General features: G+C 44.0%; 2 protein-coding genes and 1 non-coding gene across 6 annotated transcripts; all 3 read left to right on the top strand.

Moving 5' to 3' along the window:
* The first annotated feature begins 16,318 nt into the window (after positions 1-16,318).
* On the top strand, positions 16,319-16,422 carry LOC142198763 (U6 spliceosomal RNA). The gene has a single exon (XR_012715405.1). It is a non-coding gene; the product is annotated as a U6 spliceosomal RNA (small nuclear RNA).
* Positions 16,423-59,339: 42,917 nt separating this feature from the next.
* On the top strand, positions 59,340-233,365 carry FAM110C (family with sequence similarity 110 member C). Its single transcript, XM_075269083.1, has 2 exons — positions 59,340-60,852; positions 233,351-233,365. The coding sequence occupies exon 1, from the start codon at positions 59,399-59,401 to the stop codon at positions 60,335-60,337; it is 939 nt and encodes a 312-aa protein (XP_075125184.1). The 5' UTR covers positions 59,340-59,398; the 3' UTR covers positions 60,338-60,852; positions 233,351-233,365.
* Positions 171,959-188,154, top strand: FBXO25 (F-box protein 25). 4 transcript variants are annotated; one of them, XM_075269081.1, is made up of 11 exons: positions 171,959-172,034; positions 175,787-175,918; positions 176,514-176,614; positions 178,295-178,344; positions 179,784-179,876; positions 180,098-180,191; positions 182,778-182,962; positions 183,060-183,242; positions 184,096-184,239; positions 185,510-185,536; positions 186,743-188,154. In XM_075269081.1, exons 2-11 carry the CDS (start codon positions 175,794-175,796, stop codon positions 186,830-186,832), a joined length of 1,092 nt encoding a protein of 363 aa, XP_075125182.1. In that variant the 5' UTR covers positions 171,959-172,034; positions 175,787-175,793; the 3' UTR covers positions 186,833-188,154. The 4 variants fall into 4 exon arrangements, with proteins under 4 accessions (XP_075125182.1, XP_075125179.1, XP_075125181.1 ...); XM_075269078.1 differs by having other exon boundaries at positions 171,967-172,034; positions 175,769-175,918; positions 186,743-188,153; XM_075269080.1 differs by having other exon boundaries at positions 171,969-172,034; positions 175,784-175,918; positions 186,743-188,153.
* Positions 233,366-288,358: the final 54,993 nt, after the last annotated feature.

The raw sequence follows: 288,358 nt of genomic DNA, 5'->3' as shown, positions 1-288,358 counted from the left end.
CTGTATTGTGACATCACTGTGTATATTATTTCTGTATTGTGACATCACTGTGTATATTATTTCTGTACTGTGACATCACTGTGTGTATTATCCCTGTACAGTGACATCACTGTGTGTATTATCCCTGTACTGTGACATCACTGTGTGTATTATCCTGTACTGTGACATCACTGTGTGCATTATCCCTGTACTGTGACATCACTGTGTGCATTATCCCTGTACTGTGACATCACTGTGTGTATTATCCCTGTACTGTGACATCACTGTGTGTATTATCCCTGTACTGTGACATCACTGTGTGTATTATCCTGTACTGTGACATCACTGTGTGTATTATCCCTGTACTGTGACATCACTGTGTGTATTATCCCTGTACTGTGACATCACTGTGTGTATTATCCCTGTACTGTGACATCACTGTGTGTTATCCCTGTACTGTGACATCACTGTGTGTATTATCCTGTACTGTGACATCATTGTGTGTATTATCCCTGTACTGTGACATCACTGTGTGTATTATCCCTGTACAGTGACATCACTGTGTGTATTATCCCTGTACTGTGACATCACTGTGTGTATTATCCCTGTACTGTGACATCATTGTGTGTATTATCCCTGTACTGTGACATCACTGTGTGTATTATCCCTGTACAGTGACATCACTGTGTGTATTATCCCTGTACAGTCACATCACTGTGTGTATTATCTCTGTACTGTGACATCACTGTGTATATTGTTTCTGTATTGTGACATCACTGTGTATATTATTTCTGTATTGTGACATCACTGTGTATATTATTTCTGTACTGTGACATCACTGTGTGTATTATCTCTGTACTGTGACATCACTGTGTATATTATCCCTGTACTGTGACATCACTGTGTATATTATCCCTGTATTGTGACATCACTGTGTGTATTATCCTGTACTGTGACATCACTGTGTGTATTATCTCTGTACTGTGACAACAGTGTATTATCTCTGTACTGTGACATCACTGTGTATATTATCCCTGTACTGTGACATCACTGTGTATATTATCCCTGTATTGTGACATCACTGTGTGTATTATCCTGTACTGTGACATCACTGTGTGTATTATCTCTGTACTGTGACATCACTGTGTACATTATCCCTGTACTGTGACATCACTGTGTGTATTATCCCTGTACTGTGACATCACTGTGTGCATTATCTCTGTACTGTGACATCACTGTGTGTATTATCCTGTACTGTGACATCACTGTGTGTATTATCCCTGTACAGTGACATCACTGTGTGTATTATCCCTGTACAGTGACATCACTGTGTGTATTATCCCTGTACTGTGACATCACTGTGTGTATTATCCTGTACTGTGACATCACTGTGTGTATTATCCCTGTACTGTGACATCACTGTGTGTATTATCCCTGTACTGTGACATCACTGTGTGTATTATCCCTGTACTGTGACATCACTGTGTGTATTATCCCTGTACTGTGACATCACTGTGTGTATTATCCCTGTACTGTGACATCACTGTGTGTTATCCCTGTACTGTGACATCACTGTGTGTATTATCCTGTACTGTGACATAATTGTGTGTATTATCCCTGTACTGTGACATCACTGTGTGTATTATCCCTGTACTGTGACATCACTGTGTGTATTATCCTGTACTGTGACATCACTGTGTGTATTATCCCTGTACAGTGACATCACTGTGTGTATTATCCCTGTACTGTGACATCACTGTGTGTATTATCCCTGTACTGTGACATCACTGTGTGTATTATCCCTGTACTGTGACATCACTGTGTGTATTATCCCTGTACAGTCACATCACTGTGTGTATTATCTCTGTACTGTGACATCACTGTGTGTATTATCCCTGTACTGTGACATCACTGTGTGTATTATCCCTGTACTGTGACATCACTGTGTGTATTATACTGTACTGTGACATCACTGTGTGCATTATTTCTATACTGGAAATCACTGTGTACATTATCCCTGTACTGTGACATCACTGTGTGTATTATCCCTGTACTGTGACATCACTGTATGTATTATCCCTGCACTGTGACATCACTGTGTGTATTATCCTGTACTGTGACATCACTGTGTGTATTATCCCTGTACAGTGACATCACTGTGTGTATTATCCCTGTACAGTGACATCACTGTGTGTATTATCCCTGTACTGTGACATCACTGTGTATATTGTTTCTGTATTGTGACATCACTGTGTATATTATTTCTGTATTGTGACATCACTGTGTATATTATTTCTGTACTGTGACATCACTGTGTGTATTATCTCTGTACTGTGACATCACTGTGTATATTATCCCTGTACTGTGACATCACTGTGTATATTATCCCTGTATTGTGACATCACTGTGTGTATTATCCTGTACTGTGACATCACTGTGTGTATTATCTCTGTACTGTGACATCACTGTGTGTATTATCCCTGTACTGTGACATCACTGTGTGTATTATCCCTGTACTGTGACATCACTGTGTGTATTATCCCTGTACTGTGACATCACTGTGTGTATTATCCCTGTACAGTCACATCACTGTGTGTATTATCTCTGTACTGTGACATCACTGTGTATATTGTTTCTGTATTGTGACATCACTGTGTATATTATTTCTGTATTGTGACATCACTGTGTATATTATTTCTGTACTGTGACATCACTGTGTGTATTATCTCTGTACTGTGACATCACTGTGTATATTATCCCTGTACTGTGACATCACTGTGTATATTATCCCTGTATTGTGACATCACTGTGTGTATTATCCTGTACTGTGACATCACTGTGTGTATTATCTCTGTACTGTGACATCACTGTGTGTATTATCCCTGTACTGTGACATCACTGTGTGTATTATCCCTGTACTGTGACATCACTGTGTGCATTATCTCTGTACTGTGACATCACTGTGTGTATTATCCTGTACTGTGACATCACTGTGTGTATTATCCCTATACAGTGACATCACTGTGTGTATTATCCCTGTACAGTGACATCACTGTGTGTATTATCCCTGTACTGTGACATCACTGTGTGTATTATCCTGTACTGTGACATCACTGTGTGTATTATCCCTGTACTGTGACATCACTGTGTGTATTATCCCTGTACTGTGACATCACTGTGTGTATTATCCCTGTACTGTGACATCACTGTGTGTATTATCCCTGTACTGTGACATCACTGTGTGTATTATCCCTGTACTGTGACATCACTGTGTGTTATCCCTGTACTGTGACATCACTGTGTGTATTATCCTGTACTGTGACATCACTGTGTGTATTATCCCTGTACTGTGACATCACTGTGTATATTATCCCTGTACTGTGACATCACTGTGTGTATTATCCCTGTACTGTGACATCACTGTGTATATTATCCCTGTACTGCGACATCACTGTGTATATTATCCCTGTACTGTGACATCACTGTGTATATTATCCCTGTATTGTGACATCACTGTGTGTATTATCCTGTACTGTGACATCACTGTGTGTATTATCTCTGTACTGTGACATCACTGTGTGTATTATCCCTGTACTGTGACATCACTGTGTGTATTATCCCTGTACTGTGACATCACTGTGTGTATTATCCCTGTACTGTGACATCACTGTGTGTATTATCCCTGTACTGTGACATCACTGTGTGTATTATCCCTGTACAGTGACATCACTGTGTGTATTATCCCTGTACTGTGACATCACTGTGTGTATTATCCTGTACTGTGACATCACTGTGTGTATTATCCCTGTACTGTGACATCACTGTGTGCATTATCCCTGTACTGTGACATCACTGTGTGTATTATCCCTGTACTGTGACATCACTGTGTGTATTATCCCTGTACTGTGACATCACTGTGTGTATTATCCTGTACTGTGACATCACTGTGTGTATTATCCCTGTACTGTGACATCACTGTGTGTATTATCCCTGTACTGTGACATCACTGTGTGTATTATCCCTGTACTGTGACATCACTGTGTGTTATCCCTGTACTGTGACATCACTGTGTGTATTATCCTGTACTGTGACATCATTGTGTGTATTATCCCTGTACTGTGACATCACTGTGTGTATTATCCCTGTACAGTGACATCACTGTGTGTATTATCCCTGTACTGTGACATCACTGTGTGTATTATCCCTGTACTGTGACATCACTGTGTGCATTATCCCTGTACTGTGACATTATTGTGTGTATTATCCCTGTACTGTGACATCACTGTGTGTATTATCCCTGTACAGTGACATCACTGTGTGTATTATCCCTGTACTGTGACATCACTGTATGTATTATCCCTGTACTGTGACATCACTGTGTGCATTATCCCTGTACTGTGACATCATTGTGTGTATTATCCCTGTACTGTGACATCACTGTGTGTATTATCCCTGTACAGTGACATCACTGTGTGTATTATCCCTGTACAGTCACATCACTGTGTGTATTATCTCTGTACTGTGACATCACTGTGTGTATTATCCCTGTACTGTGACATCACTGTGTGTATTATCCGTGTACTGTGACATCACTGTGTGCATTATCTCTGTACTGTGACATCACTGTGTGTATTATCCTGTACTGTGACATCATTGTGTGTATTATCCCTGTACTGTGACATCACTGTGTGTATTATCCCTGTACTGTGACATCACTGTGTGTTATCCCTGTACTGTGACATCACTGTGTGTAATATCCTGTACTGTGACATCATTGTGTGTATTATCCCTGTACTGTGACATCACTGTGTGTATTATCCCTGTACTGTGACATCACTGTGTGTATTATCCTGTACTGCGACATCACTGTGTATATTATCCCTGTACAGTGACATCACTGTGTGTATTATCCCTGTACTGTGACATCACTGTGTGTATTATCCCTGTACTGTGACATCACTTTGTGTATTATCCCTGTACTGTGACATCACTGTGTGTATTATCCCTGTACAGTCACATCACTGTGTGTATTATCTCTGTACTGTGACATCACTGTGTGTATTATCCCTGTACTGTGACATCACTGTGTGTATTATCCCTGTACTGTGACATCACTGTGTGTATTATACTGTACTGTGACATCACTGTGTGCATTATTTCTATACTGGAAATCACTGTGTACATTATCCCTGTACTGTGACATCACTGTGTGTATTATCCCTGTACTGTGACATCACTGTATGTATTATCCCTGCACTGTGACATCACTGTGTGTATTATCCTGTACTGTGACATCACTGTGTGTATTATCCCTGTACAGTGACATCACTGTGTGTATTATCCCTGTACAGTGACATCACTGTGTGTATTATCCCTGTACTGTGACATCACTGTGTATATTGTTTCTGTATTGTGACATCACTGTGTATATTATTTCTGTATTGTGACATCACTGTGTATATTATTTCTGTACTGTGACATCACTGTGTGTATTATCCCTGTACTGTGACATCACTGTGTGTATTATCCCTGTACTGTGACATCACTGTGTGTATTATCCCTGTACAGTGACATCACTGTGTGTATTATCCCTGTACTGTGACATCACTGTGTGTATTATCCCTGTACTGTGACATCACTGTGTGTATTATCCCTGTACTGTGACATCACTGTGTGTTATCCCTGTACTGTGACATCACTGTGTGTATTATCCCTGTACTGTGACATCACTGTGTGTTATCCCTGTACTGTGACATCACTGTGTGTATTATCCTGTACTGTGACATCACTGTGTGTATTATCCCTGTACAGTCACATCACTGTGTGTATTATCTCTGTACTGTGACATCACTGTGTGTATTATCCCTGTACTGTGACATCACTGTGTGTATTATCCCTGCACTGTGACATCACTGTGTGCATTATCTCTGTACTGTGACATCACTGTGTGTATTATCCTGTACTGTGACATCACTGTGTGTATTATCCCTGTACAGTGACATCACTGTGTGTATTATCCCTGTACAGTGACATCACTGTGTGTATTATCCCTGTACTGTGACATCACTGTGTGTATTATCCTGTACTGTGACATCACTGTGTGTATTATCCCTGTACTGTGACATCACTGTGTGTATTATCCCTGTACTGTGACATCACTGTGTGTATTATCCCTGTACTGTGACATCACTGTGTGTATTATCCCTGTACTGTGACATCACTGTGTGTTATCCCTGTACTGTGACATAATTGTGTGTATTATCCCTGTACTGTGACATCACTGTGTGTATTATCCCTGTACTGTGACATCACTGTGTGTATTATCCTGTACTGTGACATCACTATGTGTATTATCCCTGTACAGTGACATCACTGTGTGTATTATCCCTGTACTGTGACATCACTGTGTGTATTATCCCTGTACTGTGACATCACTGTGTGTATTATCCCTGTACTGTGACATCACTGTGTGTATTATCCCTGTACAGTCACATCACTGTGTGTATTATCTCTGTACTGTGACATCACTGTGTGTATTATCCCTGTACTGTGACATCACTGTGTGTATTATCCCTGTACTGTGACATCACTGTGTGTATTATACTGTACTGTGACATCACTGTGTGCAGTATTTCTATACTGGAAATCACTGTGTACATTATCCCTGTACTGTGACATCACTGTGTGTATTATCCCTGTACTGTGACATCACTGTATGTATTATCCCTGCACTGTGACATCACTGTGTGTATTATCCTGTACTGTGACATCACTGTGTGTATTATCCCTGTACAGTGACATCACTGTGTGTATTATCCCTGTACTGTGACATCACTGTGTATATTGTTTCTGTATTGTGACATCACTGTGTATATTATTTCTGTATTGTGACATCACTGTGTATATTATTTCTGTACTGTGACATCACTGTGTGTATTATCCCTGTACAGTGACATCACTGTGTGTATTATCCCTGTACTGTGACATCACTGTGTGTATTATCCTGTACTGTGACATCACTGTGTGCATTATCCCTGTACTGTGACATCACTGTGTGCATTATCCCTGTACTGTGACATCACTGTGTGTATTATCCCTGTACTGTGACATCACTGTGTGTATTATCCCTGTACTGTGACATCACTGTGTGTATTATCCTGTACTGTGACATCACTGTGTGTATTATCCCTGTACTGTGACATCACTGTGTGTATTATCCCTGTACTGTGACATCACTGTGTGTATTATCCCTGTACTGTGACATCACTGTGTGTTATCCCTGTACTGTGACATCACTGTGTGTATTATCCTGTACTGTGACATCATTGTGTGTATTATCCCTGTACTGTGACATCACTGTGTGTATTATCCCTGTACAGTGACATCACTGTGTGTATTATCCCTGTACTGTGACATCACTGTGTGTATTATCCCTGTACTGTGACATCATTGTGTGTATTATCCCTGTACTGTGACATCACTGTGTGTATTATCCCTGTACAGTGACATCACTGTGTGTATTATCCCTGTACAGTCACATCACTGTGTGTATTATCTCTGTACTGTGACATCACTGTGTATATTGTTTCTGTATTGTGACATCACTGTGTATATTATTTCTGTATTGTGACATCACTGTGTATATTATTTCTGTACTGTGACATCACTGTGTGTATTATCTCTGTACTGTGACATCACTGTGTATATTATCCCTGTACTGTGACATCACTGTGTATATTATCCCTGTATTGTGACATCACTGTGTGTATTATCCTGTACTGTGACATCACTGTGTGTATTATCTCTGTACTGTGACAACAGTGTATTATCTCTGTACTGTGACATCACTGTGTATATTATCCCTGTACTGTGACATCACTGTGTATATTATCCCTGTATTGTGACATCACTGTGTGTATTATCCTGTACTGTGACATCACTGTGTGTATTATCTCTGTACTGTGACATCACTGTGTACATTATCCCTGTACTGTGACATCACTGTGTGTATTATCCCTGTACTGTGACATCACTGTGTGCATTATCTCTGTACTGTGACATCACTGTGTGTATTATCCTGTACTGTGACATCACTGTGTGTATTATCCCTGTACAGTGACATCACTGTGTGTATTATCCCTGTACAGTGACATCACTGTGTGTATTATCCCTGTACTGTGACATCACTGTGTGTATTATCCTGTACTGTGACATCACTGTGTGTATTATCCCTGTACTGTGACATCACTGTGTGTATTATCCCTGTACTGTGACATCACTGTGTGTATTATCCCTGTACTGTGACATCACTGTGTGTATTATCCCTGTACTGTGACATCACTGTGTGTATTATCCCTGTACTGTGACATCACTGTGTGTTATCCCTGTACTGTGACATCACTGTGTGTATTATCCTGTACTGTGACATAATTGTGTGTATTATCCCTGTACTGTGACATCACTGTGTGTATTATCCCTGTACTGTGACATCACTGTGTGTATTATCCTGTACTGTGACATCACTGTGTGTATTATCCCTGTACAGTGACATCACTGTGTGTATTATCCCTGTACTGTGACATCACTGTGTGTATTATCCCTGTACTGTGACATCACTGTGTGTATTATCCCTGTACTGTGACATCACTGTGTGTATTATCCCTGTACAGTCACATCACTGTGTGTATTATCTCTGTACTGTGACATCACTGTGTGTATTATCCCTGTACTGTGACATCACTGTGTGTATTATCCCTGTACTGTGACATCACTGTGTGTATTATACTGTACTGTGACATCACTGTGAGCATTATTTCTATACTGGAAATCACTGTGTACATTATCCCTGTACTGTGACATCACTGTGTGTATTATCCCTGTACTGTGACATCACTGTATGTATTATCCCTGCACTGTGACATCACTGTGTGTATTATCCTGTACTGTGACATCACTGTGTGTATTATCCCTGTACAGTGACATCACTGTGTGTATTATCCCTGTACAGTGACATCACTGTGTGTATTATCCCTGTACTGTGACATCACTGTGTATATTGTTTCTGTATTGTGACATCACTGTGTATATTATTTCTGTATTGTGACATCACTGTGTATATTATTTCTGTACTGTGACATCACTGTGTGTATTATCTCTGTACTGTGACATCACTGTGTATATTATCCCTGTACTGTGACATCACTGTGTATATTATCCCTGTATTGTGACATCACTGTGTGTATTATCCTGTACTGTGACATCACTGTGTGTATTATCTCTGTACTGTGACATCACTGTGTGTATTATCCCTGTACTGTGACATCACTGTGTGTATTATCCCTGTACTGTGACATCACTGTGTGTATTATCCCTGTACTGTGACATCACTGTGTGTATTATCCCTGTACAGTCACATCACTGTGTGTATTATCTCTGTACTGTGACATCACTGTGTATATTGTTTCTGTATTGTGACATCACTGTGTATATTATTTCTGTATTGTGACATCACTGTGTATATTATTTCTGTACTGTGACATCACTGTGTGTATTATCTCTGTACTGTGACATCACTGTGTATATTATCCCTGTACTGTGACATCACTGTGTATATTATCCCTGTATTGTGACATCACTGTGTGTATTATCCTGTACTGTGACATCACTGTGTGTATTATCTCTGTACTGTGACATCACTGTGTGTATTATCCCTGTACTGTGACATCACTGTGTGTATTATCCCTGTACTGTGACATCACTGTGTGCATTATCTCTGTACTGTGACATCACTGTGTGTATTATCCTGTACTGTGACATCACTGTGTGTATTATCCCTATACAGTGACATCACTGTGTGTATTATCCCTGTACAGTGACATCACTGTGTGTATTATCCCTGTACTGTGACATCACTGTGTGTATTATCCTGTACTGTGACATCACTGTGTGTATTATCCCTGTACTGTGACATCACTGTGTGTATTATCCCTGTACTGTGACATCACTGTGTGTATTATCCCTGTACTGTGACATCACTGTGTGTATTATCCCTGTACTGTGACATCACTGTGTGTATTATCCCTGTACTGTGACATCACTGTGTGTTATCCCTGTACTGTGACATCACTGTGTGTATTATCCTGTACTGTGACATAATTGTGTGTATTATCCCTGTACTGTGACATCACTGTGTGTATTATCCCTGTACTGTGACATCACTGTGTGTATTATCCTGTACTGTGACATAACTGTGTGTATTATCCCTGTACAGTGACATCACTGTGTGTATTATCCCTGTACTGTGACATCACTGTGTGTATTATCCCTGTACTGTGACATCACTGTGTGTATTATCCCTGTACTGTGACATCACTGTGTGTATTATCCCTGTACAGTCACATCACTGTGTGTATTATCTCTGTACTGTGACATCACTGTGTGTATTATCCTGTACTGTGACATCACTGTGTGTATTATCCCTGTACAGTGACATCACTATGTGTATTATCCCTGTACTGTGACATCACTGTGTGTATTATCCCTGTACTGTGACATCACTGTGTGTATTATACTGTACTGTGACATCACTGTGTGCATTATTTCTATTCTGGAAATCACTGTGTACATTATCCCTGTACTGTGACATCACTGTGTGTATTATCTCTGTACTGTGACATCACTGTGTGTATTATCCCTGTACTGTGACATCACTGTGTGTATTATCCCTGTACTGTGACATCACTGTGTGCATTATCCCTGTACTGTGACATCACTGTGTGTATTATCCCTTTACTGTGACATCACTGTGTGTATTATCCCTGTACTGTGACATCACTGTGTGTATTATCCCTGTACTGTGACATCACTGTGTGCATTATCCCTGTACTGTGACATCACTGTGTGCATTATCCCTGTACTGTGACATCACTGTGTGTATTATCCCTGTACTGTGACATCACTATGTGTATTATCCCTGTACTGTGACATCACTGTGTGTATTATCTCTGTACTGTGACATCACTGTGTGTATTATCCCTGTACTGTGACATCACTGTGTGTATTATCCCTGTACTGTGACATCACTGTGTGTATTATCTCTGTACTGTGACATCACTGTGTGTATTATCCCTGTACTGTGACATCACTGTGTGTATTATCCCTGTACTGTGACATCACTGTGTGTATTATCCCTGTACTGTGACATCACTGTGTGTATTATCCCTGTACTGTGACATCACTGTGTGTATTATCCCTGTACTGTGACATCACTGTGTGCATTATCCCTGTACTGTGACATCACTGTGTGTATTATCCCTGTACTGTGACATCACTGTGTGTATTATCCCTGTACTGTGACATCACTGTGTGTATTATCCCTGTACTGTGACATCACTGTGTGTATTATCCCTGTACTGTGACATCACTGTGTATATTATCCCTGTACTGTGACATCACTGTGTGTATTATCCCTGTACTGTGACATCACTGTGTGTATTATCTCTGTACTGTGACATCACTGTGTGTATTATCCCTGTACTGTGACATCACTGTGTGTATTATCTCTGTACTGTGACATCACTGTGTGTATTATCCCTGTACTGTGACATCACTGTGTATATTATCCCTGTACTGTGACATCACTGTGTGTATTATCTCTGTACTGTGACATCACTGTGTGTATTATCCCTGTACTGTGACATCACTGTGTATATTATCCCTGTACTGTGACATCACTGTGTGTATTATCCCTGTACTGTGACATCACTGTGTGCATAATTTCTGTTCTGGACATCATTGTCTGCATTATCCCTGTACTGTGACATCCCTGTACACATAATGGTTGGGGATCGCAATTTCTTACCAGGGCCAAAAGTTCCAAGCGTACCTATCATTTTAACATACCACTGACATGTCATGGAAAGTCAAGAATTGTGATTGATGTAGGTGCAGATGAGATCCCCAGACCCTCAATGATTGATAGAACAAGAGGGTTATGTAGAGTTTAAGCAAGAGCTTGGGGGCCACAAATCAAAATTGCTAACAAGTCCTTATCATATGCCATTTATAGTAGTCATGTCCACCAATGGAGCCTCACTCCAGAGCTTATCTGTATGATAAAATGGCTGCCAATTACTGCCGCTATTAGTGAGGCTAATTAGCTTTATGGGTCAGACTTGCACCTCTCACCTTTTTGCATGTTCTTCGTGGGAATCTAACTACACCCTTGTTAACCTTCATTATAAAGGAGCTGATCACTCACAAGTTATACATTACAAGAACGAGCCTCTTTGTAAACTCTGTAAAGTCTATTATCAGAGCAATCTTACAGGAGAGGAAAGTGTCGGAGCGTGCGGTACGTGGTACTTACATGGGTTAATGGGTCCAGCCAGGATTACAGATCTGCTCTCACGTTGACTGTGCAAATTAGAGACTGCTCAAATGCACCGACATCAAACGGGCGAGGGGCTACGTACAGATGTCACTGTGGGAAAATGGGAGAATTCTTCAAGAGTTTTTTAAAGAAAAATATCTTAGCCACAAAAATGAGAAAATTACTTTACGTATACACTTTATGGCTTCATATTTGTAGGTGCACTTGCTCGTCTGCCATAAAGAAGTATGGGGGAAGTACTTATTTCCCCCAAATGGTATTTCTATTGTTCTCCCTTATTGTTTATTTCTGTTCCCATTGTGCGCCCCCACCTTTTACTCCAGTATGTCTTTTCCTTGCCAGTCACCTGCCTTGCCCAAATTTTTCTGATATCTGGCAGGCCACTGCACTTCCAGACCCTGCCATAGAGTGTTGTAAGGCTGAAGCCACATAGGATGGATATCATTCTCATATGAAAATTCAGAATCCCCTGAAAGCTGTTGCCGTAAGGAATGCCTGAAATCAGGTAGTTTTGCTTTGGTACAATGCAGGAATTGCTGTAGCACTCGTGGCATGCGAGATTTGACCTGCTGCAGGTTTCCTGGCTGCCAGCTAGCAGGGGAAGAAGCGCAGGATTGGGGCAAGGCCATGCGGGACTCAACACTGATGGTATGCTGCACTGTGGCATTGCTGCTTAGGAAGGGACCAATATAGACTTATTAAGTGCAACGAACTGTATATGTCAACATTTGGCTTCAGCCATACAAAGGTATGACATACACATTACATGTTTCTGCAATGCCCCTGGGATCAGGAAATGTTGCAGTCAGGAACAGATCCAAGATGGTCACGATGGTGCTAAATCCTCTTGCAGGCCTGGAGGCAGCACAGTGATCAGGGGGTCATACTAAAGTAATGGTGCATGGTTCTACGATATTCCCTACTACTTGTCTCCCATGTGATAGCATTTCCAGGTGCCCTTGGCTTTGGGTGTAAATGTTTCTGGATTTAGGAGAAATTGTTTAGCTGACAACTAAGTCTCTACTTAAAAATTGGGGAAAATTCATCATTCAGCTTTCTGGAGTAGAGGAATGATATTGGGAAATAGTTTACGCCAAGCGTGCCTCTCAAGCCCTGAATCTGTGGCCATCGGGGCAGTTTCCTGGCATAATTTAGAATGGTTTCCACCTGGCATAGAATTCCATTCTGGTGCCAGGACCTCCGCCTTTTTGTAAATTTCTCGGTCCCTGCGCCGCTCTGCAGATTTTTTTTCTGATACATGTGGAAAGGGTTTTAAAAATTCGCCATTCCATTATGCTGAGAATTGTTGTGGATTTCAGAATTTTCCTTGCAATGTGTAAATTCACCCTAAACATTCTCCCCCCCTTGCTCTTTGTTTAGCCGGAGTCTAAATACAGTATGTTCAGGCCATTACTCAGCAGCGGATGTCATACACAGCGGAGATGGATTACTTTGCGCCTATGCATGTCATCCAGCAATTTCAGAATAAAAAATAAGTACGGACATTCATTTATTATTTTTATGAAGTACAGCATGACCTATACGTTATAGTGGGGGATTTGTGTGAGCATAGCCAAGCAATAATAATATGTATTTGTCCCGCTAATCCTCCAGCCAAGGTGCGCTGGTTTATCCCAGCCTGTAGTCTGATGTAGTCTGGTGCAGATAAAATGTTAACATGTCGGCTGTCAGAATTATTGATAAAGGGGTATTCTGGGATTTCTATCCTTAGAATAGGCCATCAATATTAGATCAGGGTGATCCAACATCCAGCACCCCCACCCATCATCTGACTGAAGGGGTGCGTCCTCTTCTTTGTGACTGGCATTATGTCCGTCAGTCATGTGAATGAGACTGAGCCTCTATACCATTGTTACTGGTGTGCAGTGAAGGGGCACACAAGACTCACCCTTCTGTCAGCTGGTTACTAGATATTCGCTCTCATCAATTTGATATCAATGATCTTTTCTATAAGATAAGCCAATAATTTAAACATCCCAGAATACTTCTTTGATCCAATGCAAATTTAGAAATGAAGGGGTTGTTTCCTTTCGACTCCCCATGTCCATGTCCCTTATTAGTGTATATTGATGTTGTAGAGGATGCTCTGTGAACAAAAGTGGAGGTCTTCTATGTAGGCATCGTCACCTATTATTACATTTCCCTTATAACATCCTTTGGTTATCTTTTGTGTGAGACAACCTCTTTAAGCTCTACTTACTGTAGGGAGGAAAATCCCTTTAAGTAACATTACATACTCTCCTCCACCTTGCCCTGGGCAGATTTATGACAACATGTTCCTTCATACTTCACTTTCTATGGTGCCCTTAACTACCCATTGAATACAATAAGTCATATACAGATTTTGAAGAATTTGCATTGACAGCAGGAACACTTTAGGGCCATGATGGCAAACCTATGGTATGGGTGCCAGAGGTGACACTCGGAGCCCTCTCTTTGGGCACCCATCCGTGGAACACAATATACTGTGTGGGGGCCACCGTGGAGCAGATTGTACTGTTTGGGGACTACTGTACAGAAGATTATACTGTGTGGGGACCACTGTGGAGCAGATTGTACTGTGTGGGGGTCATTGTGAAGCAGACTGAACTGCGTGGGGGTCACTATGAAGCAGATTGGACTGTGTGAGGGTCACAGTGGAGCAGAAAGCTCTATAAAGCCCTATTCGTATGACCATATTTTGCAGGTCTGTAATTGTGTGCAATTTTGGATCTGCAGATTGTTAAGGTTAAATTGCCGTGTTGGCACTTTGTGATAAATTAGTGGGTTTTGGGTTGAAGTTTGGGCACTCGGTCTCTAAAAGGTTCGCCATCACTGCTTTAGGGGCTCCAACATGTGTTAAGTCACAAGTTGATTGTGATGATTGGGCTCATGGGCCCCAATGCAAAATCTGTACATGGGCCCCTACATACCTCTTGACATTTAAAATTTTATATAGCTTAGGGACCTTCAGGGTCCCCACAGGGTCCAGGGCCAAGTAATGCACCTCCTATTTCTACACCTTTGCTTAGAGGAAATCTGTTGCCTTGAGAGTGCAGTCCAATGAAGTATGTTATATTGACGGAGGAGCTGAGAAAGGTGATATAATATTGTCTTGTTAAACTATTTATCAATGTGTAATATTCTGGAAGAGCAGACAAGATGTTCAATGTCACAGTTGCTTTCTGGGATGATGTGGACTAGCCATATGGATTTGGCATATGGACTCATGATCTACATGATAGACCTGTAAAAGTTACACAATAACGGGTCCAAATATAACTGTGGTACAGACTACAATAAAACACAAAAGAGCACTGCGCAACACCTAGCGCATTATCACTTGGTAAAGGAGAATTTCTTATTAACAAGTGTATGTAGAAAAAATCACCTTGACCTGCTGTGATATAGTCACAGCCTCAAAGTGTCAATAACCTTATGTACACTTGATAAAGGGACCAGGGGGTCCCGGAACGCCTCATGTGTGAAGGATACCTGAATGTGAATTTAAATAAAGGCCATTTTTCAAGATATTGGAGGGTAAGCGCGGATCTATTACTTTCACTTTTTTTCACTTTTCACTTCTGTACTCTTATACTGGTTGTAGAGTTTTTTGAAGTTGGTCCTGCTCTTTTGACCTGTATAAGTTGTGTCACGTTAATATAGCTCGCCGTTGCCTAACTCAGATTAGTCAAGCAAGCGTGGGGTTAAACTATAGGACACATCAAACATCTCCCATTCTACAAAATTCAATGTTCTTCCCCCAGACCAGCAAAGGATACACAAACTATACACTTTGTACCGATGTTACACAGCATATCTGGAAAATAGTTGTAATTGAACCCAACACTGACTTAACACCATTTATATAGCATCAATATATTCTGCAGCACGTCACAAACCTTTGTCAATCACTGTCCTATATAGGGCTCACAATCTATATTCCCTGTGCTCGCTTCGACAGCATATATACTAAAAATTTTAATGATACAGAAAAGATTAGCATGGTCCCTGCACAAGGATGACACTCACATTCATGAAATTTTTTTTTTCCTGTGAAGTGTTTAATAAAATTGGCAAAGATTTTTTTTAAAAAAATCTACATTCCCTATGAGTATGTATTTGGAGTACAGGACGGGAGGATACCAGAGTGGAGGCCCATAGGAGATGCGGAAACAAAACAAACATTATACTCACTATCCCTCTCCTGCGCTCCCTCATGGCACCCAGCACTCCTTCAGGATCCTCTGCCGACCTCTATCTGTATTTATACTGTATTTAGTTCAATGCATTACAGTGTACTATTTCAGTACAAGGAAGCAGAACACAGCCCATCTAGAAATAGTATATGTGGGCAATGAACCTCCAGCAACTCCATATTTACCTGCATTTTTCATCTAAGATAGTCGGATAAGTGTTTCAAAAGTTCTGTGATCTCATCGGATGGTCTTAGGAGGAAAGTCTTATTTCTGTCACACAGTTACATTCCTGCATTACAGTAAACTGAAAGCCACTGGAGCCATTAACATTTCTTAAGATAATAAAGATCTTATCACTGTGCTATAGGCGGCATCACAAAAACAACCTGGAAATATGAGGAAAGAATTGCCGCTATGTGCAGAACAGTGATATACATCTATTTCAGGGCTCAGATAGAGAACACATGAAATACTGAATATCAGTGATGCAAGGTTCACACCTGCATTGGGGTTTCTGTTTGTGGGGTCCGCTTGGGGACCCCCATGAACGGAAACCTAATCCGCTTAAAAAAAGCAGTTACCCCCAGAAACCCATTGGATACTAAAGTATTAAGTTTAAGTATCCAGAAAGCTTTATTGACATGAGTGCTATATCAGCCTACTGACAAGGGCGACAACATTTTTGCTTTACCCCCCTCTGTTACTATAAGTGACACCACTGTTTGCAAAATGCTGTGTCAAAGGACTATTTGACTACTGCCAAGTTCTACAACAAAACTGTAAATCTAAATCACCATTCCTGCGCCTATGTGACTGTTTACACTCGGCCTTCACCTCTCGTAACAATCGCTTACAGGTAATAAGTCATCAGTGTCAGTTATATATGGGATAGAATGGGGTAAGTACATTCCCCCTACGCCAAACAGCAGCACAAGATGGGGTATTCCTGCCCCTGTGTGCTGTTAGGACAGGTGGAACTTTTAATTAGCTAACAGTTTTTCCCCCTATAAGAGGCCAGAGCGACCTCCTCCCCCCTGTGTTTTTTTCTGTCCTGTGCGACTGGACAGGTGGAGGAGGCTGTGGCCTCCTCTATGGTTTAGAATAAGGTGTCTTAGATCCTTTCTTCTCTTTCCCTTCTTCCTGAGTGAAAGATCTAGGTTTATACTGCAGTCTTTTGTTTTACCTGCCTTGTGCAGGTTACTGACTTTTTCAGCTGCAGTTCATTTACTGCCTGCAGTAAGGTAAGCCGTGTCCTCTTTCAGCTTTCCCTCTGTGTTCACTGCAGAGACTAAAAGCACTAATTTCTATTTGCTATGGGCACTCTGTCAACTTCACAATATCGAAGTCGATTCACCGCCATTATGGTAAGATCCAACCAAATTTTTGTATTTCTTGCGGTTTTTCAATGTGCATTTAATTCCTAAGCGGGGACTATATGCTGTGAACCTAAAAGAAGGGTTCATATACCTATGTACTGTCGTTACTTATTAGGTGCATATTTGCTTATTGCTCACATGATGGTGGATGCTCTAAGGCAATTTGTTGTAAGGTTATGCATGTCTGCACTGCTGTCAGTACGGGGTCCTCCAGCTAGGAGCCCTTCATTTATTGTTGTCATCTCCTGGGTGAAGGAGTACATGCAGATTTCTGGTAAGGTTCCCTCTCCCAGTTTTCATAAGAGGTCTTACTTAGAAATAGAAGCCCTAGTGGCTCAAGCTGTAGGGTTACAGACTTGTATGCCTGAATCCACAGTATCCTGGGTTCAATCCCAGTTGCACTTTGCATTCGTGATATAAAAAAAAAAAAAAAAAAAAAAAAAGTTAATAAGGTACTTGTGGTTCTCATGGTCCATTCACATGGAGAAAGTCTCTAAACTTCATGCTGGACTCTGTCTGCTTGAAAATCTCCCTCCTCTAGGTGGGAAAAGATCATATCAGCAGTGCATTATTTATAGGTAATACAGCGGGTTTCCATCCTAACTGCCAAAGGTTACTGGATCTTATGTCAGGGTCTGCAGTTGCAGTCCCTTGGGCCATATAGCGCATGCGGCCTGCAGAAGGTAAGTCTGAGGCCTGGAATCACAACCCGTGGGGCCTGGAGGGGCTTCATTTTAAGGGCTGGATGTCCATGTCCAGATAGTCTGGACCCTGTTGACCACAGAGACAGCCCTCTCCGGTAGAGAGCGCATCTACAGGAGATTCCCATACGGGCAATGAGGAATTGGATGGAGGAGGCTGTGTCATCCAGCTGACAAAAAACTCAGCAGTCTGGGTCAAGCCAATTTAGTTATTCCTCAAAATTTGTCTTTCATCCAGGTGGGGTTCCATCTTAAGGACGGGATGTCCATGGTCCAGCTAGCGCTGGACCCTGTTGACTATAAACGCCTCTCTCTCACTAGTGGGACGAATCTAGAGAAAAGTTCCATAGGAATAAAGTGGAATTGGATGAAGAGTTCATGGTCCAATTTATCTGGACCCTGTTGACCACTGATGCATCCCTCTCTGGTGGAGAGTGTCCATGGTCCAGCCAAGGCCGGACCCTGTTGACTACCTATGTCTCCCTCTCTGGTGGAGAGCACATCCAGATAAGCGTTCCATAGGAGGAACATGAAATTGAATGTAGAGTCCACGGTCCAATTTATCTGGACCCTGTTGACCACTGATGCATCCCTCTCTGGTGGAGAGTGTCCACGATCCAGCTAAGGCCGGAACCTGTTGACTACCTATGCCTCCCTCTCTGGTGGAGAGCACATCTAGAGAAGCATTCCATAGGAGGAACATGAAATTAAATGTAGAGTCCATGGTCCAGTTTACCTGGACCCTGTTGACCACTGAGGCATCCCTCTCTGGTGGAGAGTGGCCATGGTCCAGCTAAGGCCGGAACCTGTTGACTACCTATGCCTCCCTCTCTGGTGGAGAGCACATCTAGAGAAGCATTCCATAGGAGGAACATGAAATTGAATGTAGAGTCCACGGTCCAATTTATCTGGACCCTGTTGACCACTGATGCATCCCTCTCTGGTGGAGATTGTCCACGGTCCAGCTAAGGCCGGACCCTGTTGACTACCTATGTCTCCCTCTCTGGTGGAGAGCACATCTAGAGAAGCATTCCATAGGAGGAACATGAAATTAAATGTAGAGTCCATGGTCCAGTTTACCTGGACCCTGTTGACCACTGAGGCATCCCTCTCTGGTGGAGAGTGGCCATGGTCCAGCTAAGGCCGGAACCTGTTGACTACCTATGCCTCCCTCTCTGGTGGAGAGCACATCTAGAGAAGCATTCCATAGGAGGAACATGAAATTGAATGTAGAGTCCACGGTCCAATTTATCTGGACCCTGTTGACCACTGATGCATCCCTCTCTGGTGGATATTGACCACGGTCCAGCTAAGGCCGGACCCTGTTGACTACCTATGTCTCCCTCTCTGGTGGAGAGCACATCTAGAGAAGCATTCCATAGGAGGAACATGAAATTAAATGTAGAGTCCATGGTCCAGTTTACCTGGACCCTGTTGACCACTGAGGCATCCCTCTCTGGTGGAGAGTGGCCATGGTCCAGCTAACGCCAGACCCTGTTGACTACCTATGCCTCCCTCTCTGAGGAGAGCACATCTAGATCGGCTGGGTAGGCTATTTGGTCTCATCATATGTCCGCCTGATCATGGCTTATCCAAGATCCATCGGTCCTTCAACTTGTTCAAGCCAGACAAATACGTAAGGACCCTCCCTCTTCAGGGCATCAAGCAACTTTATCTAGACAGCTCTCCCATTTGGCAAATCCTTGGCCCCCCACACCTTCACAAAGGTAGTGGCCCCGGTCGTAGCCGCCCTGCGCCTCCAAGGGATCTTATTGTCCCATAACTAGACGAATGGCTCCTAAAAGCCCGGTCAAAGGAGGTGCTTGCTACACAGTTGGAATCCACTGTGGCTTTCCTAAATGAGCTGGGCTGGCTAATAAACTGGCAGAAGTCGGTAGTGGTTCCATCTACTCCGATTCAATTTCTGGGGTTTATCTTTAATTCTCTCAGCATGATGATCTCCCTGCCTCCTCCTTGGAAGGAGAAGATTGGTCAAGCGGCTCATCACCTATCCACAACCCGGAAGGTTACTATCAGGACCGCCATGAAGGTCCTAGGTCTCATGTCCGCAGCCATCAAGGCAGTTCTGTGGGCCCTATGGCACATGCGCCCCTTACAGTGCGAGATCCTGAGAGTCGGGAACCACAGTCCTTCGGGGCTACAGAGGCCTATCCAGTTATCCATCAGAACCCATCGATCACTGGCTTGGTGGTCCCAGCTCAGAGATGGGAAATCCACGGTCCAGACATCCTGGACCCTGTTGACCACAGATGCCTCCCTCACAAGATGGGGAGTGCTTCTGGGGGAGACCCCGGTACGTGGGACCTGGAACCAGCTTAGAGAAGGCTCATTTGTCCAACTGGCAAGAGCTCACTGCGGTGCACCGTGTGCTTCTAATGTTTGCACCCCACCTGCAAAGGAAAGCTGTGAGAGTGAGAACAGACAACTTAACAGCAGTCCGATATATCAGCAAACAAGGAGGGAACCAGATCCCCCTCGCTTCTGCAGGTGACAAATCTAATATTCTCCTGGTGGAGAGGAATCTTTCACAACTATCAGCGGTTCATATTCGAGGTGGGCTGAACATCCTTGCGGATGAGCTAAGCAGAGGCCTGGTGACGACAGGCGAATGGTCCCTAAAATCCGGACATCTTTCATCATCTCACTGAGATGTGGGGTCTCCCCGAGGTGGACCTGATGGCCACCCAGTACAACGCCAAAGTGACGAGGTTTTGCTCCCTCTACCGGGAAGACAATCCTTTGGCGGTAGATGCCCTGTCAATACCTTGGAGGTTCAAACTGGCATACGTTTTTCCTCCTATTCTGATGATTCCGAAGGTATTGGCGAAACTCAGGCAGGACCAGACTTCGGCAATAGTGATCATGCCGTTCTGGCCAAAAAAGGGCATGGGTTACCCACCTCATCCTAATGAGTCAAGGGACCTACTGGAGGCTTCCACAAGTCCAAAACCTGGTAATTCTGAACTGACAGCTCTGCCAGGACCTGGACAGGTTCAACCTCATGGCCTGGAGGTTGACCGCATCGTATACGGAGATAGACGATTATCCCAGGCCGTTCTAAGAACGTTGGCCCATTCAAGAGCGGATTCAACTAACAGGAGTTACCAAAGGATCTCGGATAGGCAGCTTAACAACTCTGCTATCGAATCGGTCTTGGAGTTCCTACAGAGTGACCTGGATAAGGGGCTAACTCCAGCTACCCTGAAGGTTCATGTTTTAGCACTTTCCGCTCTTCTAGGGACCTGGTTATAACAAGATCCTCTATTAAAGTAATTCCTTAAAGGGGCCTCTAGGCTCCGCCCTCAGATGCAGCCCCCTGTCCCGCAATGGGACTTGGCTGCGGTTCTTCAGGGGCTTTGTTCTCCCCCCTTTGAACTCTTAATAGAAGTGGACTGGAGATATCTCGCCTACAAGGTAACCTTCTTGTTGGCAATTACCTCTGCCAAAAGGGTTGGAGAATTACAAGCTTTGGCTGCCTCGGAGCCATTCATTACCTTTTTCCCTGATAGGGTTCAACTTGGGTTCATCCAGGGATTTTGTCCTAGGGTTGCATATATCTGCGCATATATTTGGATTGTACAGCTTCCTTTCGAAGAACCTGCTCATCAATACCTACGGCCATAAAAAAGGTGTTAAAGCCTCTAAAGCCACCCTGTCAAGATGGATCAGGGAGGCCATCCCTTGCTCTCTTCGCGCTCAAGACCTACCAGTACCGGAATTGGACCAACTTCCCGGTCAGAGAGACGCTCGCTCTCCTTAGAGCAGATATGTTTTGCTGCTTCCTGGAGGTTTCATCTGATGTTCGCCAGACACTGCAGATTGGACTGGCGCAGCTCAGAGGCCACAGCCTTCGGACATTCTGTCTTGGTATCTGCTTGCCAAGATCTCCCACCCTAGTTGGGATTTTACTTGCTAGATCCCCATCTTGTGCTGCTGTTTGGCGTAGGGGGAATGGAAGATTATGAAGATAATCTGTTTTCCCTTAGCCCAAACAGCAGCACAGGGCTCCCTCCCATTGTTTATGGTAATGTTTGTATTGTTATATTGCCTTTTATACTTTTTGACTAACACAGGGGGGAGGAGGTCGCTCTGGCCTCTTATAGGGGGAAAAACTGTTAGCTAATTAAAAGTTCCACCTGTCCTAACAGCACACGGGGCAGGAATACCCCATCTTGTGCTGCTGTTTGGGCTAAGGGAAAACAGATTATCTTCATAATCTTCCATTTTCCCACAGAGATACGTAGATTATATATAGCTCATAAGTGTATTCTATGTAAATCTAATTTCAATTTCCTTCATGGCTTCTCAGTTATCTCGGAAATGGCATCATTTAAACATTTATGCGCCAATCCTCCGCTCCGAGGTTCTTCGATATGTCCTTGAGATTCCATTTCTTAATACAGAGGGAACATTCCTATATTTCATTCTGCTAGAAAACTATGTAGATGCCAAGAGATTATCTTATAGGTAGTCACTGGGAAGGTAAAGTCAACAGATTCACTTTTATAAAAACTACTTCTTCCACCTTGAGAAATTTCTAATGTGTTGAAAGCTAAGCCAACCTTTATATATGTATATTATGTGGCAGGGGTAACCTTGAGGGGTATGCGGGTGGTAAGATGTGCAGACACCAGTGGCGTAACTAGGAATGGCGGGGCCCCGAGGCGAACTTTTGACATGCCCCCCCCCCCCCCCCTGACCAACGCCGAAGACCTCGACCGACCCCCTCTTCCTGCGCGCTCTATTATGCCCCATAGTGGCCCCTTCACACAGTATTATACCCCATAGTGGCCCCTGCACACAGTATTATCGCCCATAGTGGCCCCTACACACAGTATTATCCCCCATAGTGGCCCCTTCACACAGTTTTATACTCCATAGTGGACCCTGCACACAGTATTATCCCCCATAGTGGCCCCTACACACAGTATTATCCCCCCTAGTGGCCCCTACACACAGTATTATCCCCCCTAGTGGCCCCTGCACACAGTATTATACTCCATAGTGGACCCTGCACACAGTATTATCCCCCATAGTGGACCCTGCACACAGTATTATCCCCCATAGTGGTCCCTGCACACAGTATTCTCCCCTATAGTGGTCCCTGCACACAGTATTATACTCCATAGTGGACCCTGCACACAGTATTATCCCCCATAGTGGACCCTGCACACAGTATTATCCCCCATAGTGGACCCTGCACACAGTATTATCCCCCATAGTGGACCCTGCACACAGTATTATCCCCCATAGTGGCCCCTGCACACAGTATTATCCCCCATAGTGGCCCCTGCACACAGTATTATCCCCCATAGTGGCCCCTGCACACAGTATTATCCCCCATAGTGGCCCCTGCACACAGTATTATCCCCCATAGTGGCCCCTGCACACAGTATTATCCCCCATAGTGGCTCCTGCACACAGTATTATGTCCCACTGTGGACATCCATAAACAATTATTATACTCTTTTCAGACCCCCGAGTAAATCGGAGACCCAGGAGGAGAAAAACATAAAAAACCCTCTGTTACTCACCTATCTCCTGGTTCCTACGCTGTTGGCCTCTGAAGTAGTCCATCTTCAATGACGTCAGACATCACATGACCCGGGACGCAGGCCGGGGTCATGAGACGTCAGACGACTAGGCAGAAGTCTGCACGGATCGTGGAGAGGTAAGTAACAGTATTTTTTATGTTTCTTACCTCCCCTTTTTCAGAGAATCCACACCCCAAAAATTTAGCCCATCCTAGCTGCACCATGTTTAAGCCAGTGTCTAGTTCTAACCACAATGGGCCTTTGTCCTCCTGTAAAAGTGTAAGTGACCACCATATGAAGAGGTCACTGAAAGTCCAGTACAGTGCTCCCCTATGCTTCATAAAGGGCTCAAGTGCAATACCAGGCACAGACCATGAGCAAGAGTGGCAGTGCTTTGATTTAAAAAAAAAAGAATAATTCTAATGTTTTATTAAAACTTTTTTCTAATCTGTTTCAATTTTCCAATTGTAGTCGAATTCCATGACGCATTCCACCTTCTTCACAGAGCTCTCTCTCACCTGGAGAAACCCGGGAACACTGTGAGAATAATGTTCTTTGACTTCTCCAGTGCTTTCAACACCATTCAGCCAGGGCTACTGAGGGAGAAGCTGAACCTTGGTGGAGTGGACCATCACCTGTCCAACTGGATACTAGACTATCTCACAAACTGCCCTCAGTATGTGAGAGCCCGGGACTGTGTGTCTGACACTGTGATCTGTAGTACGGGGCACCACAAGGTACAGTTCTTGCCCCATTTCTCTTCACACTGTACACTGCTGACTTTAGGCACAACTCATCCAGCTGTTACTTACAGAAGTACTCCGATGACTCTGCTATAGTAGGCCTTATCACTGATGGTGACGATAGGGAATACAGAGACTTAAACCGAGATTTTGTTGAATGGTGCCAGCAGAACCACCTCAGAATTAATGCTGGGAAGACCAAGGAGATGGTGGACTTTAGTAAATGGAGAAGTGCTCCGACCCCAGTGGAGATCCAAGGAACATGTATTGAGATAGTCAGGACCTATAAGTACCTGGGTGTGCTCCTCAATAATAAACTAGACTGGGCTGATCACCTGGAGGCGCTGCCCAGAAAGGGTCACAGCAGACTCTACCTGCTCAGGAGGCTGAGGGCCTTCGGAGTCCAGGGGACACTTCTTAGGGCCTTCTTCAACTCTGTGGTTGCTTCAGCCATCTTTTTCGGTGTAGCCTGCTGGGGGAGCAGTACAGTTAGGGCCAGAAATATTTGGACAGTGACACAATTTTCGCAAGTTGGGCTCTGCATGCCACCACATTGGTTTTGAAATGAAACCTCTACAACAGAATTCAAGTGCAGATTGTAATGTTTAATTTGAAGGGTTGAACAAAAATATCTGATAGAAAATGTAGGAATTGTACACATTTCTTTACAAACACTCCACATTTTAGGAGCTCAAAAGTAATTGGACAAATAAACATAACCCAAACAAAATATTTTTATTTTCAATATTTTGTTGCGAATCCTTTGGAGGCAATCACTGCCTTAAGTCTGGAACCCATGGACATCACCAAACGCTGGGTTTCCTCCTTCTTAATGCTTTGCCAGGCCTTTACAGCCGCAGCCTTCAGGTCTTGCTTGTTTGTGGGTCTTTCCGCCTTAAGTCTGGATTTGAGCAAGTGAAATGCATGCTCAATTGGGTTAAGATCTGGTGATTGACTTGGCCATTGCAGAATGTTCCACTTTTTTGCACTCATGAACTCCTGGGTAGCTTTGGCTGTATGCTTGGGGTCATTGTCCATCTGTACTATGAAGCGCCGTCCGATCAACTTGGCAGCATTTGGCTGAATCTGGGCTGAAAGTATATCCCGGTACACTTCAGAATTCATCCGGCTACTCTTGTCTGCTGTTATGTCATCAATAAACACAAGTGACCCAGTGCCATTGAAATCCATGCATGCCCATGCCATCACGTTGCCTCCACCATGTTTTACAGAGGATGTGGTGTGCCTTGGATCATGTGCCGTTCCCTTTCTTCTCCAAACTTCCCATCATTCTGGTACAGGTTGATCTTTGTCTCATCTGTCCATAGAATACTTTTCCAGAACTGAGCTGGCTTCTTGAGGTGTTTTTCAGCAAATGTAACTCTGGCCTGTCTATTTTTGGAATTGATGAATGGTTTGCATCTAGATGTGAACCCTTTGTATTTACTTTCATGGAGTCTTCTCTTTACTGTTGACTTAGAGACAGATACACCTACTTCACTGAGAGTGTTCTGGACTTCAGTTGATGTTGTGAACGGGTTCTTCTTGACCAAAGAAAGTATGCGGCGATCATCCACCACTGTTGTTATCCGTGGACGCCCAGGCCTTTTTGAGTTCCCAAGCTCACCAGTCAATTCCTTTTTTCTTAGAATGTACCCGACTGTTGATTTTGCTACTCCAAGCATGTCTGCTATCTCTCTGATGGATTTTTTCTTTTTTTTCAGCCTCAGGATGTTCTGCTTCACCTCAATTGAGAGTTCCTTTGACCGCATGTTGTCTGGTCACAGCAACAGCTTCCAAATGCAAAACCACACACTTGGAATCAACCCCAGACCTTTTAACTACTTCTTTGATTACAGGTTTACGAGGGAGATGCCTTCAGAGTTAATTGCAGCCCTTAGAGTCCATTGTCCAATTACTTTTGGTCCCTTGAAAAAGAGGAGGCTATGCATTACAGAGCTATGATTCCTAAACCCTTTTGGATGTGGAAACTCTCATATTGCAGCTGGGAGTGTGCACTTTCAGCCCATATTATATATATATATATAATTGTATTTCTGAACATGGTTTAGTAAACCGCTAAAATAACAAAACTTGTGTCACTGTCCAAATATTTCTGGCCCTAACTGTATATCAACCAGGGACAGAAATAGACTTGACAGGCTGTGGGACTATTAAAGGATTATCTTATCTTATCTTATTCATTGGGTTCAGATCTGTATATCTGTATTATCCTAATGGAATGGATCCAGTGGTCCATAGAGGTGAATGTATCACGGAATTCTCTCAGATGTCACTCCAAGTGTCATGCCACTGCATTCTGTTATAAACTCGGCCCCCAACTCAGATTCACACTCAATTATGTGCATGGGCCTTAACCCCTTTGGGATGACCACTCAAAATTACATTAAAAAGTTGTCTTCGAGAGGGGTGTTCTTCTCAAGGAAGGTGGCTAATATGCAAAACTGGAAATCCGTCACAGAAAATGTGGTGTGAGTAAGGGGTTGGTCTTCTCAAAGTGGTGGTCTTTGGGAGAGGTTTCACTGTGAGTACATTACTTGGACAATCCCATTCAGTTTGGACAATACCCTTACTGTATATTCCAGGTTCTCCAGAGAGTGATGCTCTTTATAGCCACTTTCTCTATACAATGGTGCATTGTATTTACTAACTTAAATGCCCTACTAGCATATTGAAAACTTCCTAAACCACATGACCCCTTTATGGAACCACTACAGCCCTGAATAGAACTATGTCAATGATCAGCGGGATTCAGTATGACAATAAACATCTATTGATCCTCCAGGTCATACAGGGACAATTGATCACATTCTTTCATTATTATATTCTGTTGCTGTTTTTACGTTTTCTGTATATAGCGCCACTTATAGACACAATGGGTCCCAGTGCGGCCATCATGGTGTATACAGAACGAGTCAAGCAGCATGTGGGTATTTTTATCTGCATTGTGGGCATCCAGAATACACAGTTTATCCATTGATCACGTCCCTAATGTATCTTTGTAATATTAACCTTCTTTTATTAACTGGAGAGGAGAAGAAACATTTTCCACTTGGAAGGTTGCAAATCTTCTGTACCTCACACATCTACAAGTTACCATGGGCACTCACAAATTTATTCTTATTATACATTCAGTGAGGGTTTGGCATCATTTGCCAATGTAGCACTTCCCTGGATATATTGCAAGTAAATCCAAACTAAGGCCAAAACGTAGAAGACAATCTTGTAATGAGAAGTTGCAATTTTTTGGTGCCAGTGATCTGAATTTTGCATCAATATTCTATAATAAACCAAAGCATATAAACCTACGGCCAAGATGTAACGCACCGATAGTACAGTAGGATATTCAGTTTAGTCGCTGACTAACAATAGCTAGCTATAAGATCTCATAAAAGGAAATAGAAAATCTGAGCTGTATTAACAGACCCTTACCTTGCCCAAACAGGGAAGTGGAGGCAGCCATGTATGAATCTGAAGGCTGTTGCAGTGTTTACATGCAATAGCAATCTATTCAGTGAACTAGTGCATCCTACCAAAATACTCCTTGAGGCTAAGGCCCCACATTACAGAAACGCAGCTTTTTTTGTTGCAGATGTTGCTGCCTTTTTTGAAACCAAAGTCACACATGGTTACAAAAGGAATGGGGAATATATAGGAAGTTCTTATACTTCTACCTTCTGCTCAATCCACTCCTGGCTTTGGCTCAAAAAAACGCAACAAAATCTGCAACAAAAAAAATCTGTGTTTCTGCAATGTGGGGCCTTAGCCTAAGACCAGGGCCCCGTGTGGTGTAACAGTCCCTACAAAGTGGATGATATTCTACTGAATCCCATCCACACATTGCAGAAATACAGTGCTATGAAAAAGTTTGGGCACCCCTATTAATCTTAATCATTTTTAGTTCTAAATATTTTGGTGTTTGCAGCAGCCATTTCAGTTTGATATATCTAATAACTGATGGACACAGTAATATTTCAGGATTGAAATGAGGTTTATTGTACTAACAGAAAATGCGCAATATGCATTAAACCAAAATTTGACCGGTGCAAAAGTATGGGCACCTCAACAGAAAAGTGACATTAATATTTAGTAGATCCTCCTTTTGCAAAGATAACAGCCTCTAGTCGCTTCCTGTAGCTTTTAATCAGTTCCTGGATCCTGGATGAAGGTATTTTGGACCATTTCTTTCTACAAAACAATTCAAGTTCAGGTAAGTTTGATGGTCGCCGAACATGGACAGCCCGCTCTCAAATGATCTGAAAACAAAGATTGTTCAACATAGTTGTTCAGGGGAAGGATACAAAAAGTTGTCTCAGAGATTTAACCTGTCAGTTTCCACTGTGAGGAACATAGTAAGGAAATGGTAGACCACAGGGACAGTTCTTGTTAAGCCCAGAAGTGGCAGGCCAAGAAAAATATCAGAAAGGCAGAGAAGAAGAATGGTGAGAACAGTCAAGGACAATCCACAGACCACCTCCAAAGAGCTGCAGCATCATCTTGCTGCAGATGGTGTCACTGTGCATCGGTAACAATACAGCGCACTTTGCACAAGGAGAAGCTGTCAGGGAGAGTGATGAGAAAGAAGCCGTTTCTGCACGTACGCCACAAATAGAGTTGCCTGAGGTATGCAAAAGCACATTTGGAGAAGCCAACTTCATTTTGGAAACAAAGATTGAGTTGTTTGGTTGTAAAAAAAGGCGTTATGCATGGCGTCCAAAAAGAAACAGCATTCCAAGAAAAACACTTGCTACCCACTGTAAAATTTGGTGGAGGTTCCATCATGCTTTGGGGCTGTGTGGCCAATGCCGGCACCGGGAATCTTGTTAAAGTTGAGAGTCGCATGGATTCCACTCAGTATCAGCAGATTCTTGAGAATAATGTTCAAGAATCAGTGACGAAGTTGAAGTTACTCCGGGGATGGATATTTCAGCAAGACAATGATCCAAAACACCGCTCCAAATCCTCAGGCATTCATGCAGAGGAACAAGTACAATGTTCTGGAATGGCCATCCCAGTCCCCAGACCTGAATATCATTGAACATCTGTGGGATGATTGGAAGCGGGCTGTCCATGCTCGGCGACCATCTAACTTAACTGAACTTGAATTGTTTGTCCAAAATACCTTTATCCAGGATCCAGGAACTGATTAAAAGCTACAGGAAGCGACTAGAGGCTGTTATCTTTGCAAAAGGAGGATCTACTAAATATTAATGTCACTTTTCTGTTGAGGTGCCCATACTTTTGCACCGGTCAAATTTTGGTTTAATGCATATTGCGCATTTTCTGTTAGTACAATAAACCTCATTTCAATCCTGAAATATTACTGTGTCCATCAGTTATTAGATATATCAAACTGAAATGGCTGCTGCAAACACCAAAATATTTAGAACTAAAAATGATTAAGATTAATAGGGGTGCCCAAACTTTTTCATAGGACTGTATATGCATAGCGGAAATGCAGCAATTTCCAAAATCGTTGTGCCTTCGGAAATCACAGCTTGTCAATTATACTTAGGGAAACGCCGGCGGTTTCCCTATAGGTATAACTGAAGCAGAAAGTCCACAGAGGAAACCTGTGTGGACTTTCTGTGAAAAGCGTTTCTACAGCGGTTTTTCCTGCTGCGTTTTATCTCTATGTGAGCCCTTAGCCTATATATCTGTGTGTGTTTGCTTGTTGCCTATTATTTTTGCCTATAAATCTGGCCTTGGTGCTCACTTGGGCTAGTAGTCTTCCAAGTGGCATAACTAGGAAAGATAGGGCCCCATGGCAAGCTTTTGGCTGGGGTTACCCAAACTATAGTCCCCTTTACTGACCCCCACATGGTATATTGCCCCTAAATTGGTCCCATACTATATATTGCCTCCTTACAGTATAATGACTCTGTTACAGGCCCCCATACAGTAAATGTCCCTGTTACAGACTCTCATAAAGTATGTGCCCCTATTACAAGACATCATACAGTAAAGACCTTAATAGAGTAAGGGCCCCCATTACAGGCCTCCATACATTAAGGGCCCATCGTACAGGTCCCCATACAGTAAGTACCTTCACTATAGACCCATATACAGTATAGTACCCCTCTATCTATACAGGCCCCCACAGACGTTATAGCAGTCACTAGTTACGCCCCTAACTTTTCCCAACAAGCTTCCTTTGCAGGTGCAGATCATGTGTATATATATAATATATTCTCTATTATGTGTAATGGACTCTGACAATGACTGGATGGATGTCGGGTGTCAGGTATCTTTGTGATATTCAGGCCTCCTGCTAGTTGCCAGACGGACGTGGACTGTAATGATAGAGCTGTTTTGCAGTAAGGACATCACACGCACATTTCCATACACTTGGGTAGTTCCTTGGAAGAGATCACACAGTACAAAGATGAAAGGGCACCAGCTCCTTCTGGCAGGATCGCTTCTTTCCCACGACCACCGTATGTCGAGTATATTAGTGAACCAGAAGGTGCAGGCAGGGAAGTCACGTTACCTGTTTAGCCTGTGGACAACATCCATACATTGTACATGCTTCCACATGTGAGACAAGTCCGCAGCCTCGGGGAACTTATGTTCATATTAGGCAAAACACATTTTTGTTATAAGCCAGGTAAAGCCCCTCTATAATATAGATCAAAGGGCAGAAATAGTTTACAGCAAAAAATGTCATTCACAATAACTGAGAAATATTTAGCAAATTTCTCAAATCGTGTTAACCCTTACTGTAATATATATATATATATATATATATATATATATATATATATATATATATATTGTGTATATATATATATATATATATATGAAATGAATACACTTTCTTCTTACGTGCTGTTGCTCTAAAACATGGGTCATGAATAACAGATTCCGGGTGACTTCCCTCTTATTTCCACTCCATTTCTTACGACACCCAATTACTGAGCATGTATGTAGGGGGGCCAAAGGAATGGCTTTAGGCTGGCAGCTCTCCATGGACGGCTTACATGTTGACAGTCTATCCTTAGGCTAAGTTCACATCTGCAGAAATCGGTGGAGAGCAAAGTCCTGCATATAGTCTATGGGGTCTAGCAGTTCCCATGGTATGTTCACATGGTGGAATTTGTACAAGCTGAAAAATTCAGGAAATTGAATTTGAAATTTTTCTGCTTGATCATATTTTGCTCCGGAATCTGCCATGAAATTTGCAAATTTTCTGCCTCTCATTCACTTCAATGGTAATGATCAGGTGTAATCTGCCTGAAGATCAAGCAGGATGGGTTTTTTTCCCCCACTAGTATTGTAAAGTATATTCAGCAAACAAAATCATTATACTAGCATATGGGATCACAGAAGTGAAGATGGCGACAGGCAAGTAATGTGGTCGTCTTGTAAGGAATGCCCTGCCATTAGATAATAATGTGCCGCCCCCATGAAGGGGTCTATGAGGAGGACAATATTGGAGGTCTGTAGCTGTAAACATGGTCAATTATAGGATCTTATAGGAATTTCATGATGTGGAAAGACAAATCATGGAAATGAAACCTATGGTATAGGTGACAATAGCTCCATGGTGATGGCGATAGTCATAGACAACATCACTGTTTCTCAGGGTGTGTTCACATTTGCATCATATAATCCATTCTTCTAGTCCTGTGACAAATTAAACAACAAAAGTGGCCTGTCTAATGGTGGACACCAATGGATCCTGAGGGGCCCCATTGACTATAATGGGGTCTGTAAGGTTTGCATGACTTTTTTTTATCAACAATTTCAGATGAACTCAGCATTGGGTGGTCTCTCAACACAGATATGGTGGAAGCTTCTAGCATTATCTTCCCATCCATGAGATCTATTAGGTGCTGGTAATATCCATCATATGGTAGAACCAATACTTCATTGTGACTTGTGTTAGAAATACCACAGACCCATCCTAATGATCTGAATGTCTCCATGAGAAGTTTTCTAGAGCCAGAAGTAAAATTACAAAGGTTCTCCAAGTCTTCATGTTGATGGCCTATCCTTAGGGTATATCAATAGTATCAGATGGATGAGCGTCCGACACCCTGCACCTTCACTGATCAGCTGTTTTCAGGGAAGTGTGAAGAGCCAGAAGCAGATGGCTCTATACACTGTGTAGTTCTTGTACTGCACTATTGCAGCTTATGACCTATCCTGATGACCTATCCTAAGGATGGACCATCAATACTGAGTCTTAGAGAATCCCTTTAAAGACATTAGCCTGAAGTATACAGACCAAGCATGTGACCGGGGCTGTGGAGTCAGAGTTGAGGTCAACTCCAGCTTTGGCCTCAAAATAAAATGAAATATTTTTAATTATATGACACAATTATTTATAATTAATTATTTACTTTCATAGGAATTCAATCACTGCAGTTGGAGTTTGTGCTTTGGCCTACTGACTCCTGAGTCCTGCTTGTGGCGGCAAAGTAGTCATGTATTTGCTATATGTCTTACAAATCGGGTGTCCCTTCTGGATTATGACTGTCTGAGTTCCATTGTCTGCAATATTTTGTGCCTGTTGCAATCCTCCAGTTTAGGTTTTCTTTGCAAGGACTTCTCACATACTATACTCACACCTAGGAGTATTACCTACCTAACACACATCCATGTCATACACAAACTGTGTAGCAAAATCTGCAATAAAAAATGCAGCTTTTCTTTAATATGCGTCCCTAGCCCTAATCACACAAAGCTCCCAATCAGTTCTCAATAAAAAAAAATTTCCTCTCTTCTTCCATTAGGTAAACCTTCCTCATCATCGTGCTGACACTTACCGCAGCAGCTTTGACTGTATAACAATATCTGTGTGGGTGAAGACTGATCAGCTCCAACCTCTTCTTGCGGATAATTGCCGGGTTATTTTGTGTAATTACACAAGGAGATGCATTTGTAGTTTTAAGGCCTCTTCTGTAGTAAAGATTTATGTTTCCTTCTCAGCTTTCTTGTGAAGAACAAGGCAAGTTAATTGCAAGACGGTTTATAGACGTCCCCATTGTGAAGGCTGCATTATTTTGTCATACCAAGCTGTCATCTGGAGAGATAAACTCGTGAATATGCTGAAATTGCAGTAGGCGAGAGCAATCCTTGAAGAGCGTGTCCACCTAAAAATCAAGAAATTCCCAGGAAATTCCTGGGCTCTCGTCTTCTATTAAGTTATTCAACATTCTTCTCCACCAAAGGGCCCAAGATGGTGGAGATAAGAAAAATGGAGGGAATGAGAAACCCTTTTATATCCTTTTATATGGTCTTTGATTGTGTTTATGGCCAAACATTGTATAACGCTGTTATTAGTTTATGTATAGATGTTATTTGGTCACTGTACCTTGGTATTATGTAATAATGTGGTGCTATGTGGTAATACAGTGGAGGTCACCAACAAAAGCTATGGCACAGCCAACATCAAGCACAAGACATTGATATCGCATAAATATTAGATGCATCATTTTTTACATATTTACTTTCATAGGAATTCAGTCACTAGTTTTTGTAATGAATTTGAGGAGGTTTACGGCTTCTGACTGACCATGCTTGTGTCGGGGTCAGAGCAGGAGTTAGTATGTGGAGAAATGGAGGAGTTGGAGTCAGCAGTTAGGCCTAACAACTTCAATGCCCTGCTTAAAGGGATTCTATCATTAAAATGCATTTTTTTTGACTAACACGTAGGAATAGCCTTAAGAAAGGCTATTCTTCTCCTACCTTTAGATGTCTTCTCTTCGTATGCCTAGAAGTTTGAAGCCAGCGCCGGAAGAAGATGCAGGAAGAGGCCGTCCCAGGCGAAGATAGAGGCGTCGCTGGAGATTTCTCTCGCAGCACTGTATGCACTCATTTGCATACAGAAGAAAACTGGGATTTCTACTGAACGGTGGCGCGGAGAAGACATCTAAAGCTAGAATAGCCTTTCTTAATGCTATTCCTACATGTTAGTGAGAAAATTGCATTTTAATGATAGAATCCCTTTAAACAAAGGGCACAAAAACTTTGCAGATCAGAAGACACAGTCTAGGGGATAGAGATCCTGCTTCTGTATAACACATATTTGTCACCACTTTGTCATTGACAGATGGCAAGAAAATAGCCCTGAGGCCAAGGGCCCCATGTGGAGTAAACGATGCAGCAAAAAGATGCGTCTCTTTACAGTCCCTGCAAATTGGATGGAATTCTAGCAAATCCCATCCACACATTGCAGGAAAATACACGCAGCAGAAATGCTGCAATTTCCAAAAATGGCGTTGTGTTTTTGGAAATCGCAGTATGTCAATTATACCAATGGAAACGTTGGCGTTTTCCATATATGAAGAATTGAAGCCGAAAGTCTACAAAGGAAAACTCTGTGGACTTTCTGTGAAATTGCTGCAGGAGAAAATGTGATGTGTTTCTACCATTGTTTTTCCAGCAGTCCTTTTTCGTTGCGGCCCAAGGAAATACACCTAAACGCAGCAGCCCCACAATATCTGGGTCCTTTCCACTCCTTGCACAATCCCTATTGACCTTCACTGTAAGTGTATGCAGTGACCCAGAGCGGCCACTGATAGTGAGTTAGGGCCCTTGTGCGCCTGTGGCCAGTAACTTACTCCTGGGCACTGCTCCCCAGCACCTCTGTGGCACCCCTGTCAGTATTTAGGCAGATGTATCTCTCTTTTATATAGGTTCTGATGTACTTTGCATTATAAATGTATTGTTATGTATCGTCACTTTAAAGGGGTTGTCCCGTCACAAGGATCCTATCTATAATGCTTGTAAATGTGAATGTAAGACTTTTCCTAAATACAATGCTTCAGCAAAAATGCTTTGTTTGGCCACTATCTCACTTTATTCATTTTTTTGTGGCCACAGCCCTGACCTAGCTGCTCCTGAGTCAAGTGATGTGTCTGCTGCTCTCAGGGGGAAGGGAGGAGGGGCTAAGTACACGGGAGTGAGCCTGGAGGGAGGTGGGGGTAGTTTACCCCTTGGGGGACAGGTGAAGCCAGCAACATCTCTATGCTTCTGCCCTGCATGAAGCCAGCAGCGGCAGAAGCGATGCTGCTATTCCGGGGCGGAGGAGCGGAATAACAGCATCACTTCTGCCGCTGCTGTCTTCATGCAGGGCAGAAGCATAGCGATGTTGCTGGCTTCACCTGTGCCAGCATCTAACTCCCCGGCATCCGCTGTAATAGGCGGATGCTGGGGACTGTTAGACGCCGGCACAGGCACATTGCTATGCTTCTGCCCTGCATGAAGACAGCAGCGGCAGAAGCGATGCTGTTCCGCTCCGGGGTCACATATGCAAAGCCAAGCGGCGAGATGCCGCCGGCCCTCCGTGCGCGCTCATACACCAGTCTAGCCTTCACAATGCGAATAGAGATCCGGCACCCTGTCGGGTCTGTATTCGCATTGTGAAGGGTAGACTGGTGTATGAGCGCGCACGCAGGGCCGGCAGCATCTCGCCGCTTGGCTTTGCATATGTGACCCCGCCCACCAATGACGAGACAAAGCCGGAAGACAGAAGATTTTAGAGGAACGAAGACGGGTAAGTATGCGACGTGGGACAACCCCTTTAAGTCTCCTGTGTCTGCTAAACATGTGAGTTGTGAGCACCAATCCCTATCCAGTCCTCTCCCTGGGAGGAGCTTCCTTCCTCTCAGGTCCTCAGTCTAGACCTAGAGTCTAGGGAAGGCAGACACACCTGCCACCAGCTCTTAGCTCCTGTGTAGGCCTCAAGCCTGAGGTCTATGCACACTTGTTTTCTCTGAAGTTGCAGTGAGACTGCAGGTCTCAGCCGAGACCCCTGACAAGCTGAAATCCGGGTCTGGAAGATATAGCCCGCCAGTACAGCTGGGCTGAAGTGCCTGCACCCCTGAAATCAACTCCTGCACCTTCTACCTCTCCGGACAGAGCCCCGCGAGCTGCGGAAACTCTGCAAGGTCTCCTACCTCCCTAAAGTATTGTGCATACTGTTTGCCAGGAGGGGCAACTACTTCAAGGACCCTCCTGCCTTGCTAGTGGCCTTTCATCGGTCCCCGAGCCACTGCACCCCGACATCACCAAACGTGAGTCTTTATCCGTAATGAGCCAAGTTACGAAGCCGCAGTTATCGTTGTCTCCCACAAGGGCTGGCCTGTCCTATCATCTACCCTCCTACTGTATTTGAACACCTTCACATTGCTAATAGCAACCGTCCTCCCAACTGCTGCTAAGGGACATAAGGATTGGTGATTGGTGCCTCACTTAACTCCTCAGTGCCTGTACTGGACTTTGTCACATTGCACTGTGAACCTGCTGCTGCAAAGCACTGTAAGGGTGCATTCACACTGCATGCCGGCTCCCATAGAAATGAATGGGAAGTGTCCGGCAGCCCTGCTGTAACGCCGGCGTGTACGGCTCTGATACACGCTGGCGTTCCGTAGTGTGAATGCACCCTAAGACTGTCGGTTTCTTCAGTAAAGTTAACCTGTTCACCTTAACCCTGTGTGGTCGACTGTTATCCTGCACATCGCACCTGGGTGAATGGAAGAGTGGAAAGGGTTGTGGATAATCAGGGATACACCGGGACACCACTCTGCCCAGACGTGACAACACTACATTGCCCATTGCCCCTGGTTACCACATGTACGTATATTATGCACTAATACATCAGTGTGAACAGTGTAGTAAAATCCACTGTGATTTTATGGTGCGATATAATAAAACACAGAGAGCCAAGCGCTACGAGTCCTTTCTGCTGGCACTATTGTATAATGGATGATGGCACAGGTTATTTATGCACATACCAGGTAGACTAATATTACCTTGGATTCCATCTCATTATTTCCTGGCTTCCTCTCTTATCTGCTCAGTACTAAGATGAAGTATAATGTCGAAAATATCAATTACACCAGAAATATGTGATTGCGGAACAAAGAGCCATTGTCAGTAAATGGAATGCAATAGAGTTTATTAGGTCTGATGTAAGAAGCCGGACACGTCAAGTCAAGCATCCTAGTAAGAATATACGTCTGTGAGCACAGCAGAACAAGTGACATTTGCTGTAAGACGCCACAAGATGAAGCATTAATGGCCAATAGAATCTGCAAAGGTCGCACATAAATGGGCACGACCGGCTGCAGCGGGCCGGCCGCCTGCTGCTTATAGCTCTAATGGCTTTTGTATTCTCCACATTCACTGACCCATTAAGTGTTTTTAGGTTCTCAAAAGTGTGTCTGACAAGTTCTCTGAGAACAGGATGCAAGGAGATATACAGAAGAGAAGACACTGGTTTACTCTATGTCATCTCCTCCATACCCTAAAGCCCTTTTCCTTCCCCTCTATGGACAGATAGCAATGAACCGGCAAGAATATAATTCTGTCATCAATCAGTACTCAGAGCTAAAGAAAGATGAAGAACTATTGTAGCGCTTCACTATTCACAAAGCTAAACCACTTCAATAATGCTGACGGGGCAAATATTTGTTATATCGGAAATAGGTAAAAAGTCTGACCTCTGGGGATTTGTATTATACTGAGGACTAATGGTGCAGGTGCACACTGAACGTTTGTCTAGCAGCCTGGAAAGGGTTAATTCCTTGCTTAGAGTGCCCATGTAAAGTGAACATTCATGTGTTGTATTGTATGGTCATGTCACAGGTCCTTGCCCGGGCAATGTTCTAGTGTTCTAGAGCTGTATTGTGCACCAACTCCTTTGGGGCAGAATGAAGATGGACCTATGAGTTTCACCGCAAGAGAAATGTTTTTGCTGTACCCCCATGGTGAGGCCCATTGACATGCATTGGCCAGGTTACCCAAGGCAGGAATGGCTCCGTATTTAATAGCATGGGGACAGAATGTGCGGTATGATATGCACACCTCGGAAAATTTAGCCTTACTCACTTCCATTGTGACTTTGCCCTTTCCCATCCATTTCTCTTTGTGCCTCTACCCAGTATAACTCCCTTACAGACACCCTAACATGATATGACCCCCCATTATGTTTCTCCAGTTGTCCTCACATTATAATGTCCCCTCAAATTGCCCCACAACATAATGTCCCCCTCCAATTGCTCCCACAGTATAAAGTCCTTCTCCTGGTCCACACACAGTTTAATGTCCACCTCCAGCTACCCCCACAGTATAATGCCTCCATCCAGCTACTCCCACAGTTTACTATGACCCTTCAGCTGCCCCTGTCCACATTCAGCTGCCTACAGTTTCCCCCACAATATTATGTCCTTCTCCTGGTACCACCTCCATCTTTCCCCTGCTGTTCTGTCTAAAGCCTCTGCTCCTGGAGTCTTCAGGGAGCTGCAACTGTGATATGAGTGACGCCATCACATCATGCCTACTACTCCTAGAGAAGAGACAGGGGCAAAATGGTAAAGCAGAGAACAGACGAATCCCTGCTTCACCATTGTGTTAAACTCATCTTTGTCCTCTGGACATATTTCCCATGGACCAGGACAGTGGGACAGAGCCAGGAATCAGGGACTATCCCACTGAATCCAGGATGGTTCAGCAAACCCCTCTTTTGACAGTACACAGCACTTTTGCTACTATATGGTGCCTTCATGATCGTATTCTCTAAATAAGGCTCTATGCACAAAATAGTATGCATGTATGGGTCCATGAGAAAACATTACAGACAGCACTAGACTCCTGGGACTGAATCTGGACTCCAATGCAATATTCCTGGGCCTCAACTGCAATATTTTTAACCTTAGCTATTTATAATATTGGTTTCTTTTTTATGTGATTGAAGGGTCTTTGGGCTCCTTTTAGGGAGCAAGGTCCAAGTGCAGTTGCCAGCTCTTCATCGCCGATAAGATAATCCTTTAAGGCCGGGGCTACACGAGATAGAAACGCTGCGATTTGGCTGTGGCGGAAACACCGTGGGAAAAATCACAGCGTTTTACAGTACTTGCAAAGTGGATGGGATTCATGCGAATCCCATGCCCACTTTGCGGAAAAAATCACAGCGCGGACATGCTGCGATTTCCAAAACTGTTGCAGTTTTGAAAATCGCAGCATGTCAATTATATCTACGGAAACGCCGGCAACAGGAAAACTCTGTGAACTTTCTGTTCAAAGCGCTGCAGGAAGAACCGCAATGCGTTCACGCCATGGTTGTTCCTGCAGCGCTTTAGCGCGGCGGTTCCAGCCCGTGGGGCCTTAACCTAATAGTCCCACCATGGGGGGACAGCAGCAAGGATAATACAGTAATATATTACAAGAAAAAATGTTAATTCCTCATGGTTTTTGCAACTCACAGGATGTCAGTTATACCTACGGAAATGCTGAATGTTTCCATATAGGTATAATGGAAGCAGAAGATCTGCAGAGGAAAACCTTGCAGACTTTCTGTGAAAAGAGCTGCGGGAAAAACCGTAATGAGTTTCCGCCGCGGTTTTTCTCGCAGTGCTTTTTGGCTGCAGCTTGCTACGTGGGGCCTTAGCCTAAAGGTGTGTTTATATAGTCAGTAACAAACACATTATAAGTTAGAACGTCCTGACATTGGGTCGGCCAGGTAAGAAATAAAGCACCTGAAAAGCAGTTTGTTAAAGCTTTCTTTAGAAAGTCGATGGCCTGTCAGTACATAATGACTTTGCTCGGTTGCAGGAATGTCACTTGCACAGACCTTGCCGTCCGAACGCCATTGTTCTTGTGCCCTCATAAAAAAATATTTAGCAAACAGATTAGGCGGCTCCTTAGTGACGACAATCCAGCTCCTGAGCAGTACAGGCATGTCAGAGGGCAGGGGAACCCGCATGTTATTTCTGTGGAAGAAGTCATGTGCAGTCATTAATATTACAGCTGCAATTTCCAGGGAAAGTTTCTAATCCAGACGGCCTACCTAGGATTAGGATTGTGGGCGATGCTGGGAGCTTTTGTTACTGGTTTCACTTGTATTTGTACAATGTCTTTATACACCCAGGTAATGGATCATCATTCAATTAGAATTTCTTTAGAAATTCTGCAGCAATTTATGAATTCCTCCAAGTGACATTGGAGATGTCAGCAATTCATAGAGCAGCATTGTGGCACCACAAGTCTCAGCCGTGACAGTGGCCACTGTCATCCGTGGAGAAGCACTGACAATAATCTCATAAATGTTCTACAAAATTCAGTTTTAGGCTGAGGCCACACATTGCAGAAAAGCTTATTCGTGCAGATTTTGCTGCATTTTTTGAGCCAAAGACAAGAGTGGATTTAATAGAAGGGAAAGGTAAGGGAAAATAACTTTCTTCATATGGTATTTGCCATTCCATTTGAAGCCTCTCTTGGAAAAAAAAAAAAATAAATAATTAATGCTAAGTCCCCACGCAGCAAATCGCACCCAAAAAAACAATGTGGAAAAGATTACGGCCAAAATTAATTGCGTTTTTTCCTCGCAGAGCTTTTCTCAGAAAGTCCATAGAGGTTTCATCTGCGGACTTTCTGCCCCATGGAAATGAAACCAGAATTTCGGCAGGTATAAATGACATGCCGCGACTTTAGAAAAGAGCAAGTGTTTTTTAAATGGCAGCTTTTCTTCTGCAGAATTTTTTTCTGCAATGTGTGGATGGGACTAACCAGAATCTCATTCCCTTTGCAGTTAATGTAAAACGCTGTATTTTTGCAACATGGGGCCCCGGATGTAGGTTGAGGCCCCACTGTGGAAACGCAGCTTTTTTATTGCAGATTTTGCTACATTTTTTTGAGGCAAAGCCAAGAGCAGCTAAAAAAGGAATTGGAAATATACAGGAAGTTCTTATACTTCTACCTGCTGCTCAGTCCACTCCAGTCTGCAACTAAAAATGATGCTTTTCCACAACATTGGGCCTTAGCCTCAGGGTTGGTTCATATCTGCATTGGTATTCCGTCCAGGGGAGTCCACATGGGGACCCCCCGAATGGAATACCAAATGCAATTGCAAGTGCTGTGCAGTAAAAGCACACGAATCCCCATAGACTATAATGGGGTCAGTGTGCTTGCCGCCAGATCTTCGGACAGGAAAGTACTTCACAATCTACTTTCCTGTCCACATGATTCTTGCGGAGATCTCGCGGCAAACTCACGGACCCCATTATAGTCTAAGGGGATCCGTGTGCTTTTACTGCACACCGTTTTGCAAATGCGTTTGGTATTCGTGTCCGTGCACTAAAGTGATATAAACACAAACAGGTGATTCCTAGAGCTGAAATGCAGGGAGGGAAGATAACACCGCCCTACAGCCCATAATCACTTTCCCAAACTCCAAATGAAGTCAATGGTTAAACAATAGTCTAAGATACTATAGAAAAGGAATTGTATAATGTCAGGATTAAATCAGCCATCACTTGATTAATAAATGGCAATAAGGATAAAGGGTGAAGACTGATGGAATGAATAGACTGGGCAATCTAGCCTGACACAGCAGGACTCTTAACCAATCCATAATGGTAACTCCTCTTACATATACATACAAAGGAGGTAAAGCAGCATACCCTAAAATAATCTAGCCAAAACTATTAGAACTCCTAAGCCATATAAGCTCATCAGAAGGACCTAAGTGGATAGTAAACCAAAGAAAGAAAAACTGCAGTGAAAACCGCAATTCCCATGGCCTGGAATTGTAAATTGAAAAGTACCCTGGCCATGGTACGGAGTAGAAAGCCTAGGCTAAATCTAAAAAACAAGATACAACCGGGGCACGGCAAAGTCCAGGTTCGATTTCCTCCTAAAATGATGTTTTCAGGTTCTAGCTGGAGGTGCAAATGATATGTCCTATGTAAGGAAACGGAGGGTATTACATAAAAGGCTTCTCTGCAGGATATCACACTACAAGGTACCTCTGGGAAATGCTGATAAACTGGCTTGCTCAATGTCACCAGTGGTTTGCATAAGGATTTCCATTCCTTTTCCTTCTCTTTAGTGGTATTGCAGGTAATCTCTGCTTCTCCTAAATCTCTCTTTTAAGTGAGGAAGTGGGAAAAAAGGTTTGTTTTATCTTCTTACCGATAACTATGTTTGCTTTACCTTATGACACCAATAACCTCTATGTCAGATAATGTTTTCCATGATAAAGGTAAAGGCGGCCATTGACATCTGAAGTAGGTGGATTGTTGAACAGTCACTGAATGAAGGATTGTCTAGGGAATGATTGTTAAATTGAGCCAGTAATACACAAATTACTCCATATTGGCCATTACAGTCATTCAGACTGGCCATATATGTTCAATAACACTGGGCACTGGCAAAACTATAGGGATTGCAGACAACTGTGACAAGGCCCAGAAACCAAGAAGGCCTCATCACATTTCTTTGATCTATTTTCTCATTTCCTTTGATGGTCTGTGCATTGCAAATTTATTACCCCTGAACTCTGGTGCCCCAGACATAGAAGATTTATGATGCACAGCTTTCACTGTCAGGCCTCATATATACGACCACGTGTACAGGCCTAGCAGGGTCAGCACTTGAATGTCACTGTGATGACATCTGAGTGTGATCTGAGTCCCTTACGTTCCTCATTGATTTCATTGTGTTGTGATGTCACAGACAGAACAAGATAGGACCTGCTCTAAAATTATTAGATCGGAATGGAGCATCGGAACGCCCCTCGGCCTGCAGAAAGGAGAACAATTAACCCTTTAATGGCAAAAATAGCAGTTGTGCAGCCGGGGTGAATCTGTGGCACACAAAGGGCACAATTACTGTATGGGGCACTTAGAATAGATAGGAATAATGGGAAGCCTGTGTGTACAGCCACGTGAACAAGTCTTCATGATCGCCTTGGCCCAGATTTAGAAGGTAGAGGAAATGTAAATGCTACTAGAATATATGGATGGGACGCAAGTGAAAAGTTGCGCATGGGGGGGGTCCAAGCTGGCCTTTTATACAAAGGCCCATGAACCTTTAGCTATGCCCCTGTCACTGGGTAAAGGATGAATGAACATTTGTTTGAAGAAGGACCATTCGTAGACTAGCTACTATTAGTCTAAAATTTTAAACACGGTTTTCTGGGACCTTTATAATTTTTTTTTAACAAACTTATGATCTGTATTATTAATATAATTCAGCCAGTTTTCTTTTGCTTATAGCTGCCTCTGAATAATCCCATGTTATGGGATAATCCCAGTTCAATGTACATATGGCGACCCCCTTTTACAATCCAATATTCCTTTGCTGACTACTTACCCAGCTCCATTGGCTACGGTATGGTTAGACCACCCAACATGATGACCAAAGTGGGTAAGAAAACAGAACAAACATCTTTATCTCCCCCGACACTGGATATGCATCTAATGTTTATAGCCATCAGACCAAGAAGGGCTGTCCAAAATAAAAGCCCCCAGTAAGAAAGTGGTTTTACCCTGTAGTTATTGTGATCTGATGATAAAGACTGCAGAAATCCTTTCTTACAGATGGTTTTCATGATTTCCAGTGTTGCTAAGTAACATAACACAGGTATATAATAAGCCATCTTTGTCACATAGTTAGTTCATTGACGGTATTTAGTAAGTGATATTAGAAGGATGTTATCTGTATTGTACATGTTGAGCATTGTGCTTTCTTCTATGAGCTGACAATGCTGAGAATATACCGTATTTTAATGGAGGAATTGCATAAACTGCAGCTGTCACTGTGACTAGTGGAGTCAAGTCATAGTTTCAGACGCTCGTGTTCGCTGCATCAAATAAAAACTATATGTTAGCCATTTCCTGGACAAATAATGAACAAGGATCTGGACTCCAAGCATCATAGTTATCTGTGTTTCTCCGAGTCCTGCCTCCCCTCGGGACTACTGTCCTCTACTGAAAACATGATGCTTGGTGTTTGGTCCAAGAAATGCATCAGTATCCCTGCTCTATGCTGAGGAGGTCCAAAAGACCGAAACAGCGCTGTCCATAGCTGGGAATCTGTTCCTTTTGGAATAGATATACTAATTTGACAATTAAATCCGTATCATGTTAGTAGGCTTATTAACTGAGTCATGCATGATGTTAAGGGGGCTGCCCTCTAGAGGGCGGCATACAGAGGCACTGTTCTCCTAATTACAACCTGGAGAATAGATTGCACAGGCAGATATTGGTCAGGTGGCTCCAGCAAACATTAGATGCTTGGCCAAACCTGTTGAAGTTGGCAGGTTTGGGCTAATGTATCTAATGTATATGGGTTGCTTTAGGTATCAGATCTGTAGGATAAACTCTTGTTTGGCTGATAGCTATCTCTCCTAATTCCCAATATATTTACATATTTGACTCTGTGTGTGGAGATGGGAAAATGCTGCTGCCAGACATCTTGTGACGGCTTACCTTCTCTGTGAACAAAAGGATCAGGTATGTCGAAATCCAACAGACCAATCCTTACCTTCCCTGACAACTGTCATCACGAGAGAGTCACAAGGTCTTTGTACACACTGCATGGTCAGTTGGTGCTGCTAAAATTGGCAAGTATGGTTAACGCTCATCTATTGTGTATGGCTTAAAGAGGACCTTTCACCACCTCCAACGCTTCAAGTTCTTAACATCTGTTAATAGGCAACGCTCCACTGATTCTAGCACGGTTGGTATTTTCTCTCTATCCCTCAACATTCCTGAGCAACAAGCGAAGTTAGTTTTGGTGCCTGATGTGCTATTTATGCTCTGTAATGTCAGAGAGGCGGTGTCAGGCAGGGGGTGTGATCCAGAGCTCCAATCAGAGACAGCCACTGTCAGATTAACACCCCTTGTCTGCTCCTGCCTGACACCGCCCGTCTGACAGTACAGAGCCTAAATAACATATCAGGCACCAAAACTAACAGCATTGACTGCTCAGGTACGGTGGATTCAGAACCTATTAAACAATGTAAAGAAATAGACTACTGCTACCATTGCATTACAGAGTACATAGGCAACATACCTTTGTAATATATGTAACTTTTGTAGATATTTTGTATCAACATACAAATGAGACATTTGGTGCCCTAAGTAGCAAGCCTTTAGCTTCAGCAGTGCCTTGGGAGCTGAAGGCATTCCCTAAGTGCAGGTCTTATCCTCATGCAGTGCTCATAATCTGTCTCTCCTGTCTTTTGGTGATGGGAATGCAAAAATGAGCATAGGGGTAAAGTACCTATATATACCGTATTTCAGGATATTTGGAACCAAATTTTGGTTTAATTTTGTGCTCTAACATCACAACCTTTAATAAATGTTACAAGTGATAGATGATATTGTTTGGGCAAAATCTAATAAAATAATAACAGTCAATCACTGGCGGAGATTGTAGTGGTTCCTGTGCCCTGACTAAGAGGGCCGCATAGTCAATCACAGTGGCACATAAGAGTACCGCTCTATATTATCTTAAGGGGTAACATGACAGATTTTGCATTAGGTCCCAAGAACCTGTGATGAATCCAAGTTTTACATTTTCCGGAGATGGTTAAAACTTCCTGCCTTGTAGTCTAAATTTCTGATGCTATGCCATGCTTAGGACAGGCATGATGCCAGGTCATCAAAGCTTCCGAGCTATTGTTATAGGTGTTATAAAGAGTGTAAATGAATACCTCACTACACCTTTTGAAGTATAGCACTAGCAAGAAAATGCAGGCTTTCTATATAATTGTAGACTTTTGTGTTTTATACCTTTTCATGACTTATTATTCCCGAACTTCAACCTCTTCTTACCCAGATGGCCTCAATTAGAGAGTGGGAGACATTATGTCTCACAAACTTTTCTGTTTGTTTTAGGCCAGTGGTTCTTAACCAGGGTTCGATCGAACCCTAGGTCCTTGGCATGGTTCATTTTGTGTACCAGTAAAAAAAACATATACCTATGTCTTGAATTTGGAAAAAAAATGATATTTGATTTATCACTAAAGAAGGGTTCGGTGAATGTGCATATGATACTGGTGGGTTCGGTACCACAAACAAGGTTAAGAACCACTGTTTTCGGCACTTTTTTCTATACTGTCAGACTCTCATCTGATAGAACAAGTCTCCATATAACATTGGAAGCTTGCAGTGGTGCAGTAGGGGGCTCCTGCACCTCCATAGCAGACCTATTATGGCTCCATTTGGGAAAATCAAGTTTAGGGAACATTTTAGCTTTGTTTGCAAAATATTAAGTATTGGATTTCTGGTTTCCTGCATTTTAATGAACAAGAATGAACACCTACTGATTTCCAAGGAGTAATACATTATCAACTATATTTCTGCTTGTTCCCAGAAAAGATGTAGAACGTGTCCATGCAGATCACTGGATCTACAGAGAAGTCAGATAGTGATTGATGATGCAGGAAATGATACGTCATGTTATGTTATATAACATGTTATCTTGGGTGGAATATTACTATCTATAATTTCATTGAATTATTCTCTATATAAGCAGTATAACAGGTCCCACAAATGTTTCATGAGTGTATACTAGAATATTTAGCTAGAACATGTAAAAACTCTTCTGAATTAATAGAGAGGGGTTGTCCTCTGTTCAAGACCCTCATCCATTAGCACAAAGAGTCTCTGGGGGTTCTGACATGTCCATAAATCATGGACATGTCTTCCAAAAGGTGGTGCAAGCGCGTTCCTTTTTCCCCCAAAGAGGACTTTATCACTATCCCTTGGTCAGCTATGGGAAGCATATTTTATTCCCAAAACGTGTAAGCTTTTGTTCCTTGTTTTTATCATGACTGGATTCCATGTAAATATCATTTTTTAACCTCGCTTTGGTTTAAAAGTTATATTTTAAACAGCACGCTGGAGTGAACATCTTTCCGGGTACAGAGTGAAGAGTACTCTGGTAGACTTGTCCTGTCCATTATACAAACAATCCATAGACTTGAATGGCTATTGTGTAATTCTTAATTTATCCTGTGGAGGCAGCGTTACTTCCATGTTTCCCCTGGGAGTGCAGAACAGGGGGACATTTTGTCAAGTGCTTATTGTAAAGGGAGCTTTAAAAAAAAAAAAAAGAGATTGTCCAAACCGTACAACCCATTTAAAAAAAAAAACACTTAGAAGACTTCTCATGAATACTGACATTTTTTAGTTTTCTTTGCCGATGCTTCAGTGACTCACTGTTAACATGCCCAGGGCATAATACAATATAACGTACAATTAATACTGCTCAACCCCTCTATTAGTCATTCACCGGGAACAAGGAAATGTGGATATGACATAAGGAAGATTCATTGCCAAACCCTAAATTAAGTAAAATGATATAAATCTGAAAACCATAATAATAGTAATATTAAATAATAAAATAAAGATCTATAAAAAATTAATTAAATCTAAAAAAAATGTAAGATTTACAAGCATTAAAACTATACAGGAAAATATGATAAAACACCACTACATGTAGGAACTCTATATAGAGTAACGTGTCCTCAGGACACCTACATATGGTGAATCAGCTAATATTGACTATTATGTCATAGATAGTAGAATAACATATAATTAGAAGCAATCTTGATGAATATAAAATATATGCCCAGAAGCTCTGGTGTTACACACGGTATAGAATACATATGGCACTGGCTGCTGCATTGAAGGCAGGGGTGTAGCTATAGGGGTTGCACTGGTAGCAGTTGCTGCTGGGCATCAAGAGGTTGGCAGAAGCGCCCATTACAGATTTGCATTGAGGCCCTGTAGCTTCCAGTTATGCCTATGACAGTCTATATTCTTTTTGGGGTGTGCTGAAAAGGATACGTGTACTATTTGGGGTTCAAATGACGTAGGGTGAGGGGTATCACATATATATGGATGTGGTATAAGAATAAAATTGTGTACAGCATGCACGGCACACCACATATTTTTGGCCTCTTTAGAATCTCCCTTATGACCCTTCTCAAAATTTCGTATGTAATAATGCTATTGATGCCAGCGGAGGATGAACCCTTCCATTACCAACTTCAAGGACCAAGGAGGGACTGGGGGGCACATTCTAAAACCATGATTTGGGCACCACGAGAGTTTGTCTTACCCCTGGCTAAGGTATGGGGTCTGTCATGATTCTCTGTGACAGACCCCATACCTAGAGCCCACATGGCCCTGAGTAATTGAGCTTTATTTATGTTCTCCCATAGGAACCCTTTAAAGTCATATTCCCACATTTACCTGTCAGTGTCTATTATATGTATATTACGTCCAGACACGGTGGATAAACAGCCATCAAAGCCACGCTACGTGTTAATATGTTATTCCAAATGATCCTTTTTCCATTTTGTCATCCCATTTATGATGGTGATTGACCTCGCTCAATGTGTATCTTCAAAGTGGCTGCAGCTGACGTAGAAAGGAAACATATGGTGCGTCTGTCCTATCCTCCTCTCCTGTAGGCTTTCATCTTACATTTCAGCACCAGTTTATCTATGAAGGTTGTGGTGAGCTAATAGTGCGCAGAGAGTGCCAAGTGAAACTTTGTTATCCATCAACGCACATCCCAGGGGGAACACAGGCTGCTTTCTATAATCTGGTGAGCACATCGGAACAAAACAAGCTCAAAGTTTGAGGAAACGGTGCGAGATGTCCACATAATACCATGTATTCATACAAAACTATTATCAGACGGCTACAATAAAGCGCTTATGTCTACCGTAGGCCAGCCAATGGATTAGACCATTGAACGACTCACTTATCTAGAAGGATAGAAGTAACAAACCTTAGCTCAGAGGTTCTAAAGGACAACGGAATGGAAAGTTTGACTTAAAGAAACCTTGTGTAAGGAAAAATATCTTTGTACCATGTTAGCCAGTGGATATGAAATATAAATATATAGTTTATGCTTGACAAAGAGGCCTAAGCAGCCTCGAAAGCTTGCAATCTTTCATCATTTCAGTTAGCCATTCAAAAAGGTATCAACTACTGAACACTCTCAATTTTTTATACTTAAAGAAATCTGTACGAATTGTAGATTGTAATAGAATAGAATATCCATCTAATATAAAGGCTAGAAACAAACATGTAGTTTTTGAAAAAAAAACGCATCAAAAATTTCACCAAAATCCAATTTTTTTGCACAAGGGCTGTAATCACAAAAGTATACTGCCCCCTTAGGATGACTGCTAGTCAGCATGTGGTCAGTGGGGTCCATCAATTGCTAGGACCCTATGCAATTGCTTGGGTTGCTTTGAGGGTAAGGCTTTAGTTAACGGATGCAAAAACGGATGGTCATATGTTTACATAGATATCAATGTTAAAAAAAACAAACCAGTTTCTCTCCATTTTTTTTACACATACGTATTGTATACTATGTTTTTGTGTCCTTCAAAGAAAATGGACAGCAATTAGAGATGAGCGAGTACTATTAGAAACTCACATTTCGAATAGCACGCACCCATAGGAATGAATGGACGCAGCCAGCACGCAGGGGGTTAAGCAAAGTCGGCTGTTTCCATTCATTCCTATGAGTGCTTGCTATTCGAATAATACTCGCTCATCTCTAACAGCAATGGATATGTTTTTTTAACATTTCATTCATCCGTTTTTTGGCTTCCATTAAACAGATATAAAAAATGTGATCTAAATAAAGCCTAACACCATTCCTAGTGGAGATATCTATTGAGGCGTTATCTTCTATTGTAATACTGTCTGTGATGTAACTAAAGGGCCTGCAACCTAAGAAAACCCCTACAGATTCGGCAAATGTCAATCTACTAGATTTAGTTTTGGGGTTTTTTTAAATATAGAAAGTAATATGGAAAAGAAAAATAAATATTAAAAATTCTCTCAAAATTTTTAACAAAAAAAAATAGGTTTACAAGACGGGTCATTATATGGTGACACATTCCCTATCATGAAATTCCGAAAAATATGAAACGACAGAAAAAGATTTAAAATATACCGTATATAGGATGATAATGCCGCCACTTTTTTCTATTCATCATACTTCAGTTTTCTTCAGACTTGGATTCTTATATATAAGGTCACCATAAGATGAAGTTCAGGTTTATACCGCCTGGTGAGCTTCCTTGGTATTGTAGTGAGCACAATGTTGTATCAGTTGGAGAGCGACAACTAGAGGAAATTCAGAAGAGAACGCAGCAGGTATTTCCTATAAAATAGACATGGAGACAGCCAGCCAAGGAAATATATGATGTTTAGATATCCTGGAGGAGACATAAGACTTGAATTAGGTAATGCCAGACAGGACTTAGTGGGAAAGGTCAGTGGATGAGAGGACATTGTTTGACCATTGCACATGTGCTGCACACACTGCGGAAAGGTGAAACAAAGCAGACCATAGGTTAACGCTTTGCTTGACCCCTATAGTCATTTTATTCACGCCCAGATGCGTCTAGCCTTGGCTTGTAATGTCTAATGGGGCAGAAGTTAGGTCGCAACTTCTTGTTGCAAAAAGATCAAACCCTGCTCAATCCTTTCACGGTGGCAGCACCCTCAGGGTGACAATGTGACTCCATTCTCTACCACTGGTGATAGAGTCCCTGGGAAATCTTGGGTCGCATGATGGGAGTTGTGGCCAAAGTCGCCGTATATCCCTAGTCTAATACAGCACAAGCTGTGCATATACTGAACACGCTCGCAGGCTATAGGGATTCTATCAAGTTGTTTGGCACGACAAAACAGATAGCATGCTATTAAGCAGCTGGGGATTTCACATCCCAAACCTTTGTATTATATCTCCATAAGACTGCCAAAGACATACTGATTGGGACTGTAGATTGTGAGCCCTATATGGGACAGTGACTGTCAATGTCTGTAAAGCGCTGCAGAATATGATGGCGCTATGCAAGTAAGCATAATAATAATATTAATAATAATAAATAAGCTTGAATATCCCAGCGTATATTAAAAAGGAGCGACTCTAGCGCAGGTGCAGTGAAGTTGAGATCAGTACACTGCGCATACGCTCAAAGTACCGATGCACGGTTGCTTATTGGTATTCAATAAATACAATTCTGTGTGTAGCTGCTGTGGATTTCTCTTATTTACAGCCCCAAAAATGTTGAAAATATTTGTGACTGCAGCATAGTCAATGGTCTCACCCATGTCCCACACACTTTGAGAGTAGGGTGATGTGAGGTTGTTATAAGTATATTCTGTATGTTCTTTGCTACTTACGCATTTTGCTTTGTCGGTGGCGTTAGGCTAAGTTCACACGTGAATTACGTGTGGAATAATTTGGTCCGGAAAACCGCTTCCTAATTAGGAAGCGGTTTTTGGACCTCGAGTCGTTTTTTGGAGCGTTTTCTGGAGGGTTTTTTTCATAAATTCCCTGAAAGTGAATGGACCGTAAAAAAACGCGTTGCGTTTTTTGTTCGTGGTTTTTTGCAAAAGAACGCAACATGGTTTTCGCCTCCCATTCACTTCTATTGCCTTCCTGAGATGGAACCCGCCTCAAGAAAGGTTATGTCGCTTCTTTTTTCTGCTAGCGGCAACATGCCACTAGTGGAAAAAAGAACGCTAGCGGTCTCGATAGACCACCATTATGAGGGGTCGGATTATGCCATGGATTCCGCGCCATAATCCACCCCCTCTGTGCCGTGTGAACGGGCCCTTAAAGCATTTGTGACAATTTTTGTCACAAGGGCTGTTTAAAAAGTCACAAACCCGAAGTTTTTGACTGGCATAGTAAATCTATCTATAATGTTGCGTCACTCGGTTTCATTCATCAAGGTGCTCAGAAAAGGCCTCTCACCACCATAATCAATAGTAAAGAATTTCTGGCACTTATTAGTATTTACAAAAGAAACATGCTTTATTGCATCCACCATGGAGCGCACATGTCACTTATGGGGGCCGGCAGACTGATATCGGAAGTGAGGCCTAGAGCGTTTCCAGACGCTACTTGTGGCTTTCTCCACAACACCAATCCTTCTGGACCATCATAGCATTCATTCTCGCCCTATCTTCTCTTTCTTCCTGTCCTATATATGTATCCTTGGCGCTGGGTGCCCATGGGCCGGTGGTGACGTCACTTTCGATTGCGTTGCTTCTGGCCTGACAGTGCTTGGCACCAGTCCTCCCATTTAAATCCCCACTTACCTCCTCTCCTGTTACTTCTTCTTCCTGGACTTCCCATGTGACTTCCACCTTACCTGTTTCATTGCTATGCATACGGTAAGATTGTGTAGGATATTTCCTTTGACAGCCTCATTTGCATTTGTACTAGTAACGCTGGGTTCACACCAGCGTTTGGGTCTCCGTACTTAGGTTTCCAGCACTAATACTGTGCTAGCGGCCATTTTCTTGTGGCCTGTGGGCATGCGCAGTCTGCTCTGCCGAAGACCCGAGGCCTAGGAGTTACAAGCCACCACCGCTGATTTTGAAGCTAGCGGAAGAAGGAACCCATTGAAGTGAATGGGAGGCTTTTTTTCCACGTGGATTCTGACGTGGATTCAGCATCAAAATCAGCACTGAAAAACTCTGTGCGAATGGACCCTTAGACTCCCATTGTAATCAATGGAGGCTGGTTTCAGGCGGAATCTGCCTCAACTTCTGCTCCAAACTCATTCATGTGAACATACACATACGTATAGCACCCTTGTGTGTACTATTTTCTACCCTGAATGTAGAGAGTCTAGGGGTAAATACCTCCTTGTTAAGGCATGGCGACAATTTCTATATAAAATTGAAGGCAAGGAAGGAACGTTGGCCTAAGCCTATAGCACAAGTAGGCACGGTTTTCCATTCTTCACAGATCCGAGTCGGGGGGGGGGGGGGTAGCTAAATTGCTCATATAGAGAATAGAAGTGTTTCAGTGATATCAGCATACTATATAAAGCCATGGCTGGGTGTCTATAGTAATTTCTCAGATTCTTTTGCTTTCACAAACAATCTCCATTTTTAATGCCATCTCAGGTATTTTACTTTGACGTTTGTCTGCAAAGTTTCCTTTTTTCACAAAATTTTGTTGGCCGTTGCCACTTGTTAAAGCAAATTGTGGTTGACATATGTTGAATACAAAGGAAGAGGCGCAAGTCCACCCCATGTGTTTGCTGTTTGTATTACTAAAGGTCAGCGCTCCGTGTACAATTAAAGCTGACAGCAAATTGTGGCATTTGTTAATCCTGCTGATCCCCGTCCTAACACAGTGCATGGGAAAAAGAGCTCAGCAGCCATCAAACAGGCTTTCCCTAAGTCAGAATAAAGGAAACTATTTCACATTTGAACTCCTGGTTTCTATAGTAGGAATGTTTTAACCTGTATGTATACAAGATGTCTGCCCCGTAAATCAGGGACGTGCCAGGAAATATAAGTGCCTGTGTGTATACTCTTCTAGCAAGTTGGTTTGAATTCTGTTCCTTAAAGGGGTTATGGATTCTTATGTATAGGGAATAAGTGTCCGATCAATAGGGGTCCGATTGCTGGGTCACCCAGTGATCAGGAGGATGGGGGAACGAAAGTCTCTCTAAGGCCTCCTTGTGAATGGAACACCAGTGTATTTGAGTGACTGACAATCCATTGGTGAACGGGGCACCGGACAACCAAGTGCACTGTTGCGCGATTCACAAAGAAGCATTAGGGTAAGTTCACACAAGGTATTTTGGACTGGAACCTGAAGCGGAGGCCGCCTCAGGTTCCGATCCAAAATACGGGTAGCCACGACTGAATGCTGCTGCACTGCATCGGCATCCAGTCGCGCGCTCCAGAATAGGCCCACTGAATGGGCCTAGTCGGGAGTGTCTTCAGGCCGAATCACGAGGTCGCTTCTTTTTCCGGGAGCCAGAACAACCCGACTCCCGAAAAAAACACCTGACTGGTTCCCATTGATTTCAATGGGACCGTCTTTTTGGTCAGGATTTTAAAGCCTCATAATCCTGACCAATAAACACCGTGTGAAATTACCCTAAGGAGGATTTTCAGTTCTCGTGCTCCTGATTACTGGGGGACTGGACGATCGGGGTCCCTTGCAAACGGACACTTTTTACATAACAGGACAACCCCTTTAAGGGGCCTATACAAAGTCGGCCAAGCCTGGCATTCATAATAATTTTATATGTATGGGGTGTGAGGCAAAGCTCCCCAGATAATGTCGGGGAAAGAAGGATAAAGGAAGATAAACCACCACCAGAGGTGTCTGGCAGCAGATTAATCCCTCGTTTTCCTTTGTGAATACATGAATGCTCAACAGAACTAAGCATGCATGTCTATGGGAGGAATGCGGGATCACTAAGGCCTCATTCACATGAGAGTGAAGTCTGACTTTGGTTCTTTAAACTATCATCACAATGCCATTGTAAAACCAACTAATGTAAATGAGTGTATTCACATGCTCTATCTTTGTCCATTTTAATAGCCATGCCGACCCAATAGAAATCAATCCGTTTTGTAACAGATGTAAAATAGATTGCCATCTAAGTTACGTCTGTTAACCCCTTCCCGCCAACGGCATATTTGGCATGTAAGGGTAAGTTTACATGCCGGTCCAAAAGACGGGTAGCCGTGACTGAAAGCTGGTGCACTGTACTGGCATCCAGCCGCGCACTCGGCTCCGGATTAGGCCCAATGAATGGGCCTGGTCCGGAGGAGGGAGTGTCTTCATGCTGAATCACAAAGTGACTCGGCCTGAAGAATGAGCACCTCGCTTCTTTTTCCGGGAACCGGAACAAGCCGGCTCCCGGAAAAAAAACTCCTGAGTGGCTCCCATTGATTTCAATGGAGCCGGTTTTTTTGGTCAGGATTTTGAGGCGGATTCGGTCTCAAAATCCTAACCAAAAATCTCTGTGTGAGCTTACCTTAAAGGGGAAGGGGGGGGGTAGAGTGATCTAAAGTTTGATTGGTTCCCCCAAAAATTCTAAATTTGCCACCTCCATCAACCATCCCTAAACTGAGAGTGCTTTCTTATTTTTGGTAGGGTTTCATAAGTCACACACCATCTTAGGGCATCTTAAAGGATTTTCCAATCGGGTCCCAGTACCCACATCAGTCACAAGTTCACATCTGTGCCGCAGTCTCCATTGTTCGGGTTGACTATATATGGGGTCTGCCGGGTATCCGTCAGAAAGCGGCAGAGCAAAAAGTCTACCATGCAGGATTTTTACCTCCGCCATTTCTCAGTGCTTTACTCTACGGAGACTCTGGCATAGACATGAACAATTCAACAAGTATAGATGAAAAATTTTACCAACTTTTAGCGTTGGTCATGTCAACTGTTAATAGTATAACCCCCCAGATAGAGGTGACAATACAATCAAGACCATTTACACCATATTACACACATCCATGGTGGCTTTACACCTCAGTGAGACCCCGTCACACTTTACACGGGTAACCTGTCAAAAAGCACAGACGGCTACAATTAAAGCTGTAAAGTATGGCTTCAACTACAGCGAAATTTACATATCAAAGAAAGGCGGCTACCCCTACAGCAACCGCACCTTCCACATTTACTGAAGGACTGACAGCATTATAAATATAGCATGGCATCCACAGAGAAAGAAGTGGCTAGTAGAGATGAGCGAGTACTGTTCGGATCAGCCGATCTGAACAGCACGCTCGCATAGAAATGAATGGACGTAGCCGGCGCGCGGGGGGTTAAGCGGCTGGCCGACGTCAAAGCGGAAGTACCAGGTGCATCCATTCATTTCTATGGAGCGTGCTGTTCGGATCGGCTGATCCGAACAGTACTCGCTCATCTCTAGCAGCTAGCAAAGCTGGCAATGGACGGAAGGTCTCTCTGCAGCAGGGCAAGCAGTTATTCTATACACACATATGGGTCTTTTACAAATGCAAATGTAGCACCATGTGACAGTAGTAATGAGATCACTATGGACAATGTGTTTGGAAAGTCTTCAGATTCTTCCAGTTTTTTCACATCTCATGTTCCAGCCTTTGGCAAAGATTTTTTTTTAATCCAGGTTTGCACATCTGGATATGGGTTTTTTTTCTAGATGGGAACTGTCATTGAGGGAGATGTATTAATCCCTTTACACAAATTTTCTGGCATAGAAGAATTATGTTGTGGCACACATTTGGCGTTAGACGTTTCTTGTACCAAATGTGCGCCACAACCCCCATTCCACCCTGGAGCCTCTTCATAAATCACTTGTTCCCTGCACCAGACAGGCTGTTTATCAAGACTGGCATATGAAACGCCAGTCTTCCTAAAACTGCTCCATTGACTTGTTGGAAAATGAACCTTCTGTTAGTGGTGTAACTAGGAATGGCTGGGCCACAAGGCGAACGTTTAATATGATTCCCCCCCCACACACACACCAAGCATTCCTGCACACAGTATTATGCCCCATAGTGACCCCTGCACACAGTATTATGTTCCATAGTGACCCCTGCACACAGTATTATGTTCCATAGTGGCCCCTCCATACACTTTTATGCCCCATACTGGCCCCTGCACACAGTATTATGCCCCATAGTGACCCCTGCATACAGTATTATGTCCCATACTGGCCCCTGCACACAGTATTATCCCCCATAGTAACCCCTGCATACAGTATTATGCCCAATAGTGACCCCTGCACACAGTGTTATGTCCCATAGTGGCCCCTCCATACACTTTTATGCCCCATACTGGCCCCTGCACACAGTATTATCCCCCATAGTAACCCCTGCATACAGTATTATGCCCAATAGTGACCCCTGCACACAGTATTATGCCCCATAGTGACCCCTGCATACAGTATTATGCCCCATAGTGACCCCTGCATACAGTATTATGCCCAATAGTGACCCCTGCACACAGTATTATGCCCCATAGTGACCCCTGCATACAGTATTATGCCCAATAGTGACCCCTGCACACAGTATTATGCCCCATAGTGACCCCTGCATACAGTATTATGCCCAATAGTGACCCCTGCACACAGTATTATCCCCCATAGTAACCCCTGCATACAGTATTATGCCCAATAGTGACCCCTGCACACAGTATTATGTCCCATAGTGGCCCCTCCATACACTTTTATGCCCCATAGTGGCTGCTGCACACACTATTATACACCATAGTGACCCCCCACACTCACTATTATGCCCCATAGTGGCCCCTGCACACACTATTATGCCCCATAGTAACCCCTGCACACACTATTATGCCCCATAGTAACCCCTGCACACATTATTATGCCCCATAGTAACCCCTGTACACACTATTATGCCCCATAGTTGCCCCTGCACCCACCATTATGCCCCATAGTAACCCCTGCACACAGTGTTATGCCCCATAGTTGCCCCTGCACCCACCATTATGCCTCATAGTGGCCCCTGCGCAAAGTATTATGCCCCAATGTGGACCATCCATGAACAATTACATTCTGGGGTCTTTTCAGATGATTGGAGACCCAGAGGAGGATACAAACATAAAACACAATGTTATTTAACTCTCCCTGGCTTCGGCACACTCCCCTCTACAATCGGCCATCTTCAATGTTGGACCAGATATTACATGAGCCAGGCCTGAGTAGCGACGCATAAGGCCGCTGGCCTGGCCTGCGTGACATCACCAAACAGACCCACTGCCTTCAGCCAAGTCTGAGGTCCAGAGTACTCTGGATCTGGTTTTCATTAAGAATATCTTTGCTAAATTCAGCTTTCCCTCAAATCAGACATTTCTCCCTGTCACTGACATGAAAAAAAACTCCTAACAGAATGAAGATGCCACCACCATGTTTCACTGTAGGGGATGGTCTTGGTCGGGTCATGAGCAGTGCTTGGCTTCCTCCAGACATGATGCTTAGAATTGAGGCCAAAAGTTTAATTTAGTTTCATCAGACCACAGAATCTTCTTTCTCACCAAGAGTCCTTTAGGCCCTTTTTATCTTTTTGCAAATTCCAGAGGGGCTTTCATGTGTCTTTTCTTTTACTTAGGAGAGACATAAAGCCCAGATTGGTGGAGTGCTGCGGTGTAACCCATGGACTAATCTTTGGAGCACATGCTGCAATCTTTCAATGGATTTACTGCAGATTTTTACTCTATGCACTGCAGGAACTTGTAGCTTATTTTAAGGCATGATTTTCCTCAAGATCAGCTCCAAATCTCCCTGTGTGAACAAACTTTTAGGGCAGATTAACATTTGAAAGTCTTCTGCCTCAGATTCCTCAAAATTAGCTCCAAACATTTTCATGTGAACATGGCCATACCCACATGTGTCCTACAATGATCATTGGCAAGGTTCAGTCACCTGCTGCTACATGAGCATGCACCCTGAATGGTGGATTTTTTTTGTCCCTTTAAGGGTGGTCACCAGTCCTGACAGTTCCGTGCAGGAAGCTCAGTAAATAACAGGTGTGCCTGCCATGTAATAACACGGCCATGTTGCAGCGCCTCCCGCCGGCACTGGTGACCCCACACGGGGCTCTGCACACTCCTGACATCCTGGAAAGATAAAAACAAGTGGGCGGGGCCACACGGCAGCGCCGACTGCGGGGAGAAGTGTGCCGCCGCCGGACACGCCCCTCCAGCCAGGGCGGCCGCTGATTGGTGGAGCCGGGAGCGATAATCTGCCTGTTCCAGGGGAGTGCAGCAGATACCCAGCAGAGCTCGGAGCCGGCGTGTAGTGAGTGGCAGCCGCTGCAGTCATCTTACCTGTGCACGGGCACACAAGCAGCCGCAGGAGTCCGCCCTGAGAGCCTGGTGCTATGCCCACTGAAGTCATGAGCGCGGTGAGGATGCAGCCCGTGTCCCAGCTGCAGCACCACAGCCCGGTGCTGCCAATACGGCTGCTCACCCGGGGACCCGAGTACCTGCGGCGGCAGATAGAGACTGGCACCCCCGCCCGGAGCACCCTGAGCGCGGTGGAGCGGCTGGCAGCGGACAAGGCCAAGTACGTGAAGAGCCAGAAGATGGTGGGCGCAGGGGGCAGCTCGGCATCGGAGAGCAGCAGTGCCAGCAGCTCCAGGAGCAGCAGCAAGAGCCAGCAGGATGCAGATGGCACCCCGGGGAGCCTCCCAGACGCCCCTGTCAGGAGAGGCAGCAGCAAGAGGCTTTTAAGGCCGGACTCCCTGGTCATCTACCGGCAGAAGAACAGAGGAGAGGCCGCGGAGGAGGCCAGGACCGGGCTGGTCAGGAGGCTCTTCCTGGGCAGTGCGAAGGAGAAACCCATTGTCTCTATAGCGCCCTCTAGTGCCGAGAGCCGGAATGACAGGACCCCTATAAAGGAGAGGCCGGAGCCCCGCTCCAGGACCGGCCTGCACCGCTCCCAGTCCGACATCAGCTCCCGCTACTCCCGCTCCTTCTCTGACTTTGACACCTTCTTCAAGTACTGCGGCCTGGAGCCCGAGGTGGTGGAGGAGCTGGGCAAGGACAGGTTCACTGCGGCCCCTGAGGACACCCTGGACAATAGCGTGGGACACCGGCTCCGCAGTGCCAGTGTGGCCACCTCAGACAGTGGCTTCAGCCGGCGGAGCGGTGGGGAGGGCAGTAATGGGGGGCAGCAGGAGGATGAGCCCCTGAGTGGGCACCTCCCGGGCAGCAACAGCAACACATCTGTCATAGAGCGCAACGCCAGGATCATCAAGTGGCTGTACAGCTGCAAGAAGGCCAAGGAGACCCGGGGGGCATCCCCTGACTTACCCTGAGCCCCCAGGGCATGGACCATACATCAGTATTGGGCACTGAGAGGCACTGCAGCCTATGTGCCAAGGAATAGGGTGCTGGGGTACCAGTGATGGCACAGAGTAGCTGCTGGCCAGCGCCTGGCGTCACTTACCATGGCTGCACATCCAATTACACCCTGTTATGTGCTGGCCACCTGAACACTGGATTTCTACATTATGGGAAGGATTTGCTGCTGTGGCATTGTTGCCCGCGACCCACTTGTGTTGTATATGTATTATATGTGTGCACTGCTCTGGAGATGCCCCAGGTGCCATCGCTGGCATCTGGAAATGTCTGCTACATATTATCACATAGTCTTATCTCTCCTCCTCCAGTCGGATGTGACTACTGTTACAATCCATGTTGTTGCTTCACTGTTTATGTTATGTCACAGATGTAGCAGAGCTGAGATACAAGCTGATAGCAATGCAATGTACTGCCAGTCCTATGTAAGACCAGGTCTTATTTACTAAACAATCTCAGCTCTGCTACATGTGTTGTGAGGATGGTTTCCGATCTCAGTAGGCTTATATGTGTATGAGAAGATTTACAACCTGTCTCTAATACTAGAGATAATTGATATAATACACTGATATAATAGATCATCTCTTAAATAACAATGACCTAATATTGTGTTATCTGTGCTCCTCTTATACGCTCTGGGTAGACGTCACCATTGTATGAGCCGCTGTTCATGGTAGTCTGTATTCTGTGAATGGCTCCCAGACTACAGGATGTCCTGGGTGGATATGTATTATACTACAGGATTGTTATTTAAGAGGTTTTATTATACCCATCTTTTCCGGTATCACAGGCCTGTGTATTACATAGGATTATGTTACGTCGCTGATTCTGTGTTCCCCTTTATTTATTCTGTTGTTTTTGCTCGGTATAAACACGGACCAATATCCTTTACCAGACTCTGTTTCATTCCCTGGGTTATGATATAAAGCACTGCCATATTGTCCTGCCAGATATAGGACCATTCCTCTAATCCAGCATCTGATAGTACAGAACCGATCTGTAGACTGAGCTGGATTGACAGATTACACAGACTAGGATTAGGATTTTGTTACTTAGAACTTTTCTCCTCCTCAGTAGGTTTTGGGTCTTGCAGAAAAGCTGCTGTTTTGGGTGCAGATTTTGCTGAGCCAAAGCCAGGGGTGGATTTAGTAGAAGGAAGAAGTATAAGAGCTTCCGATGTATTTCCCATTCATTTTCAAGTCACTCCTGGCTTTCGCATTAAGCAACAAAAAAAACAGCTTTTCCACAATGTGTTAGACTGGTGTACTGGCATTTTTACAGTGAAAAAAATTCTATTAAAATCCCTGTGGCCAGATAATCCCTGGCTAGAATAAGAAATTCTAAACGACCTTACATACATTTAATTTTTTTTTTTTTTACATATATGTTTTTTTGCCTCATGCTTTTTTAGCCATTTTCCCATTCATTTCATTATAGGAAAAATACATGTGACTAAAAGCCACCATAAAAATGTAACATAACACGGGCATTTTTATGGTGAAAAAAACACCATAAAAATAGCCTGATAATGCAGAATATCTCCTGATCCGGCCCTCACTGTAGCAATGGAGTTTTGCTGTATATAGGATTGAGGGTTTTTTTTGTTTTGTTTTTATAATGGGTTAATGTGAAGTGGTCATACTGAGGGTTTTTTTTTTTTTTGCTGCATGAAATGTGAATAGTTCCTTACACTTCTCCAGTATTTTCCTGAATTGTGTGCCATGTTGTCTGGCAGGTGACATTACAGGCAGTGGCATGACTAAAGTCTTGTGGGCCCCGGTGCAACCTTAGTGTGGTTAGGGGAATCTGTGGTCTCCTTGTCTTTTGGGCCAGATGGACGTTGCAATCTCAACACTGATGCCAGTGCTTATGTGTCCCCTAAGGCTCCTGGGGCCTGGTGCAACTGCAACCCCTCAAGTTTCTAGGCAGGTTGGAAGATAAGACGTGTTCTGATTGGCCGCTGTGGTCGGCCATGCCAACTTTTTATCCATGTTGTTTTTTATATTTGTTTTTGCTCTCTGGATCTTGTTTGTAGGGGACAGAGCGGACAGGAGTGCACATGAGGGATTTAGTAACGTAACCATTTTTATAGTACGCCCCCTCTGACTCTTTTTGCATGGAATGTGTACTTGAGTTGACAGGTTGCCCGAGGCTCCACCATTTGGCTCCCAGGCGAGTGGGGGGTGCATGTGCTGAGTAACAGAAGTACTTACAACTCACGTCACCTGAATGGGCAGACATCAACCTGGGGATGTGTCTCACCTATCCAAGCAATTCTATAGTCTGTGGTACGAAGGATTAGTGCACACTTACTGGGTTTGGCACTTTTTCTACACAAATGTCGATAAAATGTGCCGTAGCTGCTTCTTGCAATAATTTTCTAAAAAAAAATTTGCAACCAGCTGCATTAAAATGATCCTGACAAATTTTACATCTTCCTTATCAAACATAAAATAAATAAGGGTTGTCCTGGATTATAAAGAAGGTTCTGCTTTTCTCTAAAAATAGCGCCACTCTTGTCCATGAGATGTGTTTGGTATTGCAGATCGGCCTTATTGACTCTAACCCTGTATACACAGGACAGGGAAAATTGTTTGGGTTTTTTTGTGACTGTGATATGTCCACATTAATCTTCCAGTTTGCAAATGGGGGCTATTCACATATCTGGAATTTTGATATTGTCAGATACTGTCAAAGTATAGGTCCTGTTCTATTTTTGTCTTGTTTTTACGGATCCCTCCATACACCCCTGAGATGTAACAAGTGGATCATTTGTCTGAATCCGGTGCGGAATTGGGGCAAGATTGAGCAGGAAGCTTCTTAATGAGAGGCAGAATCTAGGAGTAATCTGTTGGCTCATTTGGGAGAAGAATCCGCCCCCAAATCCATACGTGTGAACAATCTCTAATTGGGATGAGCTGCAATATCTGACACATTCCCTAGATAAGAATGGCCCTGTTTCTGCATAAAAGGAGATCCTGTTGGATAATCCCAAACAACCCCTTTAAGTTAGCACTGCATGGTAACTCTTTATGACCCCGCAGACCACAGTAAAATCAAAGAATAACCCCAAATGACCTCCGTGCTTCCCTATAGGAAACAAGGATGGAGATTGTCTGTGACCACCAGGCATTGCATGACACTGAGTATTCTGACCACCAAGTAGTTTGGCATAGGGCTGCATGAATGTGGAGTTGTACACGTCTGACCCCATGTGTTATCCATATGTGTGTCCATTTATACAGGTGACCGAGTGACCCTAGCATTGCTGGACGTGACCCCGCACAGGACAGCCTAGTCCAACTACAAACAATACATCGCTGTAGTGATCTGTGACAAACTGAGCTCTGCTACATATAATACATGCAACTGCCATATATGTCCCTAAGTAATTGGCTAATTGTCTTAAGAAGCCGGTACCATATTTACATGTCATGGACATTTCCAAACACAATTGGCCCCCATGGACCCTAATTGATCGCGTCTTAAATGCTAATGTAACCTACTCCCTGTGACCTGGGGCTACTGTCTCGGGTTCCCACTGCCCAAGGTGCTGTAAATTAGATTACAGATTGCTGAGACTTGTCTTAAGGAGGGAGTGATGTTCATACAGAGCTGGACAAGGCGCAGAACACTCTTTATTTAACCATTTATGACACTTCCCTATGTGGTTATTACTCCCTTATGGGGAGAACTATGCAGAAAATTGGGAGTTGTTTGCTTTGTGTACAGTGTCACAAGCATGGGCCTTGCTTTCTAAAGTAGTAGTCGCCACGGACTAATCGAATTGTAGTCAGGTGACGTATATGTTTGTGCTTTGTACCCGCCATTATGGGGTGTAGCTTCATTTATAACTGAGATCAATAGTCTGGAGCCATCTATACCTGTTCTTAAAGATTGCAAGGGCTGCACTAGTGTGTCCTTAGCATGGAGCACTGACCATACATGGTGCAATACTATCCAGATCTCCTAGAAACAGCGCCACTCTTGTTCACGTGTTGGGTCGGGCATTGCATTCCAGCGACATGGACTTAAATGCAGCATAAGATGCAGAACATCAACAAGAGGGGTGCTGTTTTGGGACGGGAACGTCGTCGTGTTTTATCTCATGCCTTACAGTAGGGTGTATTCAGATGTTGCAGTTAAAACCTCGAAGTGAATGGAATTTAGTTTAATCCCATGCAGGAGAAAAAATATGTGATGGAAAAGCTTGAAAAACACAGACTGTTAATGTTATCTGTTTTCTCCATAGACTCAGGTCTGGTTCACATCTGTATAAACCTATCCGTATAAAAAAGCGGTTACCTAAGGAAACCCGCGGACTCCATAGACTGTAATGGGGTCCGTGTGGTTTCCGCACGAAAAATGTGGAGAGAAAAGTGACACAGATAGGCGAACGGAATGGCCCAAACGTAGATGTGAACTGGGCCTTACATGGGTTGGGGGAGGCAAATATAAAAAACCCAGGCATTTCTGCTGCACTTTCCTATGTGTGGCCTTAGACTTAATTTGTCTTGGGTGTTTTTGCCACCTGTTTAGCAGCGTTTATGCTTTTTTTATGTAGTGTCAGAAGCCTAAATCTCTAAATGCTTTTTTTTAATGCCGCTTTAACTGCATTGTCTGAATACATCCTTCATAGAACATATGGGGTGACCCAGTGATTCTTCCAGTGCTCAACTCTTTGCATTATGTTTGCCTTCCCTTCCTCTAACACCTGGACACCCTGCTGTGACAATGGTGCCACTATCACAATGGGGGTCTATGGACAGAGAGATGTCTCGGATATCATTGCAGATGTTATTGCGCCATCTGTGTATGACCAGCTACTTCCCTATCATTCCCATACGCCCCGTCATGATAAATGTCTACCCTTATAAGATGCATGGCGCTTGGGTTGCGTTAACTAGCAAATAGAAGATTGCAGCATTCCAGATTACAGATCCCAATCGTATTTTTTTTTTTTTTAAAGGACAATTCATTAAAATTCTATATATCAATATAGATATATATATTCCAGAAGAACCTGTTAAACCTCATTGTATGGGCCAGAGGACTGTTAATTTTGTATATTTTAATAATCTTGTGCCTCGTGAAGCAGATGCTGAGATATGCACGATACGTAGAGCTGTCTGTTCTTTATATGCAAACACTGCTGTTGATATTCCTATTTCATGGCTCTTTTCATGGCTGATGTGACTTGTTCCATGCTACATTGTGTGATGCCTCGTACCTATGCTGCCAAACTTTGCAGTCTTCCAAACTGCAGACTTTCAGATGTAGCAGAGCTAAATTTGTCATGTCCCCTGCACTCCGTAACACATCATGTTATCATGAAGACGTGTGCCAAATGAGATCAGCTCAGCTCTGCTACACCTACACAGAACACGATCACTGGGCCATCCCTTCCCGCTTGCCTATATGTGAATAACTTGTACGTGTAACTAGTGACACTGGAAAGTGGAATTTAAGCTATGTATATAAATGTCAATTTCTGGAACGTTCCCTCGCTGCTTTGAGATAATCTTTACTCCAGGGCTGTTATATGTTAACTTGACATTATTGCGAGCAGTCTGAATTGACCAAAGTGACTCTGTGGCTTCAGTCGTGGACAATGCTGTAAAGTTCAATGTTCAGAGTTTTATTGTATACCATGCACAGAGGCCAAGGTACCTTTTTTTTGTATTTTTAAGAAAAGCTTTGTGCAATATGTTTGTTTTGTACAGTTTTATTTCGGTCCTGTAAATATGAGTGTATATACAGATTGCATTTCTATGTTATATCTTTGTGTGCAGATTGCTCAATGTCTATAAGATATATCTATAATAAATTGTTATAATGTTACAGTATTTATGGACTTTGGCTTTTTAAAGGCGTTCTATTTAAAAGTTATTCTAAGGGTGCATTCACACGGAGGAAATGGTGAGGAATTTGATGTGGGATTTCAGCGCTGAAAAAAAAAACCTACCATTGACTTCAGTGGGTTCCTTTTTCTTCTACCAGCACTGAAATTTCACACCAAATTCCTCACCATTTTCCTCCGTGTGAATGGACCCTTACGGTATATACCGTTAGAAAGCTTACCGTCAGCTTTTCTGGTTGCACCCTGGCGCCCATGATATCAGTGCCTTTAGTTTTGGCAACAAACACAACCAACAGCACCGGGATGCATACCAACAAAGCCGACGGTGCACTGAATTCAGCTTTTTAGCACTATACACTCACCGGCCACTTTATTAGGTACACCATGCTAGTAACGGGTTGGACCCCCTTTTGCCTTCAGAACTGCCTCAATTCTTCGTGGCATAGATTCAACAAGGTGCTGGAAGCATTCCTCAGAGATTTTGGTCCATATTGACATGATGGCATCACACAGTTGCCGCAGATTTGTCGGCTGCACATCCATGATGCGAATCTCCCGTTCCACCACATCCCAAAGATGCTCTATTGGATTGAGATCTGGTGACTGTGGAGGCCATTGGAGTACAGTGAACTCATTGTCATGTTCAAGAAACCAGTCTAAGATGATTCCAGCTTTATGACATGGCGCATTACCTGCTGAAAGTAGCCATCAGATGTTGGGTACATTGTGGTCATAAAGGGAGGGACATGGTCAGCAACAATACTCAGGTAGGCTTTGGCGTTGCAACGATGCTCAATTGGTACCAAGGGGCCCAAAGAGTGCAAAGAAAATATTCCCCACACCATGACACCACCACCACCAGCCTGAACCGTTGATACAAGGCAGGATGGATCCATGCTTTCATGTTGTTGGCGCCAAATTCTGACCCTACCATCCGAATGTCGCAGCAGAAATCGAGACTCATCAGACCAGGCAACGTTTTTCCAATCTTCAATTGTCCAATTTCGATGAGCTTGTGCAAATTGTAGCCTCAGTTTCCTGTTCTTAGCTGAAAGGAGTGGCACCCGGTGTGGTCTTCTGCTGCTGTAGCCCATCTGCCTCAAAGTTCGACGTACTGTGCGTTCAGAGATGCTCTTCTGGCTACCTTGGTTGTAACGGGTGGCTATTTGAGTCGCTGTTGCCTTTCTATCAGCTCGGACCAGTCTGGCCATTCTCCTCTGGCATCAACAACGCATTTCTCCCACAGAACTGCCGCTCACTGGATGTTTTTTCTTTTTCGGACCATTTTCTGTAAACCCTAGAGATGGTTGTGCGTGAAAATCCCAATAGATCAGCAGTTTCTGAAATACTCAGACCAGCCCTTCTGGCACCAACAACCATGCCACGTTCAAAGGCACTCAAATCACCTTTCTTCCCCATATTGATGCTCGGTTTGAACTGCAGGAGATTGTCTTGACCATGTCTACATGCCTAAATGCACTGAGTTGCCGCCATGTGATTGGCTGATTAGAAATTAAGTGTTAACGAGCAGTTGGACAGGTGTACCTAATAAAGTGGCCGGTGAGTGTATATCACCTCTCTAAGGCTGCTTTCACGCGGAGTAACAAGCCGCTCATTCTGACACGTAAACATGTGTCAGAGTGAGCGCTGTAAAACAGAATCCCATTGACTTCATTGGGTGCCGTCTTACGCGTGCTACACATTGAAATCAATGGGAGGCTTTTTAACCCATTGATTTCAATGTGTAGCGCGCTTAAGACTGCACTCATTGAAGTCAATGGGATTCTGTTTTACAGCGTAAACACGTGTCAGAATGAGCGGCGCGTTACTCCATGTGAAAGCAGCCTAATGGCAAGTTCATACAGAGTTTTTTGGTCCGGATTTTGAGGCCGTAATGGGAGCCGCTCAGGTGCTCATTCTTCAGGCTGAATCGCGAGGCGATTCATTGGGCCTAATCCGGAACAGAGTGTGCGGCTGGATGCTGGTGCAGTGCACTGGCTTTCAGTTGCAGCTATGCGGTTTTTGGATCGGAACCTGAAGCAGCTTCTGCCTCAGGTTTCGATCCAAAGAACTCTGTGTAAACTTACCCTAAGGGTCCACTCACACATGGAGGAAAATGTTGAGGAATTTGGTGTGGAATTGCAGCGCTGAAAGAAAAGCCTCCCATTGAGTTCAGAAAAAGGAACCCATTCAAGTCAATGGGAGGCTTTTTTTTTCAGCGCTGAAATTCCACACCAAATTCGTCACCATTTTCCTCTGTGTGAATGGACCCTAATACCTCCGATGTCAGAGCACACCTAAGGTCTTCTTTAATATTTGGCTAATATTACAAAGGGGTGTGACATTAATTTGTCCACCACATCTTCCCTATGTGAATATACCCTAATAATGGATCAGCTGCCATCTATCTCACTTGACCCCCATACACGTCCGATCGGCTAAGCTGAAAGTTAATGTACTTATGTCAGACTTATATGAAGGTAACCTGTCTCCCCAAGAACAAATCAAATTGCCCCCTTTTTAGCTTTCCCAATATATGTAATCAGAGTAGAGTCAATAGAGGCCTAGTACCACCAAAATCTTGGTCGACAGCGGCGTCCAGCTAATGTAAGCACTCATGACCACTGCCATTTTACTGTTCTATCAGAGCTGATAGTAATACAGTACTAATAGAAGTCTATGGAGCCCTACTGTACCTCTGTATGTATCTAGGAGAGAATAACTATGTAATACAGTGCGGTATACAGGGCTGTGGAGACATTAGGCCAAACCACTGACTGAAGGTCCTAATAGGCCAGGTGCTATTTCTGAACAAGTCCCCATTCTGCAGCAGTTGATGCAGTGGACATCGCTAAAAGAGTTGTTCCCCTGCCATATACCTTCATTGTCCACTGGCAGCAGAACCCTTGAATATACTTTGTGTTCCCCGCCAGCTGAGCCCTTATTAGACAGTTTGATGATTTCCTGACGTACTGAAATCCATTCATGGGGTGATTGTCGGCATTATTAGACAGGCCAATTGTTAGGAATGAACACTTGAACGAGTATTCATTCTCGACAATTTGCTATTAAATCAGCCGTTCTAGGAAGGCCTTGACTACTTCATAAATGGCTGACAGCCATGGTCAGACAGACGCAGTGAAAACTCCTTAATTCCCGAAGAAATCTAGTGATTGAATTCCTACGAAATTAAATATATAACAAGCCACATATCTAATAGTCATCCAACTCCGTGTGTCTGACTCCACAGCCCTGGCTATACAATGGGACAACATGGCTTACAGCTCTGTGGTATCTACACCATATACTGTCATAAGGCTCTGTGGATACGTCTCTACGGTGTGCATGAGGCTCAAAGCAAAAACCGGTTCACTCTTTTTCATTCCTTTCGTGTTTTAGCTAAACTTAGTCTTACAACGAAAACTTAATAAGTCTTATCCTGAGTAAAGTAATTAACAAAACCTAAAGGTGGCCATATATCAGAAATATGGCTGCACTTCCTCTTGTCCATTGAAAATGGCTGAAGCTGTACAAATTATATTTGTTTTACATCTGGACCAGATTTCTATCTGTTCCTATAATGGAATCCGCTAAACACATCTGTTAAATGACAGATCCCAAAGTAACCCCCATTGACTGTAATAGACAATCCCTTATGGTACCTGTCATTTTGTATGAAGAAAGATGGCTGCTAGGGTTGTAATATGAATGTGTCCCATAACAAAATGAGTGCGCCTCCTCTGACCTTGAGCCTTAGCCATCCAAATGATTCTTTCTTAAATCTGGTTTTCAGAATTAGAAGTCTGTATTGGAGGGAGATATAATTCTGTTCTCTTTCCTGGAGCCATCGCTATACAGTGTACGGGGCTGTTTCAAATAGCAAAGCCTGCACGTTCTCCCCGTCCACTGCTTTAGCTAGGGGCCAACACCCAGCAACCTGGTCATTGTCTGGGTGTTGGACCCTGACAGATCACAGACCCATGACCTATCCTGTGGATGGATCATCAGTATGAAAAATCAATTTTGAGTGTGAAACCCCCTTTTAGGCCAAGGCCCCATGTTGCCAAAAAGCAGCATTTTAGCCGTTGTGTAAACTCTGCTTAAATTACCTGCAAAGTGGATGAGATCCTGGCTAATGGCATCCACACATTGTAGAAATAATTCTGCAGCAGCAATGCTAAAGCACTCACGTTATTGTAAATCACAACATGTCAATTATACCTTCGGAAATGCTGGCGTTTTCTGTATAGTTATAATAAAGGCAGAGAGTCTGCAGCGGACCATAAGCTATACATTTTTGCATATAGCTGTTTTTGCTCCAAAACTTGCAACTTTTGTCATAAACTGTAGTTCGTATGAACAAATAGCAAAGACATTTTTCCTTTTTCGTACACCCTCTAAATAACCTCACTTGGCAAGATTTATGGGAGACGCACACCTCGTCTTATATCAGGCGTATAATAAATGTGGTGGGGACAGTGGCCCCTCCCTATAACTCCTTTTCAGGAGAGTGGGGGCACATGAAAGAAATACAAGTTATAACTTTTCCTTTAAAACCCAACTTGTGCAAACATTTGCAATTTTTTCATGCCTTGGTCACCACGAAACTGGCGTGCAAGGCATAATAATTCTAAGTGTAGAGGTAGCAACCAATACCGAGCCCTGGAGCCGCAGGGGACCCATAGGCCTCTCTACTGTACAACATAAGAAGACACCAGTATTATAGATAGCGCATGGTAAGGACCCATTACGTTTTTTGCATTGGGTCCCATTGGGACTTCAAGCCCCAACCACTATTAAAGCATATTCACACTCAGCATATTTGTATCCGAAATCTCAGCAACTGCATAAACTATAAATGTCTATAAATTGCTGGAAATATACTGACTTTTTTAAAGAAAGTTTTTTGGTTTCTTGGCATAAAACGTGCTTTGTAACAATTTGCTGTTAGTACATACAGGGTTCCCATTGTTTCTCTTGGCATTCTGTGCCCATATTGCTTCCCATTTGTGGCATTTTGGTCGTTAACACAAGACTGGGTGTCCTGTGTACATCAAAGTAAGCCGAGGAATTTACAGGGACAACTGAGATTTGGAGACACCGATGAGGTCTGGACATACTTACATTTGTTAGACACACATGTTCTTTTTTTCTCTTCTGGAACCCAAAGGTTTTATAAGGGTCAAATGTCATGATTGTGACAGATACATTACACTCTCCATAATGTTGGAAGGGATAGTAATAGTTCTTGAAGGAAATGTTACGTCCGTCAGCTGAAAGCCCTAGTCATGGGATCAATAAACGGAGCTGTCACATGACAATATACAACAATCACTATCACAACAATACTGCATGAGAAATGTTCCCGTTACTGCAGTACAGTTTTAGGATTCCATTCATTGTAGAAACTACAAAGTCTATAACAGATCCCCCACCTACCCTTCTATGGGCCCTTTATAACATAGGTATCTGTTGTGACTCAGGGGCCTTTGGACCCCATCAGGTCCTGGGTCATGGGGCGTCTGCTATATCGAGTTATTTGTAATATGGTGGCCTGTCAGGGTTCATGCTGCTTGTGGTTCGGCAACAGACAGATTCCTTTTAATATTTCCATTTTTTTTTACTGCTGTATAGAGCCAGACGTCAGTATGCCATTGGGATCAGCCTGTATAAATTGCACATCTTTATAAAAGTATGTGCCAAGGCTCAAGATCTGCAAATGGCAAGAGCCTGAAGCCATAGTCAACGAGCCAAGCCTTTACAAGGGACTCTCCCCCATGGCTCTGGGCCTGCCAAATAAGAACCATTAGATCATGCTAAGTCTTTGTCCTTGTTTTTTCTGTTACCCTCCTGATTTGTATTTGTACCATGTCTACCTATCTCTTGTCTGTTCTGACGCTGGCTTAGCTACTTTTATGACCGAAGTCTGTCCACTTTAACTTGTGCTGTGTCTAATTAGGATTCCTGCCTGCTACCTTAGTACAACGACATGTTGTCTGTAGCCCATCTATAGCCCATCTACATGCCAGCTAATACTAATGGCTATTGCCTTGCAAGAGTTAATGTTTTCATGTTTCCATGTTTCTATTTACGACCTCTTCTTTATGGAGTGAGAATTGTCTCACTAAGTCAGTGGCCTCCTGGCTCCCTTTTCCTATTGAACTTAGGAAGAATATGCAAATCTGTCTCCCATGATGTTAATATAGGGAGACAGTGCCTCAGTCATGCAGTCCACTAGGGGGTGCTCCCTTTAACATCATGCCTGACCTTCCCAGAGGCCTTTGCTGCAATGATGTGGGATTTTACCAAGTACAGTCTTTCAGCCAAGGACAGCTGTTTCGATCTGTTTAGATCTCTTCAGCCCGGCGCAGAGAAGACTAACTTGGCAGAAGTGAGAGGCTTCTAGACCAGGTTAAGGGAACATTGTCACTCCTTAGGGAGAGACCACCATATAGGTGTGTAGAGACTTATTAAGCCATTTGCACTCCACTGTGAGGAAGCATGGAAAGAATATGTAAATCTGTCTCCCATGATGTTAAAGGGGTTGTCCCATAACAAGGATCCTATCTATACTGCTAGTTTATGTGGATATAAGACTTTTCCTACATATATTGCTTTGTTTGGCCGCTATCTTAATTTATTTACTTCATTGTTGACACTGGCCCTTTGGGATTATCTGCTCATTTGTCAAGTGATGTAGCTGCCTGCTCTCAGGGGGGGAGGGAGGGGCTGACAAGCATATAGCTCCTCATATAGGGGAGGGGGAGGTGAGAGTTCCGGGATTACTGTGCTGTCTATCTTCAGCTTTTCCACTTATCAGCCGCTTTAATTGAATTTGGCTGATAAGGGCTGAGATAAGGAGTCCGTTACCTCTGTATGTAATGCAAGCACACTCAAAGCCAGCTCTGCTACATCAGTTTCCACATCAGTGTCATATTGTGGATCATAGCAGATAGCAGAGCAAGTGAAACCCCATCCACCAATGTGCGAGAAATCCAGGAAGTGAAGAGAGCACAGAGCCTTCAGGCTGCAAAACAAGAGTTATGGGAATATTCCTTTAATATAGGGAGACAGTGCCTCAGTCATGCAGCCCACTAGAGGGTGCTCCCTTTAACATCATGCCTGACCTTCCCAGAGGCCTTTGCTGCAATGATGTGGGATTTTACCAAGTCAGTCTCTCAGCTGAGGACAGCTGTTTCAATCTGTTTGGATCTCTTCAGCCCGGCGCAGAGAAGACCAACTTGGCATGCTGACTTGGTAAAATCCCACATCATTGCAGCAAAGGCCTCTGGGAAGGTCGGGCATGATGTTAAAGGGAGCGCCCCCTAGTGGGCTGCATGACTGATGCACTGTCTCCCTATATTAACATCATGGGAGACAGATTTGCATATTCTTCCCATGATCCCTCACAGTGGAGCGCAAATGGTTTAATAAGTCTCCACACACCTATATGGTGGTCTCTCCCTAAGGAGTGACAATATCCCCTTAACCTATTGAACTTAGTGATACTATGTCCCATGGGGATCAAGAGAGAGACCAAGAGATCCTTGTAGGACAGGAAAAATAAATAAATTAAAAAGTAAAAATAAAATTGTCAAAAAAAGTTAAGACACACCTTAAAATGTAAAAAAATGCACAATGTAAACAAAATAAAATACATAAACATCCCCCTGTGTGTATAAGTCTGCACTATCCAAATATACATTTCTTTCCCCTATGGTGAATACTGTAAATATATATATATATATATATATATATATATATATATATATATATAATATATATGGCAATGTGCAAAGTAATGTCTTTTGGTGACCTCAACTCCCCCAAGAATAGCTATAAAAAGTGGTCAAAAAGTCATATACAACAAATAAAAATGGTATCCATAAAACCTAGAACTTGCCCTACAAATAAAAAGCCCTGACATAACCCTGACAACTAAACAGTAAAATAGTTATAAGCATCAGAATACGGTGATCCCAGAAAATTGTTCTCAAAAAATGATGTTTTATAAAGTAAAAGCCGTAAAAAAATAATAAAATCTTATATAAATATGTTATCACTGTTATTATAATGTCCCGCCGGACAAAGCCGCCATGTCATTCTTAATACAGAGTGAATGTCATAAAAATAAAATGCAGATGGAGATAGAAAATATGAAAAAAAAAGTCACCTTGATATGCCATCACCTCAAGAAGTGACCCTACATCCACTGGTCACATGGCAATGCTACAGTTCAGTCCTAGGAAAATGAATGGGACTATCAAGGTCATGTGACCAATGGACGTGATGAGAAGAAGAAATAAGACATGTTTTCTAATCCTGCACAACCCCTTCAGGCTAAGGCTCCCCGGGGCGTAAATGCCGCGATTTGCAAGCAGTGGAAATGCCCCAGGAAAATCATGACGTTTTACAGTCATGGCAAAGTGGATGAGATTCTAGCGAATCCCATGCCCACTTTGTGGTAAAAACAAAGATGCAGACATGCCACGATTTCCAAAACCGGTGTGGTTTTGGAAACCACAGCATATCGATTATACCTATGGAAACGCTGGCAGTTTCCCCATACATATAATTGAAACAGAAAGTCCGTTGCCGTCGCGGTTTTTCCCCACAGCATTTTTTTTGCTGCGGGATGCCCTATGGGCAGGGTTGGACTGGCCCACCAGGGAACCGGTGATTCCCACGGTGGGCCCCAACCCCCGACTGTTAATTCCTCATTTAGCCATGGCAGATGCATTGGTCGGGGCCCGAACGGGATCCTGAGCAATGCATTTGCTTCAAACACAGGGGCCGGCAGAAAACGGAAACCTGGAGAACGGAGATTGGGCGCAGGTGTGAACCCGCCCTAAGTCACAGCAGGTAATGACTAGGCCCGTGTCCTGTTGGCCCTGTTACACAAGGAAGTTCCTGTCTGTCTTCACAAATAAAATACAGTGTCTGACCTATATTTCAGAAACTAGATCAGCCTTCAGCATTAACCCTTCTTAATTTTCCTTCTTTGCCATCTGTTCGTTTTCCAGGTGCGGAGACAATAAAAACATGGAGAATATATGTCGGAAGGATCTGTACAGACAACTCCTTGGTTGGTATGGTCTCCAAGTTAGGACAGGAAGATTAACTGGGGTCCAAGTTCACTAGAAAGCTAAGAGGATTCCTGCCTACATGACGACTAATAAGCTACTGTTACAGCGTGATACACAAGAAAAGTAGATATTTCCATGGAAATCTGACATCAGTAACTTGGCACAGAATCCATACAGACTATTGACTAGCAGTTTTCGCTATGTTTCATACTCACAGACGGATATACATATGGCGGGATATATTACCCAGCCAACGTTGAGCGTAGGATTGGTGCAATACTATGCTAGAAGAAGGAAAAGAAAAAATATATATCCTTGTACCGTGTTAGCCAGTGGATATGAAATGAAAGAAATTTTCTGAGAGAAGTCCTCAGTAGTTGATACCTTTTTTAATGGCTAACTCAAAAAGTTTTTTGATGACATATCGAGCTTTCGGGACTACTATAAAGGTCCCTTCATCAGGATGGTATAACACAATGTCTGAAGGTAGGCATATATATATACAGAGGAGTGGGGTGTTAGATGCAAAATAGATGGAAAACAGAACATAAACAGTTTTAAAAAAAAACACATATATATCAGTTCACAGGAAAGTTCTCTGGGTTTTATGGCCTTTTATAACCACTAGACACCACGTCACTGATCAAAGAAGCCATAAACCCAGAGAACTTTCCTGCGAACTGATATATATGTGTTTTTTTTTTAAACTGTTTATGTTCTGTTTTCCATCTATTTTGCATCTAACACTCCATTTCTCTGTATATATATGCCTACCTTCAGACATTGTGTTATACCATCCTGATGAAGGGACCTCTATAGTCCCGAAAGCTCGATATGTCATCAAAAAACTTTTTGAGTTAGCCATTAAAAAAGGTATCAACTACTGAGGACTTCTCTCAGAAAATTTCTTTCAGAAGAAGGAAAGGCATTAAGAAGTAACGTAGTGACTAGAGATGAGCGAACACTATTTGAAACAGCTGTTCCGAATAGCACGCTCCCATAGAAATGAATGGATGTAGCCGCCACGCAGGGGGTTAAGCGACCGGCCGCCGGCAAAGTCTGCGTGCCAGCCGCTTCCATTCATTTCTATGGGAGCGTGCTATTTGGAACGGCTGTTCCGAATAGTGTTCACTCATCTCTAGTAGTGACGCATGACCCGATATTAACTGTATATTGTCCACAATTGCAGATAGTAAACCGAGCCGTTGATTTCTATGGCCCCATACACACATCCATGGGATCAGTGTCTGGGCCATAGAAACAATCCACAAGATATGGAGCCGGACCTATTTCTGTCCGTATTTGCAGCACAGACTTGCCTATATAAGTGTATGGGTCTTATTGCAGTGACATACTGACGCAATGTTGGCACAATTTTTGGTTTTATTTTTAAGAACAGTAAAAACCCCTTCAGTTGTGTGAATGTAGCCACAGAATAGGTGATATATGTAAGGTCAGTAGAGGGTTCAGCCAGTGGTACCACCACTAAATGTCACCCTAGCAGCCCCATAGAAGTCAATGGAGTATATATCAGATAAGCGCCCATACTCTTCATTTGCATTGAGGAGAGGAGCGTTTAGTCTTCTATTCTGAGGATCGCTGTGGATCTCAAAGGTTGCCGCCCCCCCCCCCCCCCTCAGCGATATGACACCCCCATACTGTGTCTTTGTAATGTACACTTGATGGAATGGAAACTGCAAACATAAAATAGCTACCGCTCGCTGCCGGTCTTCAACTACCAGGCCAATGCAATGGAAGTCTCTCCCTTGTGTGCTTGAGGCATGGGACAATGCTATTAGGGATATTTCCAAAACCAAACCACACCATCCACTTTCCAGCCGGTGGGCTCTTCATGACTTCATGTTATCTGTTTCCCCTTAGTAGGTTTCCTCACTTGGGTGGGCACTTTGAGCATCTTGATACCCTGCCAAATGCAAAAGTGACATAGAATACTCATAGGGGCCAATTGTGAAAAACAGTATACTGCATGGTATGATGCCAGTATATACCACCACAGCAGAGACAAGGACATGCGTTTGGCCTCTGTCCTGTGAATAAAGCCCTATGGATACCTTTACTTTTTCCACATACACCAAAGGAAGGCTACAACCAAAAAGCTGTGTAGTAGCCGTACATATAATACTAAAAGCAGACAAGTCTATTATAACACATGACCTGATGTTATGGCCTTTACCCTGATACTGATAGCCAGGGATATGGTTTTGTAATGTTATGATATCCCTAATGCCACTCGAGCACTTGCCAAGGCATGTCATTGTGTGCCAGGATTACACCCCTGCAAACTAGATGTTGGGGAAAGGGTCGGAAAATGACTTGTGCAATTTCGCCACCTTGTCAGCATGAATCACGAAATGCTGTGTGAGGCTCCCGTGCACTAGTGCTGTGATTCACACCCGTGTACCTCACCATTCACAAAATATTCAGTGCCAGAAGCGGCTGACTCATGAAGGTGTGTGCACGGCTACGCTCAGATTGCAGCAATATCACCAGCCTTTCACAAGTATAGTAATCCTGTTATTTTTTGTGAATAATAAACCGCAGGAAGTGGGCACAGAGATCGGAAAATCCTGGAAGGATCAGGTTTTTACTGAACTATCATAGTGTGGGTGTTCAGTTCACACTGTGGATGACTATCACAATGGAGGAATACCTCTCATCCTTCCTGACATAGCCATTTTAATAAATTATTTTATTCCTCAAAATATCTCCAATTTGGCAGCATCTTTTCATAGAACACTTTATTGTGTTGTTCCTCTGCTATTTCTCCTGGTAATATGTCAAAAAATTAAAAACTGGATGTTATCATTCAATGTTGCCAATATGGTCTATCCAGAATGGAGTCTAAGACCCTATTCTATGTCCTACATTATTAGGCTAAGGCCCCACGTAGCAAGCCATAGCCAAAAAGCTCGGCCAAAAAGCATCACGTTTTTTTCTGCAGTGCTTTCCACGGAAAGTCCGCGCCATAGCTATAATTGACATGACAGTTTTTGAAATCACAGTCTGTCTACTGCGGATATTTTTCTGCAATGTGTGGATGGGATTAACCAGAATGCTAGCACTGTAAAATGTTACGGTTTTTGCCACTGTGTTTCCCCAATGTGGCCAAATCGCAGCGTTTGCGTTAAGTGTGGCCATAGTCTTAGGCATGTTGTAGCACTTTTACACCTCTTTTTTGCACGCATTTTTACTGTCATTGTATATGACCTATCCCTCTTAATAATTTTGATATATCTTGAGCCTCTTTGTGCGCCAGAATTGAAATCTGTATCAAACCCAACACTCCAGAATTCTGGTATGAAAATGGAGAAGTTTGCAAATAATTGCGCAAGAATTTTGTGACTTTGGCTAAGGCCCCATGTAGCAAGTCGCAGCCTATAAACAATGTGGTAAAGACTGCGGCGGAAATACATCACATTTTTTTCTGCAGCGTTTTTCACAGAAAGTCTGCAGTTTTCCTCTGCGGACTTTATGTCTTTATTATGCCACTATTTCCATAGGTATAACTGACGTGCTGCGGTTTTTGAGATTGCAGTATTTCTGCTGCAGATGTTTTTCTGAAATGTGTGAATTGGATTAGGCAGTATCCCATCCACTTTGCAGGTAATGTAAAACTCTCCATTTTCTGCCGCGGCTTTCTGCCATGCTCTAAAATCTGATTTTTCGTAACATGGGACCTTGTCCTTAGCCAACTCCCCACCCCCTCCATTCTGTAGCCTTTCCCAAGGGTTAGAATTTTCAGCCTCTAGCACTAAAGGAGAATGAAACATATAAATATATAGCAGGATCACAAATATGAGAACGTTCGTAGTCATTTTTGTCTGTTTTTTTGTCCCTTTAAATTTCCCCGAGCTTGTTTATTACAGGGTTGATATCGCACCCACTTCTCCTGTAGTCATAAACTTGTCTGCGGCTGTGTGTCATACCACACATAATGATTGGCCTTAAGAGGAAACAATGTTCTTTGTAACTGGATTATTGACCGCCATTACCTCCGTTTTTTGTTTTGGGAAGAGATGAACTTTTCTTGCCAAGTTCATCTATTGTGCAGTCAGCCACTATTATCCATTAACAATGCCAGTATCTGATTACACATAATTACATATAATTCTCTGCATATCTCAGCTTGACACACGGGCAGATTGTAGGTGGTCGGACTCAAGAGGCTTGTTACATAAATACACGCCTCAACATTGAAACTGCAACATTAAGACGGATAAGCTGTAAGGTTACGCAGATCGAGAAAGTAGAAGGAGTCACTAAGACCTGCAAAATATCACATTTTACAGCACCTAGCTCCAGTTTATGGCATGTGGGACGGACGTGAATGCCAGGGTGAGAGCAAAGATTTTTTAGCCACATGAAACCTAAAACACGGATCAGGTGTTGTGCAATCCCTTTTGTTCATTGACTGAGGGGGACAGAATCCATGAGCTGAGAGACCTTGGTTTATCACTCCGACACATGGCTACGTATCTAGGCCGGGATGTCAGCAATGTGGTTGGGAGAACAATGGCGGATGGGAATGACAGAAGAGGTGCAAGAGGTGCATGGAGACGGACCTCTTCACAAAGGATAGTCGGATTGAAAGAACGGCATGTAGTGACCACTCTGTACTGTAAGTGAATTTGGAGCTCACATCCCAAGCCTAGGCCAGCAAACAGTGTCAACACAACCCATAAGAAGGCATTTGCACAATATTGGGCAACAAACCAGACGTCCATCACCAGGTGTTTCGTTGACCTCACGCCGCAGCTCTTACAGACTATCATGATACACAGCAGGATGGCAATGGAGGCCTATTCTCTTCAGCAATGACTCTTGCTTTTTACACAGACCACGTGGACAACGCCATGTAGAGACCTTCACATATGAACATTACGCCGGGCCCACACCTTGGATTATGTATAATATATGGTAGCTGAACCCCTCTACTCTTCCGTTCAGGTACACTAACAGCTGAAGGTTACATTGATTTGGTCCTAGAATCAGTGGTGCGGCCATTTCTCAAAATTATCCAAGGAGCTGTTTTTCAACAGAGCAAAATCAGGCTGCAAGATACCTGAGCGACTGTGAAAATCCTGCATGGCCTAAATGCAAATTTGTTACCATGGCCTGCAGCATCTCTGGACTTATCTCCCATCGAGCACATCGGAGACGTCATTGCTTGGTAATTGCAAAGCGAGCTGCTGTTGGTGATTTCCACGTCCACGCTATTGTCATGTCTAGCAGTCTGGTTCTGTTACAGATATGGATGGCCTCATATCAGAAGCAATCACTATTTATAGGTAAAGTACTTGCACACTTAGCAGCTGCCTGTCAAGCCAATGTTTTCTTTCCTCCAGTCTCACGCCATGCTTATCAATAGTGATAATGTACATGAAGAGGTCTATAAGTAACACTTACCCAGCACTTAGCTAATGCAAACAAGTCTAGCTAAAAATACTCATATACTTACTGTATATAACATACGGTACTTACCATGGGTTTACTTCTTACCATTGTAAAAGATTGCCATGCACTAGTTATATGAGATTTTTCATAAACTGGTGACCTGCAGGGATCTCCTATAGGATTATTCCTTGTACTCCACAGACCGGTAGAACTATGAGCTATGAGCATGTAGACAATAGCTGTTATAGATGTATGATCACCATTAGCTGCCGGCCTGTAAATTTTTGCTATTCTGTGCTAAATAGTGACTTTCTGATACTGTGACCTTTCATGTTATATAAGGGCCAGGTATCAGATACTCACTATTCAGCAATTGATAATGAAAGCTACTAGCCATAGGCTACAATGCTCAGCCGCTACCCCGTGTGCCACAGAGCACGAGATATTAAAGGGGATTCCAAATAACAAAAAATTTAATAAAAGTCCTATTACTCATCTGATAAATCCCCTGCCATTCCAGCACCGCTGCTCTCTCCCTCTGCTTCAATGTCCCTGAATAACCAATAGGCCCAGTAATATGCAGTACACCACCATGTCCACTGATTGGCATCAGGGGTCATGGGGGTAATCAGATGCGTCATCTTTGTCGATGGCGCTTATTTTGGAGACTTTACAAAATGCCTAGTGAGGAGGGAAACGTATCACAGCAATAAATGTATACATGACATGTGTGGCAGAAATATGACTGGGGGCTCGTTCACATCTGCACCCGTACTCCGTTCTGCAGGTTTCCGTTTCCTGCACAAAACAGGGGCAGGAGACAGAAACCTGCCGGCATGTTTCAATCCCATTAATTTGAATGGGCTTGAAAAGTTTCCAGCCGTGAGCGCCGGTGAGCGTTTTATGCGCTCCGCAGCAAAACCGTTTTTTTTTTAAACCGGACACAGAGTCGGACATGCAGTACTCTGTGTCCGGTTTAAAAAAACTGGTTTCGCCGCGGAGAGCATAGAACGCTCACCGCCGCTCACGGCCGGACTTGGCATGACAGGTTTCAGTCTTTTGCATGTATTCTGGAACATTATGATTAGTAAGACTTCCCCATTATAGTATACAATATTGTGCAAAAGTAATAATGTACAGTATAACGGACAGCTGTCCATTGTCCGTTACCCATAGACCTTAATGTTAAAAAATAACGGATGATTTACGTCTGTCATAAAACCGTGATTGTAACATCTTTGCCTGTCCGGGCTTTGGCGTCATCATCCGGTCGCATGCTGTGGCGCAGGAGACGTGTTCGGCTGTGATTTCTTCTTTTGGGTTTGTTTTGCATTGTCTGAACACTGTCCTATTCCTTCACCTTGTTAATTGATTTCCCACCACACCCATCTCCTTCATCTTCATTTCTCACTGCTCCTCTATTAGTTAAACTTATTCTTGCTCTGTGATTGACAGCCTGCCTTCCTGTCAGGTCCAGGGCGGGTTCTTCCTCCCTATTTAGTCTTGGCTCACATTCACACTGGGGCTTGCTATTGCCTTGTGCGTACTTGCTTTTTCTCTCGCTGTTATTACTTATATTCTGATTCTTGACCTCTGGCTTTCCCTATTGACTATTCTTTTGGATTCCGATTTTGACACTTCATTGCTTGACTGTTACTGACCCCTGGCTAGTTGACCTCCCTTGTTATTATTGTCTTGTCTGCGTTTTGTGTGCCACGTATATAGGTAGGGATCGTCTCCAAGTTGTCGCCTATTACGTAGGATAGGGCCTGGCAAGAGGAAGGGACAGTGGGGGGCTTCAGCTTAGGGCTCACTGTCTCTTGTGCCCCCTTCTCCCCAGGGTTCATCTACACACTGGGTAACTGCTGTCTGAACTTCCCTAACAGTGATTTTGTTTGTCCATTAAAAAAACAGACACTAACAGACACCTGATAACATCCCATTGTAATCAATGGAATTTTTAACGAATTTGGAACGGTTCTGCTAGTATCCGTTGTTAAAACCTTGTAACGGACAATCGCAATGGACACTGCTGACGGTCACTAGTGGTAATGTGAACGACCCCTAACCGTGTTATAAGGGGCCAGGATATAGAACTAGAAAGGATCTAGAAAGCGCTGGCCAAGGATTGGCAAGGTGACCAATTTGTTAAAAATTTCAGAAGGTTGTACAAAATGAAATAAAATTCTGTACTTTAATAGCGCAGTGACTGAAACAGTAATAATAGTGCGTGTAGCCAGAAGCTGATGACAACTGCAGATTTGCAGGTAAAATAATACATGAACACATAGTGAAACACATACTGGTAGTTTTTGGCGCACATAATAGTTACTTATCAGATCACATCACAGAGATGAGCAGCTTTGTAAGCCCTTAGTGTGGTTAGTGGGTTATGAGAAGTCGGAGAGGATTGTTTTTGCCCGTCTTACCTGATGCTTTTGAAGCTTTTGCAGAAATGTCTGGAATCTGCCTGGAATATTTCCCCTTTGTACATTACGCACCTGACTGGGCACAAAAGGGATTTAGTGTGTTTGACTTTTCGGATGCCCCGTCACATGTTTTTCATCAGCCCATGCTAAAAGCAATATGAAAGGAACATTCCTCTAAGCACTAGTCTTACTGGCACAGGGTAGAAAAATGCAGGGATTTCTGGATAAACTACACAGTTTGGAAAATTATTAAAAAAGATCTGTTGTCCTGCGGGTAGCGCCGTTCATGTATTGATTCCACCACCATTGACCATACATATGTTAGTATAACAAGGGTTAAAGTGTAGGTGTAATAGATGGAGCAGAGAGGATATGACAGCACCTGCACATTCCTTCTCCCCGGGGTTACGTAATTCAGGATCATACATCATGGCAAGGTTAACAAAAGCGTTGGTGGGATCGAAGGGAGGGGGAGCTGGTTTCTTTAATATAATTACCTTGCAAGTATGCAGAAAATATAGATGTCATGTCAAACTGGTATAGAAGAGGGGCATGCTTGGCACATGGCACTGATTTACACCAAAAATGTGACGTGTTGATGCTCCTCTACTTTTTAAGTGGTCCGACCCCATAAGATTTATTATAACTTACATTGTCAATTATAGTTAAAAAGCTACGTCAGTCCGTGACTGTCATAGACTTTCATTCTGGTGCAAGGACCTCCACATAGGCACCAGAATTATTAAGATCCACGTTAATAATTCTGGAACATCTTATGCCAGTGCAGGAACGTATTATAGGATATATTAAGGCCAGTCCACAAAACATAGTATATAGTGAATATCCAGCTCACCCTTATATCCTCTTCACCAAATCAGGATAAACACGGGTAGACTTTAACCAGTTGAAGTAGTATACAGACGAAAGGAAGCATGGATCCAGCATCAGTCGAGTGGTGATAGATAAAATTTAAAGGGGCTCTATCAGCAAAATCATGCTGCTAGAGCCCCACATATGCATGAATAGCCTTTAAAAAGGCTATTCAGGCACCATAAATGTTATATTAAACTACCCCCCTGCTTTAAAATAAAACCCTAAAACAGAATGTGATAAACTTACCCATTGTGCATGGTGGGCGGGCATTCAGGGTGCGCCATCTTCTTCATCCACGCCTCCTCTTCCTCCGATGTCCTCGGGTCCCGTCCTCCTCCAGCGCTCGCGAACTGACATTGCTTAAAAAAAATGGCCTGGGCGCATGCGCAGTAGCCGTAGTAGAAGCAGCATGCTACTGCGCATGTGCCCAGGCCATTTTATTTATTTCTTTTATTCGATTCCCATAAAAGTAGTCATCACATCCATAAGGAATAAATCACAGATGTCGAGTGTAACATGGCTACGTGTTTCGGAGCTTTAACTTGGCTCTTTCCTTGAGGAAGGAGAACTATATAACATCTGTATTAGGGTCATTCCATTCACCTCTTCCTGCAAACAGTACTATACTCTACGCATTTTTTGTACGGAAACCACACAGGACCCCATCATAGTCCGCAGGTTTCCTAGCATAACTGCTTTTTTTATGCGAATTAGCTTTCCCCAAGCAGACCTCCTGAATGGAAACCTGAACGCAGATGTGAACCGGACCTGAGATCTGATATGACAAAGGTCTTGCTTAATCATTGGACATCCTTTGCGTTAGATGCAAGTGAATACTTGTGCACTAGTCTGATTTAAAGGCGTTGTCCAGGAATTAAAGGACACTCAGGGGTGGTCGGGATGTGTGTAAAACAAAATAAAGTCATACCTTGTACAGTACAGGTCACCTTTACCTCCCACACTGGGGCTCACTGGGCCACTGAGACCAACAAGTGACCTCAACAGTGACATATGTGAGTGACGTCATTACTGTGTCTCCAATGACCACTGAGGCCTGTGATTGGACTCAACAGTCATATAAGCCTCTCTGCTTTCAGCCCAGTGAGTGCCAACACAGGAAGGACAACAGAGCGCTAGGGATAGGTATGTCTCTTTTTATGTTTTACACCCACATCGGTCACCCTTACATTTCCTATTATTTCTGAACAATCCATTTAAGTTGGCCGTACACATTAGATGGCCTTCTGAACCCCCTGAATTCAGCTATACTAATATATACGTTGGCTTCTCCTGATAATGGTGGCAATAAGCAGGTCACAAAGCTCAATGACAGGCTGTGACCAATGTGACATGTGTAACTATGAAGTCATTGCCGTCTGTTATTGTGAGAAATGATGATTTGTGTGTTTTGGCCATAGTATTAGCTGAATCACTTTCTAGTCGGTGCGTCCCGTAATAGATGATGTAACCCTTATCTGCAGTACAGATGATATACATAATCTTGTTCCATGAGCAATCCTGTTTTCATCACTTGTCTGTTGATCAGACAGCTAATAATATCCTGTGTTTCTTCGTAGCAGTTTCCCTTCCAGGATTTTCCTACTCCATCCGCCTTTCCTTAGCCTTAAACATACTATTGTTGTCTTCCCAAAATGTAATACTACAAAGAATGGCCCTACGTGAGGCTTATGAGCTGTCTTCTAATAAGTCTTTACTGCAGAAATCCCAATTCGGCAGAAATCCATGTAGTCGTGACCTTACTAATAAAGATATATCCTAAAACCAGTTAATTAGGTCCAGAAAGAAGTGTCTTCTTTGGCCTGCCATAAAGCTGACCTTCCAGACGGTGCCCCGAGCTATAGTCGGAGACAGTGACGGTTGTATAGCCTGTGCTGGAAGTTTCTCTATGAATAGTTTCTTTCAGCTATTGTTTGTATTGGCATAATAATGGAAAATCTTCATATGACTGAAGTTATTTTAAGTATGTTTAGGTCTTAGAACTTCTGGTAAGTAGACAATCCTTTTATAGATGCTCCTACCTCTTCATTTACTCCATAAGTATCACAATAAGAAATATTGGTATCTCCTGTTTTCAACATTTTGTTGAGATTTTTATGTCATATCCTGAATGTTATGGGATTATTCCCAACTCAACTCATCAGTGGAGAGAAGATAAGTTGCATAATGTTGGTGGTCCCATTTCAGGAACTTCCATCAATCACAAGAAGTTTTGAATGGAGTGGTGGTTGGACTGCCATGTTCTTGCTTCATTCATTACAGTGCTCTGTGATCTCCTAAGGTCCAACCTAAATGAATGAGCAGGAACGCAGCTGTCCTCTATAGGTATGGTCCTAACCATACTTGTCAACTCTCTCACATCGCCTGGGAATTTGTCAGATCTCCCATCTGGCCAGAATGCTACCTGCACCCAGGAACAATGCCTGTGCTGGAGAGTCGTAACCAGTGTCGGCCTGAGGTTCCTTGGGTCCATTAGTTGAATTGTTTCTGGAGGCCTATTCTAGAAAATAGACCATGGTATCCTTCAAATTTGGTCTTCCACTGGACCATTATTGTGTTAGAGTCTGGGCACCCCGGAGGATCTTCTGGTACACTATTGAGTCAATGTGACACTCTTCTGCCTGCAGATACCCTGATTTCATTTACTGTGCTCCCTAACAGTGGAAGAGATGTCATAAATCCTGAGCCATATTGACTGGAGATCTGCTCTGTCCTGTAGATCTGACAATCCCGGGCTCTGTGTGGATTATGCAGGTTATATCTTCAACAGGAGCAGTAATTCAGCAGGAACAGAGTGACATTACACTGTGTGTGGGGGGCATTATACAGTGTGTGGGGTCACTACAGAGCATTAATCTGTGTGGTGGCCAAGATGGAGTGTTAAATTGAGTGGACGGGCCACTATACTGTGTGGGGAAGGTGCAACATAAGGGGTATTATAGTATGTGTGGGGTTTGACACTGAAGCGTTATACTGTATGTGGGCCACTAAAGGGACAGTATACTGTGTTTGTGTGTGGGGTAGGTCGGGTTAAGGGGCATTAAAATGTGTGAGGTCACTAAGGGCGCATTATACTTTAGTAGGGCCACTAAGTGGTCATTATACTTTAGGAGGGCCACTAAGTGGTCATTATACTTTAGGAGGGCCACTAAGTGGTAATTATACTTTAAGAGGGCCACTAAGTGGTCATTATACTTTAGGAGGGCCACTAAGTGGTCATTATACTTTAGGAGGGCCACTAAGGGGGCATTATACTTTAGCAAGGCCACTAAGTGGTCATTATACTTTAGGAGGGCCACTAAGGGGGCATTATACTTTAGGGGGGGGGGCACTAAGTGGTCATTATACTTTAGGAGGGCCACTAAGTGGTCATTATACTTTAGGAGGGCCACTAAGTGGTCATTATACTTTAGGAGGGCCACCAAGTGTTCATTATACTTTAGGAGGGCCACTAAGTGGTCATTATACTTTAGGAGGGCCACTAAGTGGTCATTATACTTTAGGAGGGCCACTAAGTGGTCATTATACTTTAGGAGGGCCACTAAGTGTTCATTATACTTTAGGAGGGCCACTAAGTGTTCATTATACTTTAGGAGGGCCACTAAGTGGTCATTATACTTTAGGAGGGCCACTAAGTGGTCATTATACTTTAGGAGGGCCACCAAGTGTTCATTATACTTTAGGAGGGCCACTAAGTGGTCATTATACTTTAGGAGGGCCACTAAGTGGTCATTATACTTTAGGAGGGCCACCAAGTGGTCATTATACTTTAGGAGGGCCACTAAGTGGTCATATACTTTGTGTTACGTGGGGTCTTACTGATGCGGGTGGTGACGGCGGGTTCTTTGTAAGGAGGTTATTTACAGAGCAGGGGTTTCCAAACATTTTTAATTATTAAAAATAATAAACCAGTATTTTTAGCTAATATTAATTCAGCATATCATTAATATTACATGGCACCAAACATCTGAAAAAGTTATTTCACCTAAGGGACAAATACATGTAGCTGTTTAGTATGTTTGTAGTGTTTGCCTTCTTCATCCTACATGAAATATGTATTTATCTGTTATATATCTCTTTGGCTGTATTCACACAGAGTAACGCCAGGCGTTTTTTGTGTGTTTTTTGCACATAGCGGCGCGTTAACGCCGGGCAACGCCACCGCAAAATAGCGCGGCGTTAACGCGGCGTACACGCGGCGTTAACGCGGCGCTACGCGGCGTTAACGCGGCGCTATGTGCAAAAAACACACAAAAAACGCCTGGCGTTACTCTGTGTGAATACAGCCTTTCATGTATTTATGTAACAGACAGGTGTCCGCCATATTTGTGTAGCTTATCTTCCATCAATTTCTCAGTTCCGCAGCTTAACAAATAATGACATCTTACGATGACAAGCAGCAGGGCTGCCTCTACCATTATATAAGCGCTATGCGTATTGCATCTGTCATAATATTAGCTCGAAGGGGAAATTGCGGTTAATTACCTGTTTAACATGGCTTCCCAGGTGCTTTCACCTGCAAAAGCTGGAGTCACACCTCTGAACCCCACAGGCATTGTACCCAGTGCCAACAATACACTACACTTACCGTGCCTGGTGACATACGATCCTTTCATTCTCTACCCACTCCCACAAAAATAATACAAACTTCACATGTGAAACAAGCCGCCGTTCCTGGCCCCCCGCGGACAGATTACTCAGTGTTTGCACAGCAGCAGTCACTTACAGCTACCAGGCCTGTGTTCCTGCAGGTTTGGTCTTTACCTGGAACGGTGCAGGTTATAGCTTGTACCCTACAGCTTGTTGGTTTGACACTTGAGCTGCACCCACCTTATCAGTCCTGTATTATTATATCATCTTATTTCATTACTTTATATCCCTTCACATGAAGAACAGGATGACCACTGGAGATTCGATGGATCCTATAAACAGAGACTTCACTTTTAGGGTCAACTTAGAAGGAATGGAACAATTTGTATATTTATTTACCAAAACCAGATAGTGAAATGTATCACTTTTTACTAATTGTTATTTTTATTGATTCAGATTTTTTATTCTATTTTCTGTACGTGATTACGGGGGCCGCCATCTTGTCTGAGTTTTTCCTCTGCTTCATTTAGCAGTATGCTTTACAGCCTATTTATTGCCATAGGCGGGGAAAGACAGGACATGACTTATTTAAAGAGGACCTTTCATCAGATCGGGCACAGGCAGTTCCATATACTGCTGGAAAGCTGACAGTGCGCTGAATTCAGCGCACTATCGGCTTTGCCGATCTGTGCCCCGGGTAAAGCGCTATTGGTCCCGGTACCGTAGCGCTTTACAGTCAGAAGGGCGTTTCTGACAGTCAGTCAGGAACGTCCTTCTGCACAGCAGCGCCTATACTGTGTGAGCGGGGAGGAACGTCCCCTCCCCTCCTGATAGTACTGGTCTATGGACGAGCACTGTGAGCAGAGGGAGGGGGCGTTCCTCCCCGCTCACACTGTACAGCGTGATAGGCGCTGCTGCGGAGAAGGACATACCTGACAGACTGTCAGAAACGCCTTTCTGATTGTAAAGCGCTACAGTACCGAGACCGATAGCGCTTTACCTGGTGCACAGATCGGGAAAGCCGATAGTACGCTGAATTCAGCGCACTGTCGGCTTCCCAGCAGTATATGGAACTGCCTGTGCCCAATCTGATCAAAGGTCCTCTTTAAGCCTATGAGAGAGTTTTCTAGACATGAGAGGGAGTAGATAGACAATCATCTATTGTCAGTAGTGGATGTTAGGATGAGCAAGTGGTGTTATCTATGGGAATGTTATCTTCTACTGGAATGCCATCTATGTGTACAGACATCCTGTACTTGTATAGAGGCAGGACTGCCATATAGTATGCGGCTTCTGGTGGCTGCATCATCTGATCGGTTTGTGATTTGGGTGTGGGACCCTGACCATTGACCAATCTGATACTGGTGACCTATTCTGTAAATAGGTGATCAGTATTGAAAATGTTCAAGTCCTATCACTAGGACTGATGCTTGGCCACATTAGTTTGACCCCGCTGACTAGACATCCTAGAAGCATGCCATGAATGTTTGAACTGAGACCATTCATAGGGAACATGTCTCCAAAAAATTGATCTATTTTTTTTTAAACCAAATTTTTATGTAAACATATTTTTGAATAATTTTTGGTAGAGGTGATTCAAATACTAGATTAGAATAACTCGCTCCATAGGAATGCATAGGAGTGGCTAGCGCCGACGGCCGGTGCTCAACCACTTGCGGTACGGCCACTCCCATGCATTCCTATGGGAGCGGAGGTATTGGAAACTATTCAAATCTAGTATTCGATTCATCTCTAATTTTTGGTAATTTAATTTTTAATTACCCATGTCAATATCTAAATATATATCTGTATTTCTCACTCTAACCACTAAGCATAATCACAGGCTGGCACTTGACAATTTTCAGTATCAAAGATGTTCCTATCCCAGACAACCCCTTTTAGGTTCCACTAAACTAAACAGGGTTCCATGTCATAGGCAGGCACCGCTGGCAGCTCTATATTATGGACCCCCATTGACATTAGGTTTTCTAACATGGTGCACAGAATTACTAGTATTTGTTGAAGTTGGTACATGCATTGTATACATTTTTCAGCCATGGCATGAGCCTTGTTGCATAAGCTGTTGCGTACATGTGGGAACAGTCAGTAATAAAATAACAAGTCTCTGTGTCGGAGTCAAGTATGACATATTCATCGGAGAAACACTAGATGAAGACAGATAAGGTGCCTTACAAGACCTGACTCGCCGCTGAGCCACATATTTCTCCTGTGTTTCTTTTAATATCATGTCATGTTTGTGATCACTCCTCCAGTTTTCTTTCACAATCTCCATGCTAATGTTATTGTTGCTTTATCATTTATAGGTCAAAAGGAAAAAAAATCAGAAATTAAAAATGGGAAAGTATTTGGAACCTTCCTCTTTTTACTAACAAATGGAACTCAAGTAGTGGATAATGATACGAACAGCATCTTGTACCTTCTTTTAGCACTTTGCCTGCAAAAAAAGAAAGATAAGATATAAGTGTTATTAACCCATAGAGGTCATTATTCTACTAATATTACAAGGTATATATTCTTCCTTTGTATCTGTGTGAGACATAGCTATATACTGTACAATAGAAGCCAAAGTCTGTCTTACATCTAACAACTGAATATAACTTTCCGTTACTCACTTATGTTTCTCTATCTGCTATTTTCCTAGACCTATGGATTACCAGATATGTAACTACAAGTCTCAGAATGCCCTGGCAGATGGGAATTGGAGTTGGAAAGTACTAGTTGTAGACCATTGTCGAATGGAGCTGGCATTGTCATAATAAGGCCCGGTTCACATCTGTGCCCGGTTTCTGTTTGGGGGTCTGCCTGGGGACTCCCTGAACGGAAACATAATCCGCATAAAAAAATGGTTACCTTAGGACACCGGCGGACCCCATAAACTATATGGGGTTCGTGTGGTTTTCGCTTGGTTTCCACACGAAAAATGCAGAGAGGAAAGCACTGCTTACAGGAATTTTCTCTCTGCATTTTTTATGCAGAGAGGGGGAACGGAATGGCCCAAACGCAGATGTGACCAGGCCTACTCATTTTAATCTCAAAATGTTGGAGTGATGGCATTTAAGTTCTCATGTCCACAGTTGTATTTTGTTTTGTTTTTTTAATGTAGATTGTGAGCCCCATATAGGAATCACAATGTACATTTTTTTCCTATCAGTATGTCTTTTTGTAGAATGGGAGGAGATTCATGCAAACACAGGGAGAACATACAAACTCCTTGCAGATGTTGTTCCTGGCAGGATTTGAACCCAGGACTCCAGCACGGCTGTAGTGCTAACCACTGAGCCACCATGTAGACCCTAACAGATGCATTTTGTATGGAGGAAGAATAGTGTTTCCATAAAGGGGTGTAACTGAAGCCTCATGGACCCTGGTGCAAAAGCTCAGCTTGGGCCCCCCTCCTCACAAATGTCAGCTGCATTTCATCCGTATATTTTAGAAACATTTATATTTCTCTTTCCTCTACCTGGGCCCAGGCCACCATGAAGACATCTGCCCAAACCACTATGAAGACTTCTGTGCATACAAGCTCCCCATTCCCTGTTGGCACCCTTCCACATAGTAATCATTCCCCCTTTTTTTGCACCCCCACAGAATACCTCCCTGACTATAATCTGCTGACCAACTAATATTTTTTGCATCAAATGATTACGTTTCTCCTTGCTTACAATGGAAGACTGTGTATCATAAAACTTCTCAATCCAGTGCATCAGAATAGGTGAAATAAGTTTACAAGACAGACAGCCATCAAAGGAAATCATAAAAAAGTTTACCCAGCCCTTGTGTGTTGAGGGTTACCTGTGGGCCCCCCTGGCTTAAGGACCAGTGACAACCTTGACCTATATAGTTATACCAGTGCTTGCATAGAGGTGCATTGGCCCTTGTTTGTACCTCCATATGACTCTCGTTTCCTGGGTAATCCAACGGGAAAAAATTGTGGCATATTCCAGTGGGCTTCACCTAGGAGAAGGCTGTATGACAAAAACCACGGGCCCTTACCTCAGTATCTGACTCTCCCTATATCACACTGGAAGTGGTGTGATGGTCATCCTTTTACCTGGCTGTCATATGGCGGATTTTTATTTGCGGAATAATACAGTAAAGGTTCTTCATGGTTGGGTCAAATCACTTAATATTGGACCCCAGAGAGCTGTAACCAGTCACTGGTCGCCATAGTGTTCCAGATATAGGAGATGTCGAGTTCACAGTCTCCTGGGGACCTGAGGGGCCTAAAGGTCTCTCTGCCAAATAAGAAGGTACCAATATTATAAATGGTAGGCAGGGACCCTGTATAAGAAGTTGTACTGGGGCGAATAAACCTCAAGTAATGTCTGTGATTCGAGACGTACTGATCAAATATTCCATGTAGTGATGAAGTTTACTTTACGCAGATGACGGCACATCTTCCAGGGATGACACAGACATGTTCCAGAGCACTAGGCATGGCAATGTCACTTATGTCCCTGTTTACCTAGTGATTCCTTTTCTCTTATTTGTTCTTTATTACATAAAGTGCCCAAATATGTTAGACCAATTTCTGCCTTTGCCTCTTGCCTGGCAACATGTACCGTACAGTCACATGAGGCCATCGAAGTACAGTGACACCTAAAATATAAGAGGGCAATACCGAGGATCATTTCTCATCCCAGTTTTTAGCAGATTCACAATGCAGTGACTCAGGATAGAGCTTACACCAAAATTGGCTTTATGCCTAATATTGACCTCATATATGTGCCCATGGGCAGGGTGTAGGCTGGGTTCACAGAAGGTGGCATCTGTGCTGCAGAGACCTATAAAAATGTGTTAACATAACAGGTATGCACTTCTCAGCAGTAGCTAAGGGGTTAAAGGGCATCTCTCACCAAAACCCAGCCTATTAACCCAGTCCTGCATATAGACAGGTTAGGGTTACCTGAACTCAACGGTGGTTTCTCCTTGTGCCTCCATTGCCAAGAGATTGCTGTTTTTGTCAATAAGCAAATGGGCTCTTCGGAGCAACTGGGGCATGGCCAGGTACTATGGTGCAATGGTGATGCCCTCGTTGTCCAAAAAGCGAATTTGCATAATGACAGAAACAGAAATATCTCTGCAATGTGGGCACTGATTTACAAGGGGAAGATGCTGTCTATCCACAGGGCTGGATTGATATACTGGGATCTGGTGATATTGATAAGATTGATATCCAGTTGGTGGGGAAGTGACCACAATGACCCTTGCCAGTCACTGGAACAAAATGGAAGACTACTGTATAATGATTTCCTTTTCCTACTGGGTGAGGAGCCAACACAAGACAGTTTACAACATCGCTGTCCTAGAAATGGGTGGTCATACTGGTTGGTTCCAAGAAGATCTTGATGACGCATTGTAAACCTTTGTCCTGAGATAACCCCTTTAATACATGTGCCATTGAATTCCTCATACATACATCCTATGTATATACCGCTGCCAAAAAATGACTGCAATGTACTATTCATTAAATCCAGCCTGGAGCAAAAGTCACAAATTACATTTACTGTATTTCTGCAGGCAGGATCTAAAAACCTTACCTGACCATTACTTTATTATTGTGTCAGGGAACAAGGCAGAGCATAGGTGAATTTATATGTCGTGTCTGACAACACGAAAATCTGAAATATTCTAAGATCAATTCATATAAGGGCAAAAACTAATGAGCAGAAAATAATGGACAAATAATATTGTCTACATATCATAGCAGCTTGTCATATAACTGCCGTGATATCCACTAAATGGCGAGTGATAGAGCGCACAGTGTGACCTTCACAGTCAACCTTCTGGCTAGAATGAAGTGCACACCACCTTTTAACCCCCCAAAAATTGAGGCAATGTTACTACTAACCTGATTGTATTAGTACATCCAATAGAAGACCTCATAAACAGATGTCAATCCACGTGACGGACCAGGTATAGCTTAGACCAGTGATGGCGAACCTTTTAGAGACCAAGTGCCCAAACTGCAAACCAAAACCCACTAAATTACCACAAAGTGCCAACACAGCAATTTAACCTTAAGAGTTTAACCTTAAGGGCCCCCACACAGTGCAATCTGCTCCACAGTGGCCCACACACAGTACAATTTGCTCCAAAGTGGTTCCCACACAGTATAAACTGCTCCACAGATGGGTACCCACAGAGAGGACTGAGTGCCACCTCTGGCACCCGTGCCATAGGTTCGCCATGATGGGCTTAGACCATACAGTTTAAGAGTTGTCATTGACTGTGAAGGTGAAACCAGACGTGCAACCATCCTACCACCACATCCTCGCAGTGATGGCTCAGCCATAAATCCATGTAATATGTGAAGCGTTTCCAGGAAATAAACGTAATATGGCTGTATGGACTGAAAGAGTCAATATAGCATATTTATTATTATTCTATGCCAGATTTTAGGCATAAAATTGTTGCAACTGGTGTTTTTGTGCTGCCAGCTCCACTTACCCAAACGGAGGTATGACAAGGGTATGCTAAGGGCAGTCTGCCCCATGGGATTGACTGTCATGTTATACCAGAAAACTGGTGTAAATGATGCCGGAAATATACACCAGCTCATTTCACTACAGGCACATACCCGGCAGAGGTTGCACCTTCTCATACATGTGACTTTACCCTCTGCAAGGAATATAAAGACTTAATAAATATCCCCCATAATATCTCAATGTAAGTATGAGATACTATCACTTTGTCTGGCATGCTTTATTCCATGATTTTAGACCGACATTGCACCGGAGCTTCCAATGCAGATGTGAATATAGCTGCGGTCGGTAATCCGTTCGGGGTATCTGCTTGGGGACCCCCCAGAACAGAATACCGAAAGCATTAAAAAGTGTTTAGCAGAGAAAGCACACGGACCCATAGACTATAATGGGGTCTGTGTGTTTTCCGCGCGGTGTCCACACGAACCATGCAGAGAGAAAAGTACTTCAAGCAGTGATTGGTGCGGACACTGCACAGAAAACACACAGACCCCATTATAACCTAAGAGGTCCATGTGGTTTCTTTGCTAACCATTTTTCAATTCATTCAGTATTACATTCGGGCGGTCCCTAAGTGGAATACCGAATGCAGATGTGAACCGAGCCATATTTTGTTGCTTTATTTTGGCACTCTGAGCCTTATCCCATCTGCCATTGGAAGGGGAGAGTTGAAAGGCCTCCATACACACTAGTTGGTCAGCACATCTAGCCAAAATAATCAATCCAATATGTATGGCCAGCCTAAAGAAGTAAAAGCAACCTTATTTGGTGACCAGGTGATTCCAAAAAAGGCCCCTTGGGATCTACTATGGCTGGCAGTGGTCACTACTTCCTCTAGTAGGGCAGAAGCCATGAGAAATGTGGAGAGCACAAATAGCTTTGGGATTTGGGTGCGGAGTCAAGTCTCTTTGAGGACTAAGAATAATCACAATGGAAATTATTTTTTTCCCTGAGTTCTCTCGGACCTGTTTACACGCCGCAGTTTTCATTACCCCTATGTTTAGTTCTGCGACGCCCTACGTTTCTCAGCCAGTAACGCTTCCTCCAGTCTTCTAACAATAAAACCTTACAATTCCACGTTGCTGTATTTCCAGTGGATACAATAAGAGCTTCCTGTAAAGCGAGTATTTACAGCGTGCAGACACAAGTATTACTCACTACACCAGACTTTACCAGAATTCGGGCATTAACCTTTAACCTGCCGCTCTAAAGTCTTGTCCGCTCAGTTGCTGAGAAATTAATTGTAATATCCTACAGTCAAAAGAGGTGTCGATAGGAAGCTTGTAAAAATAGAAGAGCCTCCCATCAAATTGCCTCGCTCAGAATTAACCCTTGCAGCTCTATATGTAAATTTTTTATGGGATCCCAGCAGAAGACAGAAGGAAATCCTGTAAAAAAAATCCCATCTTCCTTCTTCTTGCTGGGACTGGTTCCTGTTTTTGGCAAAAATCTTAATGATAATAAATGAAGGTGAGAATATACTTGAGTGAGACGGAGGTGTGGTGAACTGTCTCAGTAAGGTGCGGCGTTGCGATTTATGGTTATTCTATTGTAATTTCCAGCGTTCTGCTTAGATGACTCCTGATCATATTCCATTCCTTCATCCTACACTCGCCCGTAAGCAATATATTTAATGACACTGTGTGTATAAAAAAATGTAAGCAAACATGTACATAAAATCCAATTATATCTGTGTCTGGGAATTGATTCATTTTATTGGTGTTTCATAACCTTGACACGTAAAGCCCTTACTATACACAACATGCTGAGCCTACTTTTATATGTGTTGGAGTCTCCATCAGAAGTCCTGGACAAGAGTCCAATGTCTATGAAAAAATGAATGGATGCCCAGCAGATTCTATTATAGTCAATGGGGTCCACCAGGATCCTTTGTTGTCCATCATTCATTAATTTTTTGTAGAAATTTACAAAGTTGCACTATAATTTTCGATATTCAAGAAAACTAAACTTAACCCTCCAGTGACCTGATATCATTGCTGTTGAAGCTCCTAGGCCCCATGTAAACTATCCAATTGGGCCCCCACTTGGCCTGGCATCTTTTATGCTGTAGAAAAGTCTTTACAGTGTTGGCCAAAAGTATTGGCACCCCTGCAATTCTGTCAGATAATACTCGTGTTCTTCCAGAAAATGATTGCAAGCACAAACTCTTTGGTATTAATATCTTCATTTATTTTGCTTGCAATGAAAAAACACAAAAGAGAATGAAAAAAAAGTCAAATCATTGATCATTTTACACAAAACTCCAAAAATGGGCCGGACAAAAGTATTGGCGCCCTCAGCCTAATACTTGGTAGCACAACCTTTAGACAAAATAACCATGAACAACCGCTTCCGGTAACCATCAATGAGTTTCTTACAAGGCTCTGCTGGAATTTTAGACCATTCTTCTTTGGCAAACTGCTCCAGGTCCCTGAGATGTGAAGGAGGCCTTCTCCAAACTGCCATCAAGAGATCTCTCCACAGGTGTTCTATGGGATTCAGGGCTGGACTCATTGCTGGCCACTTTAGAAGTCTCCAGTGCTTTCTCTCAAACCATTTTCTAGTGCTTTTTGAAGTCTGTTTTGGGTCATTGTCCTGCTGGAAGACCCATGACCTCTGAGGGAGACCCAGCTTTCTCACACTGGGCCCTACATTATGCTGCAAAATTTGTTGGTAGTCTTCAGACTTCATAATGCCATACACACGGTCAAGCAGTCCAGTGCCAGAGGCAGCAAAGCAACCCCAAAACATCAGGGAACCTCCGCCATGTCTGACTGTAGGGACCGTGTTCTTTTCTTTGAAGGCCTCTTTTTTTTCCTGTAAACTCTATGTTGATGCCTTTTCCCATAAAGCTCTACTTTTGTCTCATTTGACCAGAGAACATTCTTCCAAAATGTTTTTGGCCTTCTCAGGTAAGTTTTGGCAAACTCCAGCCTGGCTTTTTTATGTCTCTGGGTAAGAAGTGAGGTCTTCCTGGGTCTCCTACCATACAGCCCCTTTTCATTCAGACGCCGATGGATAGTACGGGGTGACACTGTTGTACCCTCAGACTGCAGGGCAGCTTGAACTAGTTTGGATGTTAGTCGAGGTTCTTTATCCACCATCCGCACAATCTTGCATTGAAATCTCTCGTCAATTTTTCTTTTCCGTCCACATCTAGGGAGGTTAGCCACAGTGCCATGGGCTTTAATCTTCTTGATGACACTGCGCACGGTAGACACAGGAACATTCAGGTCTTTGGAGATGGACTTGTAGCCTTGAGATTGCTCATGCTTCCTCACAATTTTGCTTCTCAAATCCTCAGACAGTTCTTTGGTCTTCTTTCTTTTCTCCATATAAAATGTGGTACACACAAGGACACAGGACAGAGGTTGAGTCAACTTTAATCTATTTCAACTGGCTGCAAGTGTGATTTAGTTATTGCCACCACCTGTTAGGTGCCTCAGGTAAGTAACAGATGCTGTTAATTACACAAATTAGAGAAGCATCACATGATTTTTCAAACAGTGCCAATATTTTTGTCCACCCCCTTTTTTATGTTTGCTGTGGAATTATATCCAATTTGGCTTTTTGACAATTCTTTTTGTGGTTTTTCATTGAAGACAAATTAAATGAAGATAATAATACCAATGAATTTGTGCTTGCAATCATTTTCTGGAAGAAAATGAGTATTATCTGACAGAATTGCAGGGGTGCCAATACTTTTGGCCAACACTGTAGGTCCCCTGAGGCTTCTGGCCCTGATAGTAATTGCTGTCTTTGCGACCCTCCAAAGCCACACCCCTGCTGCAGATTGCCATGTTCTGTTCCATCATTCCCAATCGTTAAAGGGGTTAACAGATCAATATTGAGCAACCATTGTTATTTCTTGTATAATAAAAGCTTGTACAATTTTCTGCATCAATTCCTAACAGTTTTCTAAAAGTAGACCATGCTTATGTGATCTACAGTCCATGGTCATGTGATCTACAGTCTATGGTCATGTGATGAAAATACAGGTGCACAGCTCATTACCAGGCAGATGTCTGATTACTGTGCTGTGACTGTAACGCGTCGTGCACCTGTGTACAAGGACTGTATATCACATGACCATGGACTGTAGATCACATGACCAGGGACTGTATATCACATGACCATGGACTGTAGATCACATGACCAGGGACTGTATATCACATGACCAGGGACTGTATATCACATGACCATGGACTGATTTTCATCTACTGTCAGTAAGCAGAATGAAACAAGCAAAGATAAAAAAAAGATGAGGAATTGATACAAAAATATATTGGAAAATTGTAAAACTTTTTGTTATACAAACAATGCCATTGGTTGCTCAATATTGGTCTGAAAATGTGCAAACCCCTTTGAGGGGGTCATCACTCTACAATCGGAAGGTGGCAAAAAATAGAAATCCTCAACTCTAAGGCTAGATTTACAATTGCCTGAAGGTAATTCTCAAATAATGCTGCTAGGGAAAGGGAAGACAGAGCTAGTGATAACTTGAACTCGACCCACCCCGTGTCCCTACCTTCTGCACCTAATCCTAACGACAGAGACAACTGGACGACAAACCCTACTCTAGATAAGTGATATCACAGAACACAACAAGACAACACAACACAAAGGAGGAGTCAGCAAGCCAAGGGTCAAACCTGAGACAAAACAGTACAAAATCACAATCCAAAAGAGCAGTCAAAAAAGCAAAAAACAGAGGTCAGTGAATACAAGTGCAAGTGAAAACACTTAGCAAGGTCAGAGACACAATAGCCAATAACCATGTGTGGGCTGATGGCCAGTTAAGGAAATCTAGAACCCGCCCCAGGCTTGATTGGTAGATAAGCTGTCAATCACAAGCACAAAAAAGTTAACCCTAACAGTGCTAATACAGAATGACAAGAGTATGGGAGCAGGTGATCATGAGCGGACATGGCTCCTGCACTGTACTATGCGACCAGAGGACAACACAGGAGTTCAAATGGGTGAGGATGTAACATTAGGGACACACAGTGATAACATCAGGAAAATTATTTTGTATGTTCCTTTGAAAGTTGTGGAAGCAAAAAAAACCAAAACACTATAATTCAGGTGGATTTTGCTGTGGCTCACCTGTAGCCGAAGCACACAGAGCAACATGCAGCTTCAGGTCTGACTTTCAATGTTATTGTTGTATTTGACTGTATGTAGAGTTCAGCGTGGGATGAGAACTATTCCATTATCATACTGAGACCTGCCGATGCTGCAACATTCATGTCTCTGCACATATCCTAAAATCACTGTTCACTCACAACCAAAGTGCCTGACTGATGACAGAGATTACTAACATGACAAATTAGTTTCAGTCACAATGACAGAAATTGTCAACTAAGAACAGTCTCCGGGTCATTTACATGGTAATTATCCTGAGATGTGATTAATGATGTGAATGGTTTCCAGTACAACAGTCGGATCTACTGGTTAATTTCAGATCTCTGATGCTTGTAGTATGTGTGCCACCGTATCCATTTCCACCAAACCACGACCCACTTTTAAATCACACCCCTTCTTCTATTGAGAAGAAGAAAGTGTCCAAAGCATTCAATATATCTGCCGCAAGATAGGGACAGAATTCTGATGCATTTAGCTTAGTACATCTACCCCATTGTGTTATGACTGGTGCCGGGTCTAAAGGGGCACTGCATGATCTCTGGCTTGTACTGAAGGGCCGCTGCCAGCACTGGATTGGTGACAATATGGCTGCTCCTTTCAGGATATGCTGAGGCTAGCTGCACACTGGCCCTGGCCTGCCCTCTCTGAATTGCTGCCCAGACACGCTGCATCACCTGAAGTCGCCCACTGGCAATAGATGCCATTCTTTATTGAGGTAGATGTTGCAGAAACAGTGTATGGAACCCTTCAGTGAATATACAGCTAACAGTCTACAGACTAACATAACGCCTGGCTCCTCGGGAATGACTGATGACACAATGACCTTCACACATTTATTGGGACAGACCCAGGGGCGTAACTATCGTAGAGGCAGCGGCCCGGGCCATTAGGGGGCCCGGTGACAGCCGCTACCGCTGCGTTTTTTTTTGTTTTTTTTTAATAGGCCGTTACGGGCCCTATTTACTTGCCGATCCTGGCTGGGCCTGCTTCCCGGGTCATGTGACGTCCGACGTCATTAAAGAAGGACGAGAGCGGCGGCCGACAGCATACGAGCCGGGGAACAGGTAAGCAACTGGTTTTTTTAATGTTTTTATTCCCCCGGGTCTCTGATTATTATATTCTGGGGTCTGAAAAGACCCCAGAGTATAATAATTGTTTATGGGTGTCCACTATGGGGTATAATACTGTGTGTGCAGGGGACACTATGGGACATAATACTGTGTGCAGGGGCCACTATGGGGCATAATACTGTGTGTGCAGGGGACACTATGGGGGATAATACTGTGTGCAGGGGCCACTATGAGGCATAATACTGTGTGTGCAGGGGACACTATGGGACATAATACTGTGTGCAGGGGCCACTATGGGGGATAATACTGTGTGCAGGGGCCGCTATGGGACATAATACTGTGTGTGCAGGGGACACTATGGGGGATAATACTGTGTACAGGGGCCACTATGGGGGATAATACTGTGTGCAGGGGCCACTAATGGACATAATACTGTGTGCAGGGCTTACTAAGGGACATAATAGAGTGCGGAGGAGGGGGTCGGTCGAGGTCTTCGGTGTCGGTTGGGGGGGGCCCCATGTCAAAAGTTCGCCATGGGGCCCCACCATTCCTAGTTACGCCACTGGACAGACCCCATCATTCAATACAAACAGCTCACAATACATAATACCACAATACAATAAACCATCTTGTGCAGTACTCTACTCCGCACATAGCTCGGATAGACATGGAGGATTAGATATTGCAGCAGTTTTTCCTCTTCCTCCCTCTACACTGTCTTCTAGCTTCTGTTTTATACCAGACTGAGAAAGATATATAAAGAAAAATAGAGAACTGTAGATGGCACAGCTTATAATTCCAAATGGAATGTATAGTCAGGACAAACAATGAAGATCAGCTAAAGTCCTTGGAGTATAAAAGAGCCAAGGAAAACGATGGAGGTGCACAACTACCCGGAAAAAAGCTGAACAGGTGATAGAACAAAAAAGAGCAGTAATGGGTGGGCACTCACCAAACATTCTCCAAAGGACGACAGTCGTCTTCTCTTTTCTCTAAAACATATCCTTTATTAGGTGCATAAGTAAAAGAAATCCAAAGGGAGGGAGTGATAGCACAATTGGCAAAAAAGAGGCAACAGGTTGCCTCTTTTTTTGCCAATTGTGCTATCACTCCCTCCCTTTGGATTTCTTTTACTTATGCACCTAATAAAGGATATGTTTTAGAGAAAAGAGAAGACGACTGTCGTCCTTTGGAGAATGTTTGGTGAGTGCCCACCCATTACTGCTCTTTTTTGAGAAAGATATATATCTATAAGTCGATGGACCCCATAATAGTCAATGAGATTTACGTGGATCTGTTTGTGTTCACCATATGATAGATCCAGTGTCAGATTGAGGTTCCTTGAGCCCACTAGATTAGATGATTTTGGGTCCCACTGGCAAATGATCCCCAAAAAATAGACAACAATGACCTTCAAATTTGGGTGTCTTATGCTGGACCATTATGGTGTTAGAGCCTGAACCCTCTGGAAGATTCTTTGGTCCTCAATCCGACACTGGACAGATCAGTCCCAATGGGAATGTTACTGTTCTGTTCCTATAATGAAGCTGTAAATCGGAAGCTCTGACGGAGATGTGAACACAGCCACATTGTACTTTGGAGCCATTGGAGCTTTGATTACAAGAATATCCATAAAGGGCAGACTGTATGGCTGCTATGGAACCCATAAATAAAGGGGGACCAGACAAGATTGACAACATCCCTTGGTGGTGAGACTCTAAGCAGAGATCCTCTCTCCACTGACCCTATAAACAAGGGTACAGAGAATTAATACAAGGATCATAAAAAGGAGAGGAGCATGCATTCAAGCCTAACTACTGTCTAGTGGGGGTGCTACTTTAATATTTGTTCTACATATGCCCCACCTGTTCTAAATCTACTGTACTGTAATGTTTTTATACCCCTAAACATACAACAAAACACACAAATATTTGATCGAGTCCTTAAAATGTATTCACACTCTTGAACAGTTAGAAGACATCATTCCCTAGGACTGAAGACCCTGAAACTGCTACAACCTTCTTGTCTTCTATACATTAGATCCTTACCAGTAACCTCGGCAGCTGCAGACATCTTATACCACATTAAAGATCCCAACTCTATGTAAACAGCCATGAGTAATAGTAAGGAGCCTATTGTATTACTTGTGCTCGGATTAATAACAATGGTGATTTCATGGTGGAAGCCGATGACTAGATACAGATAGGCTTCTTTAGGTCTTTAAACTTGATTTATAGATCTCACCTGTGTTTCTTTCTGCAACCAGTATCTGCTTATCATTGACCCCGGCCCCTAGCCATTAACATATGCCATCTTGGTTAATACTAATGGAAAACAAACTAAGTAGATGTAAAGTCCTGGAGTTCATAGAAGGGTTTTGCAAGAGTGACCTTAGCCTGTAGAAGGTCAACCCAGCACTGAAACCAGATTACCCCATAATCCCAAACCATCAGTATAGTCACACAAGAAGACAAAGATCCACCGAGGGAGACTATTACCCTTCACATAAAAGAGAGAGGATGACACAGACAAGCAGACAAATTGGCCAGAGGCAGACACAGGGCAAGCCATGTGATTTCACTAAGGGACGTCTGACATATTTTGATACTATATGACCATACTTTTCCCTTAAAGGGGTTTTCCAGTTTCAGACAAATATTGAGAGACAAATGTTATTGTTTATATAATAAAAAATTAAATAATTTTCCAATATATTTAACTTTGTAAAGGGCTGTGGAATATGTAGGCGATATAAAAAATAACATTATTATTAATTATTATTATTATATTATCAATCCTGACGGTTTTCTGCTTGGCGTCATTTATTCTGTTTACTCCATTTGGATAAAAATCAATCCATGGTCAAGTGATATACAGTTCTTGGTCATGTGATATACAGTCCTTGGTCATGTGATATACAGTCCATGGTCATGTGATATACAGTCCTTGGTCATGTGATATACAGTACAGTCCATGGTCAAGTGATATACAGTCCTTGGTCATGTGATATACAGTCCATGGTCATGTGATATACAGTCCTTGGCCATGTGATATACAGTCCATGGTCATGTGATATACAGTCCTTGGTCATGTGATATACAGTCCTTGATCAAGTGATATACAGTCCATGGTCATGTGATATACAGTCCATGGTCATGTGATATACAGTCCATGGTCATGTGATATACAGTTCTTGGTCATGTGATATACATCAATGGTCATGTGATATACAGTCCTTGGTCATATGATATACGGTCCTTGGTCATGTGATATACAGTCTATGGTCATGTGATATACGCTCCATGGTCATGTGATGGACACACAGGTACACAGGCCATTATAGTCACAGCACAATAATCAGACATCTGCCTGGTAATCAGCTGTGCACCTGTGTGCTCATCACATGACCATGGAATGTACATCACATGACTAAGGACTGTATATCACATGACCATGGACTTATTTTTATCCACTAGTAGTAAGCAGAATATACGGCAACAAGCAGAGATCTAGAGAGAACCATGAGGAATTGATACAGAAAGTATATTGAAAAACTGTAGAACTTTTCTTTATACAGTAACATTTGTCTCTCAATATTTGTGTGGAACTGGACAACCCCTTTAAAATATTGATATTTTGGGCAATAAATTTATCATAAGGCCGTCATTATTGTACGTTATAAAGATGTCTGTTGTGTATTGCATTTTGTCAAACTCATTGCCTCATTATATTGTATTGGTGGGACAATTGTGATGATACTCAAAAAAACAATTAGATTGGATCACACTATTCATCTATAGGATCCTAGTTGGAGTCTAGGGTGGTTGGATAACTGAAGATTTATTTTGGAAATAAGATAGAAGGTTATCTGGGAATAGATTAGATTTTTTTTTCACCCTAGAAACAGTGCCCCTTTTATCCAAAGGATGTGTGCGGTACTGCATCTCAGCCACATTAAACTGAGCTGCAACACCAGATAAAGTCCAAAGACAAGAGCGGTATCGTTTATGGAAGTAAAAAGACCATTTTTATTATAAATCTGAACAACTCCTTTAAGAAGAAAGTGGCGCTTACAAGGAACCAAGGTTAGGAGAAAGCATTCTAAGCTGCAGCAACAGGAGCTTGGTAGTTGACTACCAAGCTCTAGAGAGAACCATGAGGAATTGATACAGAAAGTATATTGAAAAACTGTAGTTGACTGTAGTTGACTTTCTGAGTCAGAACTAAACAGGATGGGGGGACAGAACCAAAATGGACCCAGAGGTGAAGAGAAACCAGTAAGTAAGTGAGTAAATACAGATGTCTCATCTGCAGGTCTAATGTGGGTTTTTTCCACTCTAGCGTTATAAGATGGTGGAAACCCAATGTCTGGGACATAACTAAGGGGCCCCCACCAAACCATGTTGTGGTGCCCTTGCGCCCACACACTGAAGGCTTTTCTCAAAAAGGAAAGTGAAATACAAAATCTGTTATTTTTAGATTGTTTCTACAAAGATTTCATAAGAATGGAGTATCCGTGGTATTTCTATATGTTTTTTTTTTCTTAACAAAGAAAATTTCCCCTAGAAAAACAAATAATATCCGCAATATTTCACTAACCGATCCAGAAAAACAGGATTTGGGACAAGTTTATTACTTTATGTTATGAATTCAGTAAGATGAAGAAAAACTTATTTATATTGTTTGTAACAACCGCAAATGCAAATATCTCCATGTAATGTAGAGGAAACTGTTTATGTAGTGAGTGAAGCTTAATATCTTTATGAGTGTAGGTGACATTGTCCATATAAGATGTGAAAACCACCCCAGCTGGCTATACATGGATAGTGACCATTCAACGGACAGCTAGCTCACCCATCATCCCAATATGTGACATGCGAGGCATGTATAATAAAGAGGCATACTCAGACAGCTTGTAATATAATCCTGCCGATCCATGATGACTTTTCCCCTTCACTTGCGAATCTGTTTCTTTCAGCATGGGAAGAGAAATACATTTTCTCTCCAGTTACCCCATTTTTTGAGTTTATTTTCTGGTATGGGCGCTACATTGATGATATACTGATCGTATGGTATGGAGATGTAGCGCCCATACCAGATTTCATTCATTTTTTGAACAGTACTTGTGCAGGTTTAAATTTCACCCATTTGCATGACACTGATGTGGTTAACTTTTTGGATATCACGTTAAAGGGGTGCATTACCTCTGGACAGGTACATACTACGTTATACCGCAAACCCACATCAGGGAATGCGGTTCTTAAAGCAAATAGTTGTCATCCTGTTGCCACGATTCGAGGTGTCCCTGTGGGGGAACTATTACGTGCCAAAAGAGCATGCAGTTCTAAACATGATTTTGACAAAGAAAAAAATCTGATAGTGGAACGTTTAAAAACTAGGGGGTATGAGGACGGGTGTTTAAATCAGGCCATCAAGAAAGTTGAACTTAGAGAGAGGGACAGTTTGTTTTCTCAAAAAACTAGGGTTGATACTGACGTTATGCCTATTACTTTTTCAACAAAATTCAGTCCTGAATTTGGTGAAATTAGGAGAATCATTCAAAAAAATTTAGCCATTTTAGAAACAGACCCGATAGTCAAAAATATACTAAAGTCTGGAGTACATTTTGTTCCTAGGAGGGGTATAACATTGGGTAACGAACTGTCACCCAGTTTCTTGGATGTTATTTCCCCTGAACATATTACACCCACCTCAGACTATGGTTTTTTCAAGTGTGGGCGTTTAAAATGTAGGAGTTGTCAGTACACAACGAACACAAAAACCCTTTGTAGTTTTGTCACTGATTTTCAAGTCCGTTATAAATCTGTTATGGACTGCAACTCTGACTATTTGATATATTGTATTAAATGTCTAGATTGTAATTTAGACTATGTTGGCAGTACATCACGTCCGGTAAAAGTTAGACTGTTAGAGCATGTCAGAGATTGTAAAAAATTGGATTCTGATAATATATCAGGGGCCTCAAGGCATTTTGCCAGAGTACACAAAGGCTCCGTCAAATCTCTACAATTTTGGGGTATAGAACGAATACCTGAGAACCCTAGGGGTGGTAATAGGAAAAAAATACTACTCAAAAAAGAGGCTCTTTGGATACTCAGGTTTGGATGCCGTTTCCCTTCTGGGATGAACATCAAAACGGACCTTGCTTTAATTTATTGATTTCTAAGTACATATCGGTAATACTTTCAGAGTCATAATTCCTTTTTTTGTTTTGTTTCTTTTAAATATGTTTTAAGATCTTGGTGTTAGTTCAGATCCCTTGCGGTTTACATGCGGTTTAAAGGATGCGATAATACCCACTAGCCATCATCGATATTCACCTATTTCACATTTGGTTTCATGTGGTTGTTTTCACAACATTCGTGGAGTATTTATACATCTCCAACTCGTATAGCCGGTGAAATAGTTTTGGGATATTGACATGACATTGCGCTTAACATTTTGTCAACGTACCAACAGTTTTCTTTAGGTTGAGGCTATACATCATCACATATTGGTTTTAACAACTAAACCATTAATTCTACTTACCTGTTCCTCTTCGTCCACTGTTCAGTGGTAGATGGGGGTCGGTTCGTGTGGATTTGTACTTTACATGGTATCTCGCTGGTATACATGATTAATAAAACATCCAATCCTTATTGGACAGTTGTGGTCACGTGACGCTTCTGATTGGATATGGCGGGTCACGTGACCATATAAAAATATGGTAAGATTGTGCGTCACGTGACTGTGCAACGGCATGAGATGATACTGGTACATTAGTTCTGCGACCTAGTATTTCAGTAGCATTATTTTAGTGTATCGGTTTTAAATACTAACATTCGATTAAGAACATTATATTTTGTTAAGAATATGTATATACAACATATCGGCAATAGTTAAAGTTTGAACAAATCTTTATTGTCCTAGACAAATCTTGCATCTCTGAATAGGACGCGATGTATAGCATCAGGTGTGGATTATTGCATATAATTGAACTTAGATCCAATAAGATTGAAGTGGGTGGTGAGCTATGTATGACTCTGCAGCTATTTATACTTGGAATGAACACTGACTGGTAGGGCTATGATTAAGGGGCATATTTAACCCCGAAACGCGTTAGACCTGTGGCAGCATGTTGTTTCTTCACTTTTTCTAGTCTTTTTGCACTTGTCTATGTAACCAGCGCTCTGTCTGGATGGTCACTCTGACCTATTTTTAATCTGATGGAATAAAACTTACTTTATACGTACCTCAGTGTTGCGGACCCGCATCTTTTTTGTATGTTATTGGAAACACTGCTCCGTGGAGTCGGGAGGAAGGGTCGTGCACCTAGGTAACGCTATATGGACTTAACGGACATTTCTTCTGAAGGGTGAGCTTACCTTGACAATTTTTTGTTTCGAATTATCTATCTATCTATCTATCTATCTATCTATCTATCTATCTATCTATCTATCTATCTATCTATCTATCTTAGTATCTATCTATCTATCTATCTATCTATCTATCTATCTATCTATCTATCTTAGTATCTATTGCTCTATCTATCTGATAGTTATGTTTGGTTACTGACATATTTTATATTAGCACTCAGACTCCATTTTCCCATATATCCTTATGAGAAATTATTCTTATAGGATTCTTATCTACAAACCCAGTTTTTTGTTGTTTTTTTTTTTAACTACTATCAATCTACTAAAGTGAACAGCCAAAATCCTACATAAATACTACTTGTCCCCATGAGCCTAAAAGGTCAGGAAAGGCATTTTTATTAAAGGAAAGTGCTTGGATCCTCATCCCACAAGAAGTATTGGAGTTCAACTACAAAGAGCTATATATGAAGGATGGTCCTCATGGAGTGAACTGGATAGACAGCATTGTGTGGCCGGGGAGGGAAGAAAGAAATAATGGCAACTTATCAAATGCATCCTATAAAGTGATCAAATGCACCATTAAACTGCAAGGATGGCCAAATGACCGCCATAAAAATAGTTTATTACATTCCAAAAGCGATAGATAGATAGATAGATAGATAGATAGATAGATAGATAGATAGATAGATAGATAGATAGATAGATAGAGTCTTAATAAAGGCCCCGAATAGCGTGACACAAATCTGGATTGTTAAGAGATTTCCTGTATAACTCGCAGTAGTCTTCTGGCATGAATTCCAATAAATATATAAGACCAAGGCGTTCCTGCCCTTCTCTTTTGCAGGAAGCGTTAGTAAGGCACAGAACAGGGGACACGGTGCATATTTTGCTCAAGAAAAAGCCTTGCACTAAAGATGTACCACATTATCACCCATCTATACCAGAAAACTGACGTAGATGGGATAATAAATAATACTTTCATACTATGTCTAAATAATACCAACATATAGAACCCATATAAAACTATCGTATTTGATATACAAAACTGCCATTGAATTTTCCTGCATTGTCTCACCAAATGTTGCATTTCCATCCCCAGATAAGACCAATAAAATACTAAGTGGTGTCAGGGTTCATTTTATTGGGTGATCAGTTGGTGTAAGTCCCTCTACTAGCGGTACAGCTTGTTTTAACACACCACTATTGGGTTGCTTCTAGAAACTACCATAGAAATGTGGACCCCATGCAATTTTTTAATCCTCCTGAAGCTGGTCCTAACACAAAATGATCCATATCCTCAAACCTAACTCATGCTCAGATAAATATTATCAATGTATGACAGAAGTGACCTACTAAATGCCAAACCGTACACCTGGCACTATGCTGAACTGTAGGGACCAAGAGTATACGTATCATAGAGCTCATTGTGGCCCCATAATCTTCACAGAACTTCATTGGCCTGGTTATAATTTTTACTATTGGATCCTAAGTGATTGCTTGGTACCAGTTATTACTACTTAGATTATATGTGGCCCCTACATGGCAGGGATTAAATATTGGGACATGTCCTTGCCAGTAAGAGAATAGTGGATGAGACTAAACAAATGTCATCTCCTTGCTGCTACTTGAACCCAAAGTGAAACATTTCTGGCCTGTAGCATATCAGTTCTTGATGCAGGTTGCTAAAGTTTTTTCATACCACATTGCAGAAAAACACGCTGCAGAAGTTCATCACATATAGCCTCAGGCTTCAGCTACTTAAGACATGGGATGAGCGAACTGGCTTGCAACAAACCAGGTCCGTTATGAGATTTTCAAAAATTTTAGATTTAGCTGAACCCAATATGTTTTTGATTCACTACCCACAAATCTCTTCAGACCCCAGAGTACAAGGCGACCTGGAGGTGCATAAAAGTAATAGATGCTGCAAGGGGTGAAAGCTTCAGGTAATCCCCAACAATAACTGACATGATGTAGATTAAAAACCTACAGAAGAGAATACTGTGTACTGCAGAGGAGATAATGGTGCACTGCATAGGAAATAACTGTGCACTGCAGAGGAGGTAATGGTGCACTGCAGAGGAGATTAATGGTGCACTGCAGATGAGGTAATAGTGTACTGCAGAGGAGGTAATGGTGCACTGCAGAGGAAATAACTGTAAACTGCAGAGGAGGTAATGGTGCACTGCAGATGAGGTAATAGTGTACTGCAGACGAGGTAATGGTGCACTGCAGAGGAGGTAGCGGTGCACTGCAGAGGAGGTAATGGTGCACTGCAGAGGAGGTAATGGTGCACTACAGAGGAGATAACGGGCACTGCAGAGGAGGTAACGGTTCACTGCAGAGGAGATAACTGTGAACTGCAGAGGAGGTAATGGTGCACTGCAGATGAGGTAATAGTGTACTGCAGAGGAGATTAATGGTGCACTGCAGAAGAGGTAATCGTGCACTGCAGAGGAGATAACCATGCACTGCAGAGGAGGTAAAGGTGCACTGCAGAGTAGGTAATCGTGCACTGCAAAGGAGATAGTGGTGCACTGCAGAGGAGGTAACGGTGCACTGTAGTGGAGGTAACTATGTACTGCAGAGAAGATAGTGGTGCACTGCAGAGGAGGTAACTAGAGATGAGCGAACAGTGTTCTATCGAACACATGTTCGATCGGATATCAGGGTGTTCGCCATGTTCGAATCGAATCGAACACCGCGTGGTAAAGTGCGCCAAAATTCGATTCCCCTCCCACCTTCCCTGGCGCCTTTTTTGCACCAATAACAGCGCAGGGGAGGTGGGACAGGAACTACGACACCGGGGGCATTGAAAAAAATTGGAAAAAGTCATTGGCTGCCGAAATCAGGTGACCTCCATTTTAGACGAATAGTGGATTTCAAATCCGGGTCATATGAGAATGTGAACTTTGTGACTATGAGACAGGGATAGCTGTACAGGCAGGGATAGCTAGGGATAACCTTTATTTAGGGGGGAATGTTATTAAAAATAACTTTTTGGGGCTCTATCGGGTGTGTAATTGTGATTTTTGTGAGATAAACTTTTTCCCATAGGGATGCATTGGCCAGCGCTGATTGGCCGAATTCCGTACTCTGGCCAATCAGTGCTGGCCAATGCATTCTATTAGCTTGATGAAGCAGAGTGTGCACAAGGGTTCAAGCGCACCCTCGGCTCTGATGTAGCAGAGCCGAGGCTGCACAAGGGTTCAAGCGCACCCTCGGCTCTGATGTAGGAGAGCCGAGGGTGCACTTGAACCCTTGTGCACCCTCGGCTCTGCTACATCAGAGCCGAGGGTGCGCTTGAACCCTTGTGCACACTCTGCTTCATCAAGCTAATAGAATGCATTGGCCAGGGCTGATTGGCCAATGCATTCTATTAGCCCGATGAAGTAGAGCTGAATGTGTGTGCTAAGCACACACATTCAGCTCTACTTCATCGGGCTAATAGAATGCATTGGCCAGCGCTGATTGGTCAGAGTACGGAATTCGGCCAATCAGCGCTGGCTCTGCTGGAGGAGGCGGAGTCTAAGATCGCTCCACACCAGTCTCCATTCAGGTCCGACCTTAGACTCCGCCTCCTCCAGCAGAGCCAGCGCTGATTGGCCGAATTCCGTACTCTGGCCAATCAGCACTGGCTAATGCATTGTATTGGCGTGATGAAGCAGTGCTGAATGTGTGTGCTTAGCACACACATTCAGCTCTACTTCATCGGGCTAATAGAATGCATTGGCCAGCGCTGATTGGCCAGAGTACGGAATTCGGCCAATCAGCGCTGGCTCTGCTGGAGGAGGCGGAGTCTAAGATCGCTCCACACCAGTCTCCATTCAGGTCCGACCTTAGACTCCGCCTCCTCCAGCAGAGCCAGCGCTGATTGGCCGAATTCCGTACTCTGGCCAATCAGCACTGGCTAATGCATTGTATTGGCGTGATGAAGCAGTGCTGAATGTGTGTGCTTAGCACACACATTCAGCTCTACTTCATCGGGCTAATAGAATGCATTGGCCAGCGCTGATTGGCCGAATTCCGTACTCTGGCCAATCAGCACTGGCTAATGCATTGTATTGGCGTGATGAAGCAGTGCTGAATGTGTGTGCTTAGCACACACATTCAGCTCTACTTCATCGGGCTAATAGAATGCATTGGCCAATCAGCGCTGGCCAATGCATTCTATTAGCGTGAACTGAGTTTGCACAGGGGTTCTAGTGCACCCTCGGCTCTGCTACATCAGATTGCTACATCTGATGTAGCAGTGCCGAGTGTGCATCAGATGTGTAGTTGAGCAAAACTGACTCAGCACTGCTAAGTCTCTGCATTCGCATAGGAATGCATTGGCCAGCCTTCGGCCAATCAGCGCTGGCTCTGCCGGAGGAGGCGGAGTCTAAGGTCGGACCTGAATGGAGACTGGTGTGGAGCGATCTTAGACTCCGCCTCCTCCAGCAGAGCCAGCGCTGATTGGTCGAGTTCCGTACTCTGGCCAATCAGCACTGGCCAATGCATTTCTATGGGGAAAAGTTAGCTTGCGAAAATCGCAAACTGACAGGGATTTCCATGAAATAAAGTGACTTTTATGCCCCAGACATGCTTCCCCTGCTGTCCCAGTGTCATTCCAGGGTGTTGGTATCATTTCCTGGGGTGTCATAGTGGACTTGGTGACCCTCCAGACACGAATTTGGGTTTCCCCCTTAACGAGTTTATGTTCCCCATAGACTATAATGGGGTTCGAAACCCATTCGAACACTCGAACAGTGAGCGGCTGTTCGAATCGAATTTCGAACCTCGAACATTTTAGTGTTCGCTCATCTCTAGAGGTAACAGTGCACTGTAGAGGAAGTATTCATGCACTGCAGAGGAGATAACTGTGCACTGCAGAGGAGGTAATGGTGCACTGCAGAGGAGATAACTGTGCACTGCAGAGGAGATAACTGTGCACTGCAGAGGAAATAACCGTGCACTGCAGAGGAGGTAAAGATGCACTGCAGAGTAGGTAATCATGCACTGCAGAGGAGGTAACGGTGCACTGTATTGGAGGTAACTGTGTACTGCAGAGGACATAGCGGTGCACTGCAGAGGAGATAGCGGTGCACTGCAGAGGAGGTAACAGTGCACTGTAGGGGAGGTAACTGTGTACTGCAGAGGAGATAGCGGTGCACTGCAGAGGAGGTAATACTCATGCACTATACTGCTACTGTATATCACCCGTGAGTCTGTGGCAGCTGACCTGCTGCTATTACTGACTGTATATTCTCAGCCTTATCCTGTTTATTGCTGAATGAGAAGCAATGAAGGGAACACCCAGTGTCTGCCACCACAGAGCCTCAGGTTATACTGGCGTATTCACACTGTAATCACACTACGCATCTTGTCTGCTGATGACACATAGAATAATGTAGAAGTGTTTTCTGTCTGCACTAAGGAGTTCTGTAAATAGAAATTTAATAGTTTTTTTTTTAATCTCATAATTAGCAAATGAGCAAAATATGTGAAATATTTCATACGGTAAAACCAATGAATCAGCAACGGCTGGATCCTCGGGCTCAGATTTATGCTGCAGATATTCTCTCCAATCAGCGGATAATATTCCAAGCAGAAATAGATCAGCCTTGTGAACATGACCTTATATCACACTTGACCTTTCTAACAAATGACACTGTTGTTGGAGAATAGGCATCAAAATGTTGGGGGTCCGATAGCTCGGTCCAACGATCAGGAGTGTGGGGGACCACAAGTCCCTAAAATCTTCATAGCAAATGGAGCACTAGTGCACTAGTGTAAGTGGCGCTCCATTCACTGTTATGGGGCTGCACGGACGGTAATCTCTGGCAGAGTCTGCAACCCCATAGTGGTGAATGGAGAGCTGGTCACACAATCTCATGTACTTTCCCATTGGTGTAGCTGTATGAAGGCCCATTTTATTGCTGCTATTTTTTGGGGGAGGTGAGAAGAACAAAAAACAGCAATTCTAGAATAGATTTGTTTAGAGGTATTCAGCATACAGGATAAAGAGTGTGATATAGTAGCCTAGTTTGCATTGATGAAAAAGACATATGTCCATCCAGTCCAGCCTAGAATCCTATAATGCTGAAGGAAGGCCATATGGTAGAGGTCAAGTTTCCTTATTTTAGAGGAAAAAATCCTTCCTGACTCCATTCTGGTCATCATAATAAATCCCTGGATCAATGCCACAATACCATAAATCTAATATTAACACTACCACCGACTCTCTGTTGGTCCATCAGGGAACCCAAACACTAGAGAAGCGGACCACTCAAACAGCAGCTATATATGGAGCCTGGCAGACCCCGTTGGGGTCGGCGGACTCTTCGGTGGAGACTCCAGCACACATGTGTACATAGCCTCAGTGTAACATTATCAGCAGGCATCTCGTTAGGCCTCTGCGTCTGGCAGGGTTTAATGAGAGTCCACAGACGGTCATGGGGGGGGGGGGGTGAACCCCTTAGGTGCCATGGTCGCTAAAGACTGCGACATCTCAGGGTAAAGCTTCTTGGAGCATCTTCATATACCTTCACATGGAACAAAGGGATTCTAGATCTCTAATTTCCAAAATACAACCATGTTCCCAATCGGGTTAGGGAATATGGGGACTGCAAGTCCTTACATATCCCATGGAGGGAAACAAGGAGTCTATTTCAGTTTTACCCATGTCCTCCTGAACGTAATGTGTATTAGGGTAACAAATATATTTTCATTTTGCTTTAATGTCACATGTCAGAATTGGGTTGTGATCAAGGAGAAGAAGCCTTGTGGACATGGTCTATAGCTCATGGTGTAACAAGAGGATCTTTTTGTAGAGTAAGGAATGCCGGCCCTCAGAAGTGAAGTGATGCATTTGGAACGAATCCAAGTGACAACATGAAAAACACAGGATGAACAAGAGAGGTCAGCACGGCTATAGACACCAGTCTGTGTTAATAGGGCAGAGAGGATAATAGGACAGTGATGTCTCCCCATGTTGTGCCATAACATTCTCCACAGAGGATCCTCATTCTGGCTCCTGCACCCATGACAGAGGAGACAAGCAAAGAAAACAAAGGAGACAAACGGAAGGTGATAAGTTCACAGAGGAGACCACAACACAGCTAGTCCTCAGCGCCAGGCTCCACAGGCCAAATAATAAAAGGCCATATGAGACCGAAAAACGAAATGTAGTTGCTGATCTATGGAGAGATTAGCGTCTCTTAAAGTGAATACTTCTAATAGTTCATAGCTAAAGCTGACCAGACACATTAGATAATGGTGGATCCTAAAAAAATATAGCAGTATCTGATGACAATGTAATGTATATGGGGCATGACGCCGTATACATAACACCTGCCGTGGGGGGAGGCAAAGACTGGGCATGTTCAGTGTCATACTGAGGTTCCTTGGACCGATCCTCTAGGAAATGGACCATAGTAGTCTTCAAATTTGGGTTTCTTCTGCTGGACCATTATTGTGTTATAGCCGGGCCCAGAAGATACTCTACTATTCTGGTGGGCCAGTTTGCCACTGGGCATGTTGGATTTCTATAACCCAATATATACATATATATATACATACAATACAATACAATACAATACAATACACATACAATACATACAATATACATACATATTTAACAAGACGACAACCCATCAAAAACTGGTCTTCTAGTGGGTTGGGTTCTCAGAATTCATCACAATAGTGTCCAGGCTTAGACTACTTTCCTATCACATTTTATTTTTATATAAAAAGGAGCTATAAATGTAATACCTGCCGGAGGTACAATAGATTCATTGTTTATAAGATAAGCTTCGGGAAAGAGGAAATCGCCGTTAATAGATAATGTGCTGTGTAAATATGTAACAGGTGGCTGAGGGATGTCATTGTCTATATAGTATTGCGCTAGACCCATCTACTAAATGAATATGTGATAGTGTTATAAAAAGTACCTCTTGCTGTGGCCTACACAGATGCCCATTGACTCCAATGGGTGCACTGTACAATTCTAGGAGGTTTTTTGGGGGATTCCAGAATGTTTACTGTATATGGGTTAATGTTGGTACTGATTTCTTTTTAGAACCTGATCCAATTACTGTAACACCTTCCAGTCCATGAGCACAGGCCAGTCACTGACGGCACTATATCTTTAGCTACCTGCATCATTATAGACTACAGAACTACATATCTGGCAAAAGAGACCGGAGCAATGAGGGATGTATAACTACTTATAATATACAGATTTATATATCTCTACAGGACTTTGTAAGCCTGGGTGACAACCCTTATAGTCAACCTAGTCAGTAAATATTGGCTTCGGCTTGTTGGTATAATTCTATATGTAGTGCCCTGTGTCACTATACGGGGGCCAAAAGTGGGGCAGTATACTGTATGAGGGCCAAAAAAGGGAACAATATGCTATGTGGGTGTATAAAAGGGTACAATATCCCATGTGGTGATCAAAAAAGGGGATAGTATACTTGTGTTATCAAAAAAAGGGGACAATATACTGTATGAGGGCCAGTAAAGGGTGCAATATACTGTACATAGTTACATACATAGTAGATGATGTTAGATGAAGACATTAGTCCATCAAGTCCAACCTATAACCCTACAATCCCCTACAGTGTTGATCCATGAAGGCTAAAAACCCCATGAGGCTCATGCCAATTGCCCCATTTCAGGGAAAAAAATTCCTTCCCGACTCCAATCTGGCAGTCAGGGGTTAATATACATGGCAGTATACATAGGCCAGAAAAGATAGGTAATATAGTGGGGGGCCAGTAAAGGGGGATCTTGTGAACTGAAAAGGGAGACATTTTTTATTTAAAGAGGGGGTGTGGACTAAAAATTGATTAGGCAGCCCCCAAACTAAAATTTTCGGGGCCCCTGAAATGACAAGTCTGCCCCATAGATTACCTATGTCCTCTGTGCCCCTATAGCTATTTGCTTCTCTGCTACCTGTGATGTGAAGACATTTTATGTTAACTTAAATGGGAAACATCTGACCATGACAGTAAACCGACTGGATATTGAGATTTAAATTCTTTCCCCCCAATATCTGCTATCCAAGAAGACATCCCTCCCATACACATTAGACGATCATCGGATACCACTGAACTCTGCAGGCCGACGTTTGTGTAATGTGTACGGCCACTTTTAGTATTTAGACTTCGTCTTCAGATTTTGTTGTTTTGTACATGAGCGCCGAGGTGATAGACATCACGCTTTCTAGAAGGGCAGTGAAGGAAGGAGACACTTATGGACATCCTGGAGACCCTGGCTTTGCATTGTAGTACACTGGCCAGGAATCCATGACGTGTGTTAGACCCAATGCAAAAGGTAGTAGTGTCAGCACGGTCTCTGGCCATTGTGGAGAGTAAGAGCCCATGTTTCCTGTGTTATGGTCAGAAACAACCAGCGGAGAGCAAATCTCACTCCGGTATCGGAGGACTGAAAGCTTCATGTTATGTAAACAGCGCTTGTCAAGTGCTGGCAAGGAAGGAGCGCACACATACAATGTCTTACATGTTTTCTTCTACTTACCTTTTGTTACTTATAAAGGACTTAAAAGTTTTTGTACCAAAAAACAACATTAACCCCTGATGCAGGTGTACGACCAGACCTCATATATAGTAGTAGAACCTGTTATAGTCAAGGTCACAATAGGCCTGCCATTATGGTGCCAGGTATTACCACCTAGGACAGATGGGTCTAGTGTTTGTTCCCTCCATCATGACCAGTACACCACCATTTTTTGTAAATTGTGCAGGTCTTCAGTTGCTGCAAAAACCGAAGCAAGTGGTCCCTTTTATTAAGGGGTCCATTGCAACCCCATTGGTGACCTCTATGGTATGTAAGTCCTTGTCCATGTCCATGTGAGGAACATTTTACAGGCTAGAGGATAAATGTATGATCACTGGGGATTCACCCGCCGATCATGAGAGACCGAGTCTGCTGTGTGAACAGAGTAGTCCTGTGCATTCACTTATACGAGACAGAACAAATTCTCATCCACACAGAGCACGTTTTTCTGCTGTAGATTATGCACATAACATTACTTGATGTGCAGATTTTCAATGTGCCTCATAGACTTTATACTGAGAACATTAATCCTGGAATGAAATCTGCAATAAAATATACATAAAACACTAATGAAATCCCTGAAACGAAAAAATACATGAAACAAATTAGGGAAAAAAAGAACTGCAGAGTTTACATGGACTTCCAGGGAAAAATCAGTAGTGCAAAATCCAGAGTGGATCCGAGCCATGCGGATGGACTCTTATTAGGGTATTTTCTAAGCCTGGCAACCCTTTAAAGTTTTTCTCAAACCAAAATCTGATAATGTTAGCCGGCCGGCTGTTTTAAGCTTCTGACTGAGAGCAATTCGCTCAGCTCCGCGTCCCCCTCCCCTCACGGCGGCTGACGCTGCTGTGGGCAGGGGAAGGGGCGGAGTCCCAGGGTTGGCTATTTAACCTTCGGCGCTGGGCGGGGACTTCCTTTCGGATCCCCACCAGCGCCGACGGACTAAGTTCTGCCTCGTTGTTGGAGTCCCGATGGCCAAGATGTCGCATCAGCAGCTCATGGAGCTGCTGCAACAACGGGTGAGTGAGGAGGGGACGGGCTGGCTGGCATCCCTGCTTGCTTCAAGCGGGGTGTCAGCTAAGGACCCCGCTGAATACTAACAAACAATGCCTCAGTATTGGTATGTCATTTGGAATATAAGAATTTACTAATGCTGATGTGTCAGGAAGGGTGAGGGGTCATCTTGAAATATTTAAAGTTCTCCCGAGAAGACATGCATTTTCTTTTTAGAGAAATCACTTCCAGCACTGGCATATCAATGTCAGAGTGGCAGAACATGACAGCACCTGCTCACCGAGAGACGAAGCTTTCCTGCCTGGCACCCGGTGGGTTGTGACCCAGATTTAAATGGTAAGTGTCACATTCAATAACACACCTAAGAAAACATTAGAGCGCGCTGAATACACACGGAGACAGTCGTCTACCCACACACCGCTGCAGGCCTGCCAGCCATTCTCACACTTGTGCACATCAGGACAATGGGAGTCATGTATAGTTTGTCCTGGGGTGACTGTCATTAGAAAATCTCCTCCATGTATTGCTCAATAATGTACAATTTTTTACATACATAGGAGGATTAGTAAAGAGCAGACCACGTTTCTTCATACATTTGCATACGTCTCAGACACTTCTGATTGCAACATGTTTTGACAGTATCGCCTAATTCTGCAACGTTTAATCCCTTGGACACTTTTGTATATAAGGCTAAGTTCACATATGCACCAAAGTCTCTCTGCCGGAAAACCCACCAGAGATCATTGGAGAGAGAAGTCCTGCACAGACTGTCTTCTACCAGACACAGTGCCAGGAAGAGAGAAGGAGTCCTGCCTGCCACGAGTTGTTATCTGGGACCCACCTTATAAGATAACTTGGCCCAGAAAGGATTTCCTTATTATCAGCCCCCAGAACCATCTACTGGCTGAGGATAAGATACTGAGAGAGTTGTTGAGGAGTACAAGGCAGAACCATCAGGTCTGAGCATCCCTCATTCCCAAGTCTGAGCATACCATAGACTTGGGAGACTACTACCCCCATTGGGAAGTTGCACAGGTTTACAGTGCAAAGTTTATCCTGTTTCACTTCATCCTTACCTACTAAGTTGTTCCTCATATCAGCATCAGAAGCTCTGCCGAACACCATCACATCGGCTCAGGGTATGAGAGGATCCCTCTCCAACTAGAAGTGCCCCAGTGAAACTACTACCACCACCATCCGGTAGCACACAGGCCCCCTTTGTCGGTGTCCAGCCTATAAGGTGTGCTAGGGTAAAATTGGTCTAGGACAGTCGGCCTATCCGGTGACACAGTTATCACCAATACTACTCCCATCCTCCATCTGGGCTGCAGCATTCCCTTTATATTTCTCATTTCACTTGCTTCCACGATGCTATTCTTTGGGGTCAGCGAGCATGGTTGCAAAACCATGCAGGAATAGGAACTGCCTAATTTATACATCTTGTCAGGTATATTCCATAGATTTTACCTTATTTAATCTTCCTTTTTATTATATTAAAAAAAGAGTCCAGATTTCAGTCTCCCTGCTGTGCTATATTTTGACGGCCATGTTATCAGTACACCCTCTGTACACATGTCATATTCAGCTTACTATGACAGCTGTACGTATGTGACAGCATTTGGTGGATCTAAACATGCAGAAGATAAAATGCCTGATAGGATCTGATTCCCAGAAGTGCTGCTATTTTTATCATGGACCCTATGTCAGAGCTGGGTTATGTGGAAGAATATTGACCAGATGGAGGGAAGCTGTTGGTTTGCATCACAGTAACGTCAGTATGGCACATTATAATCTATAACTTCAGGGCTTATCAGTCCTATCTGGTGCGAGAGCAAATACGTTACCTATAAATCATTGCACTGACTTATGTTAGAAGGCAGAGAGCCGTCAGTGTCACATGACAGTAGGAGTAATAGGTTCATGTGCATTGAGGTGGGACAATATAAAGGCTAGGGTCACTGCTGCACAAGGACAAGAATTACACAGATGATCATGATGTGGTATCGCCCAGTCCTACCATCTTACACCATTCCTGTTACCCAGGATAAATAAGGACAGGACACCTCGGATGGAAAGAATTGGCCTCAGCAGCAAATTGTTAATTAAATAGTGTATAAAACTATTCCGGATCTCCCCCTCGCCCCAATAGTGAGATTCCTTAAACAACCTTAAAGATGTAGGAGGTTCTCGGAGACACCAGATCTGGCCTAACAGTTCCTTTTATTTACCTCCAGCCATTCGCCCAACTTGAAGGCACAAACTCACCTCACCAAAGTGAATAAAACTTTACAGCACCCGCTCCTGGACCAAACCAAATGCCTCTAGTAACAATGATACCGTATATACTTGAGTATAAGCCGAATTTTTCAGCACAGTTTTTGTGCTGAAAAAGCCTCCCTCAGCTTATACTCGAGTCAGCAAAAAAAAAATAAATGTTTTTTTTCTTTTTTTTAGGGGGTGAGGTCTTTGACCAGCAGCAATATCAATGTATAGAATCTCCCATAAAATAGTGGGGGGGGGGGGGAAAGAAGCTTTAAAAAAAATAAAAAAAATTAAAAGTTGTAAATCCCTCCTTTCCCAAGAATACATATAAAAGTAGAAAATGACTGTGAACCACATACACATTAGGTATCCCTGTGTCTGAAAGTGCCCGGTCTACTGAATATAGGGTATCTGCAGTGCTCCTGTTCCCTCGGAAAGGGGTTAATAGCAGCACTGCAGATACCCTATATTCAGCCAGACTGAATTCCACGTGGGGGGTAAAAAAGCAGTCCTCAAGCTCAGGGAAGGGGCAGACAGAAAACCAAAACACTACTGCAACTACTGCACCCAAAAACCCCGACCATTTTAATTTTTGAAATTTTCCAGCAGCTGCTGCATTCCCCCCCCCCCCCCCCCCCTCGGCTTATACTCGAATCAATAAGTTTTCTCAGTTTTTTGTGGGAAAATTAGGGGCCTTGGCTTATATTCAGGTCGGCTTATACTCGAGTATATACAGTAGTTTTTGGGGAGTCCAGAGACATACTGACTCCCACCACATATTGAGTCACTAAACTCTGAGGACCCTGTCACCCACACTGCTGTGACTTGTCATGACACTCTTCCATGCTGCCCGCCCATCAACCATACAATGTCCCCCGAAAAACTTCTCCCCATAACTAAGGAACATACAAGGGAGGAAGACTTTCCTATCAAATCCTTTCCACTGCCAAGTTTTCTACTAAAGCTCCCCCACCACTGTGCTCCTACCCCCTAGCAGCCAGTCTTCACCAACTTTTCATATCCATCAATGATTGCATTCTGGCTCGAACCCCCGTCATGGTGGCCTCCCGCTAGAAGTCCAGGATAACTTTACTCTTAGACATTCTTACATCTTTTATCGTCTGGACCCAGTATAAATATATATAGAACAGATATAAAGTATCAGCATCCCCTTATATAGCAGAGGGCCCTTCAGCCACTAGGGCTTAGATGTAACTACAGCACCCTACCTTACTTATGTTCCTACTCATATGTAGAAGACAGGAATCCATTGCCATTGTGTCTATAGCTCCATAGTTCCCTTTTTTATCAGGGCTTCAATGTATGTGTAATGTTTTATTGCCTCCTGCAACAGATTAAAGTAAGGGTTGGTTCACATCTGCGTTGGTATTCCGTCCGGGGGAGTCCGCAAGGGGACCCCTCGAATGGACTAACAAATATACAGTAATTACAAGCGCTGTGCAGTAAAAGCACATGGATCCCCATAGACTATAATGGGGCCGATGTGCTTGCCACCAGATCTGCGCAGGGATCGTAGGAAAGTAGTTCACAATCTACTTTCCTGTCCGCATGATTTGTGCGGGCAGCGCGTGGCAAGCACACGAACCCCATTATAGTCTATAGGGTCCGTGTGCTTTCACTGCACACCATTTGCAATTGCGTTTGGCATTCCATTTGGGGGATCTCATGCAGACTCCCCCAGACGGAATAACAACACAGATGTGTACAAGGGGTAAGTGCAAAACCTATCCGCCCCTACAACACTGATTGTAGAAGGATGCTTCAGTACAGGAACCCCAACATCTTATACTGAGGATCTATGGAAATAGAAAGGCCTTCTGTGGGAAAAATAGAGTTGGGGAAAAAAAAGTTACTCAAAAAAAAAATCAGCTTGAAAATTTGATTTTCTGCACACACACACACACACACACACACACACACACACACACACACACACACACACACACACACAGTTAACAGGCTCTGGATGGCCCAGACAGATCAACAGTAATGGATCAGTTGACCGAGCAGCTCCCACAATTTCCTTGTCCACCATTCAGACATCTTCATTACTCCTCTCTCTGCCTACAACATACCCAGGCACTTAGCAGAAGAAAATTTGGTGTCACAACGCATATGATGTGTCCTGCCATTGACAGCCAGCAACCATTACAGCGGTGGTTTTGCAAGCAATAAACATGGACTAGAACCCTATTATCTTCAGTGACGAATCCAGGTTTTGATTAGGATCCGACGAAGATAAGGTTCGACTCGCACTGCCCAACTACTGGTGTGATGATCTGGGCAGCCATCACATGCAACAGGTCATGGTCACCTCTAATAGTGATACAAGGGACACAACCATCTCAGTGCAGGACATAGTGAGGCCCCATGTGCTGCCTCTTATCCTGGCATTTTTCCAAGGATAATGCTCACCCACATACAGCACGAGTTTCCCAGGAATGTCCCTGCTGGATTGCAACACTTCCTTGGACAGCCTGGCCTCCATATTTATCACTATTCAAACTAATTTATGAGACCAAACATCAATCTCTGAATGTGTAGGATCCTCAGGACCAATATTTGTGGGCAAATGTGCTGCAGAATACCATACAGAAGCTGTATATACCTCCATGTCCTACTGTATCCAGGCTAGAAAGCTACATGTGAAGGGATTAGCGGGGTCTGGACTGCGCCTCTCTCCTTGTGGTACTAATGCCTGTGCACTTGTACTGTGTGAACGTCTCAGACCCATCATCTCTGCTTCTCCTCACATGACCCTGTTATCATTACGTTCTCTTCAGGAGGAGATACTTCTATTTTTTGTCAGATACCCCAAACATTTGGACAGGGAAAAAAAATCACTAAAACTGACAGTGCCAGGGACGGTGTATGCAAGGAATGAGGGAGGATGGTAGATTACACTAGGATGGCAGCATTATATCTCTGTTATGTATCCCATATATATCTTCTCCTTGTAATATACCGATCTGATATGACATTTTACAAGTGCTTTATACTGCGGTACTGGAAGAATGATATATAGAAGGAATAGGTAACCTGGGAAACAGTACGGGAAGGATCTATCACTTTATGCACAGCACATACACCCGTGCACATTTCTAGTAAGAAACCTGTCCTTGCATTCTTTAAAAGGAACGTATCGCCATTATTCATTTATTAAAACCAGATAGTGATAAATATCATTTTATTTCTAATCTGATTTTATTCCGTTTTTTATTCTATTTTGTGTATATGATGTGTTGGCTGTCATCTTGCCTGGGCTTCTCCTCTGCTCTGTGAACAGCATTTAGTAATATGCTTTATGGCATAGGCAGCAGTAGACTGGAGAGTTTTCTAGACCTGCTCTGTGCAGGGAAGGGGAGTAGATAAGCTGTGACATCATCTATTGTCCATGTAATAGCTGATGGGTCAGTTGTGTTATCTACAGAGGTGTTATCTTATATTGTAATACTGTCTTGTCTGTGATGTAAATGAGACACGGTATATTATTAGGCAGTGCCAGAGTGAAATTTGCAGGATATGTAACATTGCAGAACAATAACAAGGAAAATAATAATAAAAAGGGATACTTTGTACGGTGGTTCAGTAGTTAGCGCTGCAGTGCAGGAGTCCTGGGTTCAAATCCCACCAGGAACAACATCTGCAAGGAGTTTGTATGTTCTCCCTGTGTTTGTGTGGATTTCTTCCCATTCTACAAAAACATACTGATAGGGAAAAAAATGTACATTGTGCTTCCAATATGGAACTCACAATCTACATTTAAAAAAAAAAGACATTCGAGAGACTCTAAAAAGTAATACCTTACGTACAAAATATTTGCCATATTCACCACCCATTTATAATGGATATGCTCCAACCTAAGTCTTCACACAACCGTGCATGTAGCATACTGACTCGTTTGTTTCTATACACATTTTTTATGGGTCAAGGATCCTAAATGCAAAACTCAGGACAGGTCTTACCTGAGGTCTGGACTCATTCACCGAAGTGTATGGGTCTATGGAGAACACGTATGGCATCTATGTGCAACCTGTTCCAATTTTTATGGACCCATACAGGCTCATGGTCGTGTGCATGTAGCCTAAGGCCCGGTTCACACGATGTCTTTTGGGACGTAATGTGGCACGTAGACGCCGCGGGAGCTTTTGCGGGCCATATATGCTCCCATTGATTTCAATGGGAGCGTGGATCGTATACACGGCGCTATTTTGCTGCTGTGGGTAAGTTTATCACATTCTTTTTTAGGGTATTATTTTAAAACGAGGGGGGGGGGTAGTTTAATATAACTTTAGCGGTGCCCGAATAGCCTTTTTAAAGGCTATTCACGCATATGTGGGGCTCTATCAGCATCATTTTGCTGATAGGGCCCCTTTAACCTTATTGGGCCCCCTAAGGTTCCTGAGGTTGGGTGTCACCACAACATATCATGTTTCACCATAACACATAAGTGAAGGAGTCAGGAGGTGACACGGCGATCTTTGGTCGTGTGATGGGAGTTCCTTCCAAAGTTACTGAGAGGCCCTAGCATAAAAAATAGATTAGTTTCTGCAGACACTCAAACCTTGTTCCTTCAGATTACAGTCATTTTTGTTTCTAGGCCTTGCAGCAGAAAGGAGGAGAGATGAGCAACTTGTCAGAACCCTTGTGGGAGTCCAGGAGGCTTTACCTATTTCTAGGATCCTCCTAGACATCAAAAGAGAATTGTGAAGGATGCATACTGGGACAAAGGGAAGGCAGGCTAGGCCCATGCTTAAGGCGCAATCTCTCAACAGACATAGGATGTTACAGTAACTGTGTTGCAGAGTTACATGCAGCCACCTACAACGGAAGTCATCTAGGAGGATTCAGTTGTGGCTCTGAGGCTCTGGTTGGTTCTTCTCCACTTGCCCCATTACCACATCGCAGGCAAATTCCCTACTTACACTAGGTTCATGGTAGCTTTCAGGTTTCCATTTTTTGGGTCTGCTTGGGGGCCCGAAAAAATGGAAACCCTATCCTCTTAAAAGCAGTTACTCGTGGAAACCTGCAGACCCCATAGACTATAATGGGGACTGCCGGGTTTCCGCATGGCTTCCGCCCAGAATCGTGGGAGAGAAAAGTGGACTGGGGGACGGAGTTCCTGTACAGTCGTCCAATGCTAGCGTGACCACGGCTTTAGCCACAAGATCCCAATGTCAATCAAACTGCACCTTAAGAAAAAAGCTTTTGCTAATAAATACAGTGAACCTTCTTAAAGACGTCCTCTTAGAGTTGGCCACATCCTTACCCAGACTACATTTTCAGTGAGGGGTTTTCAGTTTTCCATACTAAGCAGGGTCTTTATGAAGACCACCTCTCTAGAAGACCATTTTGTCATGCAATATTAGATGGTCATCTTAAAGAGGTTTCCTTGTACATCTTATATGCTTGCTATTACAATTATTTTACATGAAAAGGTTGCGTTCATAGCTGAAATACACTGAACGCCATTGTAGCACATAACATTAATTGCTCTTCCTTTATTACAGCCATCTGATCTCTTTCCATCGTCACATATATTATACGCTTCCCTGAATCATTAGGAAAACATTTCCCGTCAGAGACAAGTGTACATCCCTCATTAAATGCTTCGTACAAAAACAATTCCCATTTATTCTCAATCACTGACTTTACAGCATAGCTGGATGGATGAGTCAAGAAGAAATGTTTTCATTGACGCCATTGTCACAAAACAAACTTTTGTATGATAGAGCATAGCTGGCCTGTGCCATGTGCGACAACGTGTAACATAACATGGTTATATGGCGTGTAGCCTGCAATGTCTATAATATTTACAGGGAGTCTATCACCTCCTCCAAGCTTAGTCAAGCTCCTTATAACCACATTATAGTGATACAGTATATAACAAGGGTATGTTGTGTGTCACTTTTGTAGATTTGGAGAAAAATAACTTTGAAGTGTCATGCAAATGAGGCAGTTGGTGCACTAGGGGCGGGCCTTCACACTGGGAGCATTGATTTTGTTGCTTAAATAGGAAGGGGGACGCCATAGCAGGGGGAGGAGTAACTGTGGACAGAAGATGGTAGAAGTTTGAGTGTACTCCAGGGAGATGAAGGCCCTGTACACCAAATCCCTCATTTGTATAGGGTCAGTTCACATGTGAACCGTCCGCGCGGGTTTTGACACAGATAGAGATGCGGCGAGCCGCATCTCTCTCTGGTCGAAACCCGCCTGCCGCGACCTTCGCGGTCGCAGCTTTCCCCTCCTATGTCGGCTCAAATGAATGAGCCGACATAGGAGGGTGCTGCCGCTAGGCGGAAGCCGCGGCCCAGCGCGCCACGGCTTCCGCCTGAAGAAAGGACATGTCGCTTCTTTTCTCCGCTAGCAGCAGCCCGCCGCTAGCGGAAAAAAAGAAGCCTGGCGGTCTGCATAGACCACCATTGTAAAGGGGCGGATTTTGAAGCGAAATCCGCTGTCAAAATCCGCTCTCTTTGCCCACGTGTGAACTAGCCCTAAGGGTATGTTCACATGGAATTTTTTGGAGCGGATTTTGAGGCGGAATCCACCTCAAAATCCATCTCCAAAAACGGCTCCCATTTACTTCAATGGGAGGCGCTTGCTTCTTTTTTACGTTAGCTAGTGGCGGAAAAAATAAGTGAGCTGCCCTATTTTTGCTACGGATTCCATGGCTGACTCAGCCCTGGCGTTCGCAGTGCAAGGCTCCTTCCCAATTAGGCCCATTCTTTGGGCCTGATCTGGAGCGAAATGCTGCAACGGGATGCCGTTGCAGCGCGGCTAGCAAATTCCGTCGTGTGAACATACCCTTAGACTTCTAAGTAGTTTTTTCCCAACTAACAATACATTCTAAAATATTGCAATTACAGTATCTCAGTGACCACTAGAGCAAACATAGACTTTCTCTTTCAGCAGTGAATGTCATCAAAGGGGTTCATCCTATCCTATCCTACTAATATTATAAATGTGAAAGTTTGTATGTTTGTTAGTCAATCACGCAAAAATGGCTGAATGGATTTGAATGAAATTTGGCACAGATAGTTTGTAACCTCAATTAACACATATGCTATTTTTTATCCTGATAAATGACATGGCTTCATGACTGTTATGAATTTATGTTCACATACTATATTATACTGCTCTTGCAGCAGCTTAGCTCAGGTTCTGATAATGCCAGGTCTGTTATCTCTCTATTTAAACACTCAGTTAATCCTCAATGGATTGTGTACATGCATTTTCATATTATCTGATATGCTCCAAGCAGTGCTGACACACTGGATGGGAAAACACCTTTAATCCAAATTGACAGTTTGTCAATTTTAAACAAGCTAATTTGTTGCAAAATTTTAAAACATCGCGAGCTATGAAGGTAGCCAGAAGTCACAGAGTTCTCCTCAAGCGGAGTTGAGGGGGATCATTGGCGCCAACAACACACTCATTATATGGCGTCCCAGAGAGCTGCTGAGTCTCCGGAACAATAACAGGCCCAGCAAGAGGAATGAGTTCAGTGGCAGGCCAGCTTGACAGCTGCCAAAACGGCGGAAGCGGGTCATCGACGCCAACAACACGCAGACAAAGTCGCGGGCAGAGGCTAGTATGCATATATATTCTCCCTGGGTTTTTAATGGGCTTCCTAGGAAGTTCTATTTTCTTCCCTCACCACAAAACATACCAATAGATATATAGGTGTACAATAAACTAATCCCATTGTGTTTTGTGGTTCAGAGATCAGAATCCTGGAGCAATGGTTCGATTTCCCAGGACCACCACCTCAGCTGAATGAAGCCTTGTACAGTGCCCAGTGAAATCAGCGGGTTGTCTGTGTAATGTTCATGGCACTTTTTCTTCTTGGAAAGAGCACCATATGGTGTAAGAAGTCTTATAAGCCATGCAATGCCCCTCTGGGAAAATATAGAAAAATTAGGTCAACTACAATAAAGGTGGTCGATTTTGTTGCTATCCAGTTTTCTAAAATGCAAATCAAGTAGTTCAACAAAGAGATTCTACATCTCAAGGACGTAAATTTAGTGGTGTTTTTTTTCCAGGGAGAAATGTTCTTGGTGCAGCTCCAGCTATTTACACTGTGGGGGCTCCCGCCAGTCCTCATGGCCGGCTATCTATCACTCTCTTGAGATATTCGTCTGCTGTGTTCCAGGGTGCTAATATTGTTCTTTCCCAGGCAGATTTAATTGCTGGCTCATATCTCTGTTGTCTTTCCAGGGGCAGATAAACACATATAAGCAGATTTCTATCTCATCCTCCCAACAACAGAAATTCAGGCTGAAAGTAACAAGAACATGCAAAGTAATGAAGACAAATAATCCATGTTAACCCGTGACATTGACAACCTGTTCACTAGTATTGACGTTGTAGAAACCAGGTCATTAATGAGGACACAAATGTATGCTCTTGGTGTTATTTATACTCGTGACCGCCTCATATGGTGGTGGAATATAAGGCATATATAAGTATAATATATAATATAAGTGGGAAAACCACAGCAGAAAGCATAGCGCTTTTTCCCACAGCACTTTTCACAGAGTTTTCCTCCCTCAATTATATCTATAGGGGAACCGTCAGTATTTCGGTAGGTATAATTGGAAATCACAGCATTTTCGCTGTGGGCATTTTTCTGCAATGTGTGGAAGGGATTCGCTAGGTTTTTGCTGCAGCATTTATACCGCATGGGGCCGTGGTCTAAACAAGTTAGCAGAGGATAACTTGAAAATTAGTAGGGGTCCAACCTCGCAGACCCCCACTGATCAGGAGAACTCAGAACTTTTTCCCACATTTTGAGTAAGTAGTGGTTGGGCAGCATGCACACTGCTTGATTCAGTGTGCCCCGGGTCTCCGCTTTCAGTTACCGTCTTCTGCCAACAGGAGATGGAAACATGGCAGACCGTGTCCGCCCGTGATCATTTTGTGGTCTCTGCGGTCTGATCATAAATTTATCACCTATCCTATACATAGAAGATATATATTTTTCAACTATAACCCCATTAAAATTGCACAAAATTTTTTGTAGTACCGAACTAATTTTGCAGCCTAGGCTCATGCCATTGACCAGTCTGTAAGAGATACAATTACCACAGGTATATGGGAATACCTATGTATTATATTTCGTACAACATGTCACTGCAAAGAATAGCCAGTAAGTGAGTAGGAATGTAGACGCGACTCCTCTGTCCAGACTGCATAATGCCTTGCACTTTGTACAGACTGTGCATCAATCAAAAACCTGTAGAACTACTCATTTGGTGTTGCACTGCCTCTCCCTACACTGGGATATGTTGTAGTCCTCAATCGGAGGTATATGTCACAAAATATAAATGGAGGGCTCGTAATGTAATGTGAACAAAGTCCATGGGGCAATCTCCTAGCCGTCATGTATTACAGTGATGGCGTATCATCTGCATGGCCCCCATATAATACATCTCTCGCTTGACTTGCTTAACTTCCCTGGGAAAATCTGATGTTTGCCGAAAGTGCCTCGCACAAGACTTCAGTCAACAATGAGCTGATCACTGCGGCCCCTGTACAGTGAAAGGGTTAACATATGTGCAATGATATTAATGAATAGAAGGCTTAGGTATAGGGGGTGCAGAGTTAGAGGTCTGGTCCATGAAGGGGCTGCCACATAAAATATACTACAATTCTAAATGGCACAAGGTTAGTAGGTGCCCCATGATACAGGAGCCCCAACTTACATCTCTGATGAAAAGTGATCATCGCTTTGGCCTGATGTATATTTTAGCTAATACTTTCTCTTCTATGGCCAGTTCTGCAGACTATTTGTAGCAAGGAGGCGAGTCACAGGGGTGCCAGTCATACAAAATTGAATTTGGGCTTGAACCGTATTGAATTGTGATGACAAGTGGAGCAGGGAGGCGTTGGAACGTGCAGCCTCAATACAGCGAGGAAAGTAAGAACAAGAAGAGATTCCATTCAGATGAGAAGGTAGCCTGAGAAGTTCTTGCTATGGAGACAGCACTCGGTGTGACTGGAGTGATGAATGATGTAAAGTATTCTACATAGATGTATATTCACACAGTAAGTGAAAACATGGCTAAAGCCCACACTGGGGTTAGATTAGCGATCTTGGATAACAATACGCCAGGTGCTTTACTACAATTATTCAAGGAGCAAAACATTTTTTGACATGTAACCTTAGCCCCAATTCATTACCGTAAATCCAGTGCTGGCAAGCAGATGTTTAGCATTTATATACTTAGACCCACTCATGTGTGTGCACATTTCTCTGTACAGACAATACAGTTGTTGGCGTTTCGTTTTACACCTCCCTCATACACAATGCCCGCTTACTGGTTCATTTCCGACATGTCCCTCGATTGTTTGATAAGAAGCAGAAGAGGCAGTGGTCCAAAAATTACGTTTTTTCACCAATGTTTAGCTTCTCCAAGGAATTTCTTAAGCTTTTTTCCAAGTTTCTCATTGTTGGATTGCAGGTTTAGCTGGATTTGGCTTCTTGGAAGGCGCTGCACCGACCTAAAGAAGTCAATGATGGCACCATTTTGTGGCCAAGTGTATGAACATCTGCTTCATTCAAAACCCTCAGTAACCCAAGTCTCATGCAGGTGAAGTCAAGACAAAGGCAAGACATGTAAGGGACATGGTAAATTGGAGATCCTGTTACTGATTTTGCATTGGGGGCATGGAGCTGTAAGTCACAATACTGGAGTTGGGAAGTGATCGTACCACTAACACAAAACATATCTAGGCTAGGTTAATATTACAGATGGTTGAACCTCCAAAGAGTTTTTTCAGGTTCGGGTGACTTGGGTCCTTGATGCATCCAGAATGAGAATGCAAAATCCATGCTCTCGAGGTAAAATCAGTAACAGGATTCCCAATTTATCATGTCCCTCACCTCTTTGAGTCTCCCCGTGGCATCCAGCATTCTCTCTTAGTCTTCACAGTGACGGTTACGGAGGGCACATGTGTGTGCCATGTGACCACTGTGGCCTATTCAAAAGCCTCATTGGTGACCCTTGCTGTATCACATCACCAGGAGGGCGAAGATGAGTATAAATGCTTTTTTGTTTTTTCGAAAGAGTCCGCAACAGCCATATAAGCTAATTCAAGACAAATCTTTCGTTCAAGACGATTCATGAAAAAAACGAACAACTTGGAATATTTGGGTCAAACCAAATTGGTTTGCCAATCTCTAGTTAATATCATTCAACAATGGCCAATTGTCTAATAGAAGAAAATGGTAGAGTAGTGTAAATGGTTCGCTGGGGATTTAACACAGATTGTTGCTTTCTACCAAAACATCACCACACCTGTGCTTGGGTTGTATATAGTATTGCAGAAAAACTCTATTGAAGTGAATGGGACCAAGTTTCCTGTTTTGATAAATAAGGGCCGAAACCTCAGGTTGGTCGGATACATCGACTTCCTTTACAAATGTCACTTAGCATAGTTGTAATGACTACAAGTAAATGGAAGGTGTATTCGGCCAATGAGTCAGAGCTTAACTGTGAAGAGGTGAACTCCCCTGACAAGTCTTTGTGATCCCTCAAGGCATATCTTATCCATAACGTCATTGACTTTACCCTTCACTTCTTCTGCCCGTATGTTTAATAAATTGTTACAAGTGAAATCACGTAAATCCCTTAATAGCGATGATGCAACCCCAGATTATCCTAATTCTCCTCAAGAACATCTTTATGTTTTCTGCATTCTTGACTTGTCACTTATATTGTGAGTCGATTTATTTTCCTTTATCCATCAGTAATGGAGCGGAAAAAATGAAAAGAAAAACACATTGGAAAAAAAAGTATTTGCAATGTGCTTTGTAAAAGATTCTAATATTTTATATACTATTATCTGATATATGCTGTTACTATAATATATACTAAGAACACTGCAGTTTTCTTAGTGGTGCCCTGGTTTTCATTCTTTAACCCATATAAAGAGATGTGTATTCTGTTACCACTTACTCATAGTCCCGATGTAGGTAACAGCTGATGTGGAAACACTGGTGCAAGCATGAAGGGGCAAGCAAGAGAAGTCAGGATAGGCAGAGATTGTGCAAGGTCAGAGATCAGGCAGTAGGTCAGGACTGGTAGCACTGGTTCATTGCCCTGGAACAAGCTAGGGCCAGAACCGGGGTCTAAGACAATAGGCAGAGATGAGGTCAGCTAACAAGCTGGGCTCAAGCACTTCAAGCCTGCATTCACACAACTGTATTAAATTCACTGTATGTGAATAAAGGTTATTCACATGATCAATTTTTTGATGGTGCATTTTAAACAGAGTTTTAAAAAAAATAGGTCAAGTTCTATTTTTACCCATTTTAACGGATTTCTCAATACACTCACACATACACCTGGGTGGAAAACGGCTGCAAAAATTGTAAATTTTTCACGGCCATTTAGTGCCAGGGTTGTGTTAGACTATAGATAAACACACAATATGACACCTTGGCAGGACACTCACAAGCTTGGAACCTTTGCCCAGACCCCCTTGTGTATATAAGGCCACAATACATAGACAGATACAGGCTAGGATTGGTTGGGGAAGACTTAGGTGCAAGCAGAGCCCAGAGCAGCCGCAGTGGCAGAGGAACATCCATTGCAGAGAGAAGGATGGTGGGTAAGCATTGAGAAAGGAGGCAGCATTTCAATGACAATGGCCTGCCAACATTAAAGAGGACCTTTCTTGGGTTTGGGCAGAGGCAGTTTTATATACCGCTGGAAAGCCGACAGTGCGCTGAATTCAGTGCACTGTCGGCTTTCAAGATCTGTGCCCCGGGTGAAGAGCTATCTGGGCCAGCACCGTAGCTCTTCACAGTCAGAAGAAAACGTCCTTCTTCACAGCAGTGCCTATAGCGCTGTTTTATGTGACCAGGGAGTACCAGTACTTGTCCATAGACGAGAACTATCAGGAAGGGAGGAGGGCGTTCCTCCCCGCTCACACTGTACAGTGCTATACGCGCTGCTGGGAAGAAGGATGTTCCTGACTGACTGTCATAAATGCCCTTCTGATGCTAAAGAGCTACAGTACCGGCACCGCTAGCTCTTCACCCAGGGCACAGATCGTGAAAGCCGACAGTGCGCTGAATTCAGAGCACTGTTGGCTTTCCAGTGGTATATAAAAATGCCTGTGCCCAAACCCACGAAAGGTCCTCTTTAAAATTACTGTAAGGGTGAGTTCACACTACGTAATCGCCAGCTTATTCTGAATGTAAAACACGTTCAGAATCAGCGGCGTATAAAGCAGTTCCATCCATTTCTATGGGAGCCGGCATACGAGCGCTCCCCATAGAAATGAATGGGCTGCTTTTTTCACTACGAGCAGTCCCATTGAAGTGAATGGGAAGTGCCCGCGTGTACGGCTAGCTCTGCTCATGTCGAGCTGTACACGCGGGCACTTCCCATTCACTTCAATGGGAATGCTTGTAGTGAAAAAGCAGCCCATTCATTTCTATGGGGAGCGCTCATATGCTGGCTCCCATAGAAATGAATGGAACTGCTTTATACGCCGCTTATTCTGAACGTGTTTTACATTCAGAATAAGCTGGCGATTACGTAGTGTGAATGAGCCCTAAGTGTTTGGTGTGAATATGACTCTTTAAAAATGCATATCATGTTAAAATATCTGCAAGGAGATTTTGGTTCTGAAGCTTTGAGAACTATGAATGCAGCTTTGGAGTATAATATAAACTGTAATCCACTATTTGTACACAGTAAGGGTGCATTCACACGGAGTAAACGCGGCGCGCAATGCGCTGCGTTTACGGGACGTTTGCGCCGCATTTTTGACGGTGCATGTTTGCAGTCGCATTAACGTTTACTCCGTGTGAATGCACCCTAATGGAGTGTTTTTACAAAGTGCCTCAACTTTTAGATTAATTTATTATTATTATTATTATTATTATTATTATTATTATTATTATTATTATTATTATATCAACATTTGACATACATGTACATCATAATAGGGAGTATGGAGAGGGATAAGAACCTGAGCCTTCTCCATACAGAATGAGTGTTGGCTGTATTATACAGCAGACATCTGCCTACAGCTTCAGCATGTTTTTCTAATGCAGGTAATTCAATTCCTCAGTTGCCACAGTCAATAGTGATACGGTAGCCAACTGGTTTTCAGAGTGGCTAGAGGCTTAGTGAAGACCCTGAGGCCCGCCATCTATCTGCACCTGTTACACCCTGCCTCAGGCCAAGTGTACTTAGGTGTAGATCAAATCACACTACACTGCAATACAGAAGTATTATACTACAGATCCCAGATCACTAGGGGGCTACAAAAAATAAAGTTAAAAAAGTTTATGGAAATATAGACAATAGAAATAATAAAAGTTTAAACCCCATTATACATTTAAAATGAGCTAAACAATAAAAATACATATTCAAATGAGGGATTGCAGTGTCAAAAATGTCAGAGGTAATAAAATACTAAACTTATACACATATCCCATACTGCGAAAGCTGTAGCAAAAAAAATCCCAATTAATCTATCTATCTGTTTATCTATCTATCTATCTATCTATCTATCATCTATTTTCTATCTATTATCTATCTATCTATCTATCATCTATATATATATATATACTCAAATGTATGTTTTTGTTCCTTTTACCTCCCATTAAAAAAATTAAATAAAAAATGCCAACAGAAAAAGTAAACTGTATCGATAAAAACTAAAGACTTCCCCAAAAACCCAAACCCTTACACAGCTCCATAGAAAGATAGAAAAGGATGGTTGTTAGAATAGGGCAAAGTAATGCAAATTTTGCTTTGAAAAAAATGTTGTTGTTTTTTTTAATATAGTTTATAATAATTCGCCATAATCACACTGGCCTGCAGAATAAAGGTAACAGGTTATTTATTTTTTTACAATTTTACAACACATTTAACGCAGTGAAAAAGAAACCCCAAGAACAATAGCAGATGTGTATTTTTCCCATTTCACTCCACCATTGATTCTTCTTTTTATAATTTTCCAATACATTGTGTGACATTAAACGGTGCCATTGAAAAACACAACTTGTCCTGCAGAAAACAAGCCCTTATTAGGAAAATAAACAGGAAAGTAAAAAGTTATGGCTTTTAAGAGACAGGGAAGAAAAAAATGGAAATGGAAAATCTAAAATGTGCTGCAGTGGGAAGGTGTTAAAGGTGGACATATGCTTTATTACATACTGAGCGACAATACATCATTTAGAAGACCCCACAAAAAACAAGCCTCCTACTGAGCCGAACACAAGCTCCACATTGTCATCTAAAATCCCATAGAGTGAGTCTCTCATTGTGCATATATACATGGTGACTTCTTTACTAGTGAAGTGCCTCCTGATCTCCCTATTCACAGACATGCTGCTAATTCCCCCTTTGTAAATATAGCCGCTCATCCCCACCATTGTGCACCTAATGTGGGGATTATCCGCTTTATAATATATTGTACAAAGGTGGTGATCAGGAACAAGGGAGAAGTTAGCTTTTCTGGATTTGATCGTGACAAAGAACTCCTAAATATTCCCTAGAGGTAGTAAAGCCTTTTGACCGATTCCACTGACATCATAAGATTTAAAGGGGATCTGTCATGGAAAAGCTGAAACACAATGTAAGATGATTTTTTTTTTTTTTTACTATATGACACAGAAATGATGAAACTACATGATTTACCAGTACTGAGCATTGTTTTATTGTAGCGCTTGGGGCTTTATTGTAGCTTATAGTAGAGAAGACATCTGGACAGGTCGACATGGAAAATATGTTGCTGTACAGCCTTAACCACTTTAAGAAGACTCCATATTATAAGGACCTGGGGCACAGCTATAAGGGGTGCAGCAGTAGCAGTTGATACCAGGCCCTAGGCCTTGAGGGGGGCCCAAAGGTCCTCTGCCACATAAAATATACCACTATTATACACAACCTGTAGCAGTGGCGCCAAGGAACTGCCCCATTGATGTGAATAGGAGCAGAGCTTCTTCTGCCCCTATACCTTGCCAGCTGAGGGGTACAAGTCTCAGACCCTTCCGATCTGAAAATGATAACCGGTATATTGTAGCTTTGTCTCCTTAACGTGAATGGAGCAGAGCTGTAATACCCTGTACAGCCACTAGGATATGTATAGCATGCAGGAAGACAGACAGTGGTGGACAATATAAAGCTTGCCCAAGTGCCAACATGTCAATTATACCGATGGAAATGCTAGCGTTTTCCGTATAACAGGAACAGAGAGTCCGCAGAGGAAAACTGCGAATTCTCAGTGAAAAGTCCTACAGAAGAAAAAACGTGATGCGTTTCCATTGCGGCCTTTTCTGAAACGCTTTTTGGTTTCAGCTCACTAGAAAATCTTATTCACAATCTGCAGAATTTTTGCACTTGGCCACTAGTGGTGGAAAAAAGATTGCAACATATAATGGTTCACTTTATTGTACCCATTAATAAAATCACGTGATAAAGATATCAAGGAAAAAAAATCTCAATACAAAAATCAGCACTTTCCATTCATCTTATTACCAACATAAAATTAAAGAGATAGTCACCCAGTAATTACCTAATAATAAGACCTAAGGATGGACAATAGTTACAACAGTGACACCTACAGGTTATCATGTATTATTATTCTTGGAAAACCACCACAAAACACAACAAAGAATAAGACGAGAGTGCACTTTCCATAATGTAGTATTTCATCATCATCATCATCATAATAATAATATACTTTATTTATATAGCGCCAACATATTCCGCAGCACTGTACAATCTGTAGGGTTCAAGTACAGACAAAAAGATACATTATAAAGAAATAGTCACTTCACACAATGGGACTGAGGGCCCTGCTCTGAAGAGCTTACAATCTATTAGGTAGAGGGGGTGACACAAGAGGTAGCAGGGGCGGCATCGGAGGGTTTACATTAGGAGTTGTGATAGTTTGCACTTGTAGCTGTAGAAATTGGGAGTTAATCTGATAGTCCGGGGTAGAGCATTCCGGAGGAGTGGTGCAACTCGGGAGAAGTCTTATATACAAGTGGGAGGTTCTGGTAATAGAGGATGTAAGTGTTAGGTTATTGAGTGAACGGAGAGCACGGGTTGGGCGGTAGAGAGAGATAAGGGAGGAAATGTAGGGAGGTGCAGCATTATGGAGAGCCTTGTGGAGGAGGGGGATAAGTTTAGACATAGAACTGACTGCACTTTCAACACTATTTAAAAACACATAAATTGGTTGGGTTGGATGGAGCTGGAGTCTTTCAGCTGAATCAGAGGGGGCTGGGGTCTTTCAACAGCAGCAGAGGAGCCTGGGGTCTTTCAACGGCAACAGAGGGGGCTGGGGTCTTTCAACCATTCTGCATACCATTATCTTCTAATGAGCAAGACTTGGGAAGGTGGTGACCCTCCCTATAGGTTTTTCCCCAACTTGAGACCCCAGTGCAAATTTATAACAGGGTCCTCAACCTAACAAATGCCATTTATAATTCTTGTGTATAGTTACTGTGCAGAGGCCTCTTAGGAGCCAGGGCCCAAGTATGACTATTACCTTTGCATTCCCTATATAGACTTACTTGACTCTAATGGTGCAGCAAAAATCCCGGAAGCCACAATACACCACAGACTAGGTTTATAAAGGTAACATACTGAGATGTCTAGTCTCCCTAGTCTTAGTTTCAATGGATTACAGCTCAACATATAAGGCTATATCTATAGGATTTGCTGTAGATGCCCAATTGATGCAGGTTCCCCCTCTAGGACTTATGCCTTTCTTGAGAACAAGGGTCCCTGATCTCCATTTTGCAGTCGAGTGATGGCCACACATATGCTCGTCTCTCCATTGACTAGTAAGGGAGTTCTGCAAATAGACAAGGTTATTCTCCAGCTCTTCTTGGAGTCGGGGGTGTCTTGGACATTCCTAGAGAGTTGGCAAATATGCTTACTTCTTGGCTCTAGAGATGAGAGCTGCAAGATAACCAGCTATGAATTTTTTTCTTGCAATACTCTGTTGGGAGTTATATTTATATGAAAATATCTGCCTGATTTCTATCATGAGATGTTGATGTCCTTACCAAAGTTCACTGAACAGTAAGGGAGGACACAGCTGTATTATGGAGTGAGCGACTACAATTATCCATAGACCTTACAGTGTTGGCCAAAAGTATTGGCACCCCTGCAATTCTGTCAGATAATACTCGTGTTCTTCCAGAAAATGATTACAAGCACAAACTCTTTGGTATTAATATCTTCATTTATTTTGTTTGCAATGAAAAAACACAAAAGAGAATGAAAAAAAAAAAGTCAAATCATTGATCATTTTACACAAAACTCCAAAAATAGGCCGGACAAAAGTATTGGCACCCTCAGCCTAATACTTGGTAGCACAACCTTTAGACAAAATAACTGCGCACAACCGCTTCCGGTAACCATCAATGAGTTTCTTACAAGGCTCTGCTGGAATATTAGACCATTCTTCTTTGTCAAACTGCTCCAGGTCCCTGAGATGTGAAGGGGGCCTTCTCCAAACTGCCATCAAGAGATCTCTCCACAGGTGTTCTATGGGATTCAGGTCTGGGCTCATTGCTGGCCACTTTAGAAGTCTCCAGTGCTTTCTCTCAAACCATTTTCTAGTGCTTTTTGAAGTCTGTTTTGGGTCATTGTCCTGCTGGAAGACCCATGACCTCTGAGGGAGATCCAGCTTTCTCACACTGGGTCCTACATTATGCTGCACAATGTGTTGGTAGTCTTCAGACTTCATAATGCCATGCACACGGTCAAGCAGTCCAGTGCCAGAGGCAGCAAAGCAACCCCAAAACATCAGGGAACCTCCGTCATGTTTGACTGTAGGGACCGTGTTCTTTTCTTTGAAGGCCTCTTTTTTTTCCTGTAAACTCTATGTTGATGCCTTTTCCTACTTTTGTCTCATCTGACCAGAGAACATTCTTCCAAAACGTTTTTGGCTTTCTCAGGTAAGTTTTGGCAAACTCCAGCCTGGCTTTTTTATGTCTCTGGGTAAGAAGTGGGGTCTTCCTGGGTCTCCTACCATACAGCCCCTTTTCATTCAGACGCCGATGGATAGTACGGGGTGACACTGTTGTACCCTCGGACTGCAGGGCAGCTTGAACTTGTTTGGATGTTAGTCGAGGTTCTTTATCCACCATCCGCACAATCTTGCGTTGAAATCTCTCGTAATTTTTTCTTTTCCGTCCACATCTAGGGAGGTTAGCCACAGTGCCATGGGCTTTACACTTCTTGATGACACTGCGCACGGTAGACACAGGAACATTCAGGTCTTTGGTGATGGACTTGTAGCCTTGAGATTGCTCATACTTCCTCACAATTTTGCTTCTCAAATCCTCAGACAGTTCTTTGGTCTTCTTTCTTTTCTCTATGCTCAATGTGGTACACACAAGGACACAGGACAGAGGTAGAGTCAACTTTAATCCATTTCAACTGGCTGCTAGTGTGATTTAGTTATTGCCACCACCTGTTAGGTGCCTCAGGTAAGTAACAGGTGCTGTTAATTACACAAATTAGAGAAGCATCACATGATTTTTCAAACAGTGCCAATACTTTTGTCCACCCCCTTTTTTATGTTTGGTGTGGAATTATAACCAATTTGGCTTTTTGAAAATTCTTTTTGTGGTTTTCCATTGAAGACAAATTAAATGAAGATAATAATACCAATGAATTTGTGCTTGCAATCATTTTCTGGAAGAAAATTTGTATTATCTGACAGAATTGCACGGGTGCCAATACTTTTGGCCAACACTGTATATATAGGTCTATAGACTCCGACAATTTCAGAGGAATGCGGCACGATGAATGGTAATCTTTATATATCTATGAGAGACTGTAAGACTTTGTGCCCTGATGCGAGCTCTGTATAAGATGACAGATGCCTCCTGAGACACATACACAATACTTGGCCTTCTCTGCAGTGTTCTTAGGACTTGTAAGGCATTGAAATGATGACAATAAAATTATCTCTTAAGTAAATATGACCCACAGAAAACTCTGGCTATCTTATGTACAGTTTGCATCCATTTACAATCTCAATCTGCCTTGTTATATGACAAAGTGACAAGGAACCTGTTTCTAGCAGGCAGAGGATGTCACTGTCATGGGAGATGCTGCACTATATGACTATGTTAAATGAAGTGACTGCAAGGAACATTTTAATGACAGCTCTCTGCAAACTGGCAAACACACGAGTATGAGAAAATGAGACCGTACAAGAAGTGGCGGACGCCTTACAGATAATTGTCTGCAACTGTCAGGAGGTGACCGCACTAGGAAATCTACGTTCTTACTCTCCTGTCATCCAAGAACATTTGGAAATCTGCTATTTTAAGAGACGGCCACAAATGAGAAGAAAAAAAAAAAAATCTTCATCCAGTAAAATCTACCGCTCTGTTCTGTGAGGTCCTGTAACACACCGTATTATCTACTTAGAGGGTTAATTCAGCTGAATTGTCTGAATTATTCGTTTGCAAATATTCACATTCTTAGGTGAGTTGTATAGGAATAAATTAAAGGATTATATTAAAGGATAGGTCATCGGACCTGACCAGTGGGGTTCTACACCCGGACCCGCACCTTTCACCTGATCTGGCTGCCTCTGTCTGGACATCATGGATGGGCCAGAAGCTGCCTTGCTCTGCAGGCTCTGTCCACTGTATAGTGGTGGCACTATAGGGAGTAGTGAATGGGATCACAGCTACTTATAGTCCTGTCCAGCACAATAACTTGTTGGATCAGCAGATAGTTGCAGGGTCCGGTTGTTGGACCATCAGATACTGCTGACCAATCCACAGGAGAATATCCACAGCAGTAAACTAAAACTGAGTGGCTGTTTTATTTAACCTGCTGTTGATATAAAGTGGTTTCCAGAAGTTATATATTGACCACCCAGTCTTACAATAGGTCATCAATATCAGATTAGCGGGGTCCGATACCTGGGACCCCCACAGATCAGCTGCTCAAAATGGCAACAGCATTCAAGTAAGTGCTATTTCACAGGCCAGGGACAAGATGTTCTTTCATCAAGTGACCTGTTTGCAGCTCAGTCCCATTCAAATCCCATTCAAAGCTTGGTACTCAATCACAAGGCTGCAGTGCTATGTGCAGGGGATATGCTGAGATTTCCAAAACCATTGCGGTTTATTATCTTATCTTATCTCTTATCTTAAAACAGTGTATATACAGTATAAGTATACAGGTCTGACTCTTCTCTTCACCCCCAGTGTCCTTACCTGTTGTAAATAATATATCAGACAGACCCGCCATACTCCGGTGCATGAACCACTTGTCTGACATACCTCCGAGTATTCAATTACCATGGAAACAAACAATATTTCTGTTGCTTCAGTCTTGTATACTTGACTTGCTTTGGTCTGCTGCGGAGGATTACACAGGTACCAGGAATGTAAACATGCCATCAGCTGGTTATGGGAAGACCGGAGGGGCTAAGAGGTGTTTGCTATTCTATTATATTAGTACTATGACTACTTTCACCCGCTCTTATGTCATTTGACTTTTCTGCACATATACAAACTCATTCTTGGGTTTAGGTCTATGTAGTAGAAAAAGGAAAATCTAAAATGTTCTGTCTAATATCTTTTCATGACATCAATGGTCATGTGGGAGAAAGGACCTGGTATGGAGATGGTCATGTAGATGAAAGGACCTGGAATAATGGCATACTAGTAAGGTGGGTGGGATGAGAAACGCCCTTCTGACAGTGGAGAGGTATCGGTGCCGAAATTAATGGCACCGATATCTCCAGTAACAGGGCACTAAGGGGGCGTTCACACTAGCGTCGGTGTCCGGCAGCTAGTGTCCAATGCTAATGTCCGCAGAAGATTTTAGCACCGGAAGCTAGCTGTGTCTGTTTGCAATTTGCATGATTTTAAATGGGGCACCATGTAGTGTCCTTAAGTGTCCGCTTACAAAGGTGTCCGATTTTTCAAGCGGACAGCAAAATCCTCCATGTAAACGGACACAGCTAGTGTCTGATGCTAAAATCTTCCGCGGACATTAGCATCGAACACCGACACTAGTGTTAACCCTGCTTTAATGGGAAAGCTGACAGTGCACTGATTTCAGTGAAAGGTCCTCTTTAAAGGGATTCTACCATTAAAAAACTTTTTTTTCTAGGTATCACGTCGGAATAGCCTTTAGAAAGACTATTCGTCTCCTACCTTTGGAAGTGCTCTCCGCCGCGCCGTTCGTTCGAAATACCAGTTTGTACCGGTATGCTAATTAGTTCTCTTGCAGCGATGGGGGCATCCCCCAGCGCAGGACATGCGATGGGGGCTTCCCCATTGCTGCTCGAAAACCGACTCCAGCGCCGCCTCTGTCTTCTTCTGCATCCTCCCTTTCCTTCTTCGGCTTGACGTCGGACGCCTGCGCAGTACGCTCTGTTCAGCGAACTTTGCCGAACATACTGCGCATGCCCGCGGCCATAGTGCCGACACCACAAGTTCGCCGAACAGAGCGTACTGCGCAGACGTCCGACGTCAAGCCGAAGAAGGAAGGGGAGGTTGCAGAAGAAGACAGAGGCGGCGCTGGAGTCGGTTTTCGAGCAGCAATGGGGACGCCCCCATCGCATCTCCTTCGCAGTGGGACGCCCCCATCGCTGCGAGAGAAATAATTAGCATACCGGTACAAACCGGTATTTCAAACGAACGGCGCGGCGTAGAGCACTTCCAAAGGTAGGAGACGAATAGCCTTTCTAAAGGCTATTCCGACGTGATACCTAGGAAAAAAAGTTTTTTAATGGTAGAATCCCTTTAAGTGTTGCAGCCTCTTTAATGAATACTAAACACAGCGCCATACATTGTAAAGTGGCTGGGCTTGGTATTGCAGCTCAGTCCTATTCACTTGATATAGCTGTTCGACCCTCATCCCTAGCTATCCAATGTTGTTTTATCCCATGACAGTCAGATATAACCATTCAACCATTATCCATAGTTATCCAATGTTGTTTTATCCCAGGATGGTTACATATAGCCGTTCCGCTCTCACCCATAGCTATCCAATGTTGTCTTATCCCAGGACAGTCAGATATAGCCGTTCCACCCTCACTTATAGTTATCCAATGTTGTCTTATCCCAGGACAGTCACTCTCATCCATATCTATTCAATGTTGTTTTAGTGTTTGTGGTTTACCTAAGTCAGTCCTACCTGTGAATAAAGAGAGTCTTGTTTCTTACCAGATGTCTCCTGTATGGTCACATATCAGCTATGCAGGTGCTCAAGGCTCTAAAAATAGCCGGATCTCTGTGATCTTCAGACGAAATGTCATCTAAGCGTTAAAAGAACATAATAGAATGCAGCGGGTTTTGTTCTGCGCTATTATAGTCCTAGACACTGTCAAGACTGTCTGCTTCCAAAAATGATTTGTACTTAAGAGGAATTGTCATCCTGACGGAGGCTTTAGAAAGCTTAGAGGAGCGTAAACACACAAGTGAAAAGCCGAGATCTGTGCGGCTTCTCATGTCACTTTCCTGGTCCATCAGAGGATCTCCAGTAGACTGATACATATACAGATCTCAGGGCGGGGACCATATTGTCATTGTTATATCATAATTGCATAAGGACATAGAGCTAACTGGGCAACCCATCCATTCCCATAGGGATGAAACTAATGCTAATACTGCCCAACAAGGAACTTACTGAAGAACTGAAACTTAAAGGGAGTCTCCACCTCTGCCAGACACATTTAACTACTACCATGTTACAGAGCACTTTACAGCAATAATCATCATACCTCTGTTATATATGCCACTATACGGCTTTGACATTTATGTAAATTAGGCAGTTGGTGCACTGGGGGCGGGCCTTCAACTCCATAGAGCACTGCTCTTGCCACTCAGACCCCTATCGTCTCCTGCCTGCGCCATCACAGCTGATCCTCCCTCTGCTATGACATCAGCCATCCCAGACAACACAGTCTATGATGTCATTAAAAATAGACCAAGGCAATGGTTATATAAATGGTGGGTGATCCCTCAGCATAATTTACTTGTAGGTGGTGTCACTTTGTGTGACATTAGAGTGTCCTGTATGGCACTATTTTCCAATGTGATTATCTGTACACAGCTCTGTACACTGTGTATTGGCTGGATTACTGCTCAGCTCTCATTCCCTTAAATTTGTTTAAAGACTGACACTTTAGGTCCTAAAGGATGAATGATGGACCCTGGTATATCCTAAAGTTTAGGATATACCAGGGTCCATCATTCATCCATATGTACAGTAAATAAAGTTCTATTCTGTAGCTCACAGGGTAGCAGCTGCTATGAGGTTCATTTCCACTCTGAGATAACTATGGAAGATCTTTTTGTGTGTCCATTTTCCCTGTGATGTGACGTCATACTGAGCATTATGCACTGTAACATTACCCTAGGACTGATATCCTTGTACTGTGACATTACTGTGTGAATTACCCTGGTAACGATATCACTATGTTTATTATCCCTGTACAGTAAAATCACTGTATTTATTATACCTGTACTATGACATCACTGTATACATTGTTTCTGTACTGTGACATCACTGTGTGCAGTATCCCAGTACTGTGACATCACAGTATACATTATCCCTGTATAGTGACATCACTATATTTATTACCCCTGTACTGTGACATCATTGTGTACATTTTCCCTGTACTGTGACATCACTGTGTATATTATCCCTGTACTGTGACATCACTGTGTATATTATCCCTGTATTGTGACATCACTGTTAATATTACCTCTGTACTGTGACATCACTGTATGCATTGTGTCTGTACTGTGACATCACTGTGTGTATTATCCCTGTACTGTGACATCACTGTGTGCATTATCCCTGTACTGTGACATCACTGTGTGTATTACCTCTGTACTGTGACATCACTGTGTGTATTATCTCTGTACTGTGACATCACTGTGTGTATTATCTCTGTACTGTGACATCAGTGTGTATTATCTCTGTACTGTGACATCACTGTGTGTATTATCTCTGTACTGTGACATCCCTGTATATATTATCCCTGTACTGTGACATCACTGTGTGCATTATCCCTGTACTGTGACATCACTGTGTGCATTATCCCTGTACTGTGACATCACTGTATTATACCTGTACTGTGACATCACTGTGTGCATTATCCCTGTACTGTGACATCACTGTGTGCATTATCCCTGTACTGTGACATCACTGTGTGTATTATCTCTGTACTGTGACATCAGTGTGTATTATCTCTGTACTGTGACATCACTGTGTGTATTATCTCTGTACTGTGACATCCCTGTATATATTATCCCTGTACTGTGACATCACTGTGTGCATTATCCCTGTACTGTGACATCACTGTGTGCATTATCCCTGTACTGTGACATCACTGTGTGTATTATACCTGTACTGTGACATCACTGTGTGTATTATCCCTGTACTGTGACATCACTGTGTGCATTATCCCTGTACTGTGACATCACTGTGTATATTATCCCTGTACTGTGACATCACTGTGTGTATTATCCCTGTACTGTGACATCACTGTGTGTATTATCCTGTACTGTGACATCACTGTGTGTATTATCCCTGTACAGTGACATCACTGTGTGTATTATCCCTGTACTGTGACATCACTGTGTATTATCCCTGTACTGTGACATCACTGTGTGTATTATCCCTGTACTGTGACATCACTGTGTGTATTATCTCTGTACTGTGACATCACTGTGTGTATTATCCCTGTACTGTGACATCACTGTGTGTATTATCCCTGTACTGTGACATCACTGTGTGTATTATCTCTGTACTGTGACATCACTGTGTGTATTATCCCTGTACTGTGACATCACTGTGTGTATTATCCCTGTACTGTGACATCACTGTGTGTATTATCCTGTACTGTGACATCACTGTGTGTATTATCTCTGTACTGTGACATCATTGTGTATTATCCCTGTACTGTGACATCACTGTGTGTATTATCCCTGTACTGTGACATCACTGTGTGTATTATCTCTGTACTGTGACATCACTGTGTGTATTATCCCTGTACTGTGACATCACTGTGTGTATTATCCCTGTACTGTGACATCACTGTGTGTATTATCCTGTACTGTGACATCACTGTGTGTATTATCTCTGTACTGTGACATCATTGTGTATTATCCCTGTACTGTGACATCACTGTGTGTATTATCCCTGTACTGTGAAATCATTGTGTGCATTATCTCTGTGTGTGTAAAGGAGACTGAAATAACACTTCACAAGTTCTTGATAGACAAGTTTTGCAGTAGGGCTCCATAGTCACTTGTTGGGCAGCTGGGCCTCTGTACAAGCAGTATAACTCAAGGTATACCTGCATATAATCTGTAGTGTTTCATTATGTCCATGTATTATATATAATGTGACATTAACACTCCATGTAGTGAGCGGCCATGATACAGAGGAGAGGGCCCAGGGCATGTAACACAAGCAGGGATAATGCATTGTATCAGCCAGGACCTTAGGGAAGGTAACAGGAAGGAATCCAGGCCTGACTTATCACATTGTATAAAACAAAGGTGAATCTTTCGCTCCCTGCAGCCTTTCACTGGAGACATGACAAACAATTGGAAATGGCAGTTGTGTTTGTCCTGTGCGGATGTCTATGGCTCAGGTTACATGGACTATCTGGAATAATAGATTCATGATGCACGAGGTCATGGCAGGACACATATGTATCTCCCTCATTAAAGCTTATAAACATTGATACATGTACCGATATGCTACACTATCTCTTATGATATACACCTGTTGCTGCTGCAGAACATCTTTTTTTCTAAGGGTTAATGGAACTTCCAGTCCAGCATTGATTGACTATATAATGTCTGTATTCCGTGAGAATATGTGATGTTTAGTACTGTATAATGTATCCTAGGGGCCCTTGAAGCGTATAGAAAGAAGGGCTGGGACTGGAGGGGGGGGCTCTCAAGTTTACCTTTAAATTGATTGGAGACTCCTTGGCGGTTTTGTACTGATTGGCCCTTCGGTTCGAAGGGCGGAACCGTATATAAATGAGGTCACGTGGTTGTGGAAGCACCTTCTCTCGGTGTCGGCTCCTGAGAGGATCTCCCTCCCACCCTGCCCTCACAGTGTTTTTTTGTCAATGGCTAACTGTAACTGTAACTTAGTTGTCACAGCTGGCGGAAGGTTTCCATGCCCCAGAGATGAGATGGTCCGCATGCCCGCTGTCGGAAGGCGGTCTGGCATTTCGGGTGAAAGCCAGGAGCAAGGTTCCAGGGCATGGAGTTGTTTTGTGTTTATGTTACGTTTATTATGCAAATGTTGGCATATGGTTCATTAAGTTGTAAATGATAAATAAGCTGTGGCCAACCCCCCAGTTTTTTTCCCACTAAACAGTGTTTTTGTCCCTATTGAAATAGGAGTCTAATTGGGTAAATGGTAAATAACTGGTCCCTCCAGTCTGCAGCTGCTGAAGAACCTCTTTTAAATTAAATAAAACATGCCAGTCCGTGATTGATACAGGAGAAAGAACTTTCTGCAAGAGATCTTCAGCAGGAATAGATAAGCAGAACCTCTATAGCGCCACTTATCCCAGTATAATTGTCACATTCGTAGAAAAACTGCTGTCACATGTTTTTATAACCACAAAGTCTCGAGGTCTATTCACTGTTTTCTTAATGGATCGTTTTTCACTTGCATGAAAAAAACTGTTTTGATGGATAAGCCATGTGAATACACCCATAGACATTTCGGCTTGTGACGAAAAATGACCATTTTTCACTGTCATGTGAATGAGCCCCTGTTGTGTGCATAAAGCCTATATTTATCCAGGCTCTTAAACCTACCTTTTCCACTAGGTTCACACCTGCGTTGTGGTCTCCGTTCTGTGCTTTCCGTCTTCTGCATGCAAGAAGACGGAAAGCACAGACCGGGTACGGCCGTGAGCGGCGGTGAGCGTTTTATGCTCTCAGCCGTGAAACCGGATTTTTTAATCCAGACACAGAGTACTGCATGTCCGACTCTGTGTCCGGATTATAAAACCTCTTTTCGCGGAGGAGAACATAAAACGCTCACCGCTGTTCACGGCCGGACAGCTTTCTCACCCATTCAAATGAATGGGTGAGAAAGTCTCCTGCAGGTTTCCGTCTCCTGCTCTGTTTTATGCAGGAAACGGAAACCTGCATAACGGAGTGCTGGGCGCAGATGTGAACGAGCCCTTCCTAGTACTGTATAGAAAAGTGTAGCTGACTACACTTTCTAAGCAAAGGTATCTGGTAAAAAATATATATACTGTACAGTATGCTTTTTAGCTTGGGAATCCATAGTGATGACCTAGCTCAGCGCAACCAGTCTGCCAGACCTGCTGCGATGACATCACGTACTTCATAACCACAGCAGCCAATCACATCTCAACGATCACATCTCAACGATCACATGATCACTTGCCTTACCTGCAAGCATCACCAGTGAGGCCATTCATGGGGAATTTAATGGGTAAGTAAGTCATGTTTAATTGTATATTATTGCATTCACCGGGAAAAAGAAACTTTCTCAAAATAAAGAGAACCCTTTAAATTATTCCATGGAACGTGATACTGTAGGCTGAGGTAAGGCCAGTAGAGGACAGTCAAGTTCTTCCTCTGAAATGGAGCTTGCCACATTCGTGGGGTCACAATAAACTGCAATATTGATAGGATAAGTTATCTATATCAAATAGGTGAGAGTTCGATGCCCCGTCACGGCTGCAACAATTACCGTATATACTCGAGTATAAGCTGAATTTTTCAGCCCAGTTTTAGTGCTGAAAAAAAAACCTTGGCTTATACTCGAGTCACCAAAAAAAATATATATATATATTTTTTTTAGGATGGGGGAGGGGGGGATCTATGACCAGCCACAATATCAATGTATAGAGTCTCCTATAAAATAGTGCAAAAAAAAAAAAAAAGATTTTAAAAAAATAAAAGTTCTAAATCGCTCCTTTCCCTAGAATACATACAAAAGTAGAAAATGACTGTGAAACACAAACACATTAGGTATCCCTGTGTCTGACAGTGCCCGGCCTACTGAATATAGGTTATCTGCAGTGCTCCTATTCCGTCGGGAAGGGGTTAATAGGAGCTCTGCAGATACCCTATATTCAGCCAGACTGAATTCCAAGTGGGGGAAGAAAAAACAGTCCTCAAGCTCAGGGAAGGGGCAGACAGACAACCAAAACACCCCCTCCCCTTCCCCAGCAACTACTGCACCCAAAAACTCCGACCATTTTAATTTTTGAAATTTTCCAGTAGCTGCTGCATTTCCCCCCTAGGCTTATACTCGAGTCAATAAGTTTTCCCAGTTTTTTGTGGTAAAATTAGGGGCCTCGGCTTATATTCGGGTCGGCTTATACTCGAGTATATACAGTACATAAATGGAACTGAGCTGCAATACCAGGTGCAGCCACTACAAAATGTATGGAGCTGTGCGTGATAAACAATGATGGGGGTATGGAGCTTGCTGTAGTGCATCGGTTCACCTGATCGACACAGTCTGACTCTGACGGATGGCATATCGGAAGAGTTGTGTATAGCCATAAAAACCTAATCCATGAAGCCCCTAGCAAACAAGTGTAAATTAGATGGACATTATTCTGAGAAGTCAAAGGAACACCAGGGGGCGCCACCACAAGCATGTTATTGTAATATCTAGCACAGTATATAACACAGTTGTATCCCCAATCATATCCCATATATAACTTCTTTATGTGGTCTATCCTTGATAGGTCGATTACTTGTCTATGTGAGAACTGTGTGGATCAATGTATTTCAGTTATGTATCACACCCAGATACTTCTTTGATCTGTTGTGAAATTACTAAGAAGCTTCTCAGTTCACATTAGAGCAGCTACATTCCTCTGCATCATCCAGGAAAGTTAATATGACCGTGTACACACCACACCTTCCCAAGCTATTGATTCTGTGTTAGTTTTGCATCAGCTCTCTGGCGGTTCCATGCCATTAACAACATTTATGTTGGATCGTCCTTCATTACTTACATGTTTGCTTTGTCTTTGTTCTCTTATTTTTCTTAATCGTTTACTAGGTTTAAAATTAAAATTCCATATTGAAGACAATAGGATCTAATTATCTGGGGGCGTCTGCATTGTCAGACATGGGCCGTCTCACTTTAGAAAAACTCCAGTAAAACTTGGGCTTATGTTTAACTCCTTCCAACCAAAGCAGTCCGTGCACACAAGACAATTGTAAGCCAAACGGCTGATTTGGGCAGGACTGGCTGATGGTCTAATGTACATGGACGCCGTCTGACCCGTTCCTGATGACAGATGTTGGGGGAGATAAGGATCGGCCAGTTAGATTTCAATACCCAATTCTCCCTTCTTGAGAGATGTCACCACCAGAGGTGTCTGGCAGCGGCCTCCTCCCCTTTCCCATACTTACCAATGTTTATGTTAGTAAAGTAGGGGTGTTTCAAGTACTATTTGGGGCAATAACCCCCCCCCCCCCCACAAGTCCTTATATATAATAGCTCATCACTAATGCTGTTCATGGCCAAGATAAAATAAAAACTTTATACTTACCAACATCCGAAGTCCTGCACTTCCAACACGAGTGCAGTTCTTCATTCAAGACAGAGTAGTACACCTAGGGCTACAGTGCGCATGCGCTGACCCTTGCACATGCGCAGTGTATTTCTTTGGCTTCAGCTGTGCTGTGCTGAGAGCACCAGAGATGAGTCCAATAAGACTCATCAAACTCATCTCCAGATAAATATAAAGGTTTATTTCCACAGACAGTGTTAAGAGTATGTTATTTAGGACACTCAGCCATTGGTCCATAAGGACCTGTGAGAGGTTTAGTGCCCCAGATAGCCTCGACAGGTTCCCTTTAAGTCCACTATAGGAAAGAGTTATTGTAACTCCCTTATGGCCACAACATGTCTGAATTTGCCAGGATTGTTTCCCCAAATTTGTGAGTCACAAAAGTTGACAATTACATTCAGTACAAATGCATTGCTCATCCAGTGCGTGCCTGCGTATGGTTGAAACGATTTGTGCGGGCAGTGCACGGCAAGCACACAGACCCCATTATAGTCTATGGGGCCCGTGCGCTTGAAGTGCACAGCGCTTGCAGTTGCGCTTGTGTTCCGTACGTAGGGGGCCTCATGTGGACCCTTACGGACAGAACACATCAGCATGTGTGAACCGGGCATAAGATAGCTGTCAGACTAATGATTGTTTGACTGACAGCTACCTCTTCAGCATGGCCAGTGTAAGTGCTGTACATTTATCAATTACATGGGACAGTGGGGAGGGGGCTTCTGTGTATGACCGCTGCCACTCTGAAGCCATCTGTTTAACTCCTGAGATGCTGCAAATATTGGGAATCCATTACCTGACAGTACAGTTTTTGCAGATTTTTTAACTGAAAAAAAAAATACTGTTAGAATCATTATATCCAGATGTCACTGATCACATACATGGCATCTATTCATCCATTTCTTTCCACTTTGTCTTCTTGCCTCATATCTGCTTATTTCTGGCTGAAAGACTAGGTGTGAACAAAAACTCTAAAGTGAAAAAAAATGCTCAAAAGCTATAAAAAAAATCCATAAAAACCAGTATCCACATTTTCAGTCCATTGTTGATACTCACTAAACACCTTCCCATTGTTATCGCTCATGATCAACTGCAGTGTTAAGAAACAGAAGGAATTGTGTCTAATTCACAGTCTAAAAATTAACCCAGGACATATGCAAATTCTTCCATTATACTGTAGTGTTTATTTGTGTAGGGTCTGTTTCTGGTTTTGGCTTACAAGCAGTTATGCAAAACATTGACCAAAACATGCATTTGTCGAAGTGAATTGAGACATGGCAGATTTGTGGCAGAGGCATCTGCTATGGTCCTATCCATTGGATGGGGCTTGCACAAAACTATGGGGGGAATTTATTAAGACTGGTATAGGAAACGCCATTCTTAATAGAGGTTTCAACTGGCACAAGGAAATGATCGCTTACACCAGCTTACTGTGTAAGCAGCCAGAAGAAAATAGCCGCTTACACAGCTTACTGTGTAAGTGGCCATTTTCTTGTGGCCGTGGGCATGTGCAGTCGGCTCTGCCTGAGGCCTGATGGCAGAGCCGACTGCGCATCCCTAGAAGATTGAACCCCAGGACGGAAGAAGACGCAAGAAGAGAGCGTTTCAGAAGAAGATAGAGGCGTCGCAGGAGAGTTCTCTCGCAGCATTGGGAATGCCCCCAGTGCAGCAAGAGAACTCATTTGCATACCGAAGAAAACCCAGATTTCTACTGAACAGTGGCGCAGAGAAGACATCTGAGGCTAAGGCACTAAAGCGCTGCGGGAAGATCCGCTGTGTGAACGCATTGTGGTTCTTTCCGCAACGCTTTTAAGAGAAAGTTCACAGAGTTTTCCTCTCCGGACTTTCTCTTAACATTATATCTACGGGAAAGCTGGCGTCGTTTTTGTAGATATAATTGACATGCTGCAATTTGCAAAGCCGCAACGGCTTTGCAAATCGCAGCGTATCCGCGCTGTGATCTTTTCTGCAAATTGGGGATGGAATTCGCATGAATCCCATGCACTTTGCCTGCAGTGTACAACGCCGTGATTTTTCCCGCAGCGGCAAGTCGCGGCATTTACGTCCCGCAGGGCCCCAGCCTAAAGGTAGGAGAAGAATAGCCTTTCTTAAGGCTATTCCTACTAGAGATGAGCGATCAGCCGATCCGAACAGCACGCTCCCATAGAAATGAATGGAAGCACCTGTGATGCTGACTTTGCCGGCGGCCGGCTGGCGTCACAGGTGCTTCCATTCATTTCTATGGGAGCGTGCTGATCGGATCGGCTGATCGCTCATCTCTAATTCCTACGTGTTAGTCAGAAAAAAATGGTATCCAATGATAGGATCCCTTTAAGTTGCCAATATTTCTTCCACAAATCTGCCATGTGGTACCCCACCCTGATACAGATGGAGGTATGTGCTCAGCAGGGTCTTAGCAGCTGCTGCATTTTATATCACAGATAACAAATCTAATTTAATTGCAATATGAGCGCAGCCCTGAAGGCTCTTGACCTATATCTCCAGTCAAGCAGATGTTATGTTAAATGTTAGGGCAGAGTTGCTTCTATGATAAAATCTGCATAAGCAGCGAAATCCTGCTAGGTAGTTCTACAAAAATAACATTTCTATGTTCTGTCTTCTTTAATTGGGTTCTCAACAGAATAAGAAAGAAGAAAACTAGGCAGAAAGGGCTTTTATTTTTCCCCAGCAGCTCATCTACATCTACAGATATTCTCATCTATCACTGTATCTGGCCCAGGTTTCTACATTATTAAAAAGTCATGTAGTGCTGTGTTCACATTTGGCTGCTGCTGTACCTTTCCATGTGGTCAATGTATCAAAACCTCAGGATTGTAAATATTTCTGCAGGTAAAAATGACATGCTGCATTTCTCAAAAATGTATATGTGAAAGTGCAGCCTTTCCGCAGAATCTACAGCGTTTATTTCTGCTGTGTTTCCATAATGTGCTGCTTTAGGCTAAGGTCACCTAGCGAGCTGCAGCCATAAAATTCTGTGGAAAAGACAGCGGCGGAAATGCATCGGGTTTTTTTCCCACGGCGTTTTTCACAAAAAGTTCACCAGTGTTTCCGTAGGTATAACTGACATACTGCGATTTACAAAAATGTAAGCGTCTTTGCTGCATTTTTTTTTCTGTAATGTGTGAATGGGATTGACCAGAATCCTATCAACATTGCAGGTAAGGGCTCGTTCACATCTGCGCCCGGTCTCCGTCCTGCAGGTTTCCGTTTCCTGCACAAAACAGAGGCAGGATACGGAAACTTGCAGGACTCTTTCATACCTATTCATTTGAATGGGTGAGAAAGCTGTCCGGCTGTGAGCGGCGGTGAGCGTTTTATGCTCTCCGCCGCGAAACCGTTTTTTTAATCCGGACACAGAGTCGGACATGCAGTACTCTGTGTCCGGTTTTAAAAAAACGGTTTCGCGGCGGAGAGCATAAAACGCTCACCGCCGCACCCGGTCTGTGGAAACCACAGAACGGAGACCCGAATGCAGGTGTGAACCTAGCGTAACGCAAACCTAGCCACAGCAAGACATGATACATTTTTTGCTATGTGGCACTCGGGCCTTACATGGTTTTCTAATATTTTTCTCATTAAAGGGGCATTTTCATTAGGCCCGGTTCACATCTGGGTTCGAGTTTGCATTCGGGGAGTCCGCTTGGGTACCCCTTATACGCATAAAAAAGCGGTTACCTAAGGAAACCCCTGGACCCCATTATCTATAATGGAGTTCGTGTGATTTCCGAACGAAAAATGCAGAGAGAAAAGTGCTGCTTGCAGGACTTTCCTATCCGCATATTTCACGCAGATAGGGGAATGGAATATCCCGAACGCAGATGTGAGCCGGGCCTAATTAAGATGGAAATATCTGTTTCTGCAGTCTCTTGGGGTCGTCAGGATTAGGGTCTATGCACACGGGGTAACGCAGCGCTGATTCTGGCACGATAACTCACGTAAGAATCAGCGCTGAAAAACAGACTCTCATTGATTTCAATGTGTACTGCGCAGAAAAAGGAACCCATTGAAGTCAATGAGAGTCTGTTTTTCAGCGCTGATTCTTACGCGAGTTATCGTGCCAGAATCAGCGCCACTTTCCTCCATGTGCATGGACCCTTACAGAGACAGCCGAGCATGCGGTTGTGTGCTGTCTCTTTAAATTCCATTTATTTCTATGGGAGTTATGAGCTTTCTATATATTTTCTATTCCTTTTATATTCACTCTTGCTTTTAGGCTAAAAAAGTTTTTTGTTTTTTTTTTTAAAAAAAAAAAAAAAAGGAAAACTGCAACAAAAAGCGTAGATTTTCCGCAATGTGCGGCCTCAGCCTAAACCCAACCAATGTGATATTGATAACCTAGGCTAAGGATGGGCCATAAATATAATAATCTCAGAAGACACCTTTAACCTAATAATCTCCTGGCTGTACATTATTGCTTCTTAGTATCTTCGGCAAGATCTCGGGGCACTGAGTGCAGGGATTTATTTCCAAGGAAGAATCGATGATATGTTTGCAGCAATGGCGTCAATATTTCTATTTTCAGAGAGGCTTCACCTTTACTCAGCGCTCACAAGTAGGAAATATAATTGGCAGCCACCGGTGACATTGGTATTCTAGGCAGGAGTGCCCGGCTGCTTAATATGCACAATAAATCCTATGCTCCAAGAAGTTTGCTAATATCAGCAGCATCTCTCTAAATTTACTGGAATATATCGTAAACTGTCTACCTCAAGGTTGTTTCATTCATGGCTGAGGTCAGGACAGCACAAATGTAGAAGGTCTGGGTGTGGAGCACATCAGTAAATTACCTGGCTACAGTCAATGCGGCTATTGTACAAGTATTGCTGGAATAGATCCCATGTATTTGTATGTAGCACGGTGTTTCCAGGGAGAACCAATCATTTACTGCTTTAGACGCCATGTTACTAGAGAACACATCAAGGGCGCGTTCACATGAGTGATCTGTACTGAGGGCTATAAATAAGACAGATATTGTACACCGTTGTGTAGTTCTGTGTGTCTTTTTTTTATTTTAAGCATCACCTAATCATGAATATGTAAAAAATGGATTAAACACGGACAGGAAAAAGATGGCGTCCATGTGCTGCCCGTTTTTTTAATTGACCCATAAATTGTAAAGGTCAGGCCGATTAAAGAAGCTGGAAGCCACAATGGTTTTCTCCATAGAAGACTCCATTGCGATGTCCACCTGAAATTAACAGGCGACAATGTCCTGCCATTGCAAAACGATGGGCGCCCCATGGATCCCATTATAGTCAGTGGAGTCCATCATTCTCTTCATCACGATCAAAATTTAGCAGTCCCGAGCAATAGGGAGCCAATGGTAAAGAAAGCCCGCAGAATAGACTAAAGGGTAGTGGAGAGGGTACAATGCAAGGGGAGTATGAGAAGTGGCAAATATAGGGGTGGATGAGAGATAAAGGGTTAAGTGGTGATGCCGGAATTAGGAAGTAATGGGTAGCAGGAGCAGATATAAAGAAGATGGAGCTGGGGAAGGGTCTCTTTACACTGCAGCTTAGAGAAGAGCAATGGCTACTTCTTCCGCCCACCCTTGAAGAGAGAATTCCTTATTGCAGCAGTGGGGAAAGAAGGGGTCCTTGGAAGCAATTTGGGAAGATTTGGGTCTAGGTGTGGTATTCATACTTGGAGGCTGGGATGGTTACTCTGCCTAATTTGGGATTCCAGCAGTCAAGGTACCCAAGGCGTCATGAAGTCTCCTAACCTGGTGCCCCTGGGTGTGGGGGTAAATAATAGGAGATTACAGATGTGTAGGGATGCTTCCATGGACCCCTACAGCTAGCTAGTAATGGCTTCTGTATACAATGAATACTTATTCATTGACAGCTATTTTTATATATTTTTGCAATGTTCTTTATTATATTGGTACTTATGGGTAATAAATGGGCGCTGTGGCCTTTTGGGCTTTAGTAAGGGGGTGACATTGGCCAACAGCGGATGTAGTCAGTCCCTTAGTCATGTGAAAGCTTTAGGGCCCTTGCACACAACCAAGTCTCATCAATGCAAACAGTCCATATGTAGGTCGCAGTACCCAGATTGAATTGGGCCTTATGCACAAGAGCCACTGAATCATAACGGCCCGATCGCTGCAGTAATAAACGCATAGTGTCATGTCAAGTCATTACTGTAGTGATCGGACTGTCACTATATCTTAACTGACTATGGGCTCGTTCACATCTGCGCTTATCTCCGTCTGTCGGGTTTCCACCTTCAGCCAACAGAAGATGGAAACCTGACAGACTGTGTCTGGCCGTGAGCGCTGGTGAGCATTTTGTGCTCTCCGCGGCGAAACCGTTTTTTTTAAACCGACCACAAGGTCCTGCATGTCCGATTTTGTGTCTGGTTAAAAAAACTCGGTTTCGCCGCGGAGAGCACAAAACGCTCACCAGTGCTCACGGATGGACAGTTTCCGAACCAATTCAAATGAATGGGTTTGAAAACTGACTGCAGGTTTCCGTCTCCTGCCCAGTTTCGTACAGGAATTAGAAACCTGCAGAACGGAGGTCGGGATGCAGATGTGAACCCGGCCTATGATGTAGGGGCTCCAAAGCACATGACCTAATCTAGTCCGGGTACCACGACACACACACGCACCACTTCCCATGGATGGGACTCAGTGAAGTATAAGAGCCCTAAGTCTGCGAAAAAAAATGGATACGAGACATTAGTGTTCCTTACACAGCATAATGCCCCATGTGTGGCCCCTATGTTATAAAGATCTACTGGTTCCCCTTTCTCATGCTGTATAGTCCCTATTAGCGCTCCTGCATGTCCTCCTTTGTGATAGTAGGGAGTGTACTGGGAAGAAATGCTTAAAAAAAAAAAAAAAGAGATAATCGTTTTATTTGTCAACTATTACCAAACCAAACTTCATGGTAAATGTAGAAACTTTAATGTAATAAGTACAATGAGTGACATCCAAATCCGTGCCCAAGTCCAGGTGTATCCAGGTCCCTACATAATATGGATATATAGTGGATGATTTATCAGTTCACTACTGCCATCTAGTGTCAGAACAGAAAATAACATGCTCTTATTTAGGAGATAGTGTTGGAAATGGTTGAAAAGCAATTCTATATCTGTATGTTAAGAGATTGACACCATACTATATGTGAATAACATCTACATACTCTGATATTATTACCATTGTTTGCCCATAAAGATCAATGACAGCACAATCTTCATTTTTCAAGATCAGGATACAGAATGAAAGCTGTGCAGGGGCTTCTATTAGGCAGTTTCATGTCTATATTGGGAATAATTCTATAGGATATGTTCACACATTGCAAATAATCTGTTGTGGAATATGGAATTGTGTAGGGGAAATCTGCAGTGTATTACAGTATTAGGCTAGGTTCATATCTGCGTTGGAGTCTCTATCTAAAATTGGCAGAGAGCGGACAACATAATACCTACGATCAGGGCCGGCTCCAGGTTTTTATGGGCCCTTGGGTGACAGAACCTCAGTGGGCCCCCTTGTAAAGGAGGCGGGGGAGTCGAGACACTGTGCGTCGCAGATTAAGCGAGTGACGTCACGCAGGAGTGTGGCGTCAACAATGCCATACCTCCCAACTTTTAAAGAGTAGAAAGAGGGGCAAAATGTGCGGCATGCTCCGCGCGCCGTGGCAAATTTAGCTCCACCCACTTTTATGTTGACTCCGCCCATGCTCATTCATTTATCATGTGCTCCCACACAGTATAATCCTCCTACAGTCACCCGTAAATTATATGCCCCCCCTCCATCTCTCCCCCAGTTTCATATACACCCTTCCTCTGTCCCGAGTTTCATGTCCCCCCTCCATCTCTGTCCCTAGTTTCATCACGTTCTCCTCCCAGTTTCACGTCCCCCGTCTCTGCCCCAGTGTGATGCTGTTCCACCCCCCCCCCATCTGCCTCAGTGTCATGCCGTTCCCCTCCTCCCCTTCATTTGCCTCCTCCATCTCTGTCCCCAGTTTCATGCCGACCTCCCCCCCCTTCATCTGCCCAGTTTCATGTCCTCCCATCTCTGCCCCAGTGTCATGCCATTCTCTCCCCACCCCCTTCATCTTCCCCAGTGTCATGCCGTTCCCCCCCCTCCCCTTCATTTGCCCCCCAATTTCATGGGCCCCCTTCATTATGTTCCACCTTAATATTTAATACAAAACACTTACACTCACCTTCCATCGCTCCCCTGCCGCTCCTCTCTCCCACTCCATTCACATAGTTGTAGGCGTGATGACGTCATCACATCGCGCCTACACACGCAAGCCGGGCCGCAGCGTTAAAGCAGGAGCCGAGCTCACAGCTCCTACTTTAATCGCCTATGTATTCAGCTCATCGGCGTCCGTCGGACGCAGATGAACTGAAATCGGGACAGGCAAGTGCTGGGGCGGGCAAGTGCCGGGGGGGCCCCAGAGGCTCTGTGGGCCCCGGCACTTGCCCGACTATGCCGTGCGCTGATGCCGGCCCTGCATACGATAAGAGCGCTATTGAAGATCCTTCCTCCCAACCGCGATCAGGCTACATAATCTACATCAGACCGAGCGAGGATCACTCCGCACAGAGAACTAAGTGATCCTGAAGTCTTCCTTCTTTCTTCTGTTCCTTAGCTGGACTCCTAGTATATCTTCTCTTCTCAGCATATGTGTGTCTACTTCTGTAATATATTACTGTGTATTATCCTGTATCTGTATTACTTTGCTGCTGTAACATACTGAAATTTCCCCACTGTGGGACTATTAAAGGATTATCTTATCTTAATAGTCTATCGGGTCTGTGGGTAGTCGCTTTTTGAGTTGATGGGCTCTCTGTCTTTCAGGTCCCCATGCAGACCCAACTGATGGAGAGATGAATGCTAGTGTGAGCCTAGCGTCAGCAAAGTGAAATTTTACTAAATCTTAACGAGATGTTGCCAGAAGATCTGTAGTGAAAATTGAATTTTGGTGCACATTTCACATCTGCACCACATTAAAAGGGCTGTCCAGCCCCAAATCCGCCCAACACAGATAGACCATACCATCAGCATCTGGGTGCCAGAATTTATTGCACTGGATGGGGAATTCATGCAGGCTCTGCAATTCAAGTAATAGGCGCAGCATCAGCCCCATCCGCTGTATAGCGGTGGTGTCAGGGAAGTGCATTGCGACTCCTATTACTTGAATAGAGAAGTCTGGACACGATCGCCATCCTCTGCTGTAACTTCCAGGGCTGAGGCATCGCAACAGCTGATCTGAGCAGGGTACAGGTGTCGTGCCCCCTACAAATCACATACTAATGTCATTTCCTGTGTTAAAGGGGCTCTATCAGCAAAATCATGCTGATAGAGCCCCACATATGTGTGAATAGCCTTTAAAAAGGCTATTCAGGCATCGTAAATGTTATATTACACAACACCACCCCCCGTTTTAAAATAATACCCTAAAAAAGAATGTTATCTACTTACCGAACGTGCACACTGGGAAGGCATTCAGGGTGTGTCTTCTTCTTCATCCACGCCTCTTCTTCCTCCGATGTCCTCCGGTCCTGTCTTCCTCCGGCGCTCGCGAACGGACTTTGATAAAAAAAACAATGACCTGGGCGCATGCGCAGTAGCACGCGGCTTCTACTACAGCTACTGCGCATGCGCCCAGGTCATTTTTTTTTTATCAAAGTCCGTTCACGAGCGCCGGAGGAGGACGGGACCCGAGGACATCGGAGGAAGAAGAGGCGTGGCTGAAGAAGACGGCGCCCCCTGAATGCCCGCCCAGCGTGCACTTTCGGTAAGTAGACTTTCTGACTTTCTGCCCCTATTATACCTATGTGGAAACGTTTTTGTAGGTATAATCAACATGCTGCGATTTTTCACTGCAAAATTTTTTCTGTAAGTACTGTAAAAGGCAGCAATTTTTGAACGTGGGGCCCTGGCTTAAAAATTGAAGATTTTGGCTCGAGTTACATAGGAAATCTACACCATTTCCTGACTAGTATAGATTTCCATACTGTTCATGTCAATGCATTTTATTAACCCCTTCCTGCTGCAGCCATTTTTAAATTTTCATTACTCCCTGCCTTCCAAAAACCATAACTGTTTTCATTTTTCCAATCACAGGGCTATATGAGGGTTTAATTTTTGCAGAACAAATTCCACTTCATAGTAGTACCATTTAATATTCTGTATGATGTACCAGGAAACTGGAAGAAAATGAATGGAGTGGAATTAGAGAAAAATGGTGTTTGCACGACTTTCTCATGGGCTTTGCTTTTACGGTGTTCACTGTGCAGCCAAAATGACATGTCGCCCGTATACAGCGGGTTGTGGCAATTACACAATGACAAATTTATATAGTTTTTGTTACATTTTCACACCTGGAAAAATTAAAAACTTTGAAAAAAAATCATTTCTTGGAGTCGGCATATTCTGTATACAGGGTTTTATAAGGCCTCTTTTTTGTGGGGCCAGATGTACTTTTTATTTATATCAATTTTGGGATTGTCTGATGCTTTGATCGCTTTTTATTCAAACTTTCATGGGAGGTGAAATGATGAAAAAATGACGGTTCAGCCACTTTCATTGTATTTCCCGCTATGGTTTTCACCATATGGAATAATATTTTTATATGTTTGTAGATCAGGCATTTTAATAATTTATAATAGATTACTATACTATACTATACTATAGATTACTATTCAAAACTCCCGTTTCGAATAGCACGCACCCATAGGAATGAATGGAAGCGTCCATTTATTCAAAGGGGAAGCCTCAACAGTTATAATTCTATGACAAGCCTGGGAAGGATAAGGGTAAATTCACACAGAGATTTTTGGTCAGAATTTTGAGGCCGTATTCGCCTCAAATCCTGTCCAAAAAGACGGCTCCCATTGAAATCAATGGGAGCCTCTCAGGAGCAAGGTGCTCAATGTTCAGGCCGTTTTGCCTCGCGATTCGGCCTGAAGACACTCCCTCCTCCTGACTAGGCCCATTCACTGGGCCTAATCCAGAGCAGAGTGCGCTGCTGGATGCCAGTGCAGTGCACCGGCTTTCAGTCGTGGCTACCCGGCTTTTGGATCGGAACCTAAGGCGGCCTCCACCTCAGGTTCCTATCCAAAAAACCCTGTGTCAACTTACCCTAAAGCTCCTGGCTTTCATATAGTAACAGGATGGCTCCCATGATTTTGCCACGTGGAAGCTGTCCCGCATTGGAACACGTAGTGGTCTAGAGGGAACTTATGAAAGAGGGCTCTGGGGATGTTCTTGGATGACACAGAAGATAACTAGGAACTAAACCACCAACTTACAAGGAGTGATCCATCTGCACTGTGGGAGAACGTAAAGGGAACTATGGCTAGAGGATTGCCCTTCCCCTGAGATTAGAAGGGTAATGCCAAAGATATAACTCAATATGGTATTGTTTTTGTTTCATTGTATTTCATTTATTTGTTTTATCAATTCTTTATTTATTACAAAGCAAACAACAGAATGCAAAGAAACAATATATGCCAAAAACTGCGAGGGATGAGGCACTTTGATCACATCCCAAATAGGATATTTTTTCTTTCTACAAAGTTTAACACCATATAAACTAGTGAAGATCGAATGAAAAAAAAAACAAAAAAAAAAACGAGGGGGTAAGTGGGAGGGGGGAAAGGGAGGGGATAAGGAGATACAAGCATACAATAACACATAAACCGCTACCTATACATGAATAGGGAACTGGTCGAACACTGGTGGTGTCTGCGGGACAGAGAAGAGACTTCAATGCAATCTACAAGGGTAAACTCATTTACATAGAAGCGAGTGAGGTATTTCATTTATTTTTTATTAATTATTAAATTAAATAATATATATACAAAAGCAGAAAATACTATAATATAGTAATTTATAATACAAAATAATATGTTAAACAATACAATCAGACAGACTAATGAGTTAAAACAAAAATTATACAGCAGGAACCAGGTACAGGGAGGAAAATGTTTGTACTGTTTCAACTGGTGAGAGAAAAAGGAAAACTCAATGAAATAGGAAATGATATCACTTCATAAAGCCCTCCCTCCCGACAGTAACCACCATTCAGACGGACAGTACCCTACTACTAAAAGGGGAACCATCTGATCCTAAATCCAGAAAATTAAATATAGAGAATAATTACTCTGGGAGTTCTTGGTCCTTCCCATCCAAGAGTGGGAGGAAACCGAGTACCTGGAAGAAACCCTTGCACATGTCAGAGAACATATCACCTCCATGCAGATGTTGTCCTTGGTTGGATTCACACCCTGGACGCCTGGTGCTGGTTTGCCTGTAATATACAAGTCAGAAAACACACGAGTTGAAAGAAAGAATTAATTCTTAAAGTTATTTAAAAATGTATAATACTTATCCAATCTGTGAATGCAAAAAAACTCTGAGCTATCTTCATAGTATCTCCAACCTGGCAGACCTTAGGTCAGGTTTTCATGGTGTTTAAGATTATGGAGATCTGGTGAAGATGTTATTGTTCCGGTGACATCATGTCTTCATGCTCCAGCAATGCTAAATTACCCTACAGAATCTGGATGGTCGGGAGTCTATGGCCGGGCTGTTGCTCTTTCTCCTGAGACATTTTGGGATCCACTTCGTTCTGTGACGTAGATGACTCCACGGACAGCCATGCTTCCTTTACTTGAAGTTTCCATGATGCATTCTGTCTCTCACAAGTGTTTTCACTTTCCTCCTCTTGCTATTTTTCTTCTACATTTATTTTATCAAATCTACAGCAATTTTGGAATTTTCCTAATCCAATGACGTTCTCTGTCCTGGTGTTGATGCAATTTCTAAGACATTTTGGAATCCACCATTTTCTTTGTGACATAACAAGATCCATACTTGGCCATATACATTGCTCTAAGGGCATATTCATTCTCTCGTGACTTCGAACTTCTGTGGTTTTAGAATTTTTAGTTAAAATTTGGTTTTTATAATAAAATTATTCTGATTTATTTATTCTTTTTGCAGTATTATTCCTGTATATCATTCCTGGTAGGCATGTATTGATTATAGGAGGATTGATAAGCTCTCATGGTTCCCTAGTATATAGAGCATTATAGGCATAGATTTAGAATAAGACCTCTCCCAATTGAGAAGGCCAGAAAACTGGCTCTGCGTCCTCGACCATTTGTCTCCATATTTCATTGAGAATCTTCTCAATCTCGCCAACCCTCGCTCTCAAGGGAATGTCGGCACGGTGTTCCCTTATATAATGTGCGTGATGTTAGAATGTAGCGGAGATAACAACCGGGAACAGTCCGTGGTATCTGCAGCTTTTTTTTTAAAACATTATATCTTTACTATAATATTTTAGAATTTATTATTATCTTTATTTTAATAAATAACATAAAACCACAACCTGTCAGTTACATAATAAGGAATCAAAATAATGAATATATCGCAGGGCTCCAGATGGCGACCAAAATGGTGGCCAATGCAACTGAGATTTTGCAAAGTTATGGCTCATTTTTCAACTAGCCCCACTGCCTTGCTGCCTCTTTAAGAAAAAAAAGCAGACAGACATGGCACATGGAGCTACGTGTAGAAGATGTGTCAATGTCAACTCTATCTGTGGACTCATTTTTTCTGATTGAATGAAGGGAACTTACCTGTTGTTCCAGGAGTAGATCTTCTAATACCTGCAGTGTCTCCAGCTCCTCCTGGGCAGAAAAGATGGTGGTCATCCAGGTACCTGCAGCCAGAGTTGATCCAGAAGTTGTGTACCTGCAATTGAGAAGTAGTGTTGTTAAAAGGGTATTCCCATGACGCTTGTTCACTAACCTGCAGGCTGTTGTGCTCTCTTCACTTCCTGCTTCTCTCGGCACATAGGTGGGTGGGGTTTCACTTGCACAGGATTGGTTGTAAATGAATTACCACAGTGTGAAGCTGATGTAGCAGAGCTGGATTTGAGTCAGTTTGCATTACATACAGAGGTAACGGACTCCCTATCTCAGCCCTTATCACCCAAATTCAATTAAACCGACTGATAAGAGCTCAGAAATGTGAGAAGCTCCGCTACTTAAAAGAAACAAACAGCTCAGAGCTGCTCCCAGCCCCTTCCTGCCCCTCTGAGAGCAGGCAGCTACATCACTTGACAAATGAGCAGATAATCCCAAAGGCCATAGAAACGAGGCACCATTTTCTCCAAAACGCATGTATGTTGCCATTTTAGGTAGGATCATCAGCACCCAGAACAAAATCTGGTGCCGGTGATCTGTTGCTATGACAGCCGGGATCCTATTGAAAGCTCTCAGTCTTATTCGGCATTCATTTGTATGACAGGTTTCTCTATGCAGCCTGTCATACAAATGCCGATATTTTGCAATGCATTGTATTAGCGATCAGACTGCCTGGGGTTCAATACAAAGATATAAGTTAAAAAAATATAAAAAAAAAATAAGTAAAAATTAAAATTAAAACTTAATTTAAAAAATTAAAAATACTGTGAACCTTCTGATTTGTCTCCCCTCTCTGTTTCTCAACTCCCCCTTGCCAGATGTACCTATATTTGTTTGTTCTACTTCATTTTATGGTTCTTGTTTGTATTGCTAACTTTTTAGAAAACCTAATAAAACTCTTTGATGGAAAAAAAAATTACTGTGAAACACATACACATTAGGAATGCCTGTGTCTGAAAACACCCAGTCTACAAACGTATAAAAAAAATTTTTTTCCCGTACAGTGACTGCTGTAGCAGGGAGAAAAAAATCTAAAGTGCCAAACCTCCGTAAAAAAAATTATGAGTCACAATATGGTGACTTTAAAGGGGCTCTATCATTAGATTTTCGTAATCTGAGATAAACATATGCCTGAATAGCCTTTAAAATGTGCTTGATATCACAGCTCAGCCTGTTCACTTGAATGAGACTGAACTGTAAACAGGTCATGTGACTGATGAATGCGATGTCACATAGCAGAGCACAGCGTTTGGAGCAGAACAAAACAAGCTCAGCCTGTCGCTCCATCACAATGGAAGAACAAGAGCCCCAATCTCAGCACCCGTGGGGGTCCCAACGATCAGATACAACAGATCATAAATTGGGAAAACACCTTTAAAGATGAGGCCCCTCATTGCAGAAACGCAGCTTTTTTTGTTGCAGATTTTGCTGCATTTTATTGAGCCAAGGCAATGATGGCTACAAAAGGAAAAGCTCTTTTATTTCTCTCTTCTGCTCAATCCACTTCTGGATTTGGCTAAAAAAAAAAACTGCAACCAAAAATTAAAAATATGGGGCCTCAGCTAACACACAATTATTGCTATAAGTGAAGTCTAGTTCTGCGCTCTCTTAGCATTGTCACAGCTACAGATAACAGAACACACCAGCAGGTGGCGAGCTCATACTAAGGACAGGCACCCGTGCTTACAATTCCAGGCTGCATATTTTTTTTTTATTCAAAAGTATTTTATTGCAGTTTTCAAGGCACAAAATATAGAAAAAAAAAAAAAACTTTTATGTTATATTTTCAAAGAATTTTTAGTGAGGTTTTAAAAAATGTTTCCATATTATCTATATTTTAAAACAAATTCCTAAAACTTCTGCAGTTCTGAATCTGCCCACTAAGCCAAATAGTATGCTGTGACATCTTGATTTCTGTAGATTACTTTGCAGCAATCACCTCACTTACCAATGCATTGATGATCACAGTGATTATGTATATATAGATAAGATACAATTAATCCACAAGTCACAATAGAGAATTTCACAGCTCATCTACTTCTCTTACTATACAATGACCTCTGCGCAGGTCACAGGACATGACTAAAAAACTCTCTTCCATAGAAGTTAATACAGTCTGCTCCAGACCATTATGTCTATAACTAGAGATGAGAGAACACCGTTCGATCGAATAGGTATTCGATTGAATATCAGGCCGTCCGAGGTATTTGTTTCCAATCGAATACCACGCGGCATACGCAGTGAAAATTCGTATCCCCTCCCACCTTCCCTGGCGCGTTTTTTTCACCAATAACTGTGCAGGGGAGGTGGGACAGGAACTACGACAACGGAGGCATCGGAAAAAAATTGAAAAACCCATTGGCTGCCGAAAACATGTGACCTCCCATTTATAAGAACATCGGCCGCCATCTTCAATTCATTTTCCGGCTTTCAGACATAGGGACAGACGTGCTGCTGAGGGCTAGATAGGGATTAGCTTCAGATAGGCAGGGAAATACTCAAGAAGAACAACAACAACAGCTCTTCTCAGAGCTATACACTGCAGGGAGAGGAGTCCAGCTTTCAACGAGGTGTCCCCCCCAAATCAGGGATACAGAGCAATTCAGTCCAGCGATATATGCTCAACCCAGCTTTGCAGGCAGTGTCCCCCCAAATACCTAACAGGGATACAGAGCAATTCAGTCCAGCCACGTAGGCTGAACCCAGCTTTTAAGGCAGTGTCTAACCCCAAAACAGGGATACAGCGCAATTAGGTTGGGCTATGTACGCTCAATCCAGATATCCAGGGTGTGTACCCCCAAAACCTAGGTGGGAGACACAGAAATTCAGTCAGGCTATGTACACTGAATCCAATTTTTAAGGGTCTACCCCCCAAAGCTAAGTGGGATACACAGCAATTCAGTCAGTCTATATACGCAACATCCAGCTTTCCAAATGCTGTACCTCCCCAAAGCTAAGTGGGATACACAGCAATTCAGTCACGCTATATAAGCACAATCCAATTTTTTAATGCTATACCCCCCAAAACCTACCTGGGATACACAGAAATTCAATAAACTACATAAGCTCAATCCAATTTTTAGGGGTCTACCCCCCCCAAAAGCCAAGTGTGATACACAGCAATTCAGTAAAGCTATATAAACTCAATACAATTTTTGGTCAATCCAGATGTGCTACCAGGTTCCAGCCATTATCACATATGCAAACATGCCTGGGCCCAGGTGCAGCGGGGAAAACCATATTGCCTTATCATCCAGGATGGCACCCCTGACCTCGGAGGCAGTGTGCTGTCTTTCCCCCAAGCTGATGAGCTTCAGTACGGCCTGCTGACATCTCCCCACGCCAGTGTTACAGCATTTCCAGCTTGTAGCTGGGGTGGAGGTTGCAGACCAGGAGTAGGCTTTCAGAGAACCCCTGCCATGAATTTTGGGCTGGGAGAGGAGATAGGCCACCCCAGTTTGCACCCCGGGCCCAGACTCCACTACATTTACTCGGCCTATCATTACAGAGAAGCAGCATCCCTGACTGCGGGCGCTTGTCTATGCAACGGTGGTCAAGTGGACCTTGTAGCAAAGCGCGGAACTCTGGGCCCGACTGATGTTATGGGACACGTGCAGGCGCAAGGCGGGGACAGCACACCAAGAGAAGTAGTAACGGCTAGGCCCAGCATAGGGAGGTGCCCCAGCTGCCATCTGGTGACAGAAGGCCTGAGTATCCAGAAGCATATACGCCAACATCTCCAGGGCCAGCAGTTTTTCGATGAGGCCGTTGAAGGCTTGGGCATGTGGGTGGCTTGCGCTGTACTTCTGCCTGCAATTAAAGGCCTGGGAGATGGAGAGTGGCTGGGAAGAGGCGCATGATGGTGCAGGCAAAAAAGGTGGATGAGGGTGAAATCCCCAATGTGTCAGAGACAGATGTGTAGGTGTCCAGGCTGGTGGTCTGAACTGCAGCACCAGCACTGTAAACAGTGGAAGAGGCAGTGTCGGCAACGCCGGGCGACAATTGTCCTGCGTTTGCTCTCTCCCACTGAGCCCAGTGCTTGCCTTCCAAATGACAGCGCACGCAAAAGGTAGTAAGGTTGCTCTTTTCAGAGCCCCTACTCAGTTTAAACTTGCAAAGTGTGCAAACCGCATTAAATTTGTCATGTAACTGACATGTAAATGATGAGTCTATCCATTGCCTGTTCATATTGATGAAAGTCAGCCGGTCAGCACTGTCAGCCGGCTGTGCTTATCCATGATGATGCCATCGGCTGCACTGAAGACCCTTTCCGATAGCACGCTGGCAGCAATGAGCACAGCTATGGGCACCGCCATGATGCAGTTCCCTCTGACCCCAGCAGTCATGTCGCCCGCCGGGATTAGAGGCTGTTAGAGCTGCTGAGTCCTACAGAACACAGATCAGCTCACAGTCATGGGCAGGAGGCTATATTCTTCATGCAACTGGGGCTAAATGTACCAACTCCAGTTACAGGGAAAATCAGCCTCACAAAAAAAGCCTCACTGCAACACCATACAAAACTAAAATTACCGTTAAGAGGGGTTTTGCTGTCCGCTTGAAAAATTGGACATCTTTGTGAACGGACACTTAAGAACAGACATGGATTGTAAAAGAACGCACATGATGTCCCATTAAATCAATGCAAAATGTAACGGACACAGCGAGTGTCCGATGCTAATGTCCGTGCAAGATTTTGCGCGGACATTAGCATTGGACACTAGCTATCAGACATTGGCGGTAGTGTGAACACCCCCTAACAGAGAGGAAAAACAATTTTAGGCTAAGGCCCCACATTGTGGAAACACAGCTTTTTTTTTGTTGCAAATGTTGTTGCGGTTTTTGAACCAAAGCCAGGAGTGGCTACAAAAGGAATGGGAAATATACAGAAAATTCTTATTCTTAGCCCTTCTGCTCAAGCCACTCCTGGCTTTGGCTCCAAAAATCGCAACAAAAAAAGCTGCGTTTCTGCAACGTGGGGCTTCAGCCTTAGGGCTAGTTCACACGTGAACAAAGGGGCGGATTTTGACAGCGGATTTCGCTTCAAAATCCGCCCCTTTACAATAGTGGTCTATGTAGATTGCTAGCTAGCGACATGACCTTTCTTCAGGTGGAAGCTGAAGCACCCTCCGTGGTCGGGTCATTCATTTGAGCCGGCTACGGAGGGGAAAGCTGCGACCGCGATGGTTGTGGCAGGCGGGTTTTGACCGGAGAGTGACGCGCCTCTCGCATCACTCTCTGTGTCAAACTCTGCCCCCACCACCCACGTGTGAACGAGCCCTAATAAAGTTTTTTTCGAGCACTTTGTGCTATTAAATAAAAATATCCATGATAATAAATATTTTCCCAGATATTAAAATAAAAAAATATTAAAAAAACATGCAAAAATAAAGCCCTCAAAACTGCACATACACACCGCCCTCAAAATCCAAAAATGTGTCTGGGCCTGAACCAGAAATTGGCCTGGTACTGAAGTGGTTAATTTGGGCCTAATCAGCTGTGGGAAACCATAACAGAATACTGATGCTCTGCACCGTGAGCCAAGGGGCAGACAATGAGGAGGAACCTGCTGCCATGTACGTGTATGGGATAGGCCGGATTACAGGCCACTCCAGTAGGTTCAACGCAGCAAAAACCACCCAATTTCCATAGTTTTTTGTGGTGCTCATGAAGTATTGCAGTTGCAGCAGCTGGCTTTATCGCTGTCAGGTTGTACTGATGCCATCCCTGGGGTCCTCCTGCTGAGGGGCGTCCATCACCCCTAGAGAGTCATCTTTCAGCCCCTCCACTACAAAGTACACCCTCCACTCCTAGACCCCCTGCACCTTCCCGCACATACATCCTTCCCCCTATACCCACAGCTGTAGAGCGCCCCCTGCCCGCCCCCGTGCTGCTCTCCGTACACAATGACGCTTATACACTGCGGCGCAAATAAAATAGCAAAATAAAAACATTAACACGTGGTAAAGTCACGTGACCGACACCCACCGTCCAATCATAGCAAAGTGTGGAGGCGCTGCTAGATATTCCACCAATAAGCAGGCGAGTGGGCGGAGCTGATGGCGCCATCTCCATATGAAGGGAAATCAACTGAGACTTCCGTCAACAAGCGCTGAGCTCTCCATGTAGACTGGACGGTGAGGATCAGGTACCGCACAGGGACGGGGCAGGGCTGGCGGTTTCTTTGCTAGTAATTCATAAGCGGTATATAGATGCTTGTGTAGACTGTGCAGGTGGGACTGCGTTGTATTTGTCATGTATGTGCGGTTATAGGTGAGCTTATTATCCTCTAGTGCGGGGGTAGGGAACCTTCGGCTCTCCAGCTGCTGTGAAACTACAACTCCCAGCATGCTCCATTCACTTCCATGGGAGTTCCCAGAACAGCAGAGCAAGTATGCATGCTGGGAGTTGTAGTTTTGCAACAGCTGGAAAGCCAAAGGTTCCCTACCCCTGCTCTAGTGTATAATCCATCAGATGGGCAGTATAATAGTCATTGTAGTAGTCACCTGGGGAGCTCACTGTGACACTGGTGTAGTGTCACCATATCTGTGGCACCCCCCCTTCTCTTCCATGCCAGCTGTGGCACCCCCTTCTCTCCCATGCCAGCTGTGGCACCCCCTTCTCTCCCATGCCAGCTGTGGCACCCCCTTCTCTCCCATGCCAGCTGTGGCACCCCCTTCTCTCCCATGCCAGCTGTGGCACCCCCTTCTCTCCCATGCCAGCTGTGGCGCCCCCTTCTCTCCCATGCCAGCTGTGGCGCCCCCTTCTCTCCCATGCCAGCTGTGGCGCCCCCTTCTCTCCCATGCCAGCTGTGGCACCCCCTTCTCTCCCATGCCAGCTGTGGCGCCCCCTTCTCTCCCGTGTCAGCTGTGGCGCCCCCTTCTCTCCCATGTCAGCTGTGGCGCCCCCTTCTCTCCCATGCCAGCTGTGGCGCCCCCTTCTCTCCCATGCCAGCTGTGGCACCCCCTTCTCTCCCATGCCAGCTGTGGCACCCCCTTCTCTCCCATGCCAGCTGTGGCACCCCCTTCTCTCCCATGCCAGCTGTGGCACCCCCTTCTCTCCCATGCCAGCTGTGGCACCCCCTTCTCTCCCATGCCAGCTGTGGCACCCCCTTCTCTCCCATGTCAGCTGTGGCACCCCCTTCTCTCCCATGTCAGCTGTGGCACCCCCTTCTCTCCCATGTCAGCTGTGGCACCCCCTTCTCTCCCATGTCAGCTGTGGCACCCCCTTCTCTCCCATGCCAGCTGTGGCACCCCCTTCTCTCCCATGCCAGCTGTGGCACCCCCTTCTCTCCCATGTCAGCTGTGGCACCCCCTTCTCTCCCATGTCAGCTGTGCTGCCCCTTCTCTCCCATGTCAGCTGTGGCACCCCCTTCTCTCCCATGTCAGCTGTGGCACCCCCTTCTCTCCCATGTCAGCTGTGGCACCCCCTTCTCTCCCATGCCAGCTGTGGTGCCCCTTCTCTGTGTCTGCTGTGGTGTTTGCTGTCTGGTTCTTGTGACTCTATTGATTTGCATAGTTTTTGTGGCTGTGCCGTTGGGTCATGTGACATGGGGTTGCAGTGAAGTTACAGGTGACTGGCAGAGTACAGAACAATTCTTTCTTCTATACAAATGAGTGCGGCTGCACCTGTCTTGTGTCATTTGTCTCTGTGTGACTCATGTGTAACCCGTGCAGCCCATATATGGTAACATGACATTAGCTGACTTATGTTGATAAGGTCAAAGCCGCGTTTATGACTAATTGACCTATAACCCTGGGTAACTGTCATTGTGCTAATTAATTGGGCTGAGTGCCAGCAGTAAGGACCTGACACCAGACACACAATGTTGGGATTAATTCCTTTCTCAACCAAGGAGGAAATACTGACGCACTTTTATTAAACAACATGGGGTTAAATAGTAGCGGAGAAAGGAAGAGAGATAACAACAATGTAAGTGTCATATTCCTTTCTGATTGGTATGGGACATCTCAATCACACAGAAAAAGTTTAAGCAGTGCCATATATAGCCAGCTACTCCCGATCCTGCGTGGTAACCTTAGGAGCTGTCTTCTGGCAGCAAGACAAGCATTTGTTTTTCTTGCACCCATCCTGGATACAGGCGCCATCTTATCATATAACATTATACCAGTTTCAAGCACAAGCACCTCTATCTAGCATTCAGCTTTTAAGGATAACAATGTTTTTCATACATTACATGATTCTAACCTTCACAATGTCTACTCCAGCCATCCATTTTGCTCTGACTGTAAAACAACGCAATTTTTCCACGGCGTTTACACCATGTGTAGCCCCGTCTTAAAGGGGTTATTTAGGGTAAAAACAAAGCTGACCACTGCATTCCTTGCACCAGATAAATTTTATTGCTAATATATATGTTCACTTCTCCCATAACCCTGATGCAGAGCGCAGCGGGGTACGTTGGGTGTCTTGTTCCTCTGCTCATGCTCCAACTCTGTCACATGACCTACTCCACTCTACACAATGGACCCGCAGGTAGAGTAGAGCAGAGTCAGTGATGTTACATGGAGTGGCAGTAGGGGAGGCGATGCACACAGACTTCTGACACTCCACTGTGTTCTGCAGAGGTAAACGTCAGGGCTGTGGGTGACCTGGTTGTATATTAGAGTCTTATATCTCTGCATAATAGTCTGGTCTGTAAGGAGTTAAAGATTTAAAAAATATAAAAAAAAAGTTAAGTATTGGAGATATCAAATCTGTTTATTACATTTTACAACCCGTGACCTAGCAACACAACAGTGTAGTGTCATTGATAGTTGGCTGGTACAAAGTCCCATTCTCCAGAGCCACCGCCAGTGTCTGCTATATAACCTAAAGGGGTATTCTGACTTTACTGTATAACTGTTATGTAACATACTTATGCATCTAATCCTCATGGTTTGCTTGCCCTTGTTCAATAGGATTTGACACCGTACAGTTACCAAAGCTGTGTCCTATAACTAGCAGAGAGCCTGCGTGCTCAGCACATGACCAGGATGGATTTATATCCATTAGACTTGGGCTCTGTTCACACGGTTTGAAGCATTTCTATCAGGAAAGCCCCTGGTGCATGTGTCTGTAAGCCCCTAGTCACCCAGTGGAGGCAAGAAGTCTTCCATTGGCTTCTGATGAAACTAATATACATCGGTTTATCGTGTATATATTGTATACAGAGGCATCCCAAAAAAAAATGGTTGAAGGAGTTGTCGGCCGGAGTGAGGGCTTCCAGCGATGTCTTTGTTGTCCAGTTCTGATGCCTCACTTGCTCATAAATTGTTACTTTTATGATAAACAAATTTGGGTGAAGTGCTTTGGGGGCCTTAGCGTAGATCATCAATTGAAGCTCTGTGGGGGTCTGACACTTGGGGGCCCCCTGTGGATCAGCAGTTTGTAGTGGCAGCAACACAACTTACTATACAAAGCACATCCACTATACAAATGTACAGAATAGGTTGCAATAGTCACCTGAACTCTGCAGCCTCTTTAAACAGCTGATCAGCAAGGGACCAGGTGTCAGACTCTTCACCCTTAAGGTGCCTTCACACGGAGTTACACTCCGTGCTTTTTGTCCATTTTACACGTGTAAAATGTAGTTGGCCATTGAGTTCAATGGCTTTTTTTTTTAAACGCGCGTCTTTTTGTGCGCGCAAAAAGACGCGCGTTATACGGAAAATGGCTAACTACATTTTACACATGTAAAATGTAGCAAAATGTGCGAAGCGTTACTCCATGTGAAGGCACCCTAAGTACTATTATGGTTTCTCTCATACACCACTACCATAGACGTATCATTATGCTAGAAACCATGATAGTACAGGACAGGCCCCTGCTGACAAATGTGAACAAAGCCTTATACACTGACTGAATAATCTGTGATAACAGGACTACAATCCCCAGCAGGACAGTCATGCCATTTCTGGGCCAAGATTGGCGTTCTCCAGGGTGGAGCTGGGTGAAAACTGAAGATGGATGGAAAAGATATGAATTCCCATGTGATGATATGGAAAGGAACAACAACATAAATCTCCACCTGTGAGTACAGCAACGTTTCTGCGGATCATTCATGATTAATATCAAACAGGGCTTGACGGGGTTAATGTATAATCTACAGTTTATTAGGTAAAACAGAACCTCAGGGTAAGTCCACACGTAGTTTTTTGGTCAGGGTTTTGAGGACGTATCCGCCTCAAAACCCTGACCAAAAAGACGGCTACCATTGAAATCAGTGGGAGCCGCTCAGGCCCGTGTGAACTTACCCTGAGACTTCCTCAGGTAGAACAATATCTTACAACAGGTTTCTCAGGGCAGTGTTTGGGTTTCCCCCGCCCCCTCATACACATACACAAATGTTCTGGCAGGGGGATTGTCTCTTACTACCAAAGCACAGTGTATATAGTGTAGTCTGAGAACTTGGAGGCCAGTTTACAGAGATGAAAAGGGGACAGCAAATCGGAGTGACTCCTTCAGATAGATTAAAAAGGAGGCATCAGAAATGTAACTTTTGCATTATTTACTGGTGAACCGGATTATAATTTTAATAGATTTCTGATATTTATTTTTTTTGTAAGCTACCCAAGATGAAAAGTATTTGTCTTCAAGAAAATGTCTGATATCTCTTTTATCCTAGATTAAATATTAACGATGAAGAAACCTTTGAGGCTGAGAACTGCTCTCTACCTCCTACCAAAAGCGAAAAGGAGGAGTTCAACAACACTACCAAGTCACAGTGTAAGAGCAGTGTGGGGTGTTATATCCCGGGCATATTCTCCTCTACATTGAAGTCTCTACCAGCACATGTATTGTCAAATTTAACCCAGATTTAGAAGCCGCCTGTAAAATGTTCGGCCTTATGCACACCAACGTGTCCATTATCTGACCCAATATAGTCTAATGATCCCAAATGCATACCCGTGTATTATCACAGGGCCGTGAGCCCAGGGCAATACTTGGGACAGGTACTGTTCGTTACTGAAGAAAGTGAATGGTCAGTGGAGGCACAGACACAGATATCGTCCATGTAATGTTCAACCCCATACCCGACACATGCAATTGGTCCTGTGCATGTATCCTTAAGTCGTCAGCCATAGATCAGCAGAGTGTATTTCAATCCATCATTGTTATTAGAGTGGCACTTTTATCTTTTGTTATTGAGGTCCAGTAGAAAACACCATACCCGGAGCATACCAAGGTAATAGTGCACAAGGAGTGGAGTACTTGAGTGGAGTTAAACTCCACTAAAGTCCACAAAGTCTAATATGCAACAATGTCTAAGGGTAAGTTCACACAGGGTTTTTGGACCAGAGGCGGAGACCGCCTCAGGTTCCTTTCCAAAATACGGGTAGCTGCAGTGCACTGGCATCCAGTCACACACTCCGGTCCAGATTAGGCCCAAATGAATGAGCCTAGTTGGGAGGGAGTTTCTTCATGCGGATGTCACGAGGTGAGGCCTGAAAGAATGAACATGTGGCTTCTTTTTTCCAGGAGCCGGAATAAACTGCTCCTGGAAAAAAGAACTGACCGGTTCCAATTGATTTCAATGGGAGCTCTTTTTGATCCAAAATACCCATGTGAACTTCACCACCAAAGATAAATGTTCAGGAACTGTAATCTGCACAGCTCCAAAGCTACCCCTACTCAGGGAATGTCCCATGCATCCTCTTAATGATCAGACAGAGCATTTCTGTATTACTGTGCATGATCATAGAGAGAACTGTGCAGCCATATACATTGACCTATCTATGATCAATGCTTGGAGGTAACAGGAAGCTGAATGTACATTGTTCTGTAATGGCCAGGACCATGCTGGAGCCTGGAGTGGTCAGCAACCACTGGACACCAGGTACATTAACCATTCTGCTCTCCATAAAGGATCCTAACATTAACTATTTGACTGCTCTAGAACAGCAGGGATCCTTAACTTAACCCCTTCACTGCCTTTGACCGATCTGTAACTGCTTGAGCCCACCAGAAACAATAACCTTATTAATATTGACTATATCCTAAAGCTAATTATTAGGGTACTGTGAATTTTCAGGTTGAACTGATAACTATGGGTTTGTCCAGCCTTGAACCGGCATTAAATCCTTCTAGTATCCTCACACGATATCAGTACTGATCTCACTCTCCTGCTCAGACATATGAAATATCAGGGCTCACCGATGCAGCTTCACAAATCTCCAGTGACCCATTAGCCAACTCCAGTCTTCTGCATGATGATGTATCTCCTATTATCTGTAATGAGAGGACATTATGGAAATTCACTAGAAGTAATCCCTATACTCCAGTGGAAAGTAAAGCACCAATTGAGCCTTAAACTCCTAGAAGATCTGATGCATTCCCTGAGGGAATTGTAAATCTTGATCATCATATTCACTCATGGTAAATGTTGCCTTTTCTTCCCTGATACAGACTTTTACCAGGAGAAATGGATTTATGTGCACAAAGAAAGTACAAGAGAAGTAAGTACCTCCACCATAAGTGGGTGTTGTATTTTACATCATGTAGGTACTACAGGGGAGCTCCCCTTTCCTGGCCTGAAGCATTGGGAGGTGAAGTATAGGGGAGGCCATAATGATTATCACACATAAAGCCAGAGGTGTAACTAGCAAAGACTGGGCCCCTTTGCAAACTTTTAGCTTGGGTAGTGGGGGGGGGGGAGCATAGTGCCTCCTTTCCTGGTCCTCACACAGTATAACACCCCATTTACACAAACTATATTGTCCAAAAGTGGCCTCCTCATAGTATAATGTCCCATAGTGGCCCCAACAGTGTTCGTTGCAAAAATTTTGGGTTCAGCAGTACATCACATCACAAACTATTATTATACTCTGGAATTGTCTCATAGTATAAAGATTCGAGGAGGTAACAATGTAAGAACTAGAGATGGGCGAGTAGTTCTCGATTGAGTAGGTATTCGATCGAATACTACGATATTCTAAATACTCGTACTCGATCGAGTACCACTCGCTGTTCGAATGGAAAAGTTCGATGCAGAACCAGCATTGATTGGCCGAATGCTATACAGTCGGCCAATCAATGCTGTTTCTTCTCCTACCTTTAGAAGTCTTCTCCGTGCAGCGTCCCCGCGGCGTCTTCCGGCTCTTCATTCACTCTGTCCAGGCCCGATGCCTGGCAGAGTGAATGAAGAGCCGGAAGACGCCGCAGGGACGCTGCACGGAGAAGACTTCTCGGAGGATCCAGCCCGACCCTCACTCGTGGACTTGGTAAGTATAATTTGATCGAACGTTGCCTACCCCTGAAACGAGCATTTTCCCCCCATAGACTATAATAGGGTTCGATATTTGATTTGAGTAGTCGAATATTGAGGGGCTACTCGAAACGAATATCGAACCTCAAACATTTTACTGTTTGCTCATCTCTAGTAAAAACCAATGGTACTTACCTCTCCTGGGCTCCTCTGTGACTCGTTGCTATTTTTGGCCCTTAACAATGACATCACAGCCTTGGATTAAACAGGTGTCATTATGCATGGCGACGCCGGCCTGACCCACATGACATCTGCGAATCGCCCCAGAGAGGTAACACTGGTTTTTATGTTTTTGACTTCCCCTGGGCCTCCGTTCATTATACTCTGGGGTCTAAAGAGACCCCGCAGTGTAACAATAGCAGTATTTGTTGGGTTTCGCTCAAGAAATGTTCTTGCTGCAGGCCCGCAGCCTTACTTACTGATTCCCCGATTCATGCGCACAGCCACCTCTGCTTTCCCTTCTTCCCTGCCATGACTGTCTGAAGATATAGATCCTTCACTTATCTTCAGAATTTGGGTCGACCTAATCCCCACCACCAATGCTGCCTTTAGCACCACTGCCCCTTTGGGTGAGAGGTGTATAATGAACACAGCACAGTCCGTGATATAAATTCTCCTCTTTCACTCCAGAGACATGGCTATTGTACCTTGGGCGAAGCCTTCAATCGTTTAGACTTTTCCAGTGCAATCCAGGACATCCGAAGATTCAATTATGTTGCTAAAGTAAGTTGGTGGAGACTTTCATTCCATCTTATTCTATCCTTATGGAAAAATGTCTTATTTTCTCTGCTTAAAGAGTACATGAGAGAAAAACCTTCATTATAAGATTCTTAAAGGTGGGAGTGCTGAGACCTTTGTTGGACCCCCAGCTGCCATGTAGGCTGAGGTTAGACACGCCACCTATTTGTGTACTTGTAGCCTTCATTTCTACTTCTTTATTGCAGTTACTTCATCTCATTGCTAAGTCTCAGCTCACATCCCTGAGTGGAGCGGCACAGAAGAATTATTTTAACATCTTGGAGGCAATTGTAAGAAAAGGTAATGCACATTCCATCTGGTCCCTACTTAAAGGCATACTCCAGTAGTTTAAAGTTACCCTTAATCCACAGGATGGGAGATAACTGTCTGATCAAGGTGGATGCTCCATTCATCTCTAGGGTAATAATAATAATAATACATTTTATTTATATAGCGCCAACATATTCCGCAGCGCTGTACAATTATTGGGTTCAAGTACAGACAGAAAGATACATTACAAAGAAAGTCATTTCACACAATGGGACTGAGGGCCCTGCTCGCAAGAGCTTACAATCTATGAGGTAGAGGGGGTGACACAAGAGGTAGCAGGGGCGGCATTGCTTATACAGGGGTCAGACAATGTTGTAATAGAGGTGACTGTTATTACTCAAACATAAAACTTTATGAGCCGTCACCAGTCGTGTCCTTTAACATGTGGATGGAGCTTGGACATATAAAGTTAGCCTGAAATGGCATCATATCATGTGGGGAAATGTGGGAGCGGAGACAGAGGAGGGTTAAATTTTGGGGATTCTAATGATGGTACAGAAGAGTTTACATTAGGATGTGATAGGCCTGTCTGAAAAGATGCTTCTTTAGTTTGCGCTTCAAACTAGAAATTGGGAGTTAATCTAATTGTCCGGGGTAGAGCATTCCAGAGAAGTGGTGCAGCTCGGGAGAAGTCTTGTATACGAGTGTGGTATGTTCTGATAATAGAGGATGTAAGTGTTAGGTCATTGAGTGAGCAGAGAACACTGTAGACAGAGATGGCTGAAGGGAAGCCATGTAGAGCAACCTTCTGCTCCATTTATTTGGCCACACTGGACCCCTCTTCTTGTGATTGGTGTGGGTCACAAGGATCCGACCCCAACCTATCAGTGATCCCTTACCCAGTGATACTCAGAAAACAGTATTTATATTGACCTGAAGAATTAATAGTTCAGAGTCAGGTGCATGTCAGAGTGACTAAGTAGTAATCTCACCTCAGGCTACATATCATAATAACATCACATTAGCATTGGGCTGGCTCGGTAACCTGCATGCAGCGTCAGCAGCATTACATGAATGATAAAGCAGATGGGTTATAGTTATATGCAGTGTGCAGGTGATTGCTATTAGGCTGAATTCTGTTTCAGAAATTTCTTTCAATGTCTCATTCATCTCAATGTGGCTTGCAGAAATGTATGTGCTTGCTACCAAAATCCCAAGGAGATGAATGGAAGTGATTTTCAGTTACAGTTCTGAACAGGTCTGAAATTGTGGAAGTGACTGATTTCTTTAGCTCTCATTTTACTGCACACTGTGTATATACATTGAACTCCATTATCAAAATAAAGGCTGTAGTCAGCGCCCTCTCATGGTGACCAAAGATAGACAGATTTTGAATTCCAGTTCTAAACACCACTGAATAAATCACTAATACAAGCAAAGATAATAAACTTTATAATGTGTTTTGTTACACAGAAATGTACTTTCTGCTCCCACCAGACTGTTCTCTTAATCTTTCTCCTTCTGTTTTATGCAATGATCACTCTATATTAAAAAGAGGAGATTAATTTTGTAACAGCACCTAGTGTCTGTAGAATTGGAGGGGGGGGGGAGCAGCGTCAGAGAGGGAGAGTCACAGAGACACTGCTGCTGCGTCTGGTAAGTGTTAAGCTGTCTCAACCCGTTATTGCTTGTACCGAAACACTGCTCAATACTGATGTATAATGTCCTCCATGCTGCTGCTCATACACAGTGCACAAAACGAAGAGGAGAACTTGCTTCCCTATCTCTGTCTTTCACATGTAATGTAGCAGCAGCATGGAGAACATTGTACAAACTGTATCAAGCGGTGTAACTGTATATACAGCACCCGGGTGAGGTAGAACGTATACGAGAATCAACAGTGTCTCTAGGTCTCTTATACGCACACAGATTCTTATCAATGAATGAGAAGAAGGCAGCCAGAGGCACGAGATACGCCTAATAAATGGAGAAGGCATAGGCATATGCATAGTGTTCCTTTACCCCAATAGAGGCCAAGAAAGTGCCATTTTGGCCTCTGCCTAAACAGTGTATTTCAATAGATTCTACTATTCCATTCAGCAATATCTGGAAAAAATGTATACAGTTTGGTTGATATGCAGGTTTTTTTAATTAACATAGGTATTAGGGTTGAGCCGATCTTGAGATTTCAAGATCGATTTTAAAATCCGATTTCCGATCATTTTCCAGCCGATCCCGATCATGAAATTTGCTCGATCGCCGATCTGAATCCGATCTTTTTCGATCCCGATCCTCAACCCTAGTCAATGCTTCTCTATGGGAAAAGTCACTTTTAGGGTTGAGCCGATCTTGAGATAACCTCCAATCTCGATCCCGCTGGAAAAGATCCGGTCGGAATTCCAATCGGCGATTGAGCAAATTTCACGATCGCAATCCGATCTTTTCCGATCCCGATCACTCAACCCTAATAGGTACCTGTGGATGCCAGAGAGCACAGTAAAGCATTGGTTACGGCTTCTGTTTAACCTAAACATTAGAAGATTTTTCTGGTGTACATATTAAACATAGGCTTTTAATGTGTTGTGGACGCCGCCTTATACTCTCTTATTGTTTCAGCTCTTGCCGATCAATACAATCCAAAATTAATCCGAGACCTTCTCCATGACCTGAGCTCCACCCTGTGTATTCTGATCAGGGAAGGTGGTAGATGTGTACTGATCGGTAATATCAACATCTGGATTTCTCGCCTAGAGACAATTCTGGCATGGCAAGAGCAGCTCATGAACCTCCAGATCAGTCCAGTAAGAATTTGTCTTCTTTTGCTTTTCTACACTTTTTTCTTATCTACTATTTCTCTTAGTGACCTCTCACTTTTTTTTTTTTTTTTTTTTTTAATAGCATCTTGGCAATGGCCTAACCCTTTGCGATCTGCCGCAACAGATGAAAAGCAATATCCTCTTCAGATTTTCTGATGCCTGGGACATAATGAACTTGGGTCAAATGACCCCATCCTGGCATATTCTCAGCGAAGACCACTATCTCTGGAAAGAACTCTGCAAATATCACTTTTCTGAGAAAATGGTAACTATTCTAAAAGTCACATGAACACTTCTCAATACTCAGGCAGGTTTTGAGAACTTAAAGGGGTTTGGCCACAAGTGTGTCCTGGGATGAGTTGCAGATCAATAAGTTCCCAGAGTTGCACCCTCTTCCTAAATAGGGTATACGTTGCATAGACATACTGCCACTCTGTTTATGGTAATGCTGGAAATGGTCAAGTGCTGCAGTAAGGCTATCCTTGTAAGGTTTTGCATGAGGAAATTGTATCCTCCTTTGTGATCCTCCTAGGTTCTAAGGGTTCAGTTGTGCTAACATTTAGTTTGCAAGCAACCGAACACCCTAAATTAAACAGATCTACCTCCTGTATAGACCCTGAAGGGTAAGTTCACAGTCAACCAGCTGGATGGATGTAATAAAACTTGACAAATCTTACTGGGATCCTTCTGCAGCAGCGGTAAACCTTTTTTGCTGGATGTAGTAATGTATTAAATGATAAAGATGTAAAACCTTCCAGGGCGTTCCCGTACAGCTGATCAGTCATTGCCATATACGGTGAGGGCACCTGAGGCAAAGCTTGGCACCATGTCAAGGGCAAACAAAGGTTGTATCATCAAACAAAGGTTGTTTGCAGGCAGCTTTTGCAGAAATAACAAGGCTCTCTTTGTCCATTTATGTGCATCAAAGAAGCAGGTATTTACGTCATGCTATTCTATTAGTCACCTGCCTGTTCATATCACCTTCCCAGAGGATTGCCAGACAAAATGTACAATAAAACAAAAAGTTACTGCATTGGTCATAAAGCAGTCAGGTCACTCTGTATATTGGCTTTTTTAGTCATTATTATACATTTTTTATTACTGTTTCTTCCCCTTAGTTTTGTAAAGATTTGATCTTCACAGAAAATGGTCATATTGACTGGAAATTAATGTTCTTCACACTGGAGAAGTACTACCCGAAAAGGGAACAATACGGGGATACCCTGCACTTCTGCCGTCACTGCAGCATCCTGTTTTGGAAGGTAAAGTGTCCTTTTATTATAGCAGCTTTTCTGTACAGAGGTAGCTGAAATCTGTATCATAATAGGGAAATTGAGGCCTGATGGAACACTATTAAAATGAATATTTATTAAATGCCATATAAAGGAAGAGGAAAAAAAAAAGCTGAAACCCCACTTTTTTTTTTTCTTACCAATTAAGGCTTAAAGGGGTTGTCCAGGCAAAATGGACAACCCTTTTAAAGTTTAAGATGGGGGAAATGGAGAAAAGGAGATGTCCTCTTGTGTCATATGCATAGCCTTGTATTGGTAAGCCTTTTTAGCCCCTGTTTTTTGGTTGTTGTTTTTTTTTTTTTCTTGCTTTCTTTTTTTTTATGCAGATTGTGAGCCCCATATAGAGATCCCAATGTACGTTTATTTTCCTATCAGTATGTCTTTGTAGAATGGGAGGAAATCCACGCAAACACGGGGAGAGCATACAAACTCCTTGTAGATGTTGTTCCTGGCAGGATTCGAACCCAGGACACCAGCGCTGCAAGGCTGCAGTGCTAGCCATTGTGTTGCCTTTTTTTTTTTTTTTTTTCTCTGGTTAATAAATTTTTATTCTATTAGTGTTCAGTCAGGCTAATCTTCCGTTATCCTATTCTATAACAGTGTGAACACAGACCTAATACATATAGTTTTGACATCTATACTTGCACATTGCTTGGCTGCCTTTGGGTGTAAGGCGTGGTAAAGATGATTCTGTACTTGCTGTACGGGGGTAGAGCCTTATCTTACTAGTTTATAGTAGAGTTAAAATGGCTGTCTCACTCACACTGTAGAAGGTGTCCTTTTCCAGTAGCTTCCTCCTCTCCTCTCCATAGACTTCTATCTAAGAGGTAATGTGGCCTGATAAGTGGAGAAGGAAACCTTTTCCTTTAATAAGACCTATTACAAAGTTTTGGATAGTCACCTGTTCATTTATGTAAATATGTTGTACATTTGGAGGTACACTTCAAATATACCTAGGAAAAAGGAGGAGAGTTAAAATATATACAGTTTACCATTACAATAGATCTATTCAAGTCAGTAGTACTCCAACTAAAGTGCATGTGCCGTCATTTCTAGCAGTACAGACGGCTCTAGCAGCTTAGTCAATATACCTCCTATGTAATATTCCCTGAGCAAAGGTATCAAAATGGGCGTCAGGTCTAACATGCCACAATCTCTTAGTTTTATGACAATGGCCTGTGATTGACATATGAAGGTTCTTACGCGTCTACTTGTCTTCTTCTTCATCCCTCTTGTAAAGGATTGTCAGCTCGCTCTTTTATTCAAGGTATTTGGTGCATGCTTTATATATGGGTAACGTCCCCTATATGATGACTTGTGTATCTCATACACTTATCTTTAATGCGTGTCCAGTTATTACAGTGTTTCCCATAATGCTTGGTTTTATCAGCCCATTTTCATCCTCTAAAATCCATAATCCCACATTATGTGCATGCGTTGTTGTCCATGGGGGTCTCACTCAATGACACTGTCTTTAAAAGCTAACCTGTATTGTTTGGTATTCAGTTATACCTGGTGTGTTGTGTCATGGTGAGTGTCCATCCCATCGTACATCTCTTATTCTCATAGGTATCACTGTGGATGCACTGACCAGCCCCCACCACCACTCTTGAACCCCTAGCTATGTTATTTTATAGCGTTTTCTTACGATTTCTGAATAACTTTTGCAGTGACCTTTTTTTCTGGCATCTGTAAATGGTGCCTCACGTAATGTTTGCTTGGTAACTACTTTACATTAGAGAAGCTTTGGTCACGGCACCTCCAAGGCAGCGGGTGTTGTGGGGTGTTCCAGCTATTCAGTTACACTTCATTTTATACCATGCGAACAGCTGGGTATGTATATATATCATCTACTAGGGTCACCAGGATACACTTGTGGGAAGAAGATAATTCGGCAGAGGTAGTGTCATGCTGTGGACCATGTTTTGCTGGAAACCTCAGGTCCTGGCAGTCATGTGGATATTACTTTGACATGTAAAACCTACGTAAACATTGTACAGCTAAGTACACCCCTTCATGACGGCAGTATCCATGATGATGGTGGCCTCTTATAGGATAGTGCCCCTGTAACACTGCAAAAATCCACCAGAAATGGTTTAAGGAGCATGACAAAAAGTCTAAGGTGAAGATCTCAGGCCCCACGTTGCGGAAATGCAGCTTTTTTTGCTGCAGTTTTTTGAGCCAAAGCCAGGAATGCCTACAAAAGGACTTGGAAGTATATAGAAAGTTCTTATACTTTTCTACCTTCTGCTCAATCTACTCCTGGCTTTGGCTCAAAAAAACGCAGCAAAATCTGCAACAAAAAAAGCTGCATTTCCGCAATGTGGGGCCTCAGCCTTAAGGAGACAAGTTGTAGAGACATATGCACATTTCTATAATGGATTACATTGCATTTACCTTAGGGTTTTACGTGAGAACTTGTAAAATGACTTCCGCTCAGCAATGTCTGTAATTCTTGTCTTTGTCTCACCAGGACTCAGGACACCCCTGCACGGCCAATGACCCCCGGAGCTGCCTTACCCCGGTCTCCCCGCAGCACTTTATCGACCTCTTCAGATTCTGAGGCCACTTTCACATCAGGGACTTTCTAAGTTTTAATGAAACAAATGTTAAATTCTTTTAAAGAACCTATTAGAGAAAATCTGAATGTTTCTGATATATCTTAATATGGTACGAATGGGAACAGCCAAATGTCTTACTGGTTTTATATGGTGACGTCTTTATGTGTGTTATTGTGTACCGAGTCATTGCTCCGCACTAAGCAGGTACGTGAAGATGTCCCTTGAAAATAGAAAATTCCCAGTAAGGCTGAGGTCCCTCGTTGCAGAAACACAGTGGTTTGGGTTTTTTTTTGTTTTTTTTTGTTACCATTCCCTCCCCCTCCCCCACAGCTTTCAGTCTAGGACTACATGATGTCTTTGACTTTGGCCTCAACTCCTGTCACACGACTAAAGGTTGTGGTGTCGGATGACTAAAGGTTGTGGTGTCGCTCTGCGCTTCCTTCACTGATGTAAGTGAATGTGTATGTGCAAAAATATGCTAGTGCTTGATTCACAGCGGATAACCCGCTGCGGGTTTTGCCCCTGTGTTTTGGCCTTACTGGGGGTTTTCTCATTTTAGGGCAAATTGCTGTTTAGTTGCTGATAGAGACCTTGTCTGTAAATACATCACAGACCTAATATTGTACGTTTAGTACTTTTGCACTTTCTTAAATGGTCCTATTTTCTCTACCCTATTAACGATGTGGGTATTTTTTTTTTTATTATTATTATTATTTAATATAATAATAGTTTAGTTTAACTATTTGAAGCCTACATAAAAGTCATATTTCAGCCTAAATATATCTAGTGTAGGCCATGCAGCTTCTCACTTGTGCCTGCTTACTACAACACGTTGCAGGCATAGTCTTACATTACAATAGTGCCATACCATGCCACACATGAGTGCTGAAGGCATAAGGGGGGGCGGTAGGATTATGGACGCTTCCAGAGGTTGTACAGAGCTGTTAGTACAGCGTAGGCTAAACTTGACATTATATTAAAGGGGTTATCCCACTAAGTGAGAACGGGAGGACCTTTCCTCTGATGTATTTTCATCCAGGCTGAATGGTGCTTTACTTCCGCTATCTCTGGCACTACCATTGAAATGAATGGCGGCGCTGTCCACTACCATTCACACCTTACATCCGGCCTGACTGCACTCAGATTGAAAGTGCAGCATGCAAAAGTCTTCCCATTCCCTCCTTGTGGCATAACCCCTTTAAGGATAGAAATTAGATAATAATTATTATTTGATAGCGTATAATACTGCACAAAAATTGTGCTTTTTTTTTTTTTTTTTTTTTTTTTTTTAGGTTGGAGAGCTAGACCCTGTAGACCAGGGGTAGGGAACGTACGGCTCTCCAGCTGTTGCAAAACTACAATTCCCAGCATGCATACTGGCTCTGCTGTTCTTGGAACTTCCATGGAAGTGAATGGAGCATGCTGGGAGTTGTAGTTTAACAGCAGCTGGAGAGCTGAAGGTTCCCTACCCCTGCTATAAAGCTAAGTAATATTTTATATCCATATCTAAGCTATATGGACATTCGAGCTTTCTGCACAGCAAATTGCTTTATGCAAGTAAATTGCACTTTTTTTTTTCTTTTTTTTTTTTTTTTGGCTACAAGCATTTACATTGTAGTTGGCTTGCTGGGGATCACAAGGCTCCTGCTAACACTCCCCTCATTGGAAACTGGGGTAGACCAGACCAGGACTCTTCTTTTCCTTTTCTCTCAGTACACTACAGGGACCATTTCAGAACAAAGAGCAGTGTAACCCGCAGGGGATTGTGAAAATGTATTGGCTGGACGAATTTATTTTCTATCTACATACAAACCATACATATCACTGCTCTAATGCTACTAAACCAGGGCTAGGGAACCTTCGCTCTCCAGCTGCTGTGAAACTACAACTCCCATCATGCTCCATTCACTTCCATGGGAGTTCCCAGAACAGCAGAGCCAGTATGCATGCTGGGAGTTGTAGTTTTGCAACAGCTGGAGAACCATACGTTCCCTACCCCTGTACTAAACCAATAGATGGGGTATTTGGTACTGCCATCTAGTGGACAGAAGTGGTAGTGTTATTACTTATGGTCAGTGATCAGCAGTAAGCATTGCTCTAATTATTAGAATTTTTAGAAGATGATTTGTTTTAAAGGGCTTTTCCACAATATCCTATCAATTAGATAAACCCTCAGCGACCTCCAAGACAAAAGGGCTTCTGCATTTTTTCCCTATAAAAACTAGGAGGGTCCCTTGATAGGGGAACACAGTCAATGATAAAACATATATGGCATAATTCTAAGCCACGTGCCCTTATTCTTTATTTTGTATCCCCTTATTTTTGACTGTAAGTAGGAACTTATATTTGTAAGATATGAAGTATAAATGTGACTGAATCATGAAGTGTATTTGTGAAAGTTCTGGAAATCTATATTCAGGCTGCTATACCGGGACCATATATAATGTGATACAGGGTAAAAGTGCTTGTAAAGTGTCTCGTAGTTTAATCTGTGATTCAGGGATGTAACTCGCACATGTACTGAAGCCGATTCTGTCGCCCCCAAGGGAAATGTAATGAAGAAATTGTAATAAAGCCTCCTAAGTATATCTGTCAAGATGTTTGGCTATGTCTTACTGTGGTCACAGATAATACAGCCATATAATACATTTTATTTATATAGCGCCAACATATTCCACAGTGCTGTACAATTTGTAGGGTTCAAATACAGACAGAAAGATACATTACACAGAAAGTCATTTCACACACTGGGACTGAGGGCCCTGCTCGCAAGAGCTTACAATCTATGAGGTAGAGGGGATGACACAAGAGGTAGCAGGGCATTGCGGCATTGCTTATACAGAGGTCAGACAATGTTGTAATAGAGGTTACCGTCATTACACAAACATAAAACTTTGAGCCATCACTATTTGTGTCCTTTAACATGTGGATGGAGCTTGGACATTGATCTGATGCAGATGGCAATACTCAAAGGTTAACAGAGTAAAGGGATTTTGCTCAGCCCCGGAAGGATGGGGCCACACTGTTCTGGCCGTGCCACAGTCCATGCTGAGGTTGCTAGTGCTTTCTATTAAAGGAACTTTCTGGCCCCAAATTCATTTTTGATACTGATGACCTATCAATAGAACTGGTCCTTGGTATCAGATCTGTGAGGGTCCAGAAATCAGACCCCACACTGTAACTCAGTTATCGATCCCACAGGTTGCCCCATTAGCTTTATTGTCTTAAATGACATCACTGAACTGGGCAGAAAAGTGGTGCTTAGTAATGATCTTAGCTGCACGCCCCATGATGGCTAAATCCTGGAAAACCAGCAGTCCTATATCCATTACAGAACTTTCCTCTTTAACCTTCAGTTTGATTGCACATTTGAAAAATCACTATAATAAAAATACATCTAGCGAAATCATGTATCGCCCACTGGGACCTGGGGCATACAACATAAGAGTCTTTCTCAGGGCCTGAGATCTGATGTGAAAGTTCAACTTGCGAAGTCCCCGTCCCCTCCCCGCTGCACCTTACATACTCCGTTATGGTAACAAGAAACACCAACACCTCTGTGGCAGGAAGGGAATGCGTAAGATGAAAGTGTCATTATTATAAGAGTATAATAGGTCAATGCCCAGGGGGAGGAGGTGACAAAAATAAAATAAACATTCATACTCCCCTGTCCTTACCTCTTTTGGGCTTCCTCATAGGGTCTGGCACTGTCTCTTGGCCTCCTTGGCCAACATTGTGACATTATGATGCTCAGCATGCCCATGTTACCAATGATGTCCCAATTACAAACCTCAGCTGTGGCCCTGGGTGTATGATGCCACCAGGAGAGCGGCCAACGAAACCCAAAACATGTAACGGAAGGTGAGTGGGAATATGATTTTGGGGCTCACCTTCCACAACACTTAGGAAATAGACCATAGTACAACTCTTCAAATTTGGGTCTTTTGCTGGACCATTATTACATTAGGGCCTGGGTGGCTCAGTCCAATGCTGGATGCAGTCATGGATTTATATCTAACCACAGCATAGTTGCCTACTGTTCTGATCTTACTTTTTGGCAACAATCATGGAAAATTCAGGCCGCCCCAACCCAATTGGATAACGTGGCTTATGAATCTATGCCCCAAAGTGGGTGATCCCACCCGGTATAGAGACCGTCCTGGGCGTACTGGGAACACATTCAGGGACAGCTTTGGGGCAGGACTTCACCGTCCCTATTTTCTCAGTTACCAACCAAGTATGTCAGAGCAACATTGACATGTATCTTGTATGTTCTATATGTGCAGCTGAAGGTTTCCTATTCTGTAACATAGTGGGCACTATTACTAGTTTTGCTTAGGATCCCGTGATTATAAATGACACCACTGGGCATACACTTGTAGTTCACCAAAGACTACAGAGCCTTGTATAACCTAAAATAAGATGATAGCAGCAACCAGTGCGAATTGTTGTCTTCAGACATGCGGAGCAGTACAAGGCGCCCTGGAGAAAGTCTCGCTGACACTTGCATGTATTAAGCTGCGGTTTTTGGCTGGATGGTTAGAAGAGAATTATTGGAGAATGCAGGGCACATTGTACTGCCAGCAGCAGGCACATAAATCTCTCAATAAATTCCATATCCTTTATAAACACGTCAATAAACAGCAGAAATATAGGCAGACACATCAGGCGGTCACATCAGCACTAAACGTCTCTTTTACTGTGGCCGGAGAAATGAAACCTCCAGAAATATCCACTTTGATTGGGGATAAAAGTTTGGCTTTACCTAATCTGACCATTTTCTTGCTATTAAAACTGTTGATCCGATTTGATCCTCGGCTACTACTCTCCCTATTTTCTTTATCGCCTCATACTGTTTGCCATTATAGCCGGCACAGATACCTCCTTATGTGTGAAGACTGGTAATGCTGATATTTGCCACAGGACCTGGACTGGTGATAGTGGTCGCAATGGTATCACTTGTCATTAGGTTGCTAAGCTAGGGGGGCTCAGAGGACCCCACTCCATATTATTGCATTGTGTATTACCTTCTCCCTACATAGCACTGATGTGTCACGTGGCAGCTTGTGTGTCTACTATTCTCCTGGCTCTCCAGTCTCTGATCAGTGGCACCACAGAGTAGAAGACAGGGGAGCGGGGACAAGAATAGAAGGCGCACACCGCCATACTGCTCATCAATGCTCTGCGGGGAGAAGGCAGTTATACAATTCAATACAGTACACAGTGGCATTGTGGGCTGGACTGTATGTGGGGGGCACTATTACCTATGTGGGGACTCTATTAGGGCTCTCTTACCTATGTGAGGGGGTTATTACCTATAGGAGGCACTATTACCTGTGGAGTAATTATTAGCTACAGGGGTACTATTACGTATGTGGAGGGGGAGATTATTAAGGCACTATTATCTATGTTAGGGTCGTATAAGGGGAGCAATATTTCCTATATGGGTAGAATGGGGGGGCACTATTTCCTTGTGAGCTGACAAGTGGGACACTTTTTCTTTGCCGGGGTACTGTTATCTCACAAAAGCCACAAGGGGGAACTATTAACTTTTGAGGGGCTTAAAGGGAGCTCCAGGCTGTTATCGCTGCCTCGGAGGGTCACTTAAGAACCACAGCGATGTAGCTGAAAGTTAGGCTACAACTACATAGTGATTTTGACCGCAACTCCCGTCACTTGACCAAAGACCACCAAGTTGCCCTGTGACCCCTTTACTAATATAAGTGATTGAAAACATATTGCGACCAACAGGGGACTGCGACTGCATTCGTGCAGTGTTTAATTAGAAGTTGCCATCGCAACAGCCCCTAGGTCGCAATGCGACTTCATTCACTTACATTGGTGAATTAGATGTAAGGTGACATGATGACCTTTAGTCATGCTATAGAAGTCACAGACAATAGTTGCAGTGTAGCCCAAGACTTACAGACAGGGAGAGTGGCCATAAGAGAAGTTGTAAGGAGGTAGGGCACAAGCTGAACTTTTAACCCAGGTCCAAAAGCCTTCAGCTAGGCTGCTAATTGTATATATGTCTTGGTATATTAATGAAAGAAATACATATGTATTATAGAGCATACAGTCCAACAAGGAACACCATGTAGCGGCATACTGAGTGTACAATGCTCTGACATGCAGACCAATATGGAATGGATCATGATGTATAGGGTATCTGTGTTCTTTTCCGTGCCTTTAAGACACATGCCATGCCATACACGTTAAATTCATGTCAGTTGAACCCTGCCATTTTGGTGTAAACAGATTATCATCTACTCTATAAGGATGTCCCCCGATTTGCCCCTGGTTAACAGTAGTTAATGTTGCCCAATAGTTTTGCATATAGAACGTAACGCTCAGTGCAACCCGAATTCTGCTCCTGTATCAGACTAATGGGCAGACTCCAGATCCATGCTGTGTACCCACATCTAGCCAGATTACATCCCTCCACATTGCCATCTCTGGACAGACTCCTGTGCGATGCGTCTGACAAGACATAGCACATTCCAAAAGCAGAGGTTGTGAAATGCCAACGGGCGAAACCATCTGCAGTGTACAGTCCTCTACCAGTCAGCAACCCACAAACAATGAAGAGAGGCAAGTCTGCCAATTTACCGAAGGCAACAACTAAATACCTGTAACCACAGGCAGGTCAGGGTGTGGAATGGGGAGGAACTAAAAACCTGCCCAGAATTCCTAATATCTGTGTATCAGTGCACATAATGTCATCTGAAATGTGTAACAGAAACAGATGTTGTGTACAGAGAGCGCTGTAGTGTAGGGGCACCAGTAAGGGGAAGCATACACATGTATTATACTGTGTAATACGGCATACACGTAGCCCAAATCTATATAGGTCTGTATATGGCTCTATGATATATGAAATTTTCACCACCTAGATCTCTAAGCATCCTTAATAGGCACACTCCACTGATTTTGGCATAGTTGGGGTCTGTTCTCTAGCCCCTATTGTTCCCAAGCAATTATTTCTGTTACTCTCAGCACAATCATGCAGTCTACTGTCAGGTGGGCGGTCCCTGTCTATCTGCTCCTGCTCAGGACCACCCACCTCATAGTGAAGATCTTAATTGTGCTGAAAAAAACTGCATTGATTGTTGCGGAAGGGTAAGGACTAGAGAAATAATTCTAACTGCTGTAGGATCGCTGGTGCGGTACCTATTAAAGGTTGCAAAGAACTGAAGTTAAAGGAGGTGATGGAAGTCCTCTTTAAGGAGGTTGTCTGACCTTTTCAAGATTTTCCAGGAAGTATGGAACCATATAACACAAAGAAAAAAGAAGACTCATCTTATAAACATGCCTCCATTCTAGCGGTGTTGGTCCAGTTGTCGTTGGACTGAAAGTGATGACATTATGTTCACAGTTCACATGGCCCATCATAGTATTCTGGTGTCACTTACTGTTCATACATAATGGAAGCCACCTTTTAATATTACAGCCTTAAAGTGCTCTATCAACAAAATCATGCTGCTAGAGCCCCACATATGCGTGAATAGCCTTTAAAAAGGTTATTCTGGCACCGTAAAAGTTATATTAACCCCCGGTCCTGTTGTAAAAGAAAACCCTAAAAAAAGAATGTGCTCTACTTACCGAACGTGCACGCTGGGCGGGCATTTAGGGTGTGTCTTCTTCTTCATCCACGCCTCTTCTTCCTCCGATGTCCTCTGGTCCCGTCTTCCTCCAGCGCTCGCGAGCGTACACTGATATATAAAAAATGGCCTGGGCGCATGCGCAGTAGCCGTAGTAGAAGCCACATGCTACTGCGCATGCGCCCAGGCCATTTTTTTTTTATATCAGTGTCCGCTCGCGAGTGCCAGAGGAGGACGGGACCAGAGGACATCGGAGGAAGAAGAGGCGTGGATGAAGAAGACAGCACACCCTGAATGCCCACCCAGCGTGCACGATCCGTAAGTAGAGCACATTCTTTTTTAGGGTTTTATTTTAAAACGGGACCGGGGGTTAATATAACATTTACGGTGCCTGAATAGTCTTTTTAAAGGCTATTCACGCATATGTGGGGCTCTATCAGCATGATTTTGCTGATAGAGCCCCTTTAAATAGTAAGACGGGTTGTTTCCTTTCTATCTATTACAGCGCAGTACCAGCATTGGCCAGTAGATGGTGCTGTTAAGCTAGATTTTGCTGAGTCACTGTTGCTAGTGATTGCAGAGTTGTCTAGAAAATACAAATCCAATCCAATCAATACAACAGAACAGATCTACAGTAGTGCAAGCTGACGCTTCTGGACCCTAATGCTAAATCTGTAAAGGGGGCCCCCACTCACCATGTGCTATCTATTATACTGGTGTCTCCTTATGTTGCAGAGAGGTCTTGAGGCTGCGGGGCATTTACTACCTCTGCTCCCCCTATTGCTATGATCCCGCCCTTTTATATATTAAAATCATGAAACCTTTATTATATTGCTTCCTAAAATCCAGTGCTGCCAGTTATTGCATAGGGGATTGCAACATGGGCACCGTTGTGCCAGCGATTCAACATACAAAGAGTTCTTTGTCAAGCATAAAATGCATAGTAGCGTCAAATCCAGGAAATCCTTCCCCAATGGGCGTGCGGACTTTCAGGTAATGGGGTTGGCTGAGACAAATGGGTAATGGACACTAATGATGTTTCCAAAGAGGAATATAATATGGCCCTACCCACTGCGACTGCACCCATTCCCATCCATTTCTCTTTGTGCCCCCACACAGTATAACGCCCCTACAGAGACCCTGACACAGTATGCCTCAACATGTTTCCCTCCAGCTGCCCCCACTCTATTAAGTCCCTCTCCTGGTGTGCCCGCAGTATAATGCCCCACTTCACCACAGTTTAATGCCCCTCTCCAGTTGCCCCCACGGTTTAATATCCCTTTCCAATCTCCACAGTATAAATTCCCCCTCCTTCTGCCCCCAAATGGTCACCTTAGGGCCCAGCGACTCCCAGTTATACCACTGGTGTAGGACAACTCTCGAGGTGCTTCAGAATCTCCCTGTGGGGAAAAAGTTGCATGTCAATCCCAATGGTCAGAGCACGGCTGAAATTCTTTGCCGGTTGTCCATGCCTTCTTCTCTTGTACTTGCATGGTAGAGGATGGCCAAGTGAAGAGGAGCACTAGCCACAGGGCAAGTTTATCATTCTCCTGTCTTTGGTATGGATGTGGTCTGCAGCCTGATCTCAGTGATCCTACACGGTCTGTCCCTTACTCACTCTATAGACTTGTAGGGCTCCAGAATTTCTTTGTAACCTGCACCAGATGAAGGACATTTCAGTCAATCTGATTTGATATGTTTCCTCCACTGGAACTCATTAACTCTCTACCAGATTGGACGCACACAAGTGCACGGATCTGGCGGAGGAATGCAACTGCGGCCTGACTTTTTATAGTCATAGAACTGTCATATTGTGTTTGTGACTTTACAATTAATACCGTTGCAGCAACGGGAGCTTCGGGGATGGATTTTAGTTAACGTTTCAGTGCCTCAGATGTGTCTGATACATTTTTACCACGGGCTAGGCTATTACTTTAAATGTGAAGAACAAAAGCAAGCCCCTGCCAAGGTAGGAAGTAATGCGAGAGTACAACAAGGCAAGAAATCTCCTGTAGTTTTCACTACGCTTCCCTTTATGTATACCCTTTAAAGAGAACTGCTCTGAAAAAGTCCAATGACATGAATGATCAGGGTGATGGCGCGTGTCACATGATGAACGGCTTCTGGCTTTTCAGACCCGGTGAAAGGTCCTCCTTAAAAGAAACAGAACAGGGCCCCCTGTTATAGATAGATAGGGCCCAATAACATTGGATGTCACAATGACACTAAGTTCGGAACTTGAACGTGTACAATTACTTTGGTCTCCTTTAAACATAGGGACACCACACATAATGATTTTATAGTACAGATAATGCACACAATGATGTCACAGTACAGAGTTAATAATCACAGTGATGTCACAGTACAAGGATAATGCACATAGTGAAGTCATAGCACTAGGATCATGCCCAATGTGATATCAAAGTGCAGGGATAATATACACAGTGATGTCACAGTACAGAGATAATACACACAGTGATGTCACAGTACAGGAATAATATACACAGTGATATCACAGTACAGGGATAATACACACAGTGATGTCTCTCTCCTGGTGCCCCAGTATAAACCAGCAGAAACTAGAGGGGACATTAAACTGGGGCAGCTGGAGGGGGACATTAAACTGGGGGCAACTAGAGGCAGACATGTCCCCCTCCAGCTACCCCCCATGGTTTAATATCCTCCTCCAGCTGCCCCAGTTTAATGTCACCCTCCATCTGCCTCCTAGTTTAATGTCCCCCCTCCATGTGCATTCAGTTTAACTGCCCCCCTACATCTGCCCCTAGTCCCCCCTCTTGCTCACACATGCTGTCTCTTCTCTCTTTATCATCCAGCAGCCTCCATTGCTGGCAGCTTGCAGCAAGCACACAGTCCCGTGTGGCTCCGCCCACTAACGAGTCATAGCCTATCCTGGTGATAGGCTGTGATGACATCATCACAGGTCCTTGAAAAAAACTTCAACTAGCTATGCGTGCTGGACAGAAGCAGTCAGAGGGCCGGATGTGGCCCCTGGACCGGACATTGCCCAGGTCTGGTATAAAGCCTACTCTTTACTTATTTATATAGCGGTGACAGATCTTCCATCCATTGCTGTATAGGATGAGACACATTTCATGGCTTTCTTTACAATCAAGTATTAGGATGTCTTGGAAGACATTAATGACTTTTGGGCATCAATGCAAAATTGGTAACAAGATCCTCACATAAGCTGTACCATTTTTTGTTTTGGTGTTCATGGCAGATGGGACTATGAGTCCCCTTAGGGATCAAGACTCATTACAAAAGTGGGACCTCTACCTGTCAGACATTTTGTAAATATCCTATCCTTTTTTGTACAAAAAAGATCATAAAGAAGTTTTTCCCATTTCTCTACCAGTTTGCCTGCTGTCTCTTTTTTTCACTTCCTGTATTCTTCCACAACCTGGGTTGTTTGTTTGACACACAGGACACTATGAAGTATCTCAGTAGATATAGGAGAGGTACCCAAAAGTTTCCAGAAAAGTTGTTTTTGAAGCGTTTATTTATTTTTATGTACAAAATTCCTTCAATCTCCTTCAAAGTTCTCTCCTTTAGCGGCAATATACTTGTCAAATTAAAGCATTTCTTTTACCATGAGAGATTATTTCTTATGATTACTAGATATCTATAATAATGCAGCTCAAATAAAATGCTTAGTACCGTAAATGTATATTACATTACACAGGTTTGGAGAACACTTACATGCTCCTAGGACAGACAACAGACTTGCAAAAAACTCAATGCTATCTTTGTGTTTACATGGAGAGATAACAGACACTGCCCGAGCCTTTATAAGGAAACTGCAATTAGCTAAACTGAGTATCTGGACAGTAGAGCAGCAGATAACAGGTCCAGAGAGCAGGGAGTGAGTCACATCCAACCTAAGATCAGATAACAGGCCAGGCACCAAGGAAACGATGTGTAAAAATGGGGAGGAATAATTTCACATAGCAGGCAAACAAAGCAGCATTGCTAAGGTAATGTATCTAGGAAAACTCTTGAATTTACATAGGTAAATAGGATCATTGAGATGGGAATAGCCCTTTAAGGAATGCTTTATCTGTCAGGATAGATAGATAGATAGATAGATAGATAGATAGATAGATAGATAGATAGATAGATGTAGTATGTAGACACTAAGCTGATGTTTCCTTCTGTCACTCGGGCTACATAGAATAATAGAATATCATATAATAGAAAGTCTTGTATTACAATGACACATACTGTATCTTCATAACATGTTTTTTTCCATCTCATTGCTGTGGTAACAGAAAGCACACAAAGTCATTTGTCATCTTCAGATCAATAAAGCCTGCTGGTTATATACGATACAAGTCTGCGTGTGCTTATAGGTCTCCTCTGTGCTGGCTGCTTCTGGTTATAGGATTGACAGATGACTATAGGAGCAGAGTATATTCATCCAGAATTTGATATCACATTTTTACTAAAACGTACGTATATAGACATCTAACACCCCTATATAAGATTTTCTTGGATATCCTATTTAAAAAAACACATGTATACAATTTGGGGCTTTAGCCGCCTACACCAGATTGTTGGATGATAAGGCTAGGCCACAGTCGGCATTGATATTTATCCCAAAGGTTTTTGATGGGGTTGAAGTCAGGACTTCACTTCAATTCCTGACCTCAAACTCATCAAACCATTCTGGACCTTGAGGACGGGGCATTGTCATTCTAGAGCAGTAAAGTTGGAAGTGAATATTTTATGTCCTTGTATGCGGTAGCATTGGAAATAAAAGGCCAAACCTTTATTCAGAGGACACTTGGCATTTACCCCCTATCCATAAAATGGGGTAACTTATTGACCACTTGTACCTCCAATGATCACTAGAACTGGGGTGTTTTACATCCCAGTTCTAAGTGGAGTGACCGCTGCACCATTCATTTCAACGGGATACACTGGCTATAGTTGAGTGCTGTACTTCGGCTATCTCTGGCATCACATTGAAGTTAATGGAATGGTCCGACCTGCCACCCCATTCAGAACTGGGTTGAAAACTACTTCAGTTCCTGGGTGGGAAACCCACTAATCAGCAAGTTACCCCCTATCCTGTGGCCGGATAACCACTTAAATCAAGAATTTTTGGCAAATTGTCTTCAGTATTCCAATGAGCCCCATACTGATACCTCTCCAATAGGCATCCCCTTGTTCTTTGTATAAGAAGAGTGTAATGTAACGCTCCCTTGATCTCTGTTATCATCACATCACGACTACCACAGACCTTACTCGTCCTGAATATCTATGGGAAGGGGGCGCTGGGCGTGCAGATGGTAGATGTACATGCTACAGTCACTCATGTTTTCCTATTTAGCTTCCTGACAGCAGAATCTGATTACAATAGATGTTCTTGTACTAATTCAGATAAAGGAATGCAATGGAGGAAACTAATGAGATTTCCTTAATTATAAAGTCCCCGGGGTTGTACATTCTGTTTTCATTTTTTTTCTGTCCTGAATGGTGAAAGATTTCCCTGGGAAATGTAATCATTGGCAATCAATGTAGATTTTGTTCGTGCATGAAATATTGCAAATATTACAAATGACTGTTGGATATGGTTACACCTGATAACTTGCTTACGCACACCGCATGCCTTACATCTTATTGTAATATGTAAATGAAGAAGTATGTAGTGGGGGTAGATAACCCCATGTCTTACATGCACATTACAGCAATTCTTCTTTTTTTTAATGTAGATTGTGAGCCCCATACAGGGATCACAATGTACATTTTTTTCCCTATCAGTATGTCTTTGTAGAATGGGAGGAAATCCACGCAAACACGGGGAGAACATACAAACTCCTTGCAGATGTTGTTTCTGGCGGGATTTGAACCCTGGACTCCAGTGCTGCAATTCTAACCACTGAGCCACTGTGTTGCCCTCATTCCAGCAATTCTGACATGGCTACGGCCCCATGCAGCTAAAAAAGGCTGTGAAAACGCAGTGTTTTTTAATGCATTTTTCTTTGCTTTTTTCCCCCCTTATTAAACCTATAGGAAAAAACGCAGCCTTTCCATAGGATAGTGATGTCCATGTCCTTTCCTGAGGCTGCTAATTGGCCTCAGCAGTCACGGGGACTTCCGCTAGAAGAGAACACCACAGCAGCAGGTACGGACCGCGCTGGGAATCACCAGAGCACCGGGACAGGTGAGTATAATTTTTCTTTATTTTTTTCATCTTCCCCAGTCTAATACAGTATTAAAAAAAAAAAAAAAAAGTTATCCCAAAGAACCCCTTTAAGCTAAAGCTTGAGTCTAGTTTTAGGCTGCGCTTTTCTTTCCATGTTTTCCGCCTTTTTGGGTGTAAATTGAGCGGAAACCCCATTATAATTCTATGGTAACCACTTTTTTATGCATAATAGGTTTCCATTTGGTGGGTCCCCAAGCAGATGTGAACCTAACCTTTTATTTATTTATTTATTTATTTAGCCATGGTTCTGATATTATATATTTGTAGCAAGCTTAGTTCTCATAGTACATCTATGTAACAAGTTTGGTTCTTGTAAAATATCTATCTAGCAAGCTTTGTTCTGATTTTATATATATCTAGTAAGTTTAGTTCTATTATTATATCTATGTAATAAGCTCGGTTCCGAAATTATATCTATGTAATAAGCGCGGTTCCGATATTATATCTATGTAATAAGCTCGGTTCCGATATTACATGTATGTAATAAGCTCGGTTCCGATATTATATCTATGTAATAAGCTCGGTTCCGATATTATATATATGTAATAAGCTCCGTTACGATATTATATCTATGTAATAAGCTCAGTTCCGATATTATATCTATGTAATAAGCTCAGTTCCGATATTATATCTATGTAATAAGCTCGGTTCCGATATTATATATATGTAATAAGCTCAGTTCCGATATTATATCTACAGTATGTAATAAGCTCAGTTCTGATATTATATCTATGTAATAAGCTCGGTTCCGATATTATATCTATGTAATAAGCTCAGTTCCGATATTATATCTATGCAATATTCTTGGCTCTTGTACTGTATCTTTTCAGTAAGTTTGTTTTTTGCAATTCTAATCATTTTGATTTTGACAGAACATTTTATACTTTTTCTATATAAATCAGGACTGACCGCTCTTGAAAACACAACGTGTACTTATTTAGAAAAGTAGCTGAAACCTTGTCTGGAAGAGTGATCAATGGTTCATTCTCTAATGGACAATGTCTACAAGAGGAGGAGTCCAAGGTTGGAATCCAATAGATGTAGCTTTGAGTAAAACCTTCTACCGTACCCCACCTCTGATGCCATATGTTTTGCCAACTATCTTAAAGGGTCGGGTACGGCTTTAAAGGAGGAAACACCAAATGCTTTACTAAGTTATTACATGTAGGATCAGTGATTACATAAAAAATAAAAGAAGATAGTGTGATATTGTGCACACTTTTATATGATACAAATTATAAAGATTAATATATAAAGATGAGGATACTGAATCATATATTACACATCTATATATACAGGGCAAAGCTTACAAAGACCAGATGATTTACTTTCCTTTACAACCGTGATCTGAGCCAGCTCAGAGAAATATACAGTCACAAAGTGCCCTAAGGGGTGACGTTATCCCCTTAACCTTGTCTAAGCCTTTCACCTCTACGAGGTTAGTCTTCTCTACACTGGGCTCACGAGATACAATAACATCGAAACGGCCGTCCTCGGTTGAGAGACTATACCTGGTAATAATCCCAACGTCATTGCAAAACAAAGGCCTCTTGGAAGGTCGAGCATGATGTTAAGGGGAGCAGCCTTTATTGGGCCATATCACTGAGATCCTGTCTTCCTAATTACATCAGGGAAGACAGGCTTGTACATTCCAGTGAGCGCCCTCTATTGGTTTGCAACACTGAGGCACCTGACTTCCTAATTACATCATGGAAGACAGATTTGCATATTCTTCCCAAAGTGCAAGTATGTGACAAATATGAATTCTGGTCTTATGGTAAATACTGAGACAAAGAAAAGATGCGATTAGTAACATAACATAACTGGGTATGAAGTTACAACATAAGTTTTAAATTATAACTATTGGATAAGACACGGAGAAGAAGTTCCATCCCATTATAGATAGCAGTTTTCAACATAGGAGGGGAGTCAAACTCTTGGCAGCGCCTGTGAATGGAATGTAAGATGGAGACAGTCCTACTACCAAACAAGAATAGAACTCAAGCAGACAACGGTCAATACTGATACCAAAATTACATATTAATATTTTTGTGCAATTTTTGAATATTTCCATGGCTAACCCCACCCTTCTAATTACCACAGGTGTTCAGAACCTCTTAAACTATACTTGAGGTTGCCTTAGGGGCCAACTGCCAGACTTTTAAAATTTTCTTTACCAGATTCCAATCAAAGTTTTTACCACTGTAAAACATCACAATATTCTTTCAAAAGGCATAAAAGTCAAATACTGGCATTGCTACAAACAGCTTACATTTATACAATTACAAATTGAACCATATATTCATAATTTTCTAAACATCATACCAGTGGTGTTACAATCAATCACTTATAGCTGAAATCTTAGTTACCCGCCTTGTCTCCTCCTCCACCATCTTGCTAAGTTCTACCAAGTATGTATACCTCTGCTGTAGTCCTTTCCTCAAATGCACCTTCCATTTTCTTGTCTAAACTCTACCAAAAGGGTCCATTCAAATAGACGCCATCAGGAAGGTGATCTATCCTGGTCCGTTTTCTGCTCTGTTTGGCCACATCTGTTCCTTCAGATCTTCTAATCTACTCGCATGGGGGAAACCACACTTTGGATCCAAAAGACCCCATTTTTGGCAGATAGCTAGTCAGCCAAACGATAGTCTGGGTAGTGGCACGCACAGTGACCTATTAATCTAAGCCAGACTATCGTATTCCTGGGTAGTGAAAAGCACAGTGCCCATTACTCTACACCAGGAATCCGACTATACTGAATCCCCAATCTTAGTATATCCAGGCAGTGGAAAGCACAGTGTCCATTACTCTACACCAGAAACCTATGGATCCAGAATAGACCAAGGTTCGTCACCTGTCACAGTTTTCATAGAAATCTTATAACAGATATAGAGCGCAAACAGAAGCAGACAAAGGACTACTATGCAGAAGTACAATACTTAGAGATCAATACCAGACAGCATCTCCCTTTTTAGGTTCTTCCGACTATATAACAGGCTCAAGAAACATGTAAAGCATGCAGCAGACTGACCTGGCCTGATGCAGGGACCCAACACAGGAATTCGGATACTAGTTCATGGCAAGTCAAGGGCTTACCTTAGAGCGCTGTTTTTATGTATCCAGGGTCCTGGGTGAATCTCCAAATCGATCGATCCTGGTCGGCCCTTCTATTGGCTACAAGCGATATCTTTCCTTGAGCTGCATGTTTTTAGGGCGCCAAGTTTACTGTTGGAGGAATGCCCCGGGGTAAATGCCATCGGTATTCAAATCTGGAAAAGATGGGCTATGTTACGAGCTCGGAGAACACAGAATTTAGACCACTCACATTCTGTATATCAAAAGTGTTCTGATTTAATGGCGGGAAAAAGGTAGTTTAAATACATTACAGACAAAGAAAGGTTGTACTATTCTAATTAGTATAACATGATTGGTTGTAGAGTTATAAGATAAGCCTGGTACATGACTATTGGCTGAGGCCTAAAGTAACCTGCATCTCATTATAACTTTCCAGAGCTGGATGAGCTTTCTCATAAAACAAAGAAGAATGCAGGATGCTTAATATATGAGCTGACATCTTCCACACTATGTTCAGATGTATATATCATGGCAAGATAGATAAGATGGCATGCTGGGTGCCAGACTTCTCCCAGACTAAAGCCTTCAAGATAACAAACAATAGCCTACAGTCTGCCCAAGAAACTGGGCAGAAGACGGAAACAGTCAGTCATTTTTCAAATCCATTGATTTGATTGGGTTTGTAAAAGTGTCCGCCCGTGAGCGTTTTATGGTCTCCGAAACCATTTTTTTTCTAACCGGACACAAAGTCGGACATGCAGGACTTTGTGTCCGGTTTCGCTGCAGAGGCCACAAAACGCTCACAGGCGCTCACTGGTGGACACGGTCTGACAGGTTTCCGTCTCCTGTCGGCAGAAGACGGAAACTAAATGCAAAGACTGGGGCGCAGATGTGAACCCACCCTAAACGTCATTTTTTTTCAAACAGATGAGGATAATGTCATCACACAGGAGATGATAACTGAGGCTTCTAATGGATTTATGGATTTGTCTTTCCAGGAGCAGATGTGCTTACTCAATCTTAAAGATTTGCAGAATAATATGATTGTTCGTAATATTCACACTTCCTGTAAAGACATCTAATCCTTCCTATTACCCTATTTCCCCAAGAGTACCTGTATTAGACTCTTTACAACATGCAGTTGAGACCTTAGGAAACTGAATGATGTTTCTTTAACTAAAAAAACAGAATTATAACATCACATATATTGAAAAGATAGATCTCAAACAATTGCGCAGTAATCATGAGTTGATTGTCAGAATGGCGGACAAGGGGGGCAGGAAATAGTTGTAGTAAATAAATCTGATTATTTGTCCAGTGTCATGGACATTGTTGGTGACAGCACCACTTATAGGGTGCTAGAACAGGATCCTACTCCCCCCTTCTCGGCCATTTTGGATTCTATACTATCTGAAGGTGTCAGTTTAGGTCTTATCCTTGAGAACCAACTTAGATTCCTGAAATCAGAAAATCTAATGATGCCTATATTTCATGGCTTACCTAAGGTACAAAAGTAAATTCTTACGCCCCCATTACACCCTATTATCTCGGGCATAAACTCATTGAATGAAAAGATCTGTGAATAGGTTGACAGGTTATTGCAACCCTTGGTAAGAAGACTACCAGGATACCTTAGGGATTCTAGGGAGGTTCTCAGGGTTTTTGACGTGTCAGACATGTGACGTCTCTGCTCTCTACTCGAGTATTCCCCATGACTTGGCATTGGTGGCTCTGTCACATCACTTGTACAAATATTCCTCTTATACAGAGAAACTCTGTGCATGTATAATTACACTTGTAGACTATTTGCTCAAACACAATATTTTTTTTGTTCAACGGTAGTTATTATTTACAGATTTGCGGAGCTCCCACAGGATCCCGCTTCTCAACCACATTAGCCAACTTATACGTGGCATGGTGGGAAGAGAATTTCATTTTCACTCAGACTAATCCCTTTTTGACTGATTTATGCTGGTATGGCCGCTACATCGACGACCTACTTATTGTGTGGTTGGGCGATGTGGTGGCCATACCAGCCTTCATGCAGTATATCAACAACAATGAGGTTAATTTGCGGTTCACACACGCTATGGATTCTGTTAAAATTAATTTTTTTGGATATTACTTTATATGGTGAATGCAATAAACAGAGGGTATATACCACTATTTTCCATAAGCCTGAATCGGGCAATGCTATTTTACATGCTAGCAGTAATCCTCTGATGCATACCCCTAAATCAATTCCCGTAGGAGAGTTCATATGATTGAAAAAAGCATGTTCAAGTGACAGGGTCTGGAGACGATCTGCTGCCTGCAACATCCTTCAGCATGACCGGTTTGGCAGTGGGTCAGTAGTGGTGTGGGGTGGCATTTCTTTGGAGGGCTACACAGCCCTCCATGTGCTCACCAGAGGTAGACTGACTGCCATTAGGTACCGAGATGAGATCCTCAGACCCCTTGTGAAACTATATGCTGGTGCGGTTGGCCCTGGGTTCCTCCTAATGCAGGACAATGCCAGACTTCATGTGGCTGGAGTGTGTCAGCAGTTCCTGCAAGATGAAGGCATTGAAGTTATGGACTGTCCCACCTGTTCCCCAGACCTGAATCCGATTGAGCACATCTGGGACACTCCATCCACCAACGTCACGTTGCATCACAGACTGTCCAGGAGTTGAGTGCCCTTGTGGCCTCCAGTACGTAGGTCGTACCACCAGATCCCTGAGGCAATGCATCAGTAAGCATATATGCAACATTAACAATGGTTTTACCAAACACAGTGTTTCTCGCCATGCCCTGATGTATCATCAAAAAGATTCTTCTGGTTTCAAGGTCACACCTATAGATACAGTTCCCCCCTCTGTAACAGACAGGCTACACACTCTCAGCAGGAAGGAGATATTCTGGATGTTTAGGCTAAATACACTGAATCCTGCAGGACTGAACATTGCGTCTGAGAATGTAACTAAACAGTAATTTCCGTATTTAAAAAACCATATTGCATAAAAATTCTTTTTTTAAAAAAATTTATTACAGCCAATAAATGTTCACACAGTCACTCTATCGATACACACCAGTTATATTCATTCAAAATCTCATGATCACTGCTCTATCTGTATTTCTATTTATTTGCATTCATTTCTCCAATTTTTATGAGATTATTTTCATGATGTTTTTTTATGATGATATGTATGTAATATTATTTTTTCTTCTTATTTTCTCTTTTCTCTCAATAGTTCCATCTTTTTAGCTCTCCTCATCATTTAGGTTTGGTGAATGTTAGTATGCTCACCATTCTGTCATATACTGTATATCTGTTTTCTAACATTCACTTTTTGTCCCAAGATGATAAAAATACATGGCTATCCATTGCCCGAACCATTGGGTTAAGACGTGAGCACCATTCAGCTGTCGCGTCCTAATCAAATGCATGCGTGGCTGATAGATACATGGCTATCCATCACCAAAATCACTGGGCTGAGACGCGAGCATCTTTCATCTGTCACATCCTAATCAAATGCATGTGCGGCTGCTGCTTTGTCGAACAGACACACACCCCAGCGAGCATGCGTATCTGTACGAACAGGCGCATGTGCACCTCTGTTTCAAAGATGCTGAACAGCCGCTCCACATGGAATAGCGGTACGCGCACGCGGGAAGCAATTCTCCACACCCCGCTTCCACCCATTATTTAAATACTGTGGTCTCAGTCGGGCCAACACGCATCTGGTCCGACGTGACCTGGTAATTTACATTTCATTTTTTGCATTGGTAGTACGTTAACCTCACTTTAGTATGTTAGTATGCTAACTTTACTTTCACTGAATTCTGTGATTATAAGCAACCTCCTGAGTCATCTACATTCTGCAACTTTGTTTCAGTCTCCTTGTTATTGTGTTTCCAATTAATTTACCTTTAGCTAACAATATTTCCAGTCAGCCTTGAAGCTCATCAGGTTTCCGTTTTGCACCTTGTATGTCCTGTATATGGATATTCCCATTGTAATATTGACTCTCGCTGGGATGTGTTTTTATTCTTTATCTTTATATTTTTTATCGTTGGATGACCTGAGGTTTATTATGATTATTTATTTGAATACACCCGTGCCTGTCCAGTTTATAACATCCACCTACTTTGACTGACCTTTGGGCTAGATATGTTACGTCTATGATATGTATTCATTTACCTTCACTGTATGTATTACATTCTATGTATTTTTTAATATAATTGCACTTGAGAAAGGACCAGGTTTGGCCCAAAACGCATTGTGCTGTTTTATCTACTTTAATAAAGACTCTACATTGGACATTTGAGTTTTTGTGCTGTTCCACCGTCAGTGAGCCGGGTCCTCCTCCCATCACGGACTTCTGTTTCGTTTCTTCCATCCATTCTTCCTCTGGTTATCTGATGAACCATGAGATCCGCTGCCACTCTCGCCTGGATTTTCCATATTAAATGCCATAAAAGGAGTTGTGACTGTTTACAACCCTATCAGGTGAGAGGCCAACTGGTCAACCCATTGCGTCTTCACATTCTTTTACGACTGTTGATTTAAATACTGCACTCAGAGCGCTCGGTGTCTCTCTTCCTTTTTGCTCTCCATGTCCACGAGTTGGCTTGACTTTTGGATATGGGATGTCCCTCACTCCTTCCTAAAACCACCCAAACTACAGTAAATATTGACTTTGGAATAAATGCACAAAACACTTTATTTTGGGTGTCAAAATGGCCACAGCTTTATTAAACTCACAGAAGTAAAACAATGACAGAAGGAGTCAGGCGTAGTGCTAGACCATTGGGATTCACGAATGCTGTGAGATCCCCAGCAGTCTGACATACAGCACCCTGCCAGACAGAAATAAGTAAATAAAGGGGGCGGCACGCTCCGGCTTGCAATTCTAGCAGAGCCAGTACACTTTAAGGGCACCAATGACTTAAAGGGGTTGTCCCATCACAAGGATCCTATTTATACTGCTTGTTAATGTGGATGTAAGACTTTTCCTAAATACACTGCTTCAGCAAAACTGCTTTGTTTGTCCACTATCTTACTTTATTCAATTCATTGTTGACACAGCCCTTGGCTTATCTGCTCAAAAGTCAAGTGATGTATTTGCCTGCTCTCAGGGGGGAGGGAGGAGGGGCTAAGTGCACGGGAGCGAGCCTGTGTATCTAGCTATTCCTGTGTCTACACCACATGACCTAGCTCCCTGCACTCAGATAGGGGAGAGGAGCTGCTTTCATTTCTGAACTCGTCTTCTGTTCTCCCAGTTATCAGGCTAGCTAATTCAATTGTGTTCATTATGGCAGAGACAGGCAGTCTCTGTATGTAGCACAGAATGGAGTTGCTCCTGCCAGTACTTCATAGTCCAATATTGTGCACATAGTGTTGTTTGAGGACCTTTGATGACATCACAGGCCCTTCAGCTGCCCCATAGGATCACGCTATGCGATGGGCGGAGCTACATGCTAATTTGGGGACGGAGCTAAACGGCAGGTTGCATGTGAAACCCTGCCCACCAAATAACGCAAGAAACCAGGTAGAAAGAAGATTTTACAGCAGTGAAGACTGGTGAGTATGCAATGTGGGAATACCCCTTTAACCCCTGTGCCTGCCCCTAGATGACGTTACTATTACGACATCCTTTAGGCTGGCCATTTCCAAAGTTTAGCCTGTTCATCAACATGAGGTTTGTTTATTTTTTTTAAACTCGTTTTATTGAAAATTATATAACAAAGCAAACAATACAATCAGGGAAAAATACTTTAACAAAAAGAGCATAAAATAAAATATAAGGAAATTGCAAACAGAGATAAGCCACATCACCGTTCCATCTCGGCCCAAACCCACCCTCCACATCAATGGCATAACAATGAACAGAATATCACATATCATATCGTCAGTAACGTTATACAAAAAAGCTTGAGAATGTTTCATAGCTAAACACGATACAGTAAATTTATCGTGGTTTTTACAAGCATTTTTAGCGCTTTTTTTTTTGTTCAGTTGTTTCTTCTATAGACAAGTATACAAAATAAAACCTTAAAAAAAACACATTTGAAAAAACCTCACTATAAATAATGTAAAAGCTCAAGCAAAAACAAAAACTGCACACGGACCCATTGAAATCAATGGGGCTATACATACTTCAGTTTCTTTCGGCAGACCTTTGGTGCTTGGCAATGTTAAAGCATGTCCAGATTATATTGCAATATTTCCTTGGACTGCACACTGAAGCTTCCTCACCCGCATCAGTGTTTTGGGGGTTTTAAAAATTTTTATTGCGGTGCAACATGAACATAAAAGCCTCTAAACTTTCAATGGCTTTTGTGGTATTGTGTTGTGGTATCAGACTGCAGCAAGTTATCTTATCAGTGTCAAGTTCAAGTTTGCTCTATCTGCATTTTTTTTTATACATAGGGGCATAGTCAATTCAGCATATCCAAGCCAAATTCTCATCTTCTGCAGTTGTTCCTGATACAGGGTCAGGACCAGTTGCAACTGTAACCTCTGCACCTCTATCATTGCTCTGTGTACATAAATCTGCTGGATTTTTTATCCTGTTTTGATATAGATACCATTCCCCAGCAGTATTAGGATAATCTTTCCAGCGACAACGGGGTTATGATGTTGACATTTTTAAAGGATATCCGCTGCTGTTACTATTGAGGATATCCTTACACATCCCACCTATCCTTAATCATTCCCACACCTGTCCTGCTTATTTTTAGGGAGATTTATATTGGTGTTTACAAACACGACCTGTCCCAAAGGTATAGGATCACGAAAAAAAGAGACATAGGGAACCTATCTGTGCTTTATGCCAGAAATGACCAATAACCTTAGATTTGTCAGATGTAAAAAGTTATATAAGAGTCCACCAATGTGATTTCTAATGTGTTTGTGGAACTATATTATGTCATGATATGTCTGAAACCATATCCGCCACCCATCCATAGGCCACGGTCATTAGTGTCATTACTATTACAGCTCTTGAATATCAATATAAACCTATTTTAGGCTGAAGCCCCACGTTGCGGAAACACAGCTTTTTTTGTTGCAGATTTTTTTGCGTTTTTTTGAGCCAAAGTCAGGAGTGGATTGAACAGGTGGTAGAAGTAATAATAATATAATAATAAATTTTATTTCTATAGCGCCAACATATTCCGCAGCGCTGTACAATTTGTAGGGTTGAAATACAGACAGATACATTACAAAGAAAGTCATTTCACACAATGGGACTGAGGGCCCTGCTCGCAAGAGCTTACAATCTATGAGGTAGAGGGGGTGACACAAGAGGTAGCAGGGGCGGCATTGCTTATATAGAGGTCAGACACTTTTGTAATAGAGGTGACTGTCATTACACAAACATAAAACTTTATGAGCAGTCACCAGTTGTGTCCTTTAACATGTAGATGGAGCTTGGACCTATAAAGTTATCCTGAGATGGCATCATATCATGTGGGGAAATGCGGGAGTGGGGACAGAGGAGGGTTAAGGGTTTACATTAGAAATTGTGATAGGCTTGTCTGAAAAGATGCGAAGAAGTATAAGAACTTCCTATATATCCCTTTTCTTTTGCGGCCACTCCTAAAAAACCACAGCAAAATCTGCAACAAAAGAAGTTGCGTTTCCACAACGTGGGGCCTCAGCCTTAGGCTCTATTTAGATCATGTTTTTTAATATCCATTTAGAACATTAATTTAAAGGATGCAAAAAAAAAAAAAAAGGACGCATCTATAAATGGATTGGCATCTATTTACATAGACATCAAAGTTCAAATAAAAAGTACACATTTTTGTCTGTTTTTCTTATGGACACAAGAACGTAGTATACCATCCAAAAAAAAAAAACTGACCATCTGTTTGCGTCCATTGTTTGCATCTGTAGCAGATCTTCTAAAAAGGGTGTTCTGAATAGAGCCTAATACTGTGATCACACCTTGGTTGGAGGTGCCTTTGTAGGGTCCAGGCGCCAATGGCCCTCTCTGACTATGCCACAATGTGATACCCTAGGCTGGTTCTGACCTATCTAGGACAAGGCTGTCGGATCCATCCTTGAGTGTACAAGTGTCACAGCTAAGAAATATAATGTAGTCACACACACATTGTCACTTTACTGGGGTAGATGATGTCCGGCACAATACAGCACATGATAATGCCAGTTGCTCAGTAGTAAGGAATAGCCAGGACCAACATACCAGGAACAAATCAATTCACTCAGCATGAGAACAGTGAGGGACATTAAGGAGGATCTTCTACTTGGGTCTTCCCTCTAAGAGCCAGAATGGAAAGCCGCTCTCTTTTGCCGCCATATAATATTGTGTTATCTTGGGCCACTACAGGGAACACATCTGGTCAAGGAAGGTTCAAAGGTTCTAAAGGTTCATAACAAGATATCCCCATATGGCTGTGGGGACAATCACTGACCACTGGGGTCTATTTCTTATAGGTAGGATCACTTATAACTTATTGGATGTCACTGATGATATGTCCAGTGTGGCGATGATAATGGGCCAATGCAAACATAAGAGAACATGTGCATGTTCTATATAGACTTGGTTCCAGGAGTTACTCACTTAATGGCAAACAATGTCTATTAAAAGCTTTTGCCTCCCCCTACTGACATTGTGGCCAGCATATAAGTGCCAGCAGAAGACTCTCTCTTACTTGGCCCTTGCTGAATGCTAGGATTTTGGGAAACTTATTCTGGTGCCAGCTACACATCCTGGCTATGAGGGCACCACATGCAGTAGCCTGCCAGCCTTTTACTAACAGGAGTTAACAGGTGCACAGTAAAAGCTTGGCAAAGGAATAATAAAAAAAAGGCCCATTTTTAAATCAAGTGAGTTTAAAAAAAAAAAAAAAAATTCAAGTTATGACCTTTTTTTTTTTTTTTTTTTTTTAAATATCCTTAAATCCTACAGTTCTGACTGTGGCCACTAACCAAATAATATGCTGAGACTTTCTGTTTCCTGCAGGAGATTGGTTTGCAGCACTTATAAAACACTGATGGTCACAGCTATCATATATATGTAGATGAGACAGAGATCAACACCAGTCACAATAGAGAATTTCATATCTTATCTACTCCCCTCTCTACACAATGACCTCTGTCCAGGTCACAGAGCATGCCTAGAAAACTCTCCCATACAAGTGACTAGGATTTGCTCCGGACCACTGAGTCGATGGTCAATGGTTCATCATCTCCAGGAACAGGGTTGGCAAGATTTTTTTTAAAACTTGGAATATGAAAACAGTATTGTAAGTGGCCATTTTCTTATGGCCAGTGGGAATGCACCGTCGGTTGCCCGAGGCCTAGAAGTTCGAAGCTACCGCTGGAAGAAGATGTGAAGACGACCCATTCCTGAAGAAGATGGAGGCGGCACTGGAGGGTTCTCTCACAGAATTGGTGATGTGCCCAGTGCTGTTTGAGCGTTGGGGCCCGCCCCCAGTGCTGCGAGAGAGCTCATTTGCATACCACCAAAAACCAAGATTGTACGGAACGGCGCCGTGGAGAACACATCTAAAGGTAGAAGAGGAATAGCTTTTCTTAAGGCTATTCCTACGTGGTAGGCAGAAAAAAAATGAGTTTTAATGATAGGATCCCTTTAAAGTGAGTCTGCCACTAAACCCAGCCTATCACCCCAGCCCCGCATATAGATAGATTAGAGTCAGCTGAGTGAAATGGTGTTTTCTCTTTGTGTTTGTATTATCCATTTTAGGGATATCCTTTATATGGTGAATAATACAAATGTTTGCAGCAATAAGGGAATTGCCATTGCTCCAAAGAGCTCATTTGCATATTGATGAAAAAAAAACAATATCTTGGTAACTTTAGCACCTATTCACAAAGGGAAACACCATTTGATTCAGATAATCCTAATCTATCTGTGGTGATATGTTGGGTTCAGGTGACAGACTCCATTCAAGAGGATCTTTCATGCCCTCATCAATGTGCAGTATTGTCAGCTTTCCCAGTATCTGCCCTGGTGTTGGAGATATCAGCGTCGTTAATTTTGGTACCGATATCTCCCGACTGTCAGAAGGGCAGCTCTTACAGCTTAGCCTCATCAAAGGATTGGGAGGAAAAGCCCCCTCTGACTGCTGTACTTTTCCATAGACTCATACTGTCGGGTGGGTGTTCCTGCTAGTCCAGCAATGATGCTAGGCTGTTAGGCTCTCCGTCCTGACAGTGGGTAGATACTGGTGCTGATATTGGCACATTTCAAACTATTGTCTTTCTAGCAGTATATAATACCATGCATCGATGAGGATGTGAAAAGTCCTCTTTAAAGCACACACACACACAAACTATATATATATATATATATATATATATATATATATATATATATATATATATATATATATAAATATATATATATATATATATATATATATATATATATATATATATATATATATATATACATAGTGAGAAGGTGACAGGCAAAGTGCTGGAGTCCCACTATATCAGCCCCAGATTCCTGACCTATGTGTGGTCCAGTGTGGGTCTGGAATAGCTTTCATCCCCAGGTGTGAGTCATAGGTTCATTACTAGCCCATAAAAGACTGCAGAGCCTGCACTTCAGGGCAGATCCAGGAATAGAGGAGTCGGCTGGATCTGTCCTGTAACACTGAGTCCAATAAGACCAATTTGTACTTGTGTTTTTCATGTGGCTGGTAGTAAGCCACACATATCGTTAGGTTATTACGTCTGTTTAGTTAGTAGCTCGGACGAGCAGGAATTTGTTTTCTTTTTGTCTGAAGTTAAGGCAGTATTTTGTTTTTGCTCATTTGTGCATGAAGTGAAAGTTTATTTATTCTCCTGTTTTTCCTAAATAAACCTCTGTGCTGTACAACTTTTGTGTCCCTGCCTTGACTGTTTGGTTCCGCACCATTGCTGGTCCAAGAACCCCCAGCATAATACTGACCGCCATCATATGTAACATCTTGTAAAGTATTTATAGGATATTACATTTCCCTTTTCCTCTATTATAACTTTTACTCAAATTTTTGTGACATTCCAATGGGTCTGTGATATGTCTTGGGGAATGGCAAAGAAGAAAGACATAGTGATAGCATTGATCTATTACACAATGCATAAGGCTGAGAATCGAGTGGTCTATGCCAGCTCCAAACCACTTGCAAGAAAGACATAGGGCAATCATTAAGGATGGCGATCTGAAGATGTCTATTCTAGAATCGGCAGTGGTAACATAATAGGGTCTTTAACTTGTACAGTAGGAGGGAAGTGGTGGACGACCAATTAGACTTGTTTCTATTCTGCAGAGGAATGCTGTTTCCCTTACGCGGCATAAGCCACACATTAATAATGGTGGAGGATATCCAAATGTAGTTATTGCAGACATTCCACGAAACACACTTCGGGAGGAGCGGGGAAGGGGGGGACGAGTACAGAGGGAAGAAAGGAAAAGCCAGAAACAAACAGATCAAAAGTTCTTTTATTTTTTGTGTTGGGGAATAATAGTAACTAAACATCTGTTGTGTGCGCTCCATCTGCTGCTGTATGGATGCCTTATTTTCACATGCACTGGAAGCTATTAGAAAATGCCAGGATGAAGGCTGATTAAAGCTACGGAGAACAAGGACTGTGTGTCTTAAAGGCCCATTGAACTGGCAGCCCGCTAATAAAAGGCAGTTTGTGGTTATGAGCAGTTATGCAATGAAAGTTAAGTGTCTTCTATTCTGATGGAAAGTTTCCTGTAAGAACATTGTTCATAACTAGAAACATGAAGGAAGTGAGGTAGCGAGCTTATCGCCAGATTACATTATCTCTCCCCAGCACCAAACGTCTTCAAACTGTTGCGGACGTCAACAGATTGTTATCGCCCACGATTAGAGCTATCTGACCATTACTGGCCTTGCTCGTGGTTTACTTCAATGGATACAAGAAATGTTAAAGATCTGACCATTTGTCACTCGGGTCAATGGACTGTTCAGACAGAGGCCAATTAGCGCTTTGGTCCTTGTGGTTAAGTGAGTAGATTTTTAATAAGGACCACACACACACACACCACTAAGGGGCTGCAAGAAAAAATCACTTTAACTCTTTCTGTTAGCATGGTCATGGGCAGGGGTGTAATTTGAGGGGGTGCAGAGGGTACAGTCGCAATGGGGGCCAGGAGCCTTAGGGGGCCCATAAGCACTGGTATCAGTATTGAGATTGCAGCTTCCATCTGGCCCATAAGCCAAGGAGACCCACAGATTACCCGAACCACTCTAAGAATTCTGTGTAGGGATGAGGTTGGGGGCCCCGAACAAAAGATTGCACCGGGGCCCACAAGACTTTAGTTACCACACTGGTCATGGGGTTATATAGTCAGGCAGGGTCATGGCAGGGTCATACAGAGCCAGCCATGGACGCCCATTTCAGTAATTGGTCCCAAATTAAATATTATTTAACAAACTTTTGACACCAGTGAATGCCTGGATCTGTCACCTCTACTGACATGTCTCTTTTAGTAAATACTTGTATTCCACACCAATTCTGGAACAGTTTCTCACAGAACTCTGTATTGTCTCGTTGCTCTGTTTACCTCCCAGCCATTTTTTAACAAGTTGACAAGTGGGAGTTACCATTTCATTGCCAAAGGGGTAAGACCCTGCAAAGTCTGGCAGTACTGGTTGGATAGTGTTAGAGTCCTAAATGGGTAAGAGGCTATTTGGGACACTAAAGTACCCACAGGTCCTTATGGATCGGTGGTTTAGTGTTCCCGATGAGATTACTCCTAGTCCTAACAATTGTTGGTTGCCTGCATTCGAAAAAAAATAAAAAAAACCTTTATACGCTCTCAGCTTCTGTACTTCCGTCTCTGAAGCCTAAGGAGTTCTCTTCGACTTCAGTATGCATGTGCCGGAACGCAAGCCCATGTACAGCGGAGCGGAGGTATACTTAACAATGAACAATTGCACAAGCCGGGTGACCGTAGATGAGTCCAGTCTCATCGGACTCATCTTTAGGTAAGTATATGGTGAAGGCCCCTTGTAGCGGGTTGCAGCAAAGAAAAGTGCGACGGAAACAGACTTTCTGCTTCCATTATACCTATAGGGAAACCACCAGCATTTCCATAGGTATAATTGACATGCTGAGATTTACAAAACCGCAACGATTTTGAAAATTACAGCATTTCCGCTGTGCGTGTTTTTCTGCAACGTGTAGAGGGGATTCGCTAGAATTCCATCCACTTTGCAGTGACGTTCACGTTTACGCCAAGTGGGGCCCCGGCCTAAAGGTTCATATTTTCATAGCAGCCGCTGACAGGGTTAGGGGTCAGCTATTTTAAACACTACCTGTGAGGGGGTTAGTGTCCCACATAATCCTGATAGGTTCCATCCCAGCTGTCAGTTTATTGTTAAATTTCTAGGAGGAATAACAGAGGGATTGTACAATATAGAGATGTAAGATAAAGATTCTCCAGAATTGTTTCATGAAGAAAACAATTTACTAAAGTGGTTATGTCAGGGCTGGTGACAGGTGACAATTCGGCTCTCTCCCTCCCTCTGTAAGGTTGCTTTCACACCATGATTTATGTTTCAGACAGGCTCAGTGCAAAAAAAAACAACAACAAAAAAATCCCTGATGTGTTGATCCATTTGCATCAGTTTACATGCATTGGATGGATGGGATGGAAAAGTTCAGATGTCTATAATTTTCCCTATAGACAAAAACTACAAATTTTTTTTTTTTTTTTTACAAAAACATATGCAAACGGATGCAACAGATCGTTTACAGTTGTATCCAGCAAAAAACTGATTGCTTGTGTAAATTCATGGTGTGAATGCAGTCTTGCAGTATGGCACATTTCTGGATCCTGACTATGGAGTGACATTGTCTTCAACGATTCAGAGATCTTAAAGCGTCACTGTCATTTCTGAAAATGTCTGGCATGTCACAGATATGTCATAAAGTTTGATCGTTGGGGGTCCATGTGCTGAGGCTCTCACTGATCGCTAGAACACAGGGAACAATCTTAGCTTGGAGAGTTGTGTACAGACTGCAGAAGGTATGTCAAAAGAAGAAAACCTACACAAAGCTCCTTGAGGAATACCGACAACTGCCAATGGGATCTGAAGGAGCTCAGTGCTCTGCTGAATGCTTGTATCCATTCCAGTGATCAGTAGGGGTCTTACAACTAACCACTCGTACTTGGCTTATGTTTTCTGAAATTACCCCTAAATGCAACAACTGAAGTTCTGCACCATGCTCGGGTAGGTGGACAAATTGAGGGAAATAAGGGTCAATAGTTGAATTTCATCTGGAAATGGTTTTCTTGCCACTTCCATTCAGTGTACATACACTACTCGGCCAAGCCGAGCATGCATATACATAGAGGAATCAGGTGAGGTAGATATCACCTGAACTAGCATTCATCCAGCAGCTATCTCATGTCTCTAGAACAGTCATCTGATTATAACCTGATCACATGGATCCTTGCTACGAGGACGCCAATTAATGAGTTTAATTGGTGGAGGAATCTGTCAGAAACTCCCCTACAGCGCCTCCATAGATGAACAATGGGCTATCCTTGTAACATAAGGAAGTGATGGGTCCTCCAGAGAAAAATATGCTCTAAGTCAGGGGTCCCCAATCACTGGTTCACGGACCAGGCCGTTGAGTTTTTTTGCCAGTCCGTGGGAAGGGGCAGCGGGATGGCCTCAGTCTTAGCTGGGTACTTCAAGCTAGGCCACGTTGCTGTTTGGTAGCACAGCGTCCTGTAGCTGCTTAGCACGCCACGCTACCCAATAGTTTACAGGTCACTGTAGCAACGTGGCCTAGCGCAAAGTAAACAGTATCGGTGTATAGCGATTCACCATGTCCGCTCAGATGCTCATATCAGGCCCTCCTGCCCCGTAGAGCATCCCAGCAGAGAGCCTTCCCGTCCACCTGGTAGCCCGCCTTTCAACGATATGACCAAAGCCCCGCCCCTACCCCACCCCAACCTTGCCATGGAAAAATGGTCCTACTTAAAGCCGGTCCTTGGTGCAAAAAAGTTGGGGACCACTGCTCTAGGTTATAGATAAGGGTCCTGAACATACGAATTCAATGGTAGTTTAGAAATGTAGCCAGGATTTTTAAAGCCATATTTCAGGTAAGAAAGACACATCAGCTTACCTGGGAATTCAACGAAAGCTTTACATCAGAAAACTGGTGTACAAAAGTAGCAGATTTTGGGACAGGCCTCAATTGCATTAAACTGTTCGACTTTGGGCTGGTTTTTTTTCAGAACGGGGGAAAGGGCGCAATTTCTCAAGGCCTGTAATTCACCCCAGAAACTATAAAGCAAATTACGGACAAATCTACCTAGAGTTGATGTGCTGGTGCACAAACAGGGAAATATGTGTTAATTTATTAAGAAAAACCCTGCGCCCCTTGATAAATTTGTCGATTCTTATTCCAGCAGGTTAGGACTGGTGTATAATAATTTCCCCACAGTGTTAATTTTTGTTCTTTATGTTTATACGGTAAAATGCTTCCGATTTTTTGCAGTAATTTAATAGAAAGGACTTTTCGCACCAGACATTGAGCGCTATCGTGGGTCTGAATGCTAGATCACCTGCAGGGCTACTGAACCGAATTAGATCACCATACCATGCTATGGCCACCTCCTGCCACTGGCATCACTGTTGTCCTATAGGACATGTGCCAGTCACCATCACAGAGCATGGAGGAGGAATACTCAGCAGTCAGCGCAGATCGCAACGTACATGGCACAGCCTTTTCACACATCTTTTGGCTGATGCTTTTCCGTAGCCTCATTTTCCAGGCAGACAGATTTCCGATTTTTTCTGCATCTTCTATTCTGCTGAGTATGTGCTAGCAGATGCCTATATAGTGAACGAATCATTTTAACTCCTCAGAAAATTGCCATTTCTATGCACAATTTCACAGGACACAGGCTCTTTGGCTCACATTTTCCAGCATGAAGACAATTTTGTTCTGTTGTTTGAGATTCTTATTGTTGAGAGACTTTCTGGTTACTCTTGGCTGCACAGACATAAAATATGGAGTTTGAGGATCATCTTAATTGTAATCTTATAAGATGACATAACATCATATGCTGTATAAACATGCCTGAGAGAGCAGGTGAATCTCCTAGAGGGCCCTGGACCAGGGTTGCGACCCCTAGGTCCCCCTCCTCTGCACAAATGGCATATAGTACCATACACTCACCATCACTCTTGCGCCATCTTGACACTGGTACTGTGGCACAATCAATTTGCATTGCCTGAGGCCTGCTATGGTGTGGGTACATATCAAGGAGAGCCTGTCAGTAGGCAACGGACAGGGTCTCCAAAATAGAAACCGCTGATAGCAAGGGCTCAGTAGCAAGCTACTACAACTGCGGACACAGAAAGAGATACAATTGCAACTTATAACCTTAATGTACAATGTCTGCTGTGGTCCCCGTAACAGCTACTATCAATGGGCTAGCTGGATAGGAACTTCTGCTGTGGATCAGAATACCCTTTAGCAACATGGCAACTTTTTCAGGAACAGAATATGAAAATAGGTTTTCCTTGATGGAAAAAGAAAAATTTTTCCTCTAACGCCACCTATTAAAAGGTCAGTCCATATAAATCAGTGCTCAACTCTCAAGAAGCCTTGTGATATGGCTTGGGATATGTGCCATTTACTTCTTTTATAATTTTCATATTGATCAATGTAACTGTATGAGGGTTTTGTTTGGCAGGGAAGTTTTGAATGGCACCATTTTAAGGCACATATCATTATATATATATATATATATATATATATATATATATATAGCAAAGGTTAACATGACTCATAACACATTAACAACACTTTGTGTTAACACACGTCTTTCAATGGGTTTTCAATGGCTTTTGTTGTCTATTGAGATAGGATATCACAGCACAGAAAGTTATCATGGTGCAGAAAGTCAAGTTAAACTGTGCTACATCTGTATATATATATGTAATGTACCATAAAATTACATTTTGTAAGTAGAAAGAACATGATTTTGTTTTACTTTCAATGCTCAAAAAATATTTTCTTTTCCATAATGACTGCAATTGTGTCATTAGCTTCATGTCTGCCATGGCAACCCACTGCACTGCTACTGGACTGCAATTGACAACATCTGAGGTTACAATCACATCTCCATTGGAGTCTCTTTTGCAGTGTCCGTCAGAAACCGCTGGATGAAAACGTCCTGCAAGCTGAACTTTTTCGGCCAGTGGTTTCAGTAAAAAAAAAAATGGACCCCCAATGGACCCTGCTATAGTCAGTGGGATCCCTTGGGATCCATTGATGTTCATCATTTCTGGGATCCAATGCTTTCTGTATTTCCATCCTTCTAATTCTGCAAAGGGCTGGATGAATGGATAGGACATCATAGAATGTAAGCCCTTGAGGCAGGGCCCTCTATCCCACTGTGCCAGTCGGTCATTGTTAGTTCTGTATTTGTTTGTATATTTTGTGTACACACGGAGCTAGGGACCACGTATTTTGGTCTTGATTCTGATGCAGGAAGCCACGTCAGAATAAGACCAAAATGCGCCTGCCGCAACTTCTGACAGTCGCGGCTTCCAGCATCGGAGTAGGCCCAAATGAATGGGTCTAGTCCGGAGGGTGCTGTCACAAAGTGGACGCCGTGGTTGAATCAGCCGCGGAATCCGCCTGAAGAAAGGGCAGCTCGCGTCTTTTTTCTGCTAGCGGTCTGCATAGACCTCTATTGTGAGGCGTTAGATTTTGAGTTGGATTCAGCGCCAAAATCCGCCCCCTCTTGCCCCGTGTTAACGAGTCCTAAAGCACCATGGAATTAATGGTGCTATATAAATAAACAGTAATAATAATAGATGTGAACGTAATATAAGGCTTTAAACAGATCAGATGACGTTATGTATGAACTTGAGGCAGTGTACCCGAAATATATTACAAGCGACGCGGCTGCTATATAAGCGACAGGAAATACATAATAATAACTAACAGTCATTTTGAAAAACTTCTGAAATAAGAAACTACAAAGTGTTGTAAAATTAATTTTTGTGGAGAACTTTAAAAGCCAAGTATTTTGATGCCAGATTCTGTCAGATGGCAGCACTCATGGAGACATGAAAACAGAACGCAGGCAGTGACGAGAGATGTACACACAAGATTCCTTTTGATTCTTGTTTTTGAACTCAGCGGAACTCATCTGATAAACCGCGGCTAACACAGGGAAAGATAAGAGAGAAATACGTTAGAAGATAAAACTCAATCTCTCAGCTTCTGGGCTTAATCTTGTTAAAATCCTAATCTTTGACAGAACGTAAACCTGCTTTTATGGTGATTAATTGAAATATCGCTCTTACTTCTACATCACTTAGAGGACACATGACCTGAGACGTGGCAAGATAAATCAATAACTGACCTATAGAATTGTAGAGATCACATCTCTATAGGCCGCACGGAAACCTGACCGTGGTATTAAATTTACTAATGATTGTAAGTCTAGCTACAGATAAAGAGATTTGCCCCCATTTAACCTATATTGAACCTGCCATTAGTAGAAGATGACTATTTTCTAATACATGTTGTTTTCGACAGGATTGACTGACTATTTACCCAACTCTACCCCAATAGTAGACCTTTTCGTTCTTGGCGAGATAAATCACTTTACAACTTTCCACCCTCAGAGTTTTGCATGGAGTGGATTCATGTATTTAGGATTCATACCTTTCCACCAAGAATTCACGAATGTGTGCTTGGCCATATTTTTCATGGCTAGAACACTGGCACATTATTTTCTAACAGCTCCATACATGCCCATTCATCATCACAGGTCTGTGTACAGGGTTGGGTTGGGTTGTGGCCTAGGCATACTGAAGCAAATCGATGGGTCCGTGCAGCCACAGGTGGCACACAGATATCATTAGAGATGAGCGAACCGACTTGTACCAAGCCGGGTTCAACCTGAATATTTTACATTGTTCAAAACCGAATAAATGGAGATTTGTCTCCCTGGCAAACTAAAATGCCCCCCCTTTGTACTCTGGGGTCTACAGAGTCATCAGCAGTGGGAACTGGACTTCAATGCACATATGCCACCCTCTGCTTCCGTAACTCTCTCCTGGGGAGTTTGCAAATCAAATGCAGCAAGAGTTCAACCCAGACCTTGGCGTCCAGGATGATCTGATGCCAAGTGGCATGCAGCCTGCTGAGCAAACGCAGGATTACTCACCAATTGCTCATCGTTCGAGGAGTCGAACATCTGGCCAAAGGAGACGCAGGACTCCAGGACCTCAGGAGAGGAGAGGAAGAAGACATCATCCGTACCAGAGTCGCTCATCTCATTACAACGTGGTCCCATCTACAGTACATCAGGACATTGAGGAGCCAGAATCATGTGCCTTTTGTCTGGAGAACTATTTTGGAGGTCAACAGGTTCTTCACTTAAACTGCTCCCATGTGTTCCATTCAGCCTGTATAATCCAATGGGTCCAACAGAGCAATACGTGTCCACTCTGCAGAAGTCAGATTCGGCAGTTAGTTCCAGCTTGGCTCGAAGGTGAAGGCATCATCAACAGCACATCTTCTTCTTTTTCTCAACTTTGAAGAACTCTTAATGGTCCGAGCAGAATCTAGACAGTTCCAGTTCATCATCTTCTGATGGTGCAGAAGATGATCCGGTAACATCTATTAGCCAGACTGCGCACCAGTCGGTGCATCTCCAGGACTACATTCATAGGGCCATATTACCCTATATATTCTGTACCCTCCTATCTCTCTCCCTCTCGCTCTATCTTTAAAAAAAAACAAAAAAAAAAAACAACCTGTATATCTGTCTACCTAAGTATCTAAAAAAACAGAAAAAAAACCCACCCCTGTGTGTCTATAAAAACTATCTATCTATCTATCTATCTATCTATCTATCTATCTATCTATCTATCTATCTATCTATCTATCTATCTACCTACCTATCTATCTATCTATCTATCTATCTCATGTGATAAATAATGAGATAGATTGTGGTACAGGATATATATATATATTTACATAAGTATTTCAGAAAATATTCTGGCTTCCACAAATACTAATCTGCTGAACATCTGATAATTAAAATTGTAAAATTTGAATATATTTATTTTTCTGACCATAAGTCTTTATTCAGTTTTATTTTCTGTAATCTGACAATGTGTGAATATTTGTAAATCTTCTAAAAGGGACAGACACTATATAATCTCTTCAGACCCCCAAGTATAATAATTGGTGGCCCAGAGAAGATGAGGGAACATTAAAACCAGTGTTTCTCACCACTTCAGCGCCACTCCATGAAGTCTTCGGCCTCTGCAGTGACATTACAGATGTCAGATGGGTCAGGCCAGCGTTGCAATACATAATTGTGCTGGGGTAACCCACGTCTATAACATCATTGAAGAGGACCATTGCGGAGCCCAGGAGAGGTAAGCACCACTGGTTTTCATTATTGGCAATGAACGCTCCTAGCATTGCTTGTTGCCAATAATAACCCTGTCTAATAGTGCTAGTTGGAAAGATAAATCATACAGATTATCACCAGCACATCACTTGGTGTATTCAGGGCAAGGCTGCCGATAATCCATGCAACCAAATGGGGGAGGAATGATAGCTCGTCATCGCTCCACACCCCATTCAGTTTACATCGGCTTGTGTGATTAGGCCAATGGAAATGTGTATATATAATAATGTCAAAAAGACAGAAGCACCTCAGTGTAATAAAATACAAATTTTTATTGAATAGTCATATAAAATGAACATATAACAAATGTGGGCAAGTAAGACAGGGGTGCGCACACTGGTGGTAGGTTATACATGTCATTATAATGGTTTGAGGGTCTGGCTATCATCCTTTGTATACTTATTTTATTTTGGCCATCATTGCTGATGTTATTTCATGGTGCACACCTATGTATGTTGAAACAGCTTTATGGGCCTTCTAATTTTTAAATGGTGTATATGCCACTATGACCCTGAATTTATAAATTATTTATTATTATAGTCACCACCAGATGTATTACTGAAACATTCACCCCCTGTCCTACTTGTCTACATTTGTTATATGTTCATTTTATATGACTATTCAATTAAAATTTGTATTTTATTACACTGAGGTGCTTCTGTCTTTTTGACATTATTATATACTAGCTGGTACCCGCGACTTCGTCTGCGGTGATTGTAGGAGTGGGTATATACAGGCGCGGGTAAGGTTTTCGTACTGTGTATAAGGTATGGGATATGAAATGTAACTTTGTATCTTGTTTTTGCTGTAATTCAGACAATACATGAGACTTTTGTGTTGAAGTTACTTTGTATTAGAGCTGCTATATATACGGTGTTGTGAGAAACTGTACATAGTGACTTTGGGACAGACGTATTTGAAGTTAACCCTTTCCCGCCGATGGCATTTTTTGATTTTCGTTTTTGACTCCCCTCCCTCTAAACCCCATAACGTTTTTATTTCTCCGCTCCCAGAGCCATATGAGGTCTTAATTTTTCCTGGGACAAATTTTTCTTCATGATGCCACCATTATTTATTCTATATAATGAACTGGGAAGTAGGGAAAAAATTCAGAATGGGGTGGATTTGAAGAAAAAATGCATTTCTGCGACTTTCTTACGGGCTTTGGTTTTACGGCGTTCACTGTGCAACCAAAATGACATGTCCCCTGTATTCTGTGTTTCGTTACGATTCCGGGGATACCAAATTTATATGGTTTTATTTACATTTTGACCCCTTAAAAAAAATCCAAAACTGTGTTTAAAATTTTTTTTTTGAAAAGTCGCCATATTCCGACAGCCGTAACTTTTTTATACGTGCGTGTACGGGGATGTATAGGGCGTCTTTTTTTGCGTGACCGGGTGTACTTTGTAGTTCTACCATTTTCGGGAAATGTTATTGCTTTGATCACTTTTTATTCAAATTTTTATCAGAATCAAAACAGTGAAAAAACAGCGGTTTGGCAATTTTGACCATTTTTCCCGCTACAGCGTTTACCGAACAGGAAAAATATTTGTATAGCTTTGTAGAGCGGGCGATTTCGGACGTGGGGATGCCTAATATGTATGTGTTTCACAGTTTTTAAGTACTTTTATATGTGTTCTAGAGAAAGGGGGGTGATTTGAATTTTTAATCCTTTTTATTTTTTTATATTTTTTTTACTTTAAAAAAATTTTTTTTTTTTGCATTTTTTAGACTGCCTAGGGGTATTGACATGGGTGGGGGGTGTCGCGGATTGTCAGAGCGGAGGGGGTCGGCAAACATGGCTTCTACGGAGCGTTAAAGAGAGCCTCCTAGAGTATCGTTAAGGTGAGGGGCAAAGTGGTAACGTATATGTATATGTGATTGTGTGGGGTTAGGGGCGAGGCTGTAGAGGGCAATATGAATTTTGTGGCTTGCTATGGTCCAAAGTGTGTGAGATTGCAGAGATGGTGGTGTGAGTTTGGGTTTTGTGGGGGTCCTGGCACAAACGTATGTGCGCTATTGTGACGAAAAGTAGCCTATTGTTTAATCGGGTGTATTAACTATGTTTGTGGAAAATTTCAGCCGAATCGGTCGAGCGGTTTTTCCGTGATTGAGGAACAAACATCCGAACATGCAAACATCCAAACACACAAACCCACAAACTCACAAACTTTCACATTTATAATATTAATAGGATTGTTGTTTTTGAAGCAACCATTTTTTGTGCCTTGTGTTGCATGTGTATTTGTTTTCCAATGGAAATGTGGGCCAACATGTTCCATGACCCTCCTGTGGGCCGAGATCTGACTGTGCTATAGATAAGACAGACAGTCTCCCTGTTAGTCTTGATAAATAAGGCCCAATATGTCTTTTTTGGCAGTGGGGATTGTGTTGTTAGTTTCCCTGTAAAGTTGGTGGTTAAACATTAGAAGTGATATTGACAGTTGTCATCAGAGAAGACGATGCAATAATAAAGATGGCTGCCAGCTGAGTATCTGCAGTAATACATAGAGCAGTATTCACACCTAGTAACACAATACACAGCATAGAGAAGCAGGTGATGGACTATAATCATTCCTGTGAACTGTACTCCATACTTGTAAGGTAAGTGGTTGGTGATAATATCATATATTGCCCGATGATGGCACAATACATGGGCAGCAGGTGATGGTATCCTGGATTCCATTATGATGTCGCAACGTATGATGCAGATAGTGTTACAATTCTGTGTTGGAAGTCACTTGCCACGGAGAAGCCCGCTCATAAGCATCTCTAGCGCAGGATATTATCCAAAACTTTGGATTTTTTTCTTATTAGCTTTGTATTAATTGACACTTTATAATATAGTGTCCCTAAGGCCACACCTAGTGGTGGCCACAAGCCACAATATGCCAAGACGGCATCTTTCTCACCGATCCAGCAGAAACGTCCAGGACAATCTGACGCCAAGTGGCATACAGCCTGCTGACCAGATGCAGGATTATTCACCAGTTGCGAGCTGCACAAGGAGTCAAACATCAGGCCAAAGGAGACGCAGGACTCCAGGACCTCAGGACAGGAGAAGAAGAAGACCTCATCCATACCAGAGTCGCTCTCCTAATTACAGCGTGGTCCCATCTACCCATCAGGACATCGAGGAGCCAGAATTGTGTGCCATTTGTCTGGGGAACTATTTAGGAGGTCAACAGGTTCTGCACGTAAACTGCTCCTATGTATTCCATACAAACTGTATAATTCGATGGGTCCAACAGAGCAATACGTGTCCATTCTGCAGAAGCCAGATTCGGCAGTTAGTTCCAGGTCAGCTCGAAGGTGAAGGGATCATCTACAGAATATCTGCTTCTTCTGTTCGGAACCTTGAAGAACTGTTAGTGCTCCGTGTAGACTCTAGAGAGCTTCAGCTCATCATCTTCTGATGGTGCTCAAGATGATCCAGGAACATCAATTAGCCAGACTGCGCAGTCGGTGCATCTCCAGGACTACGTTCGTAGCCATATTATTGTATATATTCTGTACCCTCCTATCTCTCTCTCTCTCTTTCTCTCTCTTCTATCTCTCTCTCTATCTTAAAAAAAACACACAAAAATCCCCACCTGTATATCTGTCTGTCTACCTAAGTATCTCTATATATTCTGTATCCTCCTATCTCTCTCTCTCTCTCTCCTATCTATCTTTAAAAAAAAAAAAAAAAAATCCCCACCTGTATATCTGTCTGTCTACCTAAGTATCTAAAAAAAAAAACAGAAAAAAATTACCCACCCTGTGTGTCTATAAAAACTATCTATCTATCTATCTATCTATCTATCTATCTATCTATCTATCTATCTATCTATCTCATATGATAAATAATTAGATAGACTGTGGTACAGGATTGTAAGCCGATGGCCGGCATAGTGATGGAGGGGGTGTACATCTCACACAGACTGCTCAGGTTGTCGAGATGAGGAAAAGTCCAGGATGATTTGTTCTCAGCAGATAACTTTTGTCTGCTGAGCATTTTGTTACTGTACATGCTCAGTATTGGGCTGGATTTTTTAGGAATGGCAGGTAGGTTGGTAGTGGGACCTGTCATTCCACCCCCCCCCCCCCAGTCCACACATTGTGGATGTTTCTGCAGCGTGTCAGCTGCTGAGTATTGTCCTTATCACTGATATCTATCTATCTATCTATCTATCTATCTCCTATCTATCTGTCTATCTATCTATCTATCTCATGTAATAAATAATGAGTAGAGATGAGCGAACACTAAAATGTTCGAGGTTCGAAATTCGATTCGAACAGCCGCTCACTGTTCGAGTGTTCGAATGGGTTTCGAACCCCATTATAGTCTATGGGGAACATATACTCGTTAAGGGGGAAACCCAAATCCGTGTCTGGAGGGTCACCAAGTCCACTATGACACCCCAGGAAATGATACCAACACCCTGGAATGACACTGGGACAGCAGGGGAAGCATGTCTGGGGGCATAAAAGTCACTTTATTTCATGGAAATCCCTGTCAGTTTGCGATTTTCGCAAGCTAACTTTTCCCCATAGAAATGCATTGGCCAGTGCTGATTGGCCAGAGTAGGAACTCGACCAATCAGCGCTGGCTCTGCTGGAGGAGGCGGAGTCTAAGATCGCTCCACACCAGTCTCCATTCAGGTCCGACCTTAGACTCCGCCTCCTCCGGCAGAGCCAGCGCTGATTGGCCGAAGGCTGGCCAATGCATTCCTATGCGAATGCAGAGACTTAGCAGTGCTGAGCCAGTTCTGCTCAACTACACATCTGATGCACACTCGGCACTGCTACATCAGATGTAGCAATCTGATGTAGCAGAGCCGAGGGTGCACTAGAACCCCTGTGCAAACTCAGTTCACGCTAATAGAATGCATTGGCCAGCGCTGATTGGCCAATGCATTCTATTGGCCCGATAAAGTAGAGCTGAATGTGTGTGCTAAGCACACACATTCAGCTCTACTTCATCGGGCTAATAGAATGCATTGGCCAGCGCTGATTGGCCAGAGTACGGAACTCGACCAATCAGCGCTGGCTCTGCTGGAGGAGGCGGAGTCTAAGATCGCTCCACACCAGTCTCCATTCTGGTCCGACCTTAGACTCCGCCTCCTCCAGCCGAGCCAGCGCTGATTGGCCGAATTCCGTACTCTGGCCAATCAGTGCTGGCCAATGCATTCTATTGGCGTGATGAAGCAGAGTGTGCACAAGGGTTCAAGCGCACCCCCCCCTGGCTCTGATGTAGCAGAGCCGAGGGTGCACTTGAACCCTTGTGCACCCTCGGCTCTGCTACATCAGAGCCAAGGGTGCACTTGAACCCTTGTGCACACTTGGCTCTGCTACATCAGAGTTGATGGTGCGCTTGAACCCTTGTGCACACTCTGCTTCATCAAGCTAATAGAATGCATTGGCCAGCGCTGATTGAAGCAGAGCTGAATCTGTGTGCTTAGCTCAACTACTCCACCGGTGTAGTTGAGCTAAACACACACATTCAGCACTGCTTCATCACGCCAATACAATGCATTAGCCAGTGCTGATTGGACAGAGTATGGAATTCGGCCAATCAGCGCTGGCTTGGCTGGAGGAGGCGGAGTCTAAGGTCGGACCAGAATGGAGACTGGTGTGGAGCGATCTTAGACTCCGCCTCCTCCAGCAGAGCCAGCGCTGATTGGCCGAATTCCGTACTCTGGCCAATCAGCACTGGCTAATGCATTGTATTGGCAGGATGAAGCAGTGCTGAATGTGTGTGTTTAGCTCAACTACGCCGGTGGAGTAGTTGAGCTAAGCACACAGATTCAGCTCTGCTTCAATCAGCACTGGCCAATGCATTCTATTGGCGTGATGAAGCAGTGCTGAATGTGTGTGTTTAGCTCAACTACGCCGGTGGAGTAGTTGAGCTAAACACACACATTCAGCACTGCTTCATCACGCCAATAGAATGCACTGGCCAGCGCTGATTGGCCAGAGTACGGAATTCGGCCAATCAGCGCTGGCTCTGCTGGAGGAGGCGGAGTCTAAGATCGCTCCACACCAGTCTCCATTCAGGTCCGACCTTAGACTCCGCCTCCTCCAGCAGAGCCAGCGCTGATTGGCCAAAGTACGGAATTCGGCCAATCAGCGCTGGCCAATGCATTCCTATGGGAAAAAGTTTATCTCACAAAAATCACAATTACACACCCGATAGAGCCCCAAAAAGTTATTTTTAATAACATTCCCCCCTAAATAAAGGTTATCCCTAGCTATCCCTGACTGTACAGCTATCCCTGTCTCATAGTCACAAAGTTCACATTCTCATATGACCCGGATTTGAAATCCACTATTCGTCTAAAATGGAGGTCACCTGATTTCGGCAGCCAATGACTTTTTCCAATTTTTTTCAATGCCCCCGGTGTCGTAGTTCCTGTCCCACCTCCCCTGCGCTGTTATTGGTGCAAAAAAGGCGCCAGGGAAGGTGGGAGGGGAATCGAATTTTGGCGCACTTTACCACGCGGTGTTCGATTCGATTCGAACATGGTGAACACCCTGATATCCGATCGAACATGTGTTCGATAGAACACTGTTCGCTCATCTCTAATAATGAGATAGATTGTGGTACAGGATATATATATATATATATATATATATATATATATATATACATAAGTATTTCAGAAAATATTCTGGCTTCCACATATAGTAATCTGCTGAAAATATGATAATAAAATTTAAATATTTGAATATATTTAATTTTCTGTCCATGAGTCTTTATTCAGTTTTATTTTCTCTAATATGACAATGTGTGAATATTTGTAAATCTTCTAAAAGGGACAGACACTATATAATTCAGACATCAGGTGAAGGCAGTGACATAAGTACCGCAGTAGTAGCTGTAGCGGCTGCCACTGAGCCCTGGATCTATTTAACGGGCCCTACGGCTGCTTCCACTGCTTCCCTCTAGGGCAGACCTGGGCAAAGTCCGGCCCCCGGGCCATATCCGGCCCTCTGACTGATTCAGTCCGGCCCGCACAGCTTTGACTAGGGAGGCGTGTCTAGGGAGGCGTGTCTAGGGGGGCATGTCTAGGGGGCGTGTCTTAGTGCCGGACGAAGATGGAGATGTGGAGCGTGTCATAAAGTACTGAGAGATGTAAGGTGAGATGCAGGGTGGAGAGAGAGAGAGTGTGTGTGTGTGTGTGTGTGTCTATATGTGTGTGTGTCTATATGTGTGTGTGTCTATATGTGTGTCTGTCTGTCTATGTGTCTGTCTATATATGTGTGTGTGTGTGTGTGTCTATATGTGTCTGTCTATCTGTATGTGTGTGTCTCAGTAATTTTAGGGCAGAGATGGCAGATGGAGGGGGGGACATGAAACTGGGGGGGACATGAAACTGGGGGAGAGATGGAGGGGGGGGACATGAAACTGGGGGGGACATGAAACTGGGGGAGAGATGGAGGGGGGGGGACATGAAACTGGGGGTAGATGAAGAGGGCACTTAGACTGGGGGGACATTAAACCGTGGAGGTAGCTGTAGGGGGACCTGTCTGCCTCTAGTTGCCCCCAGTTTAATGTCACCCTCCAGCTACCCCTACGGTTTAATGTCTGCTTCCCAATTTTAATATCCCCCTCTAGTTGCCCCCAGTTTCATGTCCCACTCCAGCTGTCAATTTATTGCCCCCTTCCCACTACCCCCACTGTTTAATGTCCCCCTCCAGCTGCTCCAGTTTTGTGTCCCCACTAGTTTCCACCAGTTTATACTGGGGCACCAGGAGAGGGACTTAATACTGTGGGGCAGTTGGAAGGGAACATTATAATGTGGGGGCATATAATGTACGGGTGACTGTAGGAGGATTATACTGTGTGGGGGGCACATGGAAAGATGATTGGGAATGGGCGGAGTCAGCGTAGAAGTGGGTGAAGCTAAATTTGCAGTGGCACGGCCCTCTAGCATAGTTTCAATTTCTTATGCGGCCCCATGGGAAAATTAATTGCCCACCCCTGCTCTAGGGGGTATCGTGTGTCTCATATATAACGTCGCTGGGGCCCCCTGAAGGGGAAGAAGCGAAAGCAGAGGTAGCCGTGAGCAGGAGCGGGGATCAGTGAGTAAGACGGCAGGCCCGCAACAAAAGTATTTGTTGTGTGAACCCCCAAAAATACTGGTATTATTATACTCGGGGGTCCCTTCAGTATAATAATTGAAGGCCCAGGGAGGGAGAGGGAACATAAAAACCAGTGTTTCTCACCTCTACAGCGCGACTCCATGAAGTGTTCAGACTCTGTAATGACATCACAGGGGTCAGGCCAGCGTTGCAACGCATAATTACATTGAAAAGGACCGTTGCGGAACCCAGGGGAGTTAACACTGGTTTTCATATTTCAATATTTGCAACAAACACCGTTGGGGCCACAATGGGACATAATACTGTGTGCAGGGGCCACTATGGGACATAATACTGTGTGCAGGGGCCACTATGGGACATAATACTGTGTGCAGGGGCCACTATGGGACATAATACTGTATGCAGGGGCCACTATGGGACATAATACTGTGTGCAGGGGCCACTATGGGACATCCCTCCTTCACACTCAAAACTGTCCATTTCGTTAATGTCAGTGGCGTCCATCCCTCCTCTGCTCCAGGCCATCTAAGTATACTTTGGAGCTCCAAAACCACTTATGTGCTGCTTCTGCAACAGAGAAGGGACTTCCCTGCTGTAATGTCAGTGTTGGTAACAGAAATTGGTAAACCTCAGAGGTTTCTTATTGACGAATATTCATGAGGTTCAGACCCCAGAATATAATAAGTGAAGGTCCAGGGGAGGGGAATAAAAATTATAATCATACTAATCTTGCCTCACCTCTCCTGGGCATCATGGTAGCATCCAGCGATCCCCCAATGTCCTCTTCAGGCCTCTTCCAACCTCTGGCTGACATCATGGGCCCTGGGGTCTGAATTAGTTTGCTCATCCCTAGTTGGGAGGAAACTGGAAGTCACATCTGCCTGTAGCAAAAGAGAAAGTGCTGCCTACAGGTCAGACAGCAGAACGTAGCGGACCTGAAAGGGTAGTGGAGTGGAGCACATGACTAGAAATGGGATGAGAGCTAGTAGGTCAAGTTTAGGTGAAAAGGTGAAGTCAGGGACACAGGGGCGGGTTAGCTAAGAGTTATTTGGTAAATAGGGGCTGCTAGTGAGGGGCTCATTCCAGCAAGGAGAATCAAGGTGGAAAGTTGTGCCTTACCATGGATCTAGACGCGCTGCTCCGTGAGATTCGCCAGACTGCTCTACACCGGGGCACTGGCTGGCTCCAGGAGCGCTTCTTAGGGGCCTCTCCAGTGGTCGCTTCTCCTGCCCCTGGAGGGGATCTTCGGCCGCCCAGACGGCGTGCACGTCCTCCAGAACGGCTCAGCCCTGAGCTGTCCCCGCAGCCCAGGCGACGCAGAAGGAGCCCCGCTAGGGACCCTCCGGCGCTGTCTCCCGGTCGGCAGTCTCGTTCGGCAGGGGGCAGTGCTAGGCGGAATCCTGCCATGCGGCCTGGGCGTGCGGCTCCGGGGGGATCCCGGCGCGTGTCCCCTTCCCCCCGGCGACGGGATTCAGTGAGTGCTGCTGCGGCCTCCCCCTCTGCTGATGCTCCGAGCAGGGGGAGGGCTAGAACTGTGCGGAGGTCCGGCGGTGCTCCGGAGCCTCTATCTCCTTCCCCGACGTCCATCCCGGCTTCCCAGGAGGGGGGCCGGGCTTCAGGCCTGGTGCACGGAGCTGCGGCCTCACCGGAAGTGCTGGGGCGTCGGCCATCTTTGGATTTCCAGGTGGAGGCTGGCAGCAGGGCGGGCGCTGGTCTGGATAGCCCCGCCCCTTCCGACGACGAGTTTCCGGCTTCCGGGGAGGGGGCGGAGCCTCTGGACACACCCCCTCCGACGCAGCCTAGGCAACAAGGAACGCCCGGAGAGCGGGCTGGCTGCAGGAGCAGCCCGGCGGGGAATTCTTCTGTTTTGGGCCCTGCGGGCGGCGCTTCACTGGCCTGCCATCCTGGCACTGCTGCAGCATCATCGCTTACAGGAGGAGGACTATCTACAGGAGGGACGGCTGCCGGGGCTCTTCTCCCCGTTGGGGCTGGTGAGTGGAACGTCACCCCTTCTGCACCTGGGGGGGGGGGTGGGGGCAGGGGATCCTTTTGGCTTGCTGTCTGGTTTTCAGGGTGTCCTTCAGGGTTTTCAACAGCTTCTGGGTGCCGGGGGGGGGTTTGGCGGGGGGTCTCCCATTAGTGTTTGGGGGGCGGCGGGTCAGGTTGCGGCCCAGGGTGCTTCGGCGGTGGCGAGTCGGGGCGGGGGTCCTTTGGGGGGGGTGGGTTCCTCTCCTCCGGTCCCTGTGGTCGACGATACTGGTAGTGGGCTTGCTGCGGGGTACCTGGGTGCGTCCCCGGGCGCGGTAGTGGGGGGGGCTCATACTGGTGAGGTGGTGCCTAGCGCGGAGGTGGCTAAGGTTAGAGATGAGGTTCGCATGGCGGACTCAGCGAAAGGGGAAGTCTATGTGTGCTTCGAGGGGCCGTTGGGGGTTCATCTGAAGCCAGAAGTGAGGGAAAGGATATGGAAGGGGGAGTATGTGGAGATCTTCTCCCTCCTCCCCCTTGAAAAGTTTAATCTGGATAGGGTTAAACCCGATGAGTGCAAGAAAGAGGAGGAGGAACGGCGCCGTTATAGGCTCATTCCTCGTACTTTCTCTAACTGGCTCCAGGCCTTCTGCATCTTGGCCAGTGTGGTTGGGGAGCGGGCGCCGGAGGATTGTTCGGCTTTGTTTTGTTACCTCGATTCCATCGGCGATGCGTACCGGGTCTACGGGGGTAATGCGTGGCTCAGGTATGACGAGCACTTCCGTCAGCGGAAGGCGGTGCGGCCTTCCTTGCGATGGGACCACAAGGACATCAGCTCCTGGATGAAGCTGATGGCGGCCACTAAAGGGGGTGGGGGTCAGTCCTTTCGGGAAGGGGCCGGCGGATCTGGGTCATCGTCGGGTCGGTCGGCTGGCGGCGGTAGGGGGTGCTGTTGGCAGTACAATGAGGGGCAGTGTAAATTTGGAAACGACTGTCGCTTCAAACACGAGTGCTCGGGCTGTGGGGGTGCTCACCCCCTCACTCGATGCTTCAAGAAGGGTAAAGGTAAGGGAGGGGATACTGACAACAAGAGGGGCGACGCCGGTGAGGGTGGAAAGGATGGCGGAGTCTCTCGGGCGATATCCAAGTAGGGCGGCGGCCGCGCGGTTGTTTAAAGGTTTTTCGGAGGGGTTTCGCATTCCTTGTTCTAATTTGGGGGGAGGGGGGGAGCCTAGGAATTTGGCGTCGGCTCTGGCTCACCCTGAGGTGGTGTCGGCAAAATTGGCGAAAGAGGTGGAATTGGGTCGTATGGCAGGGCCGTTTGTTAGTCCTCCACTGGATTTCCTTCGGGTCTCACCCTTGGGAGTGGTTCCCAAGAAGGAGGCTAATAAATTCCGCCTCATTCATCATTTGTCCCATCCTGAAGGGGGGTCGGTAAACGATGGGATCGATCCGGCTTTGTGTGCGGTGTCTTATGCGTCCTTCGATGCGGCCTTGGCTTGGGTGCGGCGATATGGCCGGGGGACGCTGCTTGCTAAGACTGACATAGAGGCGGCCTTCCGTCTTTTACCGGTGCATCCTGATAGCTTCCACCTTCTCGGGTGCAAATGGCAGGACGGCTATTTTGTGGATAAATGTTTGCCTATGGGGTGCTCGATCTCCTGCGCTTATTTCGAGGAGTTCAGCACCTTTTTAGAGTGGGTAGTGCGTCATCGAGTTCAAGTGGACTCGGTCTTGCACTACCTTGATGACTTCCTGTTCATTGGCCCTCCGGGTACGTGGGTGTGTTCTCTGCTGTTGCAGATGATGGTGGACGTTTGTGGGGAATTCGGCGTTCCTCTGGCACCGGAGAAGACTGAAGGGCCGGCTACTGTGATTAAGTTCTTGGGCATTGTTATCGACACTGTGAGGCTGGAGTGCCGTTTGCCGGAGGACAAATTGCTCGAGTTGCGGGAGCTGGTGGGTCGGGCAGTGCGATTGAGGAAAGTTAGGTTGCGAGAATTGCAGTCCCTGTTGGGGCGTCTTAATTTTGCTTGTCGCATTATGCCTATGGGCAGGGTGTTTTGCCGGCGCCTGGCCAGGGCCACGGCGGGCGTTCGGCGTCCTTTTCATTTTGTTCGGTTGGGGTCTGAATTGCGGGAGGATCTGTTGGTTTGGGAGGGTTTTTTGTCCAAATATAACGGTCACTCGCTGTTGCAGGGGGCTCTGGTTTCCAATGTTGACCTGGAACTGTTTACAGACGCTTCCGGGGCGCATGGGTTTGGGGCTTACTTTCAGGGACAGTGGTGTGTGGGGGAGTGGCCTCAGGCTTGGAGAGTGAATGGTTGGGTGCGGAATTTGGCATTGTTGGAACTTTTTCCAATCGTGGTGGCGACGGTTATTTGGGGAGACCGGTTGCGGGACCGCAGGGTCCGCTTCCTCTGTGACAATCTGGGCGTGGTCCAAGCCATTAACTCACAGTCCGCTAACTCGCCGCCAGTTGTTCGGTTGCTGCGTCGTTTGGTGTTGCGGGGGCTTGAGCTTAATTCGCATTTTGTTGCTGTGCATTTGCCGGGTTCTATTAATGTGATCGCTGACTCCATCTCTCGTTTTCAGTGGGACAGATTTCGGGAGGTGGCGCCGGAGGCGGACGCAGAAGCGATACCTTGCCCAGAGGAGTTATGGTCGCTGGTCTAAGTATGGCGTTGTCTCTGGTGGGGCGGTCTGTAGGGGACTCTACCTGGTCTGGGTATGCTCGGGTTTGGTCGGACTGGGAGGTGTTGTTGGGGGAGCTGCATGGGGCGCAGATGCCGGAAGACTTGGAGGCCTCCGTTTTGGTTTTCGTGGGTTCGGCTTTCAGTTCCGGGGTCTCTCCGTCGGGGTTGTCCCGGAGTTTGTCAGCTTTAGCATTTTGGTTTAAATTTAAGGGTCTTCGGGATTTTACGAAATGTTTCTTAGTGCGCCAGGCGGTTAAGGGTTTCCGCCGGGGTTCAGTTGTTAGAGATCGTCGGCGTCCGTTGTCTTTTGAGATCGTTCGCGACTTAGTGGGGATTTTGGGGCGGGTTTGTGTGTCGGAGTATGAGGTGTGCTTGTTTGGCTTGGCCTTTTCGTTGGCATTTTTTGGGGCCTTCCGTATTTCAGAGTTGGTCTCCCGTAGCCGGGCCTGCCCGGGTGGTTTGTTGTTGGGCGATTGTCGGGTTTCTGGGGGGGTTTTGGTGTGCCGTATCCGGCGCTCCAAGACGGATCAGGAAGGCAGGGGTTTAGTCGTGCGCTTGCAGCGCCTGCCGGGGTCGGTGGTCTGCCCTGTGGGGTGTTTTGAGGCTTTCTTGTGTCTGCGCCCGACTGGAGGTCTGCCATTATTGGTGCACAGGGACTTGTCCTGCTTGTCGAGGTTCCAGTTTGTTCAGGTGTTGCGGAAAGGTTTGTCGGTTTTGGGGTTGGTACCGGGTGATTTTAGTTCACATTCCTTTCGGATAGGGGCCGCCACTGAGGCGTCCCGGTGGGGTTTGCCGGCGGAGGTGATCAGGCGTATCGGGCGGTGGGAGTCTGATCGTTTCCGTTCGTATGTGAGGCCGCATTTGCTGTGAGTGGTTGAGGGGTGCTTTTTCTGGTCGGGGGGTTTGAGGGGTATGTTCTGCTTATTTTTTGTTATTGTGTTTCAGGGTCGTCCGTGTGCTTGGTCTGGATCGCTGGCCACTCATATGTCCATTGGGGTGGAGTTCGCGCTGATGCTCGGCCGTCCGGGCGACATTTGGGCTTCGACAGGTCGGCGGTGCAGGTCAAGTGGATCGGGGTTAGGGGCTTGCTGTGGTTCCGGCTGTTAGGTGAGCTCCAGTATTTCGTGGACATGGATAGAGCCCCCGATGTGTTAGTCATCCATGCAGGGGGGAATGATCTGGGATTGCGTGCGGCCCGGGAAGTCACTCGGGATATTAAGTTGGACTTGTTACGTTTGTGGGCGACTTTTCCTGGGCTGATAGTGGTGTGGTCAGACATTGTGGCTCGGCTGTCCTGGCGGCACGCTCGCTCGGCAGCGGGCATCAACAGGGCTCGGATTAAGCTTAACAAGATGGTAGGCAGGTTCGTGGCTCGAAATGGCGGTTTAGTGGTTCGACATCGAGAGTTGGAGGTGGCGTCTCCGGATCTTTTTAGGCCTGATGGGGTGCATCTCAATGCCATCGGCTTGGACATATGATTGCTTGGCATCCAGGATGGCATTGAGAGAGCTCTGCGTTTGTGGGGAGACGCGCGGGAGTAAGGAGTCACCCCCGCCCGTCATGGCGTGGTCAGGAGGGGTCTTTGTAGGCTAAACGGGGGTAGAGGACAAGAGGGGGTTAACTCCACCCACTTGTCAGTCTGGAGGTTGTTTGGTGAAACTTAATGGTTGAAGTCCTGAGGCAGGGTACCCAGGACGGTTACACTCCGGTGTGGGTGCCCTTGGGCTAGGTGTGCACGGCCAGGGGTAATAGCCGGAGTCTTGCTATTCTAAGGTGGGGTAAATAGGCCCTTCAGAGACCCCTCCTTATGTCAGGGTAGAATTGATTGTGGGGGGAGGATGATGTATAATGTCATTGTTATTCTTGGTTTTGTTTAAGGACATTTTGTTAAGATGGTGTTTAATAAAATTGGCCGCTGTGGCCTTAACTTCCAGCCAATTTGTCAGTGTGTTATTGGGGAGACACAAGAACGGGGGATTGGAAGTAGGCACAGCTCAGACTAGACCATTTTATCAGTCAAGACAGCAGAACGTAGCGGACCTGAAAGGGTAGTGGAGTGGAGCACATGACTAGAAATGGGATGAGAGCTAGTAGGTCAAGTTTAGGTGAAAAGGTGAAGTCAGGGACACAGGGGCGGGTTAGCTAAGAGTTATTTGGTAAATAGGGGCTGCTAGTGAGGGGCTCATTCCAGCAAGGAGAATCAAGGTGGAAAGTTGTGCCTTACCATGGATCTAGACGCGCTGCTCCGTGAGATTCGCCAGACTGCTCTACACCGGGGCACTGGCTGGCTCCAGGAGCGCTTCTTAGGGGCCTCTCCAGTGGTCGCTTCTCCTGCCCCTGGAGGGGATCTTCGGCCGCCCAGACGGCGTGCACGTCCTCCAGAACGGCTCAGCCCTGAGCTGTCCCCGCAGCCCAGGCGACGCAGAAGGAGCCCCGCTAGGGACCCTCCGGCGCTGTCTCCCGGTCGGCAGTCTCGTTCGGCAGGGGGCAGTGCTAGGCGGAATCCTGCCATGCGGCCTGGGCGTGCGGCTCCGGGGGGATCCCGGCGCGTGTCCCCTTCCCCCCGGCGACGGGATTCAGTGAGTGCTGCTGCGGCCTCCCCCTCTGCTGATGCTCCGAGCAGGGGGAGGGCTAGAACTGTGCGGAGGTCCGGCGGTGCTCCGGAGCCTCTATCTCCTTCCCCGACGTCCATCCCGGCTTCCCAGGAGGGGGGCCGGGCTTCAGGCCTGGTGCACGGAGCTGCGGCCTCACCGGAAGTGCTGGGGCGTCGGCCATCTTTGGATTTCCAGGTGGAGGCTGGCAGCAGGGCGGGCGCTGGTCTGGATAGCCCCGCCCCTTCCGACGACGAGTTTCCGGCTTCCGGGGAGGGGGCGGAGCCTCTGGACACACCCCCTCCGACGCAGCCTAGGCAACAAGGAACGCCCGGAGAGCGGGCTGGCTGCAGGAGCAGCCCGGCGGGGAATTCTTCTGTTTTGGGCCCTGCGGGCGGCGCTTCACTGGCCTGCCATCCTGGCACTGCTGCAGCATCATCGCTTACAGGAGGAGGACTATCTACAGGAGGGACGGCTGCCGGGGCTCTTCTCCCCGTTGGGGCTGGTGAGTGGAACGTCACCCCTTCTGCACCTGGGGGGGGGGGTGGGGGCAGGGGATCCTTTTGGCTTGCTGTCTGGTTTTCAGGGTGTCCTTCAGGGTTTTCAACAGCTTCTGGGTGCCGGGGGGGGGTTTGGCGGGGGGTCTCCCATTAGTGTTTGGGGGGCGGCGGGTCAGGTTGCGGCCCAGGGTGCTTCGGCGGTGGCGAGTCGGGGCGGGGGTCCTTTGGGGGGGGTGGGTTCCTCTCCTCCGGTCCCTGTGGTCGACGATACTGGTAGTGGGCTTGCTGCGGGGTACCTGGGTGCGTCCCCGGGCGCGGTAGTGGGGGGGGCTCATACTGGTGAGGTGGTGCCTAGCGCGGAGGTGGCTAAGGTTAGAGATGAGGTTCGCATGGCGGACTCAGCGAAAGGGGAAGTCTATGTGTGCTTCGAGGGGCCGTTGGGGGTTCATCTGAAGCCAGAAGTGAGGGAAAGGATATGGAAGGGGGAGTATGTGGAGATCTTCTCCCTCCTCCCCCTTGAAAAGTTTAATCTGGATAGGGTTAAACCCGATGAGTGCAAGAAAGAGGAGGAGGAACGGCGCCGTTATAGGCTCATTCCTCGTACTTTCTCTAACTGGCTCCAGGCCTTCTGCATCTTGGCCAGTGTGGTTGGGGAGCGGGCGCCGGAGGATTGTTCGGCTTTGTTTTGTTACCTCGATTCCATCGGCGATGCGTACCGGGTCTACGGGGGTAATGCGTGGCTCAGGTATGACGAGCACTTCCGTCAGCGGAAGGCGGTGCGGCCTTCCTTGCGATGGGACCACAAGGACATCAGCTCCTGGATGAAGCTGATGGCGGCCACTAAAGGGGGTGGGGGTCAGTCCTTTCGGGAAGGGGCCGGCGGATCTGGGTCATCGTCGGGTCGGTCGGCTGGCGGCGGTAGGGGGTGCTGTTGGCAGTACAATGAGGGGCAGTGTAAATTTGGAAACGACTGTCGCTTCAAACACGAGTGCTCGGGCTGTGGGGGTGCTCACCCCCTCACTCGATGCTTCAAGAAGGGTAAAGGTAAGGGAGGGGATACTGACAACAAGAGGGGCGACGCCGGTGAGGGTGGAAAGGATGGCGGAGTCTCTCGGGCGATATCCAAGTAGGGCGGCGGCCGCGCGGTTGTTTAAAGGTTTTTCGGAGGGGTTTCGCATTCCTTGTTCTAATTTGGGGGGAGGGGGGGAGCCTAGGAATTTGGCGTCGGCTCTGGCTCACCCTGAGGTGGTGTCGGCAAAATTGGCGAAAGAGGTGGAATTGGGTCGTATGGCAGGGCCGTTTGTTAGTCCTCCACTGGATTTCCTTCGGGTCTCACCCTTGGGAGTGGTTCCCAAGAAGGAGGCTAATAAATTCCGCCTCATTCATCATTTGTCCCATCCTGAAGGGGGGTCGGTAAACGATGGGATCGATCCGGCTTTGTGTGCGGTGTCTTATGCGTCCTTCGATGCGGCCTTGGCTTGGGTGCGGCGATATGGCCGGGGGACGCTGCTTGCTAAGACTGACATAGAGGCGGCCTTCCGTCTTTTACCGGTGCATCCTGATAGCTTCCACCTTCTCGGGTGCAAATGGCAGGACGGCTATTTTGTGGATAAATGTTTGCCTATGGGGTGCTCGATCTCCTGCGCTTATTTCGAGGAGTTCAGCACCTTTTTAGAGTGGGTAGTGCGTCATCGAGTTCAAGTGGACTCGGTCTTGCACTACCTTGATGACTTCCTGTTCATTGGCCCTCCGGGTACGTGGGTGTGTTCTCTGCTGTTGCAGATGATGGTGGACGTTTGTGGGGAATTCGGCGTTCCTCTGGCACCGGAGAAGACTGAAGGGCCGGCTACTGTGATTAAGTTCTTGGGCATTGTTATCGACACTGTGAGGCTGGAGTGCCGTTTGCCGGAGGACAAATTGCTCGAGTTGCGGGAGCTGGTGGGTCGGGCAGTGCGATTGAGGAAAGTTAGGTTGCGAGAATTGCAGTCCCTGTTGGGGCGTCTTAATTTTGCTTGTCGCATTATGCCTATGGGCAGGGTGTTTTGCCGGCGCCTGGCCAGGGCCACGGCGGGCGTTCGGCGTCCTTTTCATTTTGTTCGGTTGGGGTCTGAATTGCGGGAGGATCTGTTGGTTTGGGAGGGTTTTTTGTCCAAATATAACGGTCACTCGCTGTTGCAGGGGGCTCTGGTTTCCAATGTTGACCTGGAACTGTTTACAGACGCTTCCGGGGCGCATGGGTTTGGGGCTTACTTTCAGGGACAGTGGTGTGTGGGGGAGTGGCCTCAGGCTTGGAGAGTGAATGGTTGGGTGCGGAATTTGGCATTGTTGGAACTTTTTCCAATCGTGGTGGCGACGGTTATTTGGGGAGACCGGTTGCGGGACCGCAGGGTCCGCTTCCTCTGTGACAATCTGGGCGTGGTCCAAGCCATTAACTCACAGTCCGCTAACTCGCCGCCAGTTGTTCGGTTGCTGCGTCGTTTGGTGTTGCGGGGGCTTGAGCTTAATTCGCATTTTGTTGCTGTGCATTTGCCGGGTTCTATTAATGTGATCGCTGACTCCATCTCTCGTTTTCAGTGGGACAGATTTCGGGAGGTGGCGCCGGAGGCGGACGCAGAAGCGATACCTTGCCCAGAGGAGTTATGGTCGCTGGTCTAAGTATGGCGTTGTCTCTGGTGGGGCGGTCTGTAGGGGACTCTACCTGGTCTGGGTATGCTCGGGTTTGGTCGGACTGGGAGGTGTTGTTGGGGGAGCTGCATGGGGCGCAGATGCCGGAAGACTTGGAGGCCTCCGTTTTGGTTTTCGTGGGTTCGGCTTTCAGTTCCGGGGTCTCTCCGTCGGGGTTGTCCCGGAGTTTGTCAGCTTTAGCATTTTGGTTTAAATTTAAGGGTCTTCGGGATTTTACGAAATGTTTCTTAGTGCGCCAGGCGGTTAAGGGTTTCCGCCGGGGTTCAGTTGTTAGAGATCGTCGGCGTCCGTTGTCTTTTGAGATCGTTCGCGACTTAGTGGGGATTTTGGGGCGGGTTTGTGTGTCGGAGTATGAGGTGTGCTTGTTTGGCTTGGCCTTTTCGTTGGCATTTTTTGGGGCCTTCCGTATTTCAGAGTTGGTCTCCCGTAGCCGGGCCTGCCCGGGTGGTTTGTTGTTGGGCGATTGTCGGGTTTCTGGGGGGGTTTTGGTGTGCCGTATCCGGCGCTCCAAGACGGATCAGGAAGGCAGGGGTTTAGTCGTGCGCTTGCAGCGCCTGCCGGGGTCGGTGGTCTGCCCTGTGGGGTGTTTTGAGGCTTTCTTGTGTCTGCGCCCGACTGGAGGTCTGCCATTATTGGTGCACAGGGACTTGTCCTGCTTGTCGAGGTTCCAGTTTGTTCAGGTGTTGCGGAAAGGTTTGTCGGTTTTGGGGTTGGTACCGGGTGATTTTAGTTCACATTCCTTTCGGATAGGGGCCGCCACTGAGGCGTCCCGGTGGGGTTTGCCGGCGGAGGTGATCAGGCGTATCGGGCGGTGGGAGTCTGATCGTTTCCGTTCGTATGTGAGGCCGCATTTGCTGTGAGTGGTTGAGGGGTGCTTTTTCTGGTCGGGGGGTTTGAGGGGTATGTTCTGCTTATTTTTTGTTATTGTGTTTCAGGGTCGTCCGTGTGCTTGGTCTGGATCGCTGGCCACTCATATGTCCATTGGGGTGGAGTTCGCGCTGATGCTCGGCCGTCCGGGCGACATTTGGGCTTCGACAGGTCGGCGGTGCAGGTCAAGTGGATCGGGGTTAGGGGCTTGCTGTGGTTCCGGCTGTTAGGTGAGCTCCAGTATTTCGTGGACATGGATAGAGCCCCCGATGTGTTAGTCATCCATGCAGGGGGGAATGATCTGGGATTGCGTGCGGCCCGGGAAGTCACTCGGGATATTAAGTTGGACTTGTTACGTTTGTGGGCGACTTTTCCTGGGCTGATAGTGGTGTGGTCAGACATTGTGGCTCGGCTGTCCTGGCGGCACGCTCGCTCGGCAGCGGGCATCAACAGGGCTCGGATTAAGCTTAACAAGATGGTAGGCAGGTTCGTGGCTCGAAATGGCGGTTTAGTGGTTCGACATCGAGAGTTGGAGGTGGCGTCTCCGGATCTTTTTAGGCCTGATGGGGTGCATCTCAATGCCATCGGCTTGGACATATGGTTGCTTGGCATCCAGGATGGCATTGAGAGAGCTCTGCGTTTGTGGGGAGACGCGCGGGAGTAAGGAGTCACCCCCGCCCGTCATGGCGTGGTCAGGAGGGGTCTTTGTAGGCTAAACGGGGGTAGAGGACAAGAGGGGGTTAACTCCACCCACTTGTCAGTCTGGAGGTTGTTTGGTGAAACTTAATGGTTGAAGTCCTGAGGCAGGGTACCCAGGACGGTTACACTCCGGTGTGGGTGCCCTTGGGCTAGGTGTGCACGGCCAGGGGTAATAGCCGGAGTCTTGCTATTCTAAGGTGGGGTAAATAGGCCCTTCAGAGACCCCTCCTTATGTCAGGGTAGAATTGATTGTGGGGGGAGGATGATGTATAATGTCATTGTTATTCTTGGTTTTGTTTAAGGACATTTTGTTAAGATGGTGTTTAATAAAATTGGCCGCTGTGGCCTTAACTTCCAGCCAATTTGTCAGTGTGTTATTGGGGAGACACAAGAACGGGGGATTGGAAGTAGGCACAGCTCAGACTAGACCATTTTATCAGTCAAGACAGCAGAACGTAGCGGACCTGAAAGGGTAGTGGAGTGGAGCACATGACTAGAAATGGGATGAGAGCTAGTAGGTCAAGTTTAGGTGAAAAGGTGAAGTCAGGGACACAGGGGCGGGTTAGCTAAGAGTTATTTGGTAAATAGGGGCTGCTAGTGAGGGGCTCATTCCAGCAAGGAGAATCAAGGTGGAAAGTTGTCCCGCCCGCCCTCCCTAAATTTTACTTGTCACGGCGGCGTGGTCAGGAGGGGTCTTTGTAGGCTAAACGGGGGTAGAGGACAAGAGGGGGTTAACTCCACCCACTTGTCAGTCTGGAGGTTGTTTGGTGAAACTTAATGGTTGAAGTCCTGAGGCAGGGTACCCAGGACGGTTACACTCCGGTGTGGGTGCCCTTGGGCTAGGTGTGCACGGCCAGGGGTAATAGCCGGAGTCTTGCTATTCTAAGGTGGGGTAAATAGGCCCTTCAGAGACCCCTCCTTATGTCAGGGTAGAATTGATTGTGGGGGGAGGATGATGTATAATGTCATTGTTATTCTTGGTTTTGTTTAAGGACATTTTGTTAAGATGGTGTTTAATAAAATTGGCCGCTGTGGCCTTAACTTCCAGCCAATTTGTCAGTGTGTTATTGGGGAGACACAAGAACGGGGGATTGGAAGTAGGCACAGCTCAGACTAGACCATTTTATCAGTCAAGTGTAGCAGGGGTAACCACAAGTCAATTTGTCAGGGGTAACGAAGGTCAGGGTAGCAGGGGTAACCACAAGTCAGGTTATCAGGGGTTAGCATGGTCTGCCACATGCTCAGACAGGCCTGCAGGTGAATCCCCAGTGGACCCCTGAGCTAGTTGGGACCCCAGATCAATTTGGTATGGCTCAGTACACTCATTTTACTGTACTTCAGTCAAATACTCATTGTACAGCATCTTAACTACATACCTCCCAACCTTCTCGGATTCTGCGTCCTGTCCTGCGGTCCCGATCAGTAAGAGATATGTCCTGAATTCAACTCATCTGCATCCGCCTCTGATAGTTGTAGACGCAATGTACTAACGTCATTCACCTGCAGCTCCCTGAACACTCTGGGAAAGCAGAGAACTAAGACTGTGCATCAAGGGAGCAAGGAGAGGCGAGTATCAGTGATTTTTATATTAAACTTTGGCAGATGAAGAGGGACATTAAACTGCGGGGGGAAGATGGAGGGGGGGCAAACTGGAGGTGCTTATGAGGGGGGACATTAAACTTGGGGGCAGATAGAGAAGGATGTTAAACTTTGGGTGCAGATGGAGGGGGCATTAAACTGTGGGGTGGGAAGATGAAGAAAGTTATTATCTGGAGTTAGATGGAAGTGGTATTAAACTGGGGGCAGATGGAGGGGGCATTAAACCGGGGGCAACTGAAGGTGGAAATTAGTCCGGGGGGTAACTGAAGGACATTAAACTGGGGGCAAATAGAATGGTACATTAAACTGGGGGCAACTAGAGGGGGACGTTAAACTGGGAGCAACTGGAGGAGAACATTAATGCCAGTTGAATGTAAGTTTCAGTATAAATATGGCGCCCACCTGACAGACACCCAGCAGACCCCATTATAGTCTATGGTCAGGGAGAGAAAAGTCCTGCACTGAGTACACCTCAGTCAATGGGGTCCTGTGATGTTCATGCATAATCGCTAAAACAATGGTCTGGTTTGCCGCCATTCAGGTCCTGAATGATGGAGAGCACAACGCTAGTCTGAACCTAGTGTAAGCTATCTGGGAGAGATTGGGAAAAAACTGCATTACCATTGATTTTTGCACTATAATTTTTTATTGATAGGTTTTTTAAGAAAAGCATTTGTTTTTGAGTTGCTATATTCTGAAACCCATACATTTTTTATTTTTCCATCAATGGAACTCTGCGATGGCTTTTTTTTTTTGCAGGATAACATAAAGTTTTCGTTGATCTCATTATAGGATGCACTTCACTTATCAATCACTTTGTATTGTTTTTTTGGCTATAAAGATAAACAAAAATGCCGATGTTGGTATTATATTTTATTTTTTATGCCATTCGTCATGCGGGTGAAAAATTAAAAAAAAAGTTTAATATGAAAAAAAATGATTAATTGATATTCCTTTATTCTTATTGGACTCGTAAGCATGTTAGATACTTCTTTAAAGAGGACCTTTCACCATTTTTCCCAAAGGCAGTGTTATATACTGCCGGAAAGCTGACAGTCCGCTAGCAGAGAAAAGAAACGACATGCCCTTTCTTCAGGCAGAAGCCGCACGGGCTCAGCCGCGCGGCTTCCGCCCCCGGCAGCTCCCTCCTATGTCGGCTCATTCATTTGAGCCGACAGCGGAGGGGAAAGCCGCGACCGCGATGGTCACGGCAGGCGGGTTTTGACAAGAGAGAGACGCGGCTCACCGCATCTCTCTCCGTGTCAAAACCCGCGTGGTCCTGGCCACTGACTTATCTGCAGATGTTACATTCTAGTGGCTACGGGACCTTTGATGACATCACAGTCACATGACCTACATGACAAAGCCAATCACAGAGCAGTAGCACTAAAGGACCTCCCCCTTCATTTAATTTATGCAGGTCCTTCCAGTTTTCTGTGCGCCGTGGACTCTGACTCGAGTATAAGCTGAGGGGGCTTTTTCAGCATAAAAACTGTGCTGGAAAAGTTGGTTTATACTTGAGTATATACAGTAATCCATGGCTCTGTACATTATTATATTAATTCCATGGCTCTGCACATTATTATATTAATTCCATGGTGCTGGACATTATTATATAATTCCATGGTGTTGTACATTATTATATTAATTACATAGTGCTGTACATTATTATATTAATTCCATGGCGCTCTGTACATTATTATATTGGTTCCATGGCCCTGTACATTATTATATTAATCCACGCTGTTGTACATTATCATATGAATTCCATGGCACTGCACACTATTATATTAATTCCATGGTGCTGTACATTATTATATGGTGCTGTACATTATTATATGGTGCTGTACATGATTATATTAATTTGAGAGTTTACTTACAATCCACAACATACACAGAACAAGCACTAACAAAACTACACTAACATTGACCAACTAGAATGATGGGATAGAGGGCTCTGCCCACAAAGGCTTAGAATCTATGAGGAACAGGGGATAGAGACGATAGTTGAGGGTAGAAGCTGTAGAATCCCTAGTATAAATACATCCCTTGTGCAGCCTGTTGAGGTGCATACAATGTCCTGTGTACATAGCGTGATGAGGACCTGGCAATGTGCTGTCATACAAAAAAAAATACAACATTCATTTTTTAGCCATGAAATTTGTGGGCTCATGTACACGTGTGATTTTATGCACCCCGTAGGTTTACACATGTGGTGATATCACATGATCTACCACAACTGGACAGTGCAATAGTCACAGTGCAGGAGTCCCAGGAAGTTCTCAAGGTAAGTCTGCTTGGGATTTCCTTTAAAAACCCAAATGGAGAGCTGCCATGTAATACTATATTTCTCCACTAATGGCCTCTGCATAGGAAATGTCTGGCTGGTTCCTTTAGGGGTGTTCACACGAAGAAATTTGACACTGCTTTGGGGGTGGATTCCATAGGCACCGAACAACATAATTGATGAAAGTTTAAGGATTTGGCACATTATGGGCATTAATTGCTCCTGATGGACCCCATTAATCATAACGGTGACCGTCAGGTTACTTTATCTGGCATTTTTGATTGAGTCTCTAGCACAGATGTGAACAGAACCTCATATGATGTACAGTGCAAAAGTTTTAGGCTGCTGTAGCTACTTATATCTTTATCTCTATACTTCTCTATTGTCACATTGTGGTTATAAAAAAATAAAAAAATTCAATAAAATTCCCTGCATTGTACACCTGCCCGTGTTACAGTCAGCCCTGTATAGACATAAACAAGCGCACACAGATCTGAAGACAATGAAATTATTTTGGTGCAATATCTCGGGCTTGTCACGTTGCGTATCTTAATTGAATTACTTGCACACCCTGCCCAGATTTCGGCATTGTTTGCCGAGACTGCCTGCAGCCGTGATGGGCAGCCCATGTCGCTGTGATTAATAGACTGTGTCATTCTGTTAACAGTTGCCTCATGCACGTTTCTCTCATGCAATAATCACATAGCTGAGCGCTCCGGTTATCTGCGAGGAACAAGGACGACATACACTGAGGCCGCACGCTGCCAACTTATTAAATTATTGATGACCCCGGTGACAAAGGGCTACAGGAGGCTGACATTTGCAATTCCTGCTGTCACTTCTCTGTGATATCATAGTAGATAATTTTGCAATATATCATGACCTTTCCTTTGACAGGCCGGGGCCTCACAACAGACCTCTTTGATTTTATTAAAGAACACGCTATAGAAAGGGAGCGCAACGATGATGTCACCTGTGGTTATTAGAGGGCGCGTCTTATAGGTCTTCATAGTGATGGTATTTAGGTGAGGGTAGCACTCTCCCTCTATGTCCATCCAGTTTCCATTACTGGCATTTACATCATATATAGCTAACTAAAATAGGGCAGGTAGGGGAATTTTGTAAAAGTATAATTTATTTTTACACAAATTTGGGTAATATTGGGTAACCCCTTCTCTGCCGTCAGTTTAGTGGCAAATTTGCTTTAAAGTTTATATCCAGAACTATGATACTTTGGTCCACTTCCTCTTCTCTGGAAGTGACATCACGCTCATTGGTCACATGGCCATGCTATAGGTCAGCTCTATTCATTTGAATAATACTGAGTTGCGGCATGGTGATGTGACCAAAGGACGTGATGTCACTTCATGGGGAGTGGACCTAAGCAACATAGTTCTGAATAACCCCTTTAAAGGGAACCTGTTCCCAGCTGTGCAAGATCCCACAGTGCCATCTAAGGATTAGAGTAACTTGAATGTACAGTCTTTGTGCTGAATGATAAGTCTGGGGCATCTAAAGCACTGGCGTAACTATGGGGTCACAGTAGATGCGGTTCCGACCAGGTCAGCCTCAACACACTAGACACGGATAAACTTTTGATCTCCTTTCTGATTCCTCTTGATGACTGGCAGTCTGTACATCAGAAATTTATGACTCCTGCCCCCAGTTGTACTAAAGTTAGAAGATTCTTGATATGAGTCGACCCCGCCTCGGCCTCTGTGGATTCACGGTGCGAGCAGGCCCGACACCAGGGGCAGCAGCGACTTGAAAAAGGGGAGTTTGAAGCAAAAAAATGGATTAAAGAAAAATAATAAAGAGAAATAAAAGTTTGACGTAACGCCAGTTGGGTTTTCGGCTTGGGGTGAAGCCGGGCACTGTAGACAGAGCCTCTGGGAATAGATGGTGACGCAGTGCCAGATGTTATACCCTCCCCAACCAGGGTAGGTCCCAGGGCCAGATGATATAGGTGAGGAAGGGGTGATTTCCAGGAGGAGTAAGAGAGAAGGGATGAGCCATGAAGGAATACAGTCCAGACGGGTTAACCAAACACTTCTGTAGTCAGCAGGAGATAACAGATTTTACAGGAGGATTCACCTTGCTCCAGTATAGTGAGATGTCAGTCTTCCCTTTTACCATTAGTATGATTCAGCCTTCCACTCAAACTCTCTAATAGATTTCCTCTGGTCCTGGATTCCAGGAGGTCAGAGGTTAAGTACAACTGGGTAGATACTGGACAACAGGTAAGGGCTCATTCACATCTGCGCCTGTACTCCGTTGTGCAGGTTTCCGTTTCCTGCACAAAACAGGGGCAGGAGACGGAAACCTGCAGGAATGTTTCAAGCCCATTCATGTGAACGGGCTTGAAAAGTCTCCGGTTGTGTGCGCCAGTGAGCGATTTATGCGAGTCGGACATGCAGTACTCTGTGTCCGGTTTAAAAAAAACGGATTCGCCGCGGAGCGCATAAAACGCTCACAGCCAGACTCGGCATGACAGGTTTCCGTCTTCTGCATGCAGAAGACGGAAACCTGAGAACGGAGATCGAGCGCTGGTGTGAACCTAGCGTAACGTGAATTCTTTGGAATGCTGAGTGCACACACTCACCCCAACTCTGTATTTTTCTGAGCCTACAGGAATCTTGCATTTACTAGGCCTCAGTCCAATGAATTTCTCAATATTCTAAATGTTTCACACACTAGTTAGGAATTGATGCTCCTTTGACTGCAGCTCTGTGCCTGTGAGATTTCATCCTCTCTGCAGGATCCCGGCCTACTCACTGCTGCTTCTCACACCATGCGGCTGCAGCACACATTGCACTTCCACACCCCTCTGCTTTCTCCTTCACACTCCTGCACTCTCTGAGCTGGAACTCAAAGAGAGACCCTCTTCCAGTCTGTAGCTCCACCCCTCTTCCTAAAGAGGCAACGTCTGTGGAACTTTGTGTGTACTAACAGGTTGTCTGGATCTCACTATACCTTCACAGTACACGGTGTAGATCACATAAGATGACATTTGTACTGACCCACTCTGTGGGGCGCTACAGATACATAGCCTTCCACTGTCAGAAAGGGGAATATGAACCATTGCATGGAAATAATATCAGCAGCATATAGTGAAGGAGTAATTCTGAAGGGAAAGCTGTGGCACAAAAGGGAATAATGGGACACGGTTGATGGTTGTTGGTTATGAAGAGAAGTTGTGCAGAAAGGTCAAAGCAAAGGCACCAGGGCTCATAAGGCTTTAGTTACAGTACATCCCTGATCTAAAAATTGTCTAGTCTAACTTTACACCGCATATTTTTTGGCTTAGATGACTCCAAAGTTTGTGTCAAATTTTGGCACACAATGGTACATCTTAAGCCATCTCTTTTTCTTCCACCCGTTAAAGCCACAAACCTTTGTCAGATAGGGTGTAATACATGTCTAAAATGATTAATAAATGTGGTGCACAGAATTCAGTGCATTTTCGTTAGTAACTTTGCCCCTTATGTCACAGTACAAGGCCAATGCTGCAGAGAAGCGACAAAGCCCATAGTGGAGGTAACTATGGGCCTTCACAGTGAACTCTAGAATAGGGCTGTATTCAATCCTCCATGCCATCATCCATTGTCTGTAGTCATCACTAAATGCATAGGTCTAGGTGGAGATGGGCCCCTCTCTAGTTGTTGGGCCCCACTACAGCAGCTATGCTTCCTTCTCTGCTAATAAAAACTATGAAAACAAGTCTCATTAAATGATGTTTCACTGTGTTTGTGGTGTGTGATGTCATGTGTTAGGTATGTGCGCATGGATGAAAGCACACGCATCTGCACACTGGAAATGGATCAATACGCCTTTAGGACATGATCAGTAGGGCTGCAAGACCTGATTGTAGGACATGATTAGTAGGGCGGTAGGACCTGTTTATTATGGTTGTAGAATATGATCAGTCTGGTTGTAGGAGATGATTAGTCCATTAGTAGGACATGATCAGTAGGGCAGTATGTCATAATTAGTACGGTTGTAGAATATGATTAGTAGGGCTGTAGGACATTATCAGTAGGGCTGCATGACATGATCAGTACTGCTATAGGTTCTGATCAGTATGGGTCCTGTACGCATTCATCTGGAGGACTGCCTGCTCATTACGCTGAACCTGTAGCATTTAACTCTCCATATGTAAAAATATATGGTCCCTGGATCTAATATTTGGAACCCCAGCACCATGTCATGCAATTCCAGTTCGAAGAAACATATTACCAGGCAGTAATATGAATCATTTTCATAGGACCATGGTCATTAATAGGAAATATGATATGTTACATACTGGGGCTACATTGAAATAGCCAACTTACCTGTATGATACAGGTACGGTTTGCATCGTAGGTCCACCACAAACCTAGGCTCTACATGGTGATGTTAACATAAACCTTACCTCAACCATATAAAGCCACCATAGACTTGCACTCTCAACTGTGATGTCACCATAGACATAGACTCTTCATTGTGAAGTTAAAATAGACTTGGTCTTTACTTTGCTATAGATGTGGCCTCAACAATATAAAGTCACCAGACAACTGAATTTACCTATATAAGACCACCATAGACCTAGACTCTGCGCTGTAAGGTTGCCTTAGACGCAGACTATTTGTCCTTTACCACCAAACTACCATGGACCTGGGTTACGTGAAAGGGGTTGTCCAATTTCAACAACTGATGTACGATGGTGTTCTGACTGTTGCTATAGCAGATGTTGGGGAAAGAAGGATTGGGCAGATGGAGTTCTGCATGCCCATTCCATTTCAATCTATTCCTCTTTCTCTATTTTAAGTACTTGCATACTTGGCCACGCTGAACATGTATGCGTATGGGAAAGGGTTGGGATGAATAGTTGCCTATAGCATTTTAAAGTGTATGACTAGCTTGACTCTATCTTGAGTCTAGGTTATCAATTCTTTTGTAAACTTTTTATCCAACATTTTACATGTTGCTGCATCTTATAACTATATACAATTAAAGGAAAAACTTAAAAATCTAATCTGGATGACAAGTGTTCATTATAAGCATTGTGTACTGTGACGAGTTATGTAGGAGGCATAGCGGGACTTTTTGCAATGGGAAGTATGATTGCAGTAAATTTCAGTAGACATTATATGTTGGAGGATAAGACCTTATGGTGTCTCTGTATTAGGGTGGTGGTCCTCAGATATCACCCCTTCTGCAGGCTATGGATTATTTTTAGCCAATAATTATTGTTTTTTTTTTATAGTTTCACATTTAAAGTAATAGAATTAGTTTCCGGTTTTGACGGCAGACGTAGAACAGTTTACATAGTGAAACCCCCAAAAGACCTCATTAAAATCAGTCGATTCCAGCAGTTTAATTTTGGTCCATCACAAAACACATCCATCACAGCAGTCATGGCAGCTATGTAAATGACAGCCATGACACTAGTGTGAACACAGTCTTGAAGGGGTTATGCTAATTTGACAATTTCTCGCTAAAGATTAGCAAATCCATTTGTAACAAGCTAGGTTCATTATGAGTTTTTCAAAACCAATATTAATGGGGGCTCACCACCAGTACATACTACCTCCGCCTTCCCTACAGAGTATTTTTGATAGTGGCGGATGCGGGCGATGCAGCTGTATCTCAGATACTTGAAAGGGATATAGCTTTAGTACCCACAACTGTGGTTATCAAGAATACTGTGAGTGAGCAGCGTAGGCTGGGCATGTAAATATCACTGGGAGCTGCGTGCTCTGGGGAACAGCTGATCTGCAGAGGTTCTAACACTCTATCAGATCTAGGAGATCAGGGGGAGTCCAACATCCAGGGAACATACAACTGTTTGAAGGGACTATGGTGTTTTTGCAAGTACCATGACTCCTTCACTATTTACATAGCTCAGTATCTGTTTTATAGTGACCGTGCAATGTAATTATACCCTGTAATAATAGTGCACAGCTTCTATAAGATATGATGTAAATAGTGAGGTGGCCCTATACAGTGTAATATATTCCCCAGAGCCACCTACAGTATAATACTACATAGTGATCCCCACGTAGTATAGAATGCTCCACAGTGGCCACCACCCAGTATAATATGCTCTCTACAATGGCCCCACACTGTAATGCTCCCAATAGCCCCCCTTGAGGCTCTTCAGGTGACCCCACGAAATTCGACAAATATTTGTGAGGTATGGCCTCCAGTTCGTTTCAGTCCTGTTACTCCTCAGACCTCAGAGTATAATAAGTAGAGGCCCAGGGGAAGTGAGTACAAATAACTAGAGATGAGCGAACACTAAAATGTTCGAGGTTCGAAATTCGATTCGAACAGCCGCTCACTGTTCGAGTGTTCGAATGGGTTTCGAACCCCATTATAGTCTATGGGGAACATAAACTCGTTAAGGGGGAAACCCAAATTCGTGTCTGGAGGGTCACCAAGTCCACTATGACACCCCAGGAAATGATACCAACACCCTGGAATGACACTGGGACAGCAGGGGAAGCATGTCTGGGGGCATAAAAGTCACTTTATTTCATGGAAATCCCTGTCAGTTTGCGATTTTCGCAAGCTAACTTTTCCCCATAGAAATGCATTGGCCAGTGCTGATTGGCCAGAGTACGGAACTCGACCAATCAGCGCTGGCTCTGCTGGAGGAGGCGGAGTCTAAGATCGCTCCACACCAGTCTCCATTCAGGTCCGACCTTAGACTCCGCCTCCTCCAGCAGAGCCAGCGCTGATTGGCCGAATTCCGTACTCTGGCCAATCAGCGCTGGCCAATGCATTCTATTAGCCCGATGAAGTAGAGCTGAATGTGTGTGCTAAGCACACACATTCAGCACTGCTTCATCACGCCAATACAATGCATTAGCCAGTGCTGATTGGCCAGAGTACGGAATTCGGCCAATCAGCGCTGGCCAATGCATTCTATTAGCCCGATGAAGTAGAGCTGAATGTGTGTGCTAAGCACACACATTCAGCACTGCTTCATCACGCCAATACAATGCATTAGCCAGTGCTGATTGGCCAGAGTACGGAATTCGGCCAATCAGCGCTGGCCAATGCATTCTATTAGCCCGATGAAGTAGAGCTGAATGTGTGTGCTAAGCACACACATTCAGCACTGCTTCATCACGCCAATACAATGCATTAGCCAGTGCTGATTGGCCAGAGTACGGAATTCGGCCAATCAGCGCTGGCTCTGCTGGAGGAGGCGGAGTCTAAGGTCAGACCTGAATGGAGACTGGTGTGGAGCGATCTTAGACTCCGCCTCCTCCAGCAGAGCCAGCGCTGATTGGCCGAATTCCGTACTCTGGCCAATCAGCGCTGGCCAATGCATTCTATTAGCCCGATGAAGTAGAGCTGAATGTGTGTGCTAAGCACACACATTCAGCACTGCTTCATCACGCCAATACAATGCATTAGCCAGTGCTGATTGGCCAGAGTACGGAATTCGGCCAATCAGCGCTGGCTCTGCTGGAGGAGGCGGAGTCTAAGGTCGGACCTGAATGGAGACTGGTGTGGAGCGATCTTAGACTCCGCCTCCTCCAGCAGAGCCAGCGCTGATTGGCCAGAGTACGGAATTCGGCCAATCAGCGCTGGCCAATGCATTCTATTAGCCCGATGAAGTAGAGCTGAATGTGTGTGCTAAGCACACACATTCAGCACTGCTTCATCACGCCAATACAATGCATTAGCCAGTGCTGATTGGCCAGAGTACGGAATTCGGCCAATCAGCGCTGGCCAATGCATTCTATTAGCCCGATGAAGTAGAGCTGAATGTGTGTGCTAAGCACACACATTCAGCACTGCTTCATCACGCCAATACAATGCATTAGCCAGTGCTGATTGGCCAGAGTACGGAATTCGGCCAATCAGCGCTGGCTCTGCTGGAGGAGGCGGAGTCTAAGGTCGGACCTGAATGGAGACTGGTGTGGAGCGATCTTAGACTCCGCCTCCTCCAGCAGAGCCAGCGCTGATTGGCCGAATTCCGTACTCTGGCCAATCAGCGCTGGCCAATGCATTCTATTAGCCCGATGAAGTAGAGCTGAATGTGTGTGCTAAGCACACACATTCAGCACTGCTTCATCACGCCAATACAATGCATTAGCCAGTGCTGATTGGCCAGAGTACGGAATTCGGCCAATCAGCGCTGGCTCTGCTGGAGGAGGCGGAGTCTAAGGTCGGACCTGAATGGAGACTGGTGTGGAGCGATCTTAGACTCCGCCTCCTCCAGCAGAGCCAGCGCTGATTGGCCGAATTCCGTACTCTGGCCAATCAGCACTGGCTAATGCATTGTATTGGCGTGATGAAGCAGTGCTGAATGTGTGTGCTTAGCACACACATTCAGCTCTACTTCATCGGGCTAATAGAATGCATTGGCCAATCAGCGCTGGCCAGTGCATTCTATTAGCGTGAACTGAGTTTGCACAGGGGTTCTAGTGCACCCTCGGCTCTGCTACATCAGATTGCTACATCTGATGTAGCAGTGCCGAGTGTGCATCAGATGTGTAGTTGAGCAAAACTGACTCAGCACTGCTAAGTCTCTGCATTCGCATAGGAATGCATTGGCCAGCCTTCGGCCAATCAGCGCTGGCTCTGCCGGAGGAGGCGGAGTCTAAGGTCGGACCTGAATGGAGACTGGTGTGGAGCGATCTTAGACTCCGCCTCCTCCAGCAGAGCCAGCGCTGATTGGTCGAGTTCCGTACTCTGGCCAATCAGCGCTGGCCAATGCATTCTATTAGCCCGATGAAGTAGAGCTGAATGTGTGTGCTTAGCACACACATTCAGCTCTACTTCATCAGGCTAATAGAATACATTGGCCAATCAGCGCTGGCCAATGCATTCTATTAGCTTGATGAAGCAGAGTGTGCACAAGGGTTCAAGCGCACCCTCGGCTCTGATGTAGCAGAGCTGAGGGTGCACAAGGGTTCAAGTGCACCCTCGGCTCTCCTACATCAGAGCCGAGGGTGCGCTTGAACCCTTGTGCAGCCTCGGCTCTGCTACATCAGAGCCGAGGGTGCGCTTTAACCCTTGTGCACACTCTGCTTCATCAAGCTAATAGAATGCATTGGCCAGCACTGATTGGCCAGAGTACGGAATTCGGCCAATCAGCGCTGGCCAATGCATCCCTATGGGAAAAAGTTTATCTCACAAAAATCACAATTACACACCCGATAGAGCCCCAAAAAGTTATTTTTAATAACATTCCCCCCTAAATAAAGGTTATCCCTAGCTATCCCTGCCTGTACAGCTATCCCTGTCTCATAGTCACAAAGTTCACATTCTCATATGACCCGGATTTGAAATCCACTATTCGTCTAAAATGGAGGTCACCTGATTTCGGCAGCCAATGACTTTTTCCAATTTTTTTCAATGCCCCCGGTGTCGTAGTTCCTGTCCCACCTCCCCTGCGCTGTTATTGGTGCAAAAAAGGCGCCAGGGAAGGTGGGAGGGGAATCGAATTTTGGCGCACTTTACCACGCGGTGTTCGATTCGATTCGAACATGGCGAACACCCTGATATCCGATCGAACATGTGTTCGATAGAACACTGTTCGCTCATCTCTACAAATAACAAATGCTTATATTTACCTTACTTCACCTCTCCTGGGCATCACCGTCATTTAGCTGTCTTCAGCATCTTCTTTAGTCCTCTTCTGTCCACGAGTAAGGTCACGCACCCCAGAGGTCACTGTTGGGGCCTTGTACCCCTGTCTGAATGCAGCAATGATAATACAGTGGTCCTTATGGGACAGCACTGAGCTATCCACAGCAGTCGACTGGATTCTCCTAAGCTCCCTCTAGTGGCTGCTGCAGGTAGTCAATGTATTATCTTGTGATTCTAAGTCTATACAGAAAATGTGAAGCCTCACACATAGAAGTCTATGGAAAGGCAGGTGAAGGAGGAGGTTCCTGTTGGCTGTGTGTGAAATTGACAGTCTGTATCACCTCTAGGTATGGGTTGTAGTAGTGATAACAGGCTGAGTGAAGGGGGAGGAAATCAGCCTGATAAATGGAGAAAGAAGCATTTTAACTACTTCAGAATCAGGCTGATTTCCCTGGTTCTGGACCAGACACATTTTCAGGTTTTTTTCTACATGCAATTTTGAGAGCTATAACATTTTTTTTGTTTGGTATAGGTTATTCAAATAATTTTTGTATCTTTTTTCAGTGACATATAGTGCTTTATGTTCAAGGGTTTTTTTTAATACAACGAAGGGGAAACGTGTCTGTTTTTTGCATTTTTCACTTTTTTTAACCACAACAAAGTGCTACTAAATGAAATTTTTTTAACTATTTTTTCCTTTCCGTTATGTAAATTTTTATGTAGCTGACACAGTGTTGTGTTGCTATGGTTGGGGCTAGAACTAGTGATGTTGGCGTATTAGAGTTTACCTTTAACTTTTTTTTTATTTGACTTTTTATTCATCGATTGTTTTTTTTGTTTTTTTTTACATTGTACCCCTATAAGGAAGGCAGGGACGGTAATAAATTTAGTAACACCCGGCTCCTACGATTTCATGCAGATGCATAATGATGGACCGCTATGTCCTTGCAGAGTTAAGATAGGACCACTCAGACGTATATAGTCAATGGGCGATTCGGAATCGGTTAATAAGACATATTACAAATTTCTTCTAATCAGTGGCGTAACTAGGAATGGCGGGGCCCCGTGGCGAACTTTTGACATGCCCCCCCCCAACCGACACCGACATCAAAGACCTTGACCGGCCCCCTCCTCCGCACTCTATTATGTCCCTTAGTGGCCCCTGCACACAGTATCATCCCCAATAGTGTCCCCTGCACACAGTATTATACCCCATAGTGGCCTCTGCACACAGTATCATCCCCAATAGTGGCCCCTGCACACAGTATTATACCCCATAGTGGACACCCATAAACAATTATTATACTCTGGGGTCTTTTCAGACCCCAGAGTATAATAATCGGAGACCCGGGGGAATAAAAACATAAAAAATTAATGTTTCTTACCTGTCCCCCGGCTCCTACGCTGTCTTCTCTGCTGCCGTCCTTCTGAAATGACGTCAGACGTCACATGACCTGGGACGCAGGCCGGGTTCATGTGACGTCAGAGACGTCAGAAAGGACGTCAGGAAGGAGGCCTGGCAGGATCGTGGAGAGGTAAGTAACAGTGTTTGTTACGTTCCCTTACCTCTTCCGGTCCGCCGATCATTATACTCGGGGGTCTGCAAAGACCCCCGAGTATAATGATAGTATTTGTGGGGCCTGCGGTGTCACTAGCCAGGATCAGCAAGTGATTAGGGCCCATAATGGCCTATTAAAAAAAAAAAAACACAGCGGTAGCGGCTGTCACCGGGCACCCTAATGGCCTGGGCCCTGTGGCAGCTACCTCCGCTGCCTTTACGGTAGTTACGCCCCTGCTTCTAATCGCTTGTGTTATTCTATTATTGGCAGGTTTATGGGCACGTCTAATATGAAACCAGTAACATTTACCAGTGAAATCCGATGAAAATATGTCATCTCACGCTCCGTTTTACAGCAGATTGTGAGTCCATCCACTATCATATGGCTCATTCTAATGACATTAAAATTGCTTTGTCCAATGTCGCCAGCTGTATGTAAATCTGTGTTCTCTTCTACAAAAGGTTCGGGCTGTGCTAAGCAGAGGCGGTGCCGCCATTAACTCTTCAGCAGCACTTTGTCTCTTTCATAGTCCGCTTTAATTGCACTTGATAGATGAGACACCATGGACTGGGCTGTCCTACACGTAACGGCAGCAGCGCGGCTTATTTTTACAACTGTAGTTAACGAAAGATTTCTTCTTTTTTTCGCACCTGTCGCTGGTACAGTACATACAAGCGAAAGCAATTTCCATTGCAGGGTGGATGAGTAATCCATTGTCGCACAGCCCTATAGTTTAACTACTATATAATTGCTGTAAACCTTGTAACATCTCATTTAGATTTATTTTTATGCAATTATAATGTTCCAGCCATTTACTGCCAGCACTGACATCATCAACGTAAGTACTCTCGCAACCCACCGCCAATGTGACATCACTTCAGGGTAGAGGGGGAGTAAAGGATTTCTATGTCTATGGTGAGAGTTCCTAGTAATGTTACACTCAGACCTATTTTGGGCTCTTCTATCAGATGAGAAGATGTAAAAGAATCGATTTAAGATCTATTTTTATATATTACATGGTTCTTGTATATTACGGGCCAGTCATTTACCACTGATGTCATCGGCAGAACTATTACCGCAGCCCACTGCAGAGGTGGCATCACTTCTGGATGGAGGGGGAGTAAAGGATTTGCATTTAAGTGAGATTTGTCAGTAATATTGTTATGTATAGACGGTTGTTCTGAAGTTTCTGTCAGATGAGTAGTTGTAAGTTCCACGTCCCAGAAACACAGCTTTTTTTTTGTTACAGATTTTGCTTCGTTTTTTTGAGCTAAAGTTATGCCTGGTTCACATCTGCATTTGGTAATCCTTTCGGGGAGTCCACATGGGGACCCCCCCAAAATGGACTACTGAACGCACTGGCAAGCGGTGTGCAGTGAAAGCACACGGACCCCAAAGACTATAATGGGGTCCATGTGCTTTCCACATGCTGCCTGCACAAATCATGCAGACATGAAAGTAGATCATGATCTACTTTTCTGTCCGCATGTTCCATGCAGACACCACGCGGAGAGCACGCAGACTCCATTATAGTCTATGGGATCCGTGTGCTTTCACTGCACACCGCTTTCCAATGTGTTTGGTAATCCGTTCGGGGGAGGGGGGGGGGGCTCCCCATGCGGACTCCCTGAACGGATTACCAAACACAGATGTGAACTAACCCTTAGGAGTGGCTTAAAATAGAATGGGCAATATACAGTATAAGAAGCTCTTAAAACAGGGGTGGGCAATCAATCATGGGGCCACATGAGAAACTGGAATGGCTTTAGAGGGATTCTATCATTAAAATACATGTTTTAAACTAAAAGCACATATGAATAGCATTTGTAAAGACTATTCATCTCTTACCGTTTTCTTGAAAGTCCGTGCCACCGTTTTTAAAATTTTCTTCATTCTTCATTGTGCTCAGAAAACACAGGTTCTGAGCACAGTGTTGTCATCCATCCAGCTCCACCTTTCTCCTGCACTGTCAGTCATTTTCCTCCTCATCTTACAGGAGACCACCACAAAATGGGTGGCGGAACAGTTGACTGTGCATGTGCGCCGGCCATTTGGTGGTGGTCTCATGTAAGAAGAAGAGGAGAATAGCTGATGGAGCAGAAGAAAGGTGGCGCTGGATGGATGACAACGCTGTGCTCAGAGCAACCGGGGAATACCCCCTGTGCTTTTTGAGTACAAGGGGAACGACCCTGTACAAAATCTCACGTGGGCCGGTCAGAGATAGAGGTATTCGGTATTCCGTTCGTGGAGTCCGCTTGGGGACCCCCTGAACGGAAACCTATACACATTAAAAAACGGTTATCTAAGAAACCACACAGATCCTGTAGACTATAGTGTGTCCGCACGAATTATGCAGAGAGAAAAGTACTGCAATCACCACTTTTCTCTCCGCATGTTTTGTGCAGAAACCACACGGACCTCATTATAGTAAAAAAAAAGTTGCCTTTTGCAATACCAGCAAAGTGAATGAGATTATTTGTAATCTCATCCACCCTTGGTGGGGGGTAAAAATGCTTGAAAAATGCAACCTGTTAGTTTTACGTGCATTTTTCCCATAGCTGCATCTCTACAACATATGGCCTTAGCCATAAAAACAAAAACAAGAAAAAAAACAACCAAAATATGAAGTTTTTTGCAGCGGAATTTGTTTTGTAATCTCTTTGGTATCTTACTGCTATCGAACTTTGTATTGCATCGCAAAAATTGAATGCTGCAGTGAAAACCTACATCATAGATCGTTTTACTTGGTCCATTCCCCATAGAAGTTGTCCCCCATTTTTCTTCAGAGCCTGAATGCAATATGTTTAGATTAGGGATACAGCTGCTGTCCCGTTGGTGGAGATAGGGTCCCGCCCCGTCAAAACTGGTAAGTAATAGATCTCCACACGTAGATTGTGTTCAAGATAATTTATTGTAGCGAATGAGTGAGTACTTTCGGTCTTTTTTCGACCTTCCTCAGACTCTACATAGAACATAAAGAGACACTCCGTCATAAAAAGTTGCAACATGTTATAGCAGCACATGCTGCAAGTCAAACAAAAATAAATATAAATGAGAAACAGCACATTTACAACACAAACAAATCACGAACATAAAGCCATGTGTCAGTAAAGATGGTTGTCCATCAGCAGTGCAGTTAGAGCCTGGATAATAACTGTAGTATATTGTGGTCAAGGAAATATAGTCAAATAACAGTAGGAAATGTAACACTCGAATCAGACAGTTATATATGGTAACACTGGTATATAACAATCTAAAGCTGCACGTAGTATCCCATGGATCAAGAGTATAGCAAAGAAAAAATGGTCACCTGTTAGTTAGGTAGTCCAGTGTGCTAGGAGTTAACTCAGTCTACCTATTAAATGAAGGTACAATGTATAAGTAAAAATGTCCCCATAAATAGAGGAATACAGATGATGATTGTAACGGAGCAAAAGTATACGTCTTCCTCCGGATGGTCTTTTGAATCAACACGGACGCAAGAGGTCGGGAGACAACAGCAATTTATTGTAATCCACAAAGTTAGTAGCCGGCGGCGGTCACATCAACCGTAATAACAATAAGTCCACAGAAGTCACAATCCAATGATAACTTTGGGTTCTTGGTCCTGTAACTAAGTCCTGGCTCTCTGCAGAGCTGTGCACAGGCCGGCTAACACATACTAACTGCTAGCTATATCTATATACTAAACTGTTACTTCCTCTATCTGTGGGTGGGAAGGGCTGAGTCACAGATCCTTCCCCCCTCACCTATACCAAGGAGAGCAGACTCCCTGTCTCTTTTGAACAATGCACAGTCCAACATCTTCTTGGAGACACTGATCAGATTATCTCCACCCATTGTCCTCACTGGTCCTCACTAGTTAGAGGGATTTGCATACAATGTGCTAACACACTAGACCCGAATCAGCCAACTACACACTGATGTTTACAACAGGTTAGAGAATACATTCCACATGAAATATATATTACACATGGCCTATAGTATAGACTCTAACCATCCCGTGACAACCCCTCCCCCTCTCAAAACATGTGCATGACACAATTGGCCTACACAGGTAAATTGGGGAATGCACATCAGTCTCTATAGCTCATATTTCCTCCTGCCGGGATAACCCATCTGTGTTCTGGTGTTGGTTCCCTCGGCGGTGCTGAATGGTAAAGTTGTAGGGTTGAAGGGCTGGCATCTGTCAGAAAATCCGGTGGATCCATGTTGGCTTCTCCCTGAGCTTGGCTTCGGGTCACTGCTCCCACAAAGTGGCACTGTAGATTTCCAACATCGTTGCCTAACAGAACATCGGCCGGCAGCCCGCTCATCACACCAATTGTGCATCGTTTTGGTCCATAACCATAGTCGAGTTCCACGGTAGCTTTAGGAATACGTCTCCGAGTACCTCCTGCCAACTCGATAGAAATGCCAGGGCCCTCCTCTAGGGCCTCGGGTCGAACCACTCGGGGGTCCGCTACCGTTAGGAAAGCTCCCGAGTCCCGGAATCCAACAACTGTTCGGCCATCCAGTAGGACCTCCTGCAAGTGCTTCCGCTGAGGGTTTGCGGGATGTGTGGCAGAAGGCTGAATCCCATAGACCCCTGGAGGTGGAACAGATGGGTCATTCATGGAGTCATCTGGAAATGGGGCCAAACTTTCTGTCCTAGGGGTGGTTCCCAGGTAGTGAATAGGCCGGGATGCCACGGTGGCCCGTGCCCCCATGTTAACAGGGCAACTAGCTTGCAAATGTCCAGGCCGCCCGCACCCAAAACATCTGCGCTCTAGCATTCTTCCAGTAGGTCGTTGTCTAGGGACAGGGTTGTTCATAGCTGGAGGCCGATGGGCTGGGGCAGGGGTAGAGGGGGAATTGTAATCCTGAGGCCGGGCACGAAAGGTGGGTGGCTGGCTGAAGGGTGTCTGGCAGACTGTGGTAGTTTTCCGCTCCTCTGCAAACAACCTCTTCCACTGCGGCTTGATGGTCAGGCCCTCATCTGCAAGGGAAGCAGCTTGCTCCACTGTGGCTGGGTTCCGTTCCAGCACCCACTCACGGATCTCAGCGGGGCACTGGGAAAAGAACTGTTCCTTAAGTATGACTTGGAGGATCTTATCGACTGTGACAGCCTCCTCTCCTTCTAGCCAGCGCTTGCATGCTTGCTTCAACTTGTGGGCGAACATGTAGAAGGAGCTTCCCCCATTGTAAGACAAAGAGCGGAATTGAACTCGGTAGGTCTCTGGAGTGACTGCATAATACTTCTGCACCGCTCTTTTAATGGCCTCATAGTCCCGCTGATCACTAGGGTCCATGGCTCTGAGAGCTTCCGCAGCCCCATCTCGTAGGTGCCCCACCAGATACCGGACCCAATCCTTCTCTGGGACTTCCATCAGGTGGCACTGGTGTTCGAAGTCCTGAAAATATCCATCAACATCCCCAGCCGCTTCATCAAAGGTCTTGAAGTGTTTATGGGAGACATATGGTGGTTCTCTCACTGTTGGGCTGGGGGTCGGCGTTTGATTATAATTCCGCGTAGTTATCTCAGCCATTCGCATTTCATGCGCCATTCTTTCCTTTTCATGCGCCATTCTCTGTTCCTCCTTCTCCGTTTCCTGAGCCCTCTGTAATGCTCTACTCCTTTGCTCCGCAGTTGCTCCTAGCCCCAGCACTGCCAATTCCTCCTCATACAAAACAACCCATCTGCTCTTTTGGGTCTGTACCTGCCACTCCCGTATCTCTACTGTCTCCTGGGGGCAGCCCTCCTCATGGTCGCTTTGCAGGGTCATCTCCTCCAGTGCCTCGATCAGTTGATCTTTCGTTCTTCCCTGGTAACTCAGGTTTAGTTCCCGGGCCCTTACTTGTAGACTTGCCATAGTCCAGTTCCTGTATTCTGAGGTTGTGGCTCCATTAATCGCTGAGCTGCTGTAGTCCATCTCGCTGTCCGCTGTTGATCCCACCGCTGCCAACCAGTTGTAACGGAGCAAAAGTATACGTCTTCCTCCGGATGGTCTTTTGAATCAACACGGACGCAAGAGGTCGGGAGACAACAGCAATTTATTGTAATCCACAAAGTTAGTAGCCGGCGGCGGTCACATCAACCGTAATAACAATAAGTCCACAGAAGTCACAATCCAATGATAACTTTGGGTTCTTGGTCCTGTAACTAAGTCCTGGCTCTCTGCAGAGCTGTGCACAGGCCGGCTAACTCATACTAACTGCTAGCTATATCTATATACTAAACTGTTACTTCCTCTATCTGTGGGTGGGAAGGGCTGAGTCACAGATCCTTCCCCCCTCACCTATACCAAGGAGAGCAGACTCCCTGTCTCTTTTGAACAATGCACAGTCCAACATCTTCTTGGAGACACTGATCAGATTATCTCCACCCATTGTCCTCACTGGTCCTCACTAGTTAGAGGGATTTGCATACAATGTGCTAACACACTAGACCCGAATCAGCCAACTACACACTGATGTTTACAACAGGTTAGAGAATACATTCCACATGAAATATATATTACACATTGCCTATAGTATAGACTCTAACCATCCCGTGACAATGATGATGACAATGCTCGTTGTCAGGGGTCCTTACCTCCCGTCCGTCCGGGCCCGCATAGGGTTAATCAAGTGTAGGAGAAAAAGCAGCAAAAGGTGCAGAGATGCGCAGCAGGGAATTGCCTATGGCGTATTTTTCTTATTGTTTATTGTGTATATTTTCCATTCCTTCATACTTTCCTTTTTTCCCCCTTTTTCTTTACTCCTTATCGTCTTTCATAATTCCCTTATACTGTTTTCTCTCTATTTTCTAATACTTGATACTTTCATCCTTTTGGCCATCTCTCATCCCTGTCTTTAATCTTCAACGCCACTTTTACTCTCTTTTCTAAATACCTACTTTATGTTTGCTGGCATGGGTTTCATGTAGTAAGCGCACACACACGTGCCATTCCCCGACACTGCACTTCTATAGTGCGCATTCTCCTCCCGGACTGATACTTTTTAGCTTTGCCGGCAATCTCTTCATGTGTCGGGCGCGCGCGCATGCGCAGTGGAAATCACCACGTTCATGCGTCTGCACGCAAGCGCGCGTCGGCCCAATGGGAAGAGGCCGACTTCCCCCTTTTAAGGGCGGACGGGGATGCCGACATGGCGCGCATTTTCAACTACGCCATAGGCAATTCCCTGCTGCGCATCTCTGCACCTTTTGCTGCTTTTTCTCCTACACTTGATTAACCCTATGCGGGCCCGGACGGACGGGAGGTAAGGACCCCTGACAACGAGCATTGTCATCATCATCATCTGTATTCCTCTATTTATGGGGACATTTTTACTTATACATTGTACCTTCATTTAATAGGTAGACTGAGTTAACTCCTAGCACACTGGACTACCTAACTAACAGGTGACCATTTTTTCTTTGCTATACTCTTGATCCATGGGATACTACGTGCAGCTTTAGATTGTTATATACCAGTGTTACCATATATAACTGTCTGATTCGAGTGTTACATTTCCTACTGTTATTTGACTATATTTCCTTGACCACAATATACTACAGTTATTATCCAGGCTCTAACTGCACTGCTGATGGACAACCATCTTTACTGACACATGGCTTTATGTTCGTGATTTGTTTGTGTTGTAAATGTGCTGTTTCTCATTTATATTTATTTTTGTTTGACTTGCAGCATGTGCTGCTATAACATGTTGCAACTTTTTATGACGGAGTGTCTCTTTATGTTCTATGTAGAGTCTGAGGAAGGTCGAAAAAAGACCGAAAGTACTCACTCATTCGCTACAATAAATTATCTTGAACACAATCTACGTGTGGAGATCTATTACTTACCTGAATGCAATATGTATTACTGTGCATTACTGTTAAATATTCTCTTTCTTCCCTGTTTAAGTAACATGGCTACATAGTAGAATAGGTTGGATGAAGACACAGGTCCAGCAAATCCAATCTATAACCCGCCAGTGTTGATCCATAGGAAGGAAAAAAAAACATGAGGCTGATGCCAATTGCCCCATGTCATGGGAAAAAATGTATAACCTTATGAGTGTCAGTTTTCACTGTAGTAGTGGAATTCTATTCAAAAGGCTTGGTAACTGTTTTAAGTAAAGCATGTGGTTATGATCAGTAAGGAATGTCGTCTCCTTGACTGTGCTCTATGGGGATTAGCTCTTTATTTGCGGCATATCTCCCTCGCCATCCTTACCTTTATTAGAAGCATGTCTGAGGATACGTCTTTTGTTTTGAGATGCAGGCATGGCCTGGAAAACAGCTATGAATAAAGAGATTAAGCTTCAAAATATTAAAGTCTTTCTATTCTTTTTATTTTGAAAAGCTGAAAATCTGGTAATTTCATGCAGCGTTTGTACCTGTCTCATGTATAGCGGGTCGTGTTTAGAAATTATCACTTGAAATAACGGAGGAGCCGGATCTACAGTCAGACATCTAAAAATGTTTGATCCACTTTCTGTATGAAGAGACAGTGTGAAATTGTGTTCTGAGGCAAAACATAAAAAGCATTATTTCTAGTGCATGTTAAAAAGAAGTAGAAGACGTGAAAAAATGAAATATGAGTTACTGAAAAATTCAGACGGAGCATCACTGCTAATACTGTATATTGTCACTACATGGGGGGTTATCTCAGAATTAGATATCGATGAGTGCCTTCCTGTGGATCAACACTGTAGGGAACTGTAGGGTTATAGGTTGGACTTGATGGACTGATGTCTTCATCCAATCTCATCTACTATGTAACTATGATGATAGGAATGATCATGAATATGACATTGATGGGGGGGAGGGTCTGACACACAGACTGCGGTGTCTGAATAAGCTCTGCGGACTCTTTACTACTTATCAAGCACAGTGCCGCTCATTGTATAGTGGAATTGAATGGTATTGCAGCTGAGCACATTCACTTTAATGGGACTGAGCTGCAAACAGGATATGTGAGCAATGTACATGACATCACATGGCCTGAAAGTAAAAGTGGCGCTCACTGGAGTGTCTATACGATTTCGAATAGCTGATCTGTGAGGGTCCAAGGTATCAGACCCTTGCAAGTCTAATAGGTATGGATCATTCTACTAAAAAATAACCCCCCTTAGTTTGCGCAGACTCCCTGGATAACCCCTTTATATTAAATGTATCCCTTATTCACAGGAAAGGAGATGTGTCTGATTGGTAGGGGTCCGACCTCTGGGACAAGTAGTTGCATATACACACTGCAGTTCCCTTCAATTATAGTGTGCACCCCTCCTCAGCAGTCATGAATGGTGGGGGTCCCAGAGGTAGGACTCCTCTCCAGTAGACAGAAGAGAAAAAATGTTGGAAAAACCATGGCGGCAACACATTGCGTATTTTCCCGCAGCGCTTTTCACAGAAAACCCGCACAGTTTTCCTCTGCGGACTTTCTGCTTCCATTATACCTATAGGGAAACCACCAGCATTTCCGTAAAGTATAATTGATATGCTTGGAATTCCAAAAACGCAATGAGTTTGGAAATTGCAGAGTATCAGCTGCACATATTTTTACGCAATGCATTAATTGCAAAATGCCGTGGTTTACGCCATGTGGGGCCCAGCCTATAGAAGTAAAAATAATCATTGTCAAATGAATACACTATAGCTTAGACTGGGAAAAAAAAGTTTGCATATGGAAGGGAAATAACTCTCCACATTTCCTGGGAAAATGATCTCCTTCCCCTGTACATATGTTATAAGAAAACAGTTGCAGCCACATTTCATGACTAAATATAGTGTAAGAACAACAACATCAGTTATGTGCAGGAAATCTCATTGCTTTCGATCAGACTGTAGAAGCCAGTTAAGGACATCCTGATAAATGGACTGCTCCCGATATCTGGATTCTGCCTGTCTGAATTCCATCCTCTGACTTGCTCTTGGCAATATAAAAGGAAATCCCTCCATTGATAATTTCTCTTTCACACATTGTGTTCAGTAAACTAAAAATACTGGGTTTCCAGATGGCAATTGAGCTCTGCCCCCGGTCTGATAAGATCACGTCCACCCAAATAGGTAGAGTCGGCCTTTTTCTGCTATTCCGACAATTGCTGTGAAAAAATATTTGTGTCTTTGCCCTATCATTACGTATTTCAAGGGTTTCTGGGACGTAATATGGCACAAAGAGAACCTGGATAAGCAGAGAAAATACTTCATGCAGAAAAATAATCTTAGGCCATGTGTGCACGGTGACGGTACGCGTAGCCGAACATATGTTTATGAAAAATTTCCATAGGTCTCTATATATATACGTTTTATATACAATGGGATCATATGAGGGCCACTAAGTGGCGTCTATCTCAAGCATTAGTGGATGTTTATATGGGAAACATATACAGTATACCTGAAAATTGTCTGACCACTGTATAAAATTGTCTGACCTCTGTATAAGCAATGTCGCCCCTGATACTTCTTGTGTCACCCCCTCTACCTCATAGATTGTAAGCTCTTGCGAGCAGGGCCCTCAGTCCCATTGTGTGAAGTGACTATTTCTTTGTAATGTATCTTTTTGTCTGTATTTGAACCCTACAAATTGTACAGCGCTGCGGAATATGTTGGCGCTATATAAATAAAATTTATTATTATTATTACCTGATGACAGGCTCAGAGTCTTACACCTATATCAACCAGTGAAAAGCAAGTCTGTCGTGGCCAGCTGCGCTAGGTTACGCGGTTGAGCATCCATGGCACGAACAACCCGATGGAGGTGATCCCACAGATTCTCGATTGGGTTCAAGTCCGGGGAATTTGGTGGCCAAGGGAGTACGGTAAACTCATCCTGGTGCTCCTCGAACCACGCACGTACACTGCGAGCTTTATGACACGTCGCATTGTCCTGCTGGTAGATGCCATCATCCTGAGGAAAAACAATTTGCAGGTAGGGGTGAACATGGTCTGCAAGGATAGATGCATATTTGTGTTGATCCATTGTGCCTTCCACAATGATGAGTGCACCCAGATGGCTGATGACACGTGCCTTCTGCCATTGGTTATATAACGTTGACGTCAAAAGTAGGCAGTGTCACATTAATATGACTGGACTGTGTATAATAGGGACAGGAAAATTTTGCAGACTTTCTGTGAACAACGCAGCAGGAAAAAACACGCTGTAGTCTTTTCTAAAGTATTCTTTTGCAGCAATTTGCAGTGTGGGGCCTTAGTATAAAGGGCTATTCTATCTTGAAGCATTTATCACTTATCTATTGGATATTCAGCAAGTAGGGGGACCTTGGTCCCCAGTTCCCTTCGGCCATAAGACCAAGGCTAGGAGGAGTTGAAATGGAGCAGCCCTGACACTTCCACTGGCAGAAGTCCTTTGAGTGCATGGATTGTAGATACTCGTGTTAGAAAAGGATGGGGACTGAGAAATAATGTGAGAGGGGGAAAAACCAAGAAGAATTAGAGGAATGTGATAAGTCTTCCCAAAACAGATGTGTTGTATGAAACTGTGGATGTTGGGTAGTGCATTCTAGAGAACTGGTGCAGCTTGAGAAAAAGTCTTGCTTTGCTCTGTTCACACAATTGAGCCAATTTGCGCAGGATCCATTTTTTTTCCCACAGACCTAAGTGGGGAAATTGGGTCTGTGGAAATGGATTTGATAGTCCAATCCATTAAAAAATAGACTACACAGCACAAAGTCAGGGAAGTTGGTCATATGAGTAGGCTCCAGGTTTTTGATCATTAGTAGAATGGAAATCGTAGTTAGGGTGCTAGACGGAAATAAGAGAGGAGATGTCGGCAGTGCAGCACTGTGGGGGGCTTTGTGGGTGACTGTCATAAGTTTAACTTTATTCTAAAATGAATTGAGAACCAGGGCAAAGACTGGCACGGGGTAGGGGCATTAGAGGCACAGGGTAGGGGCATCACTGTAGTGGTTGGACAGAAACATGAGGTGAGACTAGAACAAGTGTAGTCTGCAGCAACGGACAAGGTACTGGGCAATTACGCCAGCTTCACACTAGCATCGACCATTGTTCTGGTATGTCGGAAGATCAGAACAATGGACAGTCAAACCATTGATTATAATCGGATACATTGGGTGCCTGTCATTTTAGAACTGAAATTGACGTAGGAGAAAGTCCTCCACGCAGGACTTTTTGGTGTGCCTATTTCTGGCAGACTATGTGAGCGGCGCAGATGTTAACATAGTCTGATTTCAGACTTGGAATGTGGGAAATATGTCATTAATAAAGAAATGATGTACTATCATCTGTATTGTGCCAAAAAAATATCCAAGTTGTGAAAGAAATGAAATGCAGCTGCAAACAGCATAAAATAAAAAAAGCAAGACGATGGAGTCCGAGTCGGAGCCAGTGGAGTCGAAGTCAAAGTTATGGATTGTGACTTCAAAATCAAATAAATCATTATTTTTAGTTCTATTATATAATTGTGAATATTACAACGAATTAGATGTATAGTTTATTACAGATTTACTTCCATAGGAATCCATCACTGGCTTTTTAATGAATTAGAGGGTCTTTACGGCTTTGGTCTGACCACGGCCATTTATGAAGGAGTCAGAGTCGGGCTGTGGAAAAATACAAGAGATGACAATTATAAAGAGCTGATATTTATCTAATTAGAAGTGAGATTGAGGATTATAATTAATCTAATTACAGATTTTTGGTGAAGGTGAGAGGTGGAGTCATGGGGGTTTTATTCTGATGGCCATGTTTGGAGTCGGGAAGAAATTTTTATATAGGGCTGATCCTATCTTCTAAAAGTCAACACATATATAAAATAAAGTGAGTTAATTTAGTAAGATCAGAATCTGGAACGCTTATGACTGTATGACTAATGACTGGAGCTAACGTACAGAGACACTATCACTAGATATGAAGATAACTCTACATCCTCTCGATAGGGCGGCTTCACATCTGTGACTTTCATCTGTTTCTTTGCGTTCCACGCAAAGCAGTAAAATAAAACCAGAATGGACACTAAAGACAAATACATTAAAATAATTATAGTGGAGCTCATTAGGTTTCCATGTTGGTAGAACCTCTGACAAAGGTGTGAATGTAGCCTATCCCTGTTTTATTCTTAAAGGGCTTGTTCACAGGATTGGTCATCTAGAGGGATTTAGCTATTGGGGTGCTGCAGATTCAGGACCTGGATCTTGAGGGGGTTATAAAGTCCCTTTGCCACATGAGGAGTATTCTAAATGGAACAAAGTGGATTGGGGCTCCATTACAGATTTTGCATGGGGGCCCAGAATCTTCATATGACATCTCTGGTCATCAATATGTGACCCGGGTGCTGGAAGCTGCTATTGGACAGGAATCACATAGCAATAGGAGCGGTGCTGCACCCGCTCCCCATCCACTAACAACCGCTGGCACCCCGAGGTGGTAAAAACAGCTTACCTGAGTCGGCACTCTGTGGATAGTTCATCAGTATAATAAATCAATTTTGGGCCGGACAACATCTTTAACCCCTTCTCGACATCCGCTATAATAGCATCCTCAGAATCATACCGTAATATAGAATACGGGTGACTGTTATTTTTACTGCACAGTGAACGGCATCAAAACAAATCACAAGGGGCAACACGGTGGCTGAGTGGTTAGCACTGCAGCCTTGCAGCCCTGTGTTCAAATCGTGCTAGGAACATCTGCAAAGATTTTGTATGTTCCCCCTAAGTTTGTGTGAATTTCCTCCCATATCACAATCTGCATTAAAAAAATAAAAACTAATCACAAATGCACTTTTTCTCTAGTTCTACCCCATTCTGATTTTTTTTCAGCTTTCCAATACATTGTAGAGAATAATAAAGGGTGTCATTCTGAAGAACAATTTGTCCTGCACACATATATTGCTCTGTGAACGGAAAAGTAAAAAGGTTATGGGGTTTAGAAGGCAGGGAGTTAAAAATGAAAATCAAAAAATGAAAAATGTCACCGGCGAGAAGGGGTGAACAAAAAAATTTTAAAATAATTTTTCTTGCAATTTTGAGCACAGTTTAGAGTAAGAGTCACAGTATCTGGATACCCACTTCTTCCTCTGTCGGAGGTCACTGGTCACATGGTATGAACAGGTCAAAGTAACAAAAAGTTAAGACGGTTCATGGCTCTGCCTTACAATGGGCGAAGAAATGACTAATATTTGTGTTATTTACAGCACAACGTTATCAATGGAGGCAATTTAGCATAAAATAATATGGAAATGTGATGGTAGTAGATTACTCATCTCTGCCCTAACACGACAGTTTTCACAGGATTAACAAAAATATGTAAAAACAAAAAAGGCTTATGACTAATGCTTTATATGACATGTAGGTTCTTGTGCTGATCACATCTTCTCTGAGATTTTACCTGCAATTCCTCATCCTACCATGTGGTGTCTCCATGAACATTATTCCTTTCCTTATAATCCACTTTGTGTGTTGTGTTTTTATATACAAGTGCAAGGAGGAAATGAGCCGGGATCTGCTGAGGTATATATATTACAGTCTATACCAGAGGTTCTGAAACTTATTTTGTCTACCGCCCACTTCGAGAATTATTTTCTAGCGCCCCCCCAAATTTTTTAACTTTACTACATCTTAAGAATCACAATCATTATGTTAATAATTAAATTATGTGTGTCATGTGAAAATAAGACTTTCTGATGAGGGTAATGTAAAACACCATTTTGTAATATTAGGAAAATTTTTATTCATGTTATTAAAACAAACATTTCAATTTTAATTTTAAAACTAATCTAATGTGAAGGATGAATTTGATGATTTTTAACAAGTTTGTTAATATCAGGCTCGAATTTACTCAAAAACAGCCGTAAGTCACCGCGTTCGGTAATCTGCAACCGATTTCTCTTTTTAGTTAGCAACGTTGCCACAGCACTAAATCCACGTTCACACAAATACGATGATGGGAATGCTATAAAAAATCGTTGAACAATGGACCACAATCCAGGGTACAATTGCGGGATTGGCTTTTGTAGCCAAAATTCGGTAAAGCGGTAAAGTTTGTGTTAAAAGCAAAAAAACAATTTTAAAGGGGTAGCCTCATGAAGCTTGATCTGCCTTCTAAGCTGCCTAAAAATCTTCTTTCTTCCTGTTTGCTTGCGTCAATTAGCCCCGCCCCCAAATTAGTGTGTAGCTCCGCCCGCCACATAGCGTGATCCTATGGGATGACTGAAGGGCCTGTGATGTCATCAAAAGATCCTGGAGACTCGGATTTACCTTGTACGGAGTTTCCTAAAGGACCTGGCTCCTCTGCCCACTAGCAACCTGCTCTATATAATAAAGCTTTATCCTAGTGAACAGAGAGACCAGGTCCTTTAGCCCAGTAGGATTTAGACTGCTTTATATAAGAAAGCACTTATTCCACACACACCCCCTCTATCTCACAGCAGGGAGCTAGGTGATGTGTATGTGATGTGTATGTGTGGTGCAGACCCAGGCTAGCTCCGTACACTCAGGCCAACTCCGTACCCCCCCTTCTCCCCCCACACAGCAGGGAGCTACGTCATGTGGCTCCCTCAGCAATGAGCAGGGGGCCAGGTGCTAGTGTCCATAATGAAGTGAATAAAGTAAGATAGTGGACAAACAAAGCAGTTTTGCTGAAGCAATGTATTTAGGAAAAGTCTTAAATCCACATTAACAAGCAGTATAGATAGAATCATTGTTATGATACCACCCCTTTAAATTAGCCATCGCCCCCCTAAACCGCTTCAACGCCCGCCAATCTTCTCTGTGCCCTTTGCTGCCCCCCTATAGGCCTCCAGCGCCCACAAGGGGGCGTTATCGCCCACTTTGAGAAAGACTGGTCTATACCTAGTATACAAGTCTACTGTTATTGAAAACTACATAAAGTAATACTCCCATCATCTGTAAACAGTGGCGTAACTAGGAATGGTGGGGACCCGTGGTGAACTTTTGACATCCCCCCCAGACCGACCGACGCTGAAGACCTCAACCGACTGACTCCCCTGCATTCCTGCCCCATAGTGGCCCCTGCACACAGTATTATGCCCCATAGTGGCCCCTGCACACAGTATTATGCCCCATAGTGGCCCCTGCACACAGTATTATGTCCCATAGTGGCCCCTGCACACAATATTATGCCCCATAGTGGCCCCTGCACACAGTATTATGCCCCATAGTGGCCCCTGCACACAGTATTATGCCCCATAGTGGCCCCTGCACACAATATTATGCCCCATAATGGCCCCTGCACACAGTATTATGCTCCATTGTGGACACCCATGAACAATTATTATACTCTGGGGTCTTTTCAGACCTCAGAGTGTAATAATCGGAGACCCAGAGAGGATACACACATAAAGAACACTGTTACTTACCTTTCCCTGGCTCAGCTACACTCCCCGCTGATGACGGCCATCTTAAATTACCTCCAGGACGTCATGTGACACGGGGCCTGTATCGCGACCCATAAGGACACAGGCCCGGTCATGTGACGTCAGGGACGTCATTGAAGTAGGCCCAAAGCCTGCCCAGAACCAGGAGAGGTAAGTAACGTTTTTTTTATGTTTCCTCACCTCTCCTGGGCCTACGATCATTATACTAATAATTATAGTGCTTGTGGGGCCCGCGGCGTCACTTACAGATCCCGGCTCCTGCCAGGATCGGTAAGTAAATAGGGCCCGTTACCGGCTGGAGTAACTCTAGCTGGTAATGGCCTAATAAAAAAAAACCCACAGCGGTAGCAGCTGTCGCTGGGCCCCCTAATGTCCCGGGCCCTGTGGCAGCCACTACCACTGCTACCACGGTAGTTACATCCCTGTCTGTAAATAAGACTGTAATAATCTAGATAAAGCAGACATTGGCTAAGATCCATAGTATAAATTGGCGCTGGCTAACCTGGATTAAGAGGTTGTGCTTATAACATAAAACATTGTTTGCAAAGAGCTTTAGATTGCTGTAAAATAACAAACTTCACATGGCCCTATTATTATGTGTATATAGCATACCTGCAAATGTTTTTGACCTTCAAAAAAGGCACTTATAACATTGTTTGCAGATCTATAACCCTGAATAATTTTTTATTAACATATTAGTACAAGCAATATCTGAATTCAGACATTTTACGGCCTGACCGCAGGGATAAAGGATAAATAGTTTTCATGGCAAAAAGGGACTTGGGTCAAAAGCAGGGACTGTCCATCCAAAAGCGGGACTCCATCCAGTGTAAACAGAGATGTACTGGCAACAGTAATAAACTTGATCGGGTAATCAATAGGTATTTTCCAATAGAAATGGACAATGGAGCAATGGAAGAAGGTGACCTGATCATGTGGATGGACAAATGTCTGTGCATTACTTACGCTAGGTTCACACCTGCGTTCACGGTCTCCGTTCTATGGTTTCCGTCTTCTGCATGCCAGAAGACAGAAACCACAGACCGGGTCCGGCCGTGCGCGGCGGTGAGCGTTTTAGGCTCTCCGCCGCGAAACCGGATTTTTTTATCCGGACACAGAGTACTGCATGTCCGACTCTGTGTCCGGATTATAAAACCCGGTTTCGCTCAAATGAATGGGTGAGAAAGAATCCTGCAGGTTTCCGTCTCCTGCCTCTGTTTTAGGCAGGAAACGGAAACCTCAAGTACGGACACCTGGGCGCAGATGTGAACGAGCCCTTACCTGGGAAAGAGATGACACCGGGATGCATTATGGGAGGTAAGCAAGTGAGCAGAAGCAGTAAGATGCTCCGTGCAATGTTCTGCTAGGAAACCATGGGTCTTTATATTCGTTAGAAGGTAACAATATACCGTTCAATTGGCTAGTATGTCATAATTTACATCAACACTAACAGGGCTTATATCTTTGGAATAACTAAATGGAATTGCATAAACTCTCAGGGTGAGAGCGCCTATGAGATGATGTATGCCAGTGGGCTTTCTAGACCTGGTGATAGGTTGTGAATTCTCCATGATCAGGAGATCAGGGTGTAGACTTGGCCTCCAAATTCCCCAGATCTCAAACCGATCTAGCATCTGTGTTGGAAAAAGAAGTCTAATCCATGGAGGCCGCACCTCACAATTTACGGAACTCAAAATCTGCTGCTAAGTCTCAGTGCTAGACCTGAAATAAAAACACCTTGGATGCTTGGTTTTTCTGGGAATACGATCAGATAGCAGACTGCATGGTACCATGCTTTTGTTTGCATTCCAAAATTCTTATCTGATTCTCAATTTCCATAGTGCATGCACAGACTTCTATAAAGGCAGCAGCTTTATTAGCCCGAGGCAAACACTGTCTTGTTTCTGATATGGTATTCCTGGCAGAGAATTGGATTTGCCTGAATCCTGCCCCTTGACACTGATACTGACATTAGTTGTAACACTCCCCGGAGTTCTTGCTGGTATTATTGTATTGTAAGCTTATGCTGGTTCTGGGCTAAGTCAGTCCATCAGACATTCCTAAACAATGACTAGGAGACATTACAAGCATTTCTCAACCTTGTCTGGAGATTCACTTTACAGAACGGTGCTTTGGTTTCCCTTATATGTGTTTTATAGAGGCAGTTTAGTGTCCTGTCAATAACCACCGACTGCTGAGAGTCTAGACTAGCTGAGTTATTACACTATCAAGCCATTGGGTGGAGAACAGGACAACATTGCTAATGGTGTATAGTACAGGATAACTGCTTAGTATAGAGGAACTACTGTTGCTAATCAATACCTGAATGTATCTTTAATGAAGATACCAGGAAGTGACTATTTGGGCATAAGGCAGCACCTAAGAGCCTCACTGTTGGGACCCCCACCATTACTAGAACAGCAGTCCCAAGTCCCCTGTACACTCTCAGGTCATGACCAAAGTGAGGGGAAGCTTGAATGGAGCTGCAGTGAAGTATGCACCATGCAATGTCTATGGGGCTGACAGAAACAACCGTGTACTGTACTGACTATTTCTGTCAATCCCATAAACAATGAATCAGGTATAGCACTTACAAGAGAAATTCCAACAATAGACTTTTATAACATATATGTAGAATACTGACATATAAGGGAATGGAGGTCTAGCGTCACACTGGGTGCCCTGCAAAACAATCTGCAAAAAGTAGGAAGATTGGAGGACAGTGTGTCTTGCATATCCATACCACTTTCATTATCCATTAATGGATTACCCATCATGATGCAATGTAGATAGTATATGGGACATTTTAGCTTAAAGGGTTTTTTTAGGACATACATTGATGACACCCATCGATCAGCTGGTTGAAGGAACCACAGTGTTTGGGTGAATTCTGGGGTCTCTTCACTTAATACCAAGCATAATGCCATATATTACATAGGGGTTGTGCTTGGCATTACATGTATGGGACTGAGTGGCTGCTGTAGCAAGTGACCAATGAAACTGACATCAGCGTCACAGGGAAGAGCTGAACTGTGGGTTCCTCCATGTGGAATCCCCACCAATCATATCTATGACCTATCCTAAGAAAACCCCTTTACGTTATACTTAGAAGTGCACATAAGTAGGGGCACTTCTTCAGCGTTCACATTCAATAACTTGTTTGGCTAAAAGCCATTTGTCCCATGTTCCCCATACATATGAACAGTCAGCTTGGCCGAGCACGTATGTGTTTTGAATTACCCCAATCCTATTTATCCCCAACATATTGGCCAAACTATGGTCAAATGTCAAACACATTAAATTGCGTCCAGTCCCATTGAAATTGGAAGGTTTGGATGACTTTTCTGTAATACACTCCTCAACATGGAAATTGAAGCACCAAGAAGGACAGGGAGTAAAGTTATGCAAATTGAGAAAGTAGCAGGAGTAGCTAAGATCTGCAGATGGTTCAAGCACGAAGCTCCAATATGTGGCATGTAAGAGGGGCATAAAAGCCAAATTGAAAGAAACATTGTTTAGTCACATGAAACTCCAAAAAACCAGATCAAGTGTTATGGAAAGTTTATGCGATGTCGCCTGTTCATCAACATGCCAGTTGTCACCACTTGTCACAAAATGTGAGCGACAGAATCCTTGAAGTGAGGAATCTTGGTTTATAACTACAGCAAATATGTCCAATGCATGTCCCGGGGGTTGGGAGAATAATAATAAACTGGAATGACAACAAGAGGTACATGGAGGTGAACCTGGAATGTTGGTCTATTCTCTTCAGAGATGAGTCTTGCTTTTGTATTGGATGCAGTGATAGTCAGAGATTGGTCTGAAAACCACATGAGCAACGCCATGAAAAGGTCTTCACTAGGGAACATCATACTGGTCATATTCCTGGGGATATAGTCTGGGTGACATAATTTACACTAGCCTGATCCCTCTAGTCTTCATTTCAGGTACATTACCAGCTTGGTGTTACATTGAGTTGGACGTTGGAACCAATTTTACAGTCATTTGTCCAAAGTGTCACAGGAATGGTTTTTCAACAGGACAATGCTAGGCTGTGTGGGCTACCATGAGTGTCTCTGGACTTGTCTCCCATTGAATACCTCTGGGATGTCAACTGGAAACAGAGCTGCCAGCAGACAGGCTTGAAGATTTGCGTGCTCAAGAGCATACAGTGTGGCATCACACTCCTCAGACAACATTAACAACCTCATGGATTGCACACTTACCCAATGCCAAATAAAACTTGGATCTATGTAGGATGCAGACAGGCCCTTGCAATATATGATAGAAACAACTCAGGCTGGATTCACACTAGCATTGACATCTCCGTAGTAGGTGGATTCTGTAACGGAGTCTCTTACAGAATCTCCAATGCACGTGTGAATTGTTGTATTCTATGGTGTCCGTGGGATTCTGCATATAACCATTTTTTAATTGGACAGGGTCTCCATCTTTTGGTTCCCCAAGAAGGCCCGAACGACGGAAAACACGAACACTAGTGTGACCCTAGTGTAAGCTGCACAATGCTGATATAGCACCCATCCACACACCTACAATCCATGAGTGGGTGGATGTCCGCATTTCAAATGCACACAGATAAAACATATACAAGGTGCTGTCAAATGATAATGTGAGGTGCACAGAGCCAAAGCCCAGTCTATTGGTTACACTCCACAATATTAGATAAGGCGAGCTGCCCTGCACCTCTCTGCATGCACATCAACAATAACAGCACCCTGCAAAAATAACAGGGCCTGGCCACGTCCTGCAAAAAAGGTTAAATAACCATAAGGCATTAGTCAATATATTGTCCAAAATACACAGGTTTACCAACCAATGTCAAGGTTCCCTATGCATTGAGAGTCCCTAGCCAAAAAATCAAAAACATATTACTAAAAGAAAAGGACAAAAAACATTGCAGAAAGAAAGGCCACACTAACCCAATAATGGCTCTATGTGGGATGCAGACAAGATCTTGCAATATATGATAGAAACAGCTCACATACACAATTCCAAAATGTGCGCCCATCATCCCTTTCATCGCCCACTTTTAGCATGTCTACTAATATTACTAATTCTTAGTATAATTATGGCCATCAAGTCTCCTATGTTCTATGTCCATTTTATTTCCCTTCCTCCACCCTTGTATATAAGGTGAGGATAGACTGTTTTGTCCTGGGCTGGGATAAGGATAGCCATGTAAGCTGAGCCCACTACCTAAACTAAAGTCTGTCTACTCAGCCAAAAATGCAGAGCGTCAGCAAGACTCCTATTTTTCCAGAGCCGGCATGTCTGAGGAGCTTGTAGATGCAATATGACAAGTAGGTGTTATCTTTATTTTATCACTATAAATTGAAGCACCTACAACATATAAATTGGGCTCCAGCAAAGTAGATAAAACAATGGGCTGACTATTATTGCAGACTAGATGAATGCATTTTGACATATTTCCTTTGTAAACACATCGGTCATCACTCAGCGCTGATATGAACACTGACTGCTATGAAAAATCCACGCTTTGTTCTCGGGCATTTAAAGGCCCTCGCAGATCAAGGGCACTAAAGGGGATTAGTATCGCCAAATGAACTGAAGGAAACTTCACTCTCTCCACTGTGTGCTTCTGTGCATTAAATTGGATTTCTTTCCACAGGCAGTGTCTATGCAGCGTCAGATCGTCTTTCTGCAGGCCCAGCACCCAGCTTGGTGCACTTGCATTTTCAGGATCAGTACATGTAATGGAGAAAATAATCAAAAAACACTAAGATTTTTATATTATTTTTAAATTGAAATGATATCAGTGTTCTAGGAAAATGAAGACCACCAGGAAATGATGTAATACATTTGGCCAGATGCTGAAGGGTGCGGGTGACACATCTGGATGTTGTGAGGTGCCATCAACACTTCCGCTCCCCGGGTGATGAGGATGAGACTTGTCCACCTGTCTGGCTGACCGGTATACAGTAGGCTGTCATCAGAAAAAGGTTATAAAGAATGTGAAAGCAACACTAAATTATTTCTACAATTATATGACTTCTCTAAAGTTCATTAGAATAGACATAGTGTGGGAATTAATCACCCCTCTTGCAGAAATTTTCTTGTAATAAAAAGTAACAAATTTGGGACGCGCTGGCTTTGTTTAAGGATGCAATTTTTTGAGGGTTTGCACCTCCCTCATCACGTCATAATGTTGGACAAGGTATGGGGAGAGCTCAAGGCCTAAACTCTATCTTTACCACTGCATTATCCAGCAGGCACCTAACACTGAGGCCCCAGTCACATCTGCATTTGAACCCCTGTTTGTAAACCTATACGCATTAAAAAGCGATTACCTGGGATACCTGTGGAACCCATAGACTTTAATGGCGTCCATGTGGTTTCCTTACAAAACATGCGGGAAAAAAGTACTGCGAGCATCACTTTTCTCTCTGTATGTTTCATGCAGAAACCAATCGGAAACCACACAGACCCCATTATAGTCTATGGGGTCCGCGGGTATCCCAGGTAATCGCTTTTTCACACGTATAGGTTTTCATTCAGGGGGTCCCTATACGGATTAAAAAGCGGTTACCTGGGAAATCCTTGGACCCCATAGACTATAATGGGGTCCGTGTGGTTTCCGATTGGTTTCTGCAGTCCCTGAACGGAAACCCAAACGCTGATGTGAACCAGGCCTTAGCTGTTGTTGCGTTTGGGCACAAAGCATCTTGCAATGAACAGAGGGATGGCGATCAATTGTTAGGTCAGCCAAGAGCCTATCAAATACACCCAGGCTTATAGAACTGGTATCATAGGGTGTAATACAAGTATGGTGACCGGCAATATACTACAATAGGAGAGTGATCATACCCCCTAGGGCTTACCCTAAAGGGACTAAAACAAAAGTTATAAAAAGTTTTTAAAAAATGAAATAGAAGTATTATAAAGATACTGAAAATTCAAGCTACCTCCGTTATCTCGTTTTTCAAAGAAATAATAAAAAAAGAATTAGGTATTACTGTGTCTGGAATGCCCAAACTATAAAAATACAAAGGTATAAGCATACCTCCCAACTTTTGAAGAACTGAAAGAGGGACAAAATGTGCGGCGCACGTAGCGAGCTGCGGCAAATTTAGCTCCACCCACTTTTATGTTGACTCCGCCCATTCTCATTCATTTTCCATGTGCCCCCACACAGTATAATCCTCCTACAGTCACCCGTAAATTATATGTCCCCCCTCTATCTCACCCCCAGTTTCATATACACCCTTCATCTGCCCCCAGTTTTGTGTCCCCCCTCCATCTCTGCCCAGGGGCGGATCCAGGGCCGGGCGAGCCGGGCAACCACCCGGGGCCCCGCGCTTAGCGGGGCCCCGCGGCCCGGCCCTAACAAAATGGTCCCGGTCAGCCTCGGCGTACTCGGGCAAGTGCCGGGCCCACAGAGCCTCTGGGGGCCCCCCGGCACTTGCCTGTCACGATTTCAGCTCATCGGCGTCCGTCCGCCGATGAGCTGAATACATACGCGATGCAGGAGCTGTGAGATCAGCTCCTGCTTTAAAGCTCCGGCCCGGCTTGCGTGTGTAGGCGCGATGACGTCATCAGGGCCGCAGCTAAGCAGGAGCTGAGATCACAGCTCCTGCATCGCGTATGTGATTGGAGTGAGAGAGGAGCGTCGGGGGAACGATGGAAGGTGAGTGATGGAAGGTGAGTGTAAGTGTTTGTTTTGTATTAAATGTTAAGGTGGAACATAATGAAGGGGGCCCATGAAACTGGGGGGCAAATGAAGGGGAGGGGGGGAACGGCATGACACTGGGGAAGATGAAGGGGGTGGGGAGAGAACGGCATGAAACTGGGGACAAAGATGGAGGGGGCCCAAAGAAACTGGGGGGCAAATGAAGGGGAGGGGGGAACAGCATGACACTGGGGCAGATGGAGGGGGGGAGAACAGCATGACACTGGGGCAGATGGAGGGGGGGAGAACAGCATGACACTGGGGCAGATGAAGGGGGGAGAACGGCATGACACTGGGGCAGATGGAGGGGGAGAACAGCATGACACTGGTGCAGATGAAGGGGGGAGAACGGCATGACACTGGGGCAGATGAAGGGGGAGAGAACAGCATGACACTGTGGCAAATGAAGGGGGGGAGAACGGCATGACACTGGGGTGGATGGAGGGGGGAGAACAGCATGACACTGGGGCAGATGAAGGGGCAAGAACGGCATGACACTGGGGCAAATGAAGGGGGAGAGAACGGCATGACACTGGGGCAAATGAAGGGGGGGAGAACGGCATGACACTGAGGCAGATGAAGGGGGGAGAATGGCATGATACTGGGGCAGATGAAGGGGGGGATGGCATGACACTGGGGCAAATGAAGGGGGGGAGAACGGCATGACACTGAGGCAGATGAAGGGGGGAGAATGGCATGATACTGGGGCAGATGAAGGGGGGATGGCATGACACTGGGGCAGATGAAGGGGGGCAGAATGGCATGACACTGGGGCAGATGAAGGGGGGGAGAATGGCATGACATTGGGGCAGATGAAGGGGGGGAGAACGGCATGACACTGGGGCAGAGACGGGGGGACATGAAACTGTGGGCAGATAAAGGGGGAGAATGGCATGAAACTGGGGACAGAGATAGAGGGGGTGGGGACATGAAACTAGGGGTAGATGAAGGGTGTATATGAAAATGGGGAGAGATGGAGGGGGGACATATAATTTACGGGTGACTGTAGGAGGATTATACTGTATGGAATCACATGAAAAATGAATGAGAATGGGCGGAGTCAACATAAAAGTGGGCGGGGCCTAATTTGCTGCGATGCGCTGCGCGTAGGGCCCCGCCAAAGTCAATTGCCCAGGGCCCCGCAAACCCTGGATCCGCCACTGTCTCTGCCCCCAGTTTCATGTCCCCTCCATCTCAGTCCAAGATTCATGTCCCCCATCTCTGGCCACAGTTTCATGTCCCCCATCTCTACCCCCAGATTCATGCCACCCATCTCTGCCCCAGTTTCATGTCCCCCCATCTCTGCCCCCAGATTAATGGCCCCCCATCTCTTCCCCCAGATTCATGTCCCCCCATCTCTTCCCCCAGATTAATGTTCCCCCATCTCTGCCCCAGATTCATGTCCCCCTATCTCTGCCCCAGATTCATGTCCCCTCCATATCTGCCCCCAGATTCATGTCCCCCCATCTCTGCCCCCAGATTAATGCCCCCCATCTCTGCCCCCAGATTCATGTCCCCCATCTCTTCCCCCAGATTAATGTTCCCCCATCTCTGCCCCAGATTCATGTCCCCCTATCTCTGCCCCAGATTCATGTCCCCTCCATATCTGCCCCCAGATTCATGTCCCCATCTCTTCCCCAAGAGTAATGTTCCCTCATCTCTGCCCCCAGATTCATGTCCCCTCCATCTCTGCCCCCAGATTTATGTCCTCCCATCTCTTCCCCCAGATTCATGTCCCTCCATCTCTGCCCCCAGATTCATGTCCCCCCATCTCTTCCCCAGATTAATGTTCCCCCATCTCTGCCCCAGATTCATGTCCTCCATCTCTGCCCCAGATTCATGTCCCCCCATCTCTGCCCCAGATTCATGTCCCCACATCTCTGACCCCAGATTCATGTCCCCCCATCTCTGCCCCCAAATTCATGTCCCTACATCTCTGCCCCAGATTCATGTCCCCACATCTTTGCCCTCAGATTCACATCCCCACATCTCTGCCCCCAGAATCATGTCCCCCCATCTCTGCCCCCAGATTCATGCCCCCCCATCTCTGCCCCCAGATTCATGCCCCCCATCTCTGCCCCCAGATTCATGTCCCCCAATCTCTGCCCCCAGATTCATGTGCCCCATCTCTGCCCCCAGATGCATGTTCCCATCTCTGCCCCCAGATTCATGTCCCCCCATCTCTGCCCCCAGTGTAATGCCCTCCCCTCCTTCATCTGCCCCCAGTTTCATGTTCCACCTCAATGTCTACACACAAAAACCACTTAAACTCACCTTTTCCTCGCTCCCCCGCCGCTGTCTCCGCAGTCGCGCTAACACAGTTGTAGGCGCGATGTGACATCATCACATCGCGCCTACACAGCCACTAGCCGGAGTGCAGCGGCAAAGCAAGGAGCTGAGCTGTGACGCAGATCTGAGTTGAAATTGGGACATACCTCCCTCCAACCGGGACCGCGGGACACATCACCGAAATCGTGAATGTCCCGCGGAAATCGGGACGGTTGGGAGGTATGGTATAAAGCATGTATGGTGAGTGTCGCAATGAAAAAAAAATCAAAATGGTCACTTATCCCGCCGTACGTGCCCCATAACGGTACCCATAAAAATGATCTTCCTGAAAAAAAGTCTCTATACAGCTCCTTGGATGGAAATATAAAAATGTTACAGGGGTCAGAAAGTGGAATGGGGAATGGAATCCCTGAGCAGAGGCCACGCACTGGTGTGAGTCTAGCCTTAGCTGGCATTGGTTTCAGGTTCTGGTGAACAGAAGGCCTGAGATGTGTTACAATTAGTAAGAGGCCTTGTCCATCGTAATAAGACTCTGTCCATATCTACGTTGGAGGCTCTTCACTGCAATGTCCTTCCAAAATTGACAAACACAACTTTTTTCATTCAGCAAAGTAACAGCAAAAACATGACGGACAATGGATGAATTTCGTTGATCATTTTTTAACCCGACCCGCTGGTCTGTTTTTAAGGCTAAGGCCTCTCATTTTTTATTGCAGATTTTGAAGTATAAGAACTTCCTATCTATTTCTCATTCTTTTTGCAGCCAGTCTTCAACAAATCTGCAACAAAAACGCGTGGGACCTCAGCCTAAAGGACATCATTTGGATGTCAATCCAATTCTTAAGTGTGCTGAAAACGGACCTATTGATTTTCTATTGGGTCCGTGTTTCCGTCAGAATGGACAAAGATAGAACATGCCATTTTTTTCTCCTACAATGTGTGTACGATACATCTGACTCCAGCAGGGTTTCCATTACTACTGCTGTTCCTTCAGCCATGAGCCTTTCTCACTTGTGTCCTTTATTAACAACAGATCTCAACTTTTTCATCTGGGATATTTGCCGAATTCTGCCCTGGAGACTCTGAACGAAAACTTCGATATGAATGTAATAGAAGCGTTTTTGGCTGCTTCTGTAATCCTGGACACCTCTATAAGTCTGGATGTGGCAGGACGAGGTTGGAGGTCTCCCATTTCACTGCCCAGCTAGATATAGGTATAATTTGGGTATATAGGAAAGCGGATTGACAACCACAATCCATACGTTTAGGAGGAAATGCACTTCTAAAGTACTGCACCATTATATAAGAGGAGACACATTGCCGCCATTGCCCCTTCTTATGTATTTTAGATTTTGTATTGAAGGAAAAAGAATGCCAGCCTAGCCACAATTTCTGCAAATCACACAGAGCTGGTATTTACCCTATTTCCTAGAAGCAATCACAGTGACATTTAAATAAGAACACCGCATTTATTGTGCTCCGCCATCACAGTACTGAGTGTACCGCACTAGATCAGGACAAATACAGAACACACAATTATATATAATAACAGACAAACACCTGGCGTGGAGGTATTATACAACATGGCACACCCTGCAGCTGTATATGCGGCAAGGACACACACAAAAAAATTCTTCTTACAGTGATAGTTAAAGGGTTTTTGCAGAATTAGAGAAACTCGGCTGCTTTAGGTGTGAAACAGCACCACCCCTGTCCTAAGGTTGTTTGTGATCTTACAACTCAGCAACAGTAACCCTACTGATATAAATGTGAAAGTTTGTGTGTTTGGATGTTTGTGTGTTTGTTACTCAATCACGCAAAAACGGCTGAACGGATTTGGATAAAATTTGGCACATAGATAGTTTGTAACCTCAAATAAAACATAGGCTACTTTTTATCATGGTAAATGACTAATGGCTTCACGACTGTTATGAATTTATGTTCATATACCATATTAAACTGCTGCTGTCAGCAGCTTATCTCAGTTAATTGGAGATTCCTGATAAAGTCTGGTTTGTTATCTCACTAGTATGTAAACACACAGATAACCCTCAGTCCATTGTGAACAAGGATTTGCATATTATCTGATCTGCTCCAGGCAGTGCTGACACATTGGATGGGAAAACATCTTTAATTCAAACTGGCAGTTTGCCAATTTTAAACATGCCGGGAAAAAGAAAATCTAATTTGTCGCAAAATTCTAAAACCATGACAGCTATGAAGGTAGCCAGAAGTCACAGACTTCTCCTCAAGCGGAGCTCAGGAGAATGAGCAAGCTAGGCATCAAGCGGCTCTTGGAGCAACCAAAACGCCGGAGCAGGCGGATCATTGATGCCAACAACACGCTCATTATATGGCGTCCCAGCCAGCTGCTGAGAGGCTAGAACAATCACAGGCACGGCACGAGGAACAAGTTCAGCAGCAGGACAGCTTGAGAACTACCGAAACGCCGGAGTAGGCGAACAGCAATTTGCTGAATATAGGCGGATCATTGATGATGCCAACAACACACAGACGAAGTCGCGAGCAGAGGCTAGGAGACTATAATGGGGTCAGCGCAGGTGTCCGTCAGGTGAGTGCCATATTTATAATGAAACTGACATTAATGTCCTCCTCCAATTGCCCCCAGTTTAATGTCCCCCTCTAGTTGCCCCCAGTTTAATGTCCCATTCTAGTTGCCCTCAGTTTAAT

The sequence above is a fragment of the Leptodactylus fuscus genome, chromosome 3, assembly GCF_031893055.1.
Source record: "Leptodactylus fuscus isolate aLepFus1 chromosome 3, aLepFus1.hap2, whole genome shotgun sequence".
Taxonomy (NCBI): domain Eukaryota; kingdom Metazoa; phylum Chordata; class Amphibia; order Anura; family Leptodactylidae; genus Leptodactylus; species Leptodactylus fuscus.
The sequence above is the reverse complement of the archived record's forward strand: the minus strand, read 5'-3'. Positions and strand labels throughout refer to the sequence as shown.

Excerpts from the sequence above, each read along its gene's own strand:
- FAM110C (XM_075269083.1), top strand. The coding sequence starts at position 59,399 with ATGCCCACTGAAGTCATGAGCGCGGTGAGGATGCAGCCCGTGTCCCAG.
- FBXO25 (XM_075269081.1), top strand. The coding sequence starts at position 175,794 with ATGCCATTTCTGGGCCAAGATTGGCGTTCTCCAGGGTGGAGCTGGGTG. Across the intron at positions 179,877-180,097 it reads GATTCAATTATGTTGCTAAA|TTACTTCATCTCATTGCTAA; the intron begins GTAAGTTGGTGG and ends TCTTTATTGCAG. Across the intron at positions 185,537-186,742 it reads AGCTCGCTCTTTTATTCAAG|GACTCAGGACACCCCTGCAC; the intron begins GTATTTGGTGCA and ends TTGTCTCACCAG.